Source organism: Ranitomeya imitator, chromosome 4, assembly GCF_032444005.1.
Source record: "Ranitomeya imitator isolate aRanImi1 chromosome 4, aRanImi1.pri, whole genome shotgun sequence".
Taxonomy (NCBI): domain Eukaryota; kingdom Metazoa; phylum Chordata; class Amphibia; order Anura; family Dendrobatidae; genus Ranitomeya; species Ranitomeya imitator.
The window spans coordinates 196,707,100-196,930,174 of record NC_091285.1 but is presented as its reverse complement, the minus strand read 5'-3'; the positions used below and the strand labels follow the sequence as shown (position 1 = coordinate 196,930,174).

Genomic DNA, 223,075 nt, shown 5'->3' with positions numbered 1-223,075 from the left:
GGCCTCTGATGGATTTACAAAGATAACTCCTTCCTGGTGTAACTCCTATTACATGCACTTGTCACTACTGACCATTGTATCTAAAGGGTTAAACAGTGGGATCAAAGCTCAGCTCAGGCTATGCAGCAGGTTGTCACAACTGACACCCACTGCTGACAGTGCAGGCTCAGCGTCTGGGCCATCTTCACACTGGACATTTAAGGCGCTGGCATGGATCTGTACCTGTAGTAAATTCCAATGATTTCCTTCTTTCCTATTTTTCACATCCTTCGCGTATATTGTTTGTGTATATACCCTCCAGGGTAGGGAGTATGTTTGATGTGGTAAACGTATGCCTTTCATTGAATTAATTTTGGTCATGTTAGATCTCAATCTCTCAAATTGGGAACTTATCGGTATTCTCGAATATCAATTGCTGCTAGCTGTGAACTTTTCTGATTTTAGGTTTCCTCTTGAGTCCTTTTTATCATGAGACCAACACTAACTAAATGTCCTGCTGTCACAAGATATGAATGGACGGCCTATATCTGTACAACTGAACAGCTATATTAAGTATCTGGTATTTACCACTGCTAAGTATTAGCCAGGTAACATGAGATTCCTCTTTGCTGAAATACGGGTCCTTCCTAAAGTATCATGTTGCTAAGCAACAACAAGCGTGTCTGACATTAGTCTTTAAAAACAAGAAACTTTTGTAGCAGTCTACAAACCACATGCTACATGCTACAACCACTGGATTATTTTACTTCTTGAACCAAGAAAACAAAAATAATCATGAAACCTCGATCAATAAAAACCTTAACACAAACAGATTTTTCAAGGTAAGATAAACAAATCGGGAGTAATAATTTTGAAGGGTCATAGGGAAATACCTGTACATCTAGATGAGCACCACTGGACCTACCTAGACACTAGCACTTTTGTGAAGGCTGTCTTGGACAGGCATAATGAAATAATCACTGCACTCGTGCAGAAGGTTTGCTTCAAGTGGATAATTTATTGGTGAAAAGCGAGGCAACAGGAAAAAATTAACGTTTCGGCCAATCAATGGCCTTGATCACAATGTCGTATGGTCACCGCATGGCTTCTCAGGCCACAGACATTTGCATTTTTTCCCCCTGATGAAGCTGCATCTCCAGCAATACGCGTGTGGTACTACCGATCTGTCTCTTACCATGCAAAGGTTTCCTTCATATGTCTTACACTATTACATGGTTGATCTAGCAGTATGCTTTATTTATTGTATAAATATGGTACCCTTAATTTAGTGCTTAATAATATTTAGATAATTTACTTGTTAATCTTCATTATTAGCTATTTATATCACCCTTATATAATATTTAGGGACATTTTTGGTTGATTTACCATATGTCACATTGGACCTTATTATAGTTTATGGTTACCTCATGGAAGTCATTTGTTTCTTATATATGTTTCTGGGGTATACTCCCTTCTGTTTATCATACACTTTCTGAGTATGTTTCCATTTATGCTGGCAATGGTAATTTTTTGGTTTCCCATGTAGACAGACAAGTTCTATTATAGCTTGGTCTGGTATAGTTTTATTATAGCCATTTGTGTGCTTTTTAAATTTTTGAATGTGCTTATTTGGCTTGTTTTTTTTTCAATAAATATTCTATTTTTAAGGTGATCCCTATATTTTGCATACCGCTTTTTCTTTCTACTAAATATGTTAGTTTTTGGGCCAATTAAACTATAGTAGTAACTCTGACCATGGTCGCCTGGCTGCTCTAAATAGAGCTTCCACAGACAGGTTTTGTGCAAGCTACTCTATCAGGCCCCAGGAAAACCCTGGCCTTCAGCCTTTACCTCCTGTACGGGAATGTGGAATTGGGTTCATTTCTGAGAGTAGCACTGACCTGTGGAGTAGGCTGGTAGGAATGGTCAGGTAGCTGGGTCAGAACCAGAAAAGTAAACAATGGATAAAATCATAAGTCAGTAAAATTGTTAGTAAGTGGGCCGAGATTAAAGCGAGAATCAGACAGGCAAAGCAAGAGCAGAACAGCATGGATAGATCCAAGCTAACCTAAATTATAAGTAAGCTGGGAGTTTTAGTAGGGGTGTGTTGCTGACCCATTGACCAAATGAGGAAGCTGATTACTCTAGCTGGACAGCACACACCAATATTGCCAAACTCTATGGGACTACAGGTCTCAGCCACCCTATTCCTTGCAGGTGAATAAAGCCTGAATTGTCCAGAGCATCTGGCTGATATCTCATCTATCATGAGTGTTGCCCACAAAATAAATATGGTGGCACCTGGTGACATAAACAGACAACACTGGAGATGTGATAGTTTCCCTCCCTTTTAAGAGGTACCTCCCGAAGCCTCCCAATTAGGTTGTTGGCATTGATATTACTCGCCAAAACACAGGATCCCTCCAATACACCAGATAAGACCCAATCACCCTGCAAGAATTTAGGATTTTCTGTATTTCTGCTACAACACAGCTGTCGGGTGACCCTGGACCAGGTGCTCCTTCCCTGTCTCTAACACTTGGGGGCACCCTAGCTCGCTCTTCTTCGACATACTTGTGCATACTTGTGAAGGTGCTGGTGCCTCCACCCTTGCTTTATGTCCTGAGTTAGTCCTACATCTGTTCTCTTCCCCAATCCAGGAAAGCGGGGCGCTAGTGTACACCATAGTACACCGAACCGACAAGGCAACACAAGCAAGGGTTAACAGAAAACTCCAGACATACAAAATATTCACTCACATATAACAGAGAAATGCACCCGAATGTGGAGGTTGGGGAATAAAGCAAAACAGAGAAGGATAGGGAAATACCACACATACAAACCAAACAACAGTCACAGATAACTCCTCTAACTCTTCTTCCCATATGAACTCCTCTCCATCCGCCATGTAGCAAATGTTTGCTGTGACAAGGATTTGTATGAGAGCCCATATTATAAAGGAGAAATGAGTGGCTAACCGAGCTCAGCTGTGAGCACAGGGATTTCTAACATGGCCGACTAACTCCTGTTCTGCCAGAAGGAACAAACATTTAAAATCAAGGAGAAGTGCTTCTTCTCAGCGCCGAAGTAGGAGCAATCAGACGCTGCGGTCTTCTGGCTTCACACTGTCGCGGTAACCCCGTGACAGTAGCCCCTCTTCTACGAGGGACTTCCGGATCCTCAGGACCAGGTCTTTCGGGGTGTGCCATGTGAAAAGCCCGGAACAGTCTGGCTGCATGAACATCAGATGCTCATACCCACATCTTCTCCTCAGGACCATACTTCAATGATACTGAAGCGACCGACGAACAACATGAGAATCCAAGATCTTCGCAATCTGAAACTCCAAGTTTCCATCGACCATGCCAGAAGACGGTGGTAGAGGTGATGGTACTAAAGATGCAATGTGTTTTTTGAGGAGAGATTGATGGAATACATTATAGATCCTAAAGGTAGGCGGTAAAGCATGGTGAAATGCTACGGGATTGACAATGGCTACAATGTAATAAGGACCGATAAACCTGGGAACCAGTTTCCAAGACGGAACCTTCAGCTTAATGTTCCTAGAGGACAGCCACACCAAGTCACCAAAACACAGGTCCAGACCCACCAAATGTCTACGATCAGCCACACTCTTGTATTTGGATTCAAATTATTCGTAACCCCCTGCCATATGGTAGTGATAGAAGATTAAATCTGTTCTTCATCCAGTAATCCAGAAGGGCGATTACTATTAAATGAACTAAACTGAGGATGGACCCTATATGCCCTGAAAAATGGGGACTTACTGGTCAATTCCTGACAACTATTATTTACAGCGAATTCGGCTAACGGTAAATAGGTAACCCAACCCTCCTGATTTTCAGATATAAAACACCTGAGGTACGTCTCTACATTCTGGTTAACCCGTTCAGTCTGCCCATTAGACTGCGGGTGAAAAGCGGAAGAAAATGATAAATGGATCCCCAGACAGGTGCAAAATGCCCTCCAAAACATGGAGACAAACTACACCCCTCCCCCATCCGAAACAATATCGGTTGGGATCTCATGCAATCTACCGTAATTATTTCCCTGGTAAAAACTTGCGCCAAGGATTTGGTGTTCGTTAAAGCTGGTAAAGCGATAAAATTAGACATTTTACTAAACCTATCTACCACCACCAGTATTACCGTATTCCCTTCTGATACGGGAAGATCAGTGATAAAATCGACCGACAAGTGAGTCCAAGGTCTACTGCAAATTTCCAACAGTTGGAGAGCCCCTGACGAGCGAGTATGAGAGGTCTCAGAATGTGCACAGACACTGCAGGCGGCTACATACTTCTGAACATCCTGATGAGCACCTGGCCTCCAAAAATACAGGATGTCCGGCCAACACTGAATCGTGGTGGTCGCTAAGGACTCTAAGACGGAGATTAACAGGAACATGCTGCCCCCCTGAGCGTCAACAATCTCTCTTTCCAGATCAGAGCATATAGATGCCATAACCACACCTCTTTGAAGAATAGGTACCGGTTCACACTTATCTCCTCCCCCAGGAAAGCAACGGGATAAGGCATCTGCCTTAATGTTTTTGTTCCCCGGCCTATATGTAACAAAAAGTTAAACCTGGTAAAGAACAGTGTCATATTGCCTGTCGAGGTGTTAAGACATTTCGCCGATTCCAAATATACCAGATTTTTATGATCCGTGATTACCATAACTGGGTGAACTACTCCTCCAAAAAATTACGCCATTCTTCAAAAGCACATTTGATTGCTAAAAGCTACCTGTTACCAATGTCATAATTTTTCTCAGCAGGTGACAATTTTTTTAGAAAAATAACCACATGGTTGCCATTTACCAAGAGCCGAACCCTGCGACAATACAGCACCCACTCCCACCTCATTTGCATCAACCTCAATGATAAAAGGCTGAGAGATGTCAGGCTGTACAAGGATTGGTGTAGAAGAAAAACACCTTTTCAACGTATCAAATGCCTCCATGGCAGGACTGGACCACTTGGAGAAGTCCGTCCCGTTCCTGGTCATATCAGTAAGACGTTTGGCTACTACTGAAAAGTTCTTTATGAATTTACGGTAGTTGTTGTCGAAACCTAAAAACTTTGTAACGCCTTCAAATCCTCAGGACGATCCCAATCCAATACCGCCCGTATCCATACGAAAACCGGTGGCAGACAACACATATCCTAGAAAAGGGATCTCCTCAACTGAGAGCATAGACGTCTCAGGTTTGACATATAATTTATGGTCTCGGAGAATACGTAAGACCTACCTGACATGTACCTGGTGTGACTCAAGGTCAGGTGAATAAATTAATGTCATGCAGATAGATAACCACGAATCTGCCTACCACGTGGCTAAATATGTAATTTATAAAGTGTTGAAAGATTGAAAGATGGAAGGTGCGTTCATCAACCCAAAAGGCATCACCAGATTCTCAGTGTCCCTCGGGCGTATTGAACGCTGTTTTCCACTCACCCCTCTCTTTAATGTGCATGAGATTATACGTCCCCCTAAGGTCCATCCTAAAGAACCATTTTGCCCATACAATTTGGTTAAAGAGGTCTGGAATTACAGGGAGCAGATAAGGATCACGGACAGTGATCATATTGAATTCACTGAAATCCAGGAAAGGGCATAACCCCCATTTTTTTCTTTACAAAAAAGAACCCTGCAGCAATGGGGGATGAAGATGGTCTGATATGACCTTTAGCCAGGCTTTCCGTGATGTAGTCCTTCAGGGCCTGTCTCTCTGGACCAGATATTATAGAGTCTGCTCTTGAGCAGCTTGGCACCAGGAACAAGATAAATAGCAAAATCTTAAGGACGATGGGGAGGGAGTTCTTGGCACCCCTGCTCTGAGAACACATCCCCAAAATCCGACAGGTATCTAGGCACAGACAGGGTATCCACCCTAGCAAACCGGGTACCCAAGCAGTGTCCTTGATAATACCCTCTCCATTTTACTACTTCCTGAGTCTGCCAATCTACTACAGGACAGTGCAGACCCTCTAGCACATAACTGTCCAACATCTCAGTGTGCATGGTCCCCACCTGAAGCCGCAAGACTCGGACAACTTGAGTAAAGTGCCCCTGTCTCAACAGGGCAGAGTCAATGGCGATTATGGGTATGGGTCTGGACAGAGTATGTGGGATGAGGCCTTGGAGCTGGACGAACCTAGCGTCCATCAAATTAAACCCCACTGTATAGAAAAGCAGACACGTCCACCTTAAACCCACACAGGTGGATTACAGCTGGTAGTAAAAATTGTGTCCTACCCATGGAGGCCACCTAGTTTTCCTGGCAGTTGTTTACTATGTGATCGGGAGGGATATGTGCCCACAAAATGGCCCTTTTTACCACAATTGAAACCTACTCGCCCCTTACACTGGACAAAAGGTAGTTTACCTGAGGTGCCGCCCCCCTGCATGGGTTTATCAGTAGGCTCAGTGCTGACCTCCCTTGAAACCAGACTTCCCACACACAGAGGTGACTCCTTAAGTCTCTGGCGAAGACGTCGATCAACCCAGATCGCCAGAGACATGGCTGTCTCAAGGGAGTCAGGAGTCTCATACAGAGCTAAGGCATCCTTCACCCTTATTGTGAGCCCCTCACAGAACTGATTATGGAGTGCGGGGTCATTCCACTTGGTGTCCGTGGCCCACCTCCGGAAATCAGAGCAGTATTCCTGCGCTGGCCGGTCTCTGTGATGAAGTTGGCGAAGGGTGGACTCAGCTAAGAAGACGCGATCGGGGTCATCATATATAAGATCCAGTGCCAGAAAAAATCCCTCCACCATCTGAAGTGACTGAGAGTCAGATGGGAGAGAAAAGGCCCACGCTTGGGGGTCCCCCTTGAAGGAGCGAGATTGCTATGCCTACACGTTGTTCCTCTGTACCTGAGGAAACCGGATGTAACCTGAAGTACAGTTTACTGGCCTCCCGGAACACAGCAAACTTGTCACGCCCCCTGAGAGAACCTGTCAGGTAAAGCGATCTAGGACTCCACTATGGTTTGCTGAGGAGATGGGAGTCCCACACCAGATGTATCAGGGTGCTGCAAAACCACCATGGGTAAATCTGCCAACTCCAGACTGAACTGCCGCAGGTGCCCTGTTAGAGCAGCGATTGGATCCATATTGGATCAGAAAAAATGGTTATAGTCATGACACAGCTGTCGGATGACCTGGGACCAGGGGCTCCTTTCCTATCCCTAACACTAGGGGGCGCCCTAGCTCGCCCTACTACCTGGGATACTTCTAAAGGTGAAAATGCCCGAGCCTCCACCCTTGCCTTATCTCCTGAGTTAGCCCTTTGTCTGTTCTCGTCCCCCACCTAGGGAAGAGGGGCGCTACTGTGCAACGTAGTACACCAACCCGACAAACAAGGCAACACAAACAAGGGTAACTGAAAACACCAGGCATACACCGGGCATGGAGGTAGGGGAATAAACCAAAATAGAGGATATGGAATTACCACGCATACAAAGCAAGCAACAGTCACAGATAACTCCTCCAGCTCTCCTTCTCATATGAACTCCTCTCCCTCCGTTAGCCATGCAGCAAATGCTTGCTCTGAAAAGTATTTGTAACAGAGCCCAGATTATAAAGGGGAAAGGAATGGCTAACCGAGCTCAGCTGTGAACACAGGAATTTCTAACATGGCTGATTACTTCTTCAGGCAGAACAGGGCTTAAACACATTTAAAATGAAGAAGTGCTTCTTCTCAGTGTCGGAATATGAGCAATCAGACGCTGCGGTCTCCTGGCTCCACACTGTTGCGGTATCCGCGTGAAAATCTCATACTCCAATTTGCCTTTGATTATTATGGGAAGATGATCTCTAACAGGGTGAACAGATGAAATGATCTCTAACAGGGTGAACAGACAAAATATCTTGAGTAGGGACTTGAATGAACTGAAACATTTTGTAACGCTCGCGCCGAGACTGGTTGGCGTGGGCACCTGGGGGTGTGGCCCCACTGGACCACAGACCGAACTTCCCTGGAAGGGGCGTAACTAAGTAGCTTCCTAGGTGTTCGCTGGAGCCTCTGATGGTGAGGTCAGACTTGTGCAATAGGAAGCTACCAGGTACCACTCCGGGGTGGAGTCGGACTGTGGATGCTGACCCCACCGGGGACAAGACACGGGCAGGCAGGCACGGCTGTGACACTGGCTGACAGACGGGTATGGCAGAGGCCCTGACGGGCGGACTGGCTTGACGGAGATTCAGGCAGGTAGACGGGCGCGGCTGGCACTCAGGCAGACACGGCAGACAATGTTTTGGCATACACCGTGTGCAAGTCTTGGCTATTTTTGACTTGCCAAAAAGATATGTGAAAAATGCCTAAATTAACAAGAAATAAAGAACAAATTAAAAGAAACAGCGTCACAGGTTCTTTAGAATTTTTGTACATTACAAAACAAATTATTAAACAACATGAAAGCAAATATATATGCTATGTACAGTACGTAAAAAGATACAACTAAGAATGTTCTTCATATTGTGATGGGAGTCGTGGAACCACTGTGCCGTGGACCGAGGAGAACCTGAAAGGGTGTTACAAGGCGAACATCTGACTCTTCGCTAGAGTCCTTGAAGTGTGCATGTGCCATAAGCACAGTGCTGGCAATCTGTGAGCCATGCGCAGACCCCGGGCAGCAGCATGAGGAGGTACACTGACATACAAAGCCATCCACAACCTGTCTCCTCCATACATCTGTGACATGGTCTCCCTGCACCTACCTACACGCAACCTCCGATCCTCCCAAGACCTCCTTCTCTACTCCCCTCTCATCTCTTCTTCCCACAACCGCATCCAAGACTTCTCCCGTGCTTCCCCCATACTCTGGAACTCTCTACCCCAACACATCAGACTCACGCCTACCATAGAAACCTTCAAAAAGAACCTGAAGACTCATCTCTTCCGACAAGCCTACAGCCTGCAGTGATCCTCAACCTACTGAACAGCCGCACAGCCAGCTCTTCCCTCTCCTAGTGTATCCTCACCCACCCCCTGCAGACTGTGAGCCCTCGCGGGCAGGGTCCTCCCTCCTTATGTACTCGTGTGCCTTGTTATCTGCTCATGTTTAATGTATTTGTCTATATTTGCCCCGTATTCACATGTAAAGTGCCATGGAATAAATGGCGCTATAAAAATGTATAATAATAATAATAATAAGTGCGAGACGGGGACTGCGGGGATGAACAAGTCGGCGTCCCTGCTGGGGGAAGAGGGAAGCATGCAGGGATGCCGGCGCTACACATATCTACCAAGGGAAAAAGATTTACATTATTTCGCAAAAAGGGTAAAGGAGGGAGAAATTCACAGGTCAACCAAGATACGATTGTACCCTTAAAGTTACAGAGTTACTGCCCTTTATTATCCAGCCATATCACTTTATTTTGAGAATGTTTAGGAATTTCCCATAAGCAGCTAAAACCTATGTACTGCATTTAGCTCGCTCAGTGCTACCCATCTTAAATGTTTTGGGATCAGATTTAAGTTTAAAAATAGTAAGGCCAGCTTGGCTGAGAAGAGAGCGGCAAGAGGGTCAGTTTGGAAATAACTACAAAAACATCTATCCAAAACTAAATTATGCGAGGACACAACCATCCTATATGTGGTATATCTCCAACCTTACCACAATTTCTTCAACGTAAGTTCGATCTTGTTGGGTATCACAAAGTTGTACATAGCGGGGACCAATACCATCTTATGTAGTTCTTTTACCATCTCTAATTGATTGGTACATAGTGTAATATGGACCATCTTATGGCTTGGTACCATTCTTATTTTGTGAAAAACATTAACTAGTGATGAGCGAGTATACTTGTTGTTCGGGTTTTCCTCCGAGTATTTGTGACTGCTCGGAGATTTAGTTTTCATCACGGCAGCTGAATGATTTACAGCTACTATCCAGGCTGAGTACATGTGGGGGTTGCCTGGTTGCTGAGAAAACCCGAGCAACGAATGTTCGGACTGGCGGAACGCACCAAATAATAGTAACGGAGAATATGAGGTGCGTTAGCAGTCCGGGATCCACTGTACAGAGATGACACCTGCCGCTGAGTAATGGCGGATGGACGCTTGCTCACATGTGGGTTAGACGTCACCCAGTGTGAATGGAAGCAAACTCTGTTGCTTCACAGAGTCGCCACAAATACGCTGCGCCCTGTTAGCAGTCACAGGGTGCAGCTGAAAGACACTAGTGGGATCCCTATGAATCACCCCCACTAAACTGGTGATTGGACTTGCTCTGGCCCTCGGTGGCTTTTGAGCTCGCGCCTGAGGATGCCCTGAGTCAGATGCTGAGTCCAAGCGGGAATTCCCACCCTACACCGACCGGTTGTCAGGAAAGCGCAAAGATTGCGCACAGTGCCGCACTGGCGGGCACTGCGAAGAGACACTGTAACGTGTGCTGAGTGTGCAGGTAGCACTGTCGGGCGCTAGGTAGCTTCCACCATTCGCGAGCAGTCATCAACACAAGAAATGGGAATGATTAAGGAGCTTTCATCCGTCGACAGATATTAATCTACACACACGTTGACAAGTTTACACTAGCGCATGGCCAAGCAGCCTTGCGAACCTTTTATAGCACTAGCAGACTGGGACCTTCCAGATGGTCCAATAGGAACCGCAACAGGACCTGAACATGTGATCCCCGACCTCCAATGGGAGGTCGTCCCGTGGCATGCTCAGTATGAGAAAAGCGGCACTTAGTCCCAGAAAGGCCTGCTTGCTGTTGAACAGTACTGGCTACATAGGCAGAGCCTGAAAGGCAGCAGTAACCAGTTGCACAATGTCAGCTTGAGCCAGACGCTGGGACCGATGTCACCGCTGAGCAGGTTCCACTGCGGCTGGAGAAGAAAGGGAGACCGCAGATTCCCCCTGTCCAGCGGCGGGAACTCGACACCTAACAATAAGTATACTCACTCATCACTAATATTAACCCCTTTATGCTACTGACAATTTTAATTTCTTAACTCCATACACCTGCATCAAGCATTTGACACATGCACATCAGATGTCAGAAGGGGATAAAGTCTCTTTCCAATTTATACATGTTCTCAAATTTACGAAAGTGAGATAAAATGTGAAAATTCAGAGTACAGACTAGAAAAAAACATGTATCAAGTCTTATGGCTTTTCTAACAAGGACTTGTTCAGATAAGTGTATAATTGGACCATATCTTGTATATATGCAAAAAAGATAGCATACATACAACACATTGACCAATGCAAATCAAGATGGTAGTTCCCAAACTAATTTACATACAACTGATAATTCAAGTGTAAAATAATTGCAGCAAGCTCTATTCTGATCAGTTTCTCAGAACAGACTTACTTATTATACTCAACGGGAGCATTAAAAAAACTGATGCCATACAAACAACCATGAATGTGGTATCAATTTTGTATGGATTCATTGTAATTACTAACAAATGAAACTGCACTTGGCCTTTTATTATTTATTAAATTATTAAATGATGCAAGAACTGGACAATTTTGGATACGCTTGACTGAATCCAGACTAAAGCTGAGTTTATATCAAAATGTTGCTACCAAATTTGGATTGAGACCATAGTCACTTGAGAGTAACTACAACATGAATATGAAAATCTAATTGCATAAATATCATGACCACTAGCTTTCTGCCAGCATTTAATAACTTCTGCAACCACAACCCAATATTTGGTATCCTCATTACTCAGTTTTGGACACAACTCTACATTAAAAGTTTTAGCTTTATATTTCCCCAAAATCAATTAAAACAGAGTAGTTTACAGTTTACCGTATGTTCCTAAATAGAAACAGGAAAAGATAAGATGTATAGGCCCCTGATTCATCAAAGTGTTTTCTTCAGATTTCTGTTGTAAAGTCACAATTTTTGCACGACTTTTGGCGGTTTCAAACCATTTTCGTCTAGCTCTGCCAAAATGGGCATAGTTGGCGCAGGATGGGGGCATGACACCTAATTTTATTCATTAAGCTGTGGTGTACCTTATTTCAGAAATCTTATGTCCAGTTCTTGACTGAAGTAAGGTTTGACGCCACTTTTCAAACACACCTGGTTTGTGAAGAGATATGTGACTCTCAATGAATTAGGAGCATCTGACTCAAACATGCCTCTTCATTAAGATGGGCGTTGAGCTTGATGTATTGGGGCCATTGAATTTTGAGAATAGTACACATTTGAATTTAACTAATTCTTGCAAGTCATGAGACAATTAGGGATCTCCTTTTGATCAGATCCACAGTCACTACATCTACAAGGACCTTAAGTTTCAGTTGGATCATCTCCGAATTACATGTGTTTATATTAATTGGTAGTAGCTGAAAAATCTCTTTTTACAATTGTTGGCAATGCAGTGGCATATGACGGAGGCATTCATTTATTAATATCCCTGTATTATATCTCAAAAGGAAATGTGAACAGAGCATTAGCAACTCATCAGAGTGTTCAAGTGCATGGGGGAGTCGGGAAGAAAGCTGTAGGTCCACAGCGTTCGCTTGACAGTTATATAGGGTGTAGGAGAACCTCTTTCATATGATGCGTTTGCACAACAGATGAAAATAGTTTAACTGCATGATCCATTTCTTTAGCCATGGAGATACATGTCTGCTAAAAAGCTGTAAACACAGTGGTTGGATATTTATTTTATTTTAGAGGCATTGAAGCAATTTAACAAAATGCTTTCAAAGGTGGTCAAAGTCTTTACTGAATATAATTCAATTGATATCGGAAGAACAGTAATTACGGTAGTTTAATTATTAGAACACAATAAAATAGTGGAGCCAAATAACATTTGATTAAACAGATAGAACTTTATAGAGATCAGATATCTGTAATAGGCTACACAACATAAATGACAATTCTGCGAAAGTCCAGAGTGAGTTTAGGTGGCTTTACGGATTTGATGTCTCTTGGGTGGAAAAGGAGATTGCAGTGTTGAATAACGTCCAGGGACGTGGTACCAGGCAGATTTATGAACTAACTTACAATGCTCGGATTTCAATGATGATCTGTTAAGAGAAACTAAAGACAGAAGATCACTATGAGGACCTGACATAGAGGCCTGACAAGAACTCTCCGGACGAGAACATAGGCTGTGTGACAGGCAGCTTGTCACTGACGCAGGTCTTTTTCCAAAGGACTTTAATAATGGAAACACAGAAACTGCTTCTGAATAGTTGATTTGCTCACAGAATATTTCTTCTTCTTGGTTTCTATTCAGGTTACGGTTCTTGAGACGTGAGTTAGTCCTGAATTCTCGACTACTATTTCCCCTTATTAAAAAGTCGTCTGATCTACTTTCTGGGGACTTTCTGCCATATTGAGAAGTAAAGTGGTGTCTTATTGGTTGAGCACTGTATGATTTCCTCTGTGTTACTGCACTTTTAACTGGAGGTTCTTTATCATCTTCCGCCAATGCAGTCACTTTGTTTAGCCAGTGAGGCCTACAATGCAATTCTTTCAGACAGCTAAAAATAAAATACAATAGTTAGCGATACAATCCTAGAATATAAGGAGATTACACTTAACTAATTAACCACTAGTATCATTTTTCAATAGTTATTATTAATTTAAAATGCATCATTATGAAATGAATTAAGAAAAGACAATAACCATTGGATTGTTGGTATCACACATACACACATATCAGTATGAATTTCTGGGGTTATTTCTTGTAAAGTGTAATAACTGCATAATGAAAACAGCTGTAACATTTTTAAGGCTTAGGGGAGAAATTTTAAGAACTTTCTGTAACTTTTATGGAGGAAAAAAAAATTTGGAGCACACCTTTTTAATAAAGTGGCCAGAAAAAGTAGCCTATAGCAGAAGTAGATTTCCCAGGAACACATTCAGCAATAAATTTAGCACATACTATTCAAATGCACATCAGTATTAAACGGGCTGCAATTCTCTTTTTAGAAAATGAAAACAACACAATTTTTATCCTGTAGATTTGACACATTGTAGGTAAGGCTGAATTCATAATGATCTGTTTCAGATCGCAGACAATAGTACTTTACCTAAAGTAAATATTTTTTATATCATTATATACTGCACATGCAGTGCACATACAGCTTTGACAAAAATTAAAAGACCACTGCAAAATGTTCAGTTTGTCTGATTTTTCTCCTTATAGGTATATTTTTTAGTAAAATGTAAATTGTTCTTTTATTCTACAAACTACTGACAACATGTCTCAGAATTTCCAAGCAATACATTTTGTATTTTTTTCTTAAAAGGAGAAATGGTCAAAATAAAATTGCTTGCAGACCTCAAATAATGGAAAAAAAGTTCATAATCATTTAGAAACAACAATACTAATGTTTTAACTCAGGAAGAGTTCAGAAATCAATATTGCATGTCTTGGCAGTCTTTCACACTGCTTCTGGCGCAAAAATGTAAGCAGTTCTTCTTTGTTTGATGGCTTGTGGCTATCCATCATCCTCTTGATTACATTCCAGAGGTTTTCAATGGGGTTCAGGTCTGGAGATTGGGCTGCCCATGACAGGGTTTTGATGTGGTGGTCTCTTAATTTTTGCCAGAGCTCTATATACAAGCTTTTTTGTGTCTTTGCTTTTGTCATAAGGCTTCAACTTGTGCGATTTGTTGTTATGCAATAAATTTAGAGCTGTGATTTAGATACGAAAATCATTCAAAGCACTGGCAGATCACATGCGAGTTGCAAAGTTTTATGCAATCCAACGGAGTTGGATTTTTTTGTTATCGCTGTGTCACAGCCTTGGTAATTAATAAGGAATGCAACGTGATCCCACTGATAATCATTAGATGCGATTTCACAATTATGCCCCAAGTGTAGCCCTAGGCTTATTTACATGTATGAAATACAAACATACGGAATGAAACTTATTACTCCATGTGAATTTTATATGTATCTAAGTACACTCCTCAACAGTGCAACTGCAAAACCAAGAAAGAAAAGTAACAGAATTACTCAATTCAAAGGATTGATAGATATGCTCATGATATGCAAATAATAAAAAAAAAATCGAAATATGTATGAGTATTGTAGTGCAGCGGGGTTGGTGAAGTGTGAGAGACAGGCAGTGACCACAGGAAAGTTCAAAACAAAGTTACTTAAAGGGAATCTGTCACCCCCAAAATCAACGGTGAGCTACGCCCACCGGCATCAGGGGCTTATCTACAGCATTTTTTTCTCATCTTTCAGGATACACCGGGGGCTTATCTACAGCATTACAGAATGCTGTAGATAAGCCCCTGATGCCGGTGGGCTTACCTCACCCTCGATTTTGGGGGTGACAGGTTCCTTTTAAATGTCCAAACCACAAACTGAAAACAAATGGTATCCTCCGGATCGTAGCTGGGAATTAAAACAGTCCGTATCTGAGACCGCATGCCGTGGGCGACTGCACCACCGTGTCATGCTGAGGGGTGCCAGGCCTCTTGGCTTCGCTTGGCTCCGTGTTACTTCACACAGGATGAACCTTGCAGAGCCACCTGTTCTGCAGTTTGCAAACCAACACTGGCACACCAAAACCTTTTACTGCACGGTTTTTAAATGGAATCTGTGGCCATGGGCCTCTTGTAAGACCTAGTCTGAAGGGAGCAAACTACCCCACTACCACTCTGTAGTTGGCTCCAAAAATAAAAGCCCATGCCGGGTTTTCTTAAATCTGTCTTGGACAAATAACTTGTCCAAGACCAAACTTACTTTTATTTTACACTGCAATGCACTCCTGCAGCCTCAATACGCTTCTGTGCGCATCCTGGGGGATACATATCGCCCCTCACATATAATAACTGTCACTGCCTCACAGTATGTATAAGTATGAGCGTCACGCACAGAAATACATGTACTTATATGCCTTGGCATGCTATCAATGCTGTTCTTAATGGTTGTCTGAAGGTTCTGCCAGGCTGAATGCACTTTGTTCATACATATAATCAAGATCCACTGCTAGCAGCTTCCTTTACAATTGCTAACCAATGATGTTTCAGATGTGCTCAATGGGAGTCAAGTCTGGAGATGCTGCAGGCCATGACAAAATGCTCAGGCCAATCAAGCTGCTCACAGAAGCACGAGCAATATGAGTCCTGGTGTTGTCATATTGAAATATGTGGGGTATGAACTTCGGCACTCAAAAAGTATATTGCAAAAAAAAGAGTTTATTTAACCCCTTTATGACCGGAGGTATTTTCGTTTTTGCGTTTTTGTTTTTTGCTCCCCTTCTTCCTAGAACCATAACTTTTTTCTTTTTTGGTCAAATATGGCCAGGTGAAGGCTTGTTTTTTGCGGAACGAGTTGTACTTTTGAATTACACAATTGGTTTTAAGATATCGTGCACTGGAAAAGGAGAAAAAAAATTCCAAGTACGGTGAAATTGCAAAAAAGTGAAATCCCACAGTTGTCTTTTGTTTTGCTTTTTTACTATGTTCACTAAATGCTAAAACTGATCTGCCATTATGATTCTCCAGGTCATTACGAGTTCGTAGACACAAACATGTCTAGGTTCTTTTTTATCTAAGTGGTGAAAAAAAATTCCAAGCTTTGTTAAAAAAAAAAAAATGCACCAATTTCTGATACCCGTAGCATCTCCACTTTATGTGATTTTGGATTGGATGAGGGCTTATTTTTTGCATGCTGAGCTGACATTTTTAATGATACCATTTTGGTGCAGATACGATCTTTTCATCACCTGTTATTGCATTTTAATGCAGTGCCGTGGCAACCAAAAAAAAGTAATTCTGGCTTTTTTTCTTGCTACACCATTTAACGATCAGGTTAATCCTTTTTTTTACTTATACATTGGGCAATTCTGTAAGCGGCGATACCAAATATGTGTATGTTTGATTTTTTTTTTGTATTGATTTATTTTGAATGGGGCAAAAGGGTGGTGATTTGAACTTTTATATATATTTTTGAAAACATTTTTTTAACTTTTTGCATGCTTCAGTAGTCTCCATGGGAGACTAGAAGCTGCCATAATCCGATCGGCTCTGCTACATACAGGCAATAATTATATTGCCTGTAAGTAGAATTACTCACTTGCTGTGCTATGTGGGCGGCGCTCATAGCAATCTGGCAGTGACAACCATAGACGTCTGCAGGAGACCTCTGGTTGTCATGCCAATCAATCGCTGACCCGCAATCACATGACAGGGGTCAACGATGGGTGGATTTCCGGCGCAACTGCCAGAAACGCATGTTAAATGCCGCTGTAAGAGTTTGACAGCGGCATGTAATGGGTTAATAGCCACGAGTGGATCGCGATTCCACTCGCGACTGTTCCGGGCACATGTCAGCTGTTAAAAACAGCTGACATGTGCCGGGTAAGATGTGGGCTCACCGCCAGAGCCCACATCAAAGTGTGGGTGTCCGAAATCGGCGTACTATTACGCCCAATGTCGGAAATGTCGGAAAGGTGTTAAACACAAAAACAAAAGAGAACCAATGAATTTCAGAGAACCAAATCAACGTTTCGGCCAAAAGTCTGACCTTTATCAAGATATATCTGTTAAAGGATAGGGTCTCACAAATATGCAACATAAAGGGCGCCAAATAGTGATCCAATGGTAAAGGTGAGTATACCAGGTACTGGCTGGTGGAGCAGGATATGTGCACAGTGGAATGCAGGGTGGCGGTGCTATTGAAAATCGGCACCTCGTACTCTCTTTATATACAGTAATCTGCAAAACTTTTAGGCAGGTGATCAAAAAATTCATTGAAAATAGAATGCATAAAAAAAAATACTGTTAAAAATAAACTATTATCAATTAACAAAATGCAAAGTAAATGAACAAAAGTGAAATTTAAATCAAATTTGATGTGTCGATTACTGGCCTTCAAAATTACATAAGATCATCGATTCTTCTAGGTTTTGAAGAAACTTGGCAAGGAGGTTGTTCCAAACAACTTTCTGAACTAACTAAGGACCTTCAGTGGTTGTAGGCTTGCAAAAATCCTTCTGTCTCTTCAAAGATTCGATGATGTTGAGATCAAGGCTCTGTGAAGTCCATATCATCACTTCCAGGAGTCCCTGTTCTTGTTTACGATGATGATAATGTTTAATAACTTTGGCTGTATGTTTGGGGTTCTTGCCCTGCCAAATAATTGATTTGGAGCCCATTAGATGCCTCCATGATGCTATTTCATGATGAACAAATATGGACACTATTAATCCCGAACAAATCCCAAACTCTATTTGCTGAAAACTAGCCTAAAACTTACAAGAAACCTCTACAATACTTCATTGTTGCCTGTAGACAGTCATTATTATACTGCTCTTCAGCCCTTTGGCAAACAGACCATCTTCGGTTACAGCCAAATATTTCACATTTTCACTCATCTGTTCAAAGCACCTGCTGCTATTTTTCCGCAACCTAATATCTAGATTTTCATTCATATGTGACAAAGTCACTGGCAAAGTACTGGAGGGGAGATATGTTTCACTGAGGCTATTAGCTTCGGTGATTTGAAACCCAGAACTTTGCACCAGCGCACTAAGTGCTGAGAGGAGTTAATAGGTCACTTTAAGGCTGTGTGCACACGTTGCAAATTATTTGCGGTTTTCTAGCGTTTTTGCGCTATAAAAACGCTATAAAACCGCAAATAATCTGCATACATTAAGCATCCCATCATTTTTAATAAAATCCGCAATTTCTGTGCACATGATGTGCGTTTTTCCGCATGAAAAACGCATTGCGGAAAATAATGAACCTGCTCATTAATTTTGCGTTTTTTTCGCGGTTTTCCCACTGTCTAATGCATTGGGAAATGTCCGGAAAAAAACGCGTCAAAACCGCGCAAAAAAACGCATGCGGATTTCATGCGGAAATCTGCCAGAAATGTCCGGATTTCCCCAGGAATTTTCTGCATGAATTCCTGAACGTGTGCACATAGCCTAAAGGATAGGCTTTTAAATGAACAACTAAACAGTGGGTGAGAGGTTGTTCACTATATCTCCACCCCAAGGTGGGATTTATCAGGTAAATAGTTAGCCTTCTCAGTAATTAGGTGTTCGGTTGATTTGAAGCTTTTGTTGGGAACATTTAACACAACATATGGGTACATATTTATCCTGCACTGTACACTGAGCACTTTGAGGTTTCCATCTAATCCCCAAGTGACGCGATTCAGATGAAACCCCCGATGTATCCATTTACTATAATGATACAGCAGTTACTATGGACTCTGCCTGGCCTCTGTTCAGAGTTGTCCTTTTCAGAAGTGCACAAAACCATGTCGGACTGCGCTTTTATCCACGCTTAAAACAACGGACTCTGCCGAATCACAGGTCAGACGGTGTCCACAGGGCCTCCATCTGCCTCATAACAGGGAATCTTCTGCCGGGGCTCTGTCTGAATCACGAATTTCAGAGATTTCCACATAAACCACGATGTAAGCGCTTAGCGCAAAGAGCAGGATAAATGTTCACCGAGCCTTACTGCAATCTCTGGGAGGCAGAATGTTGTCAGTGCTGCACTTGACACAAGCCCCTTACACCGTGCTTTGCGCATGGTCTAAGGGGTTTGCCATAGCCTGGTGACCCGGACATCGTCATGATGACATCGGGTCACCATGGCAACAATTGGGCTTCTGCGATGACTTGGCAGGGTCGCCGATTGGGGGGCAGAGAGGGATCCCTCCCTCTGCTTGCCTTCTAAATGCTGTGATCGACATCTATCACATAATTTAAGGGGTTAAATTGCAGGGAGAAATGCCTGCACTGCTGGCAGTGAGAGTTTGAGAGTTGAGTGTCAGCTATGTGTGCAAAATCACAATGCGTAGCCAGTATGTCCAATGTAAGGAAGCACTTACCAACCATGACATACTGGGTACGTCCAAAGTCGGGAAGGGGTTAAGGCAAAGAAGGTCAAACCAAATTTAGATTTAGATTTCTCTTTTGTTCATTCACTTTGCATTTTGTTAATTGATACAAATGAACTACTAACACTTCTGTTTTTTTAAACCAGTCTTACTTTGCAGCATTTTTTCTACACCTTTCTAAGACTATTGCCCAGTCCTGTATCTTGATGTTTTTCTCCATTGGAAACAAGAAACAATGAAAAAATGCTATTAAAGTGTCCTTTCCCCTAAGCTGCTATGTTATTAGTCAGTTTACATAAAAAAGCCACGAGAGGTTTGTGTGAAATTGCGCTATACCATTATAGAAGCTGCACTGTTGCCAGACACAACATAAAGTGCCAGATAGGATGCACATACATATGTATTACTTACTCAGCATGGATGGTATCTAGTAGAAAATGTAGAATTAAAAAAAACAAAACAGAACTCTGTTTCCTCGAAAAGATTTGCTATTTTCTAGAACTGAGGGTACAACACTGTGAAATCTGTAAACCACCATGTGTTGCTCCAGGTGTCACTGAGTCAGTCATAATCAGTCATGCATTTAGCAGTATTACATGTTAGGCTACGTTCACATTAGCGTTGCGTCGGGCGCAGCCGTGGCGACGCACGCGTCATGCGCCCCTATATTTAACATGGGGGCGCATGGACATGCGTTGTCTTGCGTTTTGTGACGCATGCGGCATTTTTGGCACAGGGGTGAGGGCGCAGAGGACGAAGCAAGTTGCATTTTTTTTGCGTCCAAAATCAATCAAAAAATGGATGCATGCATCACAAAACAATGCGTTTTTGCATGCGTTGTGCGTTGCGTCGCCGACGCAACACACAACAACGCAAATGTGAACGTAGCCTTAAATGACTATTTAAAAGGTTTTATCTGTAAAAATGCAATGGAAAGTATATTTTGGGACTGATTTATTAAGACTGATGTTTTGTATGCCAATGTTAATGAAGACATCACTGGAGTAAGCTGCGCCTACAAGGTGAACACTTCTCAAAGGGGTTGTCCACGACTAGGACAACCCCTTCTTAAACTAAATGTTCAGCCCCGATAAAATAATAACACCTATACTCACCTCCCGTGCCAGCACCGTTCTTGCGGTGTCGGCACTCGCTCTCGACAGGGGGCTGTCATTTGGTGTTGTGACATGCGACGCCGGCGCCCAATCAGAGCTGGCGTAACCATCTCCGCCTTAGGACAAACTGACCATAAAAGACGAAGTTTGGGCTGCAGCTGATCCCTGACTGACTCTACATGTTCAACTTGTCCAAAGGCAGAGACAGTGACGTCAGCACTGATTGGGTGGCGGCGTCACACCGCATCATAGCCGTGGGGACAGCGAGTGCCGACACCGCGGGAATAGAGGCGATACGGGAGGTGAGGATAGGCTTTATTAATTCATCGTGGACGAACATTTACTTTAAGAAGAGGTTGTTCTAGTAGTAGACAACTCCTTTAATGAATTAGCCTCTGCTAGAAATGTTTCTCCAATTAAAGACTGGAGTGTGTCTGTAGCATAAATTAGGCCACTACAATGCCATACATTTTCCTCAATATGCCATGAGGGCCTGTCACACCCTGTCCTGCAAAATCCTCATCCTCTCTGGGGGAGGAGACTGGGACTGCCACAAAAACGGTAAAAGTCACAAAATCTTTAGGTCTAAGGGGTAACGTTTCTCCTTATGGAGAGTGACATACCAGCTGGCTTGTCAAGTTAAGGAGGCTTATTCGCCGTGCAATGCTCCTCTGGGAAATACAATATGCAAATTGCCTCTTCTGAGAAAAAGAGGACTTAACTCTATAGCGCCACCTGTTGGAAGTAGCGATCCTACAAGTCACAATCAACTCTTTAACGAGTCGTGCAATATGACTTAGGATTAAAGCCAAATCAGTGTCTGACGAGGGCCAACAGCCCGAAACATCGTGTCTGCGAATTGAGATACTGATTTGGCTTTAATCCTAAGTCATATCGCACGACTCGTTAAAGAGTTGATTGTGACTTGTAGGATCGCTACTTCCAACAGGTGGCGCTATAGAGTTAAGTCCTCTTTTTCTCAGAAGAGGCAATTTGCATAAAATCTTCAGGCACGTTTGAGTTGCACAAATGTTTTGTGAAATTTAAAGCTGTTTTACACTAGGAAAACTGGTGAAAACACCTTGATGAATTGAACTCTTGGTCTTTAGGAGAAACTTCCCTTTTTTTCTGAATTACTTTTTATATATGTGATATTCAGATTAATTTAGAAAATTTGGCTTAAAGTGGTTCTTCTGGAATAGATAACAGTAAGAACAATAAAATGTAATTTACAAACAATTCCAAAACCTTTAACACTTTCCGGATGGGACGATTTTTCCATTTTCGCTGTTTTGCTTTTAACTCCCCTTCTTCTAAGAGCCATCACTTTTTTACTTATCTGTTGACATAGACATATGGGGGCTTGCTATTTGCAGGATGACTTGTACATTTCAATAACACCATTCATTTTATCATGTGATGTACTAGAAAGTGGAAAAAGTTCCAAGTGCTGTGAAATTGCTGGAAAAAACACCCGCAATCCTGCCATTGTTCTTTGTCTTTTGTTTTCATGCTGTTCACTGTACGATAAAAATCACCTTTCTAAGAGCCCTAACTTTTTTATTTTTCCATCGACCTAACCGCATGAGGGCCTGTTTTTTGCAGGACGAGCTTGAGTTTTCGAGGATTTTACTATACAATGTATTGGAAAACAGAGATACAATAAATAAAATGGTAAAAAATGCAATTCTGCTCGTTTGTTTTAGTTTTGTTTTTTTACCACATTTATTGTGCAATAATAATGACCTGGAAACAGGATTGTGCTGGTCAGTACGGTTACAGTGCTATCAAACTTGCATTGATAATTTACTTAATTCATGAAAAAAGTTCAGAATTTGGAAAAACAACAAATTTTTGGTTTGTTTCACTATTTTCTGAGGGCGATGATGTTTTTTTTTTACCTTCAATGGAGCTGTATGAGGGTGTAGTGACACTAAGTTTTTACTGATACAAATTTGGGGTAAATACAACATTTTGTTGGCTTATTATTGTATTTTATTAGGGATTTGAAGTGTCCAAACAAAGTAAATCTGCCATTTTTTTTTTTTAATAAAGGTGTTTACCACTCGGTGTGAAAATGACTTTATACTTTGATAGACCGGACTTTTATAGGCATCGCAATACCAAATATGTTTTTGGTTTTTTTTACTTTTATTTTCATATCTTTAAAGGCTATTTTTAAAATTTTTGTGCTCTACTTTTGAGTCCCCTTATGGGACATAAACTTGCAATAATATATATTGCATATAGCAAAACAAAAAATTGAGCCGGACTATAAGCTGGTATACATGTAAAGTGTAAGAGCACATTCAAATCATAGCAATTTCAGAGACAAAACCGAAGAAAAAAAACAAAACGAGCATATATCCTACCCCATTGTGATTGCCTCTTGGGGGGCAGATGGGAGCCTGTAGTATGGGAACCTGCAACCGCTTCTGGAGCAGGCTTACCTCCTGAGCCCCCTCCACACTTGCAGAGCCCTGACCAGGACATTTATTCACGTCCTAATGCAGGAAGGGGTTAAAATGTTGTAGAACACTGTCTTAGTATATTAATATGACAGGTGCCTGTGAGCATGTGCAGTAGCAAGTTCGGCTGCTGTGACCTGAAGTCTACCAGCATGTGGTATAGGTATCACTGGGTCACAGCAGCCGTGTTTTCTACTGCACATGCTCACGGGCACCTGTTCTATCCTAATATTCTAAGACAGGGTTCTGTCAATGTAACAAGACAACGGCCATTTAATGTACAATAACATTTACCTTCTTAAACAAAATGAGAGTGATTAAAAGTATTTCAAAATTTACCTATAACAATATTTTATGTGTTTATTTTTTTTTATTCCCAGAGAGCTCCTTTATGGATTAAAGGATTTGTCCCAACTAGACAACCCCCTTTTCAAAAATAAAATAATCTGATGATCAACTAATTAAAATTATCTCCAGAAACTCCAACCAATTACCAGACACATACAATGGATTTGTCCACCTCTAAGAACCACAATACAGATTACATATAGACTATTGCTGCTTATAAAGTAGAAAAAAGTTGAAAATTTGCAGATTACATAACCTCAGAGAATCCCATTATCTGAAGTGTTGATTTAGAAAACTCTCAAGTGGAACTTACTGCTGAACTTCATAAGTCAAAGGGTGATCCGTGCCAAAAATGCTGGTTCTGAGGTCCAGGGATCTCTGAAGCATCTCAACCGATTCTTTCCTGTTATCAGTTAAAAGCAGCTTTCCTATTGGAATTGATAACAAAGAAATAAATAAAAGATTGTCTGAAAACATTTTATATGACCATGCTAAAAGAGTTCTCTAGTTTAGTGCCATGAGTGCCACAATGCAGGGACAACTTAAGCCATCATCTGTCAGAGGCCGTAATCCACATTAGACTGTCGGCTGAACTCATCGACATCGGTGGGCTCTTTGGAGTTTCGTCTAATATGTATGGGAGCATTTAGGCTTTTATTCTCAGGATTAGTGCGCGTTCCCGAAGTCAGAAAGTGACCGCATTTCCTAACAATATACCATCACTTAATAGGATGGGAATATCCCTGTAAGCACTGTAAGTATTTTAATGTGTGGTTATTTCTACACTATTTGACAAACTACCATTGAGAGGTTCCAACAAAAAGGAACTGCACAAGTCATCATCCAAAATACGGTAGGAGTCCAAATGCATATTGTCACCTACTCTGAGAGACCTAAACCCCAGAAGACATTTTTACTGCAGTTTTAGTTAGACATGGGCATTTCACAACATAATGTCTTGAATCTCATTAAAGTTAATAAATAATATAAAAGGCTACCAGATGAAAATCTCTATTACTTATTCTTTGGCTGTAAGGCAAATTACTTGATATAAAGGTCTGTCATATGTCTGGTATGTTAAACAGGTAGTAATTCATTTCTTAACAAGTTGCATTCTTTAGAAATGATTAACCCAAATCCATCACAGCTTGTGTACTGTGCAGGCTTTTCTTAAGATATATGTCCTGCAGAAAAGAATTCCAACATAAAAAACACTAACATTTCTGGAACATTGTGTTCCATACAATTGGAAATCAGGAGGAAGGTTTTTATTTTTAAATCTTCATCAAGAAAAACATAAGTGAAAGAACAGCATCAATACAAAGTGAAATACTCCATATTACCTGATTTCACTAATGTATTGCTAAGACTTATCCTGAGATTCTGCATTATCTCTGGGGATAAAGAGCGTTTTCCAGTCTCTTCTTTGATTTTGATAACATTCCTGTAGATTTCAATTGCATGTTGCCTTTGGGAGCTGAAATATAGGAAATTACACAGTTTACAAAATTATTATTAATCATCGGGGCTGATTTAATTCTTCCTGATGTAGCCAATATTAATTTTTGTCCATTACTTTCCTTATTTCAAGAGACATAGCTGTTATTATTATTATTTTATAGCACCATTTAATCCATGGCGCTTGACATGTGAGGAGGGGTATACATAATAAAAACAAGTACAATAATCTTAAACAATACAAGTCATAACTGGTACAGGAGGAGAGAGGACCCTGCCCGCGAAGGCTCACAATCTACAAGGGATGGGTGAGAATACAGTAGGTGAGGATAGAGCTGGTGATGCAGCGGTTTGGTCGATCGGTGGTTACTGCAGGTTGTAGGCTTGTCGGAAGAGGTGGGTCTTCAGGTTCTTTTTGAAGGTTTCAATGGCAGGCGAGAGTCTGATATGTTGTGGTAGAAGGTTCTAGAGGAAGGGAGATGCGCGGGAGAAAGCTTGTATACAATTGTGGGAAAAGGAGATAAGAGGGGAGTAGAGAAGGAGATCTTGTGAGGATCGGAGGTTGCATGTAGGTAAGTACCGGGAGACAAGGTCACAGATGTTTGGAGGAGACAGGTTGTGGATGGCTTTGTATGTTATGGTTAGGGTTTTGAACTGGAGTCTTTGGGTAATGGGGAGCCACTACAGGGATTGACAGAGGGGAGAGGCCGGGGAATAGCGGGGGGACAGGTGGATTAGTCGGGCAGCAGAGTTTAGAATAGACTGGAGGGGTGCGAGAGTGTTCGAGGGGAGGCCACAGAGTAGGAGGTTGCAGTAGTCAAGGCGAGAGATGATGAGGGGCATGGACTAGGGTTTTTATTTTTCTGTCCACTTAGCCATATGAGGGTTTGTTTTTTGAGGGACGAGTTGTAATTTTAGTGATACCATTCATATTAGCATAAAATGTACAGCAAAACGGGAAATAAATTCTAGGTGAGTTAAAATTGTGAAAAAAAAACCAAAACTGAGCCAATTTTTAGGGGATGGTTTGTTTTTACAGTGTTCATTGTATAGTAAAAATGACTTGGGATCATGGTTTTGCAGGTCAGCGCAATTACAGCAACGATAAATTTTGTCCAGTTTATGTCACCATGACCCGTAACAGTTTCATTTTTCTTTTGATACATGTGTGATGGCTTATTTTTTTGGTGGGGCAAGCTAACATTTTCATTAATACCACTTTGGGGTACATGCAATGCTGTTACTGCATTTTTTTACTTACATATACACATTGTAAGGCAGCGGCTTTCACACCAGTACGGTAAGGAGGCAGTGACCCAAATAAGTTCCACTTCAACATCTTCATTTGTCAACTTACAAAGAAAATTCAAACTTTATTATCCGGTTCGCAGCCAGAACGTCCGTATTCAGTCCATTGCAGTGGGTGCCAGCACCAAATCCTGGGTGCAGTAAGGCTTTGCTATCTCTGGCTCTGGTCTGTGTTCAATCTCACACAGCCAGGCATACACAGAACCTCCTTGTCACAAGGTTAGAGCGAAAGTGTGGAACCAGAAGACCGCAGCGTCTCATTGCTACTACTCCAGTGCTGAGTGTTTGTTCTTTCTGGCAGAACAGGGATTAATTGGCCATATTTGAAATCCCTGTGCTCACAGCAGAGCTCGGTTAGCCATTCCTTTTCCCTTTATAATGTGGGCTCTGATACATATCCTTGTCAGAGCTACAGTAGCTTTATTGCTGAATGGCTAATGGAGGGAGAGGAGTTAGTATGAGAAGGAGAGTTTAAGGCGTTATTAGTGACTGGTTTGTATGTGTGGTAATTCCCTATCCTTCACTATTTTGGTTTATTCCCCTACCTCCATGGCTCGATGCATTCCTGTTATATGCGAGTGAATATTTTGTATGCCTGGAGTTTTCTGTTAACCCTTGTCTGTGTTGCCTTGTTTGTCGGGTTGGTGTACTACGGTGCACAGTAGCACCCCTCTTCCCTGGGTGGGGGAAGAGAAAAGATGGAGGGCTAGCTCAGGAGATAAGGCAAGGGCAGAGGCCCCGGCATCTTCACCTTCTGAAGTATCCTGGGGATCAGGGCGAGCTAGGGTGCCCCCTAGTGTTAGGGACAGGGAAGGAGCCCCTGGTCCTGGGTCACCCGACAGCTGTGTCGTGACACTCCTGCTCTGCTGCTTGAAAACCAACACGGACACACCCAACACTTATCTGCAGGTTAAATACAAATTGTGGCCATTGGCCACTTGCAAGACGTTTGCCTGGAGGGAGAGATCTGTCCCATCATTTACCGACAGATCTCTCCAAAAATAAAAACCTATGACAGGTTTTCCTAAATCTGACTTGGTAGGGGAACAGATAGGGAAATCTGTCACAAAAACAGGGATCGTCGAACGGTGTGCTGCCTACCTGGCGCTCGAGTCCGACACATCGCTGATTGGGTGGACAGATTATTGGGAGGGGCTGGTGAGGACCCAGCGGTCATGGTGCACATTGGCAAAAATGACAAAGTTAGAGGTAGGTGGAAGGTCCTTAAAAATGATTTCAGGGAATTAGGCCGCAAGCTGAAAGCAAGGACCTCCAACGTGGTATTTTCCGAAATACTGCCTGTACCACGTGCCACGCCAGAGAGGCAACGGGAGATTAGGGAGGTTAATAAGTGGCTCAAGAATTGGTGTAGGAAGGAGGGGTTTGGGTTCCTTCAGAACTGAGCCGACTTCTCAGTTGGCTACAGGCTCTATGCTAGGGACGGGCTGCATCTCAATGGGGAAGGTGCAGCTGTGCTGGGGGAGAAAATGGCTAGAAGGTTGGAGGAGTGTTTAAACTAGGAATTGGGGGGGAGGGTATTCATTTTATAGGAGGGGAAGATAGTGCAGATAGAGACCTGGGCACAAATAAGGAAGTTGGGGGTGGCGGTGGCATGGGGGGTGGGGTTAGAACAGTTAATAATTTAAGAAATAGAGGTACAGAGAGGAACATCAAGTGCATGTATACTAATGCCAGAAGCCTCGCCAACAAAATGGACGAATTAGAACTAATGTTGTTGGAGCATAATTATGACATGGTGGGGATATCTGAAACATGGCTGGATGAGAGCCATGACTGGGCTGTTAACTTGCAGGGCTATAGCCTGTTCAGAAAAGAACCGTACAGATAAGCGAGGGGGAGGGGTGTGTCTATATGTAAAATTATCCTTAAAACCCATCCTGCGTGATAATATAGGTGAATTTAATGAAAATGTAAAATCCCTGTGGGTGGAGATAAGGGGAGGGGGAAAAAATAATAAATTACTGATAGGGGTTTGTTATAAATCTCCAAAAATAATGGAAGCAATGGAGAATATCCTCATAAAGCAAATAGATGAAGCTGCGACTCAAGGAGAAGTCATTATTATGGGGGACTTCAACTACCCTGAAATAGATTGGGGAAGAGAAACCTGCACTTCCAGCAAAGGTAATCGGTTTTTGACAACTATGAGAGACAATTACCTTTCACAACTGGTTCAGGACCCAACAAGAAGGGGGGCACTGCTAGACCTAATATTAACCAACAGGCCAGACCGCATAGCAAATGTAAGGGTTGGGGGTCACTTGGGAAATAGCGATCACAAAATAATAAGTTTTCATGTATCCTTTAATAAGATGTGTAGTAGAGGGGTTACAAGGACACTAAATTTCAGGAGGGCAAATTTCCAACGGATGAGAGAGGATCTTGGTGCAATTAACTGGGACGATATCCTGAGACACAAAAATACACAAAGAAAATGGGAGACATTTATTAGCATCCTGGATAGGACCTGTGCACAGTATATACCGTATGGGAATAAACATACTAGAAATAGGAGGAAACCAATATGGCTAAATAGAGCTGTAAGGGGCGCAATAAGTGACAAAAAGAAAGCATTTAGAGAATTAAAGGAAGTAGGTAGTGAGGAGGCATTAAATAAATACAAAAAATTAAATAAATTCTGTAAAAAGCAAATCAAGGCAGCAAAGATTGAGACAGAGAGACTCATTGCTAGAGAGAGTAAAATAATCCTAAAATATTCTTTAACTACATAAATAGTAAGAAACTAAAAAATGATAGTGTTGGCCCCCTTAAAAATAGTCTGGGTGAAATGGTGGATGAGGATGAGGAAAAAGCCAATATGCTAAATGACTTTTTTTCTTCAGTATTTACACAAGAAAATCCCATGGCAGACAAAATGTCTAGTGATAAAAATTCCCAATTAAATGTCACCTGCTTAACCCAGCAGGAAGTGCAGCGGCGTCTAAAAATCACTAAAATTGACAAATCTCTGGGCCCGGATGGGATACACCCTCGAGTACTGCAGGAATTAAGTACAGTCATTGATAGACCATTATTTTTAATCTTTAAAGACTCCATAATAACAGGGTCTGTACCACAGGACTGGCGTACAGCAAATGTGGTGCCAATATTCAAAAAGGGGACAAAAACTGAACTCGGAAATTATAGGCCAGTAAGCTTAACCTCTACTGTGGGTAAAATCCTGGAGGGCATTCTAAGGGATGCTATACTGGAGTATCTGAAGAGGAATAACCTCATGACCCAGTATCAGCACGGGTTTACTAGGGACCGTTCATGTCAGACTAATTTGATCAGTTTCTATGAAGAGGTAAGTTCCGGATTGGACCAAGGGAACCCAGTGGATGTATTGTATATGGACTTTTCAAAAGCTTTTGATACGGTGCCACACAAAAGGTTGATACATAAAATGAGAATAATGGGGATAGGGGAAAATATGTGCAAGTGGGTTGAGAGCTGGCTCAGGGATAGGAAACAAAGGGTGGTTATTAATGGAGCACACTCGGACTGGGTAGCGGTTAGCAGTGGGGTATCACAGGGGTCAGTATTGGGCCCTCTTCTTTTTAACATATTTATTAATGACCTTGTAGGGGGCATTCAGAGTAGAATTTCAATATTTGCAGATGACACTAAACTCTGCAGGGTAATCAATACAGAGGAGGACAATTTTATATTACAGGATGATTTATGTAAACTAGAAGCTTGGGTGTTATGACCTGGTGGTTAGGAGCACCAGGAATGACCTGATGGTTAAACTCACAGGACAAGCTCTGGGAAGTGGGAACTTTGCTGACCGCAATCCCTAATCCTATCACACACACTAGAAATAGCCGTGGAGCGTACCTAACAGGCCTAGACGCCTCGGACACAGCCTAAGAACTAGCTAGCCCTAGAGATCGAAAATAAAGCCTACCTTGCCTCAGAGAAATTTCCCCAAAGGAAAAGGCAGCCCCCCACAAATATTAACTGTGAGTTAAGATGAAAGTCACAAACACAGAAATGAAACAGGTTTAGCAAAGGGAGGCCAGACTAACTAAATAGACAGAGGATAGGAAAGGTATCTTTGCGGTCAGCACAAAACTACAAAAGACCACGCAGAGTGTGCAAAAAGACCCCCGCACCGACTCACGGTGCGGAGGCGCCACCCTGCATCCCAGAGCTTCCAGCTAGCAAGACAAAATCATGAAAGCAAGCTGGACTAGAAAACCATAAACAGAAAATAACAAACGGGGACTTAGCTTCTTGCAGGAAGAGACAGGTCTCCAGAAGATCCAAGAGCGAACTGAACCAGCACATGAACATTGACAGCTGGCCTGGAGTAACGATCTGAGTGGAGTTAAATAGAGCAGCCAACCAAAGGATAAACCACGTCACCTGTGTAAGGAACCTCAGAAGCAGCAGCTTCACTCACAGCCACCAGAGGGAGTCCATGGACAGAACTCGCCGAAGTACCATTCACGACCACAGGAGGGAGTTCAACAACAGAATTCACAACACTTGGGCTGATAAATGGCAAATGAGCTTTAATGGGGATAAATGTAAGGTCATGCACTTGGGTAGAAGTAATAAGATGTATAATTATGTGCTTAATTCTAAAACTCTGGGCAAAACCGTCAATGAAAAAGACCTGGGTGTATGGGTGGATGACAAACTCATATTCAGTGGCCAGTGTCAGGCAGCTGCTACAAAGGCAAATAAAATAATGGGATGCATTAAAAGAGGCATAGATGCTCATGAGGAGAACATAATTTTACCTCTATACAAGTCACTAGTTCGACCACACTTAGAATACTGTGCACAGTTCTGGTCTCCGGTGTATAAGAAAGACATAGCTGAACTAGAGCGGGTGCAGAGAAGAGCGACCAAGGTTATTAGAGGACTGGGGGGTCTACAATACCAAGATAGGTTATTACACTTGGGGCTATTTAGTTTGGAAAAACGAAGACTAAGGGGTGATCTTATTTTAATGTATAAATATATGAGGGGACAGTACAAAGACCTTTCTGATGATCTTTTTAATCATAGACCTGAAACAGGGACAAGGGGGTATCCTCTACGTCTGGAGGAAAGAAGGTTTAGGCATAATAACAGACGCGGATTCTTTACTGTAAGAGCAGTGAGACTATGGAACTCGCTGCCGTATGATGTTGTAATGAGTGATTCATTACTTAAATTTAAGTGGGGACTGGATACCTTTCTGGAAAAGTATAATGTTGCAGGGTATATACACTAGATTCCTCGATAGGGCGTTGATCCAGGGAACTAGTCTGATTGCCATATGTGGAGTCGGGAAGGAATTGTTTTCCCCAATGTGGAGCTTACTCTTTGCCACATGGGTTTTTTTTGCCTTCCTCTGGATTAACATGTTAGGGCATGGTAGGTTAGGCTATGGGTTGAACTAGATGGACTTATAGTCTTCCTTCAACCTTAATAACTATGTAACTATGTAAATAGCCTTACCCAGTCCACACTTACTTTTATTTTAAATTGTAACCACAGCTATAGCTTTGATTACAACGCCCTCCAGCGGGTACATTCTGGGGACACGTAAAAGCCCTCACATATGATTCCATCACTACCTCCCAACACAGAAAATCACAATCATCTATGAAGCCCAGCCACAGAAGCGCCATTACGGCAGAAACGAAGGCCTTCAGCAGGCTCACTGTTGCCTTGGCAATCCATCAGTATCCTGCGATCACGTTGAAGGTGGCCTGATGGGTCCATGGAACTGGGCACCCCTTAGACCTCTCACTTTTAATACCATTCTAAGTGATTGACAGCAGCATTTAAGATGTTATCAGAAATAAGTGGAGATCAGCTCCATATGCTGCTGTTGGAGGCAGTTACAGGCTGTTTAACACAGCCAGCAGCTGACTGGTATGGTGCGGGCTCAGCTCCTTAGCCCATTCCAAATTTGCGCCGGAAACGGTCCCCCTTGCCAGTTTTTCTATGTTGGGAATACCTCCTCAAAAGCAAAACAAACATTTCCATGCAGTATATTGTTACTTTTTACTTCAAAACCAATGGAATCTGCTATGAAGATTCCTATTATTGCCTCGGACTAAAGTGTGAACATGGTCGAAAAATGTTTCTTTCACGCTCACAGCTCCGTATACCAAACACCAATATCTTACTAGTTACTGGATCCTAAATTAATTTGTACGTCTGCGATGTACTCTTGGATTTCTCCACACAAGATGTGATTCTTGCCGTATAGCTTGCGTCGGACCTCCAAACAATCGACCAGATATTTTTCTGATTCAGAAACGTGCCCAGTACAAAACCTGAAGGATAAATATCTGGGTATAAAAAAACAGGTCTTTGGTGCAAAACATTCAAGTGTACGAGTAATTCCTCAAAATAACAAGTCATCCAGCAATATCCAGCAATAAGACCCCCAGAGACCTCATGATTGTGGCTGTGGAACACAGGAACCTGGCTCTGCAGAGCCCAGGCCTAAATGGAGGGTGCCTATGCTCCATTCATTGTCTATGGGACTGCGGGAATAGCCAAGACAGGGCTGCTTTGGAGTTCCAGAGTTACGTTGTTAGGATTGCTGGGGGTCCTGACAGTTGGGCCTCGAGTAGTCAGCAGGTTATCCCCTACCCATAACTTTTTGGGGTGAATAACTTTGAAAAATAAAAGTAATGTACAATGCAGTTTAATTTAACCCTTTTAAGTCCTGACTTGGATATTCTGTGTCTACAGCCTACACTGCTGTCATATTCCTGGCCTAGAGAAAAGTTTTGGGAATTATGTATAATAAAAGCAAATTACAAAGGTGGTTAGAGTGTAAAGATAGTTAGTTAGAAAATACATTTTAGGTGCCGGACCACCCTTTTAAGTGGGTGGTCCAAATTTTTATGTTATTCCACAGAAGTAGAGAGAAAGCAGTAACAGGGGCCTTCTGCAGGCATCTGTCTGCCAATGAAAATGTTTGGGACTCCGCAATCATGACTTGGGGGTTGGAAAGGCACCTAAATAGATTCCTGGGCAGGATTACGCACCTTTAAAGGTCTGTCAAAAATTGTCAATGGAATTTAAGGGGTTAAAGAGAGGAGATGGAAGCTAGCTCCAGTCACTGCTGTTAGAAGCGGATGCCAGCTGTATAACTCAGCCAGCGGCTGCTGTACCTTGCAAAGGACATATTTATTTATTATTATTTATTTATATAGCACCATTGATTCCATGGTGCTGTACATGAGAACGGTTACATACTAGGCTGGGAAGAGTTTATAGGGAGCCTGTCATAAACAGACAGTATAAACTAAGCCTATAGCCGTGTATGGGATACAGCCACTACAACAATCACGCCTTTAGTTTTATCATTGCTGCCTCCGTTCTACAGAAAATGTAGTTTGATCAAATATGCTAATTAGATGCTTGGTGCCCCAATAGCCTGGCCAAGAGTTTCAGTGCTCCAATCCTCCCACGGGATATACATGTCTGCCTCCTTCACTGGTGATTAACAGGGCTGGTCCAAGCGTTCTCTGCAGACAAGCCAGCCCTGTCAATCATTAGTGAGGGAGGAGACCCGTGCAAAACCTGTGGGGAAAGCAGTGCCCAAGCCATGGCTGCACCGAGCACCCGAATTTACATGTTTGATCAAACTCTAGTTTTTGGAGAATGGAGGCAGCGCTGAAGGTCCGATTTTTCATGGCGCTATATCACGTAAAAGGCTAAATGTTTAGTTTATACTATCAGTCTGAGCTGACATTCCCTTTAATAGGGTCTTTTAAGTTGGCAAGTTTACTTTATCCTTTACCATTCCTTCTTCAAAGCAGTTTTATGCATAATGCAGGGCAAAACCAAACTGCGAGCATGCTATAAGTATGGGTTTTTGTGACTGTCATATTATATAGTATTTTATAGTAGTTACATCACCACGGAGCTATGACATCACTACTTAGTAAATGGTCACATCATAGAATATAAAGGACTTTATCTTATCTACAGGCATCTAGGATCTCATTATAGTGGGTACCTAATGCATTGTAAGGCTGCATTTGTAATGAATATTCAGGAATATTTATAATGGTGTAAGGTTTTATTGTCCCCAGTTAGCTGTAATCTTATTAGGAAAATACGCTTACTTGTAAAGACCTTGACAAAGTGTTAGCGCGGCTTGTTCATAAGGCCCTGTTGTGTGGGACTGGAGCTGTTCTATAGGATTTTTAAGCATTTTACTTCGCTCTTCGTAGCCCAGTTTGGCTTCCAAAGTTGCTTTTAAGCACAGCAGCTTACCTAAAGAGTGAGACACGGGAACTAAATCCATCTCTAATTTATGTCATTACATGCAAAAAAATTGTTCAAATTATTTTCGATATATCTGGCATGTAAATTCTAGATACAGTGACGTGTAAAAGTTTGGGAACCCTGGGTCAAAATTACTGTTACTGTGAACAGCTAGGCAAGTTGAAGATGAAATGATCTCTAAAGGGCCTAAAGTTAAAGATGCACATTTCCTTTGTATTTTAAGCCAAAACATATATATATGTTAGTCTTTTACATTTTAAAAATTACAATAAGGAAAATGGACTGATGCAAAAGTTTGGGCACCCTTGGAGATATGTCTGCTCAGATCATTTTGACCAGGGTTTCAGACCTTAATTAGACTGTTAGGGTTATGGCTCGCTCACTATCATCGTTAGGAAAACCAGGTGATGCAAATGTCCCAGCGTTATAAAAATCCCAGCCTTCTCTAACCTTGGGCCCATAACAGCAGCCATGGGTTCTTCTAAGCATCTGCCTAGGACTCTGAAAATGAAAATGGTGGAGGCCCACAAAGCAGGAGAAGGCTATAAGAAGATAGCAATGAGTTTTCAAGTTGCCCTTTTCTCAGTTCGAAATGTAATTAAGAAATGGCAGTTAAAGGGGTTGTGCCACAAACTAAAGTATATTTTAATTAACAGATCTTGTAATAAAAATAAACTTCACATTTGGATCTGTTATAAAAAAAATGTTCCTGTCCCGAGATAATGTCATAACTGTGCCCCAAGTGTAATGGCTGTATATCCACCATACAAAAACAGGTCGGAGAAACCACAGCTACTGGCCAGGGGAGGAAGCAAAAGACTTTACTGACATTACAGCAGGCGATCATAGCTGATTCTTTATTTGAAGTAAAATATTGTTTAAAAACAAGCAGTGAAATGTTTTACTAACAAAAAAAATCAACTGCAATCTCATGCTAGAATCTCTATATACTCTCTTTTGCTTCCTGCACGGCCAAAGACAGTCATTGCACTGGGGCACATTTATATCTTGGGACAGTACCATTTTTGTTAACACATGGAATTGTGGAACTTTTTATTATACCAAGATCTATTGATTAAAATATATATTTTGGTCCTGGCACAACCCCTTTAACAGGAACAGTGGAGGTCAAGATAACATCTGGAAGACCAAGTAAAATTTCAGTGAGCGCTGCTTGTAGATTGTTAGAGAGGCAAATCAGAACCCCTGTTTGACTGAAAAAACCTACAGAAAGATTTTGCAGACTCTGGAGTTGTGGTACATTGTTCTACTATTTAGAGACATCTGCACAAATATGGCCTTCATGGAAGGGTCATCAGAAGAAAACCTCTCCTGCATCTTCACCATAAAATTCAGCATCAGAAGTATGCAAAAGAACATCTAAACAAGCATGATGCATGAAGTCCTGTGGATTGAAGAGGTTAAAAATAGAACTCTTTTGGCCACAATGATCAAAGGTATGTGTAGAGAAAGACGGGCACAGAATTTCAGGAAAAGAACATCTCGACAACCTTTAAGCAATGGGGGTGGATCTATCATGCTTTGGGGTTGTGTTGTAGCCAATAGCACAGGAGAACATTTCATGGGTAGAGGGAAGAATGGATTCAATGAAATTTCAACAAATTCTTGATGCAAACATAACACCATCTGTAAAAAAGCTAAAGTTGAAAAGACATTGGCTTCTACAAATAAATAATGATCCTAAAAGCACATCAAAATCTACAATAGACTACCTGAAAAGGCACAAGCTGAAGGTTTTACAATGGCCGTGAGTCTCCTGATCTGAAAATCATTGAAAATCTCTGGCTAGACTTCAAAATAGCAGTGTGTGCAAGACACAGAACTGGAAGAATATTCCAAGGTAGAATGCATGAAAATCCATCAAACTAGAATTAAAAGACTCTTGTCTGTGATACTTACAAAAGGGGTGCTACTAGGTACTAACCATGCAGGGTGCCAAAACGTTTGCATCAACCAATTTTCCTTTTTGTAATTTATAAAATGTAAAAATACAAAGGAAATGTGTCATCTTTAAATTTAGGCCTTTTGGATATCGTTTCATCTTCAATTTGTTTATCTGATCACGATAACAGTAATTTTGACCAGGGGTGCCCAAACTTTTACATGCCACTGCATGTTTGTACATTTTTTACAAGTCTTCCGTGGGTTCCGTAAAGGTTGTTTTGGTATAACATGACTAAGTTATTCAATACAAACACATTTGCTAATAAGGGCATTTCCATATTGACAACTGAACACTCATATTACACTAGCATTCAAAGCGTTTTCTAATGAATTTCTTTAAAAATGGTCAACATAGCATAAAAAGGGGACACCTCATCAATCCCGACACACCGGCTCTCATGCTGCTCTGTCAGTTTCCATTTGCAGCTACAGCAATTGTGTCCCAAAACAGGAACCTGCTGTAGCCCATCACTGACGGAGGGAAGTTACAGCTACAGCCATTGATTGGCTGATCCAGTTACCTCCTGTGTGTTAAAAGTGGGAGTAGTGGGTGGATCTGTGAAGTGAGTATCATTGCTTATGTTTATAAATTCTGACCATTTTTAACAAAAAAACATTAGTGGGTTGAGTACTATTTTCATTTAGTATAAGATACTGAATCCTCTTGAAAGTCTGTTTTTATGCTCTGGTTCGTAGAGAGGACTCACAGATGAGAATTTCCCATCTATGATGGGAAAGTCAGACGGCCGTATAATTCGGACGAGGATCACAACACAATGCTTGGACTGGCCATCGGCTTTCCTGACACCAGCATGACAGCTGCATGGAAATACCGATAGCCAGTCAGAGCATCCTCATCCGAGTAATATGGCTGTTTGACTCTCCACTAAGGCCTCCTTCACACAAAGAATCATAGTATCACAGGGATACTGCAACAAAGAGGAGCCAGAAGATCGCAATGTCTGGTTGCACGAACTCCTGCACTGATTAAAACTGCTTTACCGTCCTACTAAACAATGCAGGTTTTCATATTTTTGTCATTGCAAGGGTGAATCAGTTCAGTTGATCTCCTGGAGTTCTCCATCCTGAATGGTCTCAGCTGTTCTGTGTTGGCTACTCCCCTCTGGTATATATGCTCGCCACTGGCATTTGGGAGTTGCTAGTGATAGCTTTTCCACTACCTGGTTTGGAGTTGAAGAACAAGTTCAGTGTTTGTAATCGGCGGTGGGAGAGTTTTTCAGGAGATTTCTGGGTGGAGTTGGTTTGCGTGTTTATCTTTATCATCTCCCATTTAGTTTGTGCCTCCTATACATCCCCTGCTTCCCATTGTTTTGTTTTGTAAGTGTATTTGTATGATAATAGTTTTCTTTTATCCCTGTGCGTTTTCCCTTCTGTCTGTTTAGTGTTTTCCAATACACTTCTGCCTCACACCTCTTTGGGTGGGGGAGGGAACAGATAAGAGTAATACAGGAGCATAGCAAGGTACGAGACCCCGGCGTGTCTATCATCCGGGGTAATCCGGGAGACAGCGATAGCCTAGGGCACCCCTAGTCCGAGGGATCGGGTAGGTGACCACAGTCCCTTGTTACTACGTGACTCATAGAATGTTAGAGTTGGAAGGGACCTCCAAAGTCATTGTGTCCAACGCCCTGCTCAATGCAGGATGCACTAAATCATCTCATATAGATATCTGTGTAGTTTCTGTTTGAAGACTTCCATTGAAGGAGAACTCGCCACCTTTCCTGGCAGCATGTTCCACTCATTGATCACCCTAACTGTCAAAAAGTATTTTCTAATAGCTAATCTGTATCTTCTCCCTTTCAGTTTCATTTCAATGCTTCTTATGTTTCCATGTGCAAATGACAATAAGGATGTTCACTTTACACTGTGACATCCCTTTAGACAGCTATTAAGTCTCCTCTTAGCTTTCTTTTTTTACAAAGAGCCTTCTTTTTTACAAGCTAAACCTTCCCAGATCCCTTACCTGTTCTTTCTCTGTCTTCTCTAGTGATAGCTATCCCTCCCAGCTTTGCATCGTCTGCAAATACGATTAGTTTATTTTGAGTTCCCTTACCTCGAACAGATTTAAAAATGTGGAACAACCCTGGAGCCAAGACAGACCCCACGTGAAACACTATTCCAATTGGATGTGCAACCATTTGTTACCACTCTACCACTCTTACGAGTATGATCACTGAGCCAGTTATGAATCCACCAAACCGTAGCCTTGTCAATCCTATGCTTGGTCATTTTTTCAATAAGGATAGTATGAGCTACTTTATCAAATGCTTTGCTGAAGTTGAGATATACTATATCTACCGCATTTCCCTGATCCACCTAGTCAGTGATTGCAGGAAATTAGATTAGTCTGGCATGACTTGTTTGTTACAAACCCATGCCGGCTCAGGTTAATTACTGTATTTTTATCCAAGTACTTCCTGTATTTTTTGGATTATAAGACACACTTTTCCCTACATATTTGAGGGGAAAATGGGGATGCGTCTTACAATAGAAATGTAGTTTACCGGGGGGCGGGCAGCGCCGTGGAACGGGGCTTCAAGAAGCCGGCGGTGGCAGGAGTGGGTTGATGCTGTGGGCCCCGGGGTGGGAGGAGGGGGTGTTCTGGCGATGTGAAGCTGCGGGTCCTGGGCTTTAAGAGTACATCTAAGGCAGGAGCAGAGTCCATTGATTTCTTGGCAAATAAATATCTTGAAGAAAAAAAACCTGCAGGCAGGTTGCAGCGGTGGCGCCTGCGCTGTAACATGATCGCAAATGTAATGTGTACAGTATGTAATTCATTTCTTTCATATTAGGCTGGGGTCACATTGCGTTTTGGTCAGAGCGCTAACGGACAGCGTTGCACGGCGAAATTAACGCCATGCAACGCGTCCGTTAGCGCTCCCATTGCCCGCAATGTACCAGCGCATTGCTAGCGCGTGTCATTTTCGGCACGCGCTAGCGACGCGCCGGTCTTTTGTAGCGCGCCTCGGACGCTGCTTGCAGCGTCAGCGGCGCGCCCGAGGTCCGTTCCCCGCTCTCGCAGATCGGGGATCTGCGAGAGCGGGGACGTTAACGCGACCCCGAAACGCGACCCTTTAAAAACATTGCGTTAGCGCAATCCGCTAGCGCAAGCGCTAAACGGATTGCACTAACGCAATGTGACCCTAGCCTTATCCTTAAATTCATTAAAGAAAAAATCCGTTTGAAAATGGTGCTGGCAGCAACTGTGCAGTAGCAGGTGCTATCTTGTTAGAGAAAAAAAAAGTCCTGCTCTAAGATGTGGTACATTTCCATTTATTTTTGAAGATATTGTACAGGCTATGAAAAAACGAAGGGATGCCAATAATGATGAGCAGGACTGTAGACCACTGGTCATTAAGGGGTAAATTAAATGTAATAGATATTTGTTGAAATAAAGCCTACCTCTGAGTCTCAGCAGTTTGTAATTATTTTCTAGGTTATTCTTGCTAAGACACTGAAGGTTACCCAGCGCCTTCTCATAATAAATGATTGCTTCTTGCCAGGAGCCAATGTCTCGATACAGATCTCCAGACATTTTTTGTGACCACATCAAGACTTTATTGTCCCTGTTTTCTGCAGATTCCTAAATAATATAGAAAAGAAAGGTAAAGTGAAAAGATATATGAAAATGTCCATACAGTGCGTGTGATCATTCCATTCGAGTCTAACTATAAATAATGTTTATCAAGTGCAGTGTACAAATAACGATCACTTTAGCACCTAATCACGCACAATCGCCTGACATGAAGTCGGCCGTGCCTGAATGTTTCTGCCAATGTGCAAAAATTGTTTCAAGGAAAATTATTTTTCTCTTCTGTGATGAATGTCGCTTGTCAGTGTAATCTTGAACATGTATGGCTTGCTTTGATCAATTAACAACGGCGAGCATCAAACAAAATGTATGAGGCTGCAAAGGTGGAATGATCGTTTATCAGGTGAAAGTTTGCCGAGAGGTTCTCCAACCATCGACCAATTTCTGTGTAATGTATATAAATGTTACATTCAACCATTAAAACTGGGACTCGAGGCTGACATGATCTGGTTTCCTACAGCATACCCACCCTATCTACCGTATGAGGATGCAGGCAGCGCTATCCTGGAGGAAAGCAAGATCCTAGACTGACAGATCAGCGCCATCTAGAGGACATATGGTGTTACTAAGAAGGATTCACAACATTCAGTATTTGCAGCAGAAAAACGCTGAAAGAACTGACATGGTGTAGATATGTACCTGCTTCAAGCCTGAAAGAACAATATAGGCAACATGTGCATTAGATCTCAGACATCTCATTCAGTTTGCTGGTCCTGTAATACGCTGCATTTTTCTCACAGTAAGAATGCAACATGTGAACATATCCGCATGCACTAACTGATCTTCATTTCTCTGATCCTGCTCGAAAAAAAACTAATTGATAATTACAAGTTATTGAGCATTTCTGGACTTCTGAAGAAGAAATCCACCTTATTATGCAGTGATACACGGCCAGCTCACATATCACTGTGTGTGACAAGGAGATTCTACATTTAGACGTCTGAAGAGACTGGATGAAAAAAAACCCTGTTATTTGGCCAGCATGAGCTATCAATAAACAGTGACAATTTACAATCAGGTCTTAAAAAGGCTAATGCAAAAGTGACAACCAATCTAACTGCACTGTGCAAATATGGACGCATTCTATGAAAAGTATTGGAGTGGCAAACAGATGCTGATGCAACATGTCTCAGAAAGGCACTACTGCAATTATAGCCGTATATCCAGAATATTCCATAGAGAAAACAAGCAATCTGATACCATCTTAGGAGGCAGACTGTGCCGATACCTAATATTAGACATCACCACGATCACCCATACGGGTCTGGCAGATGCATATGACGTCATTCACCAGCACCTGCCTGTTGCTTCATCTATAGCAGGAGTGGAGTGCACAACTCCAGTCCGCAAGGACCACCAGCAGTGCTTGTTTTCAGGATTTCCTTAGTATTGTACAAGGTTGGAATCATCACCTGTGCAGGTGATTACATTATCACCCATGCAACATTAAGGAAATCCTGAAAAATGCACTGTTGGTGGTCCTGGAGGACTGGAGTTGTGCACCCCTGATCTACAGCATCAAAGTGACGAAGACCTGTTGCTTACCAAGGAAATAATTGCATTGAATGCTACACAGAGAATTGCTTATTCAATGTAACCTGCTCACCAGTTGATGTTCAATGGAGGAGAGCATAGCGCCAGCTTCCTTGGTCCGGCCAATATCTTTGAGGCACTGTGCAGCAAGTAATATCACACCGTACTGAGCAGTCAGATCAGTGGCATTCTCTGCAACAATCAATGGCACATTACACAATATCACCAATGAAGCTGCATCATAGCCAAAAGAGAACAATCTTCAATGTTTTTTTTTTCATTTTCATAGATTACTAAAGTGGTTTCTCCTATCTATATACCCTATATATGCCATAAGGAGAGGGGCACCCTACAGTGGCTTGAAAAAGTATTTATACCATGAACTTAAACATATTTTTTTCATGTTATACCCACAAACATAAATGTATTTTATTAAATAAAAGACGCAATAGGGTCTTATCCAAGTAATAAAAGAGGATCAATAGGTAATGATGCTCACCTTATAGGGTTGTGTAAGACACAACCACTAAAAATGCGTAGCTTCCAGGGGATTGGAATGTAATATACCACGAGAGATGGACGTATCCTGCGCTGCTGAAAAAATAACAAGCCACGATGGAGAATGAAATGTTGGTTTAATGTCAATGCATTTCAGAGTCACACCGACTCGATCTTCAGGACACCCACAAATGAAAAGTAAACACTGAAAGTTTTATTTTCATTGTGGTTGTCTCGAAGGAGGAGTCGCAGTGACCGTGAAACGCGCTGACATTAAACCAACATTTCATTCTACCATCATGGCTTGTCATTTATCCAGCAGGGCAGGATACTTCCATCTCCCGTGACATATTTCAAATGTATTTTATTGGGATTTTATGTGATCCACAAACCTAAAGTACCAAGTATTTGTGAAGTGTAAAGGAAATTATACATGGTTTTCTAAATACTTTAAAAATATAAATCTGGAAATTGTGATGTGGATTTGTAGTCAGCCCCCTTTAGTCTGATACCCCTAAATAAAATTCTGAGTGACCAATTACCTCCAGAAGTCGCTTAATTAGTAAATTGAGCCCACTTTTGTGTAATTTATTCTCAGTATAACTACAGCTGTTCTGTGAAGGTTTCAGGATTGTTTGAGAACATTACGGATTACACAACATCATGAAAAACAAGGAGCACACCAGACAAGTCAGGGATAATGTTGTGGAGAAGAGTAAAGAAAGGTTAGGTTATGAAAAGTGCTGTTCAATCCATCATCCAAAAATGGAAGACGTATTGCACAACTGCAAGCCCACCAAGACATGGCTGTCCACGTAAACTCCCAAGCAAGGAGAGCATTGAGTAGAGATGCAGCCAAGAGGCCCATGGTCACTCTAGATGAGCTGCAGAGATCCACAGCTCAGATGGGAGAATCTTTCCACAAGACAGCTATTATGGCTAGCACACTCTGGCGAGTAGCATCTGATGAAGCTGATGGCGAAACGCGCATCGGGGTGAGGGGACATCTGGGCACTGGTCTCGTGGCAGCACTTATCAGGTAGCTTTCATTCCTTTCATGCATTTGATGTCTAGGTGTGACAAATAGGATTATGTAGTGATCATTGCCGCATTTACCTATATATGTTTGCAATGCTGAATATTAATCTTGTCATTATATCTCTACCTTGTGCTGGTTCCTAACCATTATTGAGTGTCTATTTGGACACTGAGGTTAGTTTATAAGGAAGGGAGTCATCACTTGTATTGGTCTTTTGATTATATATGATCCTTCCTTTATCCTCCTCATATATACTTATATATTGATTTATTTCAGCCCTTCTTGTTTGCCCAGCGTCCCCTACTGTATTATTGCTTTCCACATTGTGTGCTTTTTACATTTGTTTTTTAATTAATTGCAATAAAATGTATATATTTTAACCTTGTTATGGTGGATCGTCTTCCCCATATCTGTATTTATATGTATGGGATTGTTGTTGTTTTCATTTTTTACATGCCAAGCTGGCTGCTTCATGATAATGTTGCTGAAGATGTGAATAAAGCTATTGTTTATTTTTGCATTTCTCATGCCCATTGCAGAGATAATAACTTGTTAATTTTTTATGCTAATTTTCCCTTCAACCAAGGGTGTGTTGGTAGAGATTCTTGTCTGGGGACATTTACTTTTTCCTCTACATGACATTATCCAATAATAAACAGGCGGCAACATACAGTAAAAAAAGAAAATGCCTCCAGAGAAGCCAATAACAAGCTTTCTAAGTGTCTACTGGTAATACTGATGTGTCTAACCAGGTCACACTGAGATCTCAGTGATGACACTTACTATGATTAGAAATGCAAGAAGAGGAGAGCAGAGATGTGTATCATTACATATAACGTTCTGCATCTATCCCAGAGCTCGAGAAATAATGTGCTGGTAGCTGGGAGAGATGCAGAGCGTTGTAAGTGACTCGCTGTTTGCCAGCTCTCTTCTCACAGCACTGTCCTGCAATTCATAATTTAATGTCATACCATCACAGCGCAGGGAGAGGAGAGCTGCAGACTGTGACCAGTGTGTCACATACAATGCTCTGCATCTACCCCTGATACCACAGCATTATTCCCTGATGTTTGGGATAGATGCAGGATGCAGGAACACACAGTCCTGCTCTCTTCTTGTGCTTATAACCAAAATAGGTGCCAGCAGTGAGATCTCAATGTGATAAGGTTAGACTCCTCATTCTTAATAATAATAATAATAATCTTTATTTTTATATAGCGCTAACATATTCCGCAGCGCTTTACAGTTTTGCACACATTATCATCGCTGTCCCCGATTGGGCTCACAATCTAGAATTCCTATCAGTATGTCTTTGGAATGTGGGAGGAAACCGGAGTGCCCGGAGGAAACCCACGCAAACACGGAGAGAACATACAAACTCTTTGCAGATGTTGTCCTGGGTGGGACTAGAACCCAGGACCCCAGCGCTGCAAGGCTGTAGTGCTAACCACTGCGCCACCGTGCTGCGCCCCGTGCTGCTATTCTTACCATATTACACTGAGAAAGTTGGTTCTAAACTTCTATTCTACACAATCAAGGCCAGCAATGAGATCAGTCAGGAGAGCAGGGCTGTGTGTCATTACATGTCTCACAGGAGAATGCCAGTTCTGACCTTCTCTGGGGGCATGATCTTTTTTTTTCTCCAGCATAATACCTTCTGCTTATGTTTGGTTAACGTTATGCAGGAGACAAAATAAACGCCCCCAGAGAAGGATCTCTGCTAACGTCCCTTTGGTTGCAGGGAAAATTGACATGTAAATGTTATCTAATATCTCTGCAATGGAGATCTGAAATAAAAAAAAATATGTTTTATTCAGATCTTTAACTTCTTTATCATAATGTAGGCAGTTTAGCACGTAAAAAGTAGTGAAAGTTCCCCTCTACTTGCAAAAGTACCTAAAAATATTATATTTTGACTGCATCTTCCCTCCATTGGGAATGGGGTTGTCGAGATAAAAAGGTCCCTTAATTTCTCAGATCATGACTTCTACAAAACTGTTTCCATTACTACAATTACGGTAATTGATTCTTTCATGTCAAAATGCAAAAACTGTTTTGCGAACCATAAAAGTATTATTTATAGGATTAATTATTCCTAACTAATGTCATGTCAACAGCCATCTTATGTGTGCAATACCAAGTACAATGCTGGAAGTATATATATCTATATATATAATTGTCTAAGGGTTTTTCCATCTGTCTGTCTTTCTTTCTGTCTGTCTGTCTGTCCTGGAAATCCCGCGTCTCTGATTGGTCGAGGCCGCCAGGCCTCGACCAATCAGAGACCGGCACAGCATTGACGTAGAAATCCCACGTCTCTCATTGGTCGAGGCCGCCATCAGCAATGGGCACAGCGACGATGATGTCATAAAGGACGTAGACATCTCACGTTTCTGATTCAGCGACGGGCACAGGATCGACGTAGATGTCATAATGGTTGCCATGGCGACGATGATGTCATAAAGGTTGCCTCGACCAATCAGCGACGGGCACAGTCTGCGCGAATTCTGGAATCATCATTGTCCATATACTACGGGGACATGCATATTCTAGAATACCCAATGCATTAGAATCGGGCCACGATCTAGTATATATATATATATATACTAGCTGAAGAGCCCGGCGTTGCCTGGGCATAGTAAATATCTGTGGTTAGTTATAGCACCTCACTTCTCTTATTTTCCCATCACGCCTCTCATTTTCCCAATCACATCTTTCATTTCCCCCTCACATCTCTCATTTTCTCCCTCACACCTCTCATTTTCTCCCTCACTCCTCTCATTCCCCCCTAACACTTGTCATTTCAACCTCACATCTGTCATTTTCTGATCACTCCACTATTTTTCCTCACTCCTCTCATTTTGCACTCACACCTTTTCATTTTGCACTCACACCTCTCATTTTCACCTCATCACCTCAGTATATACATGCTTGTCATCTCCCTTATATATAGTATACATCTGTATGTCATCTCCTGTATATAGTATATACCTGTATGTCATCTCCCCTGTATATAGTATATACCTGCTGTGTGTCATCTCCCCTATATATAGTATATACCTGAATGTCATCTCCTTCTATATATAGTATATACCTGTATGTCATCTCCCCTGTATATAGTATATATCTGTATGTCATCTCCTCCTGTATATAGTATATACCTGCATGTCATCTTCCATATATAGCATATACCTGTATGTCATCTCCTCCTGTATATAGTATATACCTGTAGGTCATCTGCTCCTGTAAATAGTATATACCTGTGTGTCATCTCCTCCTGTATATAGTATATACCTGTATGTCATCTCCTCCTCTATATAGTATATACCTGTGTGTCATCTCTCCTGTATATAGTATATATCTGTGTGTCATCTCCCCTGTATATAGAATATACCTGTGTGTCATCTCCTCCTGTATTAGACCTCGTTCACACGTTATTTGCTCAGTATTTTTACCTCAGTATTTGTAAGCTAAATTGGCAGCCTGATAAATCCCCAGCCAACAGGAAGCCCTCCCCCTGGCAGTATATATTAGCTCACACATACACATAATAGACAGGTCATGTGACTGACAGCTGCCGTATTTCCTATATGGTACATTTGTTGTAGTTTGTCTGCTTATTAATCAGATTTTTATTTTTGGAGGATAATACCAGACTTGTGTGTGTTTTAGGGCGAGTTTCGTTTGTCAAATTGTGTGTGTTGAGTTGCGTGTGGCGACATGCATGTAGCGACTTTTGTGAGATGAGTTTTGTGTGGCAACATGCGTGTAGCAACTTTTTGTGTGTCGAGTTGCATGTTACAGGTTAGTGTAGCAACTTGTGTGCAGCAAGTTTTGCGCATGGCGAGTTTTGCGCGTGGCGAGTTTTGTGTGGTGCCTTTTGAGTATGTGCAAGTTTTGTGTGAGGCAAATTTTGCATGTGTTGCAACTTTTGTGCATGTGGCAATTTTTCCGCGTATGCAAGTTTTGTGTGTGGCGAGTTTTCCATGAGGTGAGTTTTGCACTTGTGGCGAGTTTTGCAAGAGCCTAGTTTTTGCATGTGGCGAGTTCTGCGCGTGGCGAGTTTTGAGCGGCGACTTTTGTTTCGACTTTTATGTGGCGAGGTTGGCGTATGTGTGGTGAAATGTGTGCTGAGGGTGATATGTGTTCAAGCACGTGGTAGTGTGTGGCGCATTTTGTGTGTGTGTTCATGTCCCCGTGTGTGGTGAGTATCCCATGTCGGGGCCCCACCTTAGCAACTGTACGGTATATACTCTTTGGCGCCATCGCTCTCACTCTTTACGTCCCCCTTGTTCACATCTGGCAGCTGTCAATTTGCCTCCTACACTTTTCCTTTCATTTTTTCCCATTATGTAGATAGGGGCAAAATTGTTTGGTGAATTGGAAAGCGCGGGGTTAAAATTTCACCTCACAACATAGCCTATGACGCTCTCAGGGTCCAGACGTGTGACTGTGCAAGATTTGGTGGCTGTAGTTTCGACGCCTCCAACACTTTTCCTTTCACTTTTTTCCCCATTATGTAGATAGGGGCAAAATTGTTTGGTGAATTGGAACGCGCGGGGTTAAAATTTCGCCTCACAACATAGCCTATGACGCTCTTGGGGTCCAGACGTGTGACTGTGCAAAATTTTGTGGCTGTAGCTTCGACGCCTCCAACACTTTTCCTTTCACTTTTTTCCCCATTATGTAGATAGGGGCAAAATTGTTTGGTGAATTGGAACGCGCGGGGTTAAAATTTCACCTCACAATATAGCCTATGACGCTCTCGGGGTCCAGACGTGTGACTGTGCAAAATTTTGTGGCTGTAGCTGCGACGGTGCAGATGCCAATCCCGGACATACACACACACATACACACACACACACACACACATTCAGCTTTATATATTAGATATATATATATATATATATATATATATATATATATATATATATATATATATATATATATATATATATATTGTGATGAAGTGACCAGTGTGGCAGCTAGGGGGCGCTGTGAGTGCTCCTTGGAATGTGCATGGAGGCATATCTATTGTGATAGTCATGGTGAAACAGTGACTGGCTGTGTTGTGAATGGCCAATATGTGTCGCAGAGGGAGTCTGCGTAGTAAGTCTGATGCAATGTTGTTCTGGGACCTGTAGTCCCTCAAGTGTGTATATGTATGGTGTAGCTGTAAGGGAGACTTACTAGGCTAGTTGTGTGAGATGGGTGAGACAAACTAGCCACACATCCACAGTCCCATCCAGGGGAGTGGTTAAGGGTATATAATGTGACCAGGGTGTGGGTCACATGGTCCCTGTGTATGGTCGCTGTGAGTGACCTGTGTGTTCCTGTGTGGTTCCAGTGGAAGGTCCTGGAGAGCCTGTGTGTTGGGAGGTCCTGGGAGTAGGACCGGATCCCTGAATAGCACACTGAACCACCTGTGTTGGATTTCCTGGGAGTAGGAGTCTTGAATAGCACATGGTGGAGCTTTGGACCTGGTGGCCTGGGTGTGTTGGATTTCCTGGGAGTAGGAGTCCTGAATAGCACACTGAACAACCTGTGTTGAATTTCCTGGGAGTAGGAGTTCTGAATAGCACATGGTGGGACTTTGGACTTGCTACTGGCCTGGGGTGTTGGACGAGGTCCTGAATAGCACCTGGACAGGTCACATGTGTGGTTCATGTGAGGAGGAGGCTTCCTGAAGAGCACATACTGGAGTGTTGGGAGGTTCTGGGAGTAGGACCGGATCCCTGAATAGCACACAGTGACTGTGGTTCTGGATGGTCTATGTTGGGGGAAGCCATCGTCCTTCGGTGGGTCTGGACTGACTAAGATATGCTGCCCAGGCAAGTTGGTGATCCATGTGAGGCAGCATTCCCGGAGGAGTGGACTGATGAGGAGTCGGCAGGTGGAGCAGGAGCTCCCATAAGGTACCATTGACTGTTGGTGCTTGTGACGTTCCATGAACTGTGTGGTCTCCCACGATGACTGAACGGAGTGAGGTTCAGCGTGTTTAGAGACCGCGACCCAGTGTCATATGCGCTATATGTGACTTGGGACATTGGTGAAGTGTACGGCGTACAGACACCCATGGTAACTGTGCGAAGTGAGAGGTCCAGCATGTTTAGTGTCTGTGAGACAAAGCCATAAACGTGAGTCAAAGCCGTAAATGAAGTGTTTAAGACAAAGCTGCAAGTTAATATCACCAGTTGGTGCCTATTGTGTTCTATGGAATGTATAATATGAACCGTGCATAACCCGATTTATGACACTTTAATAAACCGCATGGACTGTTTTGTGTTCAAAAATCGTGCCTGACTACGTTAATCCTGTGCCAAGCGAGTGTCCCCCAATACACTTAGTGAGAGCAATCTTACAACATTATATATATACACACACTAGATGGTGGCCCGATTCGAACGCATCGGGTATTCTAGAATGGGCATGTCCACGTAGTATATTGCACAGCCCACGTAGTATATTGCCCAGTCACGTAGTATATTGCCCAGCTATGTAGTATATTGCCCAGCCACGTAGTATATTGCCCAGCCACGTAGTATATTGCCCAGCCACGTAGTATATTGCCCAGTCACGTAGTATATTGTCCAGCCACGTAGTATATTGCCCAGCCACGTAGTATATTGCCCAGTCACGTAGTATATTGCCCAGCCACGTAGTATATTGCCCAGTCACGTAGTATATTGCCCAGTCACGTAGTATATAACACTGCCCACACAGTATATAACAGTGGCCACGCGGTATTTAACACAGCCCATGTAGTATACAGCAATGTAGGCACCATATTCCTGTTAAAAAAATTATTAAAATAAAAAATAGTTATATACTCACCCGCCGGGATCGAATCCAGCGAGGCTCTGGCGCAGGCGATGAGCACGCGGCTGCCGCCATCTTCCGTTCCCAGGATGCATTGCAAAATTACCCAGATGACTTAGCGGTCTCGCGGCAGGTGCGAGCGGCTCGGCGGACAACGGAGGGTGAGTATAGCAGGTTTTTTGTTTTTTTATTATTTTTAACATTACATTTTTTTACTATTGATGCCGCATAGGCAGCATCAATAGTAAAAAGCTGAGGACACACAGGCTTAATAGCGGCGGTAACGGAGTGCGTTACCCGCGGCATAACGCGGTCCGTTACCGCCGGCATTAACCCTGTGTGAGCGGTGACCGAAGGGGAGTATGCGGGCGCCGGGCACTGGGCACTGACTGCGGGGAGTAAGTAGTGGCCATTTTCTTCTGGACTGTGCCCGTCGCTGATTGGTCGTGGCTGTTTTGCCGCGACCAATCAGCGACTTGGATTTCCATGACAGACAGAGGCCGCGACCAATGAATATCGTGACAGACAGACAGACGGACAGAAAGACGGAAGTGACCCTTAGACAATTATATAGTAGATATATATATATATATATTTTTTTTTTTTTTTTTTTTTTTATTTATTTATTTTTTTTAACAATGTACACTGCTTGCAATATATTGGGCATAATATACCTAGGATAATTTCATAATCTGGTTCCATAAATTGCATCTCTATGCACTGGAGATATCAGGATAATATTGCCACGCAGAACTGGTACTGATGCCAAATATGTGTGTGTCCATAATCCCTAAAGCTACATTCACCCTGACATTCTAAGTATAATTTACATTCATTACCTGAATTTAATACGTGATGCATATGGTCTTTTTTATTACTACTAGTGAAGAGATATTACAATAGTGCCGCTCAATCTACAACACGATAATCCTGATCTTAATCCCCGTTAGGTTTAACAAGCTATCTCAGCCTACAATATGCTGCAATCTGCTGGAAGTGCCATGTCGCTATAACAGAGCATGTTGTAGATAATGGTAATTTACCTGCGAAATTCTGTAACAATGTCTGACAGTCCACTGCTGGAGCCTTTCCTGAACATAACAGCATTTGCCAATAGTTAATCAGATCCATTTTCATTTGACAGCCATGCTTCATATTTCTACAGATCAAGTCGAGAGTACTGGGATAGAAAGGGAAATTAGATAAGACATCTTTATATATAATCGTCTAGGTTCACACTGCGTTATGGCGGTACGTTTAACGGACTACGTTACACCGCGGCATAACGCGGTGTAACGTAGTCCGGTAACGCCGCTATTGAATGCAATGTCGGATGCATCGCTAGCGCACGCCCACAATGGGCGTGCGCTAGCCATGTGCCGTCATTGAGTGACGGACCCTGGGACGCGGGCTGCAGCGTTTCCAGGTCCATCACCACTAGCGCAGATAGAGCTAGCAGATGCTCTATCTGCGCTAGCGCGATGTATCACCGGCACTTGTACTAGCAACAGCCCGTTAGCGTATGTGCTGAACGGGCTGCTGCTAACGCAGTTTGAACTTAGCCTAAGGAGCACTTCCATCTGTCTGTCTGTCTGTCACGGAAATCCCGTGTCACTGATTGGTCACGGCTGGCAGGCCGCGACCAATCAGCGATGGGCACAGTCCGGCCGCGAATTCGCCCCTTCATACTCTCCGTCAGTGCCCCCTTCATACTCCCCTCAAGTCAGCGCTCACACAGGGTTAATGGCTGCGCTACACCGCGTTATGCGGCGGTGTAACGCAGTCCGTTAACGCTGCTATTAACCTTGTGTGACCAACTTTTTTACTATTGATGCTGACTATGCAGCATCAATAGTAAAAAGATCTAATGTTAAAAATAATAAACAAAATAAAAAATCATTATATTCTCACCTTCCGTCGCCTTTCCCGCTGCTCCATGCGACGCTCCGGTCTATGCATTGGGGTCTCGCGAGATGATGACGTAGCGAGACCACTACATCATCATCTCACGAGACCGCAATGCATTCTTGGGACCGGAGCGTCGTGAGGGGCATCGGTAAGCGCCTGGGCTGGATCCGTGGGCCGCCGGAAGGTGAGTATATAACTATTTTTTTATTTTAATTCTTTTTTTAACAGGGATATGGTGCCCACATTGCTATATACTACGTGGGCTGTGTTAGATACTGCGTGGGCTGTTATATACTACGTCTCTGTGTTATATACTACGTGGCTGTGGTATATATTACATGGCTGAGCAATATACTACATCGCTGTGCTCTATACTACGTGGCCTGTGTTATATACTGCATGGGCTGTGTTATACACTATGTCTCTGTGCTATATACTATGTGGCTGTGCTATGTATTACGTGGCTGTGCAATATATTACGTGGCTGGGCAATATACTACGTTTCTGTGCTATATACTACGTCGCTGGGCAATATACTACGTGGGCTGTGCTATATACTACATGGGCTGTGCTATATACTACGTGGGCTGTGCTATATGCTACGTTGGCTGTGCTATACGCTACGTGGGCTGTGTTATATACTATGTGGGCTGTGTTATATACTACTACGTGGCTGTGCTATATACTGCGTGGGCTGTGTTATATACTAAATTGCAGTGCTATATATTACGTGGCTGTGCTATATACTACACGGCCGGCCGCGACCAATCAGCGATATTGCCGCAGGATTTAAACACTGCTTCGGTGATTAGTCGTGCCCGACCAACCGCGACCAATCAGAAGTCCGGCCGCGAATTGCTGCGGGATTTCACCACGCTTCGCTGATGCGTTAGAATCTGGCCACCATCTAGTACAGTATATATGGACAAAAGATAGTCAACATTTATAAGAGTTTAAGGGAATCTGTCAGCAAAAAGTGACTGAGCAAACTAAGCGCAGTTGTTCAGTGCAGTCTTGGCATGGCCTAGCAGTTCAGTGTACCTTCCCAACTACTTGTTTTCCATCAGACTCCACGTTCCTCTGACTTCTGCAAAGCCAAAGCTGTCAAATAAGGACGAGGGGGCAGATATAGATGGAAAACAAGCAGATATTCAGGTACACTGAGCTGATTAGCCATGCCAAGGAGGCACCAACTGGCTGTCTTTGATTTGAACAGCCATTTAATGCTGACAGACTCCCTTTAACGGGAACCTGAAATCAGCTATTGATCATGCTCTTGCAGGCACTAGAATGACAATAATAGTGGTTTTTCTAGCTAAACTGTACAATCAGTCATTGTGCCAAGTTTGTAAAGAAAACTTTGACTCCTTCTGTGAAAAACTGTTACTCTGAGCCAATGGTGTGCTACAGCATCCTGGCTGTGTCATAGAGTCATCCTCTCTGAAGAGAAAATTAGCATAATTAGCATATTTCCCAGAGGACCATTGCGGCTTTAAGTCTCCTCATCTCGACATGCTTAGCATGTCAATCTCCGCAAGTAGAAACGATACTTTTTGGATATAGAGTCATCCTTGGAAACACATCTATTCTCTTTTGATTGATCAATCAAGGGTACGGCGATGTTAGAGCAGATGTCTTTGAAATCCTGCACATGCATTTCTAGGGTCCAGGCTCAGAACGCCTCTGTCATGGGCAGTATACCAAGGTGTACACACCTCAGTAATCTTCTTTGAATGGCATGGTCTCTCCCACGCGCCAACACAAGTGGTGCACTCCAGAATGGCAAGCTGGAGAGATCGTGTACAGTAAGCTTGGTGAGGCTGAGGTGTGTACACATTGGCTCACTGTGCATGACATCGACGTTCTGTCCCTAGAAGTGCATGTGCAGGATTTCATGACATCGACGTTCTGACCCTAGAAGTGCATGTGCAGGATTTCATGACATCGACGTTCTGACCCTAGAAGTGCATGTGCAGGATTTCAGGACATCGACGTTCTGACCCTAGAAGTGCATGTGCAGGATTTCATGACATCGACGTTCTGACCCTAGAAGTGCATGTGCAGGATTTCATGACATCAACGTTCTGACCCTAGAAGTGCATATGCAGGATTTCATGACATCAACGTTCTGACCCTAGAAGTGCATGTGCAGGATTTCAAAGACATCTGCTCTGACATCACCATACCATGGAGCGATCACTCAAAAGAGAACAGGCATGTTTCCAAGGATGACTTGGTGATACAGCCACGATGCTGTAGCCTCCCCGATGACTCAGGGTAAAAGATTTTCACACAAGTAGGCACATTTTTAATTTATAAGCATTGTACAATTACTGATCACACAGCTCACCTTGAAGCACCATTGTTATTATCATTTAATTGCCTACAGGAGCCTGGGGTTAGATTAATAGTGGATATGCTGATCTAAGCTTCCCTTTATGATAGTCTACAAAACATTTGTTTCATTGTGTCTGTCCCTCACTACAGGTCAGTTGTCTCTATTCAATATTATACTGATTATGATGGATTATTTACCGTTGGTTTAATAGAAAGGTATACAAATCATGGAGCATGCCAGTCATCTTCAGGTGCCATGGCACTTCTTCATACACCTGTCGAGAAAGTTCCATCTGCTGAAAGTACTTGAGAAGAAGGTGATGAAAATGTTTTCTTTTACGACTCCCTGTGGTCTGAAAAGTAGAATCCAGACTTTCACCACCTGGCATGGCTGCACCTGCATGTAAAAGGGCTGGGTAAGACATACAAGGCAGATCGCTGGTACCGATGTACCAATGATCACCAGTGGGAGTGGGTGAACCGGACATAATATATGGGCGCAGAAATTTACTTGTGTAAAATTGGACAATTTTTCTTCCTGTAGAGGCAATGCTATTACAACAGCTGGTGAAGCTGGCATATCCCCAATTTTAAGGTTCCTACTATCATCATGGTGTTCTCATGACTGGCTTCGGTTTCTCCTGACAAGTTCAACTAGACTGGCATCACGGTCTTGCTTCATATAGAAGCAAGACGTATAAAGGGGGTGTCTTATCTTAAAAAAAATCTTATTTTTAATTCTATACTTTAATGCTCATTGCCCAGGGCATTGGCCACCAGAGATGGACGGTTTCTTGGGAGAAGAGCATGCTTGCAAGCTGTTTGTGTAGATGAATATTGCTCTTTAATAAAGAGACCTTCCTTACCGAATAATACGTAGACAACAGCATCGTGGAAAGACTGGTGGCGAATTCGCAACAACCCATCTGGTTTTTCCCAAATCCATTTTGCAGTGGCCAGTCTGAAGGCAGCCCAGTGGAGAGGAGTCACTTCATACTGGTTTTTGTATCCTATTTTTTTCAGCAACTGAAGAATGTCATCTTCATGCAAACCACAATGTGAGGTGGTAAGTAAGCTCAAGACATCTACCACCCACCCTAGAAGCCAGGGCGCAAATACAATGTCGTCATGTAAAAAACAAATATATGTTAACAGCATAAAATCACATCCTGCGAAAAAGAAACATTAACATGGCCTTTTACTCAACTACTAAATTACTGATAAAAATCTAATTGGATATTACTATCACAGCTGCCGTCTACTGGAACAACAAAGCGAATCTCACAAGCAGCCGTGGATTTGTCACTAGACTCCACAGTGCAAACTGCATACATTAGTAACCCCTTAACAAACGGGCATATTTTTTTGTTTTCTTTTTGAGCTTTCACTTTTTTTCCTCGCCTCCTTTCAAGAGACATAATTATTTTATCTGTCAAGTAGGTTTTTGTTTTTGCTGGAGTACGGTAAAGGTAATTTTTAATGACACCATTTAATTTCCCTTATAATATACCGAAAAAATGGGGAAAATATACATGTATATACATTTTATATATACACACATACTTATGCACATGTATATATTAGTGGTTAAAAAGCATATATAGTCTTTGTTAAAAAAAAAAAAAAAAATGATATTCTGGTTTACGATAATTTCTCGGACCCATAATGTTTTAATTGTTTTGTTGGCGGACTGGTATGAGGGCTTGGATTTGAGCGTATTCAGCTAATGTTTTAATTGATAACATTTTGACATACATACAATATTTTGATTACATTCTTAAGTAAGGAGGGAATTGCGGAAACCAAAAAAATATCAATTCCGGTGTTTCAATTTTTCTTTTGTTTTGGCATTCATCTTATGAAATAAATACCTTAATATTTTACTAGTTTAGGACATTTCACAAGTACTGTAACAATACTAAATACGGTATGTTCATTTTTGTATTAAAATTCTACAATATATAGTTTGATTGGGAAAAGGGGAATTGAAATAAACTGGTATTTATTTTTTTTTATAGTTTAGCTATAGTATGAAATAGCTCATGAGTCCGAGTTTATTTAACCTCTGCCCACCCAGTCTGCCTGCCAGCTGCAGCTTGTACTGAGCAATATGAGAGCTCAGCAGCGGGAGGGACCCTGAAGAGCTGGCAAATTGGATGAGGGGGGCATAGATTGAGTTAAATTTTCATAAAGAATTATACACCCATTCTGACATGGATTTTCATAGTAGGCACAGTCTCCTTATCAGGTTGAAGAGATCGATGTAGTAATTTTTGCATTTTGTATCATTACCTTTAATGTATTCAGTACACTCCTCCATCTGGCTGTAGCCAAACAGAATTATATTTGTCAGTTCTGCCCACAAAAATGGAGCTCTAACCCTATAAAGATTTACAAATATATCTGCAAAGAATGAAGGACTCATTTAACTAAAAGGAAGCAAAATGGGTGGCCAAAGGTGACCATTCACTATGGGTGGCGATGGCTATTCACTGTAGGCCTTATTGGACTAATGTAAGTGTAACCTGTCATTTATACAGACTCGGCATGACCTGGTCTCGTTACCTTCGGTCTGCACACAGCTTTATAAACATTTTGCAGGAATTAAAAATTTCACCAATATACCTGAGTTATGAATATCACTGCCAAAAGCTTCCTTGGGAGTTTTCCTCTTCTTTTTCCCTTCACAGGGCCAGCTGTAGAGCTGAACCCAATGCTTTATGAGCAGTGACCAGAGCTGCTCTGTGGACACTACATCTAGGGGACCATCGATCCAGTAGGCCACATCCGGGTAGATGCGGAGCTCGCTGGCCAGAGCTGCAAGCTGAAGAGGGCTGATTTTCCTTTTCTTGTTTTCAAAGCTCTCCATCAAACAAGGTGGCACTTTTCTGCTTGGCATTGCTAAGTGTTTATGAAGTATGCCCAAGCATTCATCTCTATTGGATGCCATTTCCAACTCTTCTATTTGGACATCTGAACGTGACATTAGGCATTTGTATGACAGGTGGGAATTCCTGCTTGTCATGATGATTTTGCAATGTTGGGGTAACCTGGCTGGTAGCCAATCAAAACCTTTTGCCTAGGATTTAAATAAAATGGTGACAGAATAAAAGGCAATCTATACTAACCTAAGTATTCCCACTTCATAGGAATCATCGTATTACAGTGTAAGAAGGGTTATGTTACTTTATCCTTTGGATTGTCAATGTAAATTTTACTACTTTCTATGGTTGGTAAAATCCGTAGTAAATTGTAGACAAATATTTGCAACTACATTAAGGTCAAGTGCCCACGATCCGTAAGTGGCAGCATTTTGGTGCAGTTGAATCCGCATGTGATCACTGATCCGTGCAGATTCACCACGTCCAATACATTGTATGGGTGAAATTTATCTTGCGGAGACTAGCGTCTGGAGAGACACGCCACATGTCCGTTTCCGTGGGTGAACCGTGGGCACCTGTGACACATAGTGTATGTGGGATTTTTAGAAATCCCATCCACTATGCTGTAACATCTGGCCACTGCGGGTTTGACCCTGCATAAGTACACAGCGTCAAACCCGCAGCCATTACTGATCATCAGCACATACCCTAATAGGGAGACATCTGTCAATTAGCAGCTGGAGAATGGCGGGGAGGAGCATGTCATTAATACTTTAAAGGGACTGTCAGCACAGAAAGACTGTTTAAACCAAGTACAGGCGCTCGGTGCACCCTTGGCGGGGCCAATCGTTTATACACACCTTCCTATCTATTTGTTTTGCCTCTATCGCCCACACCCCTCCTCACCCTCTTCTTTGACTGCTCGGAATTTATGAAGCCAGAGAAGGGAGGATAAAAATGGAAAACAAGTAGGAGAGAAGGTGCACTTAAATGTTAGGCCACTCCAAAGGCGCGTGGTTTGTACTTTGTCTTCACAGTTATTGTGCTGACAGAGTCTCCATAATGTTATTAAGGCAGTGGCGGCATAGTGCAGAAACTAAATGTAACGTCTCAAATACTGCTGCACATTAACACATAAGTGACAGGCTGCCGAGATGGAAGGAGTGTGGTGATGGGAATCACGGAGTGCTCTGTTCACATCGGTGGACTACGTTGCACCCGCTTGGGAATTATTTTGTCAATAAATTGGTGAAGAAGGGAAAGTGTTATGGAGTGTTTAACAAGTAGTTTGTGTGTGTTCTTCCTTTTTTGTTACATGGGTTATACCAAGGAAGGTGACGGGCACAAGGGGGCATTCTTTGCGTCTGGAGGAGAGAAGGTTTTTCCACCAACATAGAAGAGGATTCTTTACTGTTAGGGCAGTGAGAATCTGGAATTGCTTGCCTGAGGAGGTGGTGATGGCGAACTCAGTCGAGGGGTTCAAGAGAGGCCTGGATGTCTTCCTGGAGCAGAACAATATTGTATCATACAATTATTAGGTTCTGTAGAAGGACGTAGATCTGGGTATTTATTATGATGGAATATAGGCTGAACTGGATGGACAAATGTCTTTTTTCGGCCTTACTAACTATGTTACTATGTTACTATGTTATTGGTGCGGGTGTCTCCATTACTAGCACCATGGCTTGATGTCAGCCCGCTGTGTTTTTGGCCACTTGACAACTGACATCAACCCCAAGCACCACTATTAGGCCGGGGTCACACCTGCGAGTATGATGTGAGAAACTCGCACATCAATACCCGACACTGCCGCTAGCACTCAGGACCCGAGTGTGCGGCTGCAGAGAAATACATGCAGCTGAACGCTCCGGTCCCAAATGCCGGGTATTGATGTGTCAGTTTCTCGCATCATACTCGCAAGTGTGACCCTGGCCTTACCCTGATTGCCACCGCACAAGGGCACCGGGAAGATCCAAGGAAAAGAGCCAGAATTGCAGCACCTAATGTGATGCTCTACTTTTGGGGCAGCTGAGAGCTGGTATTTTTAGGCTGGGAAGGGACCAATAACAAGGAACCTTCCCAGCCTGATAATATCAACTCTCAGCTGTCTGCTTTACCTTAGCTAATAACAAAAAATGTAGGGGATCCATTAATTAATTCATTAATTTATTAGCTTCATACAAAGCTGTACAATAAGCTCCATATGCAAGGTACCAAACCTAAAGATCCAGACCCTGCCCCGATGCAGACAAATCCCTCGCTTGAGTGTACATAGGGCTGCAATCGTGCAGCCTGGCTCGCTCTGATGCATGCTGCCTGAGCTTTGGGCAGCAAGAATCAGCTGACAGGTTCAGCTTAATGTATAAAAATCCTTAATCAAATAATAAAGCCTCAAAAATCATGAAAACCAATACACAATTCCCATTGAATACCAGGGGAAAAAAAGATATTCTTGTCCATAGTCATTATTCAGGTACAGTGGCAGCTTCCAATGTGTCAGAATTTGGCAGAAATTGATTTTTTCCATGTAAAAATCATATTAAAAGTCAATCCTTTGTAAATCATGGTGGCACTAGAACATACTCAATATGGAAGAATCTTACTGGCTCCTCGAAAGGAGTAGTGTATCATGCACAATGTCCCTGCAAAAAGGTGTACATTGGACTCACAACGCGTGAATTAAAGATACGCAGCAGGGAACATGTTCTTGATATTGAGAAGGCTGTCACTGTGGAGGATATGGAAATTGTCTCTTCAGAGAGGAAGAGGACTAGAACTCTAGTGCCACCTATTGGAGGTAGCAATCCTAACAGTCAATGTCGACCCTTTAACGAGCCTTGTCACTTGACTTAGGATAATAGCCAAACCAGAATCTCAATTTGCAGACACTGTGTTTCTGGGTACTGCCCCTCGTCAGTGCAAAGTGGAGATCTGGTTTGGCTGATTGAGAGGCGTCTGACCGGGATCCAAGAAGTATCGTTTCTCCTTGCGGAGAGTGACATGATAAGCATGTCGAGGTGAGGAGACTTAAAGCCGCAATGTTCCTCTGGGAAATATGCAAATTGTCTTTTCAGAGAGGAAGAGGACATCCCCTCCCCCCTTCCATCCTCTTTTTGGTTTAGTTTTCCAATTTATACCTATTTGCAGCTTTTAGTGTGCGTGTTTGTCTTTTGATTTTAATCTTTTATTATTATTGATTTTAGTAATCAGCTTGTCACGTGAACTGGTTTCGTGGAATTTTTGGGAACAGTTCTACAGCATGAATTGATTCAGCAATCAACTATTAAAAATTATTTTTCTGTTTATGTATTGTAATATTGTATATATCATGTATTGAAAAAAATTTTCATTCATTAATATATTTTTTTGTATTTATTGTATTTTGTTTCATTCATTCTGTTTTTCTTATGTGGTTTTAATAATGTTATATATTCACCACGGCTAGGGGGTTTATTATTTATATATTCATATATTTGTATTTTTTCATTATTATTATTATTATATTTTTTTTTTTCATTATTTTTACTTTATGGTCATTTGTTAGTTATATGGCTATTGAAATCGATTTGACCTTTTTGTATATTTTGGTTATTCACATGGCCTTATTAATTAGTGATATTATTTCACTCACTGTCATTTATTCGGTTATTTAAGGCACCATTAATTTATCAGGGTTATTCCTATTCTATATACACATTTATAGAAAATCACTCCAAGGGTTAATTAGTTTAGTGTTGGCAACGCATGCGCCGTTAAGAATCCAGGACGCGGACGCTGTTATCAGCTGATGGGAATGGGTGGTTTAATTTATACCACATAAAGGGAGCTTAATTTAGACATAGCACATTTGCCCCCATACGGAAGAAGGCGAAACGGCGCTGTCGGGGTGGCGGCACGGGCGTGGTACACAGTCTTGTGGCATTCATGTAAGTTTCATTTGTTTATTTGTCCTTTGCGCCTTATTAAGATGGTATACATATGCTTATATTACACTGACACATACATAGCATTATATCAGGATTGCATTCCAGGAGTATTTATATATAACCTTACGTATTGTGACTATCAGGCCTTCATATGGCCGTATGTCTTTAGCACTTTTTGCACTTTACTGTTAATTTTATATATGGGTTCCATGGATGGTTGTTGTCCTCTGGTATTTTTTCCATTTTTCATAAAAATGGTGGCCTTCTGGCACTTCTTGCACTTTATTTGCTTGGCATAATTGTATACATTTATATCATGGGAGTATAAGGGTATGTGCACACGATGCAGATTTAGTGCAGAACTGCAGCAGATTTTTCTGCAGCAGAAACGCTGCAGAACTGCACTGTGATCACAGTACAATGTAAATCAATGTGAAAAAAAAAGCTGTGCACATGGTGCACAAAAATCTGCGCAGAAACGCTGCAGTTTTTAAAGAAGTGCCTGTCACTTCTTTTGTGCAGTTCTGCAGCGTTTCTGCACCCCTCCATAATAGAAATCTGCAGGTGCGTTTTTGATGCGTTTTTCATGCAGATTTGTGCTCAAAAAACGCATCAAAAACGCATAAAAAACGCACCTGCAGATTCTGCCAGGAGATGCAGATTTAGTGCAGAACTGCAGCAGATTTTTCTGCACTAAATCTGCATCGTGTGCACATACCCTAAGGCCATTTTCAAAGAATGCTTCACAAAATTATGTGCACATCTATTACTGCCCTGTAGCTGCTTTGTTTTTAATGGAGATTCAACTTGTTTATTGTAGTTGTTGTGGTCACACCAGTTTTATTGTTGTTCTAATAAAATATTGTACATTTTATTTTTCTTTGCATGCCTTCCTTTTTTCCCTGGTATGCAATGGGAATTGTGTTTAGGTTCAGCTTAATGCAAAACTCCATGGATTACTATTTTGCCTGGAGTTCAAATTCTCCAACATCAGATTACTCTATAGCATCTGCTGTAACGACTACTCAATCCAGAGATTACCATAACACGCTCCATAGAAACCGCACAAGTAGTGAAGCTGGGACATGTGAGCTTAGCAGTGCGGTAGATTCTGAATGCAGCGTATATCGTCATAATATAGATGAAAAGATCTATACCTGCTGCGCATTTACACCATGAATTCCTGAGAACTCATCCGCTCCATCTAGAACAAGGACGCACGGTTTCAGTGCGACAGCTGCCAGGAAAGCCTCCACGAGAAGCGCAAACTCCCACAGGTCAGTAATGTTCTCACTGGAATACAAATCTTCTGTCTGGATACCTGCGAATAAAGAGTCCCAGGATGAAGACTTGTTCTTATTAATTTACCTTGGAAAACAGAAAGTGTTAACTCCTTCCTTCCTCTTCTCATCTTCATATGTAACAAGGCCAGGCGGGTAGAGGCGCACAGGGACGGAATATATAGGAATAGGAAACGTCGTCAGAATTGCTGATAGGTATTGATTTAGTAGTGGGAAGTGGAAGTATGTGGGAGAGATATTTTGGATAAAGGGATCTGGAATACCAGCTGCTACCAGGACTTGTGTTATCTTAAGTTTATAAGGGCCTTGTCCGGTCAAGATCAATAACCTGCAGTCACTCTGTGTGACTGCAGACATATGAATCCCCCAAGTGAGCACACTGTGCGCTGCGGTAATTCGCCGGTTTCTGAGCCATGACTGGAGGGTATGTTTGACTCCAGGCCAAAGAGCGCGGCCTTGCTTCCATATACTTGTATTGAGAGAGGCCACTCCCGATGGGGACACCAGACATTATAAAATATTAATACAAAGCTTGTCCTAATGAAGGTCACTTCAAATTACTAATATTACCATTCCCACATATACATAAATGTGGAGAAAAGAAGCGATCCCATTTGTAAACAACCATAAAACTATTTTTTATTAGTGACAATATTAAAACAACAATTAAGAAGAAATAAAAAAGCAAAAAAATGCCGTAGGGGACACCACAAGCTGTTGAATCAGAAAAAGACTCTATGTGGAAACAATTTAGAGAGGATGAAAGGCATATACTATTGATATTGGTGATAGTACAACATGCAATAGGATATCATATATAAAAGGTACTGCGGATATATATTATTACAGTAAAAGTGACAGAACTATTATAAGTATTATATTGCAAAATTATCCCTATATCCGCAGATAATAATCAATAATCCCACTGTGCTATAAATCCAATCATATAAGTAAAGCCATATTAATAATCTACAGAGTCTCAATCCACATAAAGAGATGCAACCCTGCCAGTGCAGTGCATAAATTATAGGGCTAATATCTTAAATAGAACCGGTGCTAAAAAAAATGTGCTTGTGGCGTTCCCTCACCCCGACGCGCATTTCGCCTCCTGCTTCTTCCGGGGGCGTGTCAAGGTGAGGGTCGGCAGTGTTTAAATGTGAAAGACCGTCCAGTGGAATCAACGGCAAGCAGATTCGGCGCATAGCGCATCTCCCTCCCTCCCGACGCTCAATGACACGCAAGCAAAAGCTATGCGTGTCAGTGTGAGAGCGTCATAGGGAGGAAAAGAAGCGATCCCATATGTAAACAACCATAAAACAATTATGACACCAGACATTATAAAATATTAATACAAAGCTTGTCCTAATGAAGGTCACTTCAAATTACTAATATTACCATTCCCACATATACATAAATGTGGAGAAAAGAAGCGATCCCATTTGTAAACAACCATAAAACAATTTTTATTAGTGACAATATTAAAACAACAATTAAGAAGAAATAAAAAAGCAAAAAAAAATGCCATAGGGGACTCCACAAGCTGTCGTATAGGAAAAAGCCTCTATGTAGAAACAATTTAATATTTAAATATTGTCACTAATAAAAATTGTTTTATGGTTGTTTACATATTGGATCGCTTCTTTTCTCCACATTTATGTATATGTGGGAATGGTAGTATTAGTAATTTGAAGTGCCCTTCATTAGGACAAGCTTTGTATTGATTAACGTTGCTGTTTTTGTAACAGATTGTCCATACTATGGATTTCCATGCAAAGGAACAGACTTGGCGATGTAAAGCAGATGATATTTTTAAGCAAAATGCCGGTCACGTTTCGCAAGATGCCAATGCAACATGCAGAGAATTAATGCTGAAATATAAGAATGCTCTCCATAAGAAAACTAAAATATGGTGGAATCGTGCATCATTAGAAAATTATTTAAGTGAAAAGATTTTTCCACGCGGCCTGAGGGTACAGTTTTACACTACCTTTGATTTGAATAGTGATGAATTAAAAGTTAAGTGGATGGATATAGCTTCAAATTGTTCATTGGATTTTATCAAAATCCTTATTGACCATAACACAGCTTCTTTGAAAAATATTGATAGCGATTTGGAATCTATCCTTAAATCCTTGCAATCCAACATGACAAAGGAATCTTTAGACGCTTGGTTTGGGGATTTGAGTAAGGAGGTTGACAGACGGGAAGAGGATGTCAGTCAAGGAAAACGTAAGAAATTTTTACGTGATAAGGACTATGAATCTAAAAAAATATATAGATGACAACACAAAAAGACAGCTTCTCATACTCAACAAATGACTAAGGAAAGATCAGATACATCAAGTATATCAGGGAGTGAGAGTGGTATGTCAACAAGCGATTGCGGATATACTATAGATTTCCATCTGAGAAGTGGAGGGAGACGTACCATGATATATTCCAAAAACCACAGCGAGAAAAAAGAGCTAAGGATTCTCTAAAGGTAATTAATCTGTCTATGCATGTTTTGACACAATGGCAGATACATTTATTGGAGAAAGGTTTGACCTTTTCACCTTCCTCATGTTTAGACCCCTTTATTGCGATTTTAAATCATGTGATTTGGATTTGGCTCCGTCCACTACATTCACGGACAGTGAGGTTCTGGAAATTTTAGAATCTCTTGCTATGGAGAATGAACAGCAGGAGGTGAGTACCATTCCATCTAATTTGTTTTGCAAGTCAAAGAATTTCCCTCCCCTTAGCTTGTGTTCGGCTGCGGAAGTTTTTACCCGCCTAGTGTTAGGGGTCGAGTTCCTGCCTCTGCACAGGGCGAATCTCGGGCCATCTCCGCTGCGGTCTCCCATTCTTCTCCTGCCGCAGTGGAGCCTGCTCAGCGGAGACGTCGATCCCAGCGTCTCGCTCAGTCTGACTGTTACTGCTGCACTTCCTGCTTCTGCCATTGAAGGCAGTGCTGGGCAGCGGCGAGCAGACGCTTCTGGGTCTAAGTCCTGCTTTTCATGTTCTGAGCATGCCCAGAGTAAGAGCTCTCAGTGGAGATCGAGGGTCACATGATCAGATACTGCAGCTAAGGTCCTTGTAGGTGCTAGGACTAAATCCTGCTTTGCACTCTGAGCATGCCCGGGGCAAGATCTCTCAGTGGAGATCTGGGGTCACATGCTCAGGTACTGCGGCAACTCCATTGGTCCTTCTTTGGAAGGTCCTAAACGTGTTGCAGCTATTTAAGGCTTGCATGGCCGCACGGCCATGCGCTAGTATCAATTCTAATATGTGCTTTGCGCCAGTGTGGTTATGTATGTTTGTATTCAGGGACCCGGCTGAAATAAGCCCCTAGAATGCTGGCACCTCCGGCGAGGAGATTGTGTGAACGTGATTCAGGGACCCAGCTGAAATAAGCTCCTAGAATACCGGCACCTCCGGTGAGGAGATTGCATGTGTGCATAACCACTGACTGCTATCAGTTCGGCAGTAAGCTTGTGCTCCTGTGAGGCTAACAGGGCGCAGTGCTTTCCTCTCGCGGTTGCTCTGTGAGGTAACAGAGCTAGTCTATACCGCCAAACAGTGCCGCCGTTCACTAGCAACAGGTTCTTCCTGTTTTACTTGGTGTGTTCCGCTAGCCCTAACATAATACTAGTGCCAGGGTCTGGCTAGTAAATGGCGGACGATCAGCGTCTACAGCGGTACATTCAGCAGCTGGAGGGTAGGTTGGCGGCTCTAGAGCGTGCAACCTCAGCTGTGGACGTCACTGCTGTCGCTGTTCAGGCTGCAAGTGTAGCTGCAGCCAGTTTGTCCACTGCCACCCCTGCTCCAACTTTATCCCGTCTCCCGCTTCCAGACAAGTTTGCTGGTGACAGTAAGCTATGTCGGGGATTCGTGAGCCAGTGCTCCATACATCTTGAGCTGCTGGCTGCACAATTTCCTACGGAACGGGCGAAAGTGGGATTCATTTTATCTCTTTTGTCGGGCAGGGCGTTTGAGTGGGCAACGCCGCTTTGGAAACGTGATGATCGTGTGGTTGAGTGCTCCTCTCTTCCTGGACGCTCTGAGGCAGGTCTTTTGGGACCTCGTGTCACCCACGATACCGCGCTCCAATTGTTGACAATTACTCAGGGTTCGTCCATGGTCAGCCAGTTCGCCATCCAATTCCGGACTCTAGCTTCTGAGCTGGAATGGCCGGATAAAGTCCTTAGTCTGGTGTTCTGGAAAGGACTGGCAGATCATGTAAAGGACGCCTTGGCCACCAGGGAGATTCCCGCCACACTGGAGGAGCTCATTACTATATCTACCCGCATCGATCTCTGTTTTAACGAACGGAGGTTGGAGCGGACCCAGTGTAGGCAGAGGTTTCGGCTGGCTCCCACCTTTGCCAAACCTCTAGAATCTCCTGTTATGGCGTCCGACTCCCATGAGGCCATGGAGGTCTCTCGAGCGGGACCTAGGTCTCAGACCGCTCGAGTACCTGTGGTGTGTAAAAATTGCCAGCAACTGGGACATTATGCTAATAAATGTCCACGGCGGTCGGGAAACGATCGCGTCTAGTGACCATTGGAGGAGGTTCACTGGACACAGCGGCATTTTCCTCCAAATTGTCCTTTAAAGGGACAATCCTGTTAGGCACATCCACTCATACAGTAGAGCTTTGTGTGGATTCAGGAGCAGAGGGAAATTTCATGTATTCTGCTTTTGCTCTGCGCCACGCAATACCTCTGGTAATGCTTGCCAAACCAGTAACTGTTAGAGTGGTGAATGGGTCGACACTTCCGTTACAAATCACACATCAGACTGTCCCTTTCATGTTAGTCATGTCCCCATCCCACCAGGAGATTATTTCCCTTCTTGTCCTTCCCGAGGGAATGGATGAGATTCTGCTGGGAATACCCTGGCTCCGTTTCCACTCCCCACATATTGAGTGGACCTCTGGGAGGATATTGGGTTGGAGTGAATCCTGTAAGGGCAGATGTGTGAAAGAGTGCGTTCAGGTTTCCACCACTGAGATACCCGCAGATCTCTCTTCTCTCCCCAAATACTATTGGTCCTATGCAGACGTCTTCACCAAAAAGGCCGCGGAGACCCTTCCGCCTCACCGTCCCTATGACTGTCCTATAGATCTCTTGCCTGGAGCAGAACCTCCTCGGGGATGTGTCTATCCCCTCTCTCTCCCGGAAATGGAGGCTATGTCCCAATACATCCAGGAGAATTTGGCAAGAGGGTTTATTAGGAAGTCAGTATCACCAGCAGGGGCAGGGTTCTTCTTCGTGCAGAAGAAGAACGGAGAATTACGTCCTTGCATAGATTACAGGGGTCTTAATGCCATCACCGTTAAGAATAAGTACCCGCTGCCCCTGATTTCTGAGCTTTTTGATAGGCTACGGGGAGCTAAGGTATTTACCAAATTAGACCTGCGGGGAGATTATAACCTGAGGGGGACGAATGGAAGACGGCGTTTAACACCAGAGATGGGCACTATGAGCATCTGGTGATGCCCTTCGGGCTCTGTAATGCCCCAGCCGTTTTCCAAGACTTTGTCAACGATATCTTCCGGGATAAGCTTTCCACCTCGGTCATAGTCTATCTGGATGATAATCTCATCTTCTCTCGAGATATTGACTCCCACCGGAGAGATGTTGGCAGAGTCTTCGACCTCTTACAGGCAAACTCTCTTTACGCAAAGTTGGAGAAGTGTGTGTTTGAGCAGGAGTCTTTACCTTTCCTGGGCTATATCATCTCCGCCCAGGAATTGGCTATGGATCCTGCCAAACTACAGGCTGTGATGGACTGGCAAGAACCCCATTCGCTTAAAGCGGTGCAGCGCTTTATGGGGTTCGGTTATTATTACCACCAGTTCATTCCCCACTTCTCAACTTTGGTAGCTCCTTTGGTAGCCCTCACCAAGAAGGGAGCAAATCCCAAATTGTGGTCTGAGGAGGTCTCCAAGGCCTTCTCTTCTATTAAATCTCATTTTGCTAGCGCTCCCATCCTACATCGCCCCGATGTAGATAAGCCATTTATAATGGAGGTGGATGCCTCATCCATTGGTGCTGGAGCAGTCCTCTTCCAAAAGGATGCTCAAGGTCGGAAGCATCCTTGCTTCTTCTTTTCCAAAACCTTCACACCAGCGGAGAGGAATTATTCCATCGGGGACAGGGGGGTTGCTAGCAATGAAGTTGGCCTTCTCAGAGTGGAGACATCTCTTGGAGGGGGCTCGCTTTCCCTTCCAAGTATTCACAGACCACAAGAATTTGGTTTATGTACAGACCGCTCAGCGGCTAAATTCTCGCCAGGCCAGATGGTCCTTGTTCTTCTCTCGGTTCCATTTCACCCTCCATTTTCTTTCCGGGGAGAAGAACATTCGTGCCGACGCTCTCTCTCGCTCTGTTGTATCATCTGAGGAGGAGGAAGAGGAGCCTCGGCTTATTGTCTCTTCCAAGAGCCTGAGAACTGTGGCCCCGGTTTTGCTAGAGTCTGTGCCTCCGGGCAAGACCTTTGTACCATCAAGTTTGCGTCCGGAAGTTCTCTCTTGGGCTCACTCGTCTAGGGTGGGTGGACATTTCGGGACCAAAAGGACATCTGAGCTACTGGCAAGGACATATTGGTGGCCGCATATGGCCCGTGACGTCGCAGACTATGTTCGGGCATGTGTCTCCTGCGCCAAGAACAAGTCTCCTCGTCAACGGCCAGCTGGGTTGCTTCACCCCCTGCCGGTGGCAGACAGGCCCTGGGAGATGGTCGGGATGGATTTTGTGGTGGGCTTACCCAAATCTCGTAGCTGCAACATTATTTGGGTGATCACTGACCATTTTTCCAAAATGGTGCACCGGGTGCCTCTTCCACGGCTACCTTCTGCACGGGCTCTGGCGGCGTTGTTTATCAAACACATATTTTGCCTACACAGGATGCCGGATGATATCACCAATATCAATAGTATATGCCTTTCATCCTCTCTAAATTGTTTCCACATAGAGGCTTTTTCTGATTCGACAGCTTGTGGTGTCCCCTACGGCATTTTTTTTGCATTTTTATTTCTTCTTAATTGTTGTTTTAATATTGTCACTAATAAAAATTGTTTTATGGTTGTTTACATATGGGATCGCTTCTTTTCTCCACATTTATGTATATGTGGGAATGCTAGTAATATTATAAAATATTATCAAGCGGCGCACATCGCCAGAACAGGAGTCTGGATCAGAGGCTCGGAAGATAAACACTGGTTGAAAATAGAAGAATCGATGTCCCCAATCCTTCTTCGAACTATTTTGCTGAGCCAAATCAATGACTCACTATCATCTAGTTGTAATAATATCCACACAAATGCTACAATTAAGATATGGGAAAAGACATATAAAGCTTTAGCTCCCACCCTTTTCCCCACTAACAAAAATTACTGACTTATTAGAAATTCCTTCCCAGCAAGCTGCTAAAGTCTACTGTATATCGAACAAGTCTTTGAAGATGGAATCCTCCTCTCACTACAAGAATTACGTAAAAACCCGGGACTATAAAAACTCACATTCTTACAACACGGAAGATTATCCTATCTCTTCCGCCAACAAAAGCGCCAAATAGACTTAGATAGATCTCTAACACCCTATGAAGCTCTTTGTGCTAGGACTAAAGCACTCACCAAAATTCTATCAACAATATACCAATCCCCTTACTCAAGATTGATGTTCCGCTAAAAAGAGCATATTTATCTAACTGGGAAAAGGACATGGGAATCTCCTTTTCGGCAACTCAAATTAAACATATCTATAGGAACACCCATGGCCCCTTGCATTGTGTATGAATTCAAGAGAACTCATTCAAAATTATTTCTAGATGGTATATTACTCCCAACCTGATCCAAAGATGGCAACACACTTCAACGAGTATTTGTTGGAGATGTGGAAAAAATGAAGGCAGTTATATCCATATTTGGTGGTCCTGCCAATCCCTTCGGCCTTTTTGGGAGGAAGTGAGCACAACAATAAAGAAAGTAATAGGCAAACGTATTATTTTAAAACCAGAGAATGTACTACTAAACCTCCCACCAGAGCAGTATGATAAAAACTCTACTAAACTAACGCAATATATTCTATCAGCAGGGAAATCCTTGATTCACACCAACTGGAAATCAACATCGATCCCCAGTACTCAACAACTTTATTCTAAAATTGATCAAATTTTTCATATAGAAGAGCTAGCAGCAACAGTTAATACCACTAACTTTCAAGAAATATGGAAGCATTGGATCCATTTTAGAACTCAACCGTCCTTTCACTCACAAATTGTGTCATAACTCAATCTTAAAGGGAACCTGTCACCAATCTTAAAGGGAACCTAATGAAGAAAGAGGAGGCGGCGCTCGGCGTGCAGAGGCCATGAGTGACGGCTGGGAGGTGTCAGGATTAGGGGGGAAAGACCTGCCTCCCTGGCGATTTCGAGGTATGAGGGACAAATTTCAAAAACGATTGTTTCAGCAGTGCTAGGGACCCAAACTAAAAGAGCCACCTTGTCAGAATGCAGCATTAGTGCATCACAAGGTGGCTCTTTTAGTTACAAACGCCTGGGGGGGGTGACCGGTTCGCTTTAAATGCAGATCCCAGGGTGCTATCTCCCTCCCCCCATACCCCTATCTCCACAACTTCATCCTTCTCTCACCTTAATTACTCCCCTGCCCCCTCTCTTCTCCTATCCATCTCTCCTCTTTCCTTCTTGATAGTTCAACCCCTCTCCCTCTTTAAAGTGAGTTATAGCTCTTTTGACTTAAAGTATCTGAGTCTCTTTTCCCACTTATATTCTAGAGTTACTCAAACAAGTTTAGAATAAAGACACTTAATTACTATTATCATAAATGTTAATTGCTCTTACTATTGTCATAGAGCATATCTCTATTCATTGTTATCGCATTTAAACTTTTCAATAAAAAGAACATTGAAAGAGAGAGGCCACTCCCTCTATTTGGCCCACTGGATGGCCGCATCACTAGACGAGGCGCGGAGTCGCTCAATACAAGTATATGGAGCGAGCCCACACCCAGCACATGGGCTCTAACCGGGAGTATGTATAACTCAAACACCCTCTGATCCAGGTTCAGAAACTGGCAAATACTCGCAGCAGTCAGTGTGTGTGCTGGGGGATTCATAAGTCTGCAGTCACATAGAGTGACTGCAGACTTATCGATTTGGACCGGACAACCCCTTTAAAGGGAATCTGTCAGATTTTTGCTACCTCATTTGACAACAGCCTGATGTAGACAAAGACTGAATCCAATGATGTATCTCTTAATTTACTGGGTGCAGTGGTTCTGGCACAATCAGAGTGTTTAGATTTAGCAATGCAGCAGAGCTGATAAAGTTAACCCCACCAGGCGCTCCATGTACAAAGTCCATAAACACTGAGGTGCCTATCATATTAACCCCTTAACATCTAATGATGGATATATCCGTCATAGGGCGCATCCACTTGGTGCGGGCTCCGGTCATGAGCCCGCACATTTTCCGGCACATGACAGCTGATCTGCCCAGCAGTCATGTGCCACTAACAGCTGCGGGTGGAATCGCCATACACCCACAGCTGTTAACATGTTTAATGCTTGTGTCAAACTCAGATAGCGGCATTTTACATGGCCGCGCCAGAAGCGCATCACAAACCACGCCTATTGGTGCCCGTGTCACATGACGCAGGTAGTCAATGGGTTGGAATGACAGCCTCGGGTCTGCGGAAGGTGGTTGTCATTGCCAAATCACTGGACAGCGCTCATAGCAAGTGATCATTTCTGCTACATACTGCTGTGTGTAGCACAAGCGATCAGAAGATCTATTGAAGCAAGTGAAAGGTAAAAAAAAAAATGTTTTTAAAACTATAAAAAACAAAAAACAAATAAAAGTTAAAATCACCCCCCTTTTACCCTATTCAAAATAAAACAATTAAAAAAATGTATACATATTTGGTATTGCCGTGTTCAGAATCAGCCAGTCTATATATATATAAAAAGAATTTATCTGATAAGTAAATGGGATAACAAATAAATGGGAAAACAAAGAAAAAAAATCAAAAAGACAGAATTACGTTTTTTTGGTTGCTGCAACATTACAATAAAAAGCAATAACAGGTCATCAAAACATCATATCTATCCCAAAATGTCACCAATATAAACGGCAGCTCGGCAAGCAAAAACTAAGCCCTCACCCAGCCCCAGATACCGAAAAATGGAGATGCTACAGGTCTCGGAAAATGGAGCAATTTTGTTTTACATTTTTTTCAAACTTTGGGATTTTCTTCACCACTTAAATAAAAAAGAACCTCTACATGTTTGGTATCTATGAACTGGCAAGGACCTGGAGAATCATAATGGCAGGTCAGTTTTAGCATTTAGTGAACCTAGTAAAAAAAAAAAATGTGGAATTGCACTTTTTTTGCAATTTTCCCCACACTTACAATTTTTTTCCCGTTTTCCAGAACAAGATATGGTAAAACAAATGGTATATTTCAAAAGTACAACTCATTACGCAAAAACAAGCCCTCACATACCCATATTGATGGGAAAATAAAAAAAGTTATGGCTCTGGGAAGAAGGGGAGCAAAAAACGGAAATGCAAAAACGGAAATACCCCTGGTCCTTAAGTGGTTAATCCTTCTGTCTAAGTATACAGCAGCCCACAGCTGGACATGTACATTCTATAGACATTATACAAACTGTTATGTATAATGGGACGCTCTGTGTCGTCAAGAAAAGGCTCCAGAGAAAAACGGGATCGTCTGGAGTACAGGATCTGTTGGTTTTACTTCAAGCATTCAATGACTAAACTCCAACCAATGATAATATTAGTTACCAAAGTAATCACACTGAAGGCAAATGATGCAATGGCGTAAAAAGCCCATGATGTCATCACTACGGCCACTACTGCCAACAAAATAGGAGACTACTGAACCATTGGCGCTGATTCCCTTAAATGAGTGGAGCCATTTTGCAACTGCGGTGGACTTTCCACTTCCTCTCACTCCATGTAACAGCAGAATGGACTTCTCCATGTCCAACCTGTGAGTAAAGAAGGAAAGCAGGAGCAGAGAGTAGAATTCTGTTTATAAAGACATGTAAAACTACAAAATCAGCACAAATGCTTGCAACCCTCAGCGCTATGAACAAATTTGCCAATAGACCTTTTGCAGATGTTGTTTCATTTTACTTAAAAATCTCGACGACAGCAGGAGACCGGAGCAGTCAGTTACTGGGCTCAGGGGTCTGATCCCATCTGTATGGGCACCACTGCTGAGCCCAGTCACTGGCTGAAGTGATCAGACGCTGTAGTTGTGGCGTCACTGCTGCCGCAGAGCTGTAGTACTGGAGCAGCAGTGGGCAAGTACACAGCGGTGGTGAGCACACTACACAGCGAGCGCACTGTAATCACTCCTCAGTACACTTATTGACAGCCAGCATAGATCACAAATGTGTGTACACCCCTCACATTTTTGTAAATAATTTATTAAATCTGCTGAGCCCAGTCACTGGCTGAAGTGATCAGACGCTGTAGTTGTCGTGTCACTGCTGCCGCAGAGCTGTAGTGCTGGAGCAGCAGTGGGGAAGTACACAGCGGTGGTGAGCACACTACATAGCGAGCGCACTGTAATTACTCCTCAGTACACTTATTGACAGCCTGCTCTGCAGCATAGATGACAAAAGTGAGTACACCCCTCACATTTTTGTAAATATTTTATTATATCTTTTCACAGGACAACACTGAAGATCTGACACTTTGATACAATGTAAAGTAGTCAGTATATATGTGATAAAATGTTGTCACTGGACAGCCCCTTTAGTGATCCCATTAGGAAACTAACTAATGGTAATTCTGCAACGAGAGAAACACATTGCCAATCAGTTACCTAACTCCAATCAAAAAGTTTTGTTATTGTAACCTTTCTACTGTGGAGTTTCAGATACACTACGACCAACACAAGATCATAGGCAGCCACCTAGAGATACATGCCATGGTTTCCCACCACTTAGCATTCATATGTATAGAACAGGTGAAACATAAGTAAGATGACATTTTGTTTTTTGTTTAAGATTATACCTTGAAGAAACTGTAGAATACTCAGCCCCTGGGTTGTCTGACTGCTCAATCCTCAGGTTTCCACAAGCAAATGTATCCATTACTGTGAAGAGCTTATTCAACCCCTGTGTGGCCACAAAATCTTCACAAAGCCTTTCCGCGTGAGCCTGGTGGTAGGCTTGAGCAAGGTTGTGTTCATGACCTTAAATACATAATATAATTAGAACCATTATCTCACTGTTAGATAAAGAACCTACGGTATGGAAAACCTTATCAGAACTGCTTCCTGATTAATGAAAAGACCAACATCTCCTATCTACCGCTGAGCTGTAATATAAGACATGTAAAATTATGATATTTCAGAACTATAACAATCTGGCAGCTCAAAGCAAGCGCTCCAGGTCAGGCGTGGTGATGACCACTCTGTCTGGTATACGGAGAGCATTTGTTTTCCCCCTGCAGCTTGTACTGCGACATCTCAGCAGCAAGGAGGAGCTGTCAATCACGCTTGGTGGACGGAGATTGAGCTCAACCATTTACAAACCATTAACCCCTTCATGACCCAGCCTATTTTGACCTTAATGACCTGGCCGTTTTTTGCAATTCTGACCAGTGTCCCTTTATGAGGTAATAACTCAGGAACGCTTCAACGGATCCTAGCGGTTCTGAGATTGTTTTTTCGTGACATATTGGGCTTCATGTTAGTGGTAAATTTAGGTCAATAAATTCTGCGTTTATTTGTGATAAAAACGGAAATTTGGCGAAAATTTTGAAAATTTCGCAATTTTCACATTTTTAATTTTTATTCTGTTAAACCAGAGAGTTATGTGACACAAAATAGTTAATAAATAACATTTCCCACATGTCTACTTTACACCAGCACAATTTTGGAAACAAAATTTTTTTTTGCTAGGAAGTTATAAGAGTTAAAATTTGACCAGCGATTTCTCATTTTTACAACGAAATTTACAAAACCATTTTTTTTAGGGACCACCTCACATTTGAAGTCAGTTTGAGGGGTCTATATGGCTGAAAATACCCAAAAGTGACACCATTCTAAAAAATGCACCCCTCAAGGTGCTCAAAACCACATTCAAGAAGTTTTTTAACCCTTCAGGTGCTTCACAGCAGCAGAAGCAACATGGAAGGAAAAAATGAACATTTAACTTTTTAGTCACAAAAATTATCTTTTAGCAACATTTTTTTTATTTTCCCAATGGTACAAGGAGAAACTGAACCACGAAAGTTGTTGTGCAATTTGTCCTGAGTACGCTGATACCTCATATGTGGGGGTAAACCACTGTTTGGGCGCACGGCAGGGCTTGGAAGGGAAGGAGCGCCATTTGACTTTTTGAATGAAAAATTGGCTCCACTCTTTAGCGGACACCATGTCACGTTTGGAGAGCCCCCGTGTGCCTAAAAATTGGAGCTCCCCCACACGTGAACCCATTTTGGAAACTAGACGCCCCAAGGAACTTATCTAGATGCATAGTGAGAACTTTGAACCCCCGGGGGCTTCACAAATTGATCCGTAAAAATGAAAAAGTACTTTTTTTCACAAAAAAATTCTTTTAGCCTCAATTTTTTTCATTTTCACATGGGCAACAGGATAAAATGGATCCTAAAATTTGTTGGGCAATTTCTCATGAGTACACCGATACCTCACATGTGGGGGTAAACCACTGTTTGGGCACATGGTAAGGTTCAGAAGGGAAGGAGCGCCATTTGACTTTTTGAATGAAAAATTATCTCCATCGTTAGCGGACACCATGTCGTGTTTGGAGAGCCCCCGTGTGCCTAAACATTGGAGCTCCCCCACAAATGACCCCATTTTGGAAACTAGACCCCCCAAGGAACTTATCTAGATGCATATTGAGCACTTTAAACCCTCAGGTGCTTCACAAATTGATCTGTAAAAATGAAAAAGTACTTTTGTTTTCACAAAAAAATTCTTTTCGCCTCAGTTTTTCATTTTCACATGGGCAATAGGATAAAATGAATCCTAAAATTTGTTGGGCAATTTCTCCCGAGTACGCCGATACCTCATATGTGGGGGTAAACCACTGTTTGGGCACACGGCAGGGCTCGGAAGGGAAGGCGCGCCATTTGACTTTTTGAATGGAAAATTAGCTCCAATTGTTAGCGGACACCATGTCGCGTTTAGAGAGCCCCTGTGTGCCTATGCATTGGAGCTCCCCCACAAGTGACCCCATTTTGGAAACTAGACCCCCCAAGGAACTTATCTAGATGCATATTGAGCACTTTAAACCCCCAGGTGCTTCACAGAAGTTTATAATGCAGAGCCATGAAAATAAAAAATAATTTTTCTTTCCTCAAAAATGATTTTTAGCCTGGAATTTCCTATTTTGCCAAGGGTAATAGGAGAAATTGGACCGCAAATGTTGTTGTCCAGTTTGTCCTGAGTACGCTGATACCCCATATGTGGGGGTAAACCACTGTTTGGGCGCACGGCAGGGCTCGGATGGGAAGGCACGCCAATTGGCTTTTTAAATGGAAAATTAGCTCCAATCATTAGCGGACACCATGTCACGTTTGGAGAGCCCCTGTGTGCCTAAACATTGGAGATCCCCCACATATGACCCCATTTTGGAAACTAGACCCCCAAAGGAACTAATCTAGATGTGTGGTGAGGACTTTGAACTTCCAAGTGCTTCACAGAAGTTTATAACGCAGAGCCATGAAAATAAAATAAAAATTTTATTTTCTCTAAAATGATTTTTTAGCCTGCAATTTATTATTTTCCCAAGGGTAACAGGAGAAATTTGACCCCAAAAGTTGTTGTACAGTTTCTCCTGAGTACGCTGATACCCCATATGTGGGGGTAAACCACAGTTTGGGCACATGTCGGGGCTCGGAAGTCAAGTAGTGACATTTTGAAATGCAGACTTTGATGGAATGCTCTGCGGGCGTTACGTTGCGTTTGCAGAGCCCCTGATGTGGCTAAACAGTAGAAACCCCCCACAAGTGACCCCATTTTAGAAACTAGACCCCGAAAGGAACTTATCTAGATGTGAGGTGAGCACTTTGAACCCCCAAGTGCTTCACAGAAGTTTATAACACAGAGCAGTGAAAATAATAAATACGTTTTCTTTCCTCAAAAATAATTTTTCAGCCCAGAATTTTTTATTTTCCCAAGGGTTACAGGAGAAATTGGACCCCAAAAGTTGTTGTCCAGTTTCTCCTGAGTACGCTGATACCCCATATGTGGGGGTAAACCACTGTTTGGGCACACGTCGGGGCTCAGAAGGGAAGTAGTGACGTTTTGAAATGCAGACTTTGATGGAATGGTCTGCGGGCGTCACGTTGCGTTTGCAGAGCCCCTGGTGTGCCTAAACAGTAGAAACCCCCCACAAGTGACCCCATTTTGGAAACTAGACCCCCCAAGGAACTTATCTAGATATGTGGTGAGCACTTTGAACCCCCAAGTGCTTCACAGACGTTTACAACGCAGAGCCGTGAAAATAAAAAATCATTTTTCTTTCCTCAAAAATGATGTTTTAGCAAGCAATTTTTTATTTTCTCAAGGGTAACAGGAGAAATTGGACCCCAGTATTTGTTGCCCAGTTTGTCCTGAGTACGCTGATACCCCATATGTGGGGGTAAACCACTGTTTGGGCACATGTCGGGGCTCGGAATTCAAGTAGTGACGTTTTGAAATGCAGACTTTGATGGAATGGTCTGCGGGCGTCACGTTGCGTTTGCAGAGCCCCTGGTGTGCCTAAACAGTAGAAACCCCCCACAAGTGACCCCATTTTGGAAACTAGACCCCCCAAGGAACTTTTCTAGATATGTGGTGAGCACTTTGAACCCCCAAGTGCTTCACAGACGTTTACAACGCAGAGCCGTGAAAATAAAAAATCATTTTTCTTTCCTCAAAAATGATGTTTTAGCAAGCAATTTTTTATTTTCTCAAGGGTAACAGGAGAAATTGGACCCCAGTAATTGTTGCCCAGTTTGTCCTGAGTACGCTGATACCCCATATGTGGGGGTAAACCACTGTTTGGGCACATGTCGGGGCTCGGAAGTCAAGTAGTGACGTTTTGAAATGCAGACTTTGATGGAATGGTCTGCGGGCGTCACGTTGCGTTTGCAGAGCCCCTGGTGTGCCTAAACAGTAGAAACCCCCCACAAATGACCCCATTTTGGAAACTAGACCCCCCAAGGAACTTATCTAGATATGTGGTGAGCACTTTGAACCCCCAAGTGCTTCACAGACGTTTACAACGCAGAGCCGTGAAAATAAAAAATAATTTTTCTTTCCTCAAAAATGATGTTTTAGCAAGCAATTTTTTATTTTCTCAAGGGTAACAGGAGAAATTGGACCCCAGTAATTGTTGCCCAGTTTGTCCTGAGTACGCTGATACCCCATATGTGGGGGTAAACCACTGTTTGGGCACATGTCGGGGCTCGGAAGTCAAGTAGTGACGTTTTGAAATGCAGACTTTGATGGAATGGTCTGCGGGCGTCACGTTGCGTTTGCAGAGCCCCTGGTGTGCCTAAACAGTAGAAACCCCCCACAAGTGACCCTATTTTGGAAACTAGACCCCCCAAGGAACTTATCTAGATATGTGGTGAGCACTTTGAACCCCCAAGTGCTTCACAGACGTTTACAACGCAGAGCCGTGAAAATAAAAAATCATTTTTCTTTCCTCAAAAATGATGTTTTAGCAAGCAATTTTTTATTTTCTCAAGGGTAACAGGAGAAATTGGACCCCAGTAATTGTTGCCCAGTTTGTCCTGAGTACGCTGATACCCCATATGTGGGGGTAAACCACTGTTTGGGCACATGTCGGGGCTCGGAAGTCAAGTAGTGACGTTTTGAAATGCAGACTTTGATGGAATGGTCTGCGGGCGTCACGTTGCATTTGCAGAGCCCCTGGTGTGCCTAAACAGTAGAAACCCCCCACAAGTGACCCCATTTTGGAAACTAGACCCCCCAAGGAACTTATCTAGATATGTGGTGAGCACTTTGAACCCCCAAGTGCTTCACAGACGTTTACAACGCAGAGCCGTGAAAATAAAAAATCATTTTTCTTTCCTCAAAAATGATGTTTTAGCAAGCAATTTTTTATTTTCTCAAGGGTAACAGGAGAAATTGGACCCCAGTAATTGTTGCCCAGTTTGTCCTGAGTACACTGATACCCCATATGTGGGGGTAAACCACTGTTTGGGCACACGTCGGGGCTCGGAAGGGAAGGAGCACCATTTGACTTTTTGAATAAAAGATTGGCTGGAATCAATGGTGGCGCCATGTTGCGTTTGGAGACCCCCTGATGTGCTTAAACAGTGGAAACCCCTCAATTCTAACGCCAACACACCCCTAACCCTTATCCCAACTGTAGCCGTAACCCTAACCACAACCCTAACCGCAACACACCCCTAACCACAACCCTAACCCCAACACACCCCTAACCCTAACCACAACCCTAATTCCAACCCAACCCTAACCCTAAGGCTATGTACCCACGTTGCGGATTCGTGTGAGATTTTTCCGCACCATTTTTGAAAAATCCGCGGGTAAAAGGCACTGCGTTTTACCTGCGGATTTACTGCGGATTTCACCTGCGGATTCCTATTGAGGAATAGGTGTAAAACGCTGCGGAATCCGCACAAAGAATTGACATGCTGCGGAAAATACAACGCAGCGTTTCCGTGCGGTATTTTCCGCACCATGGGCACAGCGGATTTGGTTTTCCATAGGTTTACATGGTACTGTAAACCTGATGGAACACTGCTGCGGATCCGCAGCGGCCAATCCGCTGCGGATCCGCAGCCAAATCCGCACCGTGTGCACATAGCCTAATTCTAAAGGTATGTGCACACGCTTCGGAAAACGCTGCGGATCCGCAGCAGTTTCCCATGAGTTTACATTTCAATGTAAACCTATGGGAAACAAAAATCGCTGTACACATGCTGCGGAAAAACTGCACGGAAACGCAGCGGTTTACATTCCGCAGCATGTCACTTCTTTCTGCGGATTCCACAGCGGTTTTACAACTGCTCCAATAGAAAATCGCAGTTGTAAAACCGCAGTGAAATGCGCAGAAAAACCGCGGTAAATCTGCCATAAATCCGCAGCGGTTTAGCACTGCGGATTTATCAAATCCGCTGCGGAAAAATCCGCAGAGGACCAGAATACGTGTGCACATACCGAAACCCTACCCCTACCCCTAACCCTACCCCTAACCCTACCCCTACCCCTACCCCTAACCCTACCCCTACCCCTACCCCTACCCCTAAACCCTACCCCTAACCCTACCCCTAACCCTAGTTCTAACTCCAACCTTAGTGAAAAAAAAAAAAAATTCTTTATTTTATTATTGTCCCTATCTATGGGGGACAAATGGGGGGGGTCATTTACTGTTTTTTTATTTTGACCACTGTGATAGATTATATCACAGTGATCAAAATTCACATTGGAACGAATCTGCCGGCCGGCAGATTCGGCGGGCGCACTGCGCATGCGCCCGCCATTTTGGAACATGGCGGCGCCCGGGGAAGAAGACGGACGGACCCCGCCAGGATCGGTAAGTATAAGGGGGGGAGATCAGGGCACAGGGGGGGGAGATCAGGGCACGGGGGGGCGTCGGAGCACGGGGGGGGAGGGATCGGAGCATGGGGGAGAGTGATCGGTGTGCGGGCGGGTGGATCGGTGTGCAGGGGGGGTGGATCGGTGTGCAGGGGGGGTGGATCGGAGCACGGGGGGGATCGGAGTGCGGGGGGTTTGATTGGAGCACGGGGGGGTGTGATTGGAGCACGGGGGGGTGTGATTGGAGCACGGGGGGAGCGGACAGGAGGACGGGGGAGCGGAGCACAGGACGGAGGGGAGCGGGCCACAGATCGGGGGGCTGGGGGGGCGATCGGTGGGGTGGGGTGGGGGCACATTAGTATTTCCAGCCATGGCCGATGATATTGCAGCATCGGCCATGGCTGGATTGTAATATTTCACCATTTTTTTAGGTGAAATATTACAAATCGCTCTGATTGGCAGTTTCACTTTCAACAGCCAATCAGAGCGATCGTAGCCATGGGGGGGTGAAGCCACCCCCCCTGGGCTAAACTACCACTCCCCCTGTCCCTGCAGATCGGGTGAAATGGGAGTTAACCCTTTCACCCGATCTGCAGGGACGCGATCTTTCTGTGACACAGCATATGCGTCACAGGTCGGATTGGCACCGACTTTCATGACGCATACGCTGTGTCACAGGTCGGGAAGGGGTTAAATAGCCTCTCGGAGTATACCAGCCTTACCAGGTCTAAAATATCTATATGATACTGCCTGCAGTTTGTACTGTGAAGTCCGGTGCCAGATCTGTTTTATAGGGGCTTCTCGGTGTCAACCAATATGTTCCCATTACAGCTCTCACAGAAGATGACATGGCAAATCTGCACAGTGAAGAAGCGATGTATCTTCACGGCGTGGACCAAAGAGCCAGTTAGATTTGACAAAAAATTAGAACAAATCTGTGGACGTTGTAAGAGTCATATTATCACAGTTTCCTAATATGTACAGTATGTGCATAAAACCCCAAAATCCCTTAAGGGTTAATAGCTCACCACCCTAATTACAGCTGTGAATGTGATGTCGTCAATGTATCCTGCTGGGCAGTGTGGACACCTTCATTATGCAATCAGCATATACCAAGTGTACTGGCGAAGATCTGCTGCCAATCCCAGTATGCCTTATTATTGGAATTAGCACTGACGTTCTTTACTGATTCAGCATGACCTCTAGTGACAATTACACAGTTATACAGTACAACTGAAAAAAAACAGATGTCCATCAAGATTAGCCAAGGGGTGGGAGAGGATAAAGATATAGGTAAAGCCATAATGAAAGAAATAATCTTCCCTTAAAGTTAATTCTTCCATCCTGATCCTCAGTGCCAAATGACTGGACCAACATTCAGAACAAGAATTTTATGTTTTAATTTAAGTACTAATGTTATTTTTAAAAATGTATATACAGTGGCATATAAAAGTTTGGGCACCCCTGGTCAAAATTACTGTCATTGTGAACAGTGGAGCAAGTTGAAGATGAAACGATGAAATGATCTCTAAAAGGCCTAAAGTTAGAGATGACACATTTCTTATGCATTTTAGTCAAAAAATATATATTTTTTCATTTTATACATTTTAAAAATTACAAAAAGGAAAATGGGCCGATGCAAAAGTTTGGGCACCATTGGAGATTTTTGTGGTCAGATAGCTTTGACCAAGGTTTCAGAACTTAATTAGCCTCTTAGGGTTATGGCTTGGCAGCTGCCAGGCACACTGAAAATAAAAATGGTGAAGGGCCACAAAGCAGGAGGTTATAAGTGTCATGTCCACAGGTGGAGGATGTGGTTCGTGGACCGACTGTGCCACAGGGACGGTCCTGTGTAGGAAGCTAAGCTGCTACCTGGTGTTTGCTGGAGCTCCTGATGGTGGAAACAGACTGGGCTGCAGGTAGCCACTAGGTACCACTCCTAGGCCGACGCAGTTACTTCAGCTGCCGATCCCAGGTGTCGGGTTTGCTGACACGGGGAGATGTAACCGAGGTCAGTAACTAGCTGGAACAGGAGACTGATGGACTGTACAGACAGCTTGGAAGTAGAAGATAGGCCTTTCTGACCTTTCCCGGCGCCTGCACACTGCATTACTTTGCTCTGCTATCAACGGGGCAGATAAAGTACGCCTGCGCAGGAGCTGCGGCAGGAAGCAAAGAAGAGGACATCATTGTATGAAGATGGGAGGCGCTGGACCCAGACCGTGATGCCCATCAGACCGGACCACACCGGAACCACCCCTGGGTGAGTAAAATATAACTTGTTTTTCTTAGTCTTCTTTCGTCTGCTGTGTGATTCCTATAAGTGTGTCCTAGAAGTGTGAAGATTAATTTAGAATTAAAACCAGAATTGAACCAGAAGGGAACTGAAGGTAACTGGCCAGTCACTGTAAACAATGTTTCTGTTTGTTTTCACTTTCACCCCTATAATTCTTCACTTTCTGCAAACTCCCCTAATCCCTACTCCTAGTAAAGAACTGCTCACCCTCCTCTTCAATCCTCCCCATCCATCTCACCTCCTCCTCAAAATTGTTCCTTAACATACAATCCTCTGTCTCCAAGCACAGACAGCCACCTCATGCCCTCTCCTGCTCCCACCTGCTAACACTTTCTCTGCTCCTTCTCACTGCTGGTGATATCTCTCCAAATCCTGGTCCTCCTCACCACATCCCCAGTCATTTCTACCTCCCACCCACGCTCCATCACAAATTTCCGTAACCTCTCCAACCTTATACCCATTCGCCCAGCCCCCACTTCCCCAGTCCCATTAACAGGAGCTCTGTGGAACGCTCACTCTGTCTGCAACAAGCTTTCCTACATCCACGATCTTTTTGTTACTACCAAACTTTCCTTCCTCGCCATCACTGAAACCTGGCTCACCCCTTCTGACACAGCCTCTCCTGCTGCACTTTCCTATGGCGCCTTCCACCTTTCTCACACACCCCGCCCCAGCAGCAAGCATGGCGGAGGAGTTGGTTTTCTCCTGTCAGATAACTGCTACTTCACCCCAATCCCACTGCCACCCTCTGTTACCCTCCCTTCCTTTGAGGTGCACTCTGTGCGCATGTATGCCCCCACCAACCTCCAACTGGTTGTCATTTACCGCCCCCCAGGGCCAGCCATCACCTTCTTTGACCACTTCACCACCTGGCTACTTCATTTCCTTTCTGCAGACATCCCCACTATCATTATGGGCGACTTCAACATACCCATTGACACTTCCCTCTCAGCTGCCACTAAACTTCTATCTCTCACTTCCTCCTTCGGCCTCACTCATTGGTCTTCTGCAGCCACTCACAAAGATGGTCACACATTGGACCTCATCTTCACCCAAATCTGCTCCCTATCTATCCTCTCTAACTCACCTCTTCCTCTTTCTGACCACAATCTACTCACATTCTCTTCCCTCTCCACTCCTTGTCTACAATCCCCACCCCACAAACTTGCACACCCTCGCAGAAATCTTAAACACCTTGATCTACATTCACTCTCTGAATCCCTCCTCCCTCTCTCAGACATAAGTTCCCTACACAATGCGGATGACGCTGCCGCTCTATATAACACCACAATAGCTGCAGCTTTGGAATCTCTTTCCCCTCTCACACATACCAAAGCTCGCAAAATTAACAGACAGCCCCGGCACACCAGCCTGACCACAGAACTGAGGCGAGCTTCCAGGGCTGCAGAGCGGAGATGGAAAAGATCCGACTCCAACGAGCACTTTATCGCATTCAAACAGTCCCTCACTACTTTCAAGACCACACTCGCCACAGCTAAACAAACCTACTTCTCATCTCTCATATATTCCCTCTCTCACAACCCTAAACAGTTATTCAACACCTTCAACTCTCTCCTCCGTCCCCCAGCACCTCCTCCCTTACCACTCATCTCAGCTGAAGACTTTGCCTCATTTTTCAAGCAGAAGATTGAGAACATCAGAGACAGTTTTAGTCGACAACCCCAGGGCCCTTCCTCCCAACTGCCCAGCCCTTCACCTCCAAAACCAACTTCTCCACTATTACAGAAGATCGACTCTCCACTCTACTCTCAAGATCGCATCTCACCACCTGTGCACTTGACCCGATCCTTTCCCACTTCATCCCAAACCTCGTCACAGTCTTCATCCCAACTCTAACCCATTTCTTCAACCTATCACTAACAACTGATGTTTACCCCTCAAACTTTAAACATGCCTCAATCACACCTATCCTCAAAAAGTCCTCTCTTGACCCATCCTCTGTATCTAGCTATCCCCCCATATATCACTTTTCCCCTATGCCTCAAAACTACTGGAACAACACGTCCATCTTGAACTGTCCTCTCATCTATCTTCCTGCTCCCTTTTCGACCGCTTACAATCAGGCTTCCGGTCACACCACTCCACTGAAACTGCCCTAACTAAGGTCACCAATGACCTATTAACTGCCAAGAGCAAGCGACACTACTCTATCCTCCTCCTCCTGGACCTGTCCTCTGCATTTGACACAGTGGACCATTCCCTATTACTACAGACCCTCTCATCCCTTGGCATCACAGACTTGGTCCTATCCTGAATCTCGTCATACTTAACTGACCGAATATTCAGCGTCTCCCATTCACACACCACCTCCTCACCTCGCCCCCTATCTGTCGGAGTCCCAAAAGGTTCAGTTCTAGGGCCCCTGCTCTTCTCCATTTACACTTTTGGCCTGGGACAGCTCATAGAATCTCATGGCTTTCAGTATCATCTCTATGCTGATGACACACAGATCTACATCTCTGGACCAGATATCACCTCCCTACTAACCAGAATCCCTCAATGTCTATCCGCTATTTCATCCTTCTTCTCCGCTAGATTTCTAAAACTTAACATGGACAAAACAGAATTTGTTGTCTTTCCCCATCTCACGCGACCCCCCCAACGAACCTATCCATTACAGTAAACGGCTGCCCACTCTCCCCAGTCCCACAAGCTCGCTGTCTTGGGGTAATCCTTGACACTGATCTCTCCTTCAAACCGCATATCCAAGCCCTTTCCACTTCCTGCTGCCTTCAACTCAAAAATATTTCAAGGATCCGTACATTCCTAAACCAAGAATCTGCAAAAATCCTAGTTCATGCCCTCATCATCTCCCGCCTCGACTACTGTAACCTGCTGCTCTGTGGCCTCCCCTGGAACAATCTCGTACTCCTCCAATCTATTCTAAACTCTGCTGCCCAACTAATCCGCCTGTCCCCCCGCTTTTCCCCGGCCTCTCCCCTCTGTCAATCTCTTCACTGGCTCCCCATTACCCAGAGACTCCAGTACAAAAGCCTAACCATGACATACAAAGCAATCCACAACCTGTCTCCTCCATACATCTGTGACCTCGTCTCCCAGTACTTTCCTGCACGCAACCTCCGATCCTCACAAGATCTCCTTCTCTACTCCCCTCTTATCTCCTCTTCCCACAATCGCATACAAGATTTCTCACGCGCATCACCTCTACTCTGGAACTCTCTACCACAACATATCAGACTCTCACCTACCATCGAAACCTTCAAAAAGAACCTGAAGACCTACCTCTTCCGGCAAGCCTACAACCTGCAGTAACCACCGATTGACCAAACCACTGCACAACCAGCTCTATCCTCACCTATTGTATCCTCACCCATCCCTTGTAGATTGTGAGCCCTCTCGGGCAGGGTCCTCTCTCCTCCTGTACCAGTTGTGACTTGTGTTGTTCAAGATTATTGTACCTGCTTTTATTATGTATACCCCTCCTCACATGTAAAGCGCCATGGAATAAATGGTGCTATAATAAATAATAATAATAATCTTTCAGGTTACGTCAGGGGCTTATCTACAGCAATACAGAAAGCTGTAGATAAGCCCCTGATGGCAGTGGCCACAGCTTATAGGCGAAAAATGGAGTGACAGATTCCCTTTAACAAAGCAGCACCTTCTCTTCCAGTCTGTTCTGGCAAAGAGGAATTACTGCCAATGTCATGCTGATTGACAGCTGGCTCCCCACTGTTAGGTAGTGGGAACCGGATGTCAATCTGCACGAGTATGATTATGACATCAGCATAGATGCCATGTCAGCAGAGCAGTGTAGAAGATGCTTCTCTCTGTCGACACTACGTCAGCTGAGGCAAGGGAATCACCATCATAAGCCGTCTGTGACGACTCTGAGTCAGCAGAAATTGTTGCCAGGCAAAACAGGCAGTTAGTTAGCAATTACCTGGCTGTTAGTTCTTAGCCCCATATGCAAAAAGAAAATGAGTGCCGGGTAACCCCTTTAGTGTAATCCAAACACAACTTGACCCAAAATACACATTTTTAGATCTTTTTTTCCTGTTTGCCTGGAGATCAAAAGGTTTAAATGAAGTTGCTCAGTAACATAGAGGCGATCAAGACTTAAAGAAGTTATCCACTACTATAAAGTTTTGTTTTTTTTTCATAAATCTTGCTATTATGTGCCACTGAAAACATCTACTGTGTTTATTTTAGCAATATTAGCTGTTATCATGCTGTAGCAGCACATCTTCAGTGCTGGATTCAGCTCTCATGGGGTTAATCGACAACTTCCTTATTGTGACCTAATACTACAAGTTCCATGATGCTTTGCACTGCCACTAAGCCCGAACCTAGCACACCCACTCCAAAAACACACCCAAACCCCTCCCTCCTCTCCCTCCTCTCTGTTCAAAAAAATTTGTGGTGTCATTTCTGTCCAACTTCTTTTTTAGATTTGTCCAACCCACACTCCATTACACACAGAGATAGATAGATAGATAATAGGTATTAAACTTACCGTTAATTATGTTTCCAGGAGTCCATACTGATAGCACCCTGGAGGACGTCCTCCTCCCCCTTTGCTGGGACAGGAAACACACGAGAGTTCAAAAGGGCATGTCCCACCCCCAATCCTCAGTGTTGTAACAAGAACCACCTCATGGACATGCAGAAAAAAAGACTTTTTTAATAGAAACAATATATATATACACACATTAGATTAGTCATAAACATATTTACTCATATGTTAAAATAACATGCATACATTTTATACCAGAACATAATACATCTTATGTCAGGCATCATACATAGAGGATCTCAGTACTACAGGGAGGGAACTACCAGTGCTGTCAGTATGGACTCCTGGAAACATAATTAACGGTAAGTTTAATACCTATTTTCCAGGACGTCCCTCCTGACAGCACCCTGGAGAGTACCAAAGCACCTCCTTAGGGTGGGATTACTGCCTGGAGAACCCTTCTCCCAAATGCCGTATGTTGACCAGACAGAACATCAAGTTTATAGTGTCTACAAAATGTATTAGCACTAGCCCAAGTGGCTGCCTTACAGATCTGCTCAAGAGATGCACCTGCTCTCTCAGCCCACGAAGTAGCTATCCCTCTAGTAGAATGAGCGTGAAGACCCCTTGGAGAAGGAAGCCCTTCAGACTGATAAGCCTCGGAGATCACCGAAGTGATCCAACGAGCAATAGAAGCTTTAGAAGCCTTCTTACCCTTATTCTTCCCTCCAAACAAAATAAACAAATTCGGGTCGATACGCCATGAGTTGGTGGCTGCTAAGTAGTCTAGAACCGCCTGTCTGACATCGAGGGAATGAAGGGCTCGTTCTTTCTCATTAGCCGGATTGTTACAGAAGGATGGTAGCACGATCTCCTGATTTCTGTTTTTTACTGACCCCACTTTTGGAATAAAGGAGGGATCCAATCTAAGAACTAGACTATCTTCTCTAATCTGAAGGTAAGGGTCCCTAATACATAGGGCCTGGATTTCCCCCACTCTTTTAGCCGTAGTAATTCCCACTAGGAATGCTGTTTTACGAGAGTACAGAAATGGGCATATTTTCGGCCGGGGCGAAAACATCTTTACAGAGGAATCTGAGGACCAGATTTAGGTCCCAGGATGGCGAGATCTGTCTAATAGTAGGGCGCAACCTCTGGGTGGCTCTGATAAACCTGACTATCCACGGGTGAGATGCTAGGGGGTAGTCAAGAAAAGAACTAAGTGCCGAAATCTGCACTTTCAGAGAGCTAGGTTTGAGACCTTTATCAAACCCGGCCTGCAGGAAGTCTAAAATTCTAGGTAAGTCGGGAGCACCTGCCGTAACCTCAGACCTGCCACCCTCCAGACAGAAACGTCTCCAGATCTTCAGGTAAATTGCCGATGTGACTGGCTTTCTGCTGGATTTTATAGTAGAGATCACCTGATCTGATAGCCCTCTAGCCTTCAGGATGCTCCTTTCAGGATCCATGCAGAGAGATGGAGATTTTCTGGGCTTGGGTGATACACCGGACCCTGATGGATTACATCTGCTCTGAGAGGAAGCTCTACTGGGTTCTCTACTGCCAGATCCAGCAAGAGAGAGAACCAGCTCCTTCTCGGCCAAAATGGTACAATCAATATGACCCGAGCCTGATCCTCCTTGATCTTCTTGAGCACGGCTGGAATCAGTGCTAGAGGCGGAAATGCATAAGAGAGAGGTTCTGTCCACTCCTGGCTCAGAGCGTCTATCCCTTCTGGGAGATCTTGAGGGCTCAGCGAGAAGAATCTTGAGACCTTTGAGTTTCTCCTGTTTGCAAATAGGTCTATACTGGGAGTTCCCCAGTGAAGACAAAGATCCTGGAAGACCTCCTGATTGAGTTCCCACTCTGTTGCAAACACTCGTCTCCTGCTCAGATAGTCCGCTATGGTGTTTTGCGAGCCTTCTAAGTGGACTGCAGAGATGGATAGAACCGAATCTTCTGCCCAGCGGAATATTCTTCCCGCCAGCTCCTGAAGCGGATAGTGTCTTGAGCCTCCCTGATGTTTCAGGAACGACACCGCTGTAACGTTGTCGGATAGTATCCTGACATGACAATTTCTGAGGGTGTGTTGGTTCCTTCTTAATGCCTCCCAAACGGCATACAATTCTTTGAAGTTGGAGGAGTTGTGAATGATGTCTGCTGGCCATCTCCCTTGTAGGATCCTGCCCTTCAGGTGGGCACCCCAGCCCCAGGCACTGGCGTCTGTAGTTATCACTACATGGGGACTGGTAGACCATAACACCCCGATTCTTAGCTTCTCTGGTTGACTCCACCAGAGTAGAGATCTTCGTACTGGATACGTCAGCTTTAAAGAACTGTCCAGAGAAGACTGACGACGGTCCCACGTGGAAAGAATTAACCTCTGCAGAGGTCTTGAATGGAACTGAGCCCATCTTACACACGGTATGCAGGCCGTCATCAGACCTAGTACCTTCATGGCCGTTCTTATCGATGCTCTGCGTTCTAATAGAAGCTTGATCTGTATCTGGATCGCCTCCAACTTGTTCTCGGGTAGCCGGGATATCCTGTTTCTTGAATCCAGATATACTCCCAGGAAGATCTTTTCGCACTCTGGATTCAGGTCGGATTTCTGCCAATTTATGATCCATCCTAATCGTTACATCAGTCTCACCGTTCGGGTCCTGTGATCTGACAGAATCTCTGGTGTACTTGCGATCAGGAGAAAATTGTCTAGATATGGAACTATCTTGATCCCTTGGTTTCTCAGGAAAGCGACAATTTCTGACACCAGCTTTGTAAATACCCGAGGTGCCGTGGCAAGTCCGAACGGAAGACACTGGAACTGGTAGTGACAGGTCCCGGACGGCAGCGCCACCGCAAACCTCAGAAGTTTCTGAGATGATGGGTGAACAGGGACCTGATAATAGGCACTCTTGAGGTCGAGAGTGCACATCACAGCGTCCCGATCTATTAAGAGGATTGCAGAGCGAATGGACTCCATGCGAAACCTCTTGTACCTGACCCAGGCATTTAGAGGTTTCAAGTTTATTATTGTGCGTGAGTCGCCGGAGGGTTTCATTATAGAAAATAGGGAAGAATAGTGACCCCGACCTACATCTAGAGATGGTACTGGGATTATGACCCCTGAGGAAAGCATGTCCTCTAGGTCTAACATCATGGGAGAGCCCTGCAAGACTATCGTAGGACCGATGTATCTGTCCGGAGGAGGAGAGGAAAGCTCTATGCTGTAACCTTCTGACACAGTCCGAAGAACCCATTGATTCTGGGTGATTCGGGCCCAATTCTCCACAAAGTGGTGGAGCCTTCCACCTATAAATGTGGCGTCATTGTGTCTTAGGCTTTGAAGATGGGCTAAAGAAGAAATTCCTGCTTCTATTGCCCTGGTAGCGGGAACCTCTACTGAATCCTCTGTTGGATCTTCCTCCCCTGTAATCAGATTGTCTCCTGAAGGGGAAACCTCTCCGAAAGGACTGACCCTTTTTTGGTTTGTCCTCTGGAAAACCTTTCTTTTATCCGAGGCTGACTCTAGGATGGTATCTAGAAAAGGTCCGAAAACCCTAGCCCCCGAGAAAGGAATAGAACATAATTTGGTTTTTGAGGCATTATCCCCTGACCAGGATCTTAGCCATACTGCCCTTCTAGCCGCATTGGATAGGGAACCATTCCTAGCTGAAAATCTGACCGATTCAGCCGACATGTCGGATAGGAAGGCCGTAGCAGATTTCATTATAGGAAGGGAGCTTAATATATCGGCCCTGGGGGTCTTATTGGAAAGGTGTTCCTCCAATTGACCCATCCACAGATACATAGACCGGGCTACCGAGGTAGCTGCTATGTTGGTCTTAATTAGGGCTGCAGAGGATTCCCAAGCCCTTTTAAGCAGTATATCAGCCTTCCGATCCATAGGATCCCGCAAATTTGAAGAGTCCTCAAATGGAATGGCTGTCTTTTTGGCAACCTTTGCCACCGGAACATCAACCTTGGGAATCTCTTCCCAAAGCTTGACTTCTTCTAGCTCGAAAGGTAAGCGAGCTTTGAAGTCCTTAGTCAAAACCAGGCGACGTTCTGCCTCCTTCCACTCCTCCAGTATCATGGCCTTGATCTCAGCCTGGAAGAGGTATTTTCTCTGGTGGTCCTGACTCCCCGAGGGAAGTTCCCCTTCCTCTTCTGAGGAGAAGTTATCGGAGGCAGACAGGTCCTCCGAGCTATATTCTGGTTCCTTATTGTTTCGTTCCCTTCTGGCTCTCTTACGGCTGGGAACTGGGCTGGACCTTTCCACAATACTGGATAAAGAAGCCTGGACTTCTTCCCGTATTAGGGACCTCATTTCTGATAGAAGTGTCGGCTGTTCGTCTTTCATAACCTTGGAAGTGCAATCTGCACACAAGGTCTTTGTATGGGTGTCCGGGAGCTTTACGTTGCATATAGGACATCTATATGACTTCGCAGCTGATTTGCCGGATTTCTTAGCTTGAGGAGGGGGGGCAGCGGGGGTTCCCTTATCCTTAAACGATATAAGATAGGGAGAAGTAATGGGAAGCCTGAATAGTATGTGTGAGTGAATAGGGGGGACAGCGCACTGCGCACTCACCCCATCCTCTGCTGTTGTACTTTCCATGATGATTCAGCAGGTCCCCGCAGCGTCCACGCTGGATTAGGAGCGATTCGGCTGCTTGTGCGTCCCACGCTGGAGCGCACACACTCTCCCCGCACTTCTACCTCGTCACCGGAAGTGACGGGATCAGATGCCGCGAAACCGGAAGTGACGCGGTTCCCTTGAACTTCCGTTGAAAGACGCTCTGCCAGACGCCGCAGCGCTCTGGATGCTACCCGCATGGAACCGCGTCGCGGCCGAGAGCCTCCCCCCGGGAGGAGCGGCCGCAACAGGAACTTGGCCTTCCTGTTCTTTGGAGCAGAGGGACCCCCCTCCGGAGGGTTTCTGCCCTGAGCCTCTTGACAGGGGGAAGGGTATTGGACGAGCCGCACGATCCCCCTGAGCTCCGGTAAGCCAGTACAGCTTCTCTCGTGCGTCCCTAGCAGGGACAGGAAAAACACTGAGGATTGGGGGTGGGACATGCCCTTTTGAACTCTCGTGTGTTTCCTGTCCCAGCAAAGGGGGAGGAGGACGTCCTCCAGGGTGCTGTCAGGAGGGACGTCCTGGAAAGATAGATAGATAGATAGATAGATAGATAGATAGATAGATAGGAGATAGATAGATAGATAGATAGATAGATAGGAGATAGATAGATAGATAGGAGATAGATAGATAGATGATAGATAGATAATAGATAGACACAGACAGATAGATAGAATTAGATAGATATGGGATAAATACATACAGATAGATCTATATATCTATATATCTATTTCCATAGATATGTCCATATCCATGTTTCTAAACCCCTTCATCCCTGGAGCTTTTTTCGTTTATCGCTCCCCTTCTTTCCAGAGCCATAATGTTTCCGTCAATACGGCCATGTGAGGGCTTATCTTTTGCGGGACAAGTTCTACTTTTGAACGACACCATTGGTTTTACCATGTCGTGTAACAGAAAATGTGAAAAAAATTCAAAGTGCGATGAAATTGCAAAAAAAGTGCAATCCCACACTTGTTTTTTGCTTGCCTTTTTGCTAGGCTCACTAAATGCTAAGGCTGTGTGCACACGTTGCGGATTTGATTGCAGATCCGCAGCGTTTTTTGCCGCACAGAATTGCAGCAAATCCGCAGTGTAGTGCACAACCAATGCAAGTCTATGGGAGCCTCAGACTTGTTGTGCACATGCTGCGGAAAAGGCCGCACTGAAACGCAGCTTTTTTTTTTCTCCGCAGCATGTCACTTCTTTTGTGCCGAACTGCAGCGTTTCTGCACCCTTAGGCCGGGATCACACACAGCGAGATACGGCCGAGTCTCGCAGGTTAAAACCAAGCTCTGGCACCGGCACTCTGGAGCGGAGCGTGCGGCCGCATAGCAATACATGGAGCCGCACACTCCGCTCCGGAGTGCCGGTGCCAGAGCTTGGATTTAACCTGCGAGACTCGGCCGTATCTCGCTGTAGTGTGACTCCGGCCTTAGACTTTCATTGAGATGTAACAAATATCTGCAGTTTTGCTGCGGATGTGGGTCTGAGAAACGCTGCAGTTCAGGAGGGAAGTGTGTGGGCGGTGACCAGGGCCGGACTGGCCATCGGGCTCTTCTGGCAAATGCCAGAAGGGCCGGTGCCAGTAATGGGCCGCTGCACTCTTTCCCCCTCCTTCCGCCAGTGCCGCCGCCGCATTCAACTATACCGGCGTCTATGACGCCGGTATAGTTCAATGCAATGATGGAGGAGAGCGTCTGCTGACGCTCCCTCTCCCATCATTCCCCACTCTGCCTCTGACACTGCGGGTGCGCGCATCGCACACCTGCTGTGTCCCGGGCAGACTGCAGCCGCCGAGACAGGAGCAGCGCGGGCAAGAGGAAAGGTGAGGAGAGTGTGGAGCCATTATCGGGGGGATGAGATGTGGGTTGTGCTGTATATACCACTGTGTGGGCTGTGCTGTGTATGTACCACTGTGTGGGCTGTGTATATACCACTGTGTGGGCTGTGCTGTGTATAGATCACTGTGTGGGCTGTGTTGTGTATACTACTACGCGGGCTGTGCTGTATATACTACTACGCAGGCTGTGCTGTATATACTACTACGCGGGCTGTGCTGTATATACTACGACCCGGACTGTGCTGTATACTACTACACGGGCTGTGCTGTATACTACTACACGGGCTGTGCTGTATACTACTATGCGGGCTGTGCTGTATATACTACGACCCGCGCTGTGCTGTATACTACTACATGGGCTGTGCTGTATACTACTATGCGGGCTGTGCTATATACTATGCAAGTTGTGCTATATTATATGCGGGCTTTGATATATACTATGGGAGGTATATTATATTCTATGGGGGAGGCCGTGTTATATACTACTAGCTATTGAACCCGTTCTACGCCCAGGTGGCGAGCATTTATATTGGTATATGGTCTCCATCCTGTCATGTGCTGCTCCATCCTGCAGCCCCATTCTGACATGCGCTGCTCCCATCCTGCGCCCCCGTTCTGTCATGTGCTCCCATCCTGCGCCACCGTTCTGCAATTTGCTGCTCCCATGCATATGGCCGGTACACTGCTCCATTATGGTTCATGGCCCCCATAACATGCTCCATAGTATATGCCCCGTACACTGCTCCATAAATGTTGATGGCCCCCATAAGATGCTCCATAGTATATGCCCCGTACACTGCTCCATAAATGTTGATGACCCCCATAAGATGCTCCATAGTATTATATGCCCCGTATGCTGCTGCAATATATATATATAAAAAAATATAACATACTCACCTATCGTCGCTGGGCGCCGAGTGCTGGGGGGCCTTAGCAGGCGGGGACACCGGCGCGCTGTGGGGGTCAGGTGCCGGTATTGCCCCTAGCTCAGGCCCCCGACACTTGCTATATTCACCTGTCCCCTGTTCCAGCGCTGCACGCCACTTCTTCCGGGTCCTCTGGCTGTGACTGTTCAGTCAGAGGGCGGCGCGCATTAAGCACATCATCGCGCCCTCTGAACTGTGAAAATCACAGGCAGAGGACCCGGGAGACGGAGCCGCACACAGCGCTGGAACGGGGGACAGGTGAATATAGCTTATACTTACCCTCCTGGCGCGTCCCTGCCTCTCCGTTGGAGATCGCGGTGTGCGTTCAGTGTTTACGCATACCTCGATCTCCTGGGAGCGTCACTCTGTGGGGTCCAGACTGCACCGGCGCTTGCGCAGTCTATAAAGGCTTCGGACAGAGTGACGCTCCCAGTGTTATATTATAGATGTGGCTGTGTTATATACTACTGCGGGGGTATATTCTATGGGGGAGGCTGTCTTATATACTATGGGGGGTATATTATATTCTATGGGGGAGGCTGTCTTATATACTATATGCGAGCACATTTGCAGGATCCGGTTTTTTTCGCCGGATCTTTTTTTTTTCTGCCGTATCCGTTTTTTTCTCAGAGTTGTATTAGCGCCGGAGTGCGCCTGATGGCCACACGTTTCATCCGTTTTTTGCTAGATCCGTCGCTGTGCATTTTTTCGACGTACCGAAAAACCGTTTCTCTGTATGTGTTTTCCGTCCGGCGGAAACAGCTTTTTTGACATATCCTGCAAAAAACGGATGAAACGTGTGGCCATCACGTGTAATCCGGCGCTAATACAACTCTATGAGAAAAAACGGATCTGGCGTAAAAAAAAAGGATTTGGCGAAAATAAACGGATCCGGTGGAAAAAACAGATCTGGTGGAAAAAAAAAACATCCGGCGGAAAAAAACGGATCCGGCGGAAAAAAACCTTCCGGTGGAAAAAAACGGATCCTGCAAATGTGCTCACAGGATGCGTTTCACCCATAGACTTGTATTAGCGACAGATGGCCACAAGTCGCGTCCGTCGTGCTACGGATCAGTCGTGTTTTGGAATACCGTCGGCACGAAAAAACGTTCAAGTGAACGTTTTTTTGGCCGTTGCGCGCGCTATTTTCTACCGCGCATGCGCAGCAGAAACTCCGCCCCCTCCTCCCCGCACTTCAGAATGGGCAGCGGATGCGTTGAAAAACTGCATCCGCTGCCCACTTCGTACACAAATTTCACAACGTGCGTCGGTACGTCGGCCCGACGCATAGCGACGGACCTGTACCGACACAAGAGTGAAAGAAGCCTTAATGAGCGTTGAATTTTTTAAAAATAAAGAAAAAAACGGCATGGGCTCCCGCGCAATTCTCTGCGCCAGAGGGGGAAAGCCGACGGCCGGGGGCCAATATTTGTAGCCTGCTATGAATATCAGCCCGCAGCTGTCTGCGTAGCCTTTACTGGCTATTAAAATAGGGGACCCCCCAAAAAATTGCGTGGGGTCCCCCTATATTTTATAGCCAGAAAGGCTACGCAGACAGCTGCGGGCTTATATTCATAGCCTAGAGAGGGGCCATGGATATTGCCCCCCCCCCCACCCCCTGGCTAAAAATATCAGTCCGCAGCCATCCCAGAAATGGCGCATCTGTAAGATGCGCCAATTCCGGCACTTAGCCCCTCTCTTCCCACTCCCGAGTAGCGATGGGATATGGGGTAATAAGGGGTTAATGTCACCTTGCTATTGTAAGGTGACATTAAGCCGGGTTAATAACGGAGAGGCGTCAATAAGACGCCTATCCATTACTAATCCAATAGTAAGAAAGGTTTAATAAAACACACACACATTTGGAAAAAAGTATTTTAATATTCTTCATTTAACCATACTTACCATACTTCAGCGCCTGCAAAAAAAAGTAAAATAATAAACCGTATACTCCCTGTCCGACGCAGTCCAATTAATAACGAGTGTCCCACGACGATCTCACCTATAGAACAGTGACATCGGGTGATGTCACTGCTCTATAGGACCTTCAGTGACACACTGACAGGAGACAATGGCTCCTGCAGTGCATCACTGAGGTTACTCTAGTTCACTGGTCTCACTTTATGGCAATTGCTGCGTGGGAAAATGTCTCACCCAGCAATGCCAATAGTGAGACTAGGGACTATTTTCTCACAGGGGCGTAGGAATACCTTGTGAGGAATACATGATGGAAGGATACCTTCTATCATTGTGTTCCTGGAGCCTCTGGAGAGTGGTCGCATCAACTGATGCTCCTGCTCTCCACGGGAGATCGTCGTGGGACACTCGTTTTAATTGGATTTCTGCGGACAGGGAGTATATTGTTTGTTTATTATTTTAATATTTTTTACAGGTGACAATGGCTTCGGGGAACAAAGTGACAAGTGATGGTGAGTATGTACTCTATGTTATATGTACTGTATGTCTGTAGTATGTATGTACTGTATGTCGCATGTCGTCGCATGGTGCATGTCGTCGCATGGTGCATGTCGTCGCATGGTGCATGTCGCATGTCGCCGCATGGTGCATGTCGCATGGTGCATGTCGTCGCATGGTGCATGTCGCATGTCGTCGCATGGTGCATGTCGTCGCATGGTGCATGTCGCATGGTTCATGTCGGCGCATGGTGCATGTAGCATGTCGTCGCATGGTGCATGTCGTTGCATGGTGCATGTCGTTGCATGGTGAATGTCGCATGCCGTCGCATGGTGCATGTCGTCGCATGGTGCATGTCGGCGCATGGTGCATGTAGCATGTCGCCGCATAGTGCATGTCGCCGCATGGTGCATGTCGTCGCATGGTGCATGTCGCATATCGTCGCATGGTGCATGTCGGCGCATGGTGCATGTAGCATGTCGTCGCATGGTGCATGTCGCATGTTGTATGTTGTCGCATGGTGCAAGTCGTCGCATGTCGTCGCATGGTGCATGTCGGCGCATGGTGCATGTAGCCGCTTGGTGCATGTCACATGTTGTCGCATGGTGCATGTTGTCGCATGGTGCAAGTCGTCGCATGGCGCATGTCGTCGCATGGTGCATGTAGCATGTCGCCGCATGGTGCATGTCGCATGTTGTCGCATGGTGCAAGTCGTCGCATGGTGCATGTCACATGTCGGCGCATGGTGCATGTAGCATGTCGCCGCATGGTGCATGTCGTCGCATGGTGCATGTTGCATGTCGTCGCATGGTGCATGTCGCATGTCGGTGCATGGTGCATGTAGCCGCTTGGTGCATGTCACATGTCGCATGGTGCAAGTCGTCGCATGGCGCATGTCGTCGCATGGTGCATGTCGCATGTCGTCGCATGGTGCATGTAGCATGGTGCATGTTGTCGCATGGTCATGTCGCATGGTGCATGTTGTCGCATGGTGCATGTCGCCGCATGTGCATGTCGCCGCATGGTGCATGCAGCATGTCGCATGGTGCATGTCGTCGCATGGTGCATGTAGTCGCATGGTGTGTGTTGTATGTATGTATGTATGTACTGTGTTTTGTTTTTTTTTACATTCAACACATTAGCCGGATGATGGGACTACTACTGTCCCATCATTGGCTAATGTGTCACTCACTGTCAGTGTAGCAGGCAGAGCCCGATGGGACTTGTAGTCCCATCGGACGATGCCTGCACACACACGCACAGCGTCGGCACACACACACAGCGTCGGCGCACGCACACACACACGCACAGCGCCGGCGCACACACACACGCACAGCGCCGGCACACACACACACAGCGCCAGCACACACGCACAGCGCCGGCACACACACACACACGCACAGCGCCGGCACACACACACACACACACAGGCACAGCGAAGGCACACACACACACACAGGCACAGCGCCGGCACACACACACACAGGCACAGCGCCGGCACACACACCCACACACACAGGCACAGCGCCGGCACACACACACACACAGGCACAGCGCCGGCACACACACACACACACACACACAGGCACAGCGCCGGCACACACACACACACAGGCACAGCGCCGGCACACACACACACACACACACAGGCACAGCGCCGGCACACACACACACACACAGGCACAGCGCCGGCACACACACACACACACACAGGCACAGCGCCGGCACACACACACACACACGCACAGCGCCGGCACACACACACACACGCACAGCGCCGGCACACACACACACACAGGCACAGCGCCGGCACACACACACACACACACACACACACACACACAGGCACAGCGCCGGCACACACACACACACAGGCACAGCGCCGGCACACACACACACACAGGCACAGCGCCGGCACACACACACACACACACAGGCACAGCGCCGGCACACACACACACACACACAGGCACAGCGCCGGCACACACACACACACACACACAGGCACAGCGCCGGCACACACACACACACACAGGCACAGCGCCGGCACACACACACACACGCACAGGCACAGCACCGGCACACACACAGGCACAGCGCCGGCACACACACACAGGCACAGCGCCGGCGGTCACAAGCGCCGGCGGTCACAAGCAGCGGCGCCAGCGGGCACAAGCACCGGCGGGTAGAAACACAGGCGGGCACAAGCACCGGCGCCGGCGGGCACAAGCACCGGCGGGCAGAAACACCGGCGAGCACAAGCACCGGCGGGCACAAGCACCGGCGGGCACCGGGGGCAGAAACACCGGCGCCGGCGGGCACAAGCACCGGCGGGCAGAAACACCAGCGCCGGCGGGCAGACCCCCGGCGACCGCAGCACAGCCCCGTCCTCAGATCCCAGCATGCCACTGAGCAGTGAGCACACACAGAGCCCCGCCCGCCCTCAGCACAGCCCTGCAGGCAGCCCCCAGCCCCGCCCCCAGCCAAGTCACTCTTGCTGAGTGACTGCAGACTGTGGGGGCTGGTCACGCCTGCTGACGTCACGTCAATTTCTAGAGCCTGGAAATTGACGTGACGTCGGCGGAAATGAGCGGCGGCTGCAGTCTGGGGGTCATGTGACCCGTACCCAGCTGCAGCCATAGCGCCGCTCACAGGCGAAAACGTCAACAGAAGGTAATGGCACAATTCATTAGGGGCCCCGGGGGGGTACATTGGGGGGTTAATTGAAAGTAGTGGACAACCCCTTGAAGTGAAAAAAGGATGGGTCATCAATATCATAGTATTAGACAACCTCCTTAACTGAGTAAGCTCTCACTGTCTTTCCTCAGTTGTGCATGGCATATGAAACATTTCAAAGAATACTACCTTAAGCTTGCAGCCTCAAATGTTAAAATTATTCTATAGGATCAGCCACCTACCACTTCTTCTGTCATTGGTCCTCAGGGACCACAACAGCTGGTCCATCACCAACCCTCCTCCAAGTAATTTATGTACCCATTCTTCCGCATCCCTTGTACCATGGAGTAAGCAAACTACAGTGCCTTGCGAAAGTATTCGGCTGCCTGGAACTTTTCAATCTTTTCCCACACATCAAGCTTCAAACATAAAGATACCAAATGTAAATTTTTGGTGAAGAATCAACAACAAGTGGAACACAATTGTGAAGTTGAACGAAATTTATTGCTTATTTTAAATTTTTGTGGAAATTTAAAAACGTGAAAAGTGGGGCGTGCAATATTATTCGGCCCCTTTAACTTAATACTTTGTTGCGCCACTTTTTGCTGTCATTACAGATGCAAGTGGCTTGGGGTATGTCTCTATCAGTTTTGTACATCGAGAGACTGAAATTCTTGCCCATTCTTCCTTGGCAAACAGCTCAAGCTCAGTTTGATGGAGATCGTTTGTGAATAGCATTTTTCAGCTCTTTCCACAGATTCTCGATTGGATTTGAGGTCTGGACTTTGACTTGGCCATTCTAACACCTGGATACGTTTATTTGTGAACCATTCCATTATAGATTTTGCTTTATGTTTGGGATCATTGTCTTGTTGGAAGACAAATCTCTGTCCCAGTCTCAGGTCTTTTGCAGACTCCAACAGGTTTTCTTCAAGAATGTTCCTGTATTTGGCTCCATCCATCTTCCCATCAATTTTAACCATCTTCCCTGTCCCTGCTGAAGAAAAGCAGGCCCAAACCATGATGCTGCCACCACCATGTTTGACAGTGGGGATGGTATGTTCAGAGTGATGAGCTGTGTTGCCTTTACGCCAAACATATTGTTTCGCATTGTTGCCAAGAAGTTCAATTTTGGTTTCATCTGACCAGAGCACCTTCTTCCACATGTTTGGTGTCTCCCAGGTGGCTTGTTGCAAACTTTAAACAACACTTTTTATGGATATCTTTGACAAATGGCTTTCTTCTTGCCACTCTTCCATAAAGGCCAGATTTGTGCAGTGTACGACTGATTGTTGTCCTATGGACAGACTGTCCCACCTCAGCTGTAGATCTCTGCAGTTCATCCAGAGTGATCATGGGCCTCTTGGCTGCATCTCTGATCAGTCTTCTCCTTGTTTGAGATGAAGGTTTAGAGGGACGGCCAGGTCTTGGTAGATTTTTAGTGGTCTGAAACTCCTTCCATTTCAATATGATCACTTGCACAGTGCCCCTTGGGATGTTTAAAGTTTTGGAAATCATTTTGTATCCAAATCCGGCTTTAAAATTCTGCACAACAGTATCACGGACCTGCCTGTTGTGTTCCTTGGTCTTCATGATGCTCTCTGTGCTTCAAAAAGAACCCCGAGACTATCACAGAGCAGGTGCATTTATACGGAGACTTGATTACACACAGGTGGATTATATTTATCATCATTAGACATTGAGGACAACATTGGATCATTCAGAGATCCACAATGAACTTCTGGAGTGACTTTGCTGCACTGAAAGTAAAGGGACCGAATAATATCGCACGCCCCACTTTTCAGTTTTTGAATTTCTACAAAAATTTAAAATAACCAATACATTTCGTTCTACTTCACAGTTGTGTTCCACTTGTTGTTGATTCTTCACTAAAAATGTACATTTGGTATCTTTATGTTTGAAGCATGATATGTGGGAAAAGGTTGAAAAGTTCCAGCGGGCCGAATACTTTCGCAAGGCACTGTATTTATTTGAGGTGGCACTGGCGACAAATAATTCTATTCATCTTCCTAATTATAAAATCCTCTATAACTATCTTGTCCTACCTACATTACCATCATAATGGCTACCACCTGGGCTGTTCTTCCAGCTGTTAGGAAAAGTAGTATACACAAGGGTTGTCATTTCTGAGACTGACTTTCTTGCATCACCACTCAACTTGGCAGTTTTGCTTCGAGGTACAGAACCAAGATTGGCTTTCCTTTTCTTGCAACCCTTTCCACTCCCTCCAATTACATAAAACAGTAAATAATAAAAAAATAGAAAAAAAAGATTCCTTGTAGGACTTTACTAATGCTTTCAACTCCTGCTTAACTCAACTTATTGACAAGCCACTTAGTCCAGCTTAGTAAAATAAGGTACCTCCAGGGTGGATAAAAATCAATGTGGTTTTTTTTTTAAATAAAAAAAAAAAAAAAAATCGGATTTTTTTTATTTAAATCGGATTTTTTTCAATAAACTGCTTTTTGAGGAAAATATTTTACCATCCAAAGGTTCTTCCATCATGAGATAAAGCTGAGTTGTTTAACTCAGTAGAATAAAGGCTGTATATGTGTAACATTCACAATGCCATGCTCTTCCAGAGGTTTCTGTAGGATTAGTGGGCAGTTTCTCTCCTATATTATCACAGACGCTCGCTTTACTTATGCAGTTCTCAAAACTGAATTTGACTCCGCAGAGGTCCCAGCCTCTTCTTCACGGCAAAAATGTTACAACATGAACAGAGTTGAGAAAAAGACCTTAATCCTATTGTTCTACAAACCTATGAATACAGAATCAACCCCTTCAGTGCCAAGTCCAAGAAGTTAGACAATATGTTTCTGATTGTTTGGAGTGGAACAGATCTGCACAACACAAGAAGAATGTGAATCTAAGTGTGAGGAGGAGGAAGGGCAAGCAGACAAGAAAATGAAAGTGAAACTTTGAGCACAATACTGCAGCATAGCCACAGACAGACACGTCTGGATCTGTTTGTGTGTACCATCTGAGGTTTATTACATTCTTTCCTTATAATGGCAGCAGGCGGTAAAAGATACCCAGTTTGGGAATATTTTAATGAAGCTCCTTCGCCTATCGGTAAGGCAGGCATGCGTGCAAAATGCAAACGATGCAACAAAGAGATGCAAGGCCTGGTGGCGCGAATGAGGCAACATCATGAGAAGTGCGGTGATGAAGATGAGACAATCAGAAACATATTGTCTAACTTCTTGGACTTGGCACTGAAGGGGTTGATTCTGTATTCATAGGTTTGTAGAACAATAGGATTAAGGTCTTTTTCTCAACTCTGTTCATGTTGTAACATTTTTGCCCTGAAGAAGAGGCTGGAACCTCTGCGGAGTCAAATTCAGTTAGGTAGAAACTTTGATTTAAATCACTGATTTAAATCAAGCCTTACTGACTAGTGATTTAAATCGTGATTTAAATCAGTTAGATTTAAATCAAATCCGTACCTCTATTCTTTCTTGTCTCTTTCCTTTGCTGAGGATTAATATCACTATCACTGCAATGGTAATAGACTTTTATAAGCCTCTCTATAGCTATTGTGGTTTACTCTCCTGAGCTCAAAGCTAGTGGCGAGTTCCTACTTCTTCATTTCAGCGATCAATGGGACACCCAAAGATCAAAACTTTTGACGTGTCACTATGACATGTCAAATATCTTAGCAACAGAAACATATTATTTTACATATTTTGCATATTATTTGCATACAAATCAGACTGACCTATATTTCCAGGTATGGTGCTAAGGGGATATAGCCTCTCAATGACCTCACACCAATCTTTAAGAACCAAAGTCCCAAGTTCTTCTTTTGTCTTAAAAAACCTCACAGGTAACCCTCGGTCAACAATGCTGGCTTTAAGTTCCCATATCCTTAATTCTTCCAATTCATTTTTACTTGCAAAAGACGATAAAATCCTCCACTTGTCATTCTCATTAGCTTGCTGTAATCTGTCTTCTACATACTGATAGTCTCTGAAGTAGAAGTATTGAGACTGAGGGTCTTTAAAAAATAAAGCTTGAATAACTTGAAGTTCTAGAACACTACATGTCTTGTTAATTCCCTCTAGTACCCATGGGTAACCCCCATTAGCTGCCACAAGAAGATTCTTCTCTATTTCCGATAGACCATCCTCATCTGATAGACCAGCAGAACCAGTGGATGCTTGGATCTGGCTCTCTTGTACAAAGTCTCCATAGGTATGACCAAGTATGCATATAAGAAAGGGAGACGAACTGATAGAATCCAAACACAACTTTAATTGCTGCTGTGTTATATGATGATGTACGTGAGACTTGAAATCCACATTTATAGATCTTTTTTCTGTTTGCCACTTGAGATCCACAGGTTTAAATGAAGTCCCACGGGTAAGACAGAGGTGATCAAGCTGAGGGAATATTGTTTTAGCCAAATAATTTCTCTCTTCTATAAAATCTCTTGGTGTTGAGCACACATATGGGCGGATAGGTGGTCTGCTGGTAAAATAATACCGATGATCATTCTTTGTAGTATGCGACGGCATGGTATGTGATTACGACTAAGATGATTGGTTCACAAAACTAGAGCTTTGGAAAGAGTCTTTTCCCCGTTTTTCTTCATTGCATAAAGTAAACTGTAAAATATAAAAAAAAAAAGTTTACATTCATACTGGGATAACTTCTATACGGTAAATTCTTTCCAAAGGCCTATTGCCATGTCCTGCCACCTATGATATATTTGGTGGGAGACCAGCTAAACATCGCTGTAAATAAGGAAAAAATTGAAGGTGACATCTCAGGAATTAAATTACAAATGTAACATTTAGTAACAGAAAACAAAAAAAGTCTGTATGATCTGCAATTGTTTTCCCATACTTACTCTGTCTTTGGGGTCAGTAGGATAGATACAGGAGGTGCAGAAGTGACAAACGAGACCCTATTCCTGGGGATTACTACTAGAGGTGAGCGAACGTGCTGGGTTAAGGTGTTATCCGACCATGCTCGGGTTTTAACCCAGTGACTTCAGCGTGCTCGAATTATATGTTTGAGTCTCCGCGGCTGCATGTCTCATGGCTATTCGACAGCTGCAACACATGCAGGGATTGTCTAACACAGAGGTAATCCCTTCATGTGTTGCGACTGTCTAACAGCCACGAGATATGCAGCCGTGAGTCATGCAGTCGTGAGATATGCAGCCGCGAGACACGCAGGTACTAGACATGCAAGCTACTACACATGCAGCATCGAGACATGCAGCCGCGAGACACGCAGCATCGAGACATGCAGCCGCGAGACACGCAGCATCGAGACATGCAGCCACGAGACACGCAGCATCGAGACATGCAGCCGCAAGACACGCAGCATCGAGACATGCAGCCGCGAGACACGCAGCATCGAGACATGCAGCCGCGAGACACGCAGCATCGAGACATGCAGCCGCGAGACACGCAGCATCGAGACATGCAGCCGCGAGACACGCAGCATCGAGACATGCAGCATCGAGACATGCAGCCGCGAGACACGCAGCATCGAGACATGCAGCCGCGAGACACGCAGCATCGAGACATGCAGCCACGAGACACGCAGCATCGAGACATGCAGCCGCAAGACACGCAGCATCGAGACATGCAGCCGCGAGACACGCAGCATCGAGACATGCAGCCGCAAGACACCCAGCCACGAGACATGCAGCCGCGAGACACGCAGGTACTAGACATGCAAGCTACTACACATGCAGCATCGAGACATGCAGCCGCGAGACACGCAGCATCGAGACATGCAGCCGCGAGACCCGCAGCATCGAGACATGCAGCCACGAGACACGCAGCATCGAGACATGCAGCCGCGAGACACGCAGCATCGAGACATGCAGCCGCGAGACACGCAGCATCGAGACATGCAGCCGCGAGACACGCAGCATCGAGACATGCAGCCGCGAGACACGCAGCATCGAGACATGCAGCCGCGAGACACGCAGCATCGAGACATGCAGCCGCGAGACACGCAGCATCGAGACATGCAGCATCGAGACATGCAGCATCGAGACACCCAGCCACGAGACATGCAGCATCGAGACATGCAGCCATGAGACACACAGCCACGAAATAAACAGCCGCGAGACATGCAGCCGCGAGACACGCAGGTACTAGACATGCAAGCTACTACACATGCAGCATCGAGACATGCAGCCGCGAGACACGCAGCATCGAGACATGCAGCCGCGAGACCCGCAGCATCGAGACATGCAGCCACGAGACACGCAGCATCGAGACATGCAGCCGCGAGACACGCAGCATCGAGACATGCAGCCGCGAGACACGCAGCATCGAGACATGCAGCCGCGAGACATGCAGCCGCGAGACACGCAGCATCGAGACATGCAGCCGCGAGACACGCAGCATCGAGACATGCAGCCGCGAGACACGCAGCATCGAGACATGCAGCCGCGAGACATGCAGCATCGAGACATGCAGCATCGAGACACCCAGCCACGAGACATGCAGCATCGAGACATGCAGCCATGAGACACACAGCCACGAAATAAACAGCCGCGAGACATGCAGCCGCGAGACATGTAGCATCGAGACATGCAGCCACTAGACACACAGCCGCGAGACATGCAGCCGCGAAATATGCAGCAGAGAGACATGCAGCCGCGAAATATGCAGCAGCGAGACATGCAGCAGCGAGACATGCAGCCGCGAAATATGCAGCAGCGAGACATGCAGCCGCGAGACATGCAGCCGCGAAATATGCAGCAGCGAGACATGCAGCCGCGAGACATGCAGCCGCAAAATATGCAGCAGCGAGACATGCAGCCGCGAAATATGCAGCAGCGAAACATGCAGCCGCAAAATATGCAGCAGCGAGACATGCAGCCGCGAGATATGCAGCCGCGAGACATGCAGCCGCGAAATATGCAGCCGCGAAATATGCATCAGCGAGACATGCAGCCGCGAGACATGCAGCCGCGAGACATGCAGCCGCGAGACACGCAGCCGCGAGAACTAGAACATATTTTTCAAGCATGCCGAAATACTTGGCTAGCACCTGAGCATGTTCGGATAACACCTTATCCCAGCACATTCGCTCATCACTAATTACTACATGTGATGCACAAAAAGAAGCATTATAGAAAAACATCGAATGACTTATCATGCAGATTACAAACAGTTTTGGGTAAGTTGTTATGCAAGTTGTACCCAAACAAAATGAGAGGGAATCTGTCAGTAAGATCAGATCCGCCCCTAAACCACATAGATACAGGTTTTTCAAAGCTAACTTACCGTATTTGAAACAGTTATATCTTCCATGTGTTGCTGCATTCACAAGAAATCAGCATTTTATTTTATATGCAAAGAGCTTGTCTGTCCTCCCCTTGTTTGCGTCGGATTCTCCTGGTTTCCTCCCACACTCTGAAAACCTACTGATAGGGAGTTTAGATTGTGAGCCCCAATGGGGACAGTGCCAATAATGTTTGTAAAGCAATGAGGGATTAATGGCGCTACATAAGTGAGTACAATAAATACCTACGGTAATTATCCAAATGAGACATAAAAGGGGGTCTCTGGTCTCAGAAAACCCCTCTTACCCAGTTATAGATTATTTTCAAAATACAAACTGTGCTTTACTCACTCTCCCCAGGTTAAGATGTAAAGAATAAACCAAAGAAACGGGGAAAATATTATATGAGCTCCGCCATACGATAATTACAGAAACCCAAAAAGAAATGGACACTAGAGCTAATAAAATGTTAGAAAATATTCTAAAAGCTACATTCAAACAACCATAACAAATTATATAATTAAATTAAGACGCAAATGACAAGAGGCAGACAACAACCTAGTACCACGTACAGGAAGAGAACAATGCAGGTTTAATACATTCACCACTTCATATTTCATTTCATTTAAAACTACACATGTAAATAAACAAATAATCTCAAAATTATACCGCGACTGGGTTTGAGAAGATAAATAGCAGAATACTATATGTGGACTAATGGCTCAAAATATCAAAACGGATCCATATATAACATCATCTAAGATCAGATAGTGGAGACATATATAAAGTGCCAATAGTGCAATATATGTGGTCCAAATACACGCTACAATGGCGACTACAATATATCAATACCTCACTTAGGCGCACAAAAATGCAGTTTCCGCACACTAGGATCAAGTAATACGTCTAATCACTATTTTTATCCTCTTGTGAGTACATATGTGGGCTGACAAATATCCAAAAGCCAAAGTATTACAGAGATGTATGTATAAATAATCTCAAAGTTATACCTCTAAAGGGTTGTGGAGATGAGTAACAAAAGTATTATGTTATGCAAACAGGCGCTACAATGGCGACTGCATTATATCAATACCTCCCTGAGGGCACACAATACAAAATGTCATTTCCACACACTAGGACAGAGGCTATGTGCACACGTTCAGGTTTTTTTCGCGATAAAAATGCTATAACAACTCATTAAAAACACATACATTATGCATCCTATCATTTAGAATGCATTCTGCATGTTTTGTGCACATGATGCATTTTTTTTCCGCGAAAAAAAAACGCATCGTGGGAAAAAAAGCAGCATGTTCATTAATTTTGCAGATTTTCAGCGTTTTTCCCGCTATTCTATGCATTTGGGAAAAAACGCACAAAAAACGGGTCAAAAAAGGTCAAAAACGCAAAAAAAAAACGCATGCGGATTTCTGGCAGAAATGTCCGTTTTTTTTGTCAGGAAAATTTCTGCAAGAAATCCTGACGTGTGCACATACCCTGAGTCATGAATCTAATCACTGATTTTATCCTCTTATATGGGCTGACAAATATCTGGCAAGCCAAAGTGATACAGAGATATGTTAATAATATGTAACCACAACATATGAGAGTTGAAGATACCATCAGAAAACAAAAGGCAACAGTCAAGAGGAAAAGGAAGGAGTCCCAATGTTATAGAGGAGGGGAAAAACCGCTATGATACATGAACCAACCTGCTCCTGGACGTGGGATGAAAAGACCCCAACGCGCGTCTCGCACTTCTGGCTTCCTCGGGGGGCGTTATTTCAGGGTAAGAGATAACCAACTTAAATACCCAATGGTGTATTGAGTAAAGCGGATGAGACGGTGCTGCAATAACCGAAAGCACAGGAGTCAGCGTCCCACGTCACAGGTTCACGCCCTCCACTGACGCGTCCTTTTGCTTTGATGACTGCTTTGCACATTCTTGGCATTCTCTTGATGAGCTTCAAGAGGTAGTCACCGGAAATGGATTTCACTTCACAGGTGTGCCCTGTCAGGTTTAAAGGGAGTCTGTCACCTGAATTTGGAGGGAACAATTTTCAGACATGGAGGCGGGGTTTTCGGGTCCTTGATTCACCCTTTCCTTACCCGCTGGCTGCAATATTGGATTGAAGTTCATTCTCTGTCCTCCGTAGTACATACCTGCACAAGATGCAATCTTGCCTTGCGCAGGCGTGTACTATGGAGGACAGAGAATGAACTTCAATCCAATATTGCAGCCAGCATGCAGCCAGCGGGTAAGGAAAGGGTGAATCAAACAACCGAAAACCCTGCCCCTATGGCTGAAGATTGTTCCCTCCAAATTCAGGTGACAGAGTCCCTTTAATAAGTGGGATTTCTTGCCTTATAAATGGGGTTGGGACCATCAGTTGTGTTGTGCAGAAGTCTGGTGGATACACAGCTGATAGTCCTACTGAATAGACTGTTAGAATTTGTATTATGGCAAGAAAAAAGCAGCTAAGTAAAGAAAAACGAGTGGCCATCATTAGTTTAAGAAATGAAGGTCAGTTAGTTCGAAAAATTGGGAAAACTTTGAAAGTGTCCCCAATTGCAGTTGTAAAAACCATCAAGCGCTACAAAGAAACTGGCTCACATGAGGACCGCCCCAGGAAAGGAAGACCAAGAGTCACCTCTGCTTCTGAGGATAAGTTTATCCGAGTCACCAGCCTCAGAAATCGCAGGCTAACAGCAGCTCAGATTAGAGACCAGGTCAATGCCACACAGAGTTCTAGCAGCAGACACATCTCTACAACAACTGTTAAGAGGAGACTTTGTGCAGCAGGACTTCATGGTAAAATAGCTGCTAGGAAACCACTGTTAAGGACATGCAACAAGCAGAAGAGACTTGTTTGAACTAAAGAACACAAGGAATAAACATTAGACCAGTGGAAATCTGTGCTTTGGTCTGATGAGTCCGAATTTGAGATCTTTGGTTCCAACCACCCTTTCTTTCTGCGACGCAGAAAAGGTGTACTGATGGACTCTACATGCCTGGTTCCCACCGTGAAGCATGGAGGAGGAGGTGTGATGGTGTGGGGGTGCTTTGCTGGTGACACTGTTGGGGATTTATTCAAAATTGAAGGTATACTGAACCAGCATGGCTACCACAGCATCTTGCAGCGGCATGCTATTCCATCCGGTTTGCGTTTAGTTGGACCATCATTTATTTTTCTACAGGACAATGACCCCAAACACACCTCCAGGCTGTGTAAGGGCTATCTGACCAAGAAGGAGAGTGATGGGATGCTACGCCAGATGACCTGGCCTCCACAGTCACCAGACCTGAACCCAATCGAGATGGTTTGGGGTGAGCTGGACCGCAAAGTGAAGGCAAAAGGGCCAACAAGTGCTAAGCATCTCTGGGAACTCCTTCAAGATTGTTGGAAGACCATTTCCGGTGACTATCTCTTGAAGCTCATCCAGAGAATGCCAAGAGTGTGCAAAGCAGTCATCAAAGCAAAAGGTGGCTACTTTGAAGAACCTAGAATATAAGACATATTTTCAGTTGTTTCACACTTTTTTATTAAGTATATAATTCCACATGTGTTAATTCATAGCTTTGATGCCTTCAGTGTGAATGTACAATTTTCATAGTCATGAAAATACAAAAAAAAAATCTTTAAAGGGAACCTGTCACCCCGTTTTTTCAGATTGAGATATTAATACTGTTAAATAGGGCCTGCGCTGTGCGTTACAATAGTGTATGTAGTGTACCCTGATTCCCCACCTATGCTGAGAAATACATTACCAAAGTCGCCGTTTTCGCCTGTCAATCAGGCTGGTCTGGTCAGGTGGGCGTGGTGACATCGCTCTTTTCTTCCCCAGCTTTCCATTGGTGGCGTAGTGGTGTGCGCATGTCGCAGTGACGAATCCACTGCGCGCACGTGAAGAAGCAGCGCGCGATCTGCGCTATTACCCCCTGTCATCGGTGGGGGCGGCCATCTTCCTGGGGCCGCGCGTGCGCAGATGGAGTGCTCTGCTGCACGGGGCTTCAGGAAAATGGCCGCGGGATGCCGCGCGTGCGCAGAAGAGATCGCGGCGGCCATTTTCCCAAAGCCGAGATGCAAACTCGGCTTTGGGAAAATGGCCGCCGCGATCTCTTCTGCGCACGCGTGGCATCCCGCGGCCATTTTCCTGAAGCCCCGTGCAGCAGAGCACTCCATCTGCGCACGCGCGGCCCCAGGAAGATGGCCGCCCCCACCGATGACAGGGGGTAATAGCGCAGATCGCGCGCTGCTTCTTCACGTGCGTGCAGTGGATTCGTCACTGCGACATGCGCACACCACTACGCCACCAACGGAAAGCTGGGGAAGAAAAGAGCGATGTCACCACGCCCACCTGACCAGACCAGCCTGATTGACAGGCGAAAACGGCAACTTTGGTAATGTATTTCTCAGCATAGGTGGGGAATCAGGGTACACTACATACACTATTGTAACGCACAGCGCAGGCCCTATTTAACAGTATTTATATCTCAATCTGAAAAAACGGGGTGACAGGTTCCCTTTAAATGGGAAGGTGTGTCCAAACTTTTGGTCTGTACTGTAGGTAAACAAAGTGCATATAAGAAATGCATAGCAATATGCTTGTATGCAAGTAAAAGTGCATGGAAATATAAATGAAACCTTGACAATGAAATATGGATGCATAAAGTGCAAAAAGTGCATATGAGTGTAAATGTATGCATATAAAAATGAACATAAATATATGTGAAATCATAACTATAATTTGACATTATAAAATTTGTTATGGTTGTTTGAATGTAACTTTTAGAATATTTTCAATACATTTTCTAACATTTTATTAGCTCTAGTGTCCATTTCTTTTTGGGTTTCTCTAAGATATAAAGAAGCAGAGCTGAAGGGTGAAAGGGACTACTTGATATTTAGGCACTGAACAATATGGGTAATAGTAACTTTTTATATAATTTAGAATTTTTTACCAAAACAACGAACCTCATTAGTTGCTTTAGTTTTGGGAGAGAAGTGCATTAGTTTTTGGAAGTGCATTTGAACAGCAAGGTTGATTGCTGTTGAGGGGAACTAGAAAAAAAAAAAAATCTATAAATCTTCAGCAGAGCGAGTGTGAGCGAGCTGAGTGTGGCCTGAGCGTAAGTGTGGACGGCGGTAAGTGTGACTTGTGATTCAGTGAAGAGGTATTTGGAAAGCCTTTAACAAATACCTGTGTGAACTGGTGTGAGTTGCTGAATTGGGGGTAGCTATATTCATAAGGGTTAACTTAGGGTGGGGGCTTATAGTTAAGGCTTTATAAGGGGCAGCTGTTTGGGGCTCAAGTCCTTTTTGGAAGTGCATTTGAACAGCAAGGTGGATTGCTGTTGAGGGAGAAAAAAAAATCTATAAATCTTCAGCCTAGCGAGTGTGAGCGAGCTGAGTGTGGCCTGAGCGTAAGTGTGGACGGCGGTAAGTGTGACTTGTGATTCAGTGAAGAGGTATTTGGAAAGCCTTTAACAAATACCTGTGTGAACTGGTGTGAGTTGCTGAATTGGGGGTAGCTATATTCATAAGGGTTAACTTAGGGTGGGGGCTTATAGTTAAGGCTTTATAAGGGGCAGCTGTTTGGGGCTCAAGTCCTTTTTGGAAGTGCATTTGAACAGCAAGGTGGATTGCTGTTGAGGGAGAAAAAAAAATCTATAAATCTTCAGCCTAGCGAGTGTGAGCGAGCTGAGTGTGGCCTGAGCGTAAGTGTGGACGGCGGTAAGTGTGACTTGTGATTCAGTGAAGAGGTATTTGGAAAGCCTTTAACCCCTTCATGACCCAGCCTATTTTGACCTTAATGACCTGGCCGTTTTTTGCAATTCTGACCAGTGTCCCTTTATGAGGTAATAACTCAGGAACGCTTCAATGGATCCTAGCGGTTCTGAGATTGTTTTTTCGTGACATATTGGGCTTCATGTTAGTGGTAAATTTAGGTCAATAAATTATGCGTTTATTTGTGATAAAAACGGAAATTTGGCGAAAATTTTGAAAATTTCGCAATTTTCACATTTTGAATTTTTATTCTGTTAAACCAGAGAGTTATGTGACACAAAATCTAATATATAATTGCCTAGAATACTACTTCCTGCAATTTGTGCCAACTTCCGTGGCTTTGTCCGGAGCTAATGTCCGGAGCTAATGTCCGGAGCTAATGTCTGGAGATAAGTGACGTCAACAGTGTCCAGTGTCTGATTGGTTGCCGCCTGCTGCGAGCGACCAATCAGAAACGTGCCGTACTGTGACACACTCCGCCCGCCATTTTGGTGTGATTTTTGAATTTTTACCTCACAGCAAGTTTCTACTGCGTGGAGGCGGGCCCAGTGACGTTGCTCTTCAAGCTCCTGCCGAATTTCGTCAAAAAAATGATAATACCATTTACCAAAACTATATATATTTAGTTGTGAAGTGGTTCAGTGACATTTTCACACCAATTTTGAACTTTTGTTTGGTGTTTTCTCCATATACTGCCTATTATTTTTGTTCTTTCTTACTATTATTTATTAATTGTATTATTCTTACATTTGAATAAATAAAGTATATATGGATTCTAGACTCCCGATTCTTTAGAATCGGGCTGCCATCTAGTAGTTAATAAATAACATTTCCCACATGTTTACTTTACATCAGCACAATTTTGGAACCAAATTTTTTTTTGCTAGGAAGTTATAAGGGTTAAAATTTGACCAGCGATTTCGCATTTTTACAACGAAATTTACAAAACCATTTTTTTAGGGACCACCTCACATTTGAAGTCAGTTTGAGGGGTCTATATGGCTGAAAATACCCAAAAGTGACACCATTCTAAAAACTGCACCCCTCAAGATACTCAAAACCACATTCCAGAAGTTTATTAACCCTTCAGGTGCTTCACAGCAGCAGAAGCAACATGGAAGGAAAAAATGAACATTTAACTTTTTAGTCACAAAAATTCTTTTAGCAACAATTTTTTTATTTTCCCAATGGTAAAAGGAGAAACTGAACCACGTAAGTTGTTGTCCAATTTGTCCTGAGTACGCTGATACCTCATATGTGGGGGTAAACCACTGTTTGGGCGCACGGCAGGGCTTGGAAGGGAAGGAGCGCCATTTGACTTTTTGAATGAAAAATTGGCTGCACTCTTTAGCGGACACCATGTCACGTTTGGAGAGCCCCCGTGTGCCTAAAAATTGGAGCTCCCCCACAAGTGACCCCATTTTGGAAACTAGACGCCCCAGGGAACTTATCTAGATGCATAGTGAGCACTTTGAACCCCCAGGTGCTTCACAAATTGATCCGTAAAAATGAAAAAGTACTTTTTTTTCACAAAAAAATTCTTTTAGCCTGAATTTTTTCATTTTCACATGGGCAACAAGATAAAATGGATCCTAAAATTTGTTGGGCAATTTCTCCTGAGTACACTGATACCTCATATGTGGGGGTAAACCACTGTTTGGGCACATGGTAAGGCTCGGAAGGGAAGGAGCGCCATTTGACTTTTTGAATGAAAAATTAGCTCCAATTGTTAGCGGACACCATGTCGCGTTTGGAGAGCCCCTGTGTGCCTAAACATTGGAGCTCCCCCACAAGTGACCCCATTTTGGAAACTAGACCCCCCAAGGAACTTATCTAGATGCATATTGAGCACTTTAAACCCCCAGGTGCTTCACAGAAGTTTATAACGCAGAGCCATGAAAATAAAAACTAATTTTTCTTTCCTCAAAAATGATTTTTAGCCTGGAATTTCCTATTTTGCCAAGGGTAATAGGAGAAATTGGACCCCAAATGTTGTTGTCCAGTTTGTCCTGAGTACGCTGATACCCCATATGTGGAGGTAAACCACTGTTTGGGCGCACGGCAGGGCTCGGAAGGGAAGGCACGCCATTTGGCTTTTTAAATGGAAAATTAGCTCCAATCATTAGCGGACACCATGTCACGTTTGGAGAGCCCCTGTGTGCCTAAACATTGGAGATCCCCCAGAAATGGAAACTAGTCCACCAAAGGAACTAATCTAGATGTGTGGTGAGGACTTTGAACCCCCAAGTGCTTCACAGAAGTTTATAACGCAGAGCCATGAAAATAAAAAAAAAAATTATTTTCTCAAAAATGATCTTTTAGCCTGCAATTTTTTATTTTCCCAAGGATAACAGGAGAAATTTGACCCCAATATTTGTTGTCCAGTTTCTCCTGAGTACGGTGATACCCCATATGTGGGGGTAAACTACTGTTTGGGCACATGCCGGGGCTCGGAATTGAAGTAGTGACGTTTTGAAATGCAGACTTTGATGGAATGCTCTGCGGGCGTCACGTTGAGTTTGCAGAGCCCCTGATGTGGCTAAAGAGTAGAAACCCCCCACAAGTGACCCCATTTTGGAAACTAGACCCTGAAAGGAACTTATCTAGATGTGTGGTGAGCACTTTGAACCCCCAAGTGCTTCATAGAAGTATATAATGCAGAGCCGTGAAAATAATAAATACGTTTTCTTTCCTCAAAAATAATTATTTAGCCCAGAATTTTTTATTTTCCCAAGGGTTACAGGAGAAATTGGACCCCAAAAGTTGTTGTTCAGTTTCTCCTGAGTACGCTGATACCCCATGTGTGGAGGTAAACCACTGTTTGGGCACACGTCGGGGCTCAGAAGGGAAGTAGTGACTTTTGAAATGCAGACTTTGATGGAATGGTCTGCGGGCGTCACGTTGCGTTTGCAGAGCCCCTGGTGTGCCTAAACAGTAGAAACCCCCCACAAGTGACCCCATTTTAGAAACTAGACCCCCCAAGGAACTTATCTAGATATGTGGTGAGCACTTTGAACCCCCAAGTGCTTCACAGACGTTTACAACGTAGAGCCGTGAAAATAATAAATCATTTTTCTTTCCTCAAAAATGATGTTTCAGCAAGCATTTTTTTATTTTCACAAGGGTAACAGGAGAAATTGGACCCCAGTAATTGTTGCGCAGTTTATCCTGAGTATGCTGGTACCCCATATGTGGGGGTAAACCACTGTTTGGGCACACGTCGGGGCTCGGAATTGAGGGAGCACCATTTGACTTTTTGAATACGAGATTGGCTGGAATCAATGGTGGCGCCATGTTGCGTTTGGAGACCCCTGATGTGCCTAAACAGTGGTAACCCCTCAATTCTACCTCCAACACTAACCCCAACACACCCCTAACCCTAATACCAACTGTAGCCATAACCCTAATCACAACCCTAACCCCAACACACCCCTAACCCTAACCACAACCCTAATTCCAACTGTAGCCATAACCCTAATCACAGCCCTAACCCTAACCCCAACACACCCCTAACCCTAATCCCAACTGTAGCCATAACCCTAATCACAACCCTAACCCCAACACACCCCTAACCCTAACCACAACCCTAATCCCAACTGTAGCCATAACCCTAATCACAGCCCTAACCCTAACCCCAACACACCCCTAACCCTAATCCCAACTGTAGCCATAACCCTAATCACAACCCTAACCACAACACACCCCTAACCACAACCCTAATTCCAACCCTAACCCTAAGGTTATGTGCCCACGTTGCGGATTCGTGTGAGATTTTTCAGCATCATTTTTTAAAAATCCGCAGGTAAAAGGCACTGCGTTTTACCTGCGGATTTTCCGCGGATTTCCAGTGTTTTTTGTGCGGATTTCACCTGCGGATTCTTATTGAGGAACAGGTGTAAAACGCTGCGGAATCCGCACAAAGAATTGACATGCTGCGGAAAATACAACGCAGCGTTTCCGCGCGGTATTTTCCGCACCATGGGCACAGCGGATTTGGTTTCCATATGTTTACATGGTACTGTAAACCTGATGGAACACTGCTGCGAATCCGCAGCGGCCAATCCACTGCGGATCCGCAGCCAAATCCGCACCGTGTGCACATAGCCTAATTCTAAAGGTATGTGCACACGCTGCGGAAAACGCTGCGGATCCGCAGCAGTTTCCCATGAGTTTACAGTTCAATGTAAACCTATGGGAAACAAAAATCGCTGTACACATGCTGCGGAAAAACTGCACGGAAACGCAGGGGTTTACATTCCGCAGCATGTCACTTCTTTGTGCGGATTCCGCAGCCGTTTTACAACTGCTCCAATAGAAAATCGCAGTTGTAAAACCGCAGTGAAAGGCGCAGAAAAACCGCGGTAAATCCGCAGCGGTTTAGCACTGCGGATTTATCAAATAGGCAGCGGAAAAATCCGCAGAGGACCAGAATACGTGTGCACATACCGAAACCCTAACCCTACCCCTAGCCCTAACCCTACCCCTAACCCTACCCCTAACCCTACCCCTAACCCTACCCCTAACCCTATTCTAACATTAGTGGAAAAAAAAATTATTATTTTTTTTATTGTCCCTACCTATGGGGGTGACAAAGGGGGGGGGGGTCATTTATTATATTTTTTATTTTGATCACTGAGATAGGTTATATCTCAGTGATCAAAATGCACTTTGGAACGAATCTGCCGGCCGGCAGATTCGGCGGGCGCACTGCGCATGCGCCCGCCATTTTGGAAGATGGCGGCGCCCGGGGAAAAGACGAACGGACCCCGGCAGGATCGGTAAATATGATAGGGTGGGGGGGGAGCACGGGGGGGGGGGGGGATCGGAGCAAGGGGGGGTGAATCGGAGCGCGGGAGGGGTGGAACGGAGCACGGGGGGGTAGAACGGAGCACGGGGGGGTGGAACGGAGCACAGGGGGGTGGAACGGAGCACGGAGGGGGGTGGATCGGAGTGCAGGGGGGGTGGTCAGAGCACGGGGGGGGGGTGATTGAAGCACGGGGGGAGCGGACAAGAGCACGGGGGGGAGCGGAGCACAGGACAGAGGGGAGCCGGAGCAGTGTACCGGACAGATCGGGGGGCTGGGGGGGCGATCGGTGGGGTGGGGGCACATTAGTATTTCCAGCCATGGCCGATGATATTGCAGCATCGGCCATGGCTGGATTGTAATATTTCACCCGTTATAATAGGTGAAATATTACAAATCGCTCTGATTGGCAGTTTCACTTTCAACAGCCAATCAGAGCGATCGTAGCCACGAGGGGGTGAAGCCACCCCCCCCTGGGCTAAACTACCACTCCCCCTGTCCCTGCAGATCGGGTGAAATGGGAGTTAACCCTTTCACCGGATCTGCAGGGACGCGATCTTTCCATGACGCCACATAGGCATCATGGGTCGGATTGACACCGACTTTCATGACGCCTACGTGGCGTCAAAGGTCGGGAAGGGGTTAACAAAAACCTGTGTGAATTGGTGTGAGTTGCTGAATTGGGGGTAGCTATATTCATAAGGGTTAACTTAGGGTGGGGGCTCATAGTTAAGGCTTTATAAGGGGCAGCTGTTTGGGGCTCAAGTCCTTTTTGGAAGTGCATTTGAACAGCAAGGTGGATTGCTGTTGAGGGGAACTAGAAAACAAAAAATCTATAAATCTTCAGCCTAGCGAGTGTGAGCGAGCTGAGTGTGGCCTGAGTGTAAGTGTGGACGGCGGTAAGTGTGACTTGTGATTCAGTGACTTTGGAGTCAGGGAGTTTCCAAGGGAGGAATTACTGAATTGCTGTCTGATTTTTATTAATACTTTGTATTTATTTATTATTTTTTTTTAATTGAACTGTTCTGTCTGGTGCAATCCCCATTAGGAAATGTGCTCCACTCTTGTTAATGCCATCCAGTGCACGTCTTGCCACATGTATGCAGTCCTTGAGCAGCCGATCGAGGGTGCATACTGCTGTGCGAGATGTGAGCACGTTGTGCATTTGGAAACCCAGATTCTGACTCTAAATGTGCAGCTGGCAACACTGAGATCCATAGACAATATGGAGAGGAGTCTTCTGCTCACGGAGCAGACGCTCAATGGGACAGATGAGGGGGGGGATGGTGGGATGGAGCTGCAGGACAATGAAGTAGCAAGCTGGGTGAGTTAGGAAGCGGGGTAGAGGGAAGAGTGCCAGGGAGGCTAGTCCTGATCTGGCACACCCCAATAAGTTTGCTAAGTTGGCAGATGAGGGGGGTGACAGTACAGGGGTAGCACTGCTGCAGCCAGGCATGTCCTCTGAAAGCCGGAGGAGTGACTGCTCCAGTAAGGAGGGAAATAGGAGAGCAGGGCAGGCCAGACAGGTGCTGGTAGTGGGCGACTCAATTATTAGGGGAACAGATAGGGCAATCTGTGACAAAGACAGGGATCGTCGAACGGTGTGCTGCCTACCTGGCGCTCGAGTCCGACACATCGCTGATCGGGTGGACATATTATTGGGACGGGCTGGTGAGGACCCAGCGGTCATGGTGCACATTGGCACTAATGACAAAGTTAGAGGTAGGTGGAAGGTCCTTAAAGATGATTTCAGGGAATTAGGCTGAAAGCTGAAAGCAAGGACCTCCAACGTGGTATTTTCTGAAATACTGCCGGTACCACGTGCCACGCCAGAGAGGCAACGGGAGATTAGGGAGGTTAATAAGTGGCTCAAGAATTGGTGTAGGAAAGAGGGGTTTGGGTTCCTGCAGAACTGGGCCGACTTCTCAGTTGGCTACAGGCTCTACGCTAGGGACGGGCTGCACCTCAATGGGGAGGGTGCAGCTGTGCTGGGGGAGAGAATGGCTAGAAGGTTGGAGGAGTGTTTAAACTAGGGACTGGGGGGAGGGTATTCATTTTATAGGAGGGGAAGATACTGCAGATAGAGACCTGGGCACAAATAAGGAAGTTGGGGGTGGCGGTGGCATGGGGGGTGGGGTCAGAACAGTTAATAATTTAAGAAATAGAAGTACAGAGAGGAACATAAAGTGCATGTATACTAATGCCAGAAGCCTCGCCAACAAAATGGACGAATTAGAACTAATGTTGTTGGAGCATAATTATGACATGGTGGGGATATCTGAAACGTGGCTGGATGAGAGCCATGACTGGGCTGTTAACTTGCAGGGCTATAGTCTGTTCAGAAATGACCGTACAGATAAGCGAGGGGGAGGGGTGTGTCTGTATGTAAAATCGTCCTTAAAACCAATCCTGCGCGATAATATAGGTGAATTTAATGAAAATGTAGAATCCCTGTGGGTGGAGATAAGGGGAGGGGGAAAAAATAATAAATTAGGGGTTTGTTATAAATCTCCAAAAATAATGGAAGCAATGGAGAATATCCTCGTAAAGCAAATAGATGAAGCTGCGACTCAAGGAGAAGTCATTATTATGGGGGACTTCAACTACCCTGAAATAGATTGGGGAACAGAAACCTGCAGTTCCAGCAAAGGTAATCGGTTTTTGACAACTATGAGAGACAATTACCTTTCACAACTGGTTCAGGACCCAACAAGAAAGGGGGCACTGCTAGACCTAATATTAACCAACAGGCCAGACCGCATATCAAATATAAGGGTTGGGGGTCACTTGGGAAATAGCGATCACAAAATAATAAGTTTTCATGTATCCTTTAAAAAGATGTGTAGTAGAGGGGTTACAAGGACACTAAACTTCAGGAGGGCAAATTTCCAACGGATGAGAGAGGATCTTGGTGCAATTAACTGGGACGATATCCTGAGACACAAAAATACACAAAGAAAATGGGAGACGTTTATTAGCATCCTGGATAGGACCTGTGCACAGTATATACCGTATGGGAATAAACATACTAGAAATAGGAGGAAACCAATATGGCTAAATAGAGCTGTAAGGGGCGCAATAAGTGACAAAAAGAAAGCATTTAGAGAATTAAAGGAAGTAGGTAGTGAGGAGGCATTAAATAAATACAGAAAATTAAATAAATTCTGTAAAAAGCAAATCAAGGCAGCAAAGATTGAGACAGAGAGACTCATTGCCAGAGAGAGTAAAAATAATCCTAAAATATTCTTTAACTACATAAATAGTAAGAAACTAAAAAATGATAGTGTTGGCCCCCTTAAAAATAGTCTGGGTGAGATGGTGGATGAGGATGAGGAAAAAGCCAATATGCTAAATGACTTTTTTTCATCAGTATTTACACAAGAAAATCCCATGGCAGACAAAATGTCTAGTGATAAAAATTCCCAATTAAATGTCACCTGCTTAACCCAGCAGGAAGTGCGGCGGCGTCTAAAAATCACTAAATTGACAAATCTCCGGGCCCGGATGGGATACACCCTCGAGTACTGCAGGAATTAAGTACAGTCATTGATAGACCATTATTTTTAATCTTTAAAGTGTCCATAATAACAGGGTCTGTGCCACAGGACTGGCGTATAGCAAATGTGGTGCCAATATTCAAAAAGGGAACAAAAACTGAACTCGGAAATTATAGGCCAGTAAGCTTAACCTCTACTGTGGGTAAAATCCTGGAGGGCATTCTAAGGGACGCTATACTGGAGTATCTGAAGAGGAATAACCTCATGACCCAGTATCAGCACGGGTTTACTAGGGACCGTTCATGTCAGACTAATTTGATCAGTTTCTATGAAGAGGTAAGTTCCGGATTGGACCAAGGGAACCCAGTGGACGTAGTGTATATGGACTTTTCAAAAGCTTTTGATACGGTGCCACACAAAAGGTTGATACATAAAATGAGAATAATGGGGATAGGGGAAAATATGTGCAAGTGGGTTGAGAGCTGGCTCAGGGATAGGAAACAAAGGGTGATTATTAATGGAGCACACTCGGACTGGGTAGAGGTTAGCAGTGGGGTACCACAGGGGTCAGTATTGGGCCCTCTTCTTTTTAACATATTTATTAATGACCTTGTAGGGGGCATTCAGAGTAGATAAATGGCAAATGAGCTTTAATGGGGATAAATGTAAGGTCATGCACTTGGGTAGAAGTAATAAGATGTATAATTATGTGCTTAATTCTAAAACTCTGGGCAAAACCGTCAATGAAAAGGACCTGGGTGTATGGGTGGATGACAAACTCATATTCAGTGGCCAGTGTCAGGCAGCTGCTACAAAGGCAAATAAAATAATGGGATGCATTAAAAGAGGCATAGATGCTCATGAGGAGAATATAATTTTACCTCTATATAAGTCACTAGTTCGACCACACTTAGAATACTGTGCACAGTTCTGGTCTCCGGTGTTTAAGAAAGACATAGCTGAACTGGAGCGGGTGCAGAGAAGAGCGACCAAGGTTATTAGAGGACTGGGGGGTCTGCAATACCAAGATAGGTTATTACACTTGGGGCTATTTAGTTTGGAAAAACGAAGACTAAGGGGTGATCTTATTTTAATGTATAAATATATGAGGGGACAGTACAAAGACCTTTCTGATGATCTTTTTAATCATAGACCTGAAACAGGGACAAGGGGGCATCCTCTGCGGTTGGAGGAAAAAAGGTTTAAGCATAATAACAGACGCGGATTCTTTACTGTAAGAGCAGTGAGACTATGGAACTCTCTGCCGTATGATGTTGTAATGAGTGATTCATTACTTAAATTTAAGAGGGGACTGGATACCTTTCTGGAAAAGTATAATGTTACAGGGTATATACACTAGATTCCTTGATAGGGCGTTGATCCAGGGAACTGATTGCCGTATGTGGAGTCGGGAAGGAATTTTTTTCCCCAATGTGGAGCTTACTCTTTGCCACATGGGTTTTTTTTGCCTTCCTCTGGATCAACATGTTAGGGCATGTTAGGTTAGGCTATGGGTTGAACTAGATGGACATATAGTCTTCCTTCAACCTTAATAACTATGTAATAACTATGTAACAATGTAAGTGTGCGGGGAATATTTGGGAAGAGCTGGGCTGCTATTTGTGATCGATAGCCAAGAGGCAGTAATCACGTAGGTTAATGGAAAAGGGGACCACCCTGTGCTCCTGGACGGTGTGATGGCAAAGGAAATATGTGGTGTAAAAGTGGGTACCACAATTAGAGAAAAACTGGCTGAGGGACCGTGTTATCAGAAAATGACCTACTGCTTAACCCCTTCATGACCCAGCCTATTTTGACCTTAAAGACCTTGCCGTTTTTTGCAATTCTGACCAGTGTCCCTTTATGAGGTAATAACTCAGGAACGCTTCAATGGATCCTAGCGGTTCTGAGATTGTTTTTTCGTGACATATTGGGCTTCATGTTAGTGGTAAATTTAGGTCAATAAATTCTGTGTTTATTTGTGATAAAAACGGAAATTTGGCGAAAATTTTGAAAATTTCGCAATATTCACATTTTGAATTTTTATTCTGTTAAACCAGAGAGGTATGTGACACAAAATAGTTAATAAATAACATTTCCCACATGTTTACTTTACATCAGCACAATTTTGGAAACAAAATTTTTTTTTGCTAGGAAGTTATAAGGGTTAAAATTTGACCAGCGATTTCTCATTTTTACAACGAAATTTACAAAACCATTTTTTTTAGGGACCACCTCACATTTGAAGTCAGTTTGAGAGGTCTATATGGCTGAAAATACCCAAAAGTGACACCATTCTAAAAAATGCACCCCTCAAGGTGCTCAAAACCACATTCAAGAAGTTTATTAACCCTTCAGGTGCTTCACAGCAGCAGAAGCAACATGGAAGGAAAAAATGAACATTTAACTTTTTAGTCACAAAAATGATTTTTCAGCAACAATTTTTGTATTTTCCCAATGGTAAAAGGAGAAACTGAACCACGAAAGTTGTTGTCCAATTTGTCCTGAGTACGCTGATACCTCATATGTGGGGGTAAACCACTGTTTGGGCACACGGCAGGGCTTGGAAGGGAAGGAGCGCCATTTGACTTTTTGAATGAAAAATTGGCTGCACTCTTTAGCGGACACCATGTCAAGTTTGGAGAGCCCCCGTGTGCCTAAAAATTGGAGCTCCCCCACAAGTGACCCCATTTTGGAAACTAGACGCCCCAAGGAACTTATCTAGATGCATAGTGAGCGCTTTAAACCCCCAGCTGCTTCACAAATTGATCCGTAAAAATGAAAAAGTACTATTTTTTCACAAAAAAAATTCTTTTAGCCTCAATTTTTTCATTTTCACATGGACAACAGGATAAAATGGATCCTAAAATTTGTTTGGCAATTTCTCCTGAGCACACCGATACCTCACATGTGGGGGTAAACCACTGTTTGGGCACATGGTAAGGCTCGGAAGGGAAGGAGCGCCATTTGACTTTTTGAATGAAAAATTATCTCCATCGTTAGCGGACACCATGTCGCGTTTGGAGAGACCCTGTGTGCTTAAACATTGGAGCTCCCCCACAAGTGACCCCATTTTGGAAACTGGACCCCCCAAGGAACTTATCTAGATGCCTAGTGAGCACTTTAAACCCTCAGGTGCTTCACAAATTGTTCCGTAAAAATGAAAAAGTGCTTTTTTTTTCACAAAAAATTTCTTTTCGCCTCAATTTTTTCATTTTCACATGGGCAATAGGATAAAATGGATCCTAAAATTTGTTGAGCAATTTCTCCCGAGTACGCCGATACCTCATATGTGGGGGTAAACCACTGTTTGGGCACACGGCAGGGCTCGGAAGGGAAGGCGCGCCTTTTGACTTTTTGAATGGAGAATTAGCTCCATTTGTTAGCGGACACCATGTCGCATTTGGAGAGCCCCTGTGTGCCTATGCAATGGAGCTCCCCCACAAGTGACCCCATTTTGGAAACTAGACCCCCCAAGGAACTTATCTAGATGCATACTGAGCACTTTAAACCCCCAAGTGCTTCACAGAAGTTTATAATGCAGGGCCATGAAAATAAAAAATAATTTTTCTTTTCTCAAAAATGATTTTTTAGCCTGGAATTTCCTATTTTGCCAATGGTAATAGGAGAAATTGGACCACAAATGTTGTTGTCCAGTTTGTCCTGAGTATGCTGATACCCCATATGTGGGGGTAAACCACTGTTTGGGCGCACGGGAGGGCTCCGAAGGGAAGGCACGCCATTTGGCTTTTTAAATGGAAAATTAGCTCCAATCATTAGCGGACACCATGTCGCGTTTGGAGAGCCCCTGTGTGCCTAAACATTAGAGATCCCCCACAAATGACCCCATTTTGGAAACTAGACCCCCAAAGGAACTAATCTAGATGTGTGGTGAGCACTTTTAACCCTCAAGTGCTTCACAGAAGTTTATAACGCAGAGCCATGAAAAAAAAAAAAAATCTTTTCTCAAAAATGATTTTTTAGCCCGCAATTTTTTATTTTCCCAAGGGTAACAGGAGAAATTTGACCCCAAAAGTTGTTGTCCAGTTTCTCCTGAGTACGCTGATACCCAATATGTGGGGGTAAACCACTGTTTAGGCACATGTTGGGGCTCGGAAGTGAAGAAGTGACGTTATGAAATGCAGACTTTGATGGAATGCTCTTCGGGCGTCACGTTGCGTTTGCAGAGCCCCTGATGTTGCTAAACAGTAGAAACCCCCCACAAGTGACCCCATTTTGGAAACTAGACCCCGAAAGGAACTTATCTAGATATGTGGTGAGCACTTTCAACCCCCAAGTGCTTTACAGAAGTTTATAACACAGAGCCGTGAAAATAATAAATACGTTTTCTTTACTCAAAAATAATTTTTTAGCCCAGAATTTTTTATTTTCCTAAGGGTTACAGGAGAAATTGGACCCCAAAAGTTGTTGTCCAGTTTCTCCTGAGTAAGCTGATACCCCATGTGTGAGGGTAAACCACTGTTTGGGCACACGTCGGGGCTCAGAAGGGAAGTAGTGACTTTTGAAATGCAGACTTTGATGGAATGGTCTGCGGGCGTCACGTTGCGTTTGCAGAGCCCCTGGTGTGCCTAAACAGTAGAAACCCCACACAAGTGACCCCATTTTGGAAACTAGACCCCCCAAGGAACTTATCTAGATATGTGGTGAGCACTTTGAACCCCCAAGTGCTTCACAGACGTTTACAACGCAGAGCCGTGAAAATAAAAAATCATTTTTCTTTCCTCAAAAATGATGTTTTAGCAAGCAATTTTTTATTTTCTCAAGGGTAACAGTAGAAATTGGACCCCAGTAATTGTTGCGCAGTTTGTCCTGAGTATGCTGGTACCCCATATGTGGGGGTGAACCACTGTTTGGGCACACGTCGGGGCTCGGAAGTGAGGGAGCACCATTTGACTTTTTGAATACAAGATTGGCTGGAATCAATGGTGGCGCCATGTTGCGTTTGGAGACCCCTGATGATCCTAAACAGTGGAAACCCCTCAATTCTAACTCCAACACACCCCTAACCCTTATCCCAACTGTAGCCGTAACCCTAATCACAACCCTAACCCCAACACACCCGTAACCCCAACACACCCCTAACCCTAACCACAACCCTAATTCCAACCCAACCCTAGCCCTAAGGCTATGTGCCCCCGTTGTGGATTCGTGTGAGATATTTCCGCACCATTTTTGAAAAATCCGCGGGTAAAAGGCACTGCGTTTTACCTGCGGATTTACCGCGGATTTACCGCGGATTTCCAGTGTTTTTTGTCCGGATTTCACCTGCGGATTCCTATTGAGGAACAGGTGTAAAACGCTGCGGAATCCGCACAAAGAATTGACATGCTGCGGGAAATACAACGCAGCGTTTCCGCGCGGTATTTTCCGCAACATGGGCACAGCGGATTTGGTTTTCCATATGTTTACATGGTACTGTAAACCTGATGGAACACTGCTGCGAATCCGCAGTGGCGAATCCGCAGCGGCCAATCCGCAGCCAAATCCGCACCGTGTGCACATAGCCTAATTCTAAAGGTATGTGCACACGCTGCGGAAAACGCTGCGGATCCGCAGCATTTTCCCATGAGTTTACAGTTCAATGCAAACCTACGGGAAACAAAAATCGCTGTACACATGCTGCAGAAAAACTGCACGGAAACGCAGCGGTTTACATTCCGCAGCATGTCGCTTCTTTCTGCGGATTCCGCAGCGGTTTTACAACTGCTCAAATAGAAAATCGCAGTTGTAAAACCGCATTGAAATGCGCAGAAAAAACATGGTAAATCCGCCATAAATCCGCAGCGGTTTAGCACTGCGGATTTATCAAATCCGCAGCGGAAAAATCCGCAGAGGACCAGAATACGTGTGCACATACCGAAACCCTAACCCTACCCCTAACCCTACCCCTACCCCTACCCCTAACCCTACCCCTAACCCTACCCCTAACCCTACCCCTAACCCTAACCCTACCCCTAACCCTACCCCTAACCCTACCCCTAGTTCTTACCCCAACCTTAGTGGAAAAAAAAAAAAAAAAAAATTTATTGTCCCTACCTATGGGGGTGACAAAGGGGATGGTGTCATTTACTTTTTTTTTTATTTTGATCACTGAGATAGATTATATCTCAGTGATCAAAATTCACTCTGGAACGAATCTGCCGGCCGGCAGATTCGGCGGGCGCACTGCACATGCGCCCGCCATTTTGGAAGATGACGGCGCCCAGGCAGAAGACGGACGGGACCCCGGCTGGATCGGTAAGTATGATGGGGTGGGGGGGGACCACGGGGGGGGCGTCGGAGCACGGGGGGGGTGGATCGGAACACGGGGGGGGGGTGGATTGGAGCACGGACTGGGGGAACGCTGTGCGGGCAGGCGGATCGGAGCACGGGGGGGGGATCGCTGTGCGGGGGGGGTGATCGCTGTGCGGGGGGGGTGATCGGAGTGCGGGGGGGTTTGATTAGAGCACGGGGGGTGTGATTGGAGCACGGGGGGAGCGGGCAGGAGGACGGGGGAGCGGAGCACAGGACCGAGGAGAGCGGACCACAGATCGGGGGGCTGGGGGGAGATCGGAGGAGTGGGGTGGGTGCACATTAGTGTGTCCAGCCATGGCCGATGATATTGCAGCATCGGCCATGGCTGGATTGTAATATTTCACCATTTTTTTAGGTGAAATATTACAAATCGCTCTGATTGGCAGTTTCACTTTCAACAGCCAATCAGAGCGATCGTAGCCACGAGGGGGTGAAGCCACCCCCCCTGGGCTAAACTACCACTCCCCCTGTCCCTGCAGATCGGGTGAAATGGGAGTTAACCCTTTCACCCGATCTGCAGGGACGCGATCATTCCATGACGCATATGCTGCGTCATGGGTCGGAATGGCACCGACTTTCATGACGCAGCGTATGCGTCAAAGGTCGGGAAGGGGTTAAATCAGGTTTATGTGTTGCACATATCCTTTTTTTAATGTATGCATTTTTTTCCTTTCAATATCATTATCTTTAGAAAGAAAAACAAATAAAAAAATAGTCATTAAGATTAAAATGACGGGAATCACTGCTATATACTGATGGATCTACCATTCACAATAGGTGAGGTCACCTCCGTTGGGAGTTTTCGTCTGAATCGCATTTTGGGGGATTTACAAGGAAACCCTGATGTAAGTGTTCAGCGTAGAACACAAGAAAGTGATCCCAGCCCTTATATTTTACCAATAAAAAAATTAAGTTGGCCCTCAAAAAAAAAAAAAAAACACTCACTCAGGTCTGTTATCTGTCACTGGAACTATAGAGGGTTCCAACATTACTGATGGAACAAAGACTCTGGAAGAGACACGGCTCCGACCCCTCGAATAAAATTCAGTGAATTCTGCGCTCCCAAATCCAAATATCCCTGCTGAGCTCCACGGTGCCTAAACCACAGTAAGAGGCCACATGTTTGGCGTTATTGTAGTGGGAAGAGAACACTTAGCAATTTAAGGGACACGTATAACCAGAATCACAGGCTGGGCACAATGTATGGGGGGCACAATGTACGGGCACTAAACTGCCATATTTGCAATTCTCCAGAGAATAAAGCTGCTGCAGCCGTAGATGAATTCATTGAGAGGTGCAGTTTCTACAATGGGGTCACTCTGGGGGTTTTCTGCTGTTCTGGCACCTTTGGGGCTCCGCAAATGTCGCCCTTGAAGTATTGTAGCAAAATCTGTGATCCAAAAGCCAAATAGCGCTCCTCACTTCTCAGCCCTGACGTGTGGCCTAACCGGAATTTCTGACAACATATCGGGCAGCACATAGGGTGGTGGAAATATGACATTTTAGTGGTAAAAATTAAATATTTGTATTTGCTGCAAATTTGACAGGTACACAAGGGTTAATATGTGAAACTGGACCCCATAATTTGATATGCACTGGAGCAATTAAAGGGAACTTGTCAGTAGGATTGTGCTCAGTATCCTACAGACAATGTCAGGTCAGCACCGTTATACTGATTACAATGATACCTTGGTTGATGAAATCCGTCTTGTGGTTGTTCTTTAACCTGAAGTTTCAGTTAATGATATGCCCGTGCTTCGGGGCGGCCTGTGAGGGGTCTTCATATGGTGCTCAGATTAGGTGTTCATCAGTATGGCTTCTGACAGGTCACATTAACCAGCCAATTAACTCCTTCCTCGCACAGCGTGTCACTGTCACTGCTGGCCAATAGGCTTCCCTCATGTACGGAGCTGTGCGCTAGGAGCGTGTTTCACTGTGATTGGCTGACATGCCGGGCATTCTCCACACAATAGGTGAACGCGGGGATCGGTTAGAAAGAGCATGGGAAACGACTGGTGGGAGGAGTCACAGGGCAGGAAGTGGGAGGAGTCACAGGGCAGGGAGGAGTCACTGGGCAGGGAGCAGGAGTCACAGGGCAGGGAGTGGGAGGAGTCACAGGGCAGTGTCGCCCAGAAGTACTTCCGGGGCTCTTCTGTTATGATCCGGTGACCTTGGAGCTGCATGAGAACTTTCACTGGAGAAGGTGTCCACTATACTGACCGCAATCCTGAACTTAACACTGCAACTAGAAGTAGCCGTGGAGTGTACCTAACACACCTAGACACCTCGTCACAGCCGGAGGACTAAATACCACTAAAGATGGAAATTGGAATACTATCTTGCCTCAGAGAAAATCCCCAAAGGATAGACAGCCCCCACAAATATTGGCGGTGAGTCGGAGAGAAAAAAAACATACACAGGCAGAAAAACAGGATTTAGCATAGGAGGCCACTCTAGCTAGATAGGACAGAGTTCTGTGCGGTCAGTATTAAAACCCTTCAAAATCATCCACAGCAGAATATACAAAAAACTTCCTACATCTAACTAAAAGATGTAGGAGTGTAAATCTGCAACTCCAGTGAATCCTACAATCAGAGCAGGAATAAAACTGAAATAAGCACACAGCAGTGTGCCAGAGATACAAAAACCAAACACTTATCTTTGCTGAATTTGGCAGCAAGCAGGAGAAGCCAGAAAGTGATCCAACACTTCACAAGAAACATTGACAACTGGCAAGGGCTAAAGGATCCTGCACACCTAAATATCCCAGTCAGAATTGTAATCAGCAGATACACCTGGCCAGGACTGTGACTCAGAGACAACTGCATTCCCACCTACAACCACTGGAGGGAACCCAAGAGCAGAATTCACAACACTCTTCATCTGTATGGCTTCTGACAGGTCACTGACCCTTCCCTGCATATTTTTGTTTTATTTAGACATATAGTTGATATAGTTTTAAGATTTTTTTTTCAAACAAAATAGTGCTGGGGCTTAAATAAAACTATATGTCTAATTAAAATGAAAACATGTATATTGTCCCCGGCATCATGCTACAGATCAGGCTCAGCCGTACCAACCTGCCTGACAAATACTTTTTCTTTCACACCATATATTGATTATGTAAACTAGGGGGCAGGTCAGTGAGGGATCAGAGACCTGTCAGGAGCCATAGAGATGAATACCTAATCAGAGCACCACATGAAGACCCCACAGGCTGCCCCTGAGCACGAGCAGATCATTAACTGAAAACTGGAAATAAAGATTAAACCACAAGACGGATTTCATCACCAGGTGTCATTGTAATCAGTACTGCGTGTAGGTTACTGTGCTCAATGCTGACATTTGACGTTTAGCTCCGTCATTCGCTGCTGAGCCCGAGGTGGGGGCCGCAGTGGGGGCATCTGTGGCTTGTGACTGAAGACCCCGGTGCACACACCAGAAAGCTGCACTGTGCGCAGGCTGGGCGCCCCCCATGTCACGTACCCGGAGTTATAGAGGGGCCCCTTATAAATACAGAGAAGCATCACCCTAGAGCCTATCGTGTCCGCAGAGAGCAGTTCCCGCGCATTCCACAGCTCGCGACCTCCTGGTCCCTCTTCGCTGCCACTTGTGACTCCAGCGAACGCCACTGTCACTCACAGGCAGGCGCCTTATCTCCATAGCAACCGCAGCCGCCATGTAACTATGGCAAACCACAATACTGCTGCCCCGGAAGCACTTCTGGGCGACACTCCTCCCACTCCCTGCCCTGTGACTCCTCCCACCCCTGCCCTGTGACTCCTCCCACCAGTCATTTCCTGTGCTCTTGACCGGTCCCCGCGTTCTTCTATTGTGCGGAGAACGCCGGACACGTCAGCCAATCACAGCGAGACACGCTCCTAGCGCTCGGCTCCGTACATGGAGGAAGCCTATTGGCCAGCAGTGACAGGACACGCTGTGCGAGGAAGGAGTTCATTGGCTGGGTATTGTGCGTGGTCGGCTGTCATTGGAGGACGCCTGCAGTCCACCCGGTGCCTGTCAGGGGAAGGTATTAAAGCTTGGAGGCGGTCCGGGAGCCGCAGTTGTCTGTGGAGACCCAGCGAGGCTTGTGTCGGTGTGTCCGGAGCTGTCACCATGAAGAAGTTGTGGGCTGTCGGCCTGTGCTTCGTGCTCTTGGCGTGTGGTGAGTGCTCCTGTAGGGGAAGTGCTGGCGCTGCCCTCACGGTTGTCTTTCTAGAAGCTTCCTGACCTCAGTAGGCGGGGGGTTCTTCATGGAGTGCATGCGGTCCGCTCCTCGGCTTGTATAGTGCAGCCGGTGGTCTGGCAGCATGGGGTTCTAGCTGTGCTCCTTCCATACAGGGCGCTATGTCCGAGCTGCCGTGCAGGCTCCCTGCCCCTCTGCTGTCAGGCTGGTTACAAGCTGTACAGTCACAGCCTGGTTGTGTGTAATGTAGAGGGGCCATCTGCTTCCTCCACTACTGTGTCCTGCTAGGAAAGGAGGCCAGATCGGGGAACCTGCCCACAGTGAAGCAGCAGTGCACATGCTCGCTCTCTCCACCATTCATTGACTATGGGACTGTAGCTGAGCTCTGCACCTGGCAGTAACTGCAGCAGAGGTTCAGCAAGTGCACGTCCGCTGCTTTCTACATGGGGTAAAGCCCATCATACTGGGTCTCAGCAGTTCAGACCCCCAATGATCAGGAAGTCATCCCCTGGCCTATACACCTTGGAATATATTTTTGGCACATTTGCCAGGAACTCGCTATTGCGCTGGTCCTCCTGTCTTTCCTTCTGGAAGTACATAAACTAGCGACCAGGGGTTACGGGTTGAGGGAGTGACTTTTTCGCTTTGAAGATACCATGTTCAACGTGACAGGTTATCGGATCTGCTGACAGGATATTGTAGAGCAGGATCTGATCAGAATGATATCAATTTTTGGTGAGCCGTTTCAGTAAAACAACTTATTCATTGCAATCCCTGGTGTTTCTAGTCCAGTAGGCGGTCCTCTTTAGTGCTTGTCAGATTTAGCTGTCAATCAAAAGTAGGACCGCCCACTGGACTCAATCCTACAAACGCCAGGATCTTGGTGGCTAAAATACCATTATACTGAAAGTTTTCCAACAAACTCCTTCTGCTCCGCCTCTTCTCTGTACTATTAGCCATCCTAGGTTGATTCTGGTGCCGTTGCATTGTTAACTTCGTAGTGGTATATAGTATTACAACCTCGCCCATACGAGAGATGCCGACATCTGTGCCCAGAAGCCTTCAGTGAAGTTACAAGTCCAGCAGTCCTATGGTAGTTGTCGGCTTGTCTGCCATGTCGGGTGCCTCCTGGCCTTACAGTCCATACAGTAAATGCTCGTGATCCCGGCCTTGCACAGCAGCCATAGAGCCGCTGGCCACTTTCTGCTTCACAACAGTACACAGCTATCATGGCCTAATCACATTCTACCATACTGAACACTGAGTATAGTGCTGCTTTTCAGCTGCACATTTTCAAGGACAAATTACTAAGCGTTCATTTAAAAACGTCTTTCAGCGTCTGTCAGAGCGGAGGATGATGTAGACATCGATGGAACTGTGGAGGATGACCTGGGAAAAAGCCGAGAGGGTTCACGGACAGATGATGAAGTTGTAAGCAGGTCTGTTTTCATGAGATGAACTGATAATCTCGCAGCTCCTATGTGTACATAGGCAAATTCAATGCTAGAAAATAATTGGGTCTCGTTATGGTGGAGATCACGTGTACAATGCTGGCTGAGAATGTAATAATTGTTCCACTTCATTGTTTCTGCTGTAGAGAGGAGGAAGCCATTCAACTAGACGGGCTCAACGCTGCACAAATTAAGGAGATCCGAGAGAAATCTGAAAAGTTTGCATTTCAGGCCGAAGTGAACAGGATGATGAAACTGATTATCAACTCTCTGTACAAGAACAAGGAGGTAACACTCAGGTCTTTCTTCTGTGTATCACTTCAGCCAAGAAAATGCCAACTATACTGATGATATTTTTTATTTTTCCCCAGATTTTCCTCAGGGAGTTGATCTCCAATGCTTCGGATGCCCTTGACAAGATCCGTTTGATGTCTTTGACTGATGAGAATGCCCTAGCTGCTAATGAAGAATTGACTATTAAAATTAAGGCAAGTTATGATTTTGCTTACCTAGTGTGGAGCCCAAAAGGGAATCTATCCCACTGACAGATCTAGATAAACAAGCAGCCCAGTAAGTGTCATATTGCTGGAATTGGAGTATCTGCCCTTACATCATGCTGTTCTCGGATTAGGTGGCAGATTCCCTTTAATGCGAACCTTTCAGCAGAATTTTGCTGAGTAAACTACGTCAGTTTGGCACTTTACACTGATTACAATGAGACCTGGGTTGATTAAATCAGTCTTGTGATTTAGGCAGCATGCACACTTGAGTATTTGAGGGTTTTGTTTTTTTTTGTTTTGATTTTTTTACCTCAGGTGTAAACCAAAACCAAGTGAGGAACAATCAGAGGAAAAATATAATAGAAACACGTCACTATTTCTGTATCTGACCCACTGCTGGTTTTGGTTTACAATATACTGAGGTAAAATTCTGACCGTGTGCACGTGGCCGAAATCTGTGTTCTGTTCTCATTCATCCTTATGGACTTATGACAGGTCACTGATCCTTCAGTCTCGGGGTTTTTAATTCCAGCAGGACCCTACCTGCCCATAGAGATGTAGACTTTAGTCTAGGAGTGGATTCACGTAAGGTGAGTCTCATTGCTGGAACCTGTCTAATTATGGCTGCTGGGTACACATGAATTAGCCAATTCATGCACCAAGTGTTCTCAGGTTTTCATATCTTCTAAAACAGTAATGCAATTAAATTTTCATGTTTGCATGCTATAGCGCTAGTGCTACTTTATTGTTTAGCTCATAGCACAACCCATTCAAGTAACCAGGGCACACAAACTGACAAATATCAGTAACCACAAGAGAAGAGATCCAGTATAACATGCCGTTATTAAAATATACAATCTTTATTAAACTCAGCAAAGTTCATGTATAAATAGTATATCCTAATTCCACATAGAATAAATATCAAGGTCACTACTTAACCATATCGGGGGGGGAAAAGGTCCCACCATCAGCCTGACCTACAACCAAAGTACACAGTGCATAGTACAGTCCCACTTTTCAGCCCCATGAAATATCCTATCTCCGGTACCATTTGTGTCCTACTGATTCCATAATCAAATAAGGGAATGCTGATATAGCACTTACATAGGTGGTCTGCTGCATGCGGTCTTCCCCAAGCGCTTGGGGGAAGACCGCATGCAGCAGACCACCTATGTAAGTGGCATATCTACAGCATTCTGTAATGCTGTAGATAAGCCCCCCCCCATGTTTCCTGAAAGATGAGAAAGAGGTTAGATTATACTCACCCAGGGGCGGTCCGGAGCCTCCCATCTTCATACGATGACGTCCTCTTCTTGTCTTCACGCTGCAGTGCAGGTGTACTTTATCTGTCCTGCAATGTGCAGGTGCTGGGCCTCTGACCTTTCCCGGTGCCCGCGCACTGCAGTACTTTGCTCTGCCCTCAAGAGGACAGATAAGTAGATAAGCCCCTGATGCTGGTGGGCTTAGCTCACCTTCGATTTTGGGGGTGACAGGTTCCCTTTAATAAAGATTGCATCTACTATATAATTGTCTAAGGGTCACTTCTGTCTTTGTCTGTCCTTCTGTCTGTCTTTCTGTCTGTCACAGAAATCCCAAGTCGCTGATTGGTCGTGGCTGTTTTGCTGCGACCAATCAGCGACTGGCACAGTCCGGCGGCAAAATGGCCTTTCCTTACTCCCCGCAGTCAGTGCCTGCTCCATACTCCCCTCCAGTCAGTGCTCACACAGGGTTAATGGCAGCGTTAACGGACCGCGTTATGCTGTGGTGTTAACCCTGTGTCACCAACTTTTTACTATTGATGCTGCCTGTGCAGCATCAATAGTAAAAAGATCGAATGTTAAAAATAATAATAATAAAAAAAAAAGTTATATACTCACCATCCAGTGGCCCCTTGGATCCAGAACAGGCCTTTCCCGCTTTTCGCAACGCTCCGGTGACCGCTCCATGCATTGCGATCTCGTGAGATAATGTAGCGGTCTCGCGAGACCGCTACGTCCTCTCGTGAGACCGCAATGCACTCTTGGGACCGGAGCGTGCGAGGAGCATCGGTAAACGCTTCGCCTGGATCCGGGGGCCAACGGAAGGTGAGTATAGAACTATTTTTTTTTTCTTTAATTTTTTTTTTTTAACAGGGATATGATGCCCACATTGTTATACACTCCGTGGGCTGTTGCAAACAATCAGCAACAGGCTCAGTCCGGCCGTGAATTGGCACTAGATTTGAACCACGCTTCGCTAATTGGTCGCAGTTGGCCAAATCCTGTGTATTCAACGTATTCTAAAATCTTTATAAACAAACTACATACATATTCTAGAATACCCGATGTGTTAGAATCGGGCTACCATCTAGTATTTTAATAACTACACGTTATACTGGATCTTTATTGTTTAGCTGTATAAGGAGATGGCTACTCTTAGTAAGCACCTGTTCACGCCTGATTTCTATTTGGAAGGGACGGTCAGTCTTTTGATAACTGATCCTTCAGTGACCTGCCTCCTATTTTACATCATATAATAATGGCTTTGAAGAAAAAGAAGAAAAAAATTGAACTACAGCAACATGGCAGTGGCACAGTAGCATCGATCACTTACTGGCACCATTTTTGCTGTAGCCATTTTTTTTTTTTTTTTTTTCCCTCCAGCAAAATGGTGCTGCATCTATCAGCATGCGATAGATGCTTCTGCACATGTGCTGATGCCAGTTTGCTGTAGTGCCAATTTTTTTTTTTTTCAAAGCTAACACTATATGCAGTATGTAAAATGCCATAAGCCCATGAGTGAGAACAGAGCAACACATGAAGACCGCCACCCCTAAGCACGAGAATCTAACTAAAAACTATAAATACTGATTAAACGACAACCACAAGACTGTCTTCTCCAACCCAGGTATTGTAATCGGTATTAATAAAAAGAGAAAAAAAGCGCAGACGCACTCACCAAATGCAGTCACAAGTGTCCTTTATTTCAGTGCCAACCGGCACATTCTTCACGGCACGGGGTAGAGGGTAACATACAGGGAGAGTGCAACAGGTCTGACCTGTTGCACTCTCCCTGTATGTTACCCTCTACCCCGTGCCGTGAAGAATGTGCCGGTTGGCACTGAAATAAAGGACACTTGTGACTGCATTTGGTGAGTGCGTCTGCGCTTTTTTTCTCTTTTTATTAAGATTTGTTGGACTGTTTTCCTGCGGACAGCACCACCATCTCCATGCTAGAGACTGCGATACACAATATTTGTGCCACCATTGTTCTTGGATTATAAGAGCTGTGCCACTCTCTTTTCCCTTGTTTGTGATTGTAATCGGTATAATGATGCCAACCTGACAGTGTCTGTAGTTTACATGGCAAAATCCTGCTGACAGGTTCACTTTAAAGGGTATGTTCACACATTTTGGATTTGGCTGTGGATCCGCATTAGTTCTCCATACGGTGTACACTACCATGTAAACCAATGGAAAACCAAATCTGCTGTGGAAAATTCCATGCAGAAACGCAGTGGTTTATTTTCCATCATGTCAATTCTTTGTGCTGAATCCGCAGCATTTTACATCTATTCATTATAGGAATCTGCAGGTGTAAAAGTGCAAGCAACATCCACAGAAGACCCGCAGGTCATTTTACCTGCAGAATCCGCATGTAAGAATCCGCAACGTGTGCACATACCCAAAGAGTAACCACTGTTCTAAATGGATGATACAGCACCAAAAAAATGTTTGTTTTTGTTTTCTAAATCTAATTACACCCTAAACACTTGTCATTTGCTTTATTACACAACACAATGTTGTCAGATATATCTGCATCTTTCTCAGCCAGGACTGATTATACATTCTCAATTCACAGGTAAAATCTGTTTTCCTATCGCCACGACAGCACCCATACGAGAGAGGGGATCCGCCCACCATCTGGACAGGAACCTACAGGATTTAAAGGGGCGGTCCCCCTCACCACTCCAGTTTGGGTTCCTGTCCGGATGGTAGGACCCTGCAGGATGTCTCTTACCCAGGTCCACCAGGCCTCTGCGCGGTATCCTTGAGAACGGCAGAATCGGGGACTCTGGAAGCAGCGTCGGGGGTGTTCTTTTTCAGACCCCTCCTCGTCTGGCCGTACGGATGCGATCCCAGGGGTCGGGCAGTGCCGCCCTGGGTCGCGTGAGCGCGCTCAGCGTCCCTTCATACCGATGACCCGGAAGTGGAAGGTATGACTTCCGGGGGAGGCTGGGGGAGGAGGCGCGGCTGCGGGTATTAAGCGGCAGAGGCTGCAGAGCAACGTGCGGCAAAGAAATGTCCTCGGTTGCGGACACAGAGCACCTTCAGGTGGAGGTGCCTGACCAGCGCAAGAAGAGCGACAGCAGCCGCTCCAAAAGCAGCAGCAGTGTGGTACGGGGGCAGCAGCATGCGGGTGCCTCAACGTCACATACGGATTCCCCTCAGAGACCGGTACTGCGCAGTTCAGCCTTGGTGAGTGTCATGACGAAAATCACCTGGTAGCTGATATAGTCTGTCTGTCATTGTGCTTTGTTTTAGGCAAAGAAATCAGCCAAATCTAAGCACAGGCAATGTGCCCTATGTACAGTTCCCTTACCTGATAGTTATCAGAAAAGGCTCTGCCAAACTTGTATTTGCCAGACCTTAGAAGAAGAGGCTCCCCTTCGTGCATCAGATCTCAGAGCAGTTATAAGGGAGGAAATTGATTGTTCCCTTAGAAGCAGTCGGCATGAGAGATCCAGGGAAGTATCACCAGGATCCAGTCCGTTGTTGCAGGAAGGTGAATGCTCACGTTCATCATCACCGTCCTCTTCGGACGAAGAAGGGAGACCTTGTTTTTCAGTAGATGGAATGGACGTACTGGTTAAGGCAGTTCGCACAACCATGGGGGTTGTAGAGAACAAGGAGCCAAGGTCAACCCAGGACTTAATGTTTGCAGGGTTGTGCCAGAGAAGCCGTAAATCGTTTCCTGTGGTAGATACTGTGAAGGACCTTATTAAGCGTGAGTGGGACAAACAGGATAAGGGTTTCCTACCATCATCAGCAAAGAGAAGGTACCCTTTTGATGATAAAGTCCTAGCAGAGTGGGTGAAAATACCTAAAGTGGATGCGGCTGTGGCCTCCACATCTAAATCAGGCACCTTACCACTGGAGGATGTAGGTCTTCTGAAAGACCCTTCGGATAGGAAAGCAGACATGTTTCTTAAAAAAGTTTGGGAAGCATCGTCAGGTGCTTTTAAACCAGCAATCGCAGGTACCTGCACAGCCAGATCAGTTATGGTCTGGGTAGCCCAGCTGGAGGAGCAGCTTAAAACTAAAATACCTCGTGATAAGTTGCTGGATTCACTGTCCCAGATTCGGGATGGTGTGGCGTATTTGGCGGATGCCTCGGTGGATTCCTTGAAACTGGCGGCCAGATCAGCAGGACTTTCAAATGCTGCCCGGCGGGCTTTATGGCTTAAAACCTGGAAAGGAGACGCACAGGCTAGAGCTAAACTATGTACCATTCCATGCAGGGGTGAGTACTTATTTGGCCCGGTGCTAGATGACATCCTAGCTAAGGCTGAGGATAGGAATAGAGGTTTTCCTAAAGTGTTCAATCCCACCTTTAGGAATACCTTCAAGAGACGCTTCCCGTACCGGAGACCCTACTCAGCCCGAAATTGGGAGGCGCCAGAGCCGAAGAAGAGAAGTTCAGACTTCAATACATCATCTTCCTCAAGACGTAGGCGAAACTATCATTAATTCAAATCTTCCTGTAGGGGGCAGACTAAAACATTTCTATACTCAGTGGGCCAGGATAACTTCCAGTAATTGGATCCTGGGTATAATTAGGTCAGGATTGAGATTAGAGTTCCGGGAAAAACCTTCAAATTATTATATATTGACTGCCCCTGGTTCCTTAGACCAACAGAAGGCCCTGGAAAAAGAGATTCAGACACTGAGACAGAAAGAAGTTATTGTAGAGGTTCCAAAAGAGCAGGAGGGGGAAGGATTCTATTCCCCTTTATTTTTAATCTCCAAACCTGATGGTTCCTTTCGAACCATCATAAATTTACGGAAACTGAACAAATTCCTACAATACCATGCTTTTAAGATGGAATCAATTAAATCAGCGACTAAACTTCTTTTTCCCAGGTGTTATATGACAGTCCTGGATCTAAAAGATGCGTACTACCATCTGCCCATTCACGAAGATCACCAACGGTTCCTCAGAATGGCGGTGTGCTTAAACAATCAGGTCAGGCACTTTCAGTTTACGGCAATGCCATTTGGATTATCTATGGCGCCAAGAGTGTTTACTAAAGTCATTGCGGAAGTAATGGCTCATATCAGAGAACAGGATACATTAGTTATACCCTACTTGGATGACTTCCTAGTAGTGGGTAATTCGTTTCTTCAGTGTAAAGATCGCCTAAACTGTATAATATCTTCCCTACAGGACCTAGGTTGGCTGGTCAACTTAGAGAAGTCAAAACTAAACCCATCAACAAATCAGATTTTCCTGGGTATTTTGCTAAATTCAGAACATCAGCTGTGTTTTCTTCCAGAGGAAAAGAAGCAGAAGATTATACACAAAGTCAGGACTGTGATAAAGAAACCGGATCTGACCTTAAGAGACGCAATGTCCCTATTGGGATCGTTAACATCATGCATACCGGCTGTTCAGTGGGCTCAATTCCACACTCGGATATTGCAAGCCCAGGTCCTGGATACAGAGAGGAGTCTTCAAGGTCACTTAAGCGGAAGACTCAAGCTATCTACCACCACTCTAAAGAGTCTAGAATGGTGGCTAAATATGGAACATCTGGCAAAAGGGGTACATTGGGAAATAGTTCCAGACAACACGGTCACAACCGATGCCAGTCCAATAGGATGGGGAGCTCACATAGGAGAGGTTTGGGCTCAAGGACAATGGTCTCGCTTAGAGGCCCAAAGATCCTCAAATTGGAAAGAGCTTATGGCAGTAAAAAATACCCTGCTCAGATGGCTACCGTTCCTGCGGGGCTCGCATGTAAGAGTTCAGTCGGACAACACGACAGTGGTCGCATATCTCAACCATCAGGGAGGAACGAGGTCAAAGTCTCTGATGATCACCACCGCAGACATATTCAACATAGCCGAAGCTCATTTTCATTCTCTTTCAGCGGTTCACATACGAGGAGAACACAACATAGAGGCAGATTACCTCAGCCGTCATTCTCTGCGTCAGGGAGAGTGGGTCCTAAATCGGCTAGTTTTCAAACAGATAGTGGGTCTCTGGGGGTTACCTGTTATAGATCTGTTTGCTACGAGGGAAAACAGACAAACCAAGAAGTTTGCATCCCTTCGGGTAGCGGACAAACCTTCTGTAGTAGACTCCCTTCAGATTCATTGGGATTTCCCTCTAGCCTACGCATTTCCCCCACTATGTCTGATCCCTCTAGTTCTCAGGAAGATCAGGAAGGAGGGGGCGAGAGTAATCCTAATTGCCCCCTTCTGGCCCAGAAGGGCATGGTTCTCCTTACTCAGGGCAATGTCCGTGACCGACCCCTGGGTGTTGCCGGTGAGTCCGGAACTCCTTTCTCAGGGTCCATTTCGTTATCCGAATGTGGAATCTCTGCATTTGACGGCATGGAATTTGAGAGGGAATTATTAAAAAGGAGGGGTTTTTCTGACGCTTTAATATCTACCCTTTTAAGTAGCCGGAAAGAAGTCACTACTAAAATTTACTGTAAAATCTGGAAAAAATTCCTTGCCTTTTATCAACAGCCCTTTACGGATAAAATTCCAATTCCGGCTATTCTGGAATTCTTGCAGAAAGGCCGAGAATTGGGTTTGGCGGTAAATACCCTTAGAGTTCAGGTATCTGCCCTGGGGGCATTATACAATAGCAATGTGGCAGGAAATAGATGGGTATCTAGATTCATGAGAGCTATGGAACGTAGTAACCCTGTACATATTGTTAGATTACCGCCATGGGATCTAAATTTGGTTTTGGATGCTTTAACAGAACCCCCCTTTGAGCCATTAGATTCTGTCTCCATTAAAAATTTAACTTTAAAGACGGCTCTGCTAGTGGCCTTGACTTCTGCTAGAAGAGTGAGTGATATGCAAGCGTTGTCGGTAGACCCTCCTTATCTAATGGTCTTTCAGGATAGGTTAGTTTTAAAACCGGATCCAGCATATCTGCCAAAGGTAGCTTCTAAATTCCATAGAAGTCAAGAAATATATTTACCATCATTTTGTGATAATCCAGTTTCAGCAGAGGAGCAGAAATGTCATATGCTAGACGTTAGAAGAGCAGTATTACGATACCTGCACAAAACAGAACCTTGGAGGCAGAGTAGGGCTCTGTTTGTTTCCTTTCAGAATCCAAGGAAGGGGGCGAGTGTAACAAAGGGCTCTATTGCCAGATGGATCAGAGATGCGATATGCCTTGCCTATACTGCCAAAGGTCAAATTCCACCAGAAGGCATCAAGGCCCACTCCACCCGAGCCATGGCCTCATCCTGGGCGGAGAGAACGGACGTCTCCATAGACGTGATATGTAAGGCGGCAACATGGTCATCTCCTTCCACCTTTTATAATCATTACCGTCTTGATCTATCATGTAAGGCCAATTTAGACTTTGGCCGTTCAGTACTTAGTGCTGTAGTCCCTCCCAGGTGATTGGTCTTTTAAAGTCTCTCGTATGGGTGCTGTCGTGGCGATAGGAAAACCGGTTTTTACGTACCGGTAATAGGATTTTACAGAGTCCACGACAGCACCCGCACATTCCCCCCCGTAGTTAATCACTGGTTTCCTGCACTCTATTGGAAGGTGTGCTTTTAATTGTCACTCTCTAGAAGGTGATGGTATTTAGTAAGGTTTAAATATTTATGATTGTGTACTAACTCAATGGCGGTGTCCCTTATACTCTGAAACACAAACTGGAGTGGTGAGGGGGACCGCCCCTTTAAATCCTGTAGGTTCCTGTCCAGATGGTGGGCGGATCCCCTCTCTCGTATGGGTGCTGTCGTGGACTCTGTAAAATCCTATTACCGGTACGTAAAAACCGGTATTTAGTGACGTCAAATAATGAAATTGAGGTAGGAGATGGTAGTTACTACTGGTAAGATTCTCTATGGACTGGGATGTGGGAGGAGGAAGCTCTTCTAGCTGCTCTCCCCTCTTCCCTACATAGAATCTTATCTGTATCTTCTATCTCAATAATTTAAATCTGTCTTCACTGAATGTCAATTTTTACCTGTGAATTGAGAACTTTGAAAATGACCAGTCCTGGTAGTCAAAAGCAGATTTCTCTAAGAAATATTACAAAGTTTCTTATTTTCACATGTACTATTGATTTATGTAATACAAATTAACATGACAGTTACACTTTAAGCTTATGAGGATGAAATCACAAATGGCGTATATACACTGTGGGCTTGTTGAGGAATATTGTAGTTGACCTATCTAACATTAATTCAGAACAATGTAAGCTTTTAACGGATTGTTATTAATGAGTCTTCGCTCTTGTATTTATCTTATGTCTGTATCTTTCCCTTAGTGTGATAAAGAAAAGAATATGCTGCATATTACAGATACTGGCATTGGCATGACAAAGGATGAGCTTGTAAAGAATTTGGGAACAATTGCTAAATCTGGCACTAGTGAATTTTTGAATAAGCTCACAGAGGCTCAAGAGGATGGCCAGTCTACATCCGAGCTCATCGGCCAGTTTGGTGTTGGCTTCTATTCTGCTTTCCTAGTTGCAGATCGTGTGATCGTAACATCAAAACATAACAACGATACACAACACATCTGGGAGTCTGACTCCAATGAGTTCTTTGTGACAGATGATCCTCGTGGTGACACACTGGGCAGAGGCACAACAATAACGTAAGTAGTGTGTTTGATATTAAAATCACTATTTGCTACTGCTGCTAGCAGTGTTCTGAACGGGTTCTGCGTCTTTGGCCAGGTTCACACTGCGTTAACAGCAGCCCGCTCAACACATGCGTTAACAGGCTGCTGTTAACGCAAGTGTCAGAATGTCAGCAAACTAGCGCAGATAGAGCTAGCAGATGCTCTCTGTGCTAGCAGTGACGGACCCGGAAACGCTGCAGCCCGCGTCCCAGGGTCTGCCACTCAATGACGGCACATCGCTAGTGCATACCCATTGTGGCGGTGTAATGTAGTCCGTCTAAGGCTAGGTTCACATTGTGTCTTTGGCGTCCGTTAGACGGACTACGTTACACCACTGTGTAACGCGGTCCGGTAACGCCGCCATTAAGTCCTATGGTGGACGCATTGCTAGCGCACGCCCACAATGGACGTGCGCTAGCAATGTGCCGTCATTGAGTGACGAATTTCAAAAAACTGACCGTCACATCCACACTTATTCTATGATTGGATGGGACGGTCAGTTTTTTGAAATTTTGTATTCTTTAGCCTTCTGACTGAGCACTCCACCTCCTAGCCACAGGTGTTTTAATCGTAGCAGGTCCATTACCCCTCTACAGAGAGAATTTTAGTCTAAGGGGTTTCGCAGGTACCCATTCAGATGAAGACTTTTATTCTCAGCGAGGAAAGGCAAGTGTAGGACCTGGTATAAGAGAGATGCCCTAATGTGGCTACCAGGTACACATAAATTGGCCAATTTATGCGCTAAACGCTCTCGTTTTTTTTCATATTTCTAGTGCAGTAATGCAGTTCAATGTTCATGCTTCATGTTTGCATGTTTTTTAGCGCCGCAGTGTGCTGCCTTATTTGTCATTGAGTGACGGACCCTGGTACGCGGGCTGCAGCGTTTCCGGGTCCGTCACTGCTAGCGCAGATAGAGCTAGCAGATGCTCTATCTGCGCTAGCGCGCTGACATCCTGACACTTGCGTTAGCAGCAGCCCGTTAACGCACGTGTTGAACGGGCTGCTGTGAACGCAGTGTGAACCTGGACTTACAGGATAATTTCATGCAGTCCAGGGGAACCAGACAACTTTGATGAAAATAAACCATATTACTAAGGGCAGTCCCACACATCCAGATAATTTCGGTACCGGAATTATCCGTGTCTGTGTGCCGGTGCGTTTCTGTGGCACAAGTGCGGCACCACACGCACAGTGTTGGGTACCACACGCACCAGCATCTGGTGCTGAAGCCGCCATTCATATCTTCCCTGCAGCAGCGTTTGCTGTAGAGAAGATATGAATATTCCTTTTTCTTTTTTTTTAGTTTCTCGTGTTTAAAAGAGAGGTCCATGTCCCCACCCCCTGTGCGCTACCCCCCCCCCCCCCCCCCCCTTGCTGTTCTTAAAATACTCGCCCGGCTCGCTCCCTCGCTGGCGCTGCTTCCTGTCCTGGCCGCACCTTCTACTGTATGAGCGGTCACGTGGGGCCGCTCATTTACAGTAATGAATATGCGGCTCCACCCCTATGGTCCGTGTGCGGTACGTGTTTTACACGGACCCATTGACTTTAATGGGTCCGTGCGCTCACACGAACACTGACATGTCTCTGTGTTTGACACATGGAGACACGGTCCGCAAAAAATCAATGACATCTGCACAGATGCATTGATTTTAATGTGTCTACGTGTGTCAGTGGCACCGGTACGTGAGGAAACTGTCACCTCACGTACCGGAGCCACTGACTTGTGAAACCGGCCTTAACAAGGTTTTTATTTTTGCAACTTTTTGATTCATCACAATTTAAGATATCATCTTTTCCTATCACCACGACAGCACCCCTACGAGAGAGGGGATCCGCCCACCTTCCGGACAGGAACCTACAGGATTTAAAGGGGCGGTCCCCCTCATCACTCCAGTTTGGGTTCCTGTCCGGACGGCGGGAGCCTGCAGCAGTCTTACCCGGGCCTCCATGCCTCTGCGCGGTATCTTCAAAGAACGGCAGAATCGGGGGCTCGGAAGCAGCAGCGGGGGTGTCCTGCGCGCAGACCCCCCCCCCCTCGTCTGGCCATGTGGAGCGCGTCCCAGGAGTCGGGCAGTGCCATCCTGGTCCGCAGTTGAGCACGGTGTGCAGCGTCCACACCGGCGCTGGTGAACCCGGAAGTAGTTTGTACACTTCCGGTGTAAGCCAGGGGAGGAGCGCTGCAGCGCTGTAAAAGAGCGGCGCCTATGGAATGAGTTGTGCAGCCATGTCCTCAGTAGGGGACGCCGAGCACCCTTATGGAGAGGGAACGGAGCAGCGCAGTAAGAGCGGTAGCGGCCGCTCAAGGAGAAGCAGCAGCGTGGTACGGGGGCAGCAGCGTGCGAGCGCCCCAGCGTCACATTTGGATCCTACTCCTCCAGAACCGGTATTCAGTCAGCCTTAATGGTGAGTGTTAACTAGACACCTGGTGCTGATATGGTCTGTTATTTGTGCTTTGTTTTAGGGGAAAAAAACAGCTAAATCTAAGCACAAGCAATGTGCTCTATGCATGACTCCAATGCCTGACAGTTATACCAAGAGGCTTTGTCAGGCTTGCATCTGTCAGACCTTAGAAGAGGAAGCTCCCCTTCGGTCATCAGACCTTAGAGCGGTCATCAGGGAGGAAATAAGTTATTCCCTTAGAGGCAGCCGCCAGGGACTTATCTCCAGGATCTAGTTTGCCCCTGCAAGAAGGGGAATGTTCCCGCTCCTCATCTCCATCCTCCTCAGATGAAGAGGGAAGGCCTTGTTTCTCGGTGGAGAACATGGACATGTTAGTTAAAGGAGTCCGAGCTACCATGGGTGTTGCAGAGAGCAAGGAACCAAGGTCCGCACAGAACATAATGTTTGCGGGCTTGTGCCAGAAGAGTCGTAAGGCATTCCCGGTGGTAGATACAGTTAAGTCCCTTATAAAGCGGGAATGGGATAAGCAGGATAAAGGTTTCCTGCCGTCATCAGCCAAGAGAAGATATCCCTTTGACGACAATGATCTGGCACAATGGATGAAAATTCCAAAAGTGGATGCAGCGGTGGCTTCTACGTCTAAAGCCGGTGCTTTGCCGCTGGAGGATGTGGGCCTTCTGAAAGATCCGTCGGATAGAAAGGCCGACATGTTTTTGAAAAAAGTCTGGGAATCATCTGCGGGAGCGTTTAAGCCTGCTATCTCTAGCACGTGTACGGCTAGATCCGTCATGGTGTGGATATCACAGCTGGAGGAACAGCTGAAATCCAAGGTGCCCAGAGACAAGATGCTGAACTCCCTTTCGCAAATACGGGAAGGGGTAGCGTATTTAGCGGATGCATCGGTGGATTCTTTACAATTGGCGGCAAGATCAGCAGGCCTCTCAAACGCGGCTCGCCGAGCCTTATGGCTTAAAACCTGGAAAGGAGATGCCCAGGCGAGAGCTAAACTGTGTACAATACCGTGTAGGGGTGAGTACCTGTTTGGCCCGGTATTGGATGATATCCTAGCTAAAGCTGAGGATAGGAAGAAAGGTTTTCCTAAAGCTTTCAATCCTACCTTTAGGAATACCTTCAGGAGACTCTTTCAATACCGAAGACCTTACCACAACCGAGACTGGGAACCAACAGACCAGAAAAAGAAAGGTTCGGACTTTAATGCCTCATCTTCCTCAAGAAGAAGAAATTATCGCTAGTAAAGATCTTCCAGTAGGGGGCAGGTTAAGATATTTCCATGCGCAGTGGGCTAAAATAACTGCTAGCAATTGGGTTTTAGGTATAATTGATTCAGGGTTAAAATTAGAGTTTCGGGAGAAACCTTCTGATTTTTATATCTTGACTGCCCCTGATTCCTTAGACCAACAAAAAGCCCTTAAAAAAGAGGTCCATATGTTAAGACGGAAGGAAGTCATAGTGGAGGTTCCGAAACATCAACAGGGGAAAAGGGTTCTATTCCCCTTTATTTTTAATCTCCAAGCCAGATGGATCCTTTCGAACCATCATAAATTTACGGAGATTGAACAAACATCTAAATTATCATGCCTTTAAGATGGAATCTATTAAAACGGCGACTAAACTTCTTTTTCCCAGATGTTATGACAGTCCTGGATTTAAAAGATGCGTATTACCATCTGCCCATTCACCAGGATCATCAACAATTCCTCAGAATGGCGGTGCGCTTAAACGACCAGGTCAGACACTTTCAGTTTACTGCAATGCCATTTGGTCTATCTATGGCACCGAGGGTGTTTACTCAAGTCATGGCGGAAGTAATAGCCCATGTCAGAGAACAGGATACATTAATTGTACCCTACTTGGATGACTTCCTGGTAGTGGGAAATTCGTTTTTTCAGTGTAGTACTCGCCTAAATCATGTAATATCTTCCTTACAGGACTTGGGGTGGATAGTCAATATGGAAAAATTGAAATTGGAACCATCAACAACTCAGACCTTCCTGGGTATTCTGCTAGATTCGGAAGAGCAACAATGTTTCCTTCCAGAAGACAAAAAGCAGAGGATTGTGCACAAAGTCAGTACGGTAACAAGGAAGCCAGATCTGACTTTAAGAGATGCTATGTCCCTTCTGGGATCCCTAACGTCTTGCATACCAGCCGTCCAGTGGGCTCAATTCCACACTCGGGTGTTGCAGGCCCAAGTCTTGGATGCAGAGAGGAGTCTTCAAGGGCAATTAGGTGGAAGACTCAGGCTGTCCACCACCACTCTACACAGCCTGAGATGGTGCTTAAACAGGAGACATTTAGAAAAAGGAGTACGCTGGAGTATAGTACAAGACAACACGGTCACAACCGATGCCAGTCCAATAGGTTGGGGAGCTCATATAGGAGATGTTTGGACTCAAGGGCAATGGTCTCTCTTAGAGGCTCAAGAGTCCTCAAATTGGAAAGCGCTCACGGCAGTAAAGAAGGCCTTACTCAGGTTGCTTCCATCTCTGCAGGATTCACATGTAAGAGTCCAGACAGACAACACAACAGTAGTGGCGTATCTCAACCATCAAGGGGGTACAAGGTTAAGATCCCTAATGAACACCGCCACAGACATACTCAAAGTAGCCGAAGCCCACTTTCGCTCTCTATCAGCTGTTCACATTCGGGGAGAGCTCAACACAGAAGCAGATTACCTCAGCCGTCATTCTCTACGTCAGGGAGCATGGGTTCTGAATCGACGGGTGTTCAAACAGATAGTAGACCTATGGGGGTTGCCTGTTATCGATCTATTTGCAACAAGCGAGAACAGACAGACCAGGAAGTTCGTTTCTCTTCAGGTGGCGGACAAGCCCTGTATAATAGACTCCCTTCAAATACACTGGGATTTCCCTCTGGCTTATGCGTTCCCCCCCCCCCAATGTGTCTGATCCCTATAGTCCTCAGGAAGATCAGGGAGGAGAGTGATCCTGATTGCCCCCTTTTGGCCCAAAAGGGCATGGTTCTCGTTACTCAGGGCAATGTCTGTGTCCGACCCCTGGGTACTGCCGACCAGCCCAGAGCTTCTTTCTCAGGGTCCATTCCGTTACCCCAATGTGGAATCCCTGCACCTGACGGCGTGGAATTTGAGAGGGAGTTATTGAGGAGAAGAGGGTTTTCAGAGGCTCTCATATCTACCCTTTTAAATAGCCGGAAAGAAGTTACCACTAAAATCTATGCTAAAACTTGGAAAAAGTTCCTTGCCTTCTACCAAAATCCCTTTTCAGGCAAGGTCCCAATTCCGGCTATTCTGGAGTTTTTACAGAAGGGCCGAGAATTGGGCTTGGCGGTAAATACCCTTAGGGTCCAAGTATCAGCTTTGGGAGCGTTGTATAACAGTGATGTGGCGGGAAATAGATGGGTTTCCCGATTTATTAGGCCACTGAATGTAGTAACCCAGTGTTTATCCCAAGATTACCACCATGGGATTTAAATTTGGTTTTAGACGCCTTAACAGAGCCCCCCTTTGAGCCATTAGATTGTCTCCATAAAAAATTTAACTTTAAAAACAGCCTTCCTAGTAGCCCTGACCTCTGCTAGGAGAGTGAGTGACTTACAAGCTTTGTCGATAGATCCTCCTTATTTAATGGTCTTTCAAGATAGGGTAGTATTAAAACCAGACCCAGCATACCTACCAAAAGTAGCCTCCAAATTTCATAGAAGTCAGGAAATAATTTTACCATCATTCTGTGACAATCCGAATTCAGCTGACGAGCAGAAATATCACATGTCAGAAGAACTCTATTAGAATATCTACACAAGACAGAACAATGGAGGCAGAGTAGGGCTCTGTTTGTCTCCTTTCAGAATCCAAGGAAAGGGGCGAGTGTAACTTAAGCGTCTATCGCCAGATGGATAAGAGATGCCATATATCTTATACTGCTAAAGGCCAGACACCACCAGATGGCATCAGGGCCCACTCCACTCGAGCCATGGCCTCATCCTGGGCGGAAAGAGCGGACATCTCCATAGACGTAATATGTAAGGCGGCAACGTGGTCATCTCCTTCCACCTTTTATAGACATTATCGTCTTGACTTATCTTCAGAGGCCAATTTAGTTTTTGGCCGTACAGTACTTAGTGCTGTAGTCCCTCCCAGGTGATTGATCTTTGAAAATCTCTCGTAGGGGTGCTGTCGTGGCGATAGGAAAACTGGTTTTTACGTACCGGTAATAGGATTTTACGGAGCCACGACAGCACCCGCACATTCCCCCCCGTAGTTATTCACTGGTTTCTGCACCCTTTGGGGAAAGTGTGCTTGTTAAAAAATCACTCTTTAGAAGGTGATGGTATTTAGTAATGTTTAAGTATATATGTTTATGTACTAACTCAATGGCGGTGTCCCTTATACTCTGAAACACAAACTGGAGTGATGAGGGGGACCGCCCCTTTAAATCCTGTAGGTTCCTGTCCGGAAGGTGGGCGGATCCCCTCTCTCGTAGGGGTGCTGTCGTGGCTCCGTAAAATCCTATTACCGGTACGTAAAAACCGGTTTTAGGGTTTGACATAAAACCATCCTCATGTTTGCAGGAATAGTAACCACAGCTTGTTAGTTTCCAATACTATTAAACAATGTACATACAATAGAAGAAACTGGCTAGTTCTTGGTCAGCAATGTCATTAGCTTGGATATAGAGTAGTTTTGGCAAACTTAAAATACATTTGATAACTAATTTCTTCATGGTATTAATGAACATGTTCATCTTTATCAGCTTGGTCTTGAAGGAGGAAGCAACCGATTATCTTGAACTGGAAACCATTAAGTCTCTTGTGAAGAAATATTCTCAGTTTATCAATTTCCCAATTTATGTCTGGAGTAGTAAGGTAAAGATGTTTGGTGTATCTTAACTGTGCTCATGCTCTGTGCTCATGCTCTGTGCTCATGCTCTGTGCTCATGCTCTGTGCTCATGCTCTGTGCTCATGCTCTGTGCTCATGCTCTGTGCTCATGCTCTGTGCTCATGCTCTGTGCTCATGCTCTGTGCTCATGCTCTGTGCTCATGCTCTGTGCTCATGCTCTGTGCTCATGCTCTGTGCTCATGCTCTGTGCTCATGCTCTGTGCTCATGCTCTGTGCTCATGCTCTGTGCTCATGCTCTGTGCTCATGCTGTCTAGACTGAAACTGTAGAAGAGCCAATTGATGAAGAAGAAGCAGCAAAAGAGGAAAAGGAAGAGACAGATGAAGAAGCTGCTGTTGAGGAGGAGGATGAGGAAAAGAAGCCCAAGACTAAAAAGGTCAGCACTCTAGTGCAGACTAAATATAACTTCAGCTCTCTATTGTGTGAAGTGGCCTGAAATGTTGGTTATGCAGCAACGTCCAATCACGTATTCTATGCAACCTTGAGGAAGATGTGGTTTAACATGTATATTTCCACACAGGTTGAGAAAACTATTTGGGACTGGGAGCTTATGAATGATATCAAGCCAATCTGGCAAAGGCCGTCAAAAGAAGTTGAGGAGGATGAATACAAAGCCTTCTACAAATCCTTCTCCAAGGTGAGCTAATGTTTCTCAGGCTAAAATTTTCAACCCTTACCTTATTTTTTGGACTACAAGACGCAATATTTTTCCCAATTTTTTTTTTTTTTGGAGGGGGAAGGGGGGGGGGAATGTGGGTGCATCGTATAGCTGGAATATTCTTACAAGTAGTGTGGTGGCAGCAGGAGTCGGGTGATTCTGCAGTAGTCTTGGTCCGACACTGCAGGGTGATCACACTCCCTACCCAGGCTGGTGCAGAAGGTTTGGCTGTGGTGTCGGTGGGGAGCTCCGCCGGCATTTTGTTAAAGCCCGGAGGCCCTCTGCGCATCCATTGCTGTGATGCGGTGGCCTTCAGGAAAATGGCTACCGGGGGTGGTGTATGCTCAGATTGAGATCTTTGCAACAGGGGCCTCCGGGCTTTCTCAAAATTCCGGCAAGTAAACTAAATTCGGACTGTAAGATGGGGCCCCCAATTGACACATTAATTTTTTTTTTTCCCCTATTTTCCTTCTGAAATTTGAGGTGCATCTTATAGTCCGAAAAATACGGTAAATTTCACAGCCCAATAGTATTTCTAATCCCAGTATCCTAATGTTGAAATACAATACAAACCTTCTATTTCTCTCCAGGAAAGTGATGAACCCATGGCTCACATCCACTTCACTGCAGAAGGAGAAGTCACCTTCAAGTCCATCTTGTTTATTCCCGCCAGTGCCCCACGAGGACTGTTTGATGAATATGGATCAAAGAAGAGTGACTTCATTAAGGTAGATTCTAATTTTTAAAATGGATTGTTTTAAATTGTTGCGGTTTTACTGACCTTGAAAAGATAATACTCTTTCTAAATGTGAATTTTATTTTCAGCTTTTTGTCAGAAGAGTCTTTATCACTGATGACTTCCATGACATGATGCCCAAATACTTGAACTTTGTCAAGGGAGTTGTAAGTTGAATTTTGTATTTTATTTTTCTCTAATATTAGTTTTGCACGTCCTTGAAACTGTGCTCAGCCTGGAATACCCCAGCCAGACTGTTTCCTGACCTGAGTGAACTATCCCCATGGGCTTATATGAAACAATTGCCTTGGGTCAGACTGGGTTTTCAGCTCCAAGTACAGTCTGTTTCACAGATGGGGAAACCTTCCTAACCTAACCATCCACACTTGCCCCTCAATCTCTAAAAATCTGAATTTTTATTCCAACAGGTTGATTCTGATGACTTGCCTCTCAATGTATCCAGAGAAACATTACAACAGCACAAACTTCTAAAGGTTTGTATTTAGGTGTTATATTTTTTTTTTTTTTACTCTAGATCATTAAGCATCCATAATGGTATAGATTACCAAAATAAATGAAGACAAATATGAAATGTCTAAGTGGCTATGATATACCGTTAAAGTAACACTATTTCCTACAGTCTTTACAAAATAAGTCATGTAGATGGGGCAAGTAGCCCTGCTAATATGTAGATCGGTGTGGAACATGATCTCTGCAGACAGTGCATACATATGAGCTAAACTTGTAATTCGAAAACAGTTGTCCAGTTTTCTGAAGCCTTGCATATCATATCCCCCATTAACTTTATAATGTTCTCATTATCAAGGTTATAAGAAAGAAACTGGTGCGTAAGACCTTAGATATGATCAAGAAAATCGCAGAAGACAAGTACAATGATAAATTCTGGAAGGAATTTGGTACCAATGTTAAACTTGGTGTGATTGAAGACCATTCTAACCGAACCAGACTGGCCAAGCTTCTCAGATTCCAGTCTTCTAACCACAAGACAGAGTTGACCAGCTTGGAGCAGTATGTGGAAAGAATGAAGGGGAAACAAGATAAAATTTACTTTATGGCTGGAACAAGCAGGCAGGAGGTGAGATGTGCAGTCCTGAATTTGACTTCAGATTGCAGTTGGGATGGATATGGAGGTCATTATGCCTTTATTTCTTAGGTGGAGAGTTCTCCATTTGTTGAGCGTCTTCTGAAGAAGGGTTATGAGGTTGTCTTCCTCATTGAGCCTGTGGATGAGTACTGCATTCAGGCATTACCAGAGTTTGATGGCAAGAGGTTCCAGAATGTTGCCAAAGAAGGGCTGAAGTTTGATGAAAGTGAAAAGGCAAAAGAAACCCGTGAAGCTTTGGAGAAGGAATATGAGCCTTTGTTAACATGGATGAAGGAAAAATCTCTTAAAGATCAGGTAGACTTCGTACTTTGGCACATTTTGTTTTGGCACATTTTGTTAAATTGATGATTTATGGAAGGAAATGCCACTTTATTTTTCTGTTTCCTTAAGATTGAAAAGGCAGTCTTATCTCAGCGTTTGACACAATCGCCATGTGCCCTTGTGGCAAGCCAATATGGCTGGTCTGGCAATATGGAGAGGATAATGAAGGCTCAAGCATACCAGACTGGAAAAGACATTTCCACTAGGTCAGTCCCTTAATATCTAAAAGGCACGTTCATTGTGTATCAGTGGTTTAATCCTTTTCACCTTCTGGGTTCAAGCCTGTTGAATGCATGTTCTGGATGGTCCTTGCCTGATTTCTGTAATCTTCATTTCAGCTATTACTCAAGTCAGAAGAAGACACTTGAGGTTAATCCAAGACATCCACTTATTAAAGATATGTTGAGAAGAGTTAAGGTGAGAAGTCTGCTAGAACTGGCATATCTTCCATGTGTCAGATTCCTTCAGAATACGAGGCAATGATTTGACATTTTAAAAACTCTTCACACAGATCTACATGCACGATAACTTCATTTTTGTCAAATTAAATCATGGAACTGAACCTGGTATTTTAATTACAGGAGAATGAAGATGACCAAACTGTGGGTGACCTTGCAGTTGTACTACTTGAGACTGCAACGTTGCGGTCTGGATATCAATTACCAGACACTAAAGCATACGGAGATAGAATTGAAAAGATGTTGCGGCTAAGCTTAAATATTGACCTTGATGCTAAGGTAATGGCTTTGGAATATGCATAAAGATTTTTCTTTAGAAATTTAGGTTTTGGTTCCCTAAACAAACTTAACCCCCTCACTACATGTAACATACACTTTGCAGTGTGCATTTGCCATATCCACCAGGAATACTTACTTGACCCTTGATCTACAACCACTTCATGGATGCTATCCGAATGTGGTCAAGACAAAAAGTAGGCTAATAATGAAGCATGGCTTCACAAATAAAATGGCACAGAACTTTTAAATGGTGTACAATCTGCAATGGAAGTGAAGGTTGTGACAGCAGAGCTGATGCCAGGGGACAGGAGGTGAAACATAAAAAATTATTAGATAAGGTATATGGCATTATCCTTAGTTGGTGAACAACTGAACAACCTGTTTAAAGAAGCAGAACTTTGTATCCTACCTCTCCTATTAAGTCCCTTTGTTTGCACTAACATTTTTGTGGTGTTGGAAAAACCATGCACCATTTTTAATTAATGTAAAATTCACTGTCAAAACGAGGTGTATCGAAAAATGGATAGAACAGTATTAAGTTATAATATGTAAATATCTGTTCTAGAAACCCAGATAGAAACAACTAAAATACACAAGTGTATGCTACCACTGTCTGACCTATGTATGGTCATGTAACTTCAACATGATGTATGTAGGTCAATACTAAATATACTCTATATTAAACAAGCTTGCTCATGGCAGTATGTTGTGTGTGGTGAAAAGAGTTAATGACCTTCCAAATTTAACTGTAAAGGAATATATCCAATTATGCTTTGGTGCATTGTGTTGCATCACTACTTTTGAGTGTTAGTCGTTGAGTTCTATTCATTTTAACCTAACGAGGATGCTGGGTAATAGGTGGAAGAGGAGCCGGAGGAGGAAGAGGCGGCGGCAGCAGATGAAACAGAACCAGAAGATTCAGAAGACATTGAAGAAGTTGATGCCGAGGAAGAGACTGAAAAGCCAGAAATGGAGGATCAGACAGACAAACAGGTGAGTGCTTATGCCCCAGAACATCATACTGCTAAGTGCTCAGATTAATTCATATAATCCTCACAGAAGCCCTCATACTAAAAAGGTGTGGTCACACACTATTTTTCAGCAGAACAACAAATCCTTTTGATTTGGAGTTTCTGCTCCAAAAACCCTGGGGTGTGGGGTGAGGGGGAAGATGAGGAAAAAACACCTTGGTGTGAATTGGCCTTCAAAGAGAAAACTATCTTCCAAAAAAAAAAAATGCAACTTGCCTGCATATCTACTGGCTATCTTCAGGCAACTTAAAGGGAACCTGTCAGCCCCCAAAATGGAAGGTGAGCTAAGCCCACCGGCATCAGGGGCTTATCTACAGCATTCTGTAATGTTGTAGATAAGCCCCCGATGTATCCTGAAAGATGAGAGGTTAGATTATACTCACCCAGGGGCGGTCCAGTCCAGTGCCTCCCATCTTCTTACGATGTCCTCTTCTTGTCACGCTGCGGCTCTGGCGTAGGTGTACTTTGTCTGCCCTTGTTGAGGGCAGAGCAAAGCACTGCAGTGCGCAGGCATCGGGAAAGGTCAGAGGCCCAGCACCTGCGCACTGCGGTACTTTGCTCTGCCCTCAACAGAGCAGACAAAGTACATCGGAGCCGCAGCGTGAAGACAAGAAGAGGACGTCCTCGTAAGAAGATGGGAGGCACCAGACCGTGACTCCCATCGTACCAGGACCGCCCCTGGGTGAGTATAATTTAACCTTTTTCTCCTCTTTTAGGATACATTGGGGGCTTATCTACAGCATTCCAGAATGCTGTAGAGAAGTCCCTGATGCTGGTGGGCTTAGCTCACCTTTGATTTTGGGGGTGACCAATTCCCTTTAAGGCATTCTTATTATTTAATTGTGTGTAACTAGATCAGCAATTACAAGGAAACAATAAAATATCCTCCCTGCAACTGCTGGCTTCCAGGCATTGAGGCATTAATAAGAATAATAAAAATAATCTTTATTTTTATATAGCGCTAACATTCCGCAGCGCTTTACAGGTTGCACACCATCGCTGTCCCTGTTGGGGCTCACAATCTAAATTCCCTATCAGTATTGTCTTTAGAATGTGGGAGGAAACCGGAGTACCCGGAGGAAACCCACGCAAACACTGAGAGAACATACAAACTCTTTGCAGATGTTGTCCTTGGTGGGATTTGAACCCAGGACTCCAGCGCTGCAAGGCTGCTGTGCTAACCACCATATCACCGTGCTGCCCTATTTGCAGGGGGCTCTTGATATTGACTTGCTGCACCATGAGGCTATGTGCACACGCTGCGGATTTGACGATGCGGATCCGCAGCAGTTTTCCATCTGGTTTACAGTACCATCTAAACCTATGGAAAACAAAATCCTCAGTGCACATGGTGCAGAAAATACAGCACGGAAACGCTGCTTTGTATTTTCTACAGCATGTCAATTCTTTGTGTGGATTCTGCAGCGATTTACACCTGCTCCTTTAAAGGAATCCGGAGGTGGTAAAACACAAGTGAAATCCGCACAAAAAAAAATGCTGTAAAACGCAGTACATTTTACCTGCGGCTTTTTCAAAAACTGAGCTGAAAACTCTACACAAATCCACAACGTGTGCACATAGCCTAAATGATGGATGTGGTGTTAACGCTCCCTCTGCAGTCTGCACTGAAGCACATGTGTCCAGAGTTAGCTGGAAGGCAAGTTGCAGAGGAACCCATAGCTCTTGTGCTACATAGTAGTAAATGAAGGCATTCGCAATGATAATGCTTCTATTGAGCACCCCAGTCACGGGTATCTTCTGAACAAAGCCGAGCTTGCGGGTCTCTTGAAACCCAAATCATTTCTAGCCTTGATGTGTGGCTTTTTCCCTGTGAAACACATCATTAAAAATGTAACTAGAAGACTTGTTTAATAACCATACAAAACATAAATGTGACTTAAAAAAAAAAAAAAAAATTGTAGCATTTATGCAACTGTACTTGTGTTTGTTTGTTTCAGGAATCCACACATATAAAAGATGAATTCTAAATGCCATCTTGAAGATATTTAGGGGGTTGGGTTTTTTTGACAGTGTTGGGAGGGTTTTTTAGTTTTTTTTTTTTTTTTTTTAACATTCCTCATGAATGTAAATTTGTACTATTTATGAGTGTACGGTTGTAACATCATTCACACGAACACAAGATTCTGGCAATTCCATTTAACTCAAAGCACTGCACGGTATACTGTGGACGATGGAGGGATGTCTTGGACAACCTGCACTTACCAGATATGGACTGGATATTTAATCATTACTGCTCTCCTGTCACCATGCTGACTGAAGGATTGGACTTTGGCACAAATGTGAAACTTACAGCGTAACCGTTATAAATATTTTTTTGTGTAAATTGTTAGTGTCTCATTGGAAAAGAAGCCCTAATTTACCAGCCGCAGGATGCAGCATCTTGTATGCTTTTTCCAGTTGCCTGTTGTCACAATGTTGCCGTCAATTTCCACAGCAATCTTGCCTTTCCAAAATAAAGTTGTATGTGACTTTGTTCAACTGTTTAGAGGACTGAGTGGTTAATTTAGTTTTTCTGATTACTGTAACGTGTGGTTTTTCATTTTGCCAAGTGCTATTTAATGTCATTCGCAGGCCATACAAAATTGTCAACTTTAAAAATTAAAAAAGAGAATGTCCAGCTTCACCAAATCCGTGAAAGTTTTCTTTATTCACAAACTTTAAACATAAAGGATACAGACTTCAGCACGAACCATATGGGTAAGAATCCTGATTAAGGGAGCTTAGTCTCCAGAAATGCGTTGAAATAATTACCCATATGGTTTGTGCTGAAGTCTGTATCCTCTGTTTAAAAGTTTGTGAATAAAAAAAACTTTTTCACAGATTCGGTGAAGCTGGACATTCTCTTCTTTCTCCAGTCACCTTCCATGACAGCGGTACTGGAGGATGTCTCCCCGCCCTAATGGGGGACAGGAAACACAAAGAGGTTAAATACCCTCCCCTTCCTGCCACCTCCAGTGTTTTTCCTGTCCCCTATGGGGCATGAAGAGGTCCTGCGGTAGTGCTGCCGTGGCCGGCGATCGGAGCACTCATGTCTTACCTAGCCGGGCAGCCTGGGTCGGGATGTGTCTCCTCCCTGCGGTGCTGCTCCCGTCTCCCCACATGGTGCGGACTCGGGACCCTTTCTCCGCTCCTCCCGCGCTCCTTCGGGAGTGGAGCGGTGTGGTGCGGCCGGGGTCCCCGCGCGGCTCCCCGGCATTTCCTCCTCTCCTCATGGCCGGGAACGGACGTGCGAACCGGAAGTACCCAAACTTCCGGTTCACGGCTTGTGCGTTCCAGCGGTGGAACGCACGCGCGTCGGACTACAGTGGATGGCGGCATAGCGGTCTTTCCCTTACGCCTGGGACCGGGAGGAGGAGCACAAGATCGGACGCAGCTTCCACGGTATTTAACCCTGGTAGTCACCTCCAGGTAAGGCCCCCTGTCTGACTGACTGGACTACAGTACTGACTGACCATGGAGGGTGACAGATCTATCTCTGCTTCTGCCGAGCCCTGCGTCCTCCCTCCTACCGTGAGTAGTGGGTTAAGGTCCCTGTATTCCTTAGGGTGCCATATACTTAGTCCCCCTTCTCTCTCTTTTTTAGGGAGACAAGGCCTCTGCCCCTAGGAAGGACAGATCTTCCAAGACAAAATCGGAAGATCGAAAATGTGGTGTTTATGCATCAAAGCTACCTTCTTCTTACAAGAAGAGACTGTGCCAGCCCTGCACTGACGAAATAATTCGCTCAGAACAGCCATCCTTGTTTGAGAGCATTAAATCCCTCATTAAACAGGAAGTTCAGTCCTCGGTATCGGCCCTTTCCCAGTCTCTGTTACCTCCGCCACCTCCTCCTAAAAAAGGAAGATGGCAACGGTTACTTCTGATTCAGATTCTGGTGAACTTCATTCCTCCGGCTCGGAGGATTTGTGGGAGAATGAGGGCTCCACTTCCACCCCCAAAGAGGAGAGTAAAAAATATTACTTTGCCTCAGAGGACATACAGGAGTTAATTGGTATGGTCAGGGGGACAATGGGTGTCGAGGAGGAGGAGGAGAAGCCATCAGTGCAGGATGAGATGTTCGGTGGGTTAAAACCTAAAAAATTAAAGGGGTTTCCTGTACAAGAGAATGTACAGAGTCTCATCCTTCATGAATGGGAATCACCTGTAAAGGGTCTTACTGTTCCCTCTGAGCTTAAAAATCGTTTTTCTCTCGATGGAGATGTCTCCCTGTGGGATACTCCTAAAGTATCATTTTGCCACCTGGCTTCCACACTTTCTTTCCTGTGACACCCCCACCCTTATCATGGGTGATTTCAACATCCCTATTGTCTCTCCCCTCTCCCCATCTGCTTCTCACCTTTTGGCTCTAACCTCCTCTTTCGGCCTCTCGCAGCATACTAACTCGCCAACACATGAAGATGGAAACTCCCTTGACTTGGTCTTCTCCCGGCTTTGCTCAGTGGATGATTTCACAAACTCCCCTCTCCCACTCTCTGACCACCACCTTCTTTCATTCTCTATCAAGAACTGCCATCCCGCTCAGGTCACCCCCACTTTCCACACTTATAGAAACATACAGGCCATTAACACCCAGGAACTTATGAAGAACTTGCAGTCCTCATTGGCCCCAATCTCCTCCATCTCATGTCCTGATTCTGCTCTGAAGCATTACAATGAAACCCTGCAAAGTGCCCTGGATGAAGCTGCTCCTCCTATACATAAAACAACTCGGCACAGACGGCAACAACCGTGGCACACGCTGCAAACACGTTTCCTGCAGCGGTGCTCCAGGTGCGCAGAACGTCTGTGGAGAAAATCTAATCTACCCGAAGATTTCATCCATTATAAGTTCATGCTAAAGACATACAATTCTGCCCTTCACCTCTCCAAACAAACCTACTTCAACACCCTCATCACCTCCCTGTCCAATAACCCTAAACGTCTCTTTGACACGTTCCAGTCCCTACTCAACCCAAGAGCGCAGGCCCCAACCACGGATCTCCGTGCTGACAATCTGGCCAATTACTTCAAAGAAAAAATTGACCATATTCGACAGGAAATCATCTCCCAATCTCTTCATACCATGCACTGTCCTCCCTCCCCCACTGCATCTAGTTCACTCTCTGACTTTGAACCAGTTACAGAAGAAGAAGTAAGCAGGCTCCTTGCATCTTCTCGCCCGACCACTTGCACCAGTGACCCCATTCCGTCACATTTCCTCCAGTCCCTTTCCCCGGCTGTCACCTCTCACCTAACTAAAATATTCAACCTTTCCCTCACTTCCGGTATTTTTCCCTCCTCATTTAAGCATGCCATCATACATCCATTACTTAAAAAACCATCCCTCGACCAAAACTGTGCCGCTAATTATAGACCTGTCTCTAATCTTCCCTTCATCTCTAAACTCCTCGAACGCCTGGTCCACTCCCGTCTTACCCGCTATCTCTCAGATAACTCTCTTCTCGACCCTCTTCAATCTGGTTTCCGCTCTTTACACTCTACTGAAACTGCCCTCACTAAAGTCTCTAATGACCTACTAACAGCTAAATCTAATGGTCACTACTCCATGCTAATTCTCTTGGATCTCTCTGCAGCATTTGATACTGTGGATCATCAGCTCCTCCTCACTATGCTCCGCTCCATCGGCCTCAAGGACACCGTTCTCTCCTGGTTCTCCTCCTATCTCTCTGACCGATCCTTCACTGTATGTTTCGCTGGTTCCTCCTCCTCTCACCTTCCCCTTACTGTTGGGGTTCCTCAAGGATCAGTCCTAGGCCCCCTCCTCTTCTCTTTGTATACTGCCCCTATTGGACAAACAATCAGTAGATTTGGCTTCCAGTACCATCTCTATGCTGACGACACCCAACTATACACTTCTTCTCCTGATCTCACGCCTGCCTTATTAGAAAACACCAGTGATTGTCTTACCGCTGTCTCTAGCATCATGTCCTCCCTCTATCTGAAACTAAACCTGTCAAAAACTGAACTCCTCGTGTTTTCTCCCTCTACTAACCTACCTTTGCCTGACATTGCCATCTCCGTTTGCGGTTCCACCATTACTCCAAAGCAACATGCCCGCTGCCTTGGGGTCATCCTTGATTCTGACCTTTCATTCACCCCCCACATCCGATCACTGGCTCGCTCTTCTTACCTGCATCTCAAAAACATTTCTAGAATTCGCCCTTTTCTTACTTTCGACTCTGCAAAAACTCTTACTGTTTCACTTATTCATTCTCGTCTGGACTATTGTAACTCTCTACTAATCGGCCTCCCTCTTACCAAACTCTCCCCGCTCCAATCTGTCCTGAATGCTGCTGCCAGGATCATATTCCTCACCAACCGTTACACCGATGCCTCTACCTTGTGCCAGTCATTACACTGGTTACCCATCCACTCAAGAATCCAGTACAAAACTACTACCCTCATCCACAAAGCACTCCATGGCTCAGCACCACCCTACATCTCCTCTCTGGTCTCAGTCTACCACCCTACCCGTGCCCTCCGCTCCGCTGATGACCTCAGGTTAGCATCCTCAATAATCAGAACCTCCCACTCCCGTCTCCAAGACTTTAGACGTGCTGCGCCGATTCTTTGGAATGCACTACCTAGGATAATACGATTAATCCCCAATCCCCACAGTTTTAAGCGTGCCCTAAAAACTCATTTGTTCAGACTGGCCTACCGCCTCAATGCATTAACCTAACGATCCCTGTGTGGCCTATATTAAAAAAAAAAAAAAAAAATTAATTAACTGGTTCATGCAGCTTTACATGAACACCCAAGCCTTACACTATGGCTGGTCCGAATAACTATAGCAATTGTTACCATCCACCTCTCGTGTCTCCCCTTTTCCTCATAGTTTGTAAGCTTACGAGCAGGGCCCTCACTCCTCTTGGTATCTGTTTTTAACTGTATTTCTGTTATGCTGTAATGTCTATTGTATGTACAAGTCCCCTCTATAATTTGTAAAGCGCTGCGGAATATGTTGGCGCTATATAAATAAAAATTATTATTATTATTATTATTATTAAAGTAGACGTGCAGGTCTCTAGAGTGTCAAAAAAGACGACCCTCCCTTTCGAGGATTCGTCCCAACTCAGAGACCCTATGGACCGCAAGATGGAGAGTTTACTAAGAAGATCGTGGGAGACTTCTACCAATCTCCTTAAAACAAACGTTGCGTCCACCTGCGTGGCTAGATCCCTATTTCGTTGGCTCCGCACGCTGGAAGACCACCTTACCCAGGGAACGTCTAGACAAGTAATCTTAGATTCTCTCCCGCTTCTCCAAAAAGCTACGGGCTTCCTTGCCGATGCTTCGGCAGAGTCCGTAAGAGTGGCTGCCAAGTCGGCAGTTCTCTCTAACTCAGCCAGAAGAGCTCTATGGCTCAAGTCTTGGAGTGGGGATATAACGTCCAAAACAAAACTCTGTGCCATTCCCTTTCAGGGCCGCGATCTGTTCGGGCAGGCCTTAGATGATATTCTGGATAAAGCAACGGACAAGAAGAAAGCGCTTCCGGAACAGAGAAACCCGAAGAAACGTTTTTTTTCGTCCCTCAAAAGAGCAACCCTTCCAACGGGAATTCAAAGGGAAAGGCAAAATGGGACGCTGGAGCTATCCTAAAGGAGGGAAGGGTAGGAACATCCTGGTTCCCCAGTCCCAGCAGACCCCGGACAAACAGTGACTACGCCCAGGGCGTTGGGGGGCGTCTCTCGAGCTTCATCAACCAGTGGAGGTCCATTTCGTCGAACCAGTGGGTACTCGACACTATCCAGAATGGACTAAAATTAGAGTTCGAGAGCCCTCCCCCTCATCACATAAGGATAACCTCATTGCAGAGTCTCAGCCCTCAGGGCGCATTCCTTTCCGGCCTCCAGAACTTACTCCAGGAAGGAGTAATTTCCCCAGTACCTCAGCAAGAAATTGGCAGAGGACACTATTCCCACCTGTTTCTGATCAAGAAACCTTCGGGGAAGCACCGAATAATAATCAACTTGAAACCCCTGAATCAAGTAATAACCTACAGGAGGTTCAAGATGGAGTCGGTCAAAACAGCGATCCCTCTGATAGGACAGGACTGGGCGATGGCTACAGTGGATCTGAGGGACGCTTATTACCACGTCCCAATCCATCCAGAATTCCGGAAGTACCTAAGATTCGCAATATCTCAGGATCGGGAGATAGTACACTACCAGTTCAACTCCCTTCCCTTCGGAATCGCCTCAGCTCCCAGAGTCTTTACAAAGATCATGACAGAAGCCATTATATTCATCCGTCTTCAGGGGATCTGCATAGTACCCTATCTAGACGATCTACTCATTGTCGCTCCCTCAGTCTCCCGCCTCAGAGCCGACTTAACAAGATCTCTAGAAATCCTAAAGTCGTTGGGTTGGATCCCAAATCTAGAGAAATCGGACCTTCGTCCCTCCAGGAGGAAGAAGTTCCTAGGAGTCCTTCTGGACTCAGAGGCGAGGAGTTCCTTTCTGCCCAGAGAACGTCAACTCAATCTGGTACAGAAGATAACAGCATTCAGAACCCTGAAGGCTCCTACTCTACGACATTCCATGTCTATACTGGGATCTCTAACATCTTGTATCCAGATGGTACCTTGGGCTCAAGCCCACACGAGAGTCCTCCAAACACATATCCTATCATCCTGGGATGGACAGCAGAGTTCTTTCTCCAAGAGAATTTGCCTTCCCAATCATGTCAAAACATCCCTGACATGGTGGCTACGGCTCCGAAACCTCCAACAGGGGGTCAGTTGGGATCAAATCCCGCTAAAGACACTAACATCGGATGCCAGTCAAAGGGGATGGGGAGCTATAGTCGAGGGATCCTATTTCCAGGGCACCTGGGGCCCAGACATCAGAGCAAGCTCTTCAAACTTCAGAGAACTGAAAGCGGTGGAAGAAGCATTAAAAGCTGCATCCTCCATTGTTCAGGGACACCATGTCAGAATATATTCCGACAATATGACCACGGTAGCATACCTTCGTCATCAAGGAGGCACAAGATTCAGGAAACTAAAAACCTTAGCCTCAAACATTTTTTTTCTGGGCAGAGAAGCCTGTCCTCTCTATTTCAGCAGTTCACCTGAAGGGGTCAGCCAATACCCAGGCAGATTTCCTGAGCAGAAGGGATGTACATCCAGGGGAATGGTGTCTGGACCAGGAGGTCTTTCTCTCCCTGATTTCCAGATGGGGGATCCCAGAGGTAGACCTTTTTGCCAACAGTCAGAATGCCAAGCTGCAAACTTATTTCTCCCTAAATATGACAGACAGAGCTCTGGGCATGGATGCGTTCTCTCACCCGTGGAGGTTCAACCTCGTTTATGCATTTCCTCCGATCCCATTGCTATCAAAAACTCTACAGAAGATCCGATCAGAACGAGTTACGGCGATTCTAATCGCACCAACATGGCCAGGGAGGAGTTGGTACAGCGCCCTGTTAGACATGGCCCAGGAAGGTCCAATATGTCTACCTCAGAAGGAAAATCTTCTTCATCAGGGACCGTTGCTGCATCCAAACCTTCACAGATTGAATCTTTCAGCATGGCTTCTGAAGCCGAGATACTAAAGGCAAGAGGTCTCTCAGATGGAGTAATTCATACTCTCCAGAACAGTAGAAAACCCATAACAAATGCCATTTATGCCAAAATCTGGAAGAAGTTTTCATCGTGGTATCTTCCAGATATTCCAGACCCATTTCATCCAAATATTGCCAAAATTCTGGACTTCTTGCAGAAGGGTCTAGAGTTGGGTCTTAGGCCTAACACCTTTAAAAGTACAGATTTCAGCACTTAGCTCCTATTTCGATCAGGAACTAGCCAAACATCGGTGGATCAGGCGTTTTATAACTTCAGCGAGTAGAATCCGTCCCAGAGTTCTCAACAATACTCCTCCTTGGGACCTTAATTTGGTCCTTAATAGTCTAACTCGGGACCCCTTCGAACCTTTATCTCAGTCTTCATTAAAGGTTCTTACCCTAAAAACGGTCTTTTTAGTGGCTATTACCTCTGCCAGACGGATAGAACTACATGCCCTATCCATACAAGAGCCTTACTTAAGGGTAACATCTGATAGTATAATCCTTTGTCTAGATCCTACCTTCCTACCTAAAGTAACATCAGACTTTCATAGAGGTCAGGACAGTGTTGCCCTCATTCTACCCGGATCCTTCTAATATAAAAGAGGAGTCCTTCCACACTCTGGATGTTCGCAGAGTGGTTCTACATTATCTTTCACAAACAGAGAGTTGGAGGATTGACCAAAATCTCTTCATTCAACTCTCCGGGAAGAACAAAGGCAGAAAGGCTACGAAAAATACTATCGCCAACTGGATTAAACAAGCCATATCTCTGGCATACTCATCCCAGAATCTACCACCTCCTCCATCACTGAAGGCCCATTCTACACGGTCGGTGTCAACATCATGGGCAGAGAGAGGTGATGCTTCTACGGAGCAGATTTGCAGAGCCGCCACCTGGTCATCAGTACATACGTTCACCAGGCACTACAGGCTTGATTTCAATCGGGATTCAACTTTCGGCAGAACAGTTCTGCAAGCGGTTGTCCCCCCCCCCCCCCCCCCCCCTAGAAATTATTTGTTGGTACTACTCCAGTACCGCTGTCGTGGAAGGTGACTGGAGAAAATAGAATTATTCTTACCGTTAATTCGGTTTCTAGGAACCTTCCACGACAGCACTAATTTCCCTCCCTATCTGATGATTTTATTGGAGGATTCCTGCACTTAAGTGGTAACTATACATACTACTGTGTCCAGAAAAAACACTGGAGGTGGCAGGAAGGGGAGGGTATTTAACCTCTTTGTGTTTCCTGTCCCCCATTAGGGCGGGGAGACATCCTCCAGTACCGCTGTAGTGGAAGGTTCCTAGAAACCGAATTAACGGTAAGAATAATTCTATTTTTTTGGACTTTATACACCTGGACACAGCGGGTCCGTGCTCCCGAGGTTTGGTTTATGCATCACGGGTGAGGTGGTTTATATTCCAACTTTAAAAATTAGCCTGTTACATTTGGTCACATGTTTAATGTGGGGAAGGAAGGCAAGTGGCTTAGAATTCCAGCCTTCTGCTGGCAGGCACAAGAAACTGCAGATGAGTTCCCTGTATGTGTAATTGAAGTATTCAGAACTCCTTCCTATTTCCTGACAGGCTATCCCTGCCGTATAAATTTTTAGAATACCTGCATTGTAAAAAACCTGGATTAAATACACACTACCACTTCAATAAAGTGTAGAAAAAAAGGCAAATGTAAAATAATGAGTTTTATTAACCCTCCGTCACATACAATATTCGGACTAACGAGTTCACATACAATGTGCCTGTCAGGCGCCTGCTGGAAAAATACCTATAATATCTAATGTTTGCAATTTCAGTGCTCTAAAAGTGATCAGTGACCTTCATAGGGATGTAATAAAAGAGACTACACATAATCAGTTGCAAAAAAAAAACATTTACTTAACATAAAACTAATAACTATGAAATACAAACTTTCCAAAACTCCCGCCAAATAGTCCCCAGTTCGACTTTCTCAAAAAAATGTACAAAGAAAATTTTTGAACACAAACTTAACCCCTTCCCGACCTTTGATGCATACGCTGCGTCATGAAAGTCGGTGCCATTCCGACCCATGACGCAGCATATGCGTCATGGAAAGATCGCGTCCCTGCAGGCCGGGTGAAAGGGTTAACTCCCATTTCACCCAATCTGCAGGGACAGGGGGAGTGGTAGTTTAGCCCAGGGGGGGTGGCTTCACCCCCTCGTGGCTACGATCGCTCTGATTGGCTGTTGAAAGTGAAACTGCCAATCAGAGCGATTTGTAATATTTCACCTAAAAAACTGGTGAAATATTACAATCCAGCCATGGCCGATGCTGCAATATCATCGGCCATGGCTGGAAACACTTATGTGCACCCACCCCACCCCTCCGATCGCCCCCCCAGCCCCCCGATCTGTGGTCCGCTCCCCTCCGTCCTGTGCTCCGCTCCCCCGTCCTCCTGTCCGCTTCCCCGTGCACCAATCACACCCCCCGTGCTCCAATCAAACCCCCCCGCACTCCGATCCCCCCCCCCGCACACAGCGACCCCCCCCCGTGCTCCGATCCACCCCCCCCCGCACAGCGATCCCTCACCCCGTGCTCCAATCCTTCCCCGTGCTCCAATCCTCCCTCCCGTGTTCCGATCCACCCCCACCCCCATGCTCCGATCCACCCCACCGTGCTCCGACGCCCCCCCCCCCGTGCCCTGATCTCCCCCCCCCTTATACTTACCTGGCCGCCCGAGGTCCGTCCGTCTTGTTTCCTGGGCGCCGCCATCTTCCAAAATGGCGGGCGCATGTGCAGTGCGCCCGCCGAATCTGCCGGCCGGCAGATTCGTTCCAGAGTGAATTTTGATCACTGAGATAGGTTATATCTCAGTGATCAAAATAAAAAAAATAGTAAATGACCCCCCCCCCCCCTTTGTCACCCCCATAGATAGGGACAATAAAAAAAAATAAAGAATTTTTTTTTTTTTCACTAAGGTTGGGGTAAGAACTAGGGGTAGGGGTAGGGTTAGGGTTTCGGTATGTGCACACGTATTCTGGTCCTATGCGGATTTTTCCGCAGCGGATTTGAAAAATCCACAGTGCTAAACCGCTGCCGATTTATCGTGGATTTACCGCGGTTTTTCTGCGCATTTCACTGCGGTTTTACAACTGCGATTTTCTATTGGAGCAGTTGTAAAACCGCTGCGGAATCCGCAGAAAGAAGTGACATGCTGCGGAATGTAAACCGCTGCGTTTCCGTGCAGTTTTTCCGCAGCATGTGTACAGCGATTTTTGGTTCCCATAGGTTCACATTGAACTGTAAACTCATGGGAAACTGCTGCGGATCCGCAGCGTTTTCCGCAGCGTGTGCACATACCTTTAGAATTAGGCTATGTGCACACGGTGCGGATTGGCCGCTGCGGATCCGCAGCAGTGTTCCATCAGGTTTACAGTACCATGTAAACATATGGAAAACCAAATCCGCTGTGCCCATGGTGCAGAAAATACCGCGCGGGAACGCTGCGTTGTATTTTCCGCAGCATGCCAATTCTTTGTGCGGATTCCGCAGCGTTTTACACCTGTTCCTCAATAGGAATCCACAGGTGAAATCCGCACAAAAAACACTGGAAATCCACGGTAAATCCACAGGTAAAACGCAGTGCCTTTTACCCACGGATTTTTCAAAAATGATGCTGAAAAATCTCATACGAATCCGCAACGTTGGCACATAGCCTTAGAGTTGGGTTGGAATTGGGTTGGAATTAGGGTTGTGGTTAGGGTTAGGGGTGTGTTGGGGTTAGGGTTGTGGTTAGGGGTGTGTTGTGGTTAGGGTTGTGATTAGGGTTACGGCTACAGTTGGGATAAGGGTTAGGGGTGTGTTGGAGGTAGAATTGAGGGGTTTCCACTGTTTAGGCACTTCAGGGGGTCTCCAAACGCAACATGGCGCCACCATTGATTCCAGCCAATCTTGTATTCAAAAATTCAAATGGTGCTCCCTCACTTCCGAACCCCGACGTGTGCCCAAACAGTGGTTTACCCCCACACATGGGGTATCAGCGTACTCAGGAGAAACTGGACAACAACTTTTGTGGTCCAATTTCTCCTGTAACCCTTGGGAAAATAAAAAATTCTGGGCTAAAAAATTATTTTTGAGGAAAGAAAACGTATTTATTTTCACTGCTCTGTGTTATGAACTTCTGTGAAGCACTTGGGGGTTCAAAGTGCTCACCTCACATCTAGATAAGTTCCTTTCGGGGTCTAGTTTCCAAAATGGGGTCACTTGTGGGGGGTTTCTACTGTTTAGCCACATCAGGGGCTCTGCAAACGCAACGTGACGCCCACAGAGCATTCCATCAAAGTCTGCATTTCAAAACGTCACTACTTCACTTCCGAGCCCCAGCATGTGCCTAAACAGTGGTTTACCCCCACATATGGGGTATCAGCGTACTCAGGAGAAACTGGACAACAACTTTTGGGGTCAAATTTCTCCTGTTACCCTTGGGAAAATAAAAAATTGCGGGCTAAAATTCATTTTTGAGAAAATAATTTTTTTTTTTTATTTTCATGGCTCTGCGTTATAAACTTCTGTGAAGCACTTGAGGGTTCAAAGTGCTCACTACACATCTAGATTAGTTCCTTTGGGGGTCTAGTTTCCAAAATGGGGTAATTTGTGGGGGATCTCCAATGTTTAGGCACACAGGGGCTCTCCAAACGCGACATGGTGTCCGCTAATGATTGGAGATAATTTTCCATTTAAAAAGCCAAATGGCGTGCCTTCCCTTCTGAGCCCTGCCGTGCGCCTAAACAGTGGTTTACCCCCACATATGGGGTATCTGCATACTCAGGACAAACTGGACAACAACATTTGTGGTCCAATTTCTCCTATTACCATTGGCAAAATAGGAAATTCCAGGCTAAAAAATCATTTTTGAGAAAAGAAAAATTATTTTTTATTTTCATGGCTCTGCATTATAAACTTCTGTGAAGCACCTGGGGGTTTAAAGTGCTCAGTATGCATCTAGATAAGTTCCTTGGGGGGTCTAGTTTCCAAAATGGGGTCACTTGTGGGGGAGCTCCATTGCATAGGCACACAGGGGCTCTCCAAATGCGACATGGTGTCCGCTAACAATTGGAGCTAATTTTCCATTCAAAAAGTTAAAAGGCGCGCCTTCCCTTCCGAGCCCTGCCGTGTGCCCAAACAGTGGTTTACCCCCACATATGAGGTATCGGCGTACTCGGGAGAAATTGCTCAACAAATTTTAGGATCCATTTTATCCTATTGCCCATGTGAAAATGAAAAAATTGAGGCGAAAATAAAATTTTTTGTGAAAAAAAAGTACTTTTTCATTTTTACGGATCAATTTGTGAAGCACCTGGGGGTTTAAAGGGCTCACTATGCATCTAGATAAGTTCCTTGGGGGGTCCAGTTTCCAAAATGGGGTCAGTTGTGGGGGAGCTCCAATGTTTAAGCACACAGGGTCTCTCCAAACGCGACATGGTGTCCGCTAACGATGGAGATAATTTTTCATTCAAAAAGTCAAATGGCGCTCCTTCCCTTCCGAGCCTTACCATGTGCCCAAACAGTGGTTTACCCCCACATGTGAAGTATCGGTGTACTCAGGAGAAATTGCCAAACAAATTTTAGGATCCATTTTATCCTGTTGTCCATGTGAAAATGGAAAAATTGAGGCTAAAAGAATTTTTTTGTGAAAAAAAAGTACTTTTTCATTTTTACGGATCAATTTGTGAAGCACCTGGGGGTTTAAAGGGCTCACTATGCATCTAGATAAGTTCCTTGGGGCGTCTAGTTTCCAAAATGGGGTCACTTGTGGGGGAGCTCCAATTTTTAGGCACACGGGGGCTCTCCAAATGTGACATGGTGTCCGCTAAAGAGTGCAGCCAATTTTTCATTCAAAAAGTCAAATGGCGCTCCTTCCCTTCCAAGCCCTGCCGTGCGCCCAAACAGTGGTTTACCCCCACATATGAGGTATCAGCGTACTCAGGACAAATTGGACAACAACTTACGTGGTTCAGTTTCTCCTTTTACCATTGGTAAAATAAAAAAATTGTTGCTGAAAAATCATTTTTGTGACTAAAAAGTTAAATGTTCATTTTTTCCTTCCATGTTGCTTCTGCTGCTGTGAAGCACCTGAAGGGTTAATAAACTTCTTGAATGTGGTTTTGTGCACCTTGAGGGGTGCAGTTTTTAGAATGGTGTCACTTTTGGGTATTTTCAGCCATATAGACCCCTCAAACTGACTTCAAATGTGAGGTGGTCCCTAAAAAAAATGGTTTTGTAAATTTCGTTGTAAAAATGACAAATCGCTGGTCAAATTTTAACCCTTATAACTTCCTAGCAAAAAAAAATGTTGTTTCCAAAATTGTGCTGATGTAAAGTAGACGTGTGGGAAATATTATTTATTAACTATTTTGTGTCACATAACTCTCTGGTTTAACAGAATAAAAATTCAAAATGTGAAAATTGCGAAATTTTCAAAATTTTCGCCAAATTTCCGTTTTTATCACAAATAAACGCAGAATTTATTGACCTAAATTTACCACTAACATGAAGCCCAATATGTCACGAAAAAACAATCTCAGAACCGCTAGGATCCATTGAAGCGTTCCTGAGTTATTACCTCATGAAGGGACACTGGTCAGAATTGCAAAAAACGGCAAGGTCTTTAAGGTTAAAATAGGCTGGGTCATGAAGGGGTTAATTTTAACCCCTTTACCCCCAAGGGTGGTTTGCACGTCAATGACCAGGCCAATTTTTACAATTCTGACCACTGTCCCTTTATGAGGTTATAACTCCGAAACGCTTCAACGGATCCTGGTGATTCTGACATTGTTTTCTCGTGACATATTGTACTTCATGATAGTGGTAAAATTTCTTTGATAGTACCTGCGTTTATTTGTGAAAAAAACGGAAATTTGGCGAAAATTTAGAAAATTTCGCAATTTTCAAACTTTGAATTTTTATGCAATTAAATCAGAGATATGTCACACAAAATACTTAATAAGTAACATTTCCCACATGTCTCCTTTACATCAGCATAATTTTGGAACCAAATTTTTTTTTTGTTAGGGAGTTATAAGGGTTAAAAGTTGACCAGCAATTTCTCATTTTTACAACACCATTTTTTTTTAGGGACCACGTCTCATTTGAAGTCATTTTGAGGAGTCTATATGATAGAAAATGCCCAAGTGTGACACCATTCTAAAAACTGCACCCCTCAAGGTGCTCAAAACCACATTCAAGAAGTTTATTAACCCTTCAGGTGTTTAATAGGAATTTTTGGAATGTTTAAATAAAAATGAACATTTAACTTTTTTACACAAAAAATTTACTTCAGCTCCAATTTGTTTTATTTTACTAAGGGTAAGAGAAGAAATTGGACCTCAAAAGTTGTTGTCCAATTTGTCCTGAGTACGCTGATACCCCATATGTGGCAGTAAACCACTGTTTGGGCGCATGGGAGAGCTCGGAAGGGAAGGAGCGCCGTTTGACTTTTCAATGCAAAATTGACAGGAATTGAGATGGGACGCCATGTTGCGTTTGGAGAGCCACTGATGTGCCTAAACATTGAAACCCCCCACAAGTGACACCATTTTGGAAAGTAGACCCCCTATGGAACTTATCTGGATGTGTGGTGAGCACTTTGACCCACCAAGGGCTTCACAGAAGTTTATAATGCAGAGCCATAAAAATAAAACAAAATTTTTTTCCCACAAAAATTATTTTTTAGCCCCCAGTTTTGTATTTTCCCTAGGGTAACAGGAGAAATTGGACCCCAAAAGTTGTTGTCCAATTTGTCCTGAGTACGCTGATACCCCATATGTGAGGGGGAACCACCGTTTGGACACATGGGAGGGCTCGGAAGGGAAGGAGCGCCATTTGGAATGCAGACTTATATGGAATGGTCTGCAGGCGTCACATTGCGTTTGCAGAGCCCCTAATGTACCTAAACAGTAGAAACCCCCCACAAGTGACACCATTTTGGAAAGTAGACCCCCTAAGGATCTCATCTTGATGTGTTGTGAGAGCTTTGAACCCCCAAATATTTCACTACAGTTTATAACGCAGAGCCGTGAAAATAAAAAATCTTTTTGTTTTCCCACAAAAATTATTTTTAGCCCCCAGTTTTGTATTTTCCCAAGGGTAACAGGAGAAATTGGTCCACAAAAGTTGTTGTCCAATTTGTCCTGAGTACGCTGATACCCCATATGTGAGGGTAAACCCCTGTTTGGGCACACGGGAGAGCTCGGAAGGGAAGGAGCACTGTTTTACTTTTTCAACGCAGAATTGGCTGGAATTGAGATCGGACGCCATGTCGTGTTTGGAGAGCCCCTGATGTGCCGAAACAGTGGAAACCCCTCAATTATAACTGAAACCCTAATCTAAACACACCCCTAACCCTAATTCCAACGGTAACCCTAACCACACCTCTAACCCTGACACACCCCTAACCCTAATCCCAACCCTATTCCCAACTGTAAATGTAATCTAAACCCTAACCCTAACTTTAGCCCCAACCCTAACTGTAGCCCCAACCCTAGCCCTAACCCTAGCCCTAGCCCTAACCCTACTGGGAAAATGGAAATAAATACATTTTTTTTTATTTTTCCCTAACTAAGGGGGTGATGAAGGGGGGTTTGATTTACTTTTATAGCGAGTTTTTTAGCGGATTTTTATGATTGGCAGCCGTCACACACTGAAAGACGCTTTTTATTGCAAAAAATATTTTTTGCAATACCACATTTCGAGAGCTATAATTTTTCCATATTTTGGTCCACAGAGTCATGTGAGGTCTTGTTTTTTGCGGGACGAGTTGACGTTTTTACTGAAAACATTTTCGGGCACGTGACATTTTTTGATCGCTTTTTATTCCGATTTTTGTGAGGAAGAATGACCAAAAACCAGCTATTCATGAATTTCTATTGGGGGAGGCGTTTATACCGTTCCGCGTTTGGTAAAATTGATAAATCAGTTTTATTCTTCGGGTCAGTACGATTACAGCGATACCTCATATCATTTTTTTATGGTTTGGCGCTTTTATACGATAAAAACTTTTACAGAAAAAATAATTATTTTTGCATCGCTTTATTCTCAGGACTATAAATTTTTTATTTTTTTGCTGATGATGCTGTATGGCGGCTCGTTTTTTGCGGGACAATATGACGCTTTCAGCGGTACCATGGTTATTTACATCTGTCCTTTTGATCGCGTGTTATTCCACTTTTTGTTCGGCGGTATGATAATAAAGCGTTGTTTTTTGCCTCGTTTTTTTTTTTTTTTTTCTTACGGTGTTTACTGAAGGGGTTAACTAGTGGGACAGTTTTATAGGTCGGGTCGTTACGGACGCGGCGATACTAAATATGTGTACTTTTATTGGGTTGTTTTTTTTATTTAGATGAAGAAATGTATTTATGGGAATAATATATATATTTTTTTTCATTATTTTGGAATATTTTTTTTATTTTTTTTTTACACATTTGGAAAATTTTTTTTAACTTTTTTACTTTGTCCCAGGGGAGGACATCACAGATCAGTGATCTGACAGTTTGCACAGCACTCTGTCAGATCACCGATCTGATAGGAGTGCAGGCTGCTTCACAGTGCCTGCTCTGAGCAGGCTCTGTGAAGCCACCTCCCTCCCTGCAGGATCCGGGGCTGGAGGGAGCAGGGAGGGAGGTGAGACCCTCGCAGCAACGCGATCACATCGCGTTGCTCCGGGGGTCTCAGGGAAGCCCGCAGGGAGCCCCCTCCCTGCGCGGTGCTTCCCTGCACCGCCGGCACATCGCGATCATGTTTGATCGCGGTGTGCCAGGGGTTAATGTGCCGGGGGCGGTCCGTGACCGCTCCTGGCACATAGTGCCGGATGTCAGCTGCGATAAGCAGCTGACACCCGGCCGCGATCGGCCGCGCTCCCCCCGTGAGCGCGGCCTATCGGCTATGACGTACTATCCCGTCCAGGGTCAGATAAGCCCAGGGCACCTCGACGGGATAGTACGTCTAAGGTCACAGAGGGGTTAAGGTACCTTAAGTACTATTAAAAACATTCAATAAGAAGTAGATGCTGAGGTTTCCCCAGAAAAGTCACACTTGCAGAGCAAATAGCAAGAATTACACACCATTTTTGCATGTGTCAGGCAAATTGCTTTATGACATTTGAGACATTCATAATTTGAAAGCCTTCTGGTTCCGCTTTCCGTTTGGCAGGTGGTGCATCTTTATCTTTTGTGAGGTGGTGCAGATGGTGACTTTTCACCATCATCTTCTGGGCGGAACCTTTTGAGCTGAACTTGAAGGCGAGAGGGGATACCGATTGTTTTCACGCTTCTCCTGCGTAGCTTTCCAAGTACTAGTTCATGGGCCAATTTTTTCAGATACAATCGTCTACGGAGTGGTTCAAGCTTGTTTTCAAAATAAATTACTTGTGAATTTATACCACCCAAATTCAACATAGCAAAAAATATGACCATTGGCCAGCGTTTGATGTTTCTGCTGACGTTGAAAATGGCTTCTTGTTCCATTTAGTATTTTTATCTTTTCCAATATATGATCCAACTTCTTCATCCTCACCATTGTCACCATCTTGCTCTGTTTCAGAATCCAGGACACATTCTTCCACCTCATCATGAGAATCAATCTCACTTTCCTCTCCTAAATCCTCATTCAGTGTGAGGTCTCTATCATCTAACAGCATGTTTGTTACTTCCTCAACATCAAGTTGTTTGGATAAATTGTACATTTTCCTCTCCATTTCAGCAGATAATCTGAAGCAAGAGAAGGAATATGTTAGGGAACTACTGTATATGCCTGAGCAGCACACTTTCTTTTATAAAATCTCCCTTATTTCTATGAAATATCCTCACATTTTGTGCTATACATTCATAAAACAAGCTAAATAAACTATTGTGATGAATAAAAACATAAAATACCAACCTTACTGAATGTGACGTATTCACATACAATGAGCCTGAGAGATCTGTGCAGCTATATCCTCTCCCCTGAAGCTCTGAAATCCAACTGTGATATCAGGTTTCACAGACCTTCAAGAGACAGGAGACTACCTGGAGGGAGGGGGTTTCCTCACAATCTGGTGAGAAAGGAGAAATGAAAGTAAAAGAGAAGCGCCTGTCAGATCAGTTGTATGTGACGGAGGGTTAAATATATTACTAAAATAATGTACTAAAATACCAAAGCAAGCTACTAGAGCCACACAAAGAACACACTGGAGAGAAAACCTATGGACAGTGCCCAAAAATATTAATATCACAATGATGATTAAGGGTTTTGCCCAAAATGCATAAAAGCACACCGTAAGCACCTATACATAAATGAATGAATAAATAATAAGATAACCTCTGTGCAAGAGATGCTACAAATAACAATAGCTGGTAAATGCTAACAAAAGTGCCTAGTGCAAACAGAGAAATGCATATATATATAAGTGCTCCGAATAAATATTAGACACATGTAAATTCCTCCAAAGGTTACTGAGGGTCATATGTATACAAATAAAAAAATATATCCAGCCTGACAAAGCAGACCTGTAAACATTCAGAAATTGTGTAATACAGCGCCCGCCTATATAAAAGTGCTTGGTGTGCTGTGCAAAAATGTACAGTACATATATCAAAAGAGTGGTATAATGTATGTATATGTTCCTGTATAAGGTGCTTGATGTGCTGTGCAAAAGGATATAAAGTACATGTGTGTCAATATAGGGAATGTATGTGGACCTGTAGTCTGCAAAATACCGGTCTAAAGTTTAAGCACAAATGTGTTACATATAGCAAAGACCGCAGGCATGACCACTGAATAAAAGATTAAGGCAAAACTTAATCATACCTAAATGATGAATGTGACAGGTCTCCAAGGCATGTGTGTTCCCACCCCGACAGCGCTGTTTCGCTAAATGCTTCCTCTATGGGGGCGTAGCTTTACATGGCACCGGAAAGTGTATAAATACCGGAGGTTGAAAGTGAAGCTAAAAATTTCCTTGGTGGCTGAAATGGGCGCTTCCACACTAGTAATTGTCTACCCGGGCAGTGAATAAGTGACTTCCGGACTCCACGCTGGAACGCAGGCTGAGACGCATGGAGAACCGTTTGTGCAGGACCGGAAGTCACGGCTGACTCATAGTGGAAGCGCACCTCCCTTCAATGAAGAAAACGGAACAGGGCAAAAGGATTATAACAAAAAGGGGCTGTTGAATATAAGTGGAAAGAAGTGACCTATTTAAACCAAATAAATGTATAAGGGACGTGCTAAATAATAAAAGTAAATAAAAAATAGGGGGCCTACCTAATATAAATTTAAGTAAAGAACGATGAACGAAAAAATGATAAAAAATATATGGAAAAAATGAAAATGGGGAAATAATAAAATGAATAATGCGTGAAATCATGTATAAATGATGAGATGTGGAATTGATATATAAAAACAATCATATACAGTAAGTGACCTCCTAATGTGCTGATGTAAAAACACCCAAGATGAATTATCAACATAAGACTAATTATAATATGTGCCTATTGGTATATATTTTCATAACCATAATTATCCAAATGCATACATGTACAATACATAAATAACAACAAATACATGTGAATGTGCAGAATTTATAATAGATAAATAAATACTGTACAATATTAAATAATGATAAAATATACAAACGTGAAAATAAAATAAAAGGACTAAATAAACAAAATAATAATATCTTCCGGATATAGATAATTATATTCCGTTTTCTTCAAAGAATGCATGAAGAAAGCATACTACTGTGTGGATTAGAAGAACCTCCAATATAAACACTAAATCAAAAATAAAAATGGAAAATGTGAGACAACACAGAAAAAAATACACAAATAAAACCATGTAAAAACATATAAAAACAGGATGTCTACAAATAAATTTAATAGGAATGTGATATTATCTAAAATAGGTACTCAGAGCATACAATACAGAGGAAAAAACCTTTTTGAACTCTTGTTATTAATTTTTATTATTAATGTTAATTTTTATTAGAGAAAAGCACTGAAGCCTAAATTCTCATTTAAGCCTTTGGGAGCCATGGTACCCAGTCTGTAAATCCATCGGCTCTCTAGTTGAGCCAAGGATTTGCCCAAGTCTCCACCCCTTATTCCCAAGAGAATCTGATCAATGGCTTTGATCTTAAGACCTCTGGGATTGCTGTTGTGGAAGGCTTTGAAATGCCTAGGCAGCGTTTTCAACGTGGAGATGTCTTCAATAGTGCCCGATTTTTCAATATCTCTAACGTGTTCCCGAGTGCGGATTTTGAGTTCCCTTGTGGTAAGGCCTATATAGACCTTACCACAGGGACACTCGGCATGATAAATCACGCCTTTAGATGCACAGTTGAGAGTTTTGCGGATTTCATAATCTCTGGTGCCGTTGTGGGTGCAAAAAGATCTACTTTTGACTAGATTGCTGCATGCTTTGCAGCTGCCGCAAGGAAAAAAGCCTTTGGGAGAAGACCTTCGTCTAACCGGCTGATATTTAAAATGGCTCCGCACCAGCAAGTCCCTCAAATTATTTGAGCGTCTGGCAACAATAGCTGGTTGGTCCGGTAAGATCTTTTTTAACAAAGAGTCCGTTTGAAGGACATGCCAATGCCTCTTCAAAATAGAGGACATCTCATTCCACTGTTTCTTGTAATCCATTATCATCCTAATTGGTTGTTTGATTTCAGTTTGTTTTTCTCTCTGACCATATAACAGTTCGTCACGTGACCTGGAAAGAGCTCTGGTAAAACCTCTTTTTATTTGGTCTCTTACTATAACCCCTCTTTTCAAAGCGTCTAGATAGATCAGATGCTTGATCCAGAAAATCATTCTCTTCTGTGCATATTTTGCGAATCCTCATAAACTGTCCAATTGGTATTCCATTTATGGTGGAGTTGTGATGTGCTGAGGATGCATGCAGAAGAGTATTTGTAGCAGTGGGTTTTCGGAAGGCATTAGTTACAATAGAACCATCTACAAGGGTGGAAATTTGTAGATCTAAAAAATCGAATTTACGACCCATTTTATAAGTTAATTTTATATTTAGGTCATTGCAATTCAACTTATGCATAAACGAGATGAGTTGTTCTGACGTTCCCTCCCAAACAAACCAGACGTCATCGATAAATCGAATCCAACCTTGCACATGTTCAATGCCATCTGGAGGGTTATTGATAAAGAAACAAACAAACAAAACAAAAAAAAACAGATAAAATGAAGGTAGTGAATCTTTCCAAACATCTCCTGACTGGTCCTCAAATTGAGATCCTAGAAAAAGGTTTAACCTTCTCTCCCCCCTCTTATTTAGATAAATTTAAAGCCGTGAAAGATATACATCTGTTTGCGAGAAAATTAATTCTGCAGAAACTACATTTCAAAACGGAGGGAGGTGATGTGTTCATGTCTGACTTAGAGAGAGAGACCCTACGGGATCTGGAGAGTTTGGAGGAAGAGAATTTACTTCGTACTGGAGGTAGGTTTCCCAACCATCTCGTACATAAATCTAAGACCTTTCCTCCTTTAAGTACCTGTGCATCTGTTGAGGTGTTTACAAGATTGGCCATAAAAGATATTGAAACCTTGCCGGATAGTCCGAAATGGATATCCAATCTCAATAACGAAGAAAGGAAAGCCATCACTGAACTTCAGAATCTGTCTGATGTCGTAATAAAACCAGACGACAAAGGCGGAAACCTTGTCATTTGGCCTAATTATATGTATAAAGAGCAAGCTTATAAGATCCTAGGCAATACTCAGGAATATCGCCAACTCACACATAATCCATTGTTACGTTTTCAGAATGATCTTATTTGCATTTTGGAGAAAGCATATGATGATTCCATCATACCAAAAAGGGTGTTAGATTGTATTTCGAAATTACATCCCCGTCTCCCTACTCGTTATTTATTACCTAAGCTGCATAAGAATGCTGAGAAGCCACCAGGGAGACCCATCGTGTCTGGCAATGGGAGTCTATGTGAAATTATTGGTAACATCATTGATCACTATTTGAAACCCATTGTCGGCACACTCCCGTCATTTATACATGATACATCGGCAGCTCTTAGACGTATTAACCATATACAACTTGAGGACAGGTCCTTTATGGTTACCGCCGACATAGAATCTTTGTATTCTTCCATTAGACATGTCGATGGTCTGAGGGCGGTTTCATTATTCCTGGAGGAGAGTGGTTTGGATAAACCCTTGGCCCAGATGATTTTGGATTTACTGTGTTTTGTTTTAGAACACAATGTTTTTACCTTTGATAAAAAAAATTTTTTACAAACGCAAGGCACCGCGATGGGGGCCACTTGTGCCCCATCATACGCCAATCTCTTTTAAGGTGCTTGGAAAAGAGAAATCTTTATCAATAACCCTCCAGATGGCATTGAACATGTGCAAGGTTGGATTCGATTTATCGATGACGTCTGGTTTGTTTGGGAGGGAACGTCAGAACAACTCATCTCTTTTATGCATAAGTTGAATTTTCATGACCTAAATATAAAATTAACTTATAAAATGGGTCGTAAATTGGATTTTTTAGATCTACAAATTTCCACCCTTGTAGATGGTACTATTGCAACTAATGTCTTCCGAAAACCCACTGCTACAAATTCTCTTCTGCATGCATCCTCGGCACATCACAACTCCACCATAAATGGAATACCAATTGGACAGTTTGTGAGTATTCACAAAATATGCACAGAAGAGAATGATTTTCTGGATCAAGCATCTGATCTATCTAGACGCTTTGAAAAGAGGGGTTATAGTAAGAGACCAAATAAAAAGAGGTTTTACCAGAGCTCTTTCCAGGTCACGTGATGAACTGTTATATGGTCAGAGAGAAAAACAAACTGAAATCAAACAACCAATTAGGATGATAATGGATTACAATAAACAGTGGAATGAGGTGTCCTCTATTTTGAAGAGGCATTGGCATATCCTTCAAACGGACTCTTTGTTAAAAAAGATCTTACCGGACCAACCAGCTATTGTTGCCAGACGCTCAAATAATTTGAGGGACTTGCTGGTGCGGAGCCATTTTAAATCTTAGCCGGTTAGACCAATGTCTTCTCCCAAAGGCTTTTTTCCTTGCGGCAGCTGCAAAGCATGCAGCAATCTAGCCAAAAGTAGATCTTTTTGCACCCACAACGGCACCATAGATTATGAAATCCGCAAAACTCTCAACTGTGCATCTAAAGGCGTGATTTATCATGCCGAGTGTCCCTGTGGTAAGGTCTATATAGGCCTTACCACAAGGGAACTCAAAATCCGCACTCGGGAACACGTTAGAGATATTGAAAAATCGGGCACTATTGAAGACATCTCCACGTTGAAAACGCTGCCTAGGCATTTCAAAGCCTTCCACAACAGCAATCCCAGAGGTCTTAAGATCAAAGCCATTGATCAGATTCTCTTGGGAATAAGGGGTGGAGACTTGGGCAAATCCTTGGCTCAACTAGAGAGCCGATGGATTTACAGACTGGGTACCATGGCTCCCAAAGGCTTAAATGAGAATTTAGGCTTCAGTGCTTTTCTCTAATAAAAATTAACATTAATAATAAAAATTAATAACAAGAGTTCAAAAAGGTTTTTTCCTCTGTATTGTATGCTCTGAGTACCTATTTTAGGTAATATCACATTCCTATTAAATTTATTTGTAGACATCCTGTTTTTATATGTTTTTACATGGTTTTATTTGTGTATTTTTTCTGTGTTGTCTCACATTTTCCATTTTTATTTTTGATTTAGTCTTTGAAGAAAACGGAATATCATCATCTATATCCCGAAGATATTATTTTGTTTATTTAGTCCTTTTATTTTATTATTATTTTCTTTTATTTTCATATTTTCACATGTTTGTATATATTATCATTATTTAATATTGTACAGTATTTATTTATCTATTATAAATTCTGCACATTCACATGTATTTGTTGTTATTTATGTATTGTACATGTATGCATTTGGATAATTATGGTTATGAAAATATACACCAATAGGCACATATTATAATTAGTCTTATGTTGATAATTCATCTTGGGTGTTTTTACATCAGCACATTAGGAGGTCACTTACTGTATATGATTGTTTTTATATATCAATTCCACATCTCATCATTTATACATGATTTCACGCATTATTCATTTTATTATTTCCCCATTTTCATTTTTTCACATATTTTTTATCATTATTTTTTCGTTCATCGTTCTTTACTTCAAATTATTTATATTAGGTAGGCCCCCTATTTTTTATTTACTTTTATTATTTAGCACGTCCCTTATACATTTATTTGGTTTAAATAGGTCACTTCTATCCACTTATATTCAACAGCCCCTTTTTGTTATAATCCTTTTGCCCTGTTCCGTTTTCTTCATTGAAGGGAGGTGCGCTTCCACTCTATGAGTCAGCCGTGACTTCCGGTCCTGCACAAACGGTTCTCCATGCGTCTCAGCCTGCGTTCCAGCGCGGAGTCCAGAAGTCACTTATTCACTGCCCGGGTAGACAATTACTAGTGTGGAAGCGCCCACTTCAGCCACCAAGGAAATTTTTAGCTTCACTTTCAACCTCCGGTATTTATACACTTTCCGGTGCCATGTAAAGCTACGCCCCCATAGAGGAAGCCTTTAGCGAAACAGCGCTGTCGGGGTGGGAACACACATGCCTTGGAGACCTGTCACATTCATCATTTAGATATGATTATGTTTTGCCTTAATCTTTTATTCAGTGGTCATGCCTGCGGTCTTTGCTATATGTAACACATTTGTGCTTAAACTTTATACCGGTATTTTGCAGACTACAGGTCCACATACATTCCCTATATTGACACACATGTACTTTATATCCTTTTGCACAGCACATCAAGCACCTTATACAGGAAGGTGCTTTATTATACCACTCTTTTGATATATGTACTGTACATTTTTGCACAGCACACCAAGCACTTTTATATAGGAGGGCGCTGTATTATACAATTTCTGAATGTTTACAGGTCTGCTTTGTCAGGCTGGATATATTTTTTATTTGTATACATATGACCCTCAGTAACCTTTGGAGGAATTTACATGTGTCTAATATTTATTCAGAGCACTATATGTAAAGGCATTTCTCTGTTTGCACTAGGCACTTTTGTTAGCATTTACCAGCTATTGCCATTTGTAGCATCTCTTGCACAGAGGTTATATTATCATTATTTATTCATTCATTCATTTATGTATAGGTGCTTACGGTGTGCTTTTATGCATTTTGGGCAAAACCCTTAATCATCATTGTGATATTAATAATATTTTTGGGCACTGTCCATAGGTTTTCTCTCCAGTGTGTTCTTCTTTTTGTGTGGCTCTAGTAGCTTGCTTTGGTATTTTAGTACATTATTTTAGTAATATATTTAATAAAATTCATTATATTTTACTTTTGCCTTTTTTTCGTTTTTTCTACACTTTATTGTAGTGGTAGTGTGTATTTCATCCTGTATTTGACGATTTTGCTAGATATTGTTCTAAGACTAATAATTCTAATAATTGTACAAAACCTGTCACTGGAATTGGGGGGGGGGGGGGGAGTACCGTAATTTAGTAATGGCTGTGGGGCTCTATTTTAACAGGTGTGCAGCATGTAAACATCAAGGGAGATCTGTGCTGCTACTTCATGCAGGATGCAGTTATCTTCTATATATATAATTGTCTAAGGGTTTTTCCGTCTGTCTGTCTGTCCTGGAAATCCCTGCTCTCTGATTGGTCGAGGCCGCCAGGCCTCGACCAATCAGAGACCGGCACAGCATCGACGTAGAAATCCCGCGACTCTGATTGGTCGAGGCCGCCACTTCTGTATTGATCAGTCCTCCTGACACTTCTGTATTGATCAGTCCTCCTGACACTTCTATATTGATCAGTCCTCCTGATACCTCTATATTGATCAGTCCTCCTGACACTTCTATATTGATCAGTCCTCCTGACACTTCTATATTGATCAGTCCTCCTGACACTTCTATATTGATGTGTGATCAGTCCTCCTGATACCTCTATATTGATCAGTCCTCCTGACACTTCTATATTGATCAGTCCTCCTGACACTTCTATATTGATCAGTCCTCCTGATACCTCTATATTGATCAGTCCTCCTGACACTTCTATATTGATCAGTCCTCCTGACACTTCTATATTGATCAGTCCTCCTGACACTTCTATATTGATCAGTCCTCCTGACACTTCTATATTGATCAGTCCTCCTGACACTTCTATATTGATCAGTCCTCCTGACACTTCTATATTGATCAGTCCTCCTGACACTTCTATATTGATCAGTCCTCCTGATACCTCTATATTGATCAGTCCTCCTGACACTTCTATATTGATCAGTCCTCCTGATACCTCTATATTGATCAGTCCTCCTGACATTCTATATTGATCAGTCCTCCTGACACTTCTATATTGATCAGTCCTCCTGACATTTTATATTGATCAGTCCTCCTGACACTTCTATATTGATCAGTCCTCCTGATACCTCTATATTGATCAGTCCTCCTGACACTTCTATATTGATCAGTCCTCCTGACACTTCTATATTGATCAGTCCTCCTGACACTTCTATATTGATTAGTCCTCCTGATACCTCTATATTGATCAGTCCTCCTGACAGTCCTCCTGACACTTCTATATTGATCAGTCCTCCTGACACTACTATATTGATCAGTCCTCCTGACACTTCTATATTGATCAGTCCTCCTGACACTTCTATATTGATCAGTCCTCCTGACACTTCTATATTGATCAGTCCTCCTGACACTTCTATATTGATCTGTCCTCCTGACACTTCAATATTGATCAGTCCTCCTGACACTTCTATATTGATCAGTCCTCCTGACACTTCTATATTGAACAGTCCTCCTGATACCTCTATATTGATCAGTCCTCCTGACTCTTCTATATTGATCAGTCCTCCTGACACTTCTATATTGATCAGTCCTCCTGACACTTCTATATTGATCAGTCCTCCTGACACTTCTATATTGATCAGTCCTCCTGACACTTCTATATTGATCTGTCCTCCTGACACTTCAATATTGATCAGTCCTCCTGACACTTCTATATTGATCAGTCCTCCTGACACTTCTATATTGAACAGTCCTCCTGATACCTCTATATTGATCAGTCCTCCTGACTCTTCTATATTGATCAGTCCTCCTGACACTTCTATATTGATCAGTCCTCCTGACACTTCTATATTGATCAGTCCTCCTGACACTTCTATATTGATCAGTCCTCCTGACACTTCTATATTGATCAGTCCTCCTGATACCTCTATATTGATCAGTCCTCCTGACACTTCTATATTGATCAGTCCTCCTGATACCTCTATATTGATCAGTCCTCCTGACATTCTATATTGATCAGTCTTCCTGACACTTCTATATTGATCAGTCCTCCTGACATTTTATATTGATCAGTCCTCCTGACACTTCTATATTGATCAGTCCTCCTGATACCTCTATATTGATCAGTCCTCCTGACACTTCTATATTGATCAGTCCTCCTGACACTTCTATATTGATCAGTCCTCCTGACACTTCTATATTGATTAGTCCTCCTGATACCTCTATATTGATCAGTCCTCCTGACAGTCCTCCTGACACTTCTATATTGATCAGTCCTCCTGACACTACTATATTGATCAGTCCTCCTGACACTTCTATATTGATCAGTCCTCCTGACACTTCTATATTGATCAGTCCTCCTGACACTTCTATATTGATCAGTCCTCCTGACACTTCTATATTGATCTGTCCTCCTGACACTTCAATATTGATCAGTCCTCCTGACATTTCTATATTGATCAGTCCTCCTGACACTTCTATATTGAACAGTCCTCCTGATACCTCTATATTGATCAGTCCTCCTGACACTTCTATATTGATCAGTCCTCCTGATACCTCTATATTGATCAGTCCTCCTGACACTTCTATATTGATCAGTTCTCCTGACACTTCAATATTGATCAGTCCTCCTGACACTTCTATATTGATCAGTCCTCCTGATACCTCTATATTGATCTGTCCTCCTGACACTTCAATATTGATTAGTCCTCCTGACACTTCTATATTGATTAGTCCTCCTGACACTTCTATATTGATCAGTCTTCCTGACACTTCTATATTGATCAGTCCTCCTGACACTTCTATATTGATCAGTCCTCCTGATACCTCTATATTGATCAGTCCTCCTGACACTTCTATATTGATCAGTCCTCCTGACATTCTATATTGATCAGTCCTCCTGATACCTCTATATTGATCAGTCCTCCTGACACTTCTATATTGATCAGTCCTCCTGACACTTCTATATTGATCAGTCCTCCTGACACTTCTATATTGATCAGTCCTCCTGACACTTCTATATTGATCAGTCCTCCTGATACCTCTATATTGATCAGTCCTCCTGACACTTCTATATTGATTAGTCCTCCTGATACCTCTATATTGATCAGTCCTCCTGACAGTCCTCCTGACACTTCTATATTGATCAGTCCTCCTGACACTTCTATATTGATCAGTCCTCCTGACACTTCTATATTGATCAGTCCTCCTGACACTTCTATATTGATCAGTCCTCCTGACACTTCTATATTGATCAGTCCTCCTGACACTTCTATATTGATCAGTCCTCCTGACACTTCAATATTGATCAGTCCTCCTGACACTTCTATATTGATCATTCCTCCTGACACTTCTATATTGATCAGTCCTCCTGACACATCTATATTGATCAGTCCTCCTGACACTTCTATATTGATCAGTCCTCCTGATACCTCTATATTGATCAGTCCTCCTGACACTTCTATATTGATCAGTCCTCCTGACACTTCTATATTGACTAAGGGTTTTTCCATCTGTCTGTCTTTCTGTCTGTCTGTGTTGGAAATCCCACGTCTCTGATTAGTCGAGGCCGCCAGGCCTCGACCAATCAGCGACGGGCACAGCATCGACGTAGAAATCCTGCGTCTCTGATTGACACTTCTATATTGATCAGTCCTCCTGACACTTCTGTATTGATCAGTCCTCCTGACACTTCTATATTGATCTGTCCTCCTGACACTTCAATATTGATCAGTCCTCCTGACACTTCTATATTGATCAGTCCTCCTGACACTTCTATATTGAACAGTCCTCCTGATACCTCTATATTGATCAGTCCTCCTGACTCTTCTATATTGATCAGTCCTCCTGACACTTCTATATTGATCAGTCCTCCTGACACTTCTATATTGATCAGTCCTCCTGACACTTCTATATTGATCAGTCCTCCTGACACTTCTATATTGATCTGTCCTCCTGACACTTCAATATTGATCAGTCCTCCTGACACTTCTATATTGATCAGTCCTCCTGACACTTCTATATTGAACAGTCCTCCTGATACCTCTATATTGATCAGTCCTCCTGACTCTTCTATATTGATCAGTCCTCCTGACACTTCTATATTGATCAGTCCTCCTGACACTTCTATATTGATCAGTCCTCCTGACACTTCTATATTGATCAGTCCTCCTGACACTTCTATATTGATCAGTCCTCCTGATACCTCTATATTGATCAGTCCTCCTGACACTTCTATATTGATCAGTCCTCCTGATACCTCTATATTGATCAGTCCTCCTGACATTCTATATTGATCAGTCTTCCTGACACTTCTATATTGATCAGTCCTCCTGACATTTTATATTGATCAGTCCTCCTGACACTTCTATATTGATCAGTCCTCCTGATACCTCTATATTGATCAGTCCTCCTGACACTTCTATATTGATCAGTCCTCCTGACACTTCTATATTGATCAGTCCTCCTGACACTTCTATATTGATTAGTCCTCCTGATACCTCTATATTGATCAGTCCTCCTGACAGTCCTCCTGACACTTCTATATTGATCAGTCCTCCTGACACTACTATATTGATCAGTCCTCCTGACACTTCTATATTGATCAGTCCTCCTGACACTTCTATATTGATCAGTCCTCCTGACACTTCTATATTGATCAGTCCTCCTGACACTTCTATATTGATCTGTCCTCCTGACACTTCAATATTGATCAGTCCTCCTGACATTTCTATATTGATCAGTCCTCCTGACACTTCTATATTGAACAGTCCTCCTGATACCTCTATATTGATCAGTCCTCCTGACACTTCTATATTGATCAGTCCTCCTGATACCTCTATATTGATCAGTCCTCCTGACACTTCTATATTGATCAGTTCTCCTGACACTTCAATATTGATCAGTCCTCCTGACACTTCTATATTGATCAGTCCTCCTGATACCTCTATATTGATCTGTCCTCCTGACACTTCAATATTGATTAGTCCTCCTGACACTTCTATATTGATTAGTCCTCCTGACACTTCTATATTGATCAGTCTTCCTGACACTTCTATATTGATCAGTCCTCCTGACACTTCTATATTGATCAGTCCTCCTGATACCTCTATATTGATCAGTCCTCCTGACACTTCTATATTGATCAGTCCTCCTGACATTCTATATTGATCAGTCCTCCTGATACCTCTATATTGATCAGTCCTCCTGACACTTCTATATTGATCAGTCCTCCTGACACTTCTATATTGATCAGTCCTCCTGACACTTCTATATTGATCAGTCCTCCTGACACTTCTATATTGATCAGTCCTCCTGATACCTCTATATTGATCAGTCCTCCTGACACTTCTATATTGATTAGTCCTCCTGATACCTCTATATTGATCAGTCCTCCTGACAGTCCTCCTGACACTTCTATATTGATCAGTCCTCCTGACACTTCTATATTGATCAGTCCTCCTGACACTTCTATATTGATCAGTCCTCCTGACACTTCTATATTGATCAGTCCTCCTGACACTTCTATATTGATCAGTCCTCCTGACACTTCTATATTGATCAGTCCTCCTGACACTTCAATATTGATCAGTCCTCCTGACACTTCTATATTGATCATTCCTCCTGACACTTCTATATTGATCAGTCCTCCTGACACATCTATATTGATCAGTCCTCCTGACACTTCTATATTGATCAGTCCTCCTGATACCTCTATATTGATCAGTCCTCCTGACACTTCTATATTGATCAGTCCTCCTGACACTTCTATATTGACTAAGGGTTTTTCCATCTGTCTGTCTTTCTGTCTGTCTGTGTTGGAAATCCCACGTCTCTGATTAGTCGAGGCCGCCAGGCCTCGACCAATCAGCGACGGGCACAGCATCGACGTAGAAATCCTGCGTCTCTGATTGACACTTCTATATTGATCAGTCCTCCTGACACTTCTGTATTGATCAGTCCTCCTGACACTTCTATATTGATCAGTCCTCCTGATACTTCTATATTGATCAGTCCTCCTGACACTTCTATATTGATCAGTCCTCCTGACACTTCTATATTGATCAGTCCTCCTGACACTTCTATATTGATCAGTCCTCCTGATACCTCTATATTGATCAGTCCTCCTGACATTCTATATTGATCAGTCCTCCTGATACCTCTATATTGATCAGTCCTCCTGACACTTCTATATTGATCAGTCCTCCTGACACTTCTATATTGATCAGTCCTCCTGACACTTCTATATTGATGTGTGATCAGTCCTCCTGATACCTCTATATTGATCAGTCCTCCTGACACTTCTATATTGATCAGTCCTCCTGACACTTCTATATTGATCAGTCCTCCTGATACCTCTATATTGATCAGTCCTCCTGACACTTCTATATTGATCAGTCCTCCTGACACTTCTATATTGATCAGTCCTCCTGACACTTCTATATTGATCAGTCCTCCTGACACTTCTATATTGATCAGTCCTCCTGACACTTCTATATTGATCAGTCCTCCTGACACTTCTATATTGATCAGTCCTCCTGACACTTCTATATTGATCAGTCCTCCTGATACCTCTATATTGATCAGTCCTCCTGACACTTCTATATTGATCAGTCCTCCTGATACCTCTATATTGATCAGTCCTCCTGACATTCTATATTGATCAGTCCTCCTGACACTTCTATATTGATCAGTCCTCCTGACATTTTATATTGATCAGTCCTCCTGACACTTCTATATTGATCAGTCCTCCTGATACCTCTATATTGATCAGTCCTCCTGACACTTCTATATTGATCAGTCCTCCTGACACTTCTATATTGATCAGTCCTCCTGACACTTCTATATTGATTAGTCCTCCTGATACCTCTATATTGATCAGTCCTCCTGACAGTCCTCCTGACACTTCTATATTGATCAGTCCTCCTGACACTACTATATTGATCAGTCCTCCTGACACTTCTATATTGATCAGTCCTCCTGACACTTCTATATTGATCAGTCCTCCTGACACTTCTATATTGATCAGTCCTCCTGACACTTCTATATTGATCTGTCCTCCTGACACTTCAATATTGATCAGTCCTCCTGACACTTCTATATTGATCAGTCCTCCTGACACTTCTATATTGAACAGTCCTCCTGATACCTCTATATTGATCAGTCCTCCTGACTCTTCTATATTGATCAGTCCTCCTGACACTTCTATATTGATCAGTCCTCCTGACACTTCTATATTGATCAGTCCTCCTGACACTTCTATATTGATCAGTCCTCCTGACACTTCTATATTGATCTGTCCTCCTGACACTTCAATATTGATCAGTCCTCCTGACACTTCTATATTGATCAGTCCTCCTGACACTTCTATATTGAACAGTCCTCCTGATACCTCTATATTGATCAGTCCTCCTGACTCTTCTATATTGATCAGTCCTCCTGACACTTCTATATTGATCAGTCCTCCTGACACTTCTATATTGATCAGTCCTCCTGACACTTCTATATTGATCAGTCCTCCTGACACTTCTATATTGATCAGTCCTCCTGATACCTCTATATTGATCAGTCCTCCTGACACTTCTATATTGATCAGTCCTCCTGATACCTCTATATTGATCAGTCCTCCTGACATTCTATATTGATCAGTCTTCCTGACACTTCTATATTGATCAGTCCTCCTGACATTTTATATTGATCAGTCCTCCTGACACTTCTATATTGATCAGTCCTCCTGATACCTCTATATTGATCAGTCCTCCTGACACTTCTATATTGATCAGTCCTCCTGACACTTCTATATTGATCAGTCCTCCTGACACTTCTATATTGATTAGTCCTCCTGATACCTCTATATTGATCAGTCCTCCTGACAGTCCTCCTGACACTTCTATATTGATCAGTCCTCCTGACACTACTATATTGATCAGTCCTCCTGACACTTCTATATTGATCAGTCCTCCTGACACTTCTATATTGATCAGTCCTCCTGACACTTCTATATTGATCAGTCCTCCTGACACTTCTATATTGATCTGTCCTCCTGACACTTCAATATTGATCAGTCCTCCTGACATTTCTATATTGATCAGTCCTCCTGACACTTCTATATTGAACAGTCCTCCTGATACCTCTATATTGATCAGTCCTCCTGACACTTCTATATTGATCAGTCCTCCTGATACCTCTATATTGATCAGTCCTCCTGACACTTCTATATTGATCAGTTCTCCTGACACTTCAATATTGATCAGTCCTCCTGACACTTCTATATTGATCAGTCCTCCTGATACCTCTATATTGATCTGTCCTCCTGACACTTCAATATTGATTAGTCCTCCTGACACTTCTATATTGATTAGTCCTCCTGACACTTCTATATTGATCAGTCTTCCTGACACTTCTATATTGATCAGTCCTCCTGACACTTCTATATTGATCAGTCCTCCTGATACCTCTATATTGATCAGTCCTCCTGACACTTCTATATTGATCAGTCCTCCTGACATTCTATATTGATCAGTCCTCCTGATACCTCTATATTGATCAGTCCTCCTGACACTTCTATATTGATCAGTCCTCCTGACACTTCTATATTGATCAGTCCTCCTGACACTTCTATATTGATCAGTCCTCCTGACACTTCTATATTGATCAGTCCTCCTGATACCTCTATATTGATCAGTCCTCCTGACACTTCTATATTGATTAGTCCTCCTGATACCTCTATATTGATCAGTCCTCCTGACAGTCCTCCTGACACTTCTATATTGATCAGTCCTCCTGACACTTCTATATTGATCAGTCCTCCTGACACTTCTATATTGATCAGTCCTCCTGACACTTCTATATTGATCAGTCCTCCTGACACTTCTATATTGATCAGTCCTCCTGACACTTCTATATTGATCAGTCCTCCTGACACTTCAATATTGATCAGTCCTCCTGACACTTCTATATTGATCATTCCTCCTGACACTTCTATATTGATCAGTCCTCCTGACACATCTATATTGATCAGTCCTCCTGACACTTCTATATTGATCAGTCCTCCTGATACCTCTATATTGATCAGTCCTCCTGACACTTCTATATTGATCAGTCCTCCTGACACTTCTATATTGACTAAGGGTTTTTCCATCTGTCTGTCTTTCTGTCTGTCTGTGTTGGAAATCCCACGTCTCTGATTAGTCGAGGCCGCCAGGCCTCGACCAATCAGCGACGGGCACAGCATCGACGTAGAAATCCTGCGTCTCTGATTGACACTTCTATATTGATCAGTCCTCCTGACACTTCTGTATTGATCAGTCCTCCTGACACTTCTATATTGATCAGTCCTCCTGATACTTCTATATTGATCAGTCCTCCTGACACTTCTATATTGATCAGTCCTCCTGACACTTCTATATTGATCAGTCCTCCTGACACTTCTATATTGATCAGTCCTCCTGATACCTCTATATTGATCAGTCCTCCTGACATTCTATATTGATCAGTCCTCCTGACACCTCTATATTGATAAATCCTCCTGACACTTCTATATTGATCTTTCCTCCTGACACTTCTGTATTGATCAGTCTTCCTGACACTTCTATATTGATCAGTCCTCCTGACACTTCTATATTGATCAGTCCTCCTGACACTTCTATATTGATTAGTCCTCCTGATACCTCTATATTGATCAGTCTTCCTGACATTCTATATTGATCAGTCCTCCTGACACCTCTATATTGATAAATCCTCCTGACACTTCTATATTGATCAGTCCTCCTGACACTTCTATATTGATCATTCCTCCTGACACTTCTGTATTGATCATTCCTCCTGACACTTCTGTATTGATCATTCCTCCTGACACTTCTATATTGATCAGTCCTCCTGATACCTCTATATTGATCAGTCCTCCTGACACTTCTATATTGATCAGTCCTCCTGACACCTCTATATTGATCAGTCCTCCTGACTCCTCTATATTGATCAGTCCTCCTGACACTTCTATATTGATCAGTCTTCCTGACACTTCTATATTGATCAGTCCTCCTGACACTTCTATATTGATCAGTCCTCCTGACACTTCTATATTGATCAGTCCTCCTGACACCTCTATATTGATCTGTCCTCCTGACACTTCTATATTGATCAGTCCTCCTGACACTTCTATATTGATCAGTCCTCCTGACACTCCTATATTGATCAGTCCTCCTGATACCTATATATTGATCAGTCCTCCTGACACTTCTATATTGATCAGTCCTCCTGACATTCTATATTGATCAGTCCTCCTGATACCTATATATTGATCAGTCCTCCTGACACTTCTATATTGATCAGTCCTCCTGACACTCCTATATTGATCAGTCCTCCTGATACCTATATATTGATCAGTCCTCCTGACACTTCTATATTGATCAGTCCTCCTCGACCAATCAGCGACGGGCACAGCAACGATGATGTCATAAAGGACGTAGAAATCCCACGTTTCTGATTCAGCGAAGGGCACAGTATCGACGTAGATGTCATAATGGTTGCCTCGACCAATCAGCGAAGGGCACAGTCTGCCGCGAATTCTGGAATCATCATTGTCCATATACTACGGGGAAATGCATATTCTAGAATACCCGATGCGTTAGAATCGGGCCACAATCTAGTGTAAAGATATCGATAATAAATTTCTATGGATTCTGATGACGCTTAAAAAAAAAAAAAAAAAAAAACTTTTGGTAAAATTCCCCAGCAGCTTCTTATGTTTGTGTTGACTGACTGTTCAGTATGTGGTGAGATTCAGATTAAACGTTTACACGTAGTGGATTCCTCCACTTGCAGATTCTTTATTACTTTGCACACAGTCCTTTTATCTGTATAACCTAAAATTCTTGCCCCTTATGGTGGGTACGATAACCAGTCACTCATTATGCCAACTTGCTGCTCATTACGATACATTAGTGAATTCAAGATTTTTGTTTTCCCTCTCTTGGTGAAATAACACTAGGTAAAGCAATTGTCCTATTATAGTCCTATGGATCAGCAAGCTGGCAAGACATGTAAAATCCTGCCAGATCTGAGCACAGCACCATAGCAAAACTACAGCCTCACTGTTTGTGCCTACCAGACACGGGAATCTGAACCTGCAGTGCTGTAAGGGCAGCTTCACACAAGAGTATTTTGAGTCCGTGTTGTCCTGGGTTAAAAAAAAAACCCTGCACTAAGGCTGGTTTTACACTTGCGTTTTTGAACGCATGCGTTTAAAAAAAAAAACCGCATGGTGCAAAAACGCATGTAAATGCGTGTAAACGCTGCGTTTTTTTGATGCATGCGTTTAACGCATGCGTCAAAAAAACGCAGCGTTTACACGCGTTTACATGCGTTTGCGTTTTTTTTAGCATTTCCCAAAAAAAAAAAAAAAAGAGCAAAAAAAGGTAGCCAGACACAACCAATGGGAATAGAGAGGGCGTATATGATTGTCTCTCAATATATTGACCTTAGGGGTACAGAAATTTTCACAGCTTGCTACTGTTTCCGGTGTCATGATGGATCTTTCCATGGAGAGCTTTTATTTTAACCTGGATTTCAGCTTCAAGTTTTCCTGGCCTGTGCTTTTGCTTGGGAGCAAGACCGAAACCGCCAAAGATGGAGAAGAAGACAGCGTAGGCGTTTTTGGAGGCACCCCATCATTGAAGTGCGTGAGAGCCGTGGAGCCTATCACACGCTCTATGCGGAGCTGAATGCCAACCCGGAGAAATTCCAGGATTACACGAGAATGTCACAAGAATCGTTCCGGGATTTACTGTCTCTTGTCCAAGGATCCATACGGCGACAGGACACACGGCTCCGTAGAGCGATTCCACCCGAGGAACGTCTGCTAGTGACATTACGGTACGTTCCAAAACTAAACCAATGACAGTCCAAATTTTGGTTATGACATGTATTTTATGTTTTTTTTTCTTTTTGTTATTTTTAAACACACCATAAAAGAGTAGATTTTAAATGTTTTTTTTTTTGTTTCTTTTTCTTCTAGATTTCTTGCCACAGGAGAGAGTTTATCTTCCCTCCACTTCCAATACCGCCTTGGAATATCAACCCTGTCCGGAATCGTTGTGGACACCTGTCGTGCGTTATGGAACGTACTCCGTGAGGAGTTTATACCAGTACCCACTGTGGACATGTGGCGTGAAATTTCTGATAAATTTTTGAACGTGTGTGATTTCCCCAACTGTTTAGGGGCGGTGGATGGAAAGCACATCCGCATTATCAAACAATTTTAATTTTCCCACTTCACAGCCTCTCCCCAACACTCAAGGCCCACTGCTGCCATTTCTTATGGTTTGGGATGAGGCCTTCCAGATGTGTGAAAATCTCCTGAAGCCATATTCTAGTAGGGACTTGGACAACACTAGAAGGATCTTCAACTACAGACTGACCAGGGCCAGAAGAACAGTAGAGTGCACCTTTGGCATTCTGGTTGCTAAATGGCGCATTCTTGCAACAGCCATAAATCTAAAAGTGGAAACAGTGGACGAGGCGGTCAAAGCCTGTGTGGTTCTACACAATTACCTCATTGCTAAGGAGTGACCCCACATTGAACTTGATGTACCAGTTTCACACCCACTGCCTGATTTTCAGCATCACCCAATGCGGTCAACTGCAGCCGTTGGTCTTATGCGGGACCAATTTGTGGCCTATTTTGTTTCCGATATTGGACGGGTGTCATGGCAGGACAATGTTGTGTAAATGTCCTGTTGTATGTTTATCTTTACCAATCATTAAATACTGATACAAATTTTTCAAATTAATAAACTTGAGTGTTGGTTGTGTTGACCGTGTCTCCTATCTTTTTCCTCTCTAAACAAAGGTTAACCAAAGATCGGCAGTAGATATGTATGTATATCATATTTAGTAATCCAAAACCAGGAGTGGGTGATAGATGATGAGGTAATAGTTATTATTTTAATATCATAATTGACCTCATATTGTTGCACTCCCTATTTTGGTTTACAAATAATGATATAAAACACTGGCCGCATACTTATAATAATGGAAAAAAATGTTGATTTATTGGTAACCATGTTGATTTATTGGTAATCTTGTTGACGTCATTGCGTCAAGACTGTCACACTCTCTATAGCCATCAAGTCAAGTGTAAGAAATAATGAATTCATGATAAACATATACATGCTCATGAATTCACAATTTCTCACACCTGGCCAGGTGAGCATAGATATTTAGCGTGTGACAACCATTGTCACATAATTTGTTATATAAATAAGAGAATATGGTGAATATACAAGGCCGTAATCAACTCAATAGGTCAGGTGTCTTAACTTATGAGTTTTTGGACATCTGACCGGTTCAGTTGAGTACTGAACTTGATTTCCACCATTTTCTCTTTGTACAGTCACACTAGGTACAAAAAAAAAAAAAGAGTATGGAAATAACTACCCGTATATACTCGAGTATAAGCCGACCCGAGTATAAGCCGACCCCCCCTAATTTTGCCACAAAAAAACTGGGAAAACTTATTGACTCGAGTATAAGCCTAGGGTGGAAATGCAGCAGCTACCGGTGAATTTCAAAAATAAAAATAAATCATTATTTCCCCATAGCTGTGTCATATAGTGCTCTGCACCGTTCATTACTTCCCCATAGCTGTGCCATATAGTGCTCTGCACCGTTCATATTTCTCCATAGCTGTGCCATATAGTGCTCTGCACCGTTCATATCTCCCCATAGCTGTGCCATATAGTGCTCTGCACCGTTCATACTACCCCATAGCTGTGCCATATAGTGCTCTGAACTGTTCATATTTCCCCATAGCTGTGCCCCATATAGTGCTCTGCACCGTTCATACTACCCCATAGCTGTGCCATATAGTGCTCTGCACCGTTCATACTACCCCATAGCTGTGCCATATAGTGCTCTGCACCGTTCATATTTCCCCATAGCTGTGCCCCATATAGTGCTCTGCACCGTTCATATTGCCCCATAGATGCTCCACATAAATCTGTGCCGCTGCAATAAAAAAAAAAAAAAACATACTCACCTCTCTTGCTTGCAGCTCCCAGCGTCCGGTCCCGGCGTCTCTCCGCTCTGACTGATCAGGCAGAGGGCGGCGCGCACACTATATGCGTCATCGCGCCCTCTGACCTGAACAGTCAGAGCGGAGCGACGCCGGGAAGATGGAGCGACGCCCGGAGTGTGGAACGGGGACAGGTAAATATGACATACTCACCTGGTCCCGGTGTCCGGCTCCTTCTCCCGGACAGCTGTCTTCGGTGCCGCAGCTTCTTCCTCTATCAGCGGTCACCGGCACCGCTGATTAGAGAAATGAATAGGCGGCTCCACCCCTATGGGAGGTGGAGCCGCTTATTCATTTCTCTAATGAGCGGTCCCACGTGACCGCTGAAGAGGGGAAGAGCTGCAGCACAGAAGACCGTGGGACAGGCAGGGAGTACCAGGATCGCTGGAAGCAGGTAAGTATGCCTCAGCGCCCTCACCCGCCGACCCTGTCACCCACCTTGACTCGAGTATAAGCCGAGAGGGGCACTTTCAGCCCAAAAATTTGGGCTGAAAATCTCGGCTTATACTCGAGTATATACGGTAATATTTTTTTGGCCAACTCATATCTGTATACTGAAGAAACACATATAGATGTAGTCTTGTATTTTATACTACTGGAGATATGTTTTGGCCAAAAGAATAAGTGTGTGGCGAAGTTTATTGGTGTGTATTGACAGCGGTGAAAGACACAATAAACCAAACATAATTGTTGCAAATTAAAAAAAATTTTATTGAGTCAACAAAGAAATTTAAAAATTTATTTTTTTGTACCGCGACGCGTTGTACCGTGACAGCTTGGGGTAGACTGACGTAACCGGGGGGTATTAAGAACTGAAGCCTGGCTCACCGTGGAGGAGGCAGAGGTGGCAGGAGAAGGGGCAATAAAACTGGAAGGGTCTGGAAGTTCGGGGATGGGGCTGAACACGAGAGGCTTGAGACACACTGGAAGGGTGAGACACAACAGACAATACAGATACATCGGTAGGTGATGGGGGAGGAATACTCAGAGTTTTTTGTTTTTTATGTGTTTTTTGCATTTTCCTTTGGGTTTTCCTGGTAGGGGGATGTCTTCTTGGGCTAATAGGATGTTGAGTGTTGGCAGGAGACACGTCAGGATCTGGCTCCACAATTTCACAGTCCGTTTCCATTGTGGAGCGCTCGGCAACGCCAGAGTCCAACTGCATCGTAGTGGGGGGGAAACAAAGCCCTGCCAGGGTCCTGGTGCATCGTTGGGGGGGGACCTAAAACCCTCCCAGGGTCCTGCTGCATTGCTGGAGGGGGGGAACATAATGCCCTCCCAGGGTCCCGCTGCATTGCTGGTGGGGGGGGGAACATAAAGCCCTGGCAGGGTCCTGCTGCATCGGGGTGGGTCCTGCTGCATCGTGGGGGGGCCGGTGCGATACGCCATGCCTGGGTCCTGCTGCATGGGGGAGCGGTCCTATACGCCAGGCCTGGGTCCTGCTGCATCGCGGGGGGGGGGGGCGGTCCGATATGCCATGCCTGGGTCCTGCTGCATCGGGAGGGGGCCGGGCCGATAAGCCACGCCAGGGTCCTGCGTCATCGTGGTGTCAGCGGAGGAGGTCCAAGCCGGAGCAGCAGTTGTCACGGTGGTGGCGGTGGGATGTCCAACAGCACTTGTCATCGTGTTGGCGCTGTAGAGGAGTACACCTGTGGATGGAATAGAGGTGGTCGTGCAGTGGTATGCAACAGAGGTAGGAATGGTGGTTAATCGTGACAGTGACGGCACAGTTGGATATGCCGCCACTGTCTGCTGTAAATTACGACTCTGACTCTGCTGCATAGCCTGCACAAAAGCAACATTGCAGGCCTGCATCACACTCAGCTGGAGATCAGGGCTAAGGTGCTCCGACATGCCCTGCTGTATTTGGTTAAAAAAATGATGAGCTGGCCTCTGGAGGTCGGCTTTAACTTGATCAAGGCTTTTGGCGACATCCTGGATCCGGCAATCTAAGAGGTTATGGGACACATCCATTCTGTCACCTAGAGCCTTGATTGCTTCGTGTAAAACCGAGCTCAAGTGCAAAAACTCGGACATGAGTGACCTATCCGAAGCCCTCTGTCGCTGCCAGGATGAGCCCGCAAAAATGGGTGCAGTGAAAGAGGACTGCGAAAGGGGAATACCTGATGGGCCAGCTCCCTGGTCTCCAGTGAGTGTGGAAGGCCCACCTGCTGCTGCGCTGCTGGATGGCTGGGACGGGTCCGTGGCTGCCTGCTGAAGGACCGCTCCAGAACCTGTTGCGACAGTCGTTCTGTGTGTGCTGTGAAAGAAGAAAACAAAAAATTGAAACCAAAATATAACAAGACGGTACATCCTGTGGAATTTAAAATTACATATTATGTCAATGCAATACAAGCGGAAGCATGTGAGAAATACTTACGTTCTCATGAGAAGGACCGGTCTTAAAAAGGCCAGCACACGGTGGTATTTGTACAGCCGGTGCCTTGCCCCAGAACCACTTGCAGCACGATTCTCTGCGCGAAGGTCCTTGTTGAAGCGGTCCTTCATGGAACGCCAACGTGTTCTTATTTTGTCCACTGTGAAATAACAATAAAATGTAATGGTCAGAAAATGTACTTTTGGCCGTGCTCTCTTGACCGTGTGATGACAGAAACTCCGAAAAGTTACTTTCATCACACACAGTCAAGAGAGCCCGGCCAAGGTCTCTGCTGCTTCACACTGCAGTGCAATACTTACCAAATGCATTACGGACCCGTGGCGGGGCATTCTCCCAGCCATCCCACAACGCTTGGGCCACCTCACTCCACAACCGACGGAGCGTACTGTTGACTGCGTGCTGTGGATCCCGGCTGTCCCACAACGGGACTCGCTCCTGGACCAGGGTGATCAGGAGGTCATTATCGATCCGGTCATCGTCCCGTTGTGAAACCTAAAATTAAAAGAAAATCATATAACTTTACTCAATCACATTGGGGAAAAAAAATACCAGAAGATGAGAAATGGCAGGAATATGAAAGTCAACTTTCAGAAAAGGATCATACCAGAAAAATTAAAAGAAAATCAAGGGTACAGAAAGGAAGATTCAAGAATATTACAATGAGGACAGTCTGCCTTCTATACATACCCGCTGCCGTCTTCCCACCGGACCTTGACTCCGCTGCTCCGTCCCTCTCTGTCCCTCAGTAGAAGTGCTCTATAAAAAAAAAAATCAAATTGTCTCATGTGTCGATGTGACAGTCAATACTTACCAAGCTGAAGGACAAAAAACTAATCTCACTGACATGATCCACTTCTGACTGACGTGGCTCAAACTCCTCATCAGATGAAGACTCCGCAGAAGACATTCTGATGCACGTTGAAAGAAAAAAAAGGAAGAAATTAGGACATGTAGATCCAAAAAATTGAAAATAAATGCATTGGCTAGGATATACTCACATTGCTCTGGGTCTTGTCCACCAATGCGTCCGGGCAGTGTCTTGTCTTCTTTGGAGTCTGATGAGAAGTGACCAGAAACTTCCCCCAACCTTCCTTTTATCACCCTGCTGCTATGGGGGAGGCTTATCAGTGTCTAGACAATCTTATCTACAGTCTAGTCAACCTTAGCTAAAAAATCGCATGCGTCAAAAAAACGCATGCAAACGCATGCACAAAAAACGCATGCGTCCCCATTGACTACAATGTATTTTTTTGCCCAAAAAAAACGCATGAAAACGCATGCGTTTTTATGTGTCCAAAAAACGCCTCTCAAAAATACTTCAAGTTGCATTTCTGAAAATGAACGCATGCAGTAAAAAAACGCATGCGATTGAAAACGCGACCAAACGCGTACACAAAAAAACGCATGCGTTTTCAATGTTAAATATAGGAAAAAAAACGCTGCAGACAAAAACGCAAGTGTGAAACCACCCTAAGACCAATGTTGTTCAATTGGGCTGCACAGATGAGATTTTCCATATGGATTCTTGTCGAGTAGAAAAATTGCACTAGTTAATGGGTGCAAAAAAACTGTTTAATTGCAATTTAAGTAGTTTTCTCCACACCTGTTAGGCTGGGTTTACATTGCGTTAGTGGGTGTCCGCTAACGGAATCCGTTACATGGCGCAATTAACGCTATGTAACGGATCCGTTAGCGCACCCATTGACCGCAATGTACTAACGCATCGCTAACGTTTGCCTTTTTTGGCATGCGTCAGCGATGTCCCGTTATTTTCGGACGGACCTCGAACGCTGCTTGCTGCGTTCAGGGTCCTTTCTTCGCTAGCGCAGATTGGACATCTGCGCTAGCGGGATCGCTAAACGCAATCCCTTTTTGGACATTGCGTTTGCGCATTCTGTTTGCGTATGCTCTAAACGGATTGCACTAACACAATGTGAACCTAGCCTTACCAAACTGCTCAGTTTGAGACCTATTGATCAGCATGTTCCTGTACTCACATCATTGATGCAACATGTCAGACTTTGGATAGGTCATTAAAAACATCACTATATAGTAATTTTCCAAATAGTTTAAAGCAACCGGGTGTTAGGCTATATTCACACTTTGCGGATTTTGCTGCGGATCCGCAGCGGATTTGACCGCTGCGGATCCGCAGCAGTTTCCCATGAGTTTACATTTCACTGTAAACCTATGGGAAACAAAAAACGCTGTGCACATGCTGCAGAAAAATCCGCGCGGAAACGCTGCGGATTACATTCCGCAGCATGTCACTTCTTTTCTGCGGATTTTCAGCTGCTCCAATAGAAAACTGCAGTTGAAAATCCGCAGAAGAAAACGCAGTAAAAACCGCGATAAATCCGCAGTAAAAACCGCGATGGGTTTTCACTGCGGATTTTGCAATTCCGCTGCGGAAAAATCCGCAGTGGAATCTGCAAAGTGTGCACATAGCCTAAGTCCCGAGACTCCACTTTCCACAGTACTCCGCATGCTCCTAGTGTCCCTTTTGGCTGCGATACTGGGGCACTGATCTTGAGACAGAGGCGGCAGAGTAAAGGTATGTTAAAGTGTACTTAATCACCTGTGTGAGGCTATCCTTTTTTTATTTAAGAACACAATTGGCAGCAGCACACACCCAACCTTCTGGCAGATGTTTGGTCCCAACTTGCATGTTGCTTTCTTGGCAGCATTAACCCTTTTACCCTGAAGCCTGTTTTCCCCTTGCTGACCAGGTTTGTTTTTTTAATTCTGAAAAAATACATACCATGAGATACGGCCTTCCCAAAACCCTGTCTGATGACAAATGCACACTTAGCAGGATGCAGCAGGCCTCCACTGATACAGGCTAGGAGCGGCACAGGTGCAAACTACTTGATAAAAACAACCACCCCAACCAAACATTGCAGGGGGTTGGCTGCCTAGCAGAAAAAATGCACATTGATATAACTCACATAGGACGCCAGTCACACTGATAGGTGTGGTGCACAGTGTCTGGTATGCAACCTATTAATGACGCCCCTTGTATTAACAGGCGGGCTGCCCAGCACTATAAAATGCAGCGCACAGTGAAAGACGCCCCAGAAAAACCTAGCCAACATAAAGAGGCCTGGCCACATCCCGCAAAAAAGGATATGATATAGTGCAAAAAAATGCATGCATATGATAAATACATACACTATATGAGGTATTGGTTTAATATTTTGGCCAAAATAAAGTAAGCCCGCAACCCAACGTCAAGGGTCCCCATAATATTGCGGGTCCTAACACTAATATCAAAAACAGCTAACATAGAAAAAACTCAGAAAAAATACATACCATGAGATACGGCCTTCCCAAAACCCTGTCTGATGACAAATGCACACTTAGCAGGATGCAGCAGGCCTCCACTGATACAGGCTAGGAGCGGCACAGGTGCAAACTACTTGATAAAAACAACCACCCCAACCAAACATTGCAGGGGGTTGGCTGCCTAGCAGAAAAAATGCACATTGATATAACTCACATAGGACGCCAGTCACACTGTTAGGTGTGGTGCACAGTGTCTGGTATGCAACCTATTAATGACGCCCCTTGTATTAACAGGCGGGCTGCCCAGCACTATAAAATGCAGCGCACAGTGAAAGACGCCCCAGAAAAACCTAGCCAACATAAAGAGGCCTGGCCACATCCCGCAAAAAAGGATATGATATAGTGCAAAAAAATGCATGCATATGATAAATACATACACTATATGAGGTATTGGTTTAATATTTTGGCCAAAATAAAGTAAGCCCGCAACCCAACGTCAAGGGTCCCCATAATATTGCGGGTCCTAACACTAATATCAAAAACAGCTAACATAGAAAAAACTCAGAAAAAATACATACCATGAGATACGGCCTTCCCAAAACCCTGTCTGATGACAAATGCACACTTAGCAGGATGCAGCAGGCCTCCACTGATACAGGCTGATATTAGTGTTAGGACCCGCAATATTATGGGGACCCTTGACGTTGGGTTGCGGGCTTACTTTATTTTGGCCAAAATATTAAACCAATACCTCATATAGTGTATGTATTTATCATATGCATGCATTTTTTTGCACTATATCATATCCTTTTTTGCGGGATGTGGCCAGGCCTCTTTATGTTGGCTAGGTTTTTCTGGGGCGTCTTTCACTGTGCGCTGCATTTTATAGTGCTGGGCAGCCCGCCTGTTAATACAAGGGGCGTCATTAATAGGTTGCATACCAGACACTGTGCACCACACCTATCAGTGAGACTGGCGTCCTATGTGAGTTATATCAATGTGCATTTTTTCTGCTAGGCAGCCAACCCCCTGCAATGTTTGGTTGGGGTGGTTGTTTTTATCAAGTAGTTTGCACCTGTGCCGCTCCTAGCCTGTATCAGTGGAGGCCTGCTGCATCCTGCTAAGTGTGCATTTGTCATCAGACAGGGTTTTGGGAAGGCCGTATCTCATGGTATGTATTTTTTCTGAGTTTTTTCTATGTTAGCTGTTTTTGATATTAGTGTTAGGACCCGCAATATTATGGGGACCCTTGACGTTGGGTTGCGGGCTTACTTTATTTTGGCCAAAATATTAAACCAATACCTCATATAGTGTATGTATTTATCATATGCATGCATTTTTTTGCACTATATCATATCCTTTTTTGCGGGATGTGGCCAGGCCTCTTTATGTTGGCTAGGTTTTTCTGGGGCGTCTTTCACTGTGCGCTGCATTTTATAGTGCTGGGCAGCCCGCCTGTTAATACAAGGGGCGTCATTAATAGGTTGCATACCAGACACTGTGCACCACACCTATCAGTGTGACTGGCGTCCTATGTGAGTTATATCAATGTGCATTTTTTCTGCTAGGCAGCCAACCCCCTGCAATGTTTGGTTGGGGTGGTTGTTTTTATCAAGTAGTTTGCACCTGTGCCGCTCCTAGCCTGTATCAGTGGAGGCCTGCTGCATCCTGCTAAGTGTGCATTTGTCATCAGACAGGGTTTTGGGAAGGCCGTATCTCATGGTATGTATTTTTTCTGAGTTTTTTCTATGTTAGCTGTTTTTGATATTAGTGTTAGGACCCGCAATATTATGGGGACCCTTGACGTTGGGTTGCGGGCTTACTTTATTTTGGCCAAAATATTAAACCAATACCTCATATAGTGTATGTATTTATCATATGCATGCATTTTTTTGCACTATATCATATCCTTTTTTGCGGGATGTGGCCAGGCCTCTTTATGTTGGCTAGGTTTTTCTGGGGCGTCTTTCACTGTGCGCTGCATTTTATAGTGCTGGGCAGCCCGCCTGTTAATACAAGGGGCGTCATTAATAGGTTGCATACCAGACACTGTGCACCACACCTATCAGTGTGACTGGCGTCCTATGTGAGTTATATCAATGTGCATTTTTTCTGCTAGGCAGCCAACCCCCTGCAATGTTTGGTTGGGGTGGTTGTTTTTATCAAGTAGTTTGCACCTGTGCCGCTCCTAGCCTGTATCAGTGGAGGCCTGCTGCATCCTGCTAAGTGTGCATTTGTCATCAGACAGGGTTTTGGGAAGGCCGTATCTCATGGTATGTATTTTTTCTGAGTTTTTTCTATGTTAGCTGTTTTTGATATTAGTGTTAGGACCCGCAATATTATGGGGACCCTTGACGTTGGGTTGCGGGCTTACTTTATTTTGGCCAAAATATTAAACCAATACCTCATATAGTGTATGTATTTATCATATGCATGCATTTTTTTGCACTATATCATATCCTTTTTTGCGGGATGTGGCCAGGCCTCTTTATGTTGGCTAGGTTTTTCTGGGGCGTCTTTCACTGTGCGCTGCATTTTATAGTGCTGGGCAGCCCGCCTGTTAATACAAGGGGCGTCATTAATAGGTTGCATACCAGACACTGTGCACCACACCTATCAGTGTGACTGGCGTCCTATGTGAGTTATATCAATGTGCATTTTTTCTGCTAGGCAGCCAACCCCCTGCAATGTTTGGTTGGGGTGGTTGTTTTTATCAAGTAGTTTGCACCTGTGCCGCTCCTAGCCTGTATCAGTGGAGGCCTGCTGCATCCTGCTAAGTGTGCATTTGTCATCAGACAGGGTTTTGGGAAGGCCGTATCTCATGGTATGTATTTTTTCTGAGTTTTTTCTATGTTAGCTGTTTTTGATATTAGTGTTAGGACCCGCAATATTATGGGGACCCTTGACGTTGGGTTGCGGGCTTACTTTATTTTGGCCAAAATATTAAACCAATACCTCATATAGTGTATGTATTTATCATATGCATGCATTTTTTTGCACTATATCATATCCTTTTTTGCGGGATGTGGCCAGGCCTCTTTATGTTGGCTAGGTTTTTCTGGGGCGTCTTTCACTGTGCGCTGCATTTTATAGTGCTGGGCAGCCCGCCTGTTAATACAAGGGGCGTCATTAATAGGTTGCATACCAGACACTGTGCACCACACCTATCAGTGTGACTGGCGTCCTATGTGAGTTATATCAATGTGCATTTTTTCTGCTAGGCAGCCAACCCCCTGCAATGTTTGGTTGGGGTGGTTGTTTTTATCAAGTAGTTTGCACCTGTGCCGCTCCTAGCCTGTATCAGTGGAGGCCTGCTGCATCCTGCTAAGTGTGCATTTGTCATCAGACAGGGTTTTGGGAAGGCCGTATCTCATGGTATGTATTTTTTCTGAGTTTTTTCTATGTTAGCTGTTTTTTTAATTCTGACCAGTGTCGCTCTGATGTAATAACTCTGCAACGCTCCCACTGATTGAGTTTCTCCGTGACCTATTGCACTTCATGATAGTGATAAAATTATCTTTTTGCGTTCATTTTGTGAAAATATTGGAAATTTACTGACCATGTTGCAATTTTCAAACATTGCATTTTTATTCCATTTACGCAATTATGTCTCAGAAAATAGTTAAATAATATTTCCCGCGTGTCTACTTCACAGCACAATTTTTGAGACGTTTTTGTTAGGAAGTTATAAGGGTTAAAAGTTGACCGGCGATTTCTCTTTTTTTTTGGGGGGGGGGGGGGGGAACCACCTCACATTTGAATTGACTTTGAGGGGCCTATGACAGAAAATACCCAAAAGTGACACCGTTCTAAAGACTGCACCCCTCAAGGTGCTCAAAACCACATTCAAGAAGTTTATTAACCCTTCAGGTGCTTGACAGGAACTTAACCCCTTTCTAACCTCGAATGGGATCGTATGTCCGAGGTCAGATCCCCTGCTTTGATGCGTTCTCCAGCGGTGAGCCCACATCAAAGCCGGGACATGTAAGCTGTTTTAAACACCTGCCACTATTAACTAGTTAAATGCCGCTGCCAAACGCTGATAGCAGCATTTAACTAGCACTTTCGGCCGGAAATGCGTGCATCGCTGACCCCCATCACGTGATCGGGGGTCAGCGATGCATTGTCATGACAACCAGAGGTCTATTGAAGACCTCTATGGTTGTTGAAGTCGGATTGCTGTGAGCGCCACCCTGTGGTTGGCGCTCATAGCAATGCTTTTGAAGCATGGCAAAAGTAAAAAAAAAAAAAAAAACCTTTTAAAAAATATGAAAAAAATAAGTTTAAATTGCCCCATTCAAAATAAAACAAAAAAAAAAATTCAAATATACACGTATTTGATATCGCCACGTTCAGAATCGCCCAGTCTATTAATAAAAAAAAGGTTTACAATGATCGCTATATGGCATAGCAAGAAAAAAAATTGAAACGCCAGACTTAAGTTTTTTTTGATCGCTGCGACATTGCATTAAAATGCAATACTGGGCAATCGAAGGAACGTATCTGCACCAAAGCGGTATAACTAAAAACGTCAGCTCGGCGCGCAAAAAAATAAGCCCTCACCCAACCCCAGATCTCGAAAAATTGAGACGCTACGGGTATCGTAAAATGGTGCAATTTTTTTTTTTATTAGCAAAGTTTGGATTTTTTTTTCACCACTTACATAAAAAATAACCTAGAAATGTTTGTTGTCTATGAACTCCTAATGACCTGGAGAATCATAATGGCAGGTCAGTTTTAGCATTTAGTGAACCTAGCAAAAAAGCCAAACAAAAAACCAGTGTGGGATTGCACTTTTTTTGCAATTTCACCACACTTGGAATTTTTTCCCATTTTATAGTACATGACATGCAAAAACCAATGATGTCATTCAAAAGTACAGCTCATCCCGCAAAAAATATGCCCTCACATGGCCATATTGACAGAAAAATAAATAAGTTATGGCTCTGGGAAGGAGGGGAGCGAAAAATGAAAATACCCCTGGTCATGAAGGGGTTAAAGATATTGTCCACTACTTAGACAACTTCTCATACCCCACACTTATACTTGCCTCCTGTGTCGGCAGTCGCTCTCCCTGGTGCTCTCGTGCGATGTTGCAAAGCCAGTGCCCAATCAGTGCTGGCGTCACTATCCCCAGCTTTGGACATTTTGAGCAGGAAGAGAAAGACGGGGATCAGCTGCAGCCCATACTTTCTCTTCATATTCAAAACGTCTGAAGGCGGAGACACTGATGAGATTTGAGAGACCTTGAGACCAAACGACACGGAGGGAACTTTAATATGACAAGAACAGAAATGAAGGCACTGTATAACCTAGAGAAGGATCCAGGGATGTGGAGTCAGAGTCTTGGAGTCGGTATAAAATAGACCAACTGCTAAAATACATAATAAATTGGGTACAGTAGTTAAATGCAGTTTGTGGGGAATATTTTTTTCATAATAATTTGGGAAAGTTATAAAATGTCCTATAAATGTCTGTCCTGTTCCAGATCTAAGGTCTAGACTTTTAACTGAGATGAATCTGTGCTGCAGTTTATGTTCATGATAAGTAGTGAAGCTCATCCTCTACAGATAAGGGGAAAAAATAAATACACAGGGAAGGAATGCCTACATTCATCTCAGAACTTCTGGAGTGAACAGGAAAGCAGGATTAAAGAAGGTAAGTACTTCCTAAAGCATATCTAAACTTTTGATATACTGTGCATAAATCAATAGTCCAGTATATGTTGTCTCGGTAAGCTTGATGTTTTAGTTTGTTTTTCCTCTTAGATCATGTTTGGAGAAATTAGCTGCTCTGATGACTTATATACACTATACATAGAATATAAGGGGAAAAAATGTTTTCTAACATCTCAAATTCGGAAATACAGTAACAGGATCGATGAAGACATATATATATATATATATATATATATATATATATATATATATATATATATATATATATGTGTGTGTGTGTGTGTGGGTTCCCTGAAAAATGCACACAGGAAAATTGCCCACAGGAAAATTGCCCACAGGAAAACTGCCCACAGGAAAACTGCCCACAGGAAAATTCCCCACACGGAAAATTCCTCACACGGAAAGTTCCCCACACGGAAAATTCCCCACATGGAAAATTCCCCACACAGAAAATTGCCAATTAAAGCATCACAAAAGTTTCAGATCTATGATATTTCAGGTGCAAGGTGAGGATGTTCACATAATATGTGATCAACTTGTGATTTTCAGTTAACCTAGTGCAAAACTGCAAAAATGATGATCTGTGGTTTGCAGCAGTCTGTCATTATCAGCAATAGATAGATCTAGTCTGCTCTCATCTCTCACTGATTCTGCCTTACTCCTCCCACCAGCCCAAAACAGCAGCACATGCAGAACCAGCAGCAGTGTGATCCAGAGGAGCCATCACTGCTATCAGTGCTCACAAAAGTATCACTGCTGCTGGCAGAGATAGTTGGTCCTGGAAGCCCAGAAGGCACAGCAGAAGGGTGAGATTCTGTCACTTGTACCACTTTGTGTTCTTGCTGAGAATGTATGATATGCTTTTGCAGTGGCGTCCGATGGGCCTCAGTGTGAAATTTGGCCCTTCCCCCCCCACACACATGTTGGTCAGATGTATGGCCCCCTGTAGTGTTCTAAATTCTATAAAGACGTATGAATTGCCCCCCTCCCCCTTCATTATGTAGTAATGTCCCCCATACTGGTATATATGCCCATCATCCTGGTGAATATGTCTGCATCCTGGTATATATGTCCTAATGCTGGTATATATGGTCCCCATCCTAGTATGTATGGTCCACATGATCTCCATCCTGGTATTTATGCCCCCTTTCTGGTATATATGTCCCTATCCTGGTTTACATGGTCCCCAATCCTAGTGTATGTGTCCCCGTTCTGACCCTAATGCATAATTAAAAACAATAACATTCTACTCACCTTTCCTCTGCTCCCAGGTCGCCCAGTGTCTTTTGTAGCCACCGCACAGCCCAGCAGCTGACATCGGAGTGTGCGCCATTTCATGCACCGCTCCCTGTGGCTGCACCTCTGATGTCAGCTCACAGCCAACGCGCTCCTGCCCTGCAGAGCATCTCACCTATAATTCTATATTATTCTCCTGCCCTGCAGAGCATCTCACCTATAATTCCATATTGTTCTCCTGATCTGCAGAGCATCTCACCTATAATTCTATATTGTTCTCCTGATCTGCAGAGCATCTCACCTATAATTCTATATTGTTCTCCTTCCCTGCAGAGAATCTCACCTATAATTCTATATTATCCTGCCCTGCAGAGCATCTCACCTATAATTCTATATTATTCTCCTGATCTGCAGAGCATCTCACCTATAACCCTATATTGTTCTTCTGCCCTGCAGAGCATCTCACCTATAATTCTATATTATTATCCTGCCCTGCAGAGCATCTCACCTATAATTCTATATTATCCTGCCCTGCAGAGCATCTCACCTATAATTCTATATTATTCTCCTGATCTGCAGAGCATCTCACCTATAATTCTACATTGTTCTCCTGCCCTACAGAGAATCTCACCTATAATTCTATATTATTATCCTGCCCTGCAGAGCATCTCACCTATAATTCTATATTATTCTCCTGATCTGCAGAGCATCTCACCTATAATTCTATATTGTTCTCCTGCCCTGCAGAGAATCTCACCTATAATTCTATATTATTCTCCTGATCTGCAGAGCATCTCACCTATAATTCTATATTGTTCTCCTGCCCTGCAGAGCATCTCACATATACCTGAATACTATCCCCCTGTCCTGCAGAGCATTTAGCCTATAGCTCTATGCTATTCTCTGTTCTGCAGAGCATCTCACTTATTACTCTCTACTGTTTTCCTGTGAGTATTCATGTCTGTGGGCACTTTTCACATATCATGTGAACCTTGCACCTGAAATATCATAGATCTGAAACTTTGTGATGATGCAATTGGCAATTTTCCGTGTGGGGAATTTTCCGTGTGGGGAATTTTCCGTGTGGGGAATTTTCCGTGTGGGGAATTTTCCGTGTGGGGAATTTTCCGTGTGGGGAATTTTCCGTGTGGGGAATTTTCCATGTAAGGAATTTTCCGTGTGGGGAATTTTCCTGTGGGCATTTTTCCTGTGGGCAATTTTCCTGTGGGCAATTTTCCTGTGTGCAATTTTCCTGTGTGCATTTTTCTGGTCACCGTGTGTGTGTGTGTTCTGGAATGTGATTCAGCACAAACAACTCCCTCCTCCCCTCTTCACAGACTGAAGAAATAGGATGTGAAGCATTTAGTGAGCTGCACCCTGCTGGGACAAGCCTGACATTATCGCGGTTTCTATTGCGGATGCCGCTGCAGGTTGGTTTACACCTGCAGTTTTCTATTGGAGCAGGTGTAAAACCGCAGCGGAATCCGCACAAAAAATTGACATGCTACGGAATATAAACCGCTGCGTTTCCTTCCGCAGCATGTGCACTGCGGATTTCGTTTCCCATAGGTTTACATTAACTGTAAACGCATAGGAAACCGCTGTGGATCCGCAGCAAAATCTGCAGCGTGTGCACATACACTAAAAGTTCAGAGTAAAGCCATTTAACAACACATTTTACAAACTTAATCTGTCCTATTGATTTATGCAAATATTGTTTTATTTCTATCCCAAATTATACAGTGCACGATTCCCTACTATTCTTGCAAGAATTACAATATACTTTATTTCTCCTTCGCCTCATTGGGGGACACAGACCGTGGGTGTATGCTGCTGCCACTAGGAGGCTGACACTAAGTGATACAAAAAAAACTTAGCTCCTCCCCTGCAGTATATACCCTCCTGCTGGCTCTCAGCTAACCAGTTCTTGCTTAGTGTCCGTAGGAGGCACACAGACGGGTCTGCTATTCAGACCCAAAACTCTTTATTTTATTTTCACCTTTTACATTTTTTATTTTAGATTTTATTTTTTCCATGGACGAATGGGGCGACAGATCATTTCATGGTTCCGATCTCCCCGAACCATCAACAGGCAAGCACGGAGAGTGTCACCTCTCCGTATCCTCTCCTGCAACAAGGGATGCCAAGACTGGGCTGATTCTTAGGGGCGACGGGCCCCTTCAAGGGCACCGTTCTCCCCGCAACCTGAACAGACAAGCACATGGAGTGTCGCCTCCACGTACCCTCTTCCCCAGCCAGGCCCAATACCGGACAACTGGCCCTGTCCACCCGGAGGCTGAACTCCGTGGATGTACAGAGGCCCCTCTCTATGGCGTCAGAGCAGCCCCCACTGTCCCACCACTGTGAAAGCGGATGGCACAAGGAGGCAGACGGTTCCTCTCCACCTCCCTAACAAAGGGATGGTCGATTTGAGGCTTACACCTTTATCCCTGAACCGTCCACGCTGCAATACCTGACCTGCAGCAGAACAATAGAGTGCACGTGCTTTCCTCGGTGCTGAAACCCAGTCATCCGCGGCGGCTTCATGCCGGGACGCGCACCCATGGTCAGTGGATCCAGTCAGCGGTGGGCATCTGCAGCGGGATATTCGCATGCTGACAGGCAGCCTCAGCTTCCCTGTGGCCCGCCTCCCTGAGGTAATGCTCTGGCCGGCTGCAAAAATTTAGGCGACATTTTTCTGCATTAAAGGGGCACAACGACTCTAAGACCAGGGCATACTGGTTGGGTACTGATGTAAAGGCACATGACGAGTATGCCCTGGTCTTAAAGGCAGGCCCTGGACTTAAAGGCACATGACCAGTATGCCCTGGTTCTTAAAGGCACATGACCAGTATGCCCTCCTCTTAAAGGCACAAGACCAGTATTCCCTGGTCTTAATTGCGCACAACCAGTATTCCCTGGTCTTAAAGGCGCGCAACCAGTATTCCCTAGTCTTAAAGGCGCATGACCAGTATTCCCTGGTCTTAAAGGCACATGACCAGTATTCTCTGGTCCTAAGGGCCCATGATCAGTCCGAAGCCGGTCACCCTAAATGAGCTCAGGAGCCCTCCGCCGCTAATCCCAGTTTATCCCATACATAGTCCCCCTCAGTGGACTTTGTCACTAACCGCAATCCATGGTTTATCTGACAAAGATATTGAATCCCTCAGTGAACCCTCTGTGGCTCGGAGTGCTCGCAGGACCGATATACATGGTCCCTCTCCTACATGGGAGCTGTCGGCTAGCAGGGGCCGCAAGTAGTCTAGAAACGTACAGGTGTCTAGAAACGTACAGGCATCTAGAAATCAGAAGTTTCATTTCCTGATCCCTCCCCAATGATTTGCTGAGAATAAGCCTCTGAATATGGATCGGATATTGCCTTGGATTGCCAGAGCATCAGTAAAGGATGGACTCGCCTATTTATATCATCAACCAAATTGATGAGCGATTCACTGGACAGAAGCCTCTACGTGGGATGCCATACCTGACGAGCACTTTAAAGGGCACCGATCTCCCCACACCATCAACAGAGGAGCACATGGAGTGTCGCCTCCATGTATCCTTTTTCCTTTTCTGCATCCAGGCCTAACACCAGACAACATGCCCTGTCCACCGGGGGACCTCAACTCTGGGGATGTACAGAGGCACCCCTTTTTCGCGTCCGTGCACCCCCCTTTGCATCACCACTGTTTAGCGGATGATGCAAGAAGGCGGACGATTCCTCTCCACTTCCCTGTTAAGAGGATGGTGGATCGAGGGTTCCTAATTTTCTACTCTACACGACGATGGTAAGAGACATTTTTTTCTGGACCTGCTGGATGCAGCTCCGCATTCTGCCACTTGGCAGACTAACCGGGTAGAATTTTTTGTGGTATACCTACCAGTATCCCTGCCCGATGTATCATCAATTAAAATACCACGGATGGTCGGATAGCAAATCTGGTTCGTTACTTCTTGCGGATTCGAGTTCACCACTCAACCCTTCCTTAGCCACCGCATGAGTTGCTTGAGCAATAGTCTCCAGGTCAGAGAACTTAAAGGGAAGGTGCCATAAAAAAAAAAATGTTTTCAGAAATTGTAAAAATGTAAAGAATTAATGATTACATTTTCTTAAAAAATATTATCATTTGTTTATAATTTAGTAAAATATGAAAAATAATTTGAAAAGTTTTGGAATTTCCACTTTTCAACACTAGGGGGAGCAGCTGCTGAAATTTCAGAAAAACCTAGTGTACAACTAGCTCACATTACTGCACTGCAGTAATTATGGGCAGAGTCTGCTGACCTGTGTGATGTCTCCTCTCCTCCCCTTCTGGGTGTTTGCTAAGGGATTAGAGAGGATGATATTCAGGAACCCAGTGAGCAGCCATTTTGTTGGTGACTGCAGAGTATGGCTGCCGTCACACTATCAGTATTTGGTCAGTATTTTACCTCAGTATTTGTAAGCCAAAACCAGGAGTGGAACAATCAGAGGAAAAGTATAATAGAAACATGTCACCACTTCTGCATTTATCACCCACTCCTGGTTTTGGCTTACAAATACTGAGGTAAAATACTGACCAAATACTGCTAGTGGACGGCAAACCTTAGGCTACTTTCACACTAGCCTTTTTGGCAGTATGTCGCAATGCGTCATTCAGGAGAAAAAATGCATCCTGCAAAGTTGTCTGCAGGATGCGTTTTTTCCCCATAGACTAACATTACCGACGCATTGCCACACGTCGTAACTGTCGTGCGACGGTTGCGTCATGTTTTGGTGGACCGCCGCCACAAAAAAAGTTACATGTAACGTTTGTGCGTCAAGTCCACCATTTTCAACCTCACATGCACGGCCGAAACTCCGCCCCATCCTCCCCAGACCTTACAATGGGGCAGCGGAAGCGTCGTAAGACTGCTTCCACTGCCCACGTCGGGCATTTCTTTCACAGCATGTGTCGGTACGACGCACTGCGACGGGCCCGTACCGATGCTAGTGTGAAAGCAGCCTTATACTGACAAGTCTACGGTCACCGAGGATGGCAGGCAGCATGGATTCTGGGAGATATGTGGTGGAGGGAGCAGGGTGACAGCAGCACAGAGTATTTCAGGAGAGCAGTGTGCTGGTCTATGGGGGTCCCCTGTTCGGTGTGCGGAGCAGCCAGGGACTGTACATAGAGCGCTGTCTTTTATACTCATGGATGGACCATCTGCTTGTTTGCTCCACAGAAATCCAGGAAACATTTCTGCGGATTGATGGCCTGTTCTGATCCAGACTTTGCATGCAGGCCCCATTCCCCTCCTCAGATCCTGTCTTCTCCATCCTGTCCTGGCAATATGTGAAAGCGAGGCGACAGGCGCAGCCTGGGGTGACGCTGGGAAGGAAATGTAGCCATATAGTAACGATAAAAATGAGACCCCTCTCTTCAGCTGCCTCACCAGCCCTGACTGCACCTAACTGGAGGTCATGCTGCCCCCTCTATTACCCCAGACCCGCGTGCAGGTGCTCAGCCAGAACCACCATAGAATGAGTCCGCTTTCTGAAGATAATACTGCCATAGTGTTCTCACATAATACCGCCATATAGATCACACACAATACTATCAAATAGATCACACAATACTGTCATACAGTTCTCACATAATACCACATATAGATCACACAATACCGCCAGTGTTCTCACATACCGCCATATAGATCACACATAATACTGCCATAGTGTTCTCACATAACGCCATATAGATCACACATAATACCGCCAGTGTTCTCACATACCGCCATATAGATCACACATAATACTGCCATAGTGTTCTCACATAATACCGCCATATAGATCACACAATGCTGCCAGTGTTCTCACATAATACCGCCATATAGATCACACACAATACCACCATATAATTCTCACAATACTGATCAAGCATAATACCACCATACAGATCACATAATACCGTCATATAGATCTCACATAATGCCATAATACAGCATGATGCCCGCAGCTCCTGTTATCGCACGCATTGAGTTGTGTGTGCAATGGGGAAAGATATGCAGGGGGGAGAGGAGTGCATAGAAGTGGATTAGATACACGGTTCACCAGACAGTATCACACAAGAGAGGATTAGATACACGGTTCACCAGACAGTATCACACAGGAGAGGATTAGATACACGGCTCAGCATAATATCACACAGTATAGGATTAGATGCATGGCTCAGCAGACAGTATCACACAGGAGAGGATTAGATACACGGCTCACCAGACAGTATCACACAGGAGAGGATTAGATACACGGCTCAGCAGTCAGTATTCCACAGGATTAGATACACAGGTCAGCACAGGATAGGATTAGATGCACTGCTCAGCAGACACTATCACACAGGAGAGAATTAGATACATGGCTCAGCACAGTATAGTGATAGATGCAGGGTCTGATGTCCTGTGAGGAGCTGCAGTGAGAGGTCGAGCAGCACAGAGCCTCCCCCATCCCCCTCTGTTACCTCTCTGCAGCTCTTGATAAGAGAACATCAGACCGCAGCACTTCACCCTCTCTAGTGATTCTAGAGATTCAGCCACACACCAGGCAGCAGAGGACAGGGAATGGCTGCTGAGTGCGAAGGGGAGACAGATGGAGCTGCCCCTCCAGCAGCGCAGCTCTCAGTCACAGTGGAGCTCACAGGTACACTCCACTGTGGGCTGAAGCAAGATGGCGCCGATCTCCTGCCTCTGCTGTGATGTGGAGACAGCCCAGGGGGCGTGGCCACATCAGAGCAGAGAGCAGCTGAGCTTATAATGGTAGCTATGGGGTCGCCTCCCGACTGCAGATGTCTATGTCCAGGGCTGCCGTATGTGAAGACTGTAAGTGTCGTGCAGCTACACTTACAGTCCTGCAAATCAAAATGGTGGCGCCCAGTGGCAGAAAAAAAAATGAATAAAAAAAAAAACAATAAATACTATGCACTTGAAAATAACTTATAAAAATAAGGAATTAAAGGTTTTTTGTTTTTTTTTTACAATATTAAAACGCGGCACCTTCCCTTTAACTACTTCGATTCACACAAGTAACCTTTCCCCGAAGACAGTACAGCTGGCCAATCAAATCTTCTGAGCGGGAAACAAACAAGGGATCGTATCTTTTCTACAGACCCAACCAGCAGTGGAAGGGTTGTCCAGGACAGTCTAGATCTAAGGGATCTTGGTTCCAAAAAGGGGGAATGAAAAGTAAGACCAATCCTGGACCTCAAACTTCTAACAACCTTTGACAAGGTCCTCCTTTTTTGGATGGAGTTCCTCCGCTCAGCTATTACTTCAACAGAAAAAGGTGGAGTTTCTGGCATCCATCGACATTCGGGATTCTTACCCTCACATTCCTATTTTTCCCCTCTAAAATAAACCCTTCACCTTTCCATTCGCGAACAGCATTTTCAAGTCACGACCTTGCCCTTCGGCCTGGCTACCGCACCCAGAGTGTTAGCAAGGGTCATGGCGGTTGTCATGTTCCTCTTGCACCCTAGAAGCATAGTCGTCCTGCCCTATTTGGTCGACTTTCTAGCCGCTCTTCTAGGACTACGCTGAGTCATCTATATCACTTGTGATACCCTCTCACCTGGGCTGGCAGCTAAACTGAGACAAGTTTTTCCTCATTTCTAGCCCAGCAGATCCTTTTTTAGGATGATCCTTCACAAGAACGATGGTAATTATCTCTCGTATCAAGGTCTTGGTACTTCAATAGGAACCTTGCGCACTTGATCACTCATCCCCTTAGTTCTGAGGAAATATGGTGATGACAATGGAAGCAATTTCCTTCGCTCCACTCGTTTTCAGCAAGTCAATCAGGTTTTCAAAGGGGTAGTCTCTGAGCTCCTTCCTCATCCAGGGCCTTCTCCTGGTCCAATAGTTATTAGTGAATACCAATGCCAGTCTTCTCCCGATCATTGCTCTGGGGATCCGAGCGGTACGGCTAATCCTACAGCAGGTCCACTGCCTTCAGGCGGGTCACCCCATCAGTCTTCAATTGGATAATGCCACGGCTGTGCCATACGTCAATCATCTAGCAGGTACCCACTGTCAAGCGCCATGTGCGAGGTACCTCACACTCTCTGATGGGCCGAGATCTATCATTCGATGATCTCGGCAGTACATATCCCTGGAGTAGAACGCTGGGCGGCAGACATATTCAGCCGTCAGGGTTTCTCCTCAAGTGAGTGGGAACTTTACCCGGAAGTCTTCCATCAGATCTGCCTTCACTGGAGTACTCCAGATGTAGGTCAGATGGCGTCCAAACTGAACGCCAATGTACTCGAGTTCATGGTTCGGCCTCAAGATCCAAGAGCATCACAGTGCATGCTCTGTTCTTCCATGGTACCAATTTCCATAACCCCCCTTCCACTACTTCCGAGATCTTTTTGGAAGCAGGAAGGGCCCCAGTGTTCCTGGGACACCCGCACTGACCATGCCAGGATTTCTCGCTTGCGGTACTAGTATTTTTCCATCTTATTGCAACAAAACTGCAAATATGGACTTCCTCGCAGGGAGTCTTCACCTGTGGTTCTTCCCTACCGCATTCCCTTAGATTTGTGGACCTTAATGGTCCTGGGGATCTTACAGTAGACTCCGTTTTTGATCCGGACAGACTTTACTATCAGGGAAGGTCGCTCCCATTTTTCTCTGCGTTCTTGTCATCCTGTTTCTGAGTCTTCAGAGCTTGCCGCTCTGTTCTTTCAGACTTTTTTCATTATTACAATCAAGGCAAGGTTGTCCTAAGGCCATCCCCTTCCCTTGTTACCAAGGTGGTATTGTATTGCTACTGTTACAGGGGCATCGTCCTTCTCTCATCTCTTTCGGCTCCAGTCCAAAAAAACAGAATGGGTTCTCCATAATCTGGACAAAGTGAGTGCTCCGAGTAGGTACGTATCGAGGACGGCATCTTTCCGAAGGTTGGACACTTTATTTGGGCTTCCAGATGGCAAGAAGAAGGCTTCCTGATGGTCAAAGGAAGGATTTAGCCGTTTCATCAGACATGCTAGCCTGGTGGATTCGTTTTACCATCCAGGAGCGCTTCCGTGCTAGATGTCAGCCTATCTCTCCGTCTGGGGGCTCTAGGCAGCAGACGTTGGCAAGCATGGCTGCAAGCTTACGGACTCGTCCAGTCCGCATGCATTCTTAAAGCACAATAATTCCCACACTTCCACAGATGTGAGTCAGAACAGGCGGACTCTGCAGGCCGCGGTGGCACACTTGTAAGTAGCGGTTACACAGGGCCTGATCTATTGTTGTCCCCATCCAGGGACTGCTTTGGGACGTCCCACGGTCTGTGTCCCCCAATGAGGCGAAGGAAAAATAGGGATTTTTGTGTACTCGCCGTAAAATCCTTTTCTCCGAGCCATTCATTGGGGGACGCAGCTCCCACCCTGCTTGTGCTTGTTTTTACAATTTGACAAGCTATACTCTCATATATAATCTGACATGCTATACGCTCATATGTTAATGATCTCCTACTGATTTTGCATTGAAATGGTTAGCTGAGAGCCAGCAGGAGGGTGTATACTGCAGGGGAGGAGCTAACTTTTTTTGTATCACTTAGTGTCAGCCTCCTAATGGCAGCAGCATACACCCACAGTCTGGTTCCCCCAATGTATGGCTCGGAGAAAAGGATTTTACGGTGAGTACACAAAAATCCCTATTTTTTTACAGGACAAAATTATTTTGAGAGCAAATTTACATAATTAAAAAACGTCTAAGAAGCATCTTATGAAGTCCTCTGGATTTGAGCATTTCAGTGACTCAAGATAATAAACATTTTCTGTATCAGTGTATAAGTGACCCAGATGAAAACAAATGCTGTGATGCTAAAATAGTCCATATTCAGGCCATGGTAGAAATGCTCCTTCGAGAGCTTCCAATCTAAAAAAACACATTTACAACCCTGCCACCCAGAAGTTTACAAAGCCGTGACTGAAAAACATCACAGCAGCACCAAGAAACCAGAGACTAGCACTTCCCGCCAGGCAAAGGAGGAGGAAAGAGCATCTCAAACATCAATTACAAGATATTTTGTAAGTGACAAAGTTACTCTAACAATGACAGCAGATGTGTTTAAAAGATAGCTCATCGAGCATGTTGTGAAGGACTGTACCATTATCATTATTTGCATGACCAGCTTTTACAGCTCTTAAGGCCCCTTCACATTAAGCGACGCTGCAGCGATACCGACAACGATCCGGATCGCTGCAGCGTCGCTGTTTGGTCGCTGGAGAGCTGTCACACAGACAGCTCTCCAGCGACCAACGATCCAGAAGTCCCCGGGTAACCAGGGTAAACATCGGGTTACTAAGCGCAGGGCCGTGCTTAGTAACCCGATGTTTACCCTGGTTACCAGTGAAGACATCGCTGGATCGGTGTCACACACGCCGATCCAGCGATGTCTGCAGGGAGTCCAGCGACGAAATAAAGTTCTGGACTTTGTTCAGCGACCAACGATCTCCCAGCAGGGGCCTGATCGTTGGTCGCTGTCACACATAACGATTTCCTTAACGATATCGTTGCTACGTTACAAAAAGCAACGATATCGTTATGTGTGAAGGTACCTTTAGTGGTAGTTCTGGTTCACGTCACCTGTCTTATCTATGGCATTTTTCTGTGCTGTGTTGTGCATAAATATGAGATTCTTCAGAATTTCTATTAGTCTATGCCTGATGGAGGGACCGGAGTAGTTTTGAAAGCTTGCAATTTGTTACCATCTTTTCAGTTAGCCATTAAAAGGTATTAACCACTGAGGAATCTCAATTCTAAATATTTTTCTATTCACTGGCTAACACGGTACCAAGATATTTATCTTTCCTTTTTCAAGCTGGTGTTATAAAGTATTCTAATTTACTGAGATAATGACTTTTAGGTTTTCATTTGCTGTAAGCCATAATCATCAACATTAACAGAAATAAACACTTGAAATAGATCACTGTTTGTAATGACTCTATATAATATATGCGTTTCACTTTTTGTATTGAAGAACTGAAATAAATTAATTTTGATGATATTCTAATTTTGTGAGATGCACCTGTATGCACAGATTTACTACAGAACAGAAAGTGTTACAACATATTGGAGAAGAATCCTCGGGTTCAATTCCAACATGAGTTAGGCAAAGTTGTCAATCGTATTCTTAGTAAACAAAAATATGATTTCATATACCCCAAATTTCCAGTGATGGCAACTTTTAATTTATTGCCAAAGATCCAAAAAGACATGAATCCCTTAAAGGGACACACTATTGTGTCAGGGGTGAACAGCCTGACACAAAATTTGGGTATATACCTAGACAGAGTCCTTAAACCTTTTGTAGGCAACCTTATTGTTATATTTGTGATACCACTAATCTCAGGAGACTCGAGGGCCTGATTTTGGACGCTGACATGATATTTACAACTATTAACGTTGAATCTTTATATTCATCTATTCCACATGCCAAAGGAATAGCAGCGGTTGATTTTTTTTTTTTTGCTGAGGAGTAGGGGTCAACAATATGAAAAACACAATGAATTTATCCTGAAAGCCCTCCTGTTATCTCGGTCTAAAAACATTTTCCTATTAGACAGGAAATACTTCCACCAGCTCAGGGGTACGGCGATGGGGAGCCCCTGTGCCCTGTCATACGCTAATGTATTCCTGGGCTGGTGGAAGGAAACCAGTGTTTGAGAACACACTGGTAGCAAGCAGTGAGCATGTCTCACTATAGATCCATTACATAGACGACATTCTGGTTATTTGGAAGGGTAACCCACAAAAATTAGATTTCGTGGCAAAATTGAACATTAATAACCTTTACACTTCATATACGAACTGGGGGGAACAGACTGCCCTTCCTGGACTTTCTTATCCAGAAGAACACTAGGATTGAATTGGTAACAGAAACATACAGGAAAACAACGGCCACAAACTCCCTGTTAAAATTGGAGAGTAACTGTCCCATTCTCCTTAAAAAAGGAATACCGAAAGGCCAATTCATGAGAGTCCGCTGAAACTGTTCAGACACCATGAGCTTTTAAAGAAAGTGGCAGGTTTGCAGAGAGGGGCTACCCTAGGACAGTTGTCAAACAAGCACATCTAGAGACATGTAAGAGTGACAATAAATGACAACATAGGTGACAATAAATGTAGGTTCCTGACCACCTATCCTAACAAAGCCAGCCAGATTAGAAACATGTTACAGAAACACTGGCCCATTCTCCAGATGAAGATATTGGCGGTCAAATTCAATCTATCCCATAAATTACATACAGACGAGGTAGGTCAATTAGGGACAGACTGAGCCACAGCCTCTACTCCGCACATAACAACAAATAGCTGAGATCAACCATCAAGGGATGCCATAGGTGCAGTGGCTGCATTGCCTGTAAATGTAT

The 223,075-nt window shown here is 44.2% G+C and overlaps 2 protein-coding genes across 6 annotated transcripts; one reads left to right on the top strand and one right to left on the bottom strand.

Annotated features, from left to right (window-relative positions):
• Nucleotides 1-12,625: 12,625 nt before the first annotated feature.
• Nucleotides 12,626-131,916, bottom strand: LOC138675751 (tetratricopeptide repeat protein 41-like). Of its 5 annotated transcripts, none has more exons than XM_069764248.1 (17): nucleotides 131,643-131,885; nucleotides 109,464-109,599; nucleotides 104,213-105,101; nucleotides 74,652-74,832; nucleotides 73,410-73,615; nucleotides 62,455-62,618; nucleotides 57,115-57,568; nucleotides 55,356-55,586; nucleotides 54,688-54,886; nucleotides 51,288-51,424; nucleotides 41,962-42,080; nucleotides 40,166-40,346; nucleotides 34,615-34,765; nucleotides 32,656-32,805; nucleotides 25,078-25,211; nucleotides 24,048-24,162; nucleotides 12,626-13,465 (listed from the first exon to the last, which is right to left on the bottom strand). In XM_069764248.1, the coding sequence occupies exons 3-17, from the start codon at nucleotides 105,009-105,011 to the stop codon at nucleotides 12,880-12,882; spliced, it is 3,807 nt and encodes a 1,268-aa protein (XP_069620349.1). In that variant the 5' UTR covers nucleotides 105,012-105,101; nucleotides 109,464-109,599; nucleotides 131,643-131,885; the 3' UTR covers nucleotides 12,626-12,879. The 5 variants fall into 5 exon arrangements, with proteins under 5 accessions (XP_069620349.1, XP_069620351.1, XP_069620348.1 ...); XM_069764250.1 differs by having other exon boundaries at nucleotides 131,687-131,875; XM_069764247.1 differs by lacking the exon at nucleotides 109,464-109,599 and having other exon boundaries at nucleotides 131,687-131,916.
• Nucleotides 131,917-132,133: 217 nt separating this feature from the next.
• On the top strand, nucleotides 132,134-158,573 carry HSP90B1 (heat shock protein 90 beta family member 1). Its single transcript, XM_069764246.1, has 18 exons — nucleotides 132,134-132,321; nucleotides 133,679-133,781; nucleotides 133,940-134,081; nucleotides 134,165-134,281; nucleotides 143,810-144,141; nucleotides 151,320-151,431; nucleotides 151,722-151,841; nucleotides 151,986-152,102; nucleotides 152,714-152,851; nucleotides 152,949-153,026; nucleotides 153,288-153,353; nucleotides 153,686-153,955; nucleotides 154,034-154,279; nucleotides 154,376-154,512; nucleotides 154,645-154,723; nucleotides 154,888-155,043; nucleotides 155,902-156,036; nucleotides 158,033-158,573. The coding sequence occupies exons 1-18, from the start codon at nucleotides 132,273-132,275 to the stop codon at nucleotides 158,060-158,062; spliced, it is 2,427 nt and encodes an 808-aa protein (XP_069620347.1). The 5' UTR covers nucleotides 132,134-132,272; the 3' UTR covers nucleotides 158,063-158,573.
• The last annotated feature ends 64,502 nt before the right edge of the window (nucleotides 158,574-223,075 follow it).

Coding starts and splice junctions, on each gene's coding strand:
- LOC138675751 (XM_069764247.1), bottom strand. CDS start 105,011: ATGCCGTCGCATACTACAAAGAATGATCATCGGTATTATTTTACCAGC. Junction 62,619..73,409: donor CCTTCAGTGTGATTACTTTG/GTAACTAATATT, acceptor CTTTATTCGCAG/GTATCCAGACAGAAGATTTG. Junction 32,806..34,614: donor CTTTGTCAAGGTCTTTACAA/GTAAGCGTATTT, acceptor TTTATCCTTCAG/GTTTTGTACTGGGCACGTTT.
- HSP90B1 (XM_069764246.1), top strand. CDS start 132,273: ATGAAGAAGTTGTGGGCTGTCGGCCTGTGCTTCGTGCTCTTGGCGTGT. Junction 151,432..151,721: donor TTTATGTCTGGAGTAGTAAG/GTAAAGATGTTT, acceptor CATGCTGTCTAG/ACTGAAACTGTAGAAGAGCC. Junction 153,354..153,685: donor AACAGCACAAACTTCTAAAG/GTTTGTATTTAG, acceptor CTCATTATCAAG/GTTATAAGAAAGAAACTGGT.